The sequence below is a fragment of the Colias croceus genome, chromosome 10, assembly GCF_905220415.1.
Source record: "Colias croceus chromosome 10, ilColCroc2.1".
Taxonomy (NCBI): domain Eukaryota; kingdom Metazoa; phylum Arthropoda; class Insecta; order Lepidoptera; family Pieridae; genus Colias; species Colias croceus.
In genome coordinates, this window is record NC_059546.1 from 8498552 (window position 1) to 8735321 (window position 236770).

The window sequence follows — 236770 nt, forward strand, 5'->3', positions numbered from 1 at the left end:
CTGATAGATAATAGATATTTCTAGGGATACCGTAGTTAATTACTATAATGTAACTAGCTGATTCATGCAACTCAAACTGGTAACGTATTTCAATTTTTATTTACTTTTCACTACTTAGCAGTTCCTGAGATTAGCGCGTTCAAGCAAACACGCAAACTACCTACCCAAACAAACAAGCTATTCAGCTATATAATATTAGTAAAGATTATTTTCTTATTGCAAATTTAACAAAATTGTATAGATTAGGTACGGTGACGCCCATAATTACAGCAATGCTAGAACTCTCCTGAAACCATTAATACTTGGTTACAGGCATAATCAATTGCTTCTTAATATATTTTTTGCCGTGCAAATTGTGTATTTCAATTCCTTATTAATCTAGCGTCTAACAATTAAAAAGTAAACCTTAATACTTGGTAGATTTCCCTTGAGGCGGGGGTCAGTATTGTACAACAATTGCTTACAAAGGCATTATTTACCGCATTTACCTAGCTATAACACCAGCGGGTAAATAAACACCATCCTTTTACGGATATTTTACTTGGAATTGTGGTTTGTGGTAGGGTACAGGTTGCAGCGGTTTTTCTTTTAAATGTGTATATATTAGCTCTTTAAGCTCCTTGTGTTCATTTAATATGTAAAATTGTTTTATTTTAAATAAAATGAACGATTAATGAAAACAAGTGCCTTAATGAAAAGGTTTCGAGTGAATGTATTTCGTCATCGCTATGTTAAAGTATGAAAAATATGAAGTGAAAATTTGGATATATACGCTCTATCTGCACTTATGGAAATCATGGTTCGAAGTGTATTTTAATATTATGATGATTTTAGTCTTTACAGTACCTATCAACACAATGCATTTAATACAAATATCATTATCGATTCTGTATCCGTATAAACTAATCAAATATTTATCCTTTAGCAAATATAAACTAACACGACAAACACTGATTAGGCATCTCTTTAAGCCACTAAAACCTTTTTGTGATTGACTTCGGAATCTATAAATATTTTGATTTACACGCTGCAGATTAATACGCTAATTTTATAGTAGGGGAGCCCAGGATGCTAAATGTGGATTTACTCGAGCGTCACGGGAACCTATTAGAATTGGTAGATTAGACCATAGCGAGAAAAAAAGGTCCTATAATGTTTTCACTTTTAGCGGTGGGGAAGGGTTTTTTGATTTTTTTTTAATTTAAAAAAGAAAAAAATTGGCTTGGAAATACTCAAGCGCGTTAGATATTGATATTTTGCATGCTCCAGGACGTCACTGAAAAATAGTATACGTTAATCTGACGATTTAAGTGGCGATTTAATCGCTATGAAGAAAGGGTAAAAAATTAAAGTAATATCATTCGAGCGCGTCAGATTAATATATGGGGGGGTTAATTACAATATAAGAAGTCCCCATTTCGCTAATCTGGCGATTCGAGCTCAACCTTAGGGAATTATGGATTATTCAAATTTTCCAGCGGGGCCCCTGAGCGCACCCACCAACCATAACTGCTCATATTGACTAGAGGTACTAATGAATAGCTAAGGTACCGTCCCTTATAGTAATCTGACGCGCTCGAGTAAATCCCAAAATCCCCTCTTGGGCTCCCCTACTATTATTAAAGGACAAGCACTTAAATACACTTAATGTTCCTTCAAGTCTATTAATTTTATTTTACTTTGGTTTCTATCACGTTGTATTTGTTATAACACAGGAATCATCTGACTCCGCTAATATTTTAATATAAAGTTTTTCTTTGGTCAAAACGATTTTTACCAATTTCGTCTGTTTCATATCTTAATGAGGTTTATTGATCCGTTTTACTCTTCCTAATAAAGTTAGAACAAAAAATCTATCACTACAATAGGTCGGTAACCTTTAGGCTCTCACCGTAATGATATTAGACTAATCCTATGTTACTCGAAAATATTGTTATTTGCATCCAATGAAAGTAAACACTACACCATATCTTTATAATTATTAACATATAATTATATATTTTTACGCTTAAAGTACAACCATACTAAACCACTAGGCGACAATGGAAACCTCTACTAAATTACGGGTTCCAAGCTAGTTGCGCCTAAGAAAGCACTCACGAGGTTAAACATACACACCGCATATTTTTGTTGTATATTTGTATTTTCCTTCAATTTATTAGCTAGGTAATGGTTTACTTTTATTTTCTTTTTGTAAATTGTAAGAAAATAATATATTAGGTGTTATGGGTTTCTAAATAATCATACACAATATTATATAAAGTCTACGTATTTTCTGCCCAGGCCTTCTTAGAAGATCTTAAAGAATGGCAATTTTTATTATTAACGTAGGTGATACAAATATAATGAAATTAGGTGCAGGGGTTTTATATTTCTGAACTAAATAAGGTCGTCTATTTGTATTTATGCAACCTTTTGCTTGTTATACAACAATCTAGATTACAAAAAATTTACTTAGGATAAATATTACCACCAAGAACTCTAATCTCTAGGAGTCTCTTTAGCCTTTGTGGATAGAGACTGCCAAAAATGCTGTTACTATATCAATAAAAACTCCTATATAAATAAAGAGTTCACAGACGTAAGAATCTATGAATACATGAATCTATGAATATCTTATAAATATATTTGGTTATGTTTTTATTGTCATTGCCTTATCTTATCTACCGACCGTGACATTCAGACGACATAGCGCCTGACCTACGATTGTCTTGCAACTTTTACCTAACAATGACAGACAACCTTTGGGAGCGAAATCAATACTAATAATATAAAGCTAAAGCGATTGTTTGTTTGTTTGAACGCGCTAATCTCAAAACTTCGTTTTTTTCACAAAAAATTATTACTCAGATTTATGTTAATTTAGGTTGACATTATTCTTCCATAAATCACAAACACGTGTACATTATGATACAAATAAATTTATTAATAATTTATTTAAATAAATTTGTTCAGAAACATGACATCTGATGTTCATTTTCTGGGTATTATTGTAATTGTACAATCTTTAGCGCTTTCTACGGTCCAATTTAATTCAGTATATATCTACAAAAATATAAAAATACGACCCCTTTATGTTCACGTTGTTCTCTTTCATAGTCCTTGTACTGAAGCTTTTATATTTCTACATTTCTATCTGAATTCATATTAGTTACACATAAATATTTTACTCTTGTATAAAATATGAACATACAAGCTGATATACCTAGTTTTTTTAGTAGTTTTTTCTTATTAATTTTAATAATAAAATATATTCAAGCTAAGCATTTCTCTCACTTTTATTCACTATAAATTAACCATTTTTTTTCAAACAAAACAATAAAAATAGAGTGTGTTTACTTATGTACACGCGTTAGAAGTTATACTTCTTTGGCGTATGGAAAAATATTATACTAGAATATACAACTTGAACATAGTTATCAATTTTCATACCAATTACCACCTAGAACTAACTTCATGCTGTTAAGTTTAGGTGTCGGTGTGCGCGCGCATCGTAAAAATTCACTCTCATCATTTTTCTCCATCGCACCAAAAGAAGTATAACTTCAAAAACAAAAATAATGTAGGTAAACGTGATTGATAGTGTACATTGATAATGGTGTCTGAGAGTTCATGACTTATCAAGTCGTAATAATAGCCATAAAATTTTATGCTTCTTATGTTTGTTTGCTCAAAATATTCTCGTAACTTCACCGAAAGATGAACTGGGTTCTAATCTTTCGTAAATTCGATTTTGGTTTTTTTTTTCTATTTTTTATGACAGAAAAAGTGACCATGTCTTTATTTAACGATTAATACGTTGTTTATTTACATAATTATGTTATCTTATTTGCCAGAAAACTTTTACATAATTGTCTTCCTAAAATTTAACGTTAGTGCTAATAATTATTAATTTAAAATATAATAAGTTAAAAAAATATGTAAAAAAAATGGAAAATACTATATTCAAATCTCGCCAGAGGAACCCTAAATCTCTTATCTCTTCAAGTTTATATAAACCATTTTTTTCACCTCACCTCATTGTTTCAGTGGCTGGAACAGTGTAAGAGTGAACAATGTCGCGAAAACTGCACTATTTCAACTTCAATGGCCTCGCCGAGCCAATCAGGTATATGCTGCATTACGCGGGCCACAAGTTCGAAGACGTCCACTATGAGTTCAAGAAATGGCCCATCCAGAGCATTAAGGACTGTGAGTATTAAATTAATCTTTTAATCTACACTAATATTATAAAGAGGAAAACTTTGTTTGTTTGTTTGTAATGAATAGGCTCATAAACTACTGGACCGATTTTGATGAAATTTGGCACAGACAATCTTTAGACCCTACGAAAGAACATAGACTACCTTTTATTGCTAGTTAAATATAAAGCTAGAATAATTTAAAACATGTTGTTTTTGTAACTCTTAATTGTTACGTAGGACGTATAGAAGCTCAAAAAAGTAGTTGATTTAATATTTATTATGATAATTACACTTTTCTAAGACCTTTATACTACTGTCTGGGCGCCTGGTAAGGTCTATTTTATGCGAAACTATCGGTTGTAATATACCTTTATTTAGCACTCAAAACATACCACAAATTTCCATTCGAATGAAATGAGTTCTCAATTGAAAATTATTTAACTTGTATTTTAAAAGCAACATAAGGTAAACTTTTGACCTGACCTCTCCTATAACATTTTTCTAGCTCTGCCCTACGGCCAGTTCCCTCTATACGAAGAGAATGGCAAGTCCCTGAACCAATCTCTCGCTATCGCGAGGTACGTGGCCAGCCAGAGCAACCTCCTCCCAGCTGACGCGTGGGACCAGGCTGAGCTTGATGCTATTGTCTTCAACATTTATGACTTCTGGTCAAGTAAGTATGCATTTATTGTGCATGTGAGTGTGTGGGCGGGGAATGTGTATGTGTTTGGGTGTGTGTGTGTGAATGTGGTGTTTGTCAACCTCCTCCCAGCTAATGACCAGGCTGAATTTGATGCTATTATTTTCAAAATTTATGACTTCTGGTCTAATGAGTATGTTCAGACGTGTGTGTGTGTGTGTGTGAAAAAGTGGATATTCATGTGTATCTAAGTATGTTGTGCGTTTGTGTGAGCTTGAAGTTAATGTACGTATAAAACGTTATTTTCAGAGGTCCTCGCTTACATCAAGGAGAGTGATCCCGCTAAAAAAGCAGCAATCAAGAATGAAGTTCTTGAAGAAACAGTAAACTACTACTTCTCTAGATTCGAGAAGGAATTGAAGAAGAACAATGGACATTTCAGCAAAAAGGTTAGCTGACGTATAAACTTATAAATGTTCTAAAAATAATGTAAAATAACATAATTATAGGTAAAAAGATTGATAAAGTTTACATATAGAGTGAAATAGATTATAGTTTCTATGGTGTGGCAAATAAATATAAGAAATGAATATTGTTTATGTTTATAAACATCTTATTGTTTATCTTAATTTTATCACACAAAAATAACTCGGTCAATTTTAACTAGAAGGTAGATAACACACTTTTTTTATTTGTTCTCGCATCTACAATATTAAAGATACACAAATGAATTTAAAAACTAAATTGTTGTTTATTCTGTCATAATTCAAATTACTTTTAACATTCAAGCAATACATCGCGACAAATACATTTAATCTATTTAATATATCTAAAGATCCAAGTGCTATGAACATAATTTTTATTTAATTATTTTTTTTCCTTTCAGTTAAGCTGGGCCGACTTCATCCTCCTCGGTATCATCGAAGCCAGTAACTTATTCCTGGGCTCAGAAATCCACACGAAATACCCCACAATTGTGAACCTGGTTAACAAACTGCGAGCACTTCCTGGTGTCAAGGACTATATCGCGAAGAGAGCTCCATACAACCTTTAAATTATTTAACACAATAAAAAACACTATAGACCTTTTGGCATGCAGAGCATGTGTTGTAAAAACAGAACATTTTCATTAATAGTTATACACAGAACATTTTCATTAATAGTTATTCATATTATTAAATTATTATAACTGTTTCAATTGTTTTAATCATCACACAAATTGGATGAAGTACTTATTAGTTCATGTTTTTACTTCATAATCTATTTTGCGATAGCAGAAAAAGCACCTAAAATGATGCTGTTTATAATACGATGCACTCAATCATCGTAAAAGTAGGTAAACAAAATTTTAAAATATTAGAAAGATGTAAAAATTTCATAATATTGAAAAAAAAGGCGCCGGTGAGATTCGAACTCACGATCTCCTGTTTACTAGACAGGCGCTTTAACCAACTAAGCCACGGTGCCGGCGAGCAACGTGCAGAAAATAACAGTAGTATTGCGTAAACAATGGGACTGTATATTATATTATTATTCTCTAGAATGGACTAGTATTTGCCCTTCAAAAATATCGATCTTTACAAATAAGAAATAATAAAACAAAATACTTAGGGCCGATTTTTCAATGCTTGGTTAAAACTTACCCGTCTAATAAAGTGAAAACTATCAAATACGGGCGGTCAGAATATATTTTTGTAATGGTTGTTTAATACGTTAATCAACGAATAATATTTAACCAACGATTGAAAAATCAGCCCTTACATAAATAAACTATAGAGCTTTGTTAAAGAAAGTGCCATCGGCCATTTTCAGAAATTCCCTTGGATTTCGGGATTGCCTTAGAACAACGAATAGATACCAACTGTTGATGGCATTTTCATAATTCATAATATTTTGATTGGTAATATTATGTGGGTATTAATTTTAGCATAAAATAATTGTTGAGAAAAACTGAACAACAAACTAAAACTAAAACTCAAGCATTAAGAACGTTTTTTTATTAACAGTGTTACAATATCTAGTATATGTATAACGCGATTGAAGTCGGGGCGCACAACTAGCCTTTTATAAATATACTAGCTATCCGCCCACGGCTCCGCCCGCCCTGCCTATAACCTAAGTAATTATATACTCAAACTTTCCTCTTGAATCACTACACACATCTATAAAAAAAACCGCATCAAAATACGTTTGCCTAGTTTTACAGATTTAAGCATAAATAGGTACAGAGAAAGCGGCTTTTTCAACAATATAATAGAAAGCAAAAAACAAATCACTATCTGATTTATTCTTTAAGATACTATAGATATAATTAGGTATTTAATTAGGTATTCTTTAAGATACTAGCATACCACCCGCGGCTTCTCTCGCCTTGTCTATAACCTAATAAATTATATACTTAAACTTTCCTCTTGAATCACTCTATCTATTAAAAAAACCGCATCAAAATCCGTTGCGTAGTCTTAAAGATTTAAGCATAAAAAGGGACATAGGGTCAGAGAAAGCGACTTTGTTTTATACTATGTAGTGATATAGCAGATAAAAAGTAAAGGCGCCGGTGAGATTCGAACTCACGATCTCCTGTTTACTAGACAGGCGCTTTAACCAACTAAGCCACGGTGCCAACGATCTAAATAATCTAAATAAGGCTTCATTGCTTTTGTCTATTAATAAAAGGTCTATTTACATACCTATTTATTTATTTTACTCTTTAATACAACTAAACAGACTTACATACTAAAACATACAAAATAAAAGCAAGGAGCAGTTTAGTATATTTTGCGGCCTTATCACTTAGTAGTTACCTATATGTGTAAATGACGAAACATGCAAAAAGACAGAGCAATTAAAACAAAGCCAACAGAAAGTGAGTGCCAATCCATATAAATCCACATCTCTATTATTTGTCTAAGCTACGAAAGAAAATCATCACGATTTCCTGCATTTGTCTATTTTTGTTTATAATCTAACGAGCTTTCCGCCCGCAGATTCGCCCGCGTTTTCAAAGAAAATCCCGCATAGTTCACAATCCCGTGGGATTTCCGGGATAAGTCCTATCCTATGTATTAATTCCAGTTACTTTCCATATGTGTGCTAAATTTAATTGTAATCGGTTCAGTAGTATTTGCGTGAAAGAGTAACAAAGATACATAACACATACATCGCATACTTTTATTTATAATATTAGTAGGTAGGAAAGGAGTTAGAGGAGTTAGAGTAGGAGATAGACACTGTTATGGCACAAGGAACATAAATAAAATTGAAATGCCATTTTACCGGTTAGCCAAAGTTAAAAATTCATTTATGGGTCTAATTCCACATTGTATTAAAGAGTTTGGTAGTGCTAAATTTAAAAATTATGTTAAAAATATATTAGTTCAGAGAGCCTATTATAGCATTAAGGAATATATGGAAGATGAAAATCCATGGAGGGTTGTCGCGTAAGAACCACAGGACAGTTCTATGTCATATTATGATATATTATGTAGTTAGATATAAGTTACAGATTATGTAATATTGACATGATTTTAAAAGAGCAACTATGGAGTTTCTTGCCGGTTCTTCTCCATAGATACTGCTTTCCGAATCGGTGGTAAATGTTAAAAATACTTATGTAATGACGATTCGAAAGTGCTGAAAATTCTCTTGAGATCGTTATTTTTCCATTATTATTTTTTAAGTAGAAAAGTCGTCGGAATATACGTCCATATTTTGTTTTTATTTTAGCATGGTGTTATACCTAATTCATTCAATCAATTTTATCTAAATGAATGTATTGGCTTAGTGGTGAGACCTCGGACTTCGAATCGATAAGTCCGGGGTTCGAGACCAGGCGAGCGCGCAGGAATTAAATTTATTTTTCAATTTATCTGCGCATGTTGTAACATCACCACTGCTCGAACGGTGAAGGAAAACATCGTGAGGAAACCGACATGTCGAAGAATTAAAAAGTTCGACGACATGTGTCATCCGCCAACACGCACTTGGCCAACTTGGTGGATTATGGCCTGTACCCTCATAGGAGGCCCGTGTCCCAGCAGTGGGAACGTATATGGGCTGATGATGATGATGATGATGATGAATGTATTTGAGTATTATTCTTCAATAGAATAAACAATGTAGGTACATTTTGGTGAAGTGTTTTTGAAATCAGTTTCTAGTTTGGACATTAAAAATATAATTTTTTCCTTCTCTATAATATTACTATAGATAATGAAAAAGTAAAGGCGCCGGTGAGATTCGAACTCACGATCTCCTGTTTACTAGACAGGCGCTTTCACCAACTAAGCCACGGTGCCAACGAGGGGCGTGCAAGAAAAATAAGTCGACTTACAAATTACCTATAAAACAATAATATAAAATAGTTAATGCACTCGGTCATGTGAATTAAGTGTTTTAATAACAGCTCTACTTGGTTTTTTATACTTAAGATAAATCTAAATATATCAATATTCTTAGGTTATCTTTCGCTCTTGTTTTAATACCATTCTAGAGATAAACATAGAGTACAATGGAAAATATCTATATTATTATTGAGCGTTTAAACATTGTCTTAACTGGAGGGGTATTTAACTGGAAGACTACGCGAAAATTCTACGACTCTCTTCCGCAAAACTGGTATTATATGATATTTCAAAATACATGTCTAATAAAGGACAGGACACACTGTAGCTGTGCTATACAGCTACAATCCTCTATGTACCGTACATTGTACATGACATAAAAATATGTCAACAGATATATCCAAACTACAGTGACATAAAGCAGATTGTTCAAAGTTAAACGGATTTCAAAGCTGTGTTCTATCCCGTTAGATATTCCAACTCATTGTTGGTCCCCAAGGTGAAAACTGGTAAATTAGTTTGGCCCTAATTGCTTTTTGAAAGTTATTCGCCTGCTTTGTGATCCGTCAAAAGTTTCTGGAAAATTCTTGTTAAACTTGCTCCGGCAATTCGATTTAGACAAGGCTATACAACTTTTAATGAGCCCATGGTTTAACGCGCTAAGGCCATGTTTGTTGCTCAAACTTTGTATCCCTATGAATTGGGGGTGACATTTTTAAAGATAGACCCACCAAGTCAAATAACGGAGCGGCAAAATCGTTGAATGTCTAAGCTCCTAAAAAAAAGAGTATTCTAATATTTACTCTTCGATTCATCGTATTCATAAAACCGTTCATAGCTAGACCGACCATACTTACGCACGCGTATTTCCATACATATGACAAGCGCGACTGACGTACGCAATGATGGTCGGTGAAGCTCTGCAACCGGCCTTAACGATAAAATACATAATAAATCTATTTTTTATTGAAATAAATATACTATTAATGGGTGTTTTATTCAAATACTTACACTTTTTTGAGTAAATTAAATAGTTCTTTATGTCTGATGTATCCATGCGTCAATTCGTTTCATGGTAGCTAGATACCCAGATTTGACGAAAAACATGAAGTTACACTGCAACCTTATTTTTCCAATTAATTCTACGCATAATACAGAACATAATATAATAATTATGATGTACATCAAGCCACATTATACCCACAATAATTTGTTTGCCCGAGCTACCGATTTAGTTATATAATCCTTTAAAAAATGGCGTAGTTAGCTTTTTCATGGTTGTATAACGAGTCCTTTCAATGCTCATAGACATGGAAGTTGTAAGAACAATACCGGCTTGTTAGCCTGTGTAGCCTTTCTTCTCGTAATTACCATGAAATTAAAGCGATAATATTTTTCGTTTTGTTTCTGACTACGGCTTTTACTTGAAAAAGGGTGGGTAATTTGCATTCTTTTTTTTTCAGGAAATATAGATATGAGCATGATAAATGAACTAGGTATATAATTATTATAAGATGACATTCCCGGTATGATTAAGTTAGAGTAGTTTAGAAGTCATTAAATATCGCAGTTTATAATCTGTTATCGAGCTCGTAAAATATTATTGCTTCAAATATCTTAAGTACTCAAAAATTCAGGGAAACTTTTGACTTTAAATTTTTGCAAATGTTTTTTTAATAAATTTATTTTTTATTCATTATATTATAATGTAACTACTGTTATGAAGTGAATGCAGTACTATTTATTGTTTAGAAGAATATCTAATAGGACTTGCTAATCCGATTATGATATTCACTAATAGACAGCTACATTATTAGTAAGTGCGTAGGCTGTGGTTCTGTGTTTATTATTAACCTTAATAGCACTGAATAAACAATATTTCAACAAAATAATTGCGTCTTAAGTTGCGTCTAAAGTTTAAAATTTAAACACTACACGGTATAAAACAAATTCACTTTCTCTGTCCCTATCTATATCCCTATGTTTGCTTAAATATTTAAAACTACGCAACGGATTTTGATGTGTGTTTTTTTTAGATTGAAGAGAGATTTTTAGATTTTAGACACATCGTGCAAAGCCTCAAGCGGAAAGATAATACGATAAAATAGAAATAAAATTGAACTAATGTATGCAAAAAGCGATTGTATTCCATCGTTACCATAAATCTTTGTAATTCAGTCTCCTTACACTTAAACCTCAGAACTACGTCGTTGAAAATTCTTTGAAAGAAATACTGCGCTCTATAAGGAAATGAAGTTTTAGTCAACCGAGAGTCGTTGAGACATCTATGTAATTGGAGTTAAGTTCGCATTGTCTAACATCAGTTTCCGTTCAGGAACTTATGCTAGAAGGAAAAGTATTTCTTCTTTTCCTTGTCGTAATACATCTTAATATATTATATAAATCTCGTGTCACAATGTTTGTCCTCAATGGACTCCTAAACCACTTAACCAATTATAATAAAATTCGCACACCATATGCAGTTCGATCCAACTTGAGAGATAGGATAGTTTAAAGGTACCACGGGCGAAGCCGGGGCGGACCGCTAGTATAATTATACAGGGTTACTTGTAAAACACCAGCAACCTTGCAGGACAAGATAGCTAACATCATAAGTAACAACATTTGTTCTACGACTATTGGCATAACGCAATAAATTATTTTTAAATGATTTTTTAAACTTTTGTTGTACTCTCCTAACATTTGTAAGTCTATGTTCTATTCATTATCGGATGGACGACGCGACGCCCCCTTCCCCCTCTCGTTCGCTTCTTGTTTACGTAATTTTCGGGAGGCGTAGAGTTTATAATATTCAAACGGAAAATTAAATGAATATTTATTTTTGTATGAAAATAAAATCTAACAAATTACCAAAAGTCGTAGAACAAATGTTGTTGCTTATGATGTTAGCTATCTTGTCCTGCGAGGTTGCCGGTGTTTTACAAGTAACCCTGTATAGTGGGGTTTCTTATAAAGCTCAGTTTTCTCAACTAGATTGGTATAGATGTCGTGGTCATATCGTAGATTTGCTCATTTCATGAAATAGCCAACATAGTTTGGTCAGATCGTTAAATCGTCAACGTTTCACGATTTGGTCATCAACATTTGGCCAGATCGTATAAAATATGTGTTGGTAATAGGTTAGGTTAGGTTAGGTTAGACTTTAATAAACAACGCACGAGCCGAGCGAGCAAAGCGAGCGTGCCACGGTAGCGGCCGGCGAGTGCCAGAAGCGAATCGCTTTTTAAAAAAGAAACAAAAATGGTCGAATTTCGTGAAATGGCCATCCACGTTTGGCCAGATCGACCACGACATAGATAATTGATATAGTATTGAATGTTGTCTCGGGATATTTAATTTATTTATGAAGCTTTTATTAATAATTATTTTCATGACCATCTTCATTGTATCGTTATTTCACACGAAAATACGTTCTTGTAATTTCTTGCTCCTCAAATCCTTCTTTTAATTTATTTGCTCATGATATAATGTATTCTAGCTTGTGAGGAAAAAAATATATTCCGCTGGGTTTTCGATCAACTGTACTAAAATTACAGGAACTGAAAACATAGTAAGTAATTGTTAGTTAAAATTTAGCACAATCATTATAACAAATTTCGATGAAAATCGTATAAAATACGATGTAAAATATTGTAAATTACCTACGTAATTCTAAGTGCTAAATAATTAAAAACCACAGCAAACTGCTGATTTATAAAGTCGCAAACTTCGTTAAGATTGAGTAGAAGAGGTAATCAATTCCAATATTTACTGCGTACTAATTAATTGAAGTGAAAAATCAATCAAAACATTCATTTTACGGAATCAACACGGATCTGCTGAACGTCGAAATGCGCGTTCGAGATTTGGCTTTATTCTGTTCTGTTTTTATTATTGTTAACGCAGGAAAGCCAAAAGGTAAATGTTTAAATTAATTCTTAAATAAAAAATATATATTGCGTTTACTGCTATATTGTTCATCTTAAATTATTTATTAATATTACTATAATACTAGGTACCTACATAGAAAAAAGTATATTCAACAAATTCTGTGAACTATATCAGTCTAGTGCAATGCGCGCTCAAAAGCGGACGCATTGCGCTGTGCAGAATATGCATAAAAAATAATTGATATTTTTTATTGTCGACGTTATCGCTCGCAACAATGAGCGCTACGCTTGTTCCTAATGAAGTCCTGGCATTCCTGCAGTATCAGCTGGATGTCATGGATGAAGTTAGCATAGAGCAAATTTGCACCAGCAATTTTACGGAAGAAGAGATACGTGACGCCAAATCACTTCTCTTTTCGGCATTGAATATGGCCGACCGGATGCCGTCTCGCAGGAGGGACGAGAAGGGAGAGAGGAGTCTACGGGACATCATCAAGGTGTTCAAGGAGACCGATCCGGACGACGTGCCGACTTTCGTGGCGAAGGATTTGCGTAAGCTGCCTCCCGTCACTTTCGACCACGTCGACGTCACCCGCCTTCTTAAGGACATCACTTCATTAAGGACTGCCCTAAAGGAGATGGAGTTTAAATTTGGAGCTTCCCAATCCACCATCAACGATCTGCGTAATGAGGTCGTCGCCCTGCGCGATTCAATTTCATTATGTAGGTCAACGGAGGTTTCATATGTGAACACACGTCGTGGAGCGCAACGTGAGACTTTTGAGTCAGCGAATTTGACGACGCCGCCGGCCGTCGACCGCGTCACGCCGCGCCCCGCCCGATCCGCGCCTCCCCCGGAGAGCCCGCCTCGTGTAGCCAACCTGACACCGGCTGGCTACGCGGCCGCTGCCGCCAAGCCTCCCGTAAAGCGGCAAGAAATCACCCGAGATGGAGATCCCGTTAAGCACAGGGACTCCCCGCGCCGTGCGGCACACTTGTCGAGCGTGAATAGTCATCCACTCGATGAGGAGGGATTTACAAAGGTAGAGAAAAGGAAGAAGAAAAAGAAGCCCTCCTCCAACAAGTGCGGTACCGCCCCGACCGGTAACAACCACCTGCTGCGGCCCGCCATACCGACGACGCAGCTGTACGTGTCCCGCCTGCACCACTCCACCCAAGCTTCTGATGTAGTGGAGTATGTGCGGGTTAAGACCAAGTTTATCGTGAGGGTCCAGCGCCTGGAGCCGCGCAATAATTTGAATTTTAATTCATTTGTTGTGCGTGTACCGAGCGAGCAGCTGTCGATCTTCATGAGCGAGGAGTTCTGGCCCCGTGGTGTCGTGTTCCGGCGGTTTCGCGGGCGGCTTCGCAACATCCAGCCGAAGCCCATTCAGCGAAATATGACACTGCCAGTGCCGTGAATTGTATATAGTGTAGTGCTTAATAGTTTTAGTTATAAAATATTATATGTATGTTAGTCTGTAAGGTATTTATTCTATGGGTCTGTACAATTTATTGTCTGTTACCTGAAATAAATGTTATAAATAAATAAATAAAAAATAAAAATAAATATATCGACCTCTTCAGCGTTATTTCCTTCGTTCTAAGAGATTATGAGAAAAAAAAGATGTTATAAGTAAAAATGAAATTCATGTTATATTTTCTTCTTATTTTTTTTCTAACATATATTTCAACTATAGCCATAAACACAATAAAAATCAAAATAACATAATATTTACATTTAAAATTAAAACACTACTTGCATAAGGGACTGTGTGTGTATTTTGTGGCGTAAAAACACCCTGGCTCATTTTAATATTGTAGAGCAAGTTCCTCAACATTGATAATTCTGCATATTGAAAAGAGAGCCTAGTTCCACTTTAAAAGGTGGCAACACATTTTCGTACACGTCAGATAGATTTGCTTGTGGAATGCTTACCACAAGGCAATCCACATACTCGTTTGCCTACACTTTAATAAAAAATACACACATTGCAACAATTTTTCTTATATTTCAGAAAATTTCGATGCAGACTATTACTTCAGTTCTTCGCTAAGATCGACGGAGACGTGTGACCATTTATCCAAAATGTATTGTCATCTTGAATGTAATAACAAAAATGGAGTGTGTATTGATGGCAAATGTTACTGCTTTTCCATTAGAGAAGCTAACGCTGGTAGGTAATTGTTTATTAGTTTTAAAGCGATAGGCGTAGTTACTAAAGGTCCTGTCCCATAGATTTAGTTAAACCGTCTATTATGAATTGAACAGCATAAAAGTAATGGTTTGATTTTTGAAATTTGATCGAATAATAAAATTTACGAGGAAGGCTGTTCTGGATGATTTTACAAAAGTAACTGAATAGTAAAATAGGACATAGTTACTAATAAAGTAAGCAGAATGCATGAAAAGAAACGAACGTTAATTTTGCAAAACTCAAATACTTTTTTTTAAATCAATTTAAAGTAGAAAAATGAAACTACAGTTTTCAATTCAATACGTTTATTATATCTATTACCTTTAGGTAATTATGTTCGTAAACAATACTAGGTATAATGAATATAGGGTATCAGAATGGCAACATCATATTTTGTTCATCCACATAATCAATAATTTTTTAACCTTTCTAGAAAGATCCTCCATAACAAATAACTACGAGAACTCTCAAGAATCGCTGCAATACGCTCTACGCCCCACGGTCCGTCACCACATAGCACATTTCTGCCCAAACCTCGAGATTGCCAGATCCTGCATACGAAAATGTATGGTAGAAGGGAAGCCGGCCTTTTGCGGCAAAGACCACGTCTGTTATTGCGGACATAAGTACAAAAATACCGATATTAATCACAAGATCGATGCTCAGAACGTTTACAATCAGTTTAAGGATCTGTACACTAAATATTTTGGACCTAATGTCAATGGTAATAAGGGACATGGAGAAAATATCGATGCAATTGAGATATAAAATTAAAGTATTTAACATCTAAAACGGTTTGGATTTATTGATTCCACATTAATTAATCATGTTGCTGTATAAAAAAAATATATATATTACTTATGTTTGTAATATTGAGATGTTTCTCGAACTATTTCTCTACTCATGCTTTGATTTTTTTCTTAATTAACCGAAACCCTAAATATAATTTCTATTATTAGGTAGTTATTCATATTAAACAGTATTTCTGTAAATTGCACAACAAACAGTATTCAGATTCTTTTCAGTAATTAGGTAATCTCCCTACAAATCAACAAAATGTATCATAACAATAACAATATAACAATTAGGTTGTTCTGAAAGATCCAACGCCTAAGGATTCCTTACATAATACATTTGGGGTTTGTAAGTGCGATCAAGTGAATTTTAATTGCAAACAACTTCCGTACAAGTTGTGGAACTGCAATATAATTACTGGAAGAGCCACAAATGTATTTGCTAATTCATATTGATTCTTAAAATATGTTTTCCATATAATTTTTTTGTGAAATATTTTTAAAAGATGAGAGATTTATACTTGTTGTTCGAATCACATTTAATAACAACAAAGTAGAAATGATTACGGATATATTGTGTAAATGCCACAATCCAGTGATGCTGGGACCAACTGATCAACTACCCCGGTTGAGAATTTCCAGTATATCAAGAATCCGATCCATTTCTAATACAGCGATCTGTATCGTCTATTTTATTACACTTGCACTAAAATAATCGCAATGTTTTTTTTATGTAAATTGAGCATAAAATAATAACAATACGTTCTTAAATGAAGAGAAAGTACGCTCAAATAATATGAATTATAACGTTTGGGGATATATTCTAATTCAAAATGTCAAGAGCCATCAATTTCCCGGTCCTCGTATTATATTCATATAAGGATTACGTAAGTTGAAATTCGATATTCTTCTCGACTTTAACGACTCCCAGATACGTTCTATTGCAATTTTCGATGAATGATATATTATAAAAATTTGCCTAATAGTAAAAAGCTTTAAACGTAAAGCATTATTACGATAAAGTTTGAGGTTAATTATTATCAATACACTAAATAAATTCCGATTGTCATCTTAAATTATCTTTGTATTTTTATGGAATTAAAAAAATATACATTTTATTTATTATTAGTTTATTCTAGTTTTTGTATATCTTTGTTCATTGAGTTTACAAGTGTCGGGGGATGATATTTCATTGATTTTGTAATTACGAACGGCTTGATAGATATTTAATATTCGAGAAATTTTAGTTTCAATGCAAGTATCTAAACTTTATTTGCATAATTGAATAGCTTGTGGCTGAAAATATAACAATATATACGTTTTAGCATAGATTGGAAGATGATATAGAAAAGATAAAAACAAAAACTAGTGAAGAGATGATTTTTTTTTCAATTTTAGGACATACTTTCCTATATTTTATTCACTTATAATATTATTATATTCATGTGTGTGTTTATGTGAAAGAGAAAGGAAGAGAGACACATTACAAATTGGGTCACACTTCCAAAGGGGTTGCTACGACACCCCCTTAGAATATTGATGCTATATTTACAATATTATGATTCTTTACGATCATTGTGTGTCATGTGGTGTACATAATATTATGTAATGCTTTGGACAGTGTTGTTCATAGTATAATACGCTAGGATATGCAATAAAAAAAAAACCACAAAAACATACATACCTACTATCACTGTGCTCACAATTCTCCGAAATAAGAAATAATTCTAATTTTAAAATCTTTCACGCATATAAACTAACAATCACGAAAAGTCGCAGATTGTACTAATCTTCATATTTTCAATACTATATTACTCTTCCGCGAATTCTGACATTTAAAAACCATTCTAAAAATCTAAACACCATATTCCACCTCCACAAAAATAACTCCCTCTATATATTGTTAAAAGGTTTTTCTATTTCACACATTTCTATGCGAACGCTGCTATTTTTTCCCTCGTATCTAATTTTCCGGCCTCAGATGTTCATGCGTGAGATATGTTACGAACAAATTTAATTTGTACAGTCTGATGAGATATGACGGTATCCGTTTAAACTATGTATTTCATTGCAAGTTTGGTGTACGATTTGCACGAATAGAATGTTATGTAGGTCTTTTTACATAGTTGTATTTGTGCTTTTAAACTGCATTATAAACTTGTAAGCTGCAATCTGGCTTTAAATTTAATACAAACTTAAGTAAATACTAGCTTACCGCCCGCGGCTTCGCCCGCTTTCTCTAAAACGATTTGAGATTTAAACTATCCTATCTCTCAAGTTGGATCGAACTGCACATGGTGTGCGAATTTTATTATAATCGGTTAAGTGGTTTAGGAGTCCATTGAGGACAAACATTGTGACACGAGATTTATATATATTAAGATTATGTTTGAATTGTCAAGGAGTAAATGCATATTACTACTTACTAGTATTAATGTGAATGAATGTCCTTCTTTATCTAGGAACGAAAACTTTTTCGTGTCAAATTAAGTGTGCGAACAAGGGTGCGAATAAAATTGAATGATCTTATGAAAAAATAAAATAACGGATGTTTTAATTCCATATTTTCTGACATATTCTTTGAATACCTTCATTCTCGGTTTAACGCCCAACCGATAAACGACATGAACATTTGGCATAACTATAGAGTTTTTTCCATGTTTCAATTCTCTACTCGTGTGTTTCATAATATTCGTAATTTAAAACACAAAATATACACTAGGTACTTCACAATATACATTAGATTAAGCATAATCCATACTATATATAATATTATAAATGCGAAAGTAACTCTGTCTGTCTGTCTGTTACTCAATCACGCCTAAACTACTGAATCAATTTTCATGAAATTTTGGTATGGAGATATTTTGATACCCGAGAAAGGACATAGGCTACTTTTTACCCCGGGACAATGACGAAATCCCGGAAATCCCACGGGAACGGGAACTATGCGGGTTCTTCTTTTGACTACGCGGGCGAAGTCGTGGGCGGAAAGCTAGTATAATATAAACACATAAAATAATTACATTCCAGTAAGACGCCATCACCACAATACAATACAATAACATTTATCAAAACAACATGTTAATCAAACAGCATAAGCCGAATCGTACAATAGAAATTCATCTGTCTACAAATCGTTACATTTATTACATCATTACCAGACCATAGCTCATCCCCATTAATACATAACCGATTGACAGACCCCTTAATTCCCATAACATGAACAAGGGTCTGTCATGTACATTGCAGTTCATAGGGGATTGATGTTTCAATGTACCTATTTATGATGGATTTGAAGTTGTTTGTATGTGTGGTATGAAATTGGAGAGTGTGCGAATGAAGGATGTGGATCGTGGGTGGTCTTTTTAAACGGGAAATTATAAAGATGAAAGTGATACTGCAAATCAATTCTGATAATGAAACTGACATAAGCTTTTTGATTTTAGATGGTATGGTATGGTTCTATATCAATAATCTTCGAAAAAGATAGACACTTTTTAACTGGGCATAAAATAAATCTATTTGTGGGTTATTTTGTACAATAGCCGTTTTCTATTATAGTATGAAAGGCTATCTGTCGTTTTCTATTATAGTATATAGGCATGATAACGTTACATAAACAAATCCAAAAACTACCAATACTTATCTTGTTCATTATAATGTAAAAAAGCTTATAACTATATATTTGGCAATCCAACACTGAAAGAATTATTCAAATCGGACCAGTAGTTCTTGAGATTAGCGCGTTCAAACAAACAAACTCTTCAGCTTTATAATAGTATAGATTTATTAAAATACATCTCATTGGATATTAGACAAGTATCAAAATTAAACAACCATACTCAATAGGTTGTCCTAATCAAACATTACATGGTGAATTGTTAATGACAGTGATTGTTGACCTTAAGCAAATATAACTTATGTAACAAGGTAATATACAAAGGTAATGTATGGTTTAACTATACCAATTAATTAGTGCTAATCCTTTTCTATTTATATAAGCGTTAGTACGATATATAAAATTTTCAACAGAGGCGGTTGTTGTTAAAGAATTGAAAGATGATAAAGAACATAACAAAAAACACGGTGCTAGAGCAATACTAATTTATTATGGGTTAAAGTAAATTAACACGTCTTTATAAAAAGTAAAATATAATATGTTAAAATAAAGCAATCACGACAATCGATTACAAAACTGCGAATCTAACAGAATTTACGAAATTATATTTTCTTGTTTTGCACTTTACAAAGTACAATTATTGAAATATGTTACTAAATTAGATTGTATTGAGAGTGAGAGATTGAATAAGTACGCAGTACGTGTTACTTAGAAGTCAAGACAGACAATTAATTTAATAAATTTTATTATTAACTAGCTTACCGCCCGCGGCTTCGCCCACTTCGTCTAAAACCTAGTAAATTGTATACTAAAACCTACCTCTTGGATCACTCTATCTATTAAAAAAACCGCATCAAAATCCGTTGCGTAGTTTTAAAGATTAAAGCATACAAAGGGACGTAGGGACAGAAAAAGCGACTTTGTTTTATACTATGTAGTGAAGTGTTCAATAAAATTATAAGGCAAACTGTTTTATACATTTTCTATTTTTGAATACAAAATTATACCATGGTAATGATATATACAGAGTTATTCGTACCTCTTAACATATATAATTATCTCTTACATATATATTGTGAGCTATAGAAAAATTATTATTTCAAAGATAAATAATATATTGAAAACGACAATATGAAAAAAAGCATATAAGAAACAAATTTATGAACAAGATACCGTAAATTATTCCCTGAATATAATATAATGGAGTCAATGAAACCTAAGAAGGGTTCACAAGCAGGATCGTCGTCAATAGTCAATTAGCGAAATAAAACATAATTTATTTCAATAATTCAATCTGACGCTTCCTTATCTTCCCTCTCCCTTTAACTAACGGGGGTCGCGATAAATCTATCTCTTTTGGGCACAGCACAATTGCCTGACTCGGGATGTTATCTACTTCCTATAAACATAATGCAATATATTTGGAAGTGACTCCACTTTGGCGGTATTGCGTAACAATGTAATGTTGATACTTTTGTGTATTTATTCTTCAATCAATAATCATTTGTAATAATCATAATATTATGTAGATAAAAATAATGTTGTATTTATTATATTCCTTAATATTATAATACCCATCATATTAAGACAATAATCTTGAAAAATGATGAAAAACATCAAAACATTAAATTATCTTGAACTGCATAATTTCTATAAAATTCTACAATAACTGCGAAATTCTAATATTAGTTGCGAAAAACTTATTTCTTCCTTCAACATCGAACTGTAGAAAATTTTATAAAGCATTCCTTCGGTGATATTTCCAAACATGAAATTTCACGCTTATCATAATAGAGCATCCTGTAGATCGCGCAGCCTCTCTTCGATTGGCCTCACATCTCCCCTCATAGCTCGTAGCAACGTGCCTGTCGTGTCGTAGACCCGCTACGGGACGGACGTTTCGCCGTAGCACTCGCGTAGACCTTGACATAAATAGCGTTATCTTACGCGAATTTTGTTTCGGTTGTGAAAAGATTAAGGACTAAGGATTCTATAGATGTTGACTTTAGTGCTGTGATTGTGGACTGACTTGCAGTTATAAGGTACGTTTTATATAAACTTAGATTATAATATGATATTGTTTATGATCAATCGAATGAAGCTTTTCATCTCGAAGACTTGTTTCGTGGGTGTCATTGCGTATCGGCTTTGGTTAATTGTTTTATCATTTTCTTGAGGATATTTTCTTATATGCATTTATGTATGAATGGGGGTTTGAGAATATTTATGTAATATTTCTAATGGAGCGTTTAATTGCTATGTAAAAGTTTTTGCCAATATTCGTTATTTAAGTCATAATGTAGAGTCATTATTAATTTAAACATTTTTACAAACGTGTAGAAATATCCATCGCTACTTTCTATGTATTGGTATGGTAGTTGTTAATAATCTAGAATAACATATGCGTAATTCGGGTACCTACTATACAAAAAAAGTCTTAACGAAACAAAACTGTACTTAAATTATTTTTGCAACAAAATTACAGTACCAAAAAGGCGTGTATACCGAAGTAAATATTAAGGACAAACAATACCCGAGTTGGTAGTTATTTTAACAATTGTGCCATTGTAGTTACAGTTCAAGAAACGCGTGTTTATGTAACAGTGTTATTTTGTTTCTACATTTTAAAATGAAAAGAGCAAAATTTTAATCTTAAATTTTGTTCAAGTAATTTAATTTCTCTTTAGAAAACAATAGTGAGTAAATTTGCACATAATATTATATATTATGTCCCAGCAGTGGGAACGTATATAGGCTGACGATGATGGTCATATATATAATGCGAACTAGCTTGCATTCGAAACCAATTAGTTAAATAAACGTTTTAATTTGCCTTATAGAAATAATATTAAAATATTAATGAGATACTATCTACATATCTATGTACAAAGGGACATCACTGACGCAAGAGTGTTCTCAAAACACTGGAAGCATTGCCGCGTTGAATAGCAAAGCTAACGGGAAACAAAATATTATGTGCTTGCTTGGTCACCACTATAAATGACTAAATATGCTAATATAGCTTCACAATGAAAGCGTCATTAGTTTCTACGTTAATTTTTTATAGACCAAATATGGTATTAATTTATTCAATCAATTCAATATACTTTTAGAACCAATTTCTAGAGAGCAGTCACTAAACTTTGATAATTTATTTTCTCTGATGATTTAACTGATTAACAAGTACAATATATTAATTGCAAATATACCTGCTATAGCAAGCCTGTAATGGAGTTACATTAGATTTAATTATATTTTTTTGTGTTACTAAAAGAGAGATTAAGATTTGTACTGAACATCTATAATATAAAAATGAATCGCAAAATGTGTTGGTAAGCGCATAACTCGAGAACAACTGAACCGATTTCGTTAATTCTTTTTTTATTACATTTCTTGAAGAACGAGGATGGTTCTTATGGAGAGAAAACGTAAAAATGTACCACGGGCGAAGCCGGGGCGGACCGCTAGTTAACAATAAATATACATTTAGGAGTCTGCAACAAAGCTTATGTAATACTATATTTGGTACAATATAATTATTACTGATCGGAAATCGAATTACTAACTACATTGTAATGAGGCTTCATGTTAGTATTGTTATCATGAACAATTAACACACCGTTATAATATAATACGCAAAAGCATCCACAATATATTATTACAACGTGATTGTTAATTAAACTAATTCTACAATCAATTATTAGCTACTTTATGAGCATAGTACTCAATGAAGCTATTTTTAAAATTACTAAAGCGTCTGAAAAGCTCTATCGCTCCGTTTAGTAGTACATATTTTTTAAATATTCCAATTTATTTTCGTCTAAGTTGCTATTATACTAAAAGAGTGATAGCAATTTAATTTGTGTAATATAAAAGTGAAAATCGTTTTGAGCTTTGCCGGCGTAACTACAATAGACAGACAATTTATTTTTAGTAAAAATTGGTCTGTTAATACCAAACGATCAGACCTTAAACTTTATAAATCCTTTAATTTATAAGATACTAGCTTTCCACCCGCAGCTTCGCCCGCGCAGTCATAGAAAAACCCGCATAGATCCCGTTCCCGTGGGATTTCCGGGATAAATCCTATCCTATTTCCCGGGGTAAAAAGTAGCCTGTGTCCTTTTTCGGGTATCAAAATATCTCTATACCAAATTTCATGCAAATTGGTTCAGTAGTTTAGGCGTGATTGAGTAACAGACAGACAGACAGAGTTACTTTCGCATTTATAATATTAGTATGGATATAATCATTATTTACGCTCATATTCTTCCTTGTAAGATTCGTCGATATGATTGAGGAGCCCAACAAGAACAAACAAAGGCCTAATACAGTAGAGACGTAGCATGATCGTGAGAGAAAAACAAAAGGAAAATATAAGAGGTCATATCTTTGAGGAAATTGTTTTTGCAGCATTACCGACGTTCTTTCATATACCAACTGTTTTTGTTAGATAAATATGTTTCAGTGTTTTGTATGCTCTCCGCGAAATAGGCCTGTTCGTACGTGATGAAACGTTTCAAATATATTTTATAGTTGTTTTTTGGTTCCATAGTAACTTGGTCGAACTACGTTTTATTGAAGACTAGCTAGAGCCCGCGGCTACACTCTCGTGATGATAATTTCAATAAGCTAATAAATAGTCTACGTCTGTACCTAATTTCAAACAGTTCGGATTGAAGATCAAACCATTCCAAAAAAGTTAACATCATATTAACAGTATTAATTTCGATTGACCTAGTTATAACACATGTAGAAATAATAAATCGTAAACCTACTCTTAAAATTTTAACCATTCCTTTTTATTACTGACTGTGCAAAAACACAGGGTCATTTTAGCCCCTGAATATTTAAAGAACTCGCCCGAATCTCACTTGGGGGAACTTCTGACCGACGTTAAAAATTCAAAGCTCAGCTAAGTTCGCGAGATAAAAGATAAGAATTTTCGAAAGGGTTTGGCATTGAAGAGAACAAGATTGAATGCGGTTAGACAATTGTTAGATCGTAGATTTATCTTCGGAGAATCGAAGCTTGAACGTCTTGAAATGGAACATTTAGTAGTACCTCGTAAAATATATACTTAATGTGGAGTTGACTACAATTTGTATGGAAATGAGAATGATTGATGATTTAAAAAGATGATGTCGAACGTATTCACACAGTACTCATAGTCATAAATATTGTTTTGTTGCCCTTGTTTTTGCTTTGTTGCAATTGTTCTACGAGTATTGAAATAAACAATATATTTTGTAGAAAAATATTAATTAATTTGTTTTGGTTTTCTTAAAGATTAAACGGAAAACCCTAAAATAAATACTTACCTAATTAGCTATATTTAAAACATCATTGAAAAATATGACAAGAATCCCGGTCGCTGCTATAAAAACGGTAGATTCCGGCGAGTATATTAAAACTGACAAATCAGAGCAGATGTTTACAGGACGCCGCACAGGCTCCGCTTAAAAAAGAGCAATATCACTTAATTAATTTTCTTTAAACGAAAGATGGCAAAAAAAGACAATATAAAGCATAAGCATTGAGGAAAGCGGATTTTAACCGCGCACAAATTATTTTTCGTCGCAAGCGAAAATGGGTCTATTTGCTTCATAACTAGAGGCTGTAAAGACGAAAATGCTCTGCGTTGGATCTAAATCGCTAAGGCTTTGCCACTACATACCGGATGAATGTCAAGAATGTCCCGGAGGATATGTTCTGTATAATTATAATGAGGAATGAGAGGATGCGTGTCTTGATGGCCTCAATCTGAGGAATTATGTACTTGAAGATAGATCTCGGGTAATGGCATCGTTTCGAGTTCAGTGTCAATTGTTATGTGGGGAGCAATTAGTGTGTGTATGCTGTATGATATTTAATATAGAATATTTGGGCTAATAGGTACTTGGTGTGCAAAAGTCTTGGATAATAATAATAAAGATGACTCTATATGGTAGAGTCAGTATAATCGATAATGATTTCATTTAATTTTAATTATTATATATTATTAGTGTATTGGTTAATATCTTTGGAAATTATTTATAATAATATATTAGAGTAACTCAACATACCTTTAAAATAACATAAAATAAATTTACGTTAAATGCCTATTCACGAAATAGTAATTCAAGTCGTAAAAGCCTTCACTTAACAATAATCTATAATATAAAAATGAATCGCAAAATGTGTTGGTAAGCGCATAACTCGAGAAAAACTGAACCGATTTCGTTAATTCTTTTTTTATTACATTTCTTGAAGTACGAGGATGGTTCTTATGGAGAGAAAACGTAAAAATGTACCACGGGCGAAGCCGGGGCGTACTGCTAGTTAAATATAAAATCCACGTAACTTCTTATAAAACGTCACACCCAGGAACAATTCTTATAGCATTTTCTCACCTCACCGAGGAAATAAATGAAACTTCCCGATCGTAGAGATCAGTTACAAATGCTCGAAGTTGGATCGTTTCATTTCAGTCACTTGATACCTAGTATAATGTTCAACGATACGATGACGATATATTATCGTCGATGTACTCATCAATATTAAGGTACTCTTTATGTGGAGGCTTTTTATTCCGTTCGATATGTCGGGCGTAATGAGTTTTTCTTAAAGATTTAGAATGTGTGGTGAATTTTTTATAATGTTATAATTCTAGGTGTGTAATGTGTATGTACTGTGTATCTTTTATCGCTCTTTAATCTCATAGAGATTTATCTCTATCGGCTTGATATTTGTTTATTAAAATGTAGATTACAATTTATGTTCCCGCTATAATTAAAGCATGAAAATTACCAAAAAACCTTTAATTTTCGGAATTCCTTTGAAAAATAAAAAATAAGCGACAATTATAACATATTATTCTTTAATAGATGTATCAAACTAGTTAAGATTCTGTATCAATTTCTTGTCGAATTTCGTTCTGAAATTAACGAAACTTATTTAAGCTGAAACAGTCCAAGAAAGACCAATACATTTATGTTCAAACGCGCGAACTTTGTATTGTTAGTTGCAATATTGTCGCATTTCACTGAATAACTCAATACTTGCTTTGATTTACAGTTCAAGCACGTATTCGCACATAACGAGCAACTTTAACTCTTATTTCAGAAGAATAGAGTACAAAATAGTTTGATATCTTCAGTCAGCTTTAAAAATCTTAAGTGGTTGATTAAGCTCATGTTACAGCATTTTATATACTGAAAAATGCTTTGATATCGCCTTTTAATAGATTTAAAAAGATTTATAAAACATCTATCTAGAACTTAATACTATGAAGCTTGAGATTAATTCTCTCTACATTATGAAATGATAAGGTTATGTCTAGATAAAAGAGACTAGGAGTTTAGCAATTACAGCATTACTTTTTTGATGAAAACTCAAAAAAACCACAGCACAAAAAAAACATCTTGTTTTTCAAACTACCTAACATTACACATAAAAGACACGGGACTTACAAAGGAAACAAACAAATCTCATATTCTAACTACATTAATTGAAACCACGATCTTTCTCAATGCTAGGTATCTATCCATTGTATTATTAATGATAATATCACATGACAAGAACCATTTAATTCAGAAAAGAAACTCATTACGGATAAGCCTGGACAATTTGTGTCACAAACAAAATATTATCCGGCTTTTATCCCGGAACCGTGGTTATGTTATTAGAGTTATTAAAATTGAGAGAGTATACGTGCTTTCCTTTGAAAAGGACGAATAAAAAGATTGTAATAATTATGATTCAATATGTACTCTATTTGAGGCTAATCTCCTGGGACCGGCTTTCAATTGGTTTTATCAAAAGATCAACATACTATGAGGGATTTTATTTTTCTCGACTAATCAAATCACATTGCAGACGACTATTGTTAGGTTGTTAAATATAACAGTATTTTGCTTACCATAAAGCAAAGGAAGAAAACCCTTTTTAATAATATTCTTCCCGATTTTTTCTGTGTAGTTGCACAACGTGTAAGTTTCTAAAATAAAATTTAGGTTTTGAAAATGACTGATATTCACTTTAATGAAAAATAAGGTAATCAAGAATAGTAATAAAACTGAAAAAAAAAAACAGATTAGTGTACGTTATTTTAATTGCGATTTTAGTGCAATAAATTCAGGAGTATGTATACTTTCGCGTGTTTCAACCAAAAATAAACAATCCCAAACTTCAAAAGCATAATTTATTTATAAAAATTACGACGCATTTTCGGAAGAATTTGCTTCTGAAATTCGACAGCCATTTTAGGTAGAATACAGTACAAATGAACTGAGATTAGGAATGTATACGGAAGCGTCGTAATTGTTAGCTATCTGCTGTATTGTTCGTGACACGGTGTGTGGTCTGAGTGACGAGAGATAGAGGACAAATACAGGTGAAATAATAATGTGTAATTTCCTATAATATTTATATTATTAAGTGGATGAAAAGTAGATTGGTATGGAATGAAATCGATGTTGTTGAGGATAGATAGATGTTTAAATTAGATATTACAGGCTGGATATGTCTCGGTTGAAAAATTACAAATCTATAGACACCTACTTGGAATACTTTAACGATTGGTCAATTAAGTATCAATAAATTATAATATAAGTTTTGAATAATAACTTATAACATTGGTTTTTCATCTATGCGTGGAGTGACATGTAAATTATGTAGACACTAGCTTCCGCCAGCGACTCCGTCCGCGCGGAAAAATTGAGATTTATTTTCTTCTACATATTTTTCCGGGATAAAAAGTATCCTATTTTATGCCCAGGATAATAAGGTATAATTATACCAAGTTTCATCGAAATCGAACCGTTAGTTTTCACGTGATGCCTGAACATACAGACAGACAGACAGACAAAATTTTTTTAATCACATATTTGGGTTTGGTATCGATCCAGTAACACCCCCTGCTATTTATTTTTTCAATATTTTCAATGTACAGAATTGACCCTTTTACAGATTTATTATAATATGTATAGATACTCATCCAATAATACACAGTGTTATAATAATTGTCCTATGAATGGTTTTACAACGCCGTTCTTTCATAATAAAGATTCATTCATTTTCATACTTGGATGCAATAAATTATTCATTAACCTCTCGAACAAAGAAAAAACCGCACCTTCACGTAATTATTCTTACATAAAAACGCTAATCGCTTATAAATTACGTACAATTGTTAGCGGTTAAGACCTTTCTGCCGAGCGTGTATTCCCCAAATCGGTCTTTTTGCGAATAAAGCGTCTACAATACAGACTCAAATTGCCATTTGTACGATATAATCGTTCCCATTATTTTTATACCTAGCGTAATTTAGTAAACTCCGATTACCTTAACGAGGCAGTCTTTTATTTTGTGCTGAGTCTTGTTGTAAATGTAATAGTTGTTAAAAGTTTACGGCAACGTAAAGCTGGTGAAAGGTTCTTTAAAATGTTAAATAAATAATTATTGAAATTTATAGTACTATCCGCTATACATATACAGGCGAGGCTAAGCCTATATTAACCGAGGAATAAAAATGAATATCGTTTTGATGGTAAAATAGAATGTAACGTTTATCGTTCTGATGCTGCCTGCTAGAATTTTCAAAATCGGTTAAGAAGTTTCGAGTTTATTTATAAAAGAAACATTTGTTTATAAATAAATGAATTGTTCCTGTTTATAGATATAAATTAAGGCTTCACGATTTGATTTATTTTTTTTATAACTGAGATACCTCCAAAATGTTTAAACAAACACTCAGCAAAGGCGTCACGGTCATAATTTTCCTTCATATAAAATACCATTTCTACCGAATTGCGTATTTAATTTACTCATATTTACTATAGAAATGTTTGACCTACTTCGCATCTCAGGTCTCGTGAGAATTAACTTATAACAATGTTTAGTCTCTGAAGAGAAAATTATCCCAAAGCTCTCTTATAGCTCTTGGGAGGAAAAATTAAATGTCCTTTGTTTGATATGCACCTGAGGTCGTAAATAAACGAGCGTAATGAAGTTAGTATACACGATAAACTAGGTTTAATTTTTATTGTGTGCGCTATGTTTAATATTCAAGTAAAATACGATACTGTGAAAGTTGTTTTAGTGAGAATAGGCGAGAGCAAATATTTCAAAGAATTATTTTTAAACTTTTATTCAAGTATTCATTAATTTTTTTTATATATTAAATAGGTAGACGTTTGACCGCTATCCTGCCTGATGTTAAGCAGTGTTGCGATCAATAAGAATAGTGAAAAAAAACTGAAAATCTTTAAACTTTTGGCATAATATAAATTTGAATAGGATATGACTTCTATTTTATCTATTCTATTTAGATACTTGCAAAAAAAAAAAACAATATCTAAACGTTACAAAAATATACAAAGAAATAAACTGGAGAAACTCGAGAAGTACCAGGGGAGCATAAGTTGTGAGGTGATACGAAGCGTGTCGTTAGCGAGTAGGTACTACAATTAGTATGCAAACTTGCAGGTTAGTGGAGCACAGGGGACAAGACAAACTGGGTGGTTTTGTAGAAATTATGTGCACTTTGTATACCCGATGAAGTTGTAAAAACATTGTTATTACTCTGAAATTTATGTCGTATTGTTACAAGGAACTCGTAGCTAAGGACATTTTGCTGGAAGTCGAATAAGTGGAATTTACTTTGTCGATAGGTTTCTCTTCTGGGAAATATTTAATAATGCGGGATTATTGATACTTGTTATATACTTCTCATTATTATATAAAGACACTTTGTAACATGTATTTTCATATTTAACACATCATAAATACAGTTCGCCCGATAACCATCAAATCACTCGATATAATATTATGTATAATCAAAGCTAATTTAAACCAATAAAAAATAATATTTTCACACAAAATTCCCCTTTCAAATTGGCCTTATTCAAAACCCGGTTCTATTAAACGGTTGTCTACTCCAATACCGGGATTCATTATTTTATCTTCCATTTAATATTTCCTTGTTCGACCGCAAATTGGTATATTTCACTTGAATTTAATTGGCGTCGAGTTTTTTCTTTTGCCATTCTTCGTGTTTTTTCGTTCAAACGTTTTATACATTTAACCTTGGCTTCGTTAAGCATGTACTTGACATTTGCACTGTGTAAGCATTTCTTTGTTTGCGAGTGCAGTAAACTTCCTATTGTGAGGAATTTAAAGACCGGAGCAGTTTGAAAGTTTGATGCGTCCCCATTTGTGTTGATGTCATAATGGATTTATTTATAGCGTGATGCATTAGTGTGTTTTAGTTTCTCTATTTTTAGATAGCTCAATTAAATGCGTACGTATGAAAGAAAAAGGTATATATTATCATGTTGTATTACCTTCTATAAAACCTTACGTTTCATACAAAACATCGTATTTTTCATACACATGGTTCCATTTTGGGGTACAAATAATATATGAATAATATTCTGTCATTATAATTATAAATAACTACTGATAAAAACGACCTTTTTTTATAAGAATCATATTACCTAATGAAAAATTTTAGGTAATATTCCGAAAGGGTTGCTATAAACAGCTAATCACACATCATACATAATATTGAAGGCTCATAATAAATTATGCATACTTAAACCTCACGGCTAATAATAATTATTGATATAAAGTTATACCAAACGCTTACATAATTTTTCATTATCACGCAATAGAAGCAAGCAACAATTTGTACTCTAAAGTAAAATTAATTACAGTCCTAGTAATGGTTTCCGCTGCTAATGTTTTTATGTTATATACCAGGCCAACCTGTCGACGACTAATTAGGTTCTTTATGTGATAATGTCTCACGGTACACGACCAGTTTAAAAGGTCTCTCTAATTATAGCTATTTTTTCAAAAGTGTATTTTTATTATTATTTAAAAAAATATAAAATCTAAAGTAATAAGTACATTTTGAATCTATTTTTAAATGAACTTAAAGTTGTGTAATCGTTGTTTTTTTTTTTGAAGTGAAACTTCTTCAGGCGCGTTGAGAGAAAAATTTCAAGTGGCAATACGACATGACGTGACGGTTTTGCCATATACTCCACACGGCAAAACCGACACGTACTTGTACTAGATGGAGTAAGGCAACGATTTTGACAATAGATCTTTTTTGTGGCAAAGGTATCCATAAAATTCATTGAAGTGCCAATAAAAATAATTCATCATCATAATGGAAATCAGTAATGATCTAAGTTAAAATAATGTAATTAATAAATACAGTACCTTCATAATATTAAGTCGTTATTAAGACTGAAACACAATAAAGAGGGTAGTAAGATATTAAAAAAAACGATTGATTTTTTTCTTTTCGTATGTGACTGATATAGACTCTACTTTTATACCCAGACTAGACTAGCTAGTAAATTGAGACGGATCCCACTAAGTAATTTAGTTTGTTTAATACGTCATTGTCAGACGGTACAGAAATCTAAATAGCGATCTAGTCTAGCTGATTTCAATCACTTAAATGGATTTTGTTTTAGACGAACTCCGCTAAGTTGATAGCTCTATTGTTTTTTTAATCGTATTCAAACTTTTTGCTCTGTGCTCCTTACTAGAGCACTGGTAAGGATTTTATTTTCTTTAATACTAGCTTTCCCGCGGCTCCGCTCACGCCCTCCTTATAAATTATATACTTAAACCTTTCTCGACAATCATTCAATCTATTCAAAATATGACATAAAAAAACCATTGTGCAGTTTAAATGATTTAAGCAAACATAGAAACGGACAGACAGCGACAACTACTTTGTTTTATACTATGTAAGTATAAAGTGATTGTGTAAAATACTTAAATTCAATTGGGAATCAATTTTTCAATACATTTCAATATTTTTGGGAATCCGGTAATGGAACTGATGATACTTTTATAATAATGTTCTGAAACAATGATACGTTTTTCCTTATACCCCCGAGAACAACGCAGATGTTTACCTTATAACGCTCTGGAAATACGGTATACTTTCGCATTATATTAAAATTATAATTTTCTAGAAACATTTATTTAGTAAATAGGAAGTACCTACAATAGCTTTTATGGTACCTATATTCAAACTCAAACATTTATTTATTCAATTAGACTGTTTTGAATCGTCATTACATTTCATTGTAATGACGATTCAAAAGTGCTCGAAGTTCAGTGTCATTACATACATTATTATTTTCCTTAATTTGAAAGAAGACAAAACTGAGTTTAATTATTAATTTTAGACCATTAATAATCAAACCGAGTTTAATTGTTAATTTTATTTTATCCTAGAAAAGTTTACGCTAAAAATTACATCTGATAATAAAGAAAATATTTCCTTTTAATTTCTAAACATAACATAAAGAGAGAAATTAGTTAAAAGCTCGTATTTAGCATGATGGGTCAAACCTAACTGGTCGGTAGCTGACCCTTCGCTTGCTTTGATTAACGCAGCCCTAGTGTTTGTCGGAAATATTAATAAAAATTGATGTTAATTCGCCTCTTTTCATGTTTATTTCAATGTAAATTAGAAGACTGATATATCTATGCTTTTAATAGAATTTTCTTTATGATACTACTAGCTTTCCGCCCGCGGCTTCGCCCGCGTTTTCAGAGAAAACCCCGCATAGTTCCCTTTCCCGTGGGATTTCCGGGATAAAACCTATCCTATCTCTCAAGTTGGATTGAACTGCACATGGTGTGCGAATTTTATTATAATCGGTTAAGTGGTTTAGGAGTCCATTGAGGACAAACATTGTGACACGAGATTTATATATATTAAAGAAGATAAAAAATAATCGTTAATTATAATACCTCGGTGTTCATAATAATCAAAAAGTTGTTGTAAAAAATCGTAAAGGAGTAATATAAATTAAATTAAATATTTTCAGGACAATTTTCTCAAACGGCACGATCTGATCCCATACTAAGCTTTCACTTGTGTTGTGGAAACCAGTTGGCTGATATTCATACATTTATAATTTTAAATAAATACTTATATATATATATATAGATAATTAACAGGCAGACACAGAGCAAACACCTGTGTTCATCACACACATATTTGCCCCGGGTGGGAATGACTTCTGTGTGCCTAGTGCGAGTTTTCATCGAGTACGAAACGTTACTATCGCGTTTGCGTCACAGCCGAATTAGTATGGGAAATCGAACAGCGCCCCTAGCGGACGTATGGGGAAGCTTTGATTCCCCATACAAATTTCGCTGTGACGCAGACGCGATAGTAACGTTTTGTACTCGATGAAAACTCGCACTAGGCACACTGGCTTGGAAGGCAGGGCCACTACCAACCGAGCCAACCGATCAGTAAATCGGTATATAACTCTGATATACTGTTACTGATAACTGAATCCTAAAAGATTAGAAATACTTCCTAAAATACTCCATTACAATATAATTTCATAAATTAGATTTGCGAGATCATAGTACGATGAAAAACAAAAGTACACCAGAGTCTATAGTAGTAGTAGTATATAGTAAAGTTATATTCCTTCCAGCTTTGTTCTAAACTAGAGTAAAGTGTTAATTATAACTATCCAAACTTCTTACTAACTAGCTCTTAGCTTTTTAACTTTATCTCTCGGTTTCTAAGGAAAAGTAACGGAGATTTTAATACGATTTCACTGAATGTTATCTTACCTTTTGTAAATATAACATTTTGTTGTTATACGTAGGTTATTTGAAATCTATTTTGATATTAAAGAATATAAGTATGAAAATAAAATCTTTCCAATATTCCCAATCTTTTTTTTATTAGTATTGTGTTATGTAGTTTGAAGCTCTCGTTACGAGTGAATATCAAAAAAAACAGTCCTTCTATTTTTCAGAAATATGTTAATTATTTTGGGTACATACACAAATTATAGCCTTGTCATTTTGCAACTTTTCTTTGTAGAAACAGTTCCTTGTATTAGATTTTCGATTAAAACGCGTTCTAAACGATGTATCAATCGATTATTATTATCACAGAGTATATAATATAAGTTCATTTATGTATATATCCTTTTTTTAAGTGGGGAAATCTTGCATATATACCCACGCCCTTCGGGGAAGGGGCCGTGGGTTATGTCGGATTCTTACCGACCAAAACCCTACTGTGCATCATCAAGCCGCATCAACGACAGGGCCACGGTTATAGGTAGAATTCGTCAGTGACTTTGTATCCTAGAAAATTATCATCAGAATTTTGATGATAAATGTCGCAGCACGTTCTTATCGTTGACATATAAAAAATATCAATCAAAACCCTTGTTTTTACACAAGAAGAAAAAACATTCATCACCACTTCCCGCTAAAATGTTTGAACTTTAGTCGTTTGTTATAGAAAGTTGTTTGCAACTGACTCCCTAATAACGTAATGGGGTTAGTATTTAATGTGCCATGATGCCTTTAGTTTATACATTTTACGAGCAGAGTATTTGATAAGAACATTAACAACTTATATAAGATACAAAACGTTTAATGTTATACAGTCACGTTTTATGATTACATACTACCTAAATAGTAAACCGTAATGATGTTTTTGTTATTGCACCTAAATGTTTTACATTTACGCGCTACTACAGTAACTTTTTCATTCTTCAATAAAACAATCCATACTTAATTTTATAAATGCGAAAGTAACTCTGTCTGTTACTCAATCACGCGGCACGCCTTAACTACTGAACCAATTTGCATGAAAGGCATAGAGATATTTTGAAACCCGAGAAAGAACATAGGCAATTTTTTACCCCGGGACATAGGATAGGTTTTATCCCGGAATCTAACGGAAAGGGAAATATGCGGTTTTTCTTTTACTGTGCGGGCGAAGCCGCGGGCGGAAAGCTAGTCTTCAATAAAACAATAAATAACATCCAATAATCAGGCCGTTCATGTCATGATTTTGAGCGCAATATTATTGTGATGTGTTCACTATAAACCTAACACTATCTTATAACTATTGTTTAACTGAAAAAATCAATACAAACATATTTAAATCCGTAACCTCTGTTTTATCCCTCGCAACAACACAACATTACATAATTAAAATTCCGTCCAGGATTCGTATTTCCCTTTAATAAACACACGAATAAAAGTAACGCAATTCAAATTCGGTAGCAAAACGAGGGTTGACTTTAAATCGAATCAAAATTAAAAGGTGTGAGTGTGCCTGTACTTAATTCCACGCACCGTAATCGAAATTGGATACCCCATAGGATTTATTTTTAATCAGACCATTTTAAAGGGATGGTTTGCGAAATTGATCGATCCCCAAGTATTCCCTTGTTAACGTTAAATCATTATAGGGAAACAGAATTTAATTTGTTTACGCTGTTTTAATTGATTTGGGAACTATTTAATACTTTTTAATTTATTATTCGGAAGGGAATTTGAACGTGCTTTATTTATTTTATCACAACGATATTACGGTTATTTATATTGAAATCTGTTTTGTCCTATCAGCTATCTCTATAATTGGAGTGATTGATATTTTATATCACGTCCTCTTCGTGCATAAATTTATATTTGGCGTTGTTTAAACACTAAAATTTTATAACTGTATGAACAATAAGATTATAATAATATTGGCACGATACATCCAGACAATCAGACATCATTATAACATTCAAACTCAAACTCAAACTCAAACATTTATTTATTCAATTAGACTTCTTTTAGAAGCACTTTTGAAACGTCATTACATATTTTAACATTTACCACCGATTCGGAAAGCAGTATCTACGGAGAAGAATCGGCAAGAAACTCCATAGTTGCTCTTTTTAATCATGTCAGTTTTACAATTTAATTTTACAAAATACATTATATTATGTGTTATATGTACATTATAATCATAATATGCCAAAGAACTGTCCTGTGGTTTTGCCATTCGAATAATCTTTTGATAGCATCACGATAAAATATACGAATAAAAAGCACTACTTATAAAGTAAAAAGCTAAGTATTGAAAGTGTTTATAATACCCACATTTACTGTGCATTTCACATCTCGTTGCTTTGCGCTTCAAGCACGCTTTTAGACATTCAGAGACAGTTTGCCTTTGACCAAAAGAACATTTTGAATAACTATAAATTATTGTATTTTCTTGTTTTTGATTTTATGCGAGTATTAAACATTTAGAAAATAAGCATTTTTTGGTTAAAATTTTTATTTTCTTAACACTATAATTGACTGTACGTGGAGTAGCTAAGTTTTATTTATATGTTTTTAAACTACATTTATAAGTTATATTATAAAAAAATACATCTCATATTTCCATTCAAATATTTCTCAGGTTATTTCCATGCCATAAACAACTATAGCTAGATATCGTGAGCAATCCAAAAAGTTGATATTTATTACCGCAATTTCCGTAAACGTTTGGAAATCTTTGGTAATTGTATTTTTTTATTTATCCAACTCGGATGGAGCAATCAATCGGCGAGTGACAGCGACGTTCAAACGAAGCACGGAGAGTTTATCTTCACTCAACGGAAATTGAAATATTGATCGGAGTTTTTAAATACATGGAGTTAATATGAATAGGATTACGTTATCTATGGTGGTTTTTATTAGGGATATTTTTTATATAATTTGAAGAAAAAAAGTGTCTAAGATTACAATATTACCTAGGTATTAATTACCTACATATTAATTTTATACAAAATTAGCTGTCTACCTTTTTTTTCTTCAATGTTTTAAACGAACGAAGTGAACGACAATGTACGTTCCTTTTATCATTTGTAGTTATCATAACACTTACTGCAAACTTTTTCACCACTTCTATTACCTGCGGGATAGGGTTCAGTTTCCCCAATTTCAAGGATCCCACTAACCCAGATTTAAACTACTTTTATACCAAGTCACGAACGCTCCTAGACATGCGTTGATCGATCAAATTTATTCATAGTCAGAGCCAAAGACCGCAATTTATTCTCTCATTCGACAGATCCCGGTCATTCGTATTACCATAAGTAAGGATACGATACAAAAATTCTCTTTTGCACGTATATTATTAAAGAAGCAAGGCGTAAGCGACTCGTTTAGTCATCTGGAATATAGGCAAGAGGCATATTTTATGACTACAGCTTGAAATCGCTAATATTTAACCATTTTTTTTGTTATTGATAAGCATGATTTTAATAAAGGTATTCAAAAATCCCGCCTCGTATAAAGATCGAATTAGCTTAGTAGATAAAAATCCCATGTTACTTAGATGTTTACATCGGAAACCCATTGACCACCGAGCGGCCCGATCGGGAATAGACACAATAGATTTTCTATTGTGTCTGTGATTCCGGGGGCTGAGGCATTGCTAGTCATCTAGGCGTATCTAATCTATAAGCGCTTTGGCATCTTCAATTTTATAGGATTTACCTTTTTTACAGATCTTACAGAACCATCAAGACACTCTTCTAGCCTAACTGTAAAATAAGTTTTATAGGCACAATTTTTATTTTATATAATATCGTTTATTACTATGGAAAAATTGGCAGCATACGCAGCTTTCTCTAACTTAAGTCACAAGCTTGCCAGGGACAACAGAAAGATTTATAGAGGTCACCAATTCAGCAAACCGAACGCGTGGCCTGATCGCTTGTGTATTTATTCACATACCTTATTGGGGTCAGATCTGCCCTTTTCGACTTTGAATTATTGATGCTAATTTAAGCGACTTTTTTAGAGCGCGCATGAGTTCACGGGTTTTTTCTTTTTGCAAGAGTATTCATCGAAGTTATTTAATTATTCATTTTTAATTGCTACAGTTTGCTGCTTGAGATATTTTTCAACATTTTTAAACTTTTTAGTTCATATTCTCCCCTAATTTCTAACAAGCCTTCTTAAGCCTAAAAATCAAGCCTAATCAAGCCTAAAAATATTTTTTTTTTACGATAGAATGCTGTATGTAGTATTTGTCGTATAATATATTAGATATCAAATACTTTATCTTGACCGCCTCCTTAGTACAGTGGTTGACGCGTGAGCGTAACACTGAGGGGACCTGGGTTCGATTCCCGGTGGAGACGAAGAAAAAAAATATCTCGGTCTGGTAGGACACAGAAGGTTGATCACCTACTTGTCCCTAAAGAAAAAACGATCAGTGAAACAGATGTATAATGCATCTGCCCCTTGCCCCACTAGGGGACATGGGACTTCACTTTTTACACTTTATCTACTTTTTTGTTTCATGTCCAGAAATGATTAGTTAGGTAAAATTATTTTTAATTAATACGTTTCTTTCATTTAAAAAAGGTGTTATTGTGATCACACAACAATCAATATTACGCTCACATAGGTAATATAAAACTTTTGAATATTTAAATTGTCACAAATATAAATACACAAACTGATTCCCACAGCAAATAACATTTCAATGAAATGAATAAGGTATTGCATATAAATGTATTTTATCTTTTGTATTTCTGTACGTCACCTCTTGGGAATCTGAAAATGTTGTTTTATTCATAACTGGGCTTGTAATTTTATTAAAAAATATAACGATATTGGCTTATGAAAATGTTTATTATTTATATAATTGGATATTTTTCCTACGTTTTGCGAATTACAAATATTTTATTCATAAACATTTGATGATCGAAAAACAAAATTTTGGATAATTGATGTCTGAAGCACTCTGAAGGCTAGTCAAAACCTCTATAGAAAACCTGTTTTACGATGTCAACATTTGCTACAGTAAAAATGTCCTAATAAACTCACACATAACAGGGATATGAAACCGTACACAATATTAACTAAACCTCTTCCATATAAAGCGCAACTCTAACAGTTACATAACACACATTTCGCCACAACAAGCACGCTGCAAGCATCGATTTATACCCCAAATAAAGTCACGATAAACCTCAGAGGAGCCGAAATAAAGAAGTAAATAACCTAAAATATCCTACTCTATTTTCCGTGCTCATAAAAGTATGAGAATTCAACAGTAACGTGTCTGTGCACTGCTTAATGTGGCGTAGTATTGCCATACTACACGTTTCTAGAAAATTCTTGATACAAGTCTTGTAGCCGTGCCAAACGCATACACAAGTGTGAATTTTTATTGTAGCTTCACAGGGTTTCGGAAGTTGGAATTTATTATTGTGGTCTCTTGGATTTTGCGGTTCACATCTTTGTCGTTCGGAGTCGACTGCTTTGTGTATTCTATTCCGTGTATTTTATGAACTTTACTGGTTAGATTTTGTATTGAAGTTAGGGGTTTATACAATAGAATTGTGATTCAAGAGTCAAGGATTTTTCAATGCTGGTTGTATGCCAGTAAAGCTAGGTATTGTCTAAAGCTAGTGCTACAATAGTAAATTGATTTAATATTAAGAAATATTGATGGAAATAAATTAATTCTTTATAATATCATATTCTCTAACGTGAATCAGATACAACCTTTACAATTAATTTTCACCAATCACAAATATTCGAACGGAAAGATAGTTACGCCTCCAATTTATAAGATGGTATAATTTGATGTTAAACCACCGAGAAATATTAGTAATATCGTTAATGAAAGCCTGTTCCCCTCCAGTGGGTTCAATAAAATCTCATTTCGTAACCGTTGTTTAGCGCGAACACAAATCACTATGGCGGACTCATTAATAATTTATTAATCCTGTTTATGAGACACTCGAACTCGACCTAAATATTCCCTTTGACGATTTATTGTGAAGTAATTCTTTATGGATTCATGTTAAATATATCAAATATATAATTTAATATAATATATTAGCTGAAAAGAGGGTATTGACACATAATATAGTGAATTATTTTATTTAAGATGATCATCATTCAGGAACTACGTAGATTATAATATAAATGTAAACAATTTGAAATTTCAAAACATAGGACTTTGCCTATATGCATAACTTTTTTTTATAACTTTTTTTTTTTTATTCAAAGACTGTTCAGGCATTTGACCGCGATCTCGCCTGATGTTAAGCGCAGATGCGGTCCACTCGGTTAGCATGCCTGATCAGAGAGGTATAGCCTATTCACTTTTTTCTTAAATAAATCCAAATTATATCTTAAATAATCCAAAGTGTTCTGCAGATAACGCTTGGTGCGTACTCGAGGGATGTCAACCATAACTTAACTTCAGTTCCAATTATACCAAACTACGGATCGTAGGCAAAACTTTTAAATTTCCATTAGCTTCTTTTTAACTCTCCTTACGTATATAAAGATCCTTGATTAAATTATATTTATCATATTTAGTTTCTGAGCGCTTGAACTGAAGTTAAACTCTTTGAAGATTATGCATAACTTAGTCTGAGCTCTGCGAAACTTACAACTTACTCAAATTTACTATTTACTTTTAAATTTAGTTTGAGAATAATTGTAATATTAAATCTTTTGGCAAATACATTACTTACTTTTAATTACAGTTCGATAAATTTACGCGGGGGTTCGCGGAATAAAAACTATCCCATCTCCTTTCTATTGTTCAAACTATCTTTGTACCTACCAAAATATATCATCCAAACAGTTTGAACAGAGGATTAATCAAGATACATAGATTTATAAGTGAAGGTTGTACTTATAATTATCTATACATATAATAAATCTGTAGAAGGGTCAATTCTGTACATTGAAAATATTGAAAAAATAAATAGCATGGGGTGTTACTGGATCGAAACCGAACCCAAATATGTGATTAAAAAAATTTTTGTCTGTCTGTCTGTCTGTATGTGAAGGCATCACGTGAAAACTAACGGTTCGATTTCGATGAAACTTGGTATAATTATACCTTATTATCCTGGGCGTAAAATAGGATACTTTTTATCCTGGAAAAATACGTAGAAAAAAAAATAATCTTAATTTTTCAGTTTTATCCATAGACGTTGTTCTGTAGAACCGCGAACACACGTTGCGTATTATTATATTATAGGCCTAGCCGTATTTGGATACAATAGATATTTAATGTCATTGTCAGAATTACTCAAAATGGAGAAATCAACCATCCACGTGAAGACCGACATCCGCGCGGACGGAGTCGCGGGCGGAAGCTAGTTAATTAATATTTAGAGTTGCTCCATCACCATTTTTATCAGTTCATGAATAAAAAAGGAATTATTTCACCTTTTACAGCTTTATTATTCCACGCGGATAAAAGCTATGTTTTAAAATGCGATAAGATAGATACATTCGTTTTGCCGTAGTAGAAATGTGATAAAAGTACTTATAAATATACTAGCGGTTCACCCCGGCTTCGCCCGTGGTACATATTTCGCAATAAAAGGTAGCCTATGTTCTTTCTCAGGGTCTAAAGATTGTCTGTGCCAAATTTCATCAAAATCGGTTGAGAGGTAAGCGTAACAGACAGACAGAGTTACTTTCGCATTTCTAATATTAGTAGGGATATATTCCGCCAAAAATCAGTACAAAATCTTTAGTATTAAAGATGTATGCCGTTGAGGTAAATAAAACAACCATTTTTTCAACAATAACATATATTTTTCACCGTTTGCATGACATTTTAAAAACAATTATGTTGCCGTTTTCGCTATAAAAAGCTTCAAACAAACAAAACTTCACTTCAATAACGCACAAAAAAGTAAATTATTATTTACTGAAACAAACCTCGAAAACTCTGAAGCACACAATGCAGTTATTATAAACAAGAACGTGCTAGAAAACAGTGAAAATAATAACTTAGCATAAATTATACAGCAACTTCATCAGGCGTTTCCGCAGTTGGAATTTCAGACATATTAATATTTACGTAAAATAAAAGCCTCTGAATGACTTCTGAACTTCATCCATTTTACAATGCTCAAAACATTAGTCCATTTCTGTTCCACAATATGAAGGGCTGTCGCTTGCTAGAAATTTGAATTAAATTGATTTTTGTAAACGCATAACATTTTCAATGCAGAATTTGGTATAAGACTGTGTATGTGATTGAAAAATTGGCAAATGACAAAGCAAATAAATTTAGCTTACATCAATATAACCTTCCATCAGTGTGTTTATTTTTTTTTTATTTTTTTATTACATTTAATTCAGGTGACAGACAATAAATTGTACAGACCCATAGAATAAATACCTTACAGACTAACATACATGTAATAATTTATAAATATAGAGATATTAGAATATTTCAGATAAATTAACATTTAAAATACGCCATAACAATAAGTCTGTAGGCATTCCACCCTTATAAAAATAAAACAAATATGAACCTAAAAACTGTCTAAAGGAGAATTCATTACATCAATCTTTGTCTTCATCCACTAGACATTTTAATAGTCCCCAATGGAAATTAATTTACTTTATGACAGCCCTAAGCGCGCCATTTCATACGCTTTCAAATTACCTATCCGAATTTGTATTCAGTTCATGTCCGTAAACATGCCTCTAGGCGTTTCCCTCACTTTTATTATTTACCCGTGGAAAGAATGCCTTCTTCTGAATTTGTAATGATTTTCAAATAAGTGTTGAACGGGAGAGCTTCAAGGGAATGAATACGTGATAAGCGACGTGTTTGTTCATGGGGATCAAACATGAGAGAATTTTCGAGAAAACACTGTGTTTTAGGTATCTAATGAATTTATATTAGGGGTGTGTTATGAATATAAAATTATTATATCCATCTTTAATATTAGCTGAGATATAAGATATTAACATATCTATGTGTTCAAAAGTAGCTAAGATATAATATAATTCATATTATTCTATGAATTCGAAAAGCTGTTTCATCTTCACAAAATAAATGCAAGTTGTATTTTTACTACAAAGCTATCTTTAATATTCATAACTGTTATGAAAGTAATTTAAAAATGTCCAAAACTAGTTTCAAACTTATTGTTCATTGTAATTAGGTACTTATTTGTAGGTAGATTCTTACTTTAGCTGCAGATTCTGAAACTATGCAGACGCAAAAACGTATTTTTTCATTGGATCATTGCCAAATGAGACGAAATAGCTGAAGATTCGAAAAAATCCTCCTCACTGTAACCTCATTTTTACTTTTGGTACCATTTTTATGATCTGATACTATTGAACTTTTTCACTTTTAATCTCGCTTGCAATATTACCTAGCGACCTACTGTTATCAAATATGTTTAGTAGACGTTACGTGTTGCCTAAAAATATTTTAATGTAAGCGAAAGTTTCTATGTATGTTTCATAATTTGATTTTTCAAGTTATTATGCAAATATAATAATGAAGATACTAGTATACGAACTAAGTTACGGAAGGAATATTGACTGAACCGACGGAATATGTCTTATAGAGCCATTAAAGGAATTATGACCTAAACACAGCCACTAGTAAAAAACACTAATAGTAAGAAATATAAGAGCCATACAACAACAACCATCTCTATAAAGACTATACACAAACACAAACAAAATCGATAGTCCTATTCCTTTGTACTTCCAAACAACATAATACTACCAAAATGAATGAAGATGACGTGCACTAGCGAACAAAAGGTGCATAAATTCATTCTCACCATCACAGGAAAGATGAATGATTGTTTCGTAATAAATTTAACCCCTACAGTTCATAAACTACGTCAGAATCCACGATGTCTGAAAGCAGTTTTACTTCCATTGTGGGAAAAAGACTGCGCTATACAGGTCGTCTAGCGCCATCACTTTCCCACTCTGGAAATAATACTGCTTTAAGACATCATGCTAAGGGTGCTTTTCCACCAAAGATGTGCTTTGAAAATAAAATAACGTAACCGTTTCCGCCGATGCTCAGCTACGTAGCGGCGCGAGTAAGATGTGCTATGAAGATGCGCCTCTGTAAAGTATCTTATACCATAATCTATACTTAATATTATAAAGCTGAAGAGCTTGTTTGTTTGTTAACGCGCTAATCTCAGGAACTACTGGTCCGATTTGAAAAATTCTTTCAGTGTTTCTAACACTGCCGATTCATCATAATCCGATGCCGATCATGCTAAGACCAACAGGAGTGGAGCCACGCATGTGAAACCGCAGAGTGCAGCTAGTATAATCAATATATCTTAGCCATTTCTACCAGTGCTATTCTATGTGTATTAATGAATATCATTCGTGAACAACAAATCCACAGCAACGTAGCATAGTAGACCTTTGGTGGGAAAGCACTCTAACCCCCTCAGTTCATAAACTACATTAGAACCTGGCTCCTATTGTTTGTTATACAAATCCCTATGCAGGATTACGTCATTCGAGACGTTAGGATGAAGCGATTGTGGTAGTGTCCGAAATTTATGCTTCGATTACCATTGAGTGCTTTGTATGAATGCCTTTTGGGATGTTTATGTAAATAGGCAATGTATGGTGAATTGATTAAAGTTTTTGTTCAAGTTTTGACATGTAATTTAGTTCTGAATAACGTACAATTTTTTAATGTAAAATACCTTCCTAAGATTACTTAAGATAATTAAGATACTACTATTGGTTAGAAAAATAACTTTGATATGAAAGTTTCAAATAACAAGGAATATAACATTATACCTAAGCCATTAGCTTTTAAGTGGATATTAGTAATTTTGCAAAGCAAATAGGTACAGTATAATAAGAACTTAGACATCGTCACAAGTGTAAGTAAATTATGTAGGTATGTAAGTAGTAGTTAACTAGTTTCGACTTAAAATTTATGAAGGCAAAGTTATTAGGACTTGAAATAAATTGAAGATAACTTTATTGAAAGCTATAAATAACAACAAAGTAACAAGATTAGTCTATTTCAAAATTATTTGATAATTTAAATCCATTTAAATCCAAATGGAGTCCTTTACAATGACAACTTAATTCTTTAATGTCATAAATCTGTAAAGTAGATGTAATAATAAGGTAATAATATAGAAATCACTATATTAACATCTTGATATTGATAATTTAATATTTCTTTCGAACTTCAAAGGTGAATATATAAAAGAAAGGCGTTTATTGAATCAATTTTAACAGGTATCGGTTCAGATATATTCAGTTTCTCATATCGTTCTTGTAAAGGGTTCTTTACAAACATACCCTACGATATTACACACACCCACACGTGATTCTCATACACACATACCTACACGTATACGTACACTGACATCGAACATACATGCGAAAAATCTAAAAGTATGTGCTACTATAGTCTTGATGAACAAAATTATCGATAAAAAATATAATAATTTTATCAGTAAAAATGTGACTTCGATTATTACTTAAAAATTACTAAGAATTAAGATGCTAGGTACAAATAATGTTCCATAATCTGTAATTTCTTAGATAATATTTAATATTATAATCTAGGGTACGGTCATTACAATTATAACATAACATATTATTTAAATGAATACTATAAACATAACACAAATATAACTACAATGCATATCTATGTCCTTGTATTTTGAATGTTTAATAATTAATTAAGATAATGATACTATGTATTTAATTTTGTATTTTACGGTGAATAAATGATTATGATTATGATTATTATGATTAACACAAATATAACTTGGCATTGCACCACTAAAGGCGCATAAGAATTGATCAAATTTGATTAGCTCATCACATTCTTTAACGAAAGAGCCTTTCAATAGGTATGCACCATATCTTTTAATACCACAAAGTACAGGTCAAGCAATTTCCTCTTAATTTATATAATCTCTAGACATTCTAAGCTCTATATCCTCTTACGATCACGCTCGATCGACGTGAGATCAATTAGTGCAATATTCTAGCATATTCCGTATCTAATGAGATTTACTTCATTAATAGATCGATGATTATGATCTATCTAGGACAATGAAAAGTGTGATTAATAGAAGTTATAAGTACTGAAGTACCTACCTATTAATACTGATTATTAATTTATAAATAATATTATTATAAAGCTGAAGAGTTTGTTTGTTTGAAAAATTCTTTCGTTGTTAGATTATTGAGGAAGGCGATAGACTATATAAAATCATCAAGCTAAGACCAATAGGAACGGAGCAATGCGGGTAAAACCGCGGGGCAATGCTAGTATAAATAATTATTTATAACGCACATTTATGAATCATAATATATCTAGCACAATAATTGTGCTTGCATACTTAATACTACATAGTATTAACTCATACAATTAAATGACTGTTTAGGCTGGTTGCAGAGCTTGACCGACCGTCAGTGCGTACGTCAGTCGCGTTTGTCATATGTATGGAAATTCATAAAACCTTTCATAGCTAGACCGACCATACGCACGCGAATTGTCATGCGCTAGTGTCATAGTCATACAATTGTTGATGTATGTTAAATTAAAATAAATTGAAAGTTATATTTAAAAAATCTCAGCATTTTTTAGAGTTTAAAAAAAATTCTTAAAAAAATCTATGAACACGATAACTGTATTTCTTAGAAACTTCGACAATAGTCTCCAGTGAATCTATGAATATTCGATGACTCGTATAACATTTCTATATTATTCTATTCAATGTTGATAAAATTCAACAAAAACACCGCACAGAAATTTCATTTTAACTACCAATAAAACGTATATTGTATGGATAAATTATTCAAAACGACTTTTACGTCTCTTAGATATTTTCAATACAATTTTGTTGCAACGTGATTTAATTAAGTTTTCAATTTTCTGCTTTTCACTGAGTCCCAATTCACGATTCTCGATACATTTTTAAGAAAATCAATTTTAAACACTTAATAATGTTCAGCTTTATCTGTATAATTAAAAATTGTATTAATATTTTTGAATTTAATTCGTTTTACCCCTTTTAGTAAGAATGCCTGGGCATCGTGTGAGCTAGATTATAATATACTATTCATCTTCTTGAAAAAAAATCAACACTTCAAAATTAAAAAAAAATATTAAAAGTGACTTTAAAATAGACCAGTCATTTTACAGTGATCTAAAATTGTATTCAACTAAAATAAGGCATATCCAGTAAGTACTGTAATACATTATCTATAGGTACAAGTTACAATATACGCAATTACAAATAATATATCTCTAAAGTCTAAATTGTCTAAACTACTCGAATATTCTAGCACCACTTTAAACCTACTGAAGTATTTCTTAAATCATTCAACAAAACTTTAATCGCCTTAACTCTAACTACAAACAATATCAGAGAAGAATCCCACGTAAATATGTTGTGATGAACTAGTTAACACACTAACTTCGTACATTAGATCGCTCTTTGATATTCATGCTCCCCTCAGGAAAATATGTGTTAAGGATAAGCAACCACCGTGGATAACTTATAATATTAAAAAGATGTTTAGACTACGTGATGAAGCGCGAAATAAAGCACGACTTACCAAAGCAGATTCACATAAAAAATATTATATCGAATTAAAAAAATATGTAAGTTTGGCATTGGAACGTGAAAAAAAGGCGTACTTTGATTTATTTATAAATTCAAATTTGAGAAAACCTAAAATTATGTGGAGGCACATTAAGGAAAACATTGGTATAAACGCAAAGAAACAGCCTCTACTAACTGAAGATCTTGCCAATCCCAATGCTCTAAATAATCATTTTCTTGATGTCCCTGGAAATAACTTACTACTATCCACCTTAACTTACTATGAGTTCCATCGCCACAGTGATGCTTCTTTCTCCTTTAAACCTGTTAATGAGGCGACTGTGCTACGTACTATTCAGGAACTCAAATCGCAAGCTGCTGGTATTGACGATATTTCCTTAGATATGTTGAAGCTTACACTTCCAGCAACCTTGTCAAATATAACGTACATCATTAATCTATCTTTTGCAACTGGTACCTTCCCAAGTCTGTGGCGTAACGCGCTAGTACGTCCCATACCAAAAATTGATAATCCGCAAAATTTGAAGGATCTCCGACCAATTAGCATATTGCCATGTCTGTCGAAGGTTCTAGAAAAGATAGTGCACAAACAGCTAATGGACTATATAGAAAAAGAAAATATTTTACCTGATCGACAGTCTGGTTTCAGAAAACGCAAAGGTACGACAACAGCTGTGACCGATGTGATGGATGACATTCTTTGTGCGCAAGATGAAGGGAAAGGTACAGTCCTTGTACTGTTGGATTACTCGAGAGCTTTTGATACTATAAATATTTCACTTCTGTTATCCAAACTCACGTACTATGGTTTAAGTCCATCTACTATAAATTGGTTTAATAGCTATTTGAGTAATCGAACACAACGAGTATCAGTTGCAATGGAAGATGGCAGTAATAGGTTATCAGATTGTAAAACAGTTACAAAAGGTGTTCCTCAAGGCTCTATTTTGGGACCCCTTTTATTCATACTATATAGTGCCGACATTGTCAAGCAAATAAAATCGTGTAAGTATCACTTATATGCTGACGATGTTCAGTTGTTTACTTCCTTCTACCCTGATGAAACACGTTCCGCAATAAGTAACTTAAACTCGGACTTAGCTTCATTATTCGCATGGTCAAGTCGAAATTCACTTGTACTTAATCCCAATAAGTCCAAGTTTATGGTTTTAGGCACTCCTAAAGTAGTCAGCTCCATACAAAGTCGTCTTATTCCCATTTCTATAAATGACGAAGTTATTAAACGTGTTGCTGAAGCTCGAAATTTGGGAATCATTTTTGACGAAAATCTCCGATTTGAAAAATATATCAATGTAACTGTAGCTAACTGCTTCTATCGGTTAAAAGTTCTGTATCGTATTAGAAAATACCTTAATACGGAACTTCGTGTTAGGCTTTGCGACAGCCTTGTCTTATCTAAATTAAATTATATGGATGTAGTGTATGGATGTCGTATATTGTCGCGAACGAAACGAGCAATACAGCGCGTACAAAACGCATGTGCCCGGTTCTGTTGGAACATTCCTCCACGGGAGCACATTACGCCATTTTTAAATAAAGCCTGTTTATTAAACATGGAAAATAGACGGCGTCTCCATTTCGCTTCTTTCCTCTTTGATATTATAAAATCGAAATCTCCTCAATACCTTTTTAAAAAGTTGGCTTGGATCGGTGATCATCAGTCTACATACAAAACGAGGCAAGCTGCGACTAAATTAATGATTCCAAAACACCATTCTGCCAGTTTTCGAGGTAGCTTCAAATACAGTGCCACTAAGTGTTGGAACAATTTACCACCGCCTCTTCCCAGCCTTCTCACGGTTGAGAATTTTAAGAAAAAATATGTTATTATTTTATTAGAGAAACAGATCCAACCTTAGTGGCTACAAATGTATGAATATAATAATTATCTACCTCTTTTCAATTTATGTACCTACTTATCTTTATAGTTATCACGTATCATTTTTTTATTTTTTTATTTAAATTATTTCGTTTGTTCCTGCACCTTGTATTATTATTTATTTGGTTAATTATTATAGTTTTTTATATTTATATTTTATCTTTCTTTTTATTGTTGGGATGGAGGTCACTCTAATTTCAACAACGATAAGGGGCCACTGAAAACCAGCGCTGTGCGTGCATTACTGCCGTACAGTATTTAGCTGAGTTGGTAACCCTTTTTCAAGGACACCCTACCGTACTAACTTAGTGTAGTTTTTTGTCTCCTTATTTTTTATTATTATTATTTTTTTTTCTCTTTTCTAAGTTGTAGTTAAATTGTAATTTATATTTGTTTTTTATGTTTTAAGTTTTTTGTTGTTGTTTTTTATGTAAATGTGTTTATTTTAATGTCCTTGAAATAAATGTTTTTTCTTTCTTTCTTCTTTCTAAATTTCACGAAGAATATGTAATACGAACCATTATAATACGAATAATAATTTAGTCGAGTGATATAAGACGTAGTATAAGGGCCAATTTTTCAATGCTTGGATAAAACTTATTCGTCGAATAATGTATAAAACTACCATTTTAAAAACGTATTCTAATTGCCCGTATTTGACAGTTTATGTGACATTTTAATATTATCGTGTAATACTTTATTGGACAGATAAGTTTTATCCAAGCATTGAAAAATCGGCCCTTAAGAGAACAAGTAGGCCGTCTCCTGGCGTTATGTAGCGCACGGACTCGCGAGGCGCAGGGTTGTCAGTTGTCACATTGATATTTGAAATAATTGTATAAACTTGTTCTATTTATACTATGTATAAGAGGTGTTGTGTTACATTAAACCGATAGATCTAAAACATACCAGACGCGCCAGGCATTTCGGAGCCACAATTTATAAAGTACATACATTATTAATATCACTAATGCTTCATATAGACAGGCGTTTTACTTGCCAAGACATGCATTATAGATTGTAAGCCAAATTTATACTTTGGTTATTAATTTATCTTATTTTGAGTACTTATTATCTTTTATTCGGATTATGAAAAATCTTTTATTCCTTGAAAACAGTTTAGAAGATAGAGTTATTTAATAAAAACACCGCATAATAATCCATAGTTTTATATATCTAAGCATAATAAAAACAGAAAAACAGGGGAAAGCGGCTTTGTTTTCTACTATGTAGTGCTAAGTAGGCTCGTAAATTGTAATACAAGGAAACAAAAGAATTTACGTTTCAAGCTTGAGCGCAGCCAGGACGTCTAGATTAGCTTCTTCAACTCAGCAAGGTAGTTTAAAGTCAGTGGAAAAAATAATTTGGCGGTCGAGCAATGCACCCTACTTTTCATTTCTTTCTACGAGACATAATGGCCACTTCTCTTTTGTTTTTAAATTCAGCCAGCGTACCGCAAACTCAACCGGCCAGTAACTTTTTTCAATTTTTTATTATTCGTCCTCTTTACTCATAATTAATATGAAGCAATCACGTTCTTAATTCAAAATACAATAGCTCTATGGCTTATAAAATCATGCTCCTAAAGTTACATTTAAAAACAAAAGCCGTAATGAAAAACCAATCAGAAAAATGGCTTTACAAACACGGAACCAATTTGCATACAGTTGGTAATTTAAAACAAGCCTATCTAAAATTCATGTCGCGTTCAGTGTCAAGTATTGAACATGTCCCAGTGGAGGCTGTTTAATGAAGTTACCCTCTCTATTATGGGGTTTGACAACTGAACTAATTTGCACATTCATCGGATATCCGTTTTGACATGGACCGCTATAGTTTAATACAAATCCGGGCTATAGAGTCTATGTAAAATCTATATAGATAGTTAGTGTGATGTAGTTGTTAATTAGACGGTTTAAAATCCTTTGATAGTTAATTATTAAACTATCCTATTACTAATTTAACGAAGGCAATATAATTTAAAAGAGTTAATTTAATTTCTAAATTGCATTGAACAGCAGCCGTTGTCTTTAATACGATATTAACTACCCAATCTTGGACTAATTTAAAAGAGAAAGATGCGACAATCTGAATTTTAAATTGAAAATACGAAATTTTCGATAATAGAACATTTTCGTCTAATTATTATCGGATCCCTCGGGGTGTTTAAGATAATTAAGGTTATTATGAGAGATAATGAAAAAAGTTTTCACCAAAAGCGGAATCACGGATAGACAGAATATCGATATTGGTTTTTGGTTAAGTTTTTAATGAGAGTATTAAAATAATATCAGTTATTACGTACCTATTAAAAGTTCCATGGTTGATGAAGTGGTAATTGGACTGTTTATAATGACTGTATCATTTTAAGCACTGTTATTAAGAATTGTAAATAATATATGCTAATAGGTAGGTATAGTTAAATTTTCAGTGAATTGAATTAATGAACTGCAGTTATCAAAATATTTTCTCAAGCTAAAGATTGCTCTAGGTCTAAATAGTATTAATTTTGATGTATGTCAAGTACATTTCTTTTTTATGTTGTTTATTATTTTTTTTATTTATTTATTTATTTGTCTCATCACTAATTGCTCATTAATTGCTCATAATAGGAAGTGACGTTAACCCTACTTCTTTATAAATTACTAGCTTCCGCCCACGACTTTGTACGTGCATCCCCGTTTTTCCCCGTTCCCGCAAGAATTTCGAGAAATATTTTCTTAGGGGACGCCTACGTTATGACATCTACCTGCATGTCAAATTTCAGCCAGATACGTCCAGTGGTTTGGGCTGTGCGTTGATAGATCACTTTATCAGTCACCTTTGAGTTTTATATATATATATATATATATATATATATATATATATATATATAGATTACTTTTATCTGGGGGCACGGCAGTGCCCCCGCCAAGTCGAGCAAAAAAAAAGCGGCACGGCCGTACCATCCTTTTCTCGAAGCAATTCGGGCCTTTTTCGACCCCCTTTAATTCGGTTGTGGATAAAGCAAGAAACCTGAATCTTCAGTAACTAATCCGGCATTGTATAAACACGGAATATTTAAAATTTCAGTCAATTTGAACCAGTAGTTTAAGAATGACAACTTGTTAATGTTTCTAAATTTTGTCACTCACTGACTCACCGATCATCAAAAGTCCAAGGCACTTCTAGCAGACTTAGAAGCTTCATATTTGGAATACATATAGAGTTTAGTGTCTTAATCATGGGAAAACTTAAATATTTTGTAATTTCGGTCCAGTTTTCCAAATACACCAACTGCATCAATAACTTTGTAATCCCATATATTTATATGGGATTACAAAGTTATTGATGCAGTTGGTGGTTGGTGGTGGTTATAAATTTAATAGGTGTAGATAGGTATACCTACCATATGAGGCAAGGGAGGGGGTATAGGGTGGGTAAGGGTGTGTTTAGCCCATGAAACTGAACAACATTATTACTTGTAAAATGGTCGACGTAATGAAAAACACATGATTGGACATGTCTTGAAGTACGAAAATCTAATAAAACAATATATTATAATTTAAATCTGTTATATATAAATTGTTGGCGCGACTAGCCTCCTTACAGACAGACTGGCCTCTATTTTACTCTATGACTGACAAGCAAAATATACGCCAAAATGACAGAACAATGAAATGTGAATGCGAGCGGCAGCCGCACGCATACGTGCGAGCGCCCTCATGCTGTTCGGATGTGCCTCGAAACCTAACCTATAAGTTTGCGATTTTCATTTATAATTTCAATTGATAAATTACATTTACGACTAAAAGGCTTGCTCATTAGTTTACTGATATTATTTGCTTACGATTGGGATGTTGTTTGGTTAATTTTAAGGAACTTACATAAATACCTTAGTCTTCAAATATAATTACTTAATAGTGTCGGTCGAAATAACGAGACCAAAATTACGTTTAAGTATTAATTGTATTCTTACATCTTGCATATCTACCAGTACTAGTAGTCGCAATGGATTCGGAAATACTGTATGTGAATGACCATGCATGCCCACACCGGATTGTCCGTATACCTGGTGATGGTTCGTGTCTATTTCATTCTTTGTCATTCTCTATGTATGGGAATACTGAGTCGTCGTATGAGATTAGACTTGCTATAGTGGAGTATGTGGTAGCGCATTGGAACGAGTTCAAAGTGTATACGTGTGACGAGCACGGAGACCCCTACATTGACGCCGACCTGTACTCGACGGCAATGGTAAAAACAACTACCCAGACTTGTCAAAAATTGAGACATCAAAGCCTCCGAGAAAAGCCCATAGAGACAGGGAGTGGGCTTTGAGAAAAACTGTGGCTGAAGCTCAAGAAGTAGTACCGGAAAAGAAAAAGAGGAAGACTACATATAAAAATAAGAAAATATCATAAGACCTTTAACAAAATTCGTTAGAAGTAGATGGTATCAAAAAGAAAGGCTCTACAAAAAGAAGTGAGATCCCATCAAAAACATCCTGTAAAAAACCCAAGTCTCGCATCTCAGTCTTTCTACCGTCAAAAGTTGTGAGATCCATGTAATACCAAGTCGGTTAATCTATTTAGTGTCTACTTGAAGGACCTTCTGTCTTAAGTTATTACATAAGTTATTATCATGCCAATATTAAAAATATTTAACGTTTTAAACAAATAGATCGACTTGGACATCGCTTGATTTGATTATTAGTATGTATCACACTACACAGCACGACGGGCCAGCGACCAACAGGAACGAGAGTTTCAATCGCGTGAGGCGCGAGAGACTAAAGAATCTAATATAATGGTCCGGGAGCCAGAAGCAGATCTTATGACCAAGTTCCTCTCAAGCGGTAATTAGTAAAATGCATCAAAGTATAGTATTATGAAGCCTCGTGAACGTCAGCTGGAGCTCGGTTGGGGGGGTGAGCGGTTGTAGCCTCCCACGCACGTAAGAAAAAAAAGTATATTCATTCATTTCCTCTCAGCTAAAAATTTGTCAAATTGTAGCTAACCCAATATCTCAACGAAAAATAATAATCAGCTGGTTACAGCATGGTGTATTATACGTCAGCTGGTGTCTCGAATATAATAAGATATTAACAAAATCATCGAGATACGTGGAATTCCATCAAAATAAGTCCCCGTAAAAGATAAGTAATAACTTTATTAATTATATATTATACTATTATTTTTTTAATAATTATAGTTAACTAATGTTTTTAGTGGGTTATTTCATATTTGTTACACTTTTAGGTAGTTATGTGAATTTGATGATATGATAGTTATTTTTAAATTCAGTTTATAATATTTGTAAAAACATGTTTACCGATGTGGCTGAATGTACGTAGTACCCCGATCATGCGCACAACTAACCACCTCCAAGTACCATAATACTGTCTATAATCTATATTATGCTAGCATGTGTTGCTTGGATTTTTAAAAATAACGATAATAATTAAAGATACGTAATTTCATCTCAGATGAAAATTTGTGAGCTGATTGCTAATATACTGATGCGATAAATAAAAAAAATCAGCTAGCAATAATTCGAGGAAAACCTAGTCAGTTGATGCATATAAATTGGCAATAGATGCTTCAGTCTAACTCCTCATCATGTAATAACTTTCAAAGTATCAGCTGACGGTTTTTCCACCAAGATACAGCCAGCTGACCTATATATATAACCACAGTTACATATAAGCTATCATCAGGTAAATTTTTGTTTGAGAGGAAATCACGGAAAATAATTTTATTTTTTTCATGTTCGAGAGACCAGCTGACGTATAATACACCATGTTTTAACCAGCTGATTATTTTTTTTCGTTGAGATATTGGGTTAGCTACAATTTGACAAATTTTTAGCTGAGAGGAAATGAATGAATGTATTTTTTTTTCGTACGTGCGTGGGAGGCTACAACCGCTCACCCCCCCCAACCGAGCGCCAGCTGACGTTCACGAGGCTTTATAATACTATACTCTGATGCGTCTGACGAATTATCTCTTGAGAGGAAATAATTAACCAAATTTGCACCTGGCTCCCTAACCATAATATTGTAATATTCATTTTGTTTTCATGCGATGTCCAAGTCGATCTATTTGTTTAAAACGTTAAATATTTTTAATATTGGCATGATAATAACTTATGTAATAACTTAAGACAGAAGGTCCTTCAAGTAGACACTAAATAGATTAACCGACTTGGTATTACATGGATCTCACAACTTTTGACGGTAGAAAGACTGAGATGCGAGACTTGGGTTTTTTACAGGATGTTTTTGATGGGATACTCATTATACATGCATAAATAAAGTTTTTTCATACATTGTCTAGCAATTGTTGGTGCTAGTCAATATCCCAGTCGGCTTAAACTTGTCAATACAGATTTGTTCGACGACCGAAAAATTTAAATTCGCCTCGATATTGCTTTAGCTTCCAGCCTAAAAAGAATATCCGAATTTCATTGTACGGTAGACCACGTAAATCTACTGCACTGGACAATTTATCCAGACGACTTTCTGCTTTACGACCCTCTACTTTGGATTTATTTTGTTGTGCATCGAAAATAGTGCGCTAGGCTTAATTTTCAGCCGGTGTACCGTGTAATTTTGTATTCTTTATGTCTTTTTCAGATCGTATGATAATAGATAGTGCGTTGCACTATACGTGAGTTGAGAACACAATGATATTATGTGCGTTAACATGAGTTAAATATTTTATTTATTAATACTTTACGTTGAACAGCGATTATGCAGGGTGTAATCGTTAAGTGTGCACTGTGCACAGGGGATTATTCCGTATCTATTACAAATATCAAAAAACTTTAAACTGATATCGAAAGTACTTATCCTAGTGAGTAAAATGGCCATAATACATTTTTAAAAATAAAACGAGAAATATCTAAAAAAATAACAGGAAACCCTCCCATACATTTAGTATGAGATATGAATATCCCATGTACATTTAATAAAGATTATAGCTTTTTCTTACTTTTTTTGGTTTTCTGCTTTAATTACTTCGCAAATTTGAAGGAAAGTTCATTTAGAAACTGTAAATAGAGCTCCTCAATGTATTGAACAATGACGACGTCACTTCGAAAACCTGCTATGGATACAAAATGTATGGGAAATAAAATGTATGGGAGCGTTTAATGTAACATTTTTGGATATTTCTCGTTTTATTTTTAAAAATTTGTTATGGCCATTTTACTCATTAGATTACTTTCGATATCAGTTTAAAGTTTTTTGATATCTGTAATAGTTACGGAATAATCGCCTGTGCACACTTAACGATTACACCCTGTATATCTAATATTATATACAATATACTACATGACTATGACTTCAGATACACTTACTTATCGAAAAGACCAATAGATTTATATGACGTCGAACCTGACTTATTACAAGTCACCTATTTTATTATTTTTTATTATTTACAAAATATAGGTAGGTAACAAACGTGTAAAAAACATTTACTTCAAAAACTTTCCACAAAATAAGGCAGTATATTATTATCCTGAATTCGTTTTCATCATGACACACTGTGATACAGGGCACTTTTAATCAGACAGTTTCACGGCAGAAATGTTTAATTCATGCTCTACGTGGAACCACTTTTGCCCCGACGTCAAAATGAATAATATTTTTACTCTGTCCTTGTATTATTACGGGAATTGGAAGGTCTTTTAAGTGGTTTAAATTGAATTAGGAAGGACCAATGTTTTTACGGTAAATGGTAATTGTGGATTATATAGAATTGCAATATTATGAATGGCTAATTTTTTCCTTTTTTACGAGAGAGAAAAACATAAATTAATTATAATATCAGCTATACAATTTTCTTGTAGATCGTTTTTCTTTTTGTAGAGTATCGTACTAGGAAAAAGTATGAAAAGTTTTCGTTTTCAAAGTAATATTTTTTATCAAAAGAAATAGCAATTTTCCTGAGAATTAAACTATTGTAAACCAATATCAATAACAAAGGCTTTGTTCTGAATAATATCAGTAGCTAGATTTTAACTTTGAACATTTTAGAATATAATTTTGTTACTGGTTTCAATATTTAAGATTCTAGGAAATTTAACAATATAATCTAAAATATTCGACATTAGAGGTGAGTAAAAGCTTCTTTTGTTATAATATCATGTTGAAAGGTAAACCTTATGATTTAAATATGAATAGTGTTACACGTTATAATCTGAGAATTATTTCGAAGTTCAAATCATAGTAGATACATGTACCTACATAAAATGTTTGAGTGTAAGTTAGAATTAGTATAGTTTTCAAAGAACATATTATTATAATAATTTTGATTTTTCGAATATGTATAAACACTTAAGTTGAAGAATTCATGAGAAATTCTTGGTTCAGAAGAGAACACATAATAGCATTTATAAACATTTTACACTTGTCTTATTAATTATTTACACTATACAGCAATATATTTATACCTGCATTAGTTTTGCCTCAATAAACTTATTCCTATCATACACACTAACACACCTCTTAGATAACCTCAAATATTTGCATAATGTAAGTCAAGCTGAGTTGTACAGAAACTGACATGGATTTCTATGTTACTTGAATAATTTCTCATATAGAGATTGAATCTATTTTGCAAAGTGTGTATAGGAAAAAAATACACTCGTCATGAGAAATACCCATTGATTGCTATACATGGCGATAAAATAAGGTTATATAGAACCATATTATTAGTGATATTATAAGACATTATTTAGAATGTGACAATTTCTTTATTATTTACAAAGCCTTCAAAAATCACACACACATAATAATTATATAATAAAGGTATGTAAGTATAGTTTTTATAATCAAAACAAACATTTTTACGTGCCCACTTATTTAGTCATTTTAGAGTAGTCATAGAGATGCAAAATTTAATTGAAAATTTATGAAAATTGTTTTCACTTTATTCAGAGAGAAATAATCTATTCACCCTCCTACAAATCGAATTAAAGTCGTGCCTGTTCGTGTCTCGTGTCTCTGACATAATTATGTTATCAAACGAAATTCATATGTAAAGTTGGAATGTGTATTTTTTTCAGGATTTATTGAGTTGGTTCAAGCGTCTTTTTGGAATGCATCCTAAATTGTTTGGGAGAACTTTTATAGTTTGGTTTAGGGACGTTTATGATCGATATGTTTTACATATATGTGCTTTACATATACCTAAGTATTAACTTGGATTGGAGTAGAGATTCATTTAAATTAAATAAAGAAAGGTTTTGCTAACTATTAATTTAGTAAATAATAGAGCACTGTGGCGACACGTACTTATAATTATAAATGTGTGAGAATGATAACAGCGCAAGATATGAGCGTGCGTTGTATTACAGTTTATTTCATTTAACCATAAACCAGTTGATATCTAGCGTCCGAGCGTTTTACTTGTCTCCTTGTTCCTTTAATCACATACATACACGCAACATAACAGCACTTTCTCGCTCTTGGTTACTTTATTTTTTTTACTTATTTTCAATTTCGGTTCTTCGATTTATATATTACAACTATATATAAAAATGGATACCCTTAATCTATATTTCTCTGAACACAAATCTTACTTACATCCCTACCATACAAGAACATCCAAGCGTACAGCGATACATTCGCCTAATTTCCCCGTTTCTATTTGAACATAATAGAAATAGGCCTGTTAGCAAATTCAGTGATGTGAGTAATATAATAGCGTATATAATATGAATATTGGTTTAACTAGAGACCGGGTTATGGAGTCGAAATATTCGCTCCATGTGGCTCAATGATTTTAAACATAAAAGATACGAACTTTAGGCTAGTTTGAATGAATGAATGCTTTTATTTAACAAGAAGTATAGTAAAATATATTTAATAGTGGATAAAAGTCAATCGTTTTTTGTTAGCAAATAAAACTCAAAATCATCACAGTCATGTGATGAATATAAATTTATCTCTGTATAGTATATAAAATTCTTGTGTCGCGTTGTTTGAATTTAATCTTCTCCGAAACGGCTTAACCGATTCTCATGAAATTTTGAGTGCATATCGGGTAGGTCTAAGAATCGATCAACTTCTATTTTTCATTCCCTAAGTACGGGAAAGACAGAACAATGTTTGCAGGGACAGCTAGTATCCTTTACAATAACAAGGTTCATAATTTATTTAAATTTTAATAACAATAATTACTTTGTTACAGGTATCTTGCGAGCTGCGAACGTAATTACTAACTCGACTCATTTTACATTCTCCTAAATTGTAAGCTCATACAAATTTCTGTATATTTTAATCATATCAGTCTACTTCACTATATTACTCTTTATTCAACTACACTGCTGGCCATGCATGGGAACGCAAATTCTAAAATATTGCTACACAACTTTCATGCTGTCATGCCGGAGTGCTTAAAGTATTCAATATATTAAAATTGCTTTCCACATTTTCATGGCATTTTTGTAATTTCACCGACTTGAATGTGCAACATTTTGATATATTATGAGCTAACATTTTGTTGGAAGTTTTAATAATAACAAGAATCAGGTTTAGAGTGCAATATTTTTATTAAATAATGGCACTCATATTAAATGGGTTACAAAGTAGTTATTTGATATAGATCACAATAAACAAAAATATCGTTACACAAAATAAGAAAATGCTTTGCCATGATCCTGGATATTACCGCCTATGACATGCGAGATTCACCACGCAATAATTATTGTAAAATGATAAAAATACACATTTAATTGATTTTATATTGGGTTATTACTTTATTAACCTCCCAACATATAACTAACATAATCCTCCAAACTGAATAAAAAGTCCTATCATACATGCTCTATTTAAAGTCAAATTTTAATCCATCCATTCGTTTGTCCCTCAGTGTACGCAGCGGGCAGTCTGCCAAACATACGTAAAGTTACTAATTGCTTAGAAAGCAGTTAAATTCAAATTTGTCCGGGCAATGTTAACCTAGCTCCATATTTATGACACACGGATGTACATAATTCCCTCTCATCACGTTGAATTTCTAACTAGAGTTACCCTTAAATCCTTTTGCTATTACATGGAATGGTTTTGTAAAGTTACGCTTATGACTTTTAGGTTAAAGAACTGTTTTGTAGCTATGGCATATAAATATTATAAAGCTGAAGAGTTTGTTAGTTTGTTTGTTAGAACGCGCTAATCTCGGGAACTACTGGTCCGATTTGAAAAATTATTTCGGTGTTAGATAGCCCATTTATCGAGGAAGGCTATATTATATCATCACACTAAGACCAACAGGAGTGGAGCACTGCGGGTAAATGATAAAGGTAGAGTACAGTACATTATAAAAGTGTTAGTATTACTTATACGTAAAATTGGTATTTTTTCCACATTCTTTTAAAAAAATATAAAAAACCTAACCATGCTAATACAATCATCAGAATGAAAATATCTTTAAAATGTACAATAAAAAATAGAGTTTCTATTTCTTTATTAAGTATCGTATTGTCAATTACTTTCTCAATTTTCTTTCCATTACATTACCCGAATATACATCTATAAAATTCCAAGAAAATTTATCTAATTCAATCCACAAATGATTCACATCTCACCGAGTGCATTCGGCAATTTTCATTTTAAATTGCCAAGAGAAAAAAATGCCTTTGACATTCCTCTCGTAAATCTCCCTCTAGAGAATCGTAGACAATCGTTAGGACGTTTAAAATGTAAAATGTGTCGTTTCGAATTTGTTGCACGGACGTGCTCGCTGTAAGTACAAATAAATTGCTAAATCAACAGGGGCATTGTTGCTTTAGTTCAGGTTATTATTTTGAAACTAAATTCAATAAGTAATGAATCATGTTTAGTTTTGAATTATTTATATTTTGTACTTTAGAAAGTTCCTTGAATATTGTAATTTCGAATTTTAAATTGTAGAAAAATAAAATAATAATGAAATCTATAGAATATAAAATAATTAAATCAATTTACATTCACTTCAAATTTAACCGACTTAAAAAGGAAGAAGGAAGTTCTCAAATCTTCGGAATCTTTTTTTATATAGGTAACGCATTAAAATAAAAGATATTATATTATTATCTGTAATTGTAGAATCGTCGAGAACGATATCTGCACATCAAGAAAGTCATTTGCCTACCTTATAACGTAAATGTATAGCATAGTTAGATAATGACAAAAAAGTTACCCCGAAGCATCTTATTACGCAAGAGAAAAGAATATAAAGAGCGTATCGTTTCCGAGATTCGGCAAAATGTTTCCTTCAAATTCAATTTATATTAAATCTGTTGTTATCTTTAGGGATTGTACCTTTATTGTTTCATTAAGTGCTTACGTTTCCTGGAACGGAGTCCCTAAAGTATTTCTTTAGAATATAAAATGCTTTTGTCAATATTTTGTTTTTGGTAATATTAATCATTGATATTAGTATTATTCTTAAGTAATATAAAGCGGAATTAGTGATATAAAATGTATTCACTACAATTATTTTATAATACGTTAATAAGCGTGTATCAATTAGGAATTTGAATAAGTAAATTGCTAAAGTATTGCATAATATTTTACACATTAGTAAATTCAGTTTAAATGGAACTACATATTTTCATGGTTGAATAATACATGAATAATATCTACATTTTAATTCGTATATATTTGTTATATTTGCTTAAACAATACTTCTGACTTTCAGCCAAGTGAAAAAGACTGCAAATGCAAAATGTTTTTACAAAGATGCGAATATACAAGCCTTAATTAATAACGAACTGTTTAATTCATATTTTGGTTTAAAATAAGCGCACAGACTTCATAAAATACACTAGACTTCATAACTGTAATCCGCTCCATCAAAAAACGTCCAAAACTGAAAACTAAATAGAGTCACAACAAAGGGTGCATTGTAAAACATGATTGTGAAATACACGTTAAAATAAACGTATCTGTCAGGTGCCAAGTCCGAAATAAATATGTAAAATTCATACAATTATGTTGTCCCATACTGCGGGACACACACATGTATCGAGCCGGTCATGTTGGTACACACGCACACACACATACACATGCACAATATACATATATTGAGCCGGTCATGTTGGTACACACGCACACATACACGATTGAACAAAGCCATTTCACCTTTCAAACGCAGGGTGAGATTTTGCGAATGTTAATGAATGTATGAAATTTTTGGAGGTCACTTGTTTTTATTTTATTTCATCTTTGTAATGACGTTTAGGGTAGGTTCTTCAGGATTCCTAATAATAGGTCTGTACTGTTTAATTTTACGGGGACTCATGTTGATAGAATTTCACTTATCTCGATGACTTTTTAATTATTTTGAGAGCTTTAAGCAATATGGCCGATGGTAAGTGTCTGGGAGTACTGACATCGTATTTTTAACTGTATATTCTAAAAAATATGTTTACATCAGTCATGAGAAAATACGTGAAGTAAGTACTGTTTTTATGAACCTTGATCATCTGGAAATTGGCCCATTGACCAAGCTAACGGGTAGGCGTACGATGGTAGCACATACTGACACTACCCAATCGTCCACATTTCATCCGTCAGAAAATAGGTGAGGTTCGGCGGCCCTAGGATCTTGTACTACAAAACGAATGAGATTAATTTGTGTTAAAAAGTGCAAAATCTAGCAGCGACTAACAACAAACTAACGACTAAAAACAGATTAATATTGTAGTGGGTGCGCAAAATTATTCTAATGTACAAAATAAATTGATTTGATTTTTATGATCAAAGGCGTATTGAAATCAAGACGTAATATAAAACAAGTCTTAGCGCTTTTTTAACTAATGCATATAAATAAGTATAGAAATTATAATAATGCCACATAATATATTATATGTATCTCCAAATATTATATTATAATATGTATCTCCAACGCGCATAATTTCGATTTAAGATTCAAGATAATTTACATTTTACGATAGAAATTATAGGTCTGTTCGGGATATTATGCTCGTATAAGTTTATTACACATTATCTGTATACATAAAATACGAGATTCGTATTCTGGGAATAAATTAATTGGGATAATATATTCTCGAGTTAAACTTGGAAGCAGATCTCGTTTCGATATTGTGCAAAGATTAACATAAATAAGCAAAGGTATAATTACTATAGGTAACTTTATATTTTATTTCTACTATGATATAGTATATTATAAATATAGTGTTTTATTGATAGCAACTATTTAAGCATCCAAGTATTATAAATGGGTATATTAAATATCGAATGCTTTAAAATGCTTCTTAACTATAAAATACGTTATATTATACCGTTTAATATTTAAAAAAATCAAAGGTTTTTACTTTATACCATGGTCACGGGGAGACTGAGATTTCATGTCTTGGTGGTACAAAAATTGCTATTTGCGAACTACCTATTTCAGTAAATTCAATATTATCATAATTTTCTAGGAAAGCAAATTCAATATAACATTTCATTTCGCAGATATTCTAAAGTGGGAGCCAATAAATCTGACGTAGCGGAAATTACGAATACTGCATCTAACATTGGACTCGATTTAAATCTATTACTCGAATACGACTTATGACACAAAATATGATGCTTTCGAATGTAAATAATGAAATGAAAATATTTTATTAATGAATAATAAAATAAATAAATGAATACAGTGGTGTATCAGTTGAAATAATATGAATATAGAGTGAAGTGAGGCGTGTTAATTAGGCATCGTGTTTAATAGTGTGATGGATTTTTTTATAAATCAGTTCAATGTTTTAATTGATTACGTCCGATTTATGGTGTATATTAAACGTGTGTATCTGTTTATTATAGTATTGTTGTAATATTATAATTTTATCCAGTCTATGTTAATTATATATACAAATAAAAAACTTCCAAATTCTTGGATGTGAAAATGGCTTCTCTAAATTGCAACCATTTTATAAATTTCGTTTGCATTTGAATTATTTCCCTGTTTAATTAAGCACTTACAGTACCAACACAATCCAGCTTCGTCAAATATTCTGCAAGAAAAACCCTTTTAACATCCCAACTTGACCCTTTTGTATGCAAAACAAAAACTGAAGTTCTAAAGAAAGTCAGAAGGATGGTAATAAAATTTTGGCGGAAGTTTCAAGACTGTTGTATTGTTAAGGGTAATGAGTCGTCTAAATGGAGCTTTTGTAGTCTTGTAGTAAAACGCTATTTTCCTCTTAATAAAAGTCGCGTGAGCACATACAATCAAACGTGTAAGTAGAGTGCTACGACGCTACGAGATGCGGCGTAGACCGTAGAGTAGAATCTGTAGAAGCATACAATGAGTTTAATTAATTTCGATATATTGCGTAGCGCATGTATTTTAATCTGCTACGTATTTGCTACAGAGAAATAGTTAACGAAAATATTTATGCTATTTTTTATCGAAGCGATAAAATATTTAATGTTTTATTCCATCGCACTGTGTAGACGTAGCTTTATATCGCCAATTAAAAGGCACAAGCTAAAGCGAACTTATTAAGATAAGACGCTAAAAATACCTAGCTTGAAAGATAACACGAGTAATCGAAAGACTTTTTGGAGGGAAGTTGAGTTAATGACGGCGTATAAGCGAAGAGAGGATTGAGTCAAAATTTACGGTTTATTTAATTTTGATGAAGTTAATATAATCAAGTCTTATAATTTGGAGCGCTGAAATATTTAATAATTTTATGCTATTAAGAAAATCTCGAGTATAAAATAATTCTGATGTAATTAATGTATGAGGAGTATGGAGTTACAGGATTATTCCATAACCCTTATATATTTTATTCCATACTAGCTGTGCCGCGCGGTTTCACCCGCGTGGCTCCGCTCCTGTTGCAGGTCTTAGCGTGATAATATAACATAGCCTATATTACTCGTGGATAATGTAGCTTTCGAATGGTGAAAGAATTTTTAAAATCGGTCCAGTAGCTTATGAGCCTATTCATTACAATCAAACAAACAAAGTTTTCCTCTTTATAATATTAGTGTAGATTATTACACGAATATTAATATATAATAAATAAAATAAGAATATTAATGTTGCCATATTGAACAGTATACTCTATATTACATTTAATAATATTAAAAGGTCATATAGAGCATAATGATAAACCGATTAACTTTGAAAACTTTGTTTACCGTTATTATTATTTTGTCAAACAAAATTAGGTCTTATGTAAGTAATTAGTAATTACGTAGCCAAAGATGCAGGTGTCATAGCTTCAAGCTATTGGCAATTTTATAGCTGCCTTACTTCAAAGAGAAAATGCTAGTTACATACAAGCTCTTTCTCAGCCTTTGATGTGCCAAGACAGTTAGAAAGACTGATAGAAAGAAAACAATCTTCGTCTTGAAGTGCGTTTGTATACAGAAATAGCACGCTATTTCTTGGTTGGTGTTTTTAGTACTTTTGTAGTACTAATAGATAGAGATATTGGTATAAATAGGTAGTAGGAGTACGTATTACTAGTTCAATGACAAAATGTAGTGTCCATCTTATATATAAAAATGAATAGCAAAATGTGTTGGTAAGCGCATAACTCGAGAACGGCTGAACCGATTTCGATAATTCTTTTTTTATTATATTCCTTGAAGTACGAGGATGGTTCTTATGTAGAGAAAACGTAAACATGTACCACGGGCGAAGCCGGGGCGGACCGCTAGTAAATAATAAATATGCTTGAAGTGCTGACCCAAATACATTTTATAGTAAACGAATTATATAACAACTTATTAATCTACCAGAAAATTAAATTAAATTTTAAATCAAATTGTTAATTTATAATAATTTATGTAGTTTAAGGTTAAACTGCATTGAATCTTAAACTAAATACAATAAAAACATAAATCAGCCATCTACCAAAATGAAACTATACTACTACTACTACTAATCCTACTAATAAAATAGATACGATTTTTTATGTTTGTTTGCTTTTAACTCCTTCACGAAAAACTACTGAACCGATTTTCATGAAATTTGGCACACGCATTGAATTATCACATAGAATAGTTTTTATCCTGAAAACCCCAAGGGAACGGGAACTATGCGGGTTTATCTTGCAATACGCGGGCGAAGCTGCAGGCGAAAAGCTATAGTCAAACTATAAAGTACACACAACTATACGAGTTTAATATTGCGTATATTACGCTATGAATAAGCCTTGTTACAAGTTTATCGACTTGTACATATTGTCTGATCGCATATTGGAAGGCCAAGTGGGTTGACAGGAAACTTTGAGACCTCTTCTAACTTATTTGTAGGTACCCACTTGATTAGAAAGCCCCGGGTACTCATAGTGTTGGGAATTCATAACAGGGTTGTTTGAATTAATTCTATTAAGATACGCGAAGATTTTGTTGATGAGAAAACGTATATGGATGTCAACGTTTTAAAAGTAGTCTCCTTAATTTTATTTACTATCACTGCATAATATAAAACAAAGTCTTTTTCCGTCGTCTATGTGACTGCGTGATGCTTAGATTTTAAAAATTACGCAACATATTTTGATGCGTTTATTTATATTGTAGATAGAGCGATACAAGAGAAAGTTTTGTTTATTAGGTTTTAAAGAAAGCGGGCGAAGCCGTGGGTGGATATTATTTGCTGATAAATTTACGACGTTTTGATATAACTTCCGTTTTGCTCCAAATTAAAACTGCTTGATTGGAAAAATCGTTACTTGAGCACTTTCCGATTAAATTTTAACAAGATTCAACATTTAACTGTTAAAGCACTTAACAAATTATCAATGAGATCGAATTCGTTTCGTAGGTATTTTTCAATCCAATGATACTTGATAGATAGGGAGGCGAGGTAGCTAAATGACGTAATTCAACGGCGTCGTCGAGACTTATCAAAATCGAAAGAGAAAATAATTTCGAAAAGAAAAGCTTCTATGGTAAAAACCATTTTAGCGGTGGGTTTGGCGTGTACGGATTTTAAAAAATGTAAAAAAAAACAGTTACTTGGGCATTCTCGAGCGCGTCAGATATTCATACTACGTATGCCCCAAGTCCCTCTGATAACAACGGTATACTAATCTGCCGGTTTGCGTGGTGGGGCTAGGCATATAAATTCGTCAAAAATGCACAAAAAAAAAAATTTACTCGAGCGCGTCAGATTTTCGGAAGGGGTGTTAAGTAGGCCCCAAGGAAGCTCCCCTTAAAAAAACTGACGATTACAACATGACGATAAGTTATGATGAATTTTTGAAAATGCAGAAAAAAAGAGTCCTTTTGAAATACTCGAGCGCGTCAGATTTTCATAGGGGAGGTTTATCTCGGTATCCTGAAAGCATATTTTCTTAATCTGACAAAAATGTTGGTGGGTTCTCTTAATCTGACCGAAAAAGGTTTGTGGGTTTCTTTTTTTTAATCATCGTTATTTCATATCAATTTTTCTTAACTCCCTCAGTTTTCGAGATATACACAAAAAACCGGGAGTTTGACTTTTTACGATGCTTCAAGTAAAAAAAATTTTAACTTTGGACAAAAATGAAAAGAGACCTTTTTTTGTAAAATAAAATTACCTTGTTTGTTTATTTAAACTTTTTTTTTGGAAAAAGTAAAGTTCGCGACTTATATGCTACAACGCGTTTTTCGGAAGATGAAATGGCTCCTCCAGACTTCCGGTCATGCGGAAACCGGCAGATTTTGTATTTTTAGTAAGTTTTAGATTATATTCTTCAAAATAAAAATAAAAACAATCGCGCTCGAGAATGCCGGATTAACGTTTTTTTTTTTACAAGTTCGCGACCCTATAACTCGGCGGCGTCAAGGACTTATGGTCAGATTAGTTAAATTTAGTCTTAAAACACTAATATCAACCCCCAATATCTTAATCTGACGCGCTCGAGTATTTCAGACTATCGATTTTTTTTTACTAATCTGATCGTCTATCCTAGGCGCGCGTCACTACATATAGAGCTAAATAGTTAACAAAGTTGTTCTATTAGGTCTAAGGTATCTCTCATATCTTAAACTGCCACGCTCGAGTATTACAGAAAATTCCCCTCTTCGCCTCCCTATCTATGAACGTAAATTAAAAAATCCAAATCCAATTTTCAACTTGATTAATCTCAAAATTCTTCAAAATGTGCATGAAAAATGTTTTCGAAAAACTCACTATTTACGACCACATTCCGTACGAACTTTATGAACCAAGATTGCACATGTTCAAAGTTTATGTATTCACAGTATTGCATGAATGTAAACAAACAAGCGACTAACGAACACCAATTAGACCGGACATGCCTATATAAGACTAAATGGAACTCGGTAATAGGACCTTTATGTGCGATGCGTTGAGCCTCGATTTTAGATTTGAATTAATAAGTTTTAGGGTACGTTTTATAAAATAATGGCTTGTTTTAGGAGGGTTTTACAAGGTCAGGAGTTAAACCGTAGAAGCCAAAAGGTCTCGTGTACCAATTCTTCTATTTTTTTTAATTAGACCTAGCACTACATAATCAAAATATGTTTGTAAAAAAATTCTTCGCCGCTCCTAGTTCAGTTTCATTTAATTATCTACAATGTACAGTTATGTATTATACACATCACACAAACAATAGAAAAATGATTGGAATTTATTTATTTGTAACTAGCGGTCCCCCCCGGCTTCACCCGTGGTGTACATGTTTACGTTTTCTCTCCATAAAAACCATTCACGTACATCAAGGAATATTATAAAAAAATAATTAACAAAATCGGTACAGCAATTCTCTAGTTATGCGCTTACCAACACATTTTGCGATTCATTTTTATATTATAAGAAGATAGTCGTAAACGATATTGAATAATGCACATTGGATAAAGCAACTCTACATATTTGAAATAATCCAAGCATTTCGAATAAAATTCCAATATCAAATATATCACGTTGTTTAGTCACAGGATAGAATTTAATATTTCTTACTGAAAAAGCAAAATATTTTTCATTCATATTGAAATGTATAGTAAATTGCCTTTGAGTAGTAGCTGCTTTTCACAGGTCAATGAACTATCATTTATGAAAAGTTTAATTTGTTTTGATTCGTGTTCATTGTTAGTTTTGTTTAGTCTGCTGATATTAAATCGTTTAAAAGGGTAAAATGTTTAGATTATTTATAAAACTTAGACTTTTTTCTATTAGAGATGTTATATTATGAAATTAGGTATGAAATATACTTATAGGTATGAAAAAGCGACTGTTAAATTAAATATTTTGTCAACAAACAATAATTAATATTCAGAAATTCACGAGAGCATAAATCTACAAAAATATAAACGCTTTTATGATATCGCACTTTACATCGATCATATTATAATACTAAAATTCTACAGCATAATGATATTATCTACGTAAATTTAACCTTTTACCATGGCTACTACATATTTATTTTCGTACAAACAATATTTAATTCACCTAACTACTTATATCCTAACACAACACCGTTCATAAAACATTCATCTGTACCCCAACTAATTAATTTCATTATAATTTAGATAGCTATACAAGGAAGCTAAGGAAATCCTGTAGCACATTGCGCTCCGTGAAATGGTAATTAGGGAATGTATAATGGATAATTGTGTCTTGCGTCAACGTTTGGAATCGCAGATACAAGGAGCAATTTTGTGAGCGTCTAATTCGGGAATTTAGACGTTTTACGGGAAAGTTTAGGGTACAATTTTGTATTAATAGGTAAGGCAAATGTAGGGCAATATACGTAGAATTATCTGAAATATACAAGTGGATTAGGTGGCACAAAAACAGGTATATTTTTATATTCATACATGGATAATGTTAAAGCTACAGTACAAAAAGTAGGTACGTAAATTAGTAAATTATCTATCTGTAATATTATAATAGCTTGTATTACTGTTAGCACAGTGAAATTAGAAACAAGAACTTTTAGGCTACAATTAAGGATTGGCATTACAAGCTTTTTCATGGAAAAACATGAAAAAGCTTTTAATGTAGAGCACTCTAGGCTCTAAATTGTAAAGCATATGTAAGCATAGTGCTTTATATATAATCTATACGCATTTTTTGGTCTACAAACTTGAGCGTAATTATAGGTATAATATAAATATATTATTTGTAGACATACAATCAGCAATTTTGTGAGCGTATCTTATATGAGAATTGAGATTTCACTAGAAATTTTAGGTATTGGGAATTAAATCTACGTGAGAAGGATTATAACGTAGGGCAATAAACCTTAATCGGTTTTTCTTTTATATGAATCTTTGTATATAGGAGTAAATATATTTTTTGTAGACATACAAGGAGCATATTGACGAGCATGTCTTATTCGAGAATAAAGCGATCCCTCGAGAACCGCGTTATCCATTCTGAAAAAAAAAACTGAACTAAAATCGGTTTAATAGTTTTTGAGCACAGTTTTTGAGTTTATCGTGAACAGTAAATAATAATAATTTATCTTGTATATTATTAAGTATATAGGAAAACCTATAATATTCAAAATTCAAGCGTCATCACAATTCATTTAATAGTATGTTTCCTCGACCCGAACATAAACACTGCGATATAAATCTGTCCATTTACGCAATTTATGGTCCGTGCACTTGCCCGATGTAATAAAATCGTCAGTACTTTTAATCAACGTAAATATTTACGTAAAAATATATGGAAACTTTTATGTTTATTTTTGGAAAAAGGGTTTAATATTGTAGGAATGGATGTGTGTTTCTTTCATCGAAATCCGTTTATAGATAAAAAATTTGATGTTTTTATTAAAATAAAATGAAATAATATTTAATACTTACTTTATATTATAATAAATACTACCTAATACCTATACTATTTATTCTTTTGGATATCTCATTCTATTGGATATTAAATAATATTAAAATTAAAACAAGTAAAAAATTGTTTAACCTTTGCGTAACTTCTTATGTAGGTTACTTCAGAAAGCACCTTACTCTAAGCTAGTACACATGTTCTCACTTCCACCACACTTTCACCTTCATCACACTCAAAACGGTAGTGTGTACTCCCCTATTAATGAATTCAACAGCCATAACAACGCTTTCAATGCATCACACGGCTGACGTCGCCTAGCTGGATACCTCCTAAATTCATGAGTTGATAAGAGAAGCCATTTCACTAATGGATTGCCCCCAAAATAAAGGGTCGATGTTAGAAACTGCGAAGATAATTTTTATCATTCCAATCTCGATAAAAACCATTTGGATGGATTCAATAAGTTAAACAGTTTTTGATGGATTATTTTCCTGATGTACGTTATTCAAAAATTGGTTATTTTAATACTGATTTTCCGGCAGCCCAAAAGGTTCAGTTGTAGGTAAATAAAATAGATAGCCTTTTTTCATATTATTTACCCTAATAGGTATCCGTTTGTATGTAATATAAATACCTAGATCATAATATTATGTGTAACTGTAACGCAAAAAATAAGAACAATATTTATATTCTATTCAAAATCAACAAAGAAAATGAAACAGCTTGAGAGTGTGTAAATATAAATAAAGAAAGTATTAATAAAATAAAATAGCTAGATACCTGCGTCTACTTTTACCCGGGAGCTGTTCTATTATGGACAAGGGATGTGACACAAAACTAATCAAGAGTAAATAATTGGAATTAAATCAGTGAGTGTGCCGACCCAGTGCGCTGTGCGTACTGAAATACAACACTAATCGTATTAGTCGCGCTTTACTGTTTTGCTTTTAGCCCCTTTTAGCTAGGGATGTGCACGGATGTCGATAATTAGACGAGGCATGTCAACGTTACTTTACGTTTAGTATTTTGAATAACCTGTGCCTTATTTGATGATTTTGCAAATATTTATTATTATTTACCCATTCAAAATTGAGTTTTATAATTCGATTCCTAAAAAGCACTAGTTATACTGTGCGTAATATACTTACCTTGTACTTTTGCCAAACTTCCATGAAAAAACTTTTAGTTTAAAAAGATGGCATTGCATGAAAACCTACATTTTATTCTCATTTACATATTAATAACATAAAATAATGACATATAAAATTGTGTGCTCATTAAAAATATAAGTTAGTAATTTGATAATTTCTGCATAAATTATCTAGCGTGCAAAAGCAAAACCAATTGCGTAAAATGAAATTGTGATTTTCAAATTAGGTCAGCTATGTTTTGAATGTTTTATCCACATATTGCAATAAGTGAAATTAATTTTAGACATTAGTATTTTATTATTTATAGTAATATTATTTTCTATTCTATTCTATTCTGTTATAATTTTTCCTTTTTTTTAAATTTAAATAGATGATATATCATCGATGTTTTGTTTCCCTGCATCCTTTTTCTTATACTTACCTTTTATTTCAGGTGAACAGCTATAAAGGCAAGCCTTCATCCCCAGTAAAATGTATTATTAGAACCCAACAGAGCCAAAAAATATTTAATTAATCCATAATTTGATTGAGTCTGATTTGTCAACCTTCTTATAAGATACGGAAGACTTATCACTTTTTATTATTTTGTAATTAACGTATTAGCTTAAAGTGATGAAAGAACGTTAATCGCTGCCTTAAATAACGAAATATGGAACACTGACTTATTCATGGTGTTATAAAATGTTTTTATTTTTATTTTTTCTTAAATCTATACATATAATAAATCTGTAGAAGGGTCAATTCTGTACATTGAAAATATTGAAAAAATAAATAGCAGGGGGTGTTACTGGATCGATACCAAACCCAAATATGTGATTAAAAAAATTTTTGTCTGTCTGTCTGTCTGTCTGTATGTGAAGGCATCACGTGAAAACTAGCGGTTCGATTTCGATGAAACTTGGTATAATTATAACTTATTATCCTGGGCGTAAAATAGGATACTTTTTATCCTGGAAAAATACGTAGAAAAAAATTAATCTTAATTTTTCAGTTTTATCCATAGACGTTGTTCCGTAGAACCGCGAACACACGTTGCGTACCTATTATTATAGGCCTAGCCGTATTTGGGAATTGGGTCCAATAGATATTTATAAGATTTTATTGTCAGAGGTACCTACTCAAAATGGAGAAATAAACCATCCACGCGAAGACCGACATCCACGCGGACGGAGTCGCGGGCGGAAGCTAGTAAAGAATAAGAACCCACCTCTACTATGGCATACGAATTCAATATTGCAGTTTTATAGATAGCTTTATAAGTTATAATAAAGGAAGCGCAACTTTCTCGTTTCAAAAAATCGGGCTTTAAAACGTTGTTATTGTTATTACAAAATATAAAAAAGCCTGTGAATATTGCGTTAATTATTATTCAACCAATTTGCATGCACGCTTATACAGTAAATAAACTACCTTCCTTCCCTACATCTAGAATATGGCGGAATATAAACCCAGGGGAACTTTAGAGCTATATTATGTACACAATTACCTTGTGAATTACTGTAGGAAGAGTTGAAATTTTACCATTTTAAGTTTATGATAAAGAGTTAACAATAATGTAGAAAACATAATATTATAGGATAGTTTCTGCAAAAAAAAAAAAAGAATACACAATAAATCATATTTGTCGTGTTTTATTTTTTAATTTTACTGGATAGCTAGAGAGGCAACAAAGGCAGAACAAACCGAAAACAAAAGCATAGAATTAAAATAATAACGAAAAGAGCGTGTGTGCCGAGCACAATTAGTGTCAGACGTGAAAATTCTTTGGCAAGATTCAAAGATAGCAAAATCGTCGCTTTATTTCGTCGTGATGGTATTGCCTGGCCTTGAAACTTTACTCTGAACGCGCCCTAAAAAGTTTCATTTAAAAAACACAGAAAGCAAACAAGCAAACAAAAAAACTAATGCTACTTATATTTCTCGTATGCATTCAATCATCAGTCCTATTCCTAACACGGAATTTCCGTTTCAAAACTAAAAATTCCGCCCTCAAACTTAAAAGCACATAAAACTTTGGCAAGTTACATTAGTCGTTTGTCTAGGAAGACAAATGGTGTTTGTTCTTCAAATTGACTTAGAGTTTGATGCCTTAGCCTCTTATGTGAATTCACTTTGTTACATTTTGCAGTACGCTCTGTAGTTTCGAGTTGTGGGTGTACTTTAGACTATATTTAGTACTGAATTATAAAACATTATGTATGTAGAGGTAGAATTGGGTCAGTGGTGTGCTGGGAAGTTACTCCAGGATAGAATCGATGTTTCAATTGTAGATTGAGAGCAGTGTGACATGTGTGACAGAAATATCCAAATTTCTATCTTCACTGTGTTCTTTATATCTCTACTAGCTTACCGCCCGCGGCTTCGCCCGCTTTCTTTAAAACGATTTGAGATTTAAACTATCCTATCTCTCAAGTTGGATCGAACTGCACAAGGTGAGCGAATTTTAGTATAATCGGTTAAGTGGTTTAGGAGTCCATTGAGGACAAACATTGTGACACGAGATTTATATATATTAAGATATCGATCTAAATGATTTCAAATTTCGTTTATAAATTGTACAAGAACACAATGAGTTTCTGCCAATATTGAGGGTGTAAAATCTGCATTTATCCACAAATATATTATAATTTTAACATTAATATCTTTTTGTTCTGTTGAGAGGTATAAGGTTCAAATACTTTACCTCTAACTGAAACGCTAAGCGAATCCAGAAACTTTGAGTTTTAAGCCGTAAATATGTTATCTATTGTTTCAAAATATCTTTTCTGAATATTATACTTTAATATAAGTTAGATGGGAATATTATGTATCCATTTTTTTGTTGAAATAATTATTTTCCCGTCCGTGATGATACTGCTTTGAGGGTGATTTAAGTAAATCTCGCTGTTTGAATTAAAAACGTAGGTAATTTCATATTATTTCTCAGAAAGGAAATTTATTTTTTCTTTGATACATTAAAATTCTAGATATTTTCATAAATATTAAGATTAATACTATAATTAGACACATTCGTATAACTTTTTTACACTACAATTACGCTAATACCGTTTTATAGTTTTTTTACCAGAATAAAAAATTCTGATTATAAAGCGAAACAAGATATTTCACCCACGCCTCAAATTATCATTTAATTACATGCTATCAGAGAATTTATTACAGTACCGTTACGTAGCCGAAAAAAAACAACTTTTTTATAAAAAGCGACCAAGGCAACACATTTAATCCAAGCTTAGGGCTAATCATGCGTCAGCCTATACGGGTCAGAGATCGCTCATAGTTAATCGGGGTAATCCATTTAACAGACAAGTCGGCAATGACCAGCCAACGTTGACCCCTCAGCCCGACATTCTTTGTACATGAAAGAAATAAAATGAACGAGCGTCGCCGCTCCAAAGGGATCTAGGGTAAATGGTGACGGTTTATCAGGTCGTAAATTTCTGCGGGTATCTAGCATCAAGCTGTCCATAAGCCCTTACAAAAATTTCACGGCTAAACGCTCTGTATATTTTAGGCTTGATAAAGTATCGGCTATTTTTATACGTCGTTTTATAGCGTGGGCGTACAAGATATATACAGACATAATTAATTTGTGTCTGAGAAGTGAATCTCGCACCGTTTAACATAAAAAACACACAAGAGTTTTAATATACTTTTCGCTTGCTTTGAGTTATGGACATCAATTTATTAATTTAACCTTCAAAGGCTTAAACATTTATGCTTCCATCCGTTTGTATGGCCAAATAACATGTCACATGTTACATAATACTTTAAGCGTAACATTATTGTTAAATAAAAAAATACCAAGAAAGTAGAATACCAAGAATGTAGATTGTAGAACAGTACAAAATTCGGGTGGTTTAGACTGAAACATTCAATGCGGGTGGGTCAAGTGCGATGTCGTTGTTGAGATGCATTGAACGTGAGATTTTAAGTTTAACATTTCTTGAAAGCTATTCAGAAGGGTATATTTTTCTTTTATTCGTCCTTTTCAGGCGCATTTAAAATTGTATTTGCATCTACTTGTAACATACTTGAAAGCGGTCATTTGTTTTACGAAACACATATAGAACATTTTCAATTTATTGAATTAAGATTTTTTAATAAAGAACTTCACATTTAATATACTTGATATTATTTTCATTTTTATGTAGTAGGTATACATAATATGAATAACATATTTTCATAATGAATTGCGCATATAATATTATGTATAACATATCCTACCGAAACCCCATTATAAGAAAGAACACACATGACATCACGCAATACATGAAGCCCCAAGTAACAATATCACAACAATATTCCGTTTACAAAGCATTTCTATCAAAAACCAATTCAATTTCCGCATGGCAACAGGACATAAACAACCTCACCCCGTATTTTATCATTGACTTGATTTATATCGCCAAATTAATTTTGCTTTCAGTAGATTGTTTTTGAAGATGGATAAGCTTCGGGTCAAGTTATATGCCTCTATTTTATAGATAAATTTACACTTCACTTTATTAAAGCTAATTGGAACGGTTAAGGGTGGTTTGAATGTATAATTTATTATTTTATGGTATGGTATGGTATTAGTAATGCAATCTATAATTGTATACCATGGCTCATTTTTGGAATGTAAACTTTGGACATTTTTTTAAAAGAGCAACTAAGGAGTTTCTTGCCGGTTCATCTCCATAGATACTGCTTTCCGAATCGGTGGTAAATGTAAAAAAAAAATTGTAATGACGATTCAAAAGTGCTTCTATATAATAAATAAATGTTTGAGTTTGAGGAATGAAACTTCGTAAAATGAAAATGACTAAAACATTGTAAGGCTGTAAATAAAAATAAAGTAAAAAGAGAAATACGAATATTATTTAGAATGAAGAGTCTAGTGAACCTTTTCATTTATTTATTGACTTTAAATATATTATATAAAAATATCTCAAATTTCACTTAGTGTTAACCTAACTCAAGAAATCTTATAGAAGTCTTAGTATAAAAACTTATTTAGTTAACAAATAAATTACAATTTCTCCATACATTTTTTTATTCATGAGACTATTATTTTTACTACAATAAAATTTGTTTAAGTATGTTACTAACGTTATGTTAACAATATCAAGCCAACTATGACTTAAATCAAAATTAATTATTTAGATAACGACTCGGCACAATTAATGTTGCTACGAATATTCGGCAAAGGTACCTAAAACGTTTGCAAATTAAGCTATTATTGAGATGTATGTTCAAAGTTAATACAGTTATTAGCTGGAACAAGTAAGATAATGATCAAATAGTTAAAGCGTGCTTATACTGGAAGTCACAGATAATATATTAGTAGCTTATTATATACGTTAGCGTTCGCAAATAGTTAATGTTGAATTTTGAGGAATTAATGAAATAGTTATTATAACTGTATCCAACTAATTATTGTTTCAAGTATCTTATAGTTTAGATGCCAGGATAACATGCAATTTATAGACACATTAATAAAAAAATAGGCTATATTATTTATTTATTTGGAAACCCAATATGTACAATTTTGGAGCTATATATCTAAGAACTTAACTATATTTACTTAACAATTAAAAGGTTACACATCTTTATACAAATCACATACCTACATAAAAATACTTCATACATCTATCTTTCCCATTATAAAATTCACATAAAATTAAAACGAAAACAACACTCAAATAAACTAAAATAAACTTATAAATATGCAAAATGTATCTGTCACATGCACGTCTAAACTCTTTAATAATATAAACAACAAGTTTTATAAAGCTATTTTGTTTGTGACATTAGTTGGAGCAAAACTGTATGAAACTAGGCCAGAATACACTACGTTAGCATAAACTGATGCATAAGTTTTTACTTACAGTTTTAGTATGTAGTTACGAAAACAACTCTTAAAATGTTCCATTTTAAATGACACTTAAAAATTGTGTAAAATATTTTTACTAATAAAATTACTTGTTCAAAATATTATTAATACTCACAGTTCTTTGTGGTTTTACCCGAATGGAATTCCATGAGCCAAAGCTTTTTTGTCCTACTATCACACTAGGATTTAATTTTGGTAAAAAATATTACCTTTGTGCAAATGACAAAACAAACAGACAAACTGTGGTGTTTCTATTAAATGTAAATTATTTATTACAACTTTATACAACACTAATATTAAAGCTATTGTATACTAACATCGATTCAGTCATTAATTCATTAGTCATTAGTCATTAAAATTATAATCTCATTTAATATTTTGCTCAGTATTTTACCTACACGTTATACACAATATCCCAAAAATGTTTTCGTTTCACAAACACTAGGTTTGTAGGAAAATGCACGAATACAAAGCCATTTTCGTGATTATTTTGTAAAAGCGTTGTATAACGCACTAGCTATGTTTACGTTATTTTATGCCTCACCTACATTCTAAAGATAAGTACAACCCGGCATTTATCCGAGGTTCTAATTTTCGCACCTTATTGGGGCGTAAAATATATGCTAAGGATGTGTCTGCATGCTTTTAATTCTTTTATACATAAACTTTTAATGTGAGATTTTTCTTTATAAATTGATAGGTAAAAGCGGTTTTGAATAAGACATTTCTTTTTAAATTTGTATATTCAATGTTAACGTTCGATATAATTCATGGAAAATATTTATTTTGTTATGAATTATATTTCAAATACTGAATGTTTGTTATCTTTAAAAATGGGTTAAATTTGTACACATAATATGTAGTTGTATTGTTCAAAAGATAATTATATTTTTGTTAAAAATGTATGCTAGGCAATTTTCTACTTACATACTGATGACCCTGTTTGCTATTGGTGCATTTTGTTTATTATGTAGGTATAGATTACTCCTCTGTGCTCTATTTAGAAATCTAACCACAGCATGAGGCAACATCAAAGACCATTCTACACTCCCAAAGAAGACCAAAACCAACGAAGCGAAATATAAATTAAACGGAAAAACATATCCCTTTTTCGTAATGCAGAGGGAAACCAACCTTGTAGAAACGGACCCTCTAGTTAAGGACCCTTACATAAACTTAACAAAGGTGCTAACGGTAGGGACCATATGTAGCAGACAGGTAACATAAATTGCTGAACCCTTTTACTTCGCAAATTACAAAAGTGGATCGCTAATGATGTCAACCGCCGATCTTGGGTGAGATTAGAAGTGTACGAGAATGTTCCTTACGGTTGTCATTCTTCTGAATTATGTGAGGAACGTGTGGTTACATTCCAACGTGTGATATGTGTTGAAAGAGAAGCCTTATTTCTAAAGTAAAGGTAAACAATAATTCTTCATAATTAAAGATCCAATATTTTGTTGGCAAACAACAGAGGTATTTTAAATAATTACTACATGATATCGTTCATTATTTTTTAATATATCTTGAATTTTAGCTTAGCATTAGGTAGCATTACCGTTTCATAACTTAAGATAATTTAAAATTACAGTTTGTTAAGTTTATGTTAAACTAAAACAAAAATTTAAAATAATCTGTATGTGTGTGTGTATGTGACAGACATAAATGTTCTATACACAATCTATGAATGTCAGCGAACATAAGTGAGACCTGGGGTGTGATTTTAGTATTATATTAGTAAATTTCAGTTCTATGTCGAACTCGAGTCTCAAGTGTGTGTAGAGAAAATTAAGCTAGAGCTTCCATTGCAATTCAAGTGTGGGTTTTGCTAGATTAAAGGTTAAGAAATATTAAGTACTAGCTTTCCACCCGCAGCTTCGCCCGCGCAGTCAAAGAAAAACCCGCATAGTTCCCGTTCCCGTGGGATTTCTGGGATAAAACCTAGCCTATGTCCTTTCTCGGGTATCAAAATATCTCTATACCAAATTTCATGCAAATTGGTTCAGTAGTTAAGGCGTGATTGAGTAACAGACAGACAGAGTTACTTTCGCATTTATAATATTAGTATGGATAAATATATTGTATTTTTGGTAATAACTAAATTCTATAATGTAGAATATAGAAAATTTTAGCGCAAGATAATATTATGAATATTTTAAGTTATGAATTTGAATAAATACGATTATTACTCAATAATAACACTTTTCATATTATGATTGCGATTATAAAACTAAACCTGATTAATTATCAAATTTTTAGAACCTGAATTTCTTCTGAAGTTTAAATTATTATTCTTTTGTTTCAGAATATTCTGGAAGGTTAAATTCGGAAATGCGCTGACAAGGATTTTCCAAAATGGCCGCGGGCGCGCTTTTAATATTGGCGCTTTTCTTTACCGCTGCTGCAGCTAAATGCACTACGTAAGTATTATTTCATAGTAGATGAAGAACATAATTATTAATTAACAGAACATGGCAAGCACCATAGGGCCTAGCTTTCAAATAAAAAAGTAATTATTTGATAATTGGTTCACTCAGTAAAAAGTTTTGAGGTAACAAAGCCAAAAAAAGGTAGAGTCAAATTTAAAACCTCTTCCTTTTTCGAAGTCGGTTAATATAAGTTTTGTTTTAGGTTGCTTAGGGATTGGACAAAATGTGACTCGAGATTTCTTATAATTCAATGAATAACTTGTAGGTACGAATAGATGTTAAAGAATAACATTTAAATGAGTTTTAAAAGTATGAATTCTATGTCTTCTTTCAATAATAGAAAAAGTTCTTAGTTATTTCTTCGCTCGTTATAAAAGTAACTTATAGCAAAGATTTTTTATGAATGTTGTTTCAGTATATAAATCAAGACATTATTATTGCTAGGTATTTCATCATAATTTATGTTTAATAGCACTTTTTTAAAGCACTCAAATTACTTCCATTTGCGAAAACAAAAACAACATCAACGTTTTCATCTTTCAAATTAGCCCACAATAATCAGAATTATCTTTTCATAAAACGTTTAAAATAATTCACAAACGAGTCACTTTGTATGTTTTGCGTTAAAAATATTATAAATGATTAAAACGTGTACTCGACCTTCTAAAACTGTTTCATTTCATGAAAGTGAAAACGTGTCAAGGAACCGTGATGTTGATATGCGGTGTATCTGAATCCAAACGTTTTAATGATGCAGGCCGAGCTGTGGCACGAATTTCTATCTTCTAACTGAGCTGTATTTGTGACACTTTATTTTAAAAGTTAAGTTTGTTTTAGTTTAAAACTAACACTTTAAATTGTATACTCATACTACGTAAACGTGAATTTTAAGTGCATTGAGAGTTAATTTTAAATTGTGTTAATGTGAATTTAATGTTTTCTGTTGAACTTATTGTTCTTTCTATATAATGCATTATTCTTTCTTTCTATGTGTAAACATATGGTCAGTTTTCTGACATGATAAATTTAGGGTTTTAATTTAGCATTACTGTTTGGCCAAAAGCCAAGACTTATACTAATAAAATAGTTCTTAGGTGACCTTTGAAACACAGCATTTCTGCTGCTGACAAGACACTCTTCAAACGACTAGCCCTTTACACTACTTAACTCGACTACAATAATATTTATTTAATAGAGAAAAGAAAAAATATACTTTTGATGAACTATATATTATGTCTCGAGAAACAATCAATACAATGTCCTCAACATCACAAATAATGACAACAATATCCTCTTTACAAAGTGAACAATACTCTTAATTGCGTCGTATTAAATCATTGTCTTGTTTGGTGAATAAGGGGAATGTCAAAGGTATCAGAATTACGATGACAGCTGAGTCTCGACTTGAGAGGCTGTATCATTAGAGCTTTCCATCAATCACCAAAAAGCGCTGACTGTAGCCAATAAAGTCACGGACATAACGGTATAATGAGACAGTTTGAAGATCGTTACAAAATTATGAAATAGGAGGCCTTTGTACTATATAAATGTACGTTACAAAAGTGCAAAAGGGAATGATAAGAAGTGTTGATAGAGATAGGCTTTCTATTCTAGAACTTCATTTTATATTTAGGCAATATTTTATTGAGTTAAAAAACTTACGGGTATGAGCCGTCACACAAATTATTTTATTTATTTATTTATTTATTTATTCAGGGCCACTTACAAAACATACACCAATAAAATAACAGATATACAAGATACAAATATATATATAGCTAAGTGTTGTTTTACTAAAAATGTTGCCACGGCTTGTTAACGGACAAAAATAAAAGAAAAATATACAATTTATTCAAATGACTAAATGACTATTTTGATAATTAACAAAATAAATCTTAGTTAAAAAAAAATACATATTTAATTTTAATACAACTGCAGACTACATTAAAATAAAATTCATTAAAATATAAACATTTAAATTCATAAAAATCAGTAGGGAATATAAAATATAACTTAATCCACATTTAAAAAATTAATATCACAGCAAAATAAATAGGCACATTTAATACAATAAGCAGGTAGGTAATTAATTATAATCTGACTAATATGTACATTAATCCATTAGTCTAAACAATAAAACGTAAATTTCAACTACAATTAAAAACCAATTATTAACAGTTATTAACAGTGTAAATAATGTATATGACAATGTAAATAGAGTAAACCAATAAAAATAAAATCAATAGTAAACACAAGGCAAACACACAAGGCAATCATGAAACAAATGAAGCAACAACATTATTTTTGAATTATATTTATGTTATAACTAAATTTGTAATAGTCACGTGCGTTCATATACAAATGTGCTGACTGAGGTATCTGTATAATGTATTTTATATTATTATGTAAATTTTGTCCAATTCCATTCAAATTCTAATCATCCTTATTTTATATTCGTGACCATATGCGTGTAATTGTTGCGGATTCTAAAAGACAACGTGAGTCGCTTACTTGCTTACCATTACGTAAAACCACTTAGCTCTATCTATATAGAAAATCTGTACTATTCAATGTATTAAGAATTTTAGTGCAAATATATTAAGTTCCAAAGTCTATTGATACCGAGTTAGTTACCTCAGGGTAATGAAATCGCTACATTGTTCAAAATTCTCAAATAAGCCGCGGCACTCGTGAAATAGTTAAGACGTCGTTAACACAATGACTACGGCACAAAATTAGCCTCAAGCCCCATTGTTTGCAAGTCGTATCCTGGGGCCTTTGAAAAATGATTATCGTCAAAGTTTCTTGGCCATCATAAAATTTTAGGGCACCCGCGCCCTCTAATGAAACCAGCTCCAAAGTTACAGCTTTCCGATGAAATTTCGTATCATTTATTATACGCCTGTCTTTGTCATGTAAAACTGTAGTGCTTGATAAATGTATGGTTAGGTATGCTTTGTTAGGGGGCTGTAGTTATTTTAGTAAACGTTAGTAGTTTTAACATTATTCAAATAAATTCAGGTCCAAGCTTTAAAGGCAGTAGGTATACTCGTACAATTAGCCACTGTCATTTCACCGTTTTAAATTACTCTTTAAATAAATATTTTTCCATAGTTTACTTTTACTGGTAAAACAAATAACTGCAACCATTAAAACTTTTCGTTTTTAATTTCATTTTAATAAATACTGCACACAGTTTACAAACTTCGTAATAACTGTTACTGTATCATTAAAATCGTGTTCTTTACTTTTAAACCAAAAATAATTTAATTAATTCAATTATATACACCAGAGCTTTTTATTAAAATCCACATATAACAAGGTTTATTTTTCGAGCTCAAAAATAATTGGGATTTTATTTTTAGGTAAAACGAAACGTGACAGAAAGTCTCTTTATTAAAATGACGATCAAAGGGAAAAAACACGTTACATCGACTTCAAAGTAGCTTTATGAAACCTTATAGACTGTCTCGTGAACTTTGTCTGGTTTTCAAATTAATACCCAAGATTATGAGTTATTTAATTATTATTTGAGAAATGAGTGATTTTGGTATAACATTTTCATGTTTTCTTTTACGCAAAAATTAAAAGCCAAGTCGCGTTCTAGCATACATTCCTTACCAATCAGGATTGCCTGGAAGAGATTGCTTTTGAGCAATAAGGCCGCCTTTTAGTACGTATACGGTATATGCCGTGTGTTTTCATTGTATCTAATTATAGTATAGCTTATTTATTTTTGGTATATTATGTACAATCCATAGTCCATACTATTAATATTATAAATGCGAAAGTAACTCTATCTGTCTGTCTGTTACTCAATCACGCATAAACTAATGAACCAATTTGCATGAAATTTGGTATGGAGATATTTTGATACCCGGTAAAGGACAAAGGCTACCTTTTATTGTGAAATATGTACCTCGGGCGAAGCCGGGCCGGACAACTAGTAAAGAATATATAAATAAATAAATAAAATATAGGCACCATACATAGGATGCTGGTAGCTCGTTGCATAAGAGTTACAATGCTATGAAATACATATAAAAGATTTAAGAAAAAGTGTAAATACAATGTTTCTAATGATAGGTAGAAATGGCTCTACATAAACCGTCTAGAACCATTTTAAAGCCTCATATTTTCAGTACATTCGAGACTTTTAATATGTTCCTGATCCAATTCCTAATATAGAGTTAATAACTGGATGTCGAGCGCCATCTGGCATGTTCCAAGCCACAGAATGAATTGTATCTTGCCAATATTCGGCGTTCGTTTGGATTTGTTATTGCCATTCCTGGTCTAATGGCGGGAAAAGTTACGTTATGGATTATAGGTACTTCGTTCCTATTGGATTAGGAATTGTTAAAAATGTTTTGTTTAAGGAATTATTGTTCGTCAGAATAAAGTGTTGTTTGGTTTATATTGGGCATAATATTGTGAAGACGTCAGCTATGTTTCTATGTTTACGACACGCTCAATATAAATATAAAGTAATGAAAATATTTTATATTATTCGTCTGATACGAATTATTAAACACATTAAAACTTAATAGGTTAATTTTAATAATTAAAGTCCGATTACGATATGATAACAACAGCGAGAATAATTGTACCAATAAAACAAAATAGACATCAAATACAATTAATGCGTCAGTTGAAATAATACAATAATGATTTGATCGGAACATTTCATGAAACAAAAACGTTATCCTGTTAAAATATATAAATTGTAAATAAGCTCTAACTAAAGAGATATTAAAAATATTCCTAAAGTAATAATCTGTTAATCCGGATACTATACAAAATACATAGACTACCGATATTCTAGATAAGATACGATTTTTAAAAACAACTCTATAAATCCTCTACGGCGACTGAAAGCGTGGCAGCTCATTACGTCTTAATGAATTATTCATTCCTCCCACCGACCCACTGGCCTAATCTTTGAGCATTTGGCTCAAAGAATTAGAGACGACAGGATGGAGCACCTCGTGTACTTTTATCCACAAGTTTGCTGTAGTCTTAACGTTAATGCAGACTTGGTATGCTTGTGATAGTCTTGACGCGTACTAGTTGAAGAATTATTGTATGTATATTTTTTTCTATTAGTTTTAATTATTTTTTAATGTAGCCCGATATACACACATCAACAAAGTCTAGGGATATTTTATAATGTACGAATATCTAAATTATATTCGTACAATACATAGTATTGTATTTAGATCATTACAATATCAATTAAAATTGTTAGCTAATTCTTCTCAATAATAATAATCAACGATTAAGCAACTACCTATTACTGATCCCCATCATAACTTAACATGTAGTAATTGCTTATAAACTAAAAAAACTTAATCGGATAACCTAATATGCGTTATCTAGTTCTCATACATCCATGCATTGGCCCGTCTTGCTGTTTCACTTTTGTAGGCCGTGTAAACAGAATCTTAGCGTGATTAGACCTTTTGTAGGCTTCGGAGCTTTGATGAACTGTTCTAAATCGAGTTTATGAATAACTGAATGAGTATCCGTTGATAACTTCCTTTTATGTAAGCTTACCGTGTCGAATTATTATGTGATCTTTGCACCTTAGAGAGCGCTAATTTAGGAGATGTATTTAATAGAGTATTAAGGGCCGGTTACACTACTTGCTGATACTATAAGCCTCATAGCACATATAATTATTATATTCATACATTATGTCACTATCTGTCTGATAACTTTCACAGGATAATTACTAAGAAAACTGTGAAATCAGAAGTAAACATTTTTTTACATCCTGAAGGTAATTTTTATGTAGGTAAACTAAACGGTTTCAACTTTGCTATTTTCTGCATGACGAAAAATAGGTATCCTAGATGTTAGATTGCCCCATCTTATATTAAAAATGGTTAGCCTTTGTGAAGATATAAACAGTTCTTTCGCTAATCCTTATAAATCTTGCTGGCATCGTGCTACCGCCTCTCATAAATCCCAAACGTGCTGCATTCCCAGGAAATGTTCCATTATAATGTGTCCATGAGATTTATTTTCACACTACTTTGATAACAATTGTATGTACATATAATAAACCTAAGATTACATCTAATAAAAACATAATATATTATGATAAAGGTGCATCACACCACATGGAAAAGACAACTAAAGCTTGCTTTATACTGTGACATCGTAGTACCCAAAAAATACGAATAAGAACTGGTTATTTTTATTTAATAAAAATTATCAATATATTTATTCACATTTGGAATATATTTTATAATTTGGTGCTAATAATTTGATCTGTTAAAATGAAACGATGTCATTTTAATGCTATTAGCATGCTGTTCGAAAATAATTTGAATTAATATGTTATATAAATCGGCTTATTTTTATTAAAATAATACGGGATAAATATAGGTAACATAACATTATTATATTTTGTTGTTATGAATAATTATAACTAAATATACGAAGTTAAATTAAATGACTTAGCGTATCATGTTAATTTCGTGTTAAGTGCAATTAATTTGTATGATTTACTGAAATATGGTAAACCTATAAAATACATTTTAAAGCATAAAATAAAACACCGTTTAGAAGCATTTTTCTATATTATGCCCTCGTTATCGTAAGGTTATCTTAAAAACCCACAATTATTAATAATGTTTGTATAAATCACTTAAAATTAACCCTAGTAAACACTATACAAGCTAAAATCAATCAATCCGTTTACACTACAGAGCGTGCCAAAGAATTGACACAGTATATTACACTCAACAAACAATCATTTTTCAGGTACAAAAAAACGGGTATAAAATGTCAGTTCCCAGCCTTAGGCAACCTTGGGTTCATTTTTTCTCATACAACCAATGCTTATTTATACCTTTCGTATTTACCCTGCCCATATTTACCCGTCGAATATCGTACAATCAACATACTTAGACCCTAATATATTCCAGTACTGGTGTAAGCCACTTGAAAAGATCGTTATTTCCCAGATATTAGATTGTATCTGAATTATTTATTTCTTGCTTACTTTATATTTTGCTTGCTTTATATTTTGTTTATATTTAAGCACTTAAGGGATGGTCGTTCAAGGTGTAATAAAAACACTGTTTTTGGTAAATTTATGTAAATTTTGTTTCAAAGAAACATTTTTTTAATTGTTTAATCAAATGTTTGTGGTTTACTTATTACATATAGATCGTATCAGAAAGATTCTCAGTCTAAACCTATAGAAATAGTTGTACCTTATGGTGTAATAGCTAGAGTTTTATGTAAATGGCGTTATGTTAAACACTATCTCATGTATTTTAATTTAACGATTGCTAAATATTAACTGTATGCTTGTAGAGTTCATTCTATTTTTACGATCGTGACCATTGCTAAAAAAATAAACAGTATCCCGCAACTTAACAAACTAACCACGGAACATTCTGCTAAATTCTGGAACATTCTAAATACCTACGTGAGGACGTTTAAGCTCACGAGGCAGTTTCAGTCCGGCCTTTGCGGTTTTATGCGGAGCCTTTGGCGCCCTTTGTGAGTGTCAATAGCTTTTGAAGCAACGCTCGGGCTATTTTTTAGTGCCAATATAGAAAAATAATTATTGTGAGAATAAAATAAAAATGTTAATCATGGAAATAGTGCTCGAAGTAGTTAGTGAGTAAATTAATAAAAAAAAATACTGTCTAATGTCTTTTTGTTGTGCAAAAACTGATATTTATTTACAACTTCTACAAAAGCGCTATAAAAATTCAGTCAGTCATAAAGTAGATTATTACCATTTGAATGTTTGTGTCCTTGAGAAACGACGTTAAAAGAAAAATCTTTATATCTTGTTGATTTAAATTAGATTAAACTTTAAGAATCAGACGTCTGTTACCAAAATTTCATTCACTAATCGAAAACTACAAACCCGTGGAACTGGAGTAAAAGCTACGTCAAGAGTTACAAGTAATATGAAATAAATAAACATCTATTTAAAATTCAAACAAACATACGAACCGAGACATAAGTTGCGAAATTATTCATCCAATTACATTACATTATCCAAACATTATTCTCTTGTGAATAACCTTTTTTACAAAAAAATGCAGCTTTCGACTAAAGCAATCTTTCTCAAGGGATTCATATCGATTATAGAGAGTTGGCAAGTGTCCATTTGCGAATTGCTAACGTTGAAAAATATTGTTCAGCTATGAGCAAAGCCAAATTTAATTTGGGATTCGCGATTGATTTTTGGTGTTTCGTCTGCATTTTAATCCACTCAATTACGGGAATGGAAAACGGATTATGCTGCGTTTTCATTGTTGCTTATTTTGTTGAATGATTGATTTGCTTTTATGTTTTATACAATTTGGAGATATATTAAAGTTCAGATGTAGTATTTGACTTCATTTTTAAAATTATTGCAGATACGGTATGAAATTGTAGCAGCTCTGTTTATTCGGGCCTTGCACAATTTATAAATAGAGACAACGTTATTGAGCTTGACTTTCTCTAAATTTATAACTTTAATTTATGAATTAAAGTTATATAATTAAATCAATGGCAAAATTTGCTTAAAAACTGATTGTATCGACTTTCATTCCATTATTTTTATTTCGTTATTTCTTCGTTCATAAACATAAAGTGACTAAGTAATTCTTGAATAATGTAAATTAATCAAGATTAAAATGGTTTAAGCGTGTTTTCTTTTTCTAATACAAATGTAGGCACTTATTTTAATCTCGGATCAAGTCTGGACGTTTGAAAGCCACTCCATTTTCGCTTATTCGACGAGTTTTGTGTTCGCCATTTCTAAAAACGTTCAAGATCGGTTGTTTTGTTGCAATGATGTTCGTCGATTTTTTGTTTTTGTGAAATAAATTCTTTTATCTGCTTTTCTTCTAGGGAAAAATGCAATGGAAATATGGCGTATTTGTTTCTACATCTTTTTTTCACATTAACTCCTTTCTTATGTGTTTCATAGAATTAGAAGTAGTCACATGACACATCCAAGGCAACTTTCACTGGAGTAGTTGTGCGAATTTCGTTGAAATTTCCAAAGTTTGATCTGAAAATAAATAAAAAAAGTCCTTAATACAAATGCGTATTATAAGTTATATCTATAACTAGTAGAAACTGAAGTTAATTTGAATCTTATAATTTTTGTGGAACAAATTGTTAGACACTCGTAATTTATCCGACGAGTTAGACTAACGCCCACGCAACTGGGCCGCTGGTGCCAGCCAATGATATTATATATAGAAACAAGGTGCCAGCGCTCTGACCATCATTTTTATTTTTGTGATTGCGTTCTAAGTCCCCTGGACCAATACAAACAAATGACCCAATATTTTATATCAGCATCTCCCGGCTTATAAGAAAATAATTATAATCATATCACCCACACTATTATTATTAAATACACATAACACAGACAGTACAGCATCAAAGGAGAATTTGTGAGATGCATAATAGTTTGTTATAAGTTCAAGGTATAATAAAGGCAACTGTGCTTCTGGGATTTCAAACTTACCGCCTCTTAGTTCATTAACAATGTTAATAGTTACTACAAAAGTTTACCATAGGTACAAGGCTAGGGATTACGGGCGAAACGTAATTCGGTGATTTTGCTGAAACAAAATCAATATTAAGGTTTTTGTATACGTTTAGACTGGATGTTACAGATCACTACATAGTATAAAACAAAGTCGCTTTAACTGCCACTATATCCCTATGTATGCTTAAATCTTTAAAACAACGCAAGGGATTTTTAAAGCAGTTTTTTTAATAGATACGAGTGGTTCAAGAGGAAGTTTCATGTATAAAAGTTTTACCAAAACCAAAGCGGGCGAAGCCGCGGGCGGAAAGCTAGTTGTATAAACAGGATGCCGTTTTATATAACAAGTTGAAATTGGTCTAAGCGTCTGCTTATTTCACATATTACTTTGAGGAAGATAAAAACACTATCATACAATATTTATTTAAGATAAACACTGACCCACTTAGTGTAGAGAAACAAGTATAAATCAAGACGATACGTCCCATCCGTCCCCTGTGTATAATATTTGTACGAATACAGGCTGATTGTATGTAACAGAAGCCAATTGACACGATCTTGAAGTTTAGGCAGGAAACAGTGCGATCGAAGTGAGCTCAAACTCGACTGGTTGGCATGTATTTATTGTGACAAATTCTTATTTGTAAACGTAGAAGGCAAGTTTTTGATTGAATATCCTACTAATATTATAAATGTGAAAGCTTGTGAGGATGAATGGATGGATGTTTGTTACTCTTTCACGCAAATATTACTGAACCGATTACAATCAAATCTGGTATGTAGGTAGACGAAGACCCAGAATAAGACATATAGACTATTTTTATCTCGAAAATCTCACAGGAACGGGAACTATGCGGGTTATCCTTTGAAAACGCGGGCTAATCCGCGGGCGGAAATCTAGATCATAAAACTACAATGTCAATATATCGAGGCCTCAAATTGTTGTAGACGGACCGGATTGCTTAAGTTGTGATATAATCTGTGGCAGTAAGATTAGAGTTAATAGAAAATAATGAAAACAAACATACTAAGCTGACCCAGTTTAATAGAACAAGACAAAGGTACGATTACAAGCGCCGTTATTAATATAAGTACACATTTGGCGTATAAGCCAATACCGAGATGCGATAATTCTTGTGGTAGGTATTTGTTATATTTTATACTAGCTGTTCCGCGCGGTTTCACCCGCATTGCGCCGTTCCTGTTGGTCTTAGCGTGATGATAGAAAATAACCTTCCACGATAAATGGGCTATCTAACACCGAAAGAATTTTTCAAATCGGACCAGTAGTTCCCGAGATTAGCGCGTTCAAACAAACAAACAAACTCTTCAGCTTTATGATATTATAGTATAGAATACGGATCACGAACTTATGAAAACGTTTGATTAATTTTAAAAACAATCAGTTTATAATTTACCTAAATTCTCGTATTTTAGAAGTAGGTAGGTATGTACTTTGTAACATAAATCAAATAATTTGTAACAAATAAAAAATATCTACTACATATTTAAATCTTGAAAATTAATAAGTGTGGATAAGTAGGTAATTCAAGAAAAACGTGTTTTCAAAAGAAGTAGGTACCTTTATAAAATGAAGATAGTTTTTATAAAATGGCGATCTCTATTTTGTTTTGTGTTCTATTAAAAATAGTTTGCAATATATGTATATATCGCTAGTCTATACATATAGTACAAATACCTTACCCCTCATATTTACCCTTCTACAATCTGTAGAAGGGTCAATTCTGTACATTGAAAATATTGAAAAAATAAATACCAGGGGGTGTTACTGGATCGATACCAAACCCAAATATGTGTTTAAAAAAATTTTTGTCTGTCTGTCTGTCTGTATGTTCAGGCATCACGTGAAAACTAACGGTTCGATTTCGATGAAACTTGGTATAATTATACCTTATTATCCTGGGCGAAAAATAGGATACTTTTTATCCTGAAAAAATACGTAGAAAAAAATTAATCTTAATTTTTCAGTTTTATCCATAGACGTTGTTCTGTAGAACCGCGAACACACGTTGCGTGTTATTATAGGCCTAGCCGTATTTGGGTCCAATAGATATTTATAAGATATCATTGTCAGAGTTACTCAAAATGGAGAAATAAACCATCCACGCGAAGACCGACATCCCCGCGGACGGAGTCGCGGGCGGAAGCTAGTTATTAATATTAATAGTTCGATCTAAACTAACGTTATAGGTACCTAAGCTTTGCATAAAGCTGTAGCCATATTTAATTTATTAGCTTTTTAATAGCATAAATTATTTCAATGTAGGATTCAATAGGTACTATTAATAGTTAAAATTAACCGCATTCGTATAATTTAAACAAGTAAAACCTTTATTTATGAAATTATGCCTTATCTTATGCTTTTTTTGACTTTCACATATCTAGGTAGGTATAAGTAATTTTCCTTTCAGTATTCCAATAATATTTCATAACTACTAATATTACCGAGGTATTACGTTTCACAAAACAAATAAAGTATCAGTAAAATCTCATTAGATATTAGGTTATTTATACTTTGTTCATTTTTGCGTTATACTCACATAGACAGACAAAACCGCACTTAATTATATTCCTATCCGATATCGGCTATGGAATATTCTAGAACCACATTTACAAGCGATATATCAGCAAACCCAGTATAAGCAGTGTTCAAAATAAAAAGCCTCTTCTCTTAAAGGGACAAATCCTTGACGGGATGTATTATGTCGAACCCGGGACCCTCGTCAAGTGACGTTAACCAAGCCGTTAGACCTTTAAAACCGACATTGGCATTTTATTGTTTTTTTTTTTTTTATTCTATACACATACTTTTTTCATTATGACGCGTTTAAACGACGTTTTAAAGTTCTTGGTTGGTTCTGGGTTTAGAGCGATTGATTTTCGTTGCGTAAATTTCAATTTAAACTTTAGTCAGTTGTGATAAGTGTCACAAAAAATCTTTCGAAAAAAAAATGAATTTATTATATGAAAAGTCCCACTATCACTTTCCATTTATTATATTTTGTTAAACGTGTTTACATATCAATAGTTATAAGTACACAAATTAAATAAATTTTTTGTTTTTATGTTTAGATAGAATAATTAAATATCTTTTTTATGTCTTCCATTACTAATTGCTTGAACTTGAAGTTAACTAGGGATTGTAAATCTTATAAATAAGTAACATAAAGATATTTTCCATTTAACGTGATTTAACTGAGGATAAAAAATGAGATAATATTATTATAAAATATACTGAAGAGGGAACAAATTCAGTATTCTGTCCGTAGGTGGCAAATACAACAATTTAGTAGGTACGTGTATGTACACACGTAGCTACTATGCTTCAGATTTGTCGCACTGCAGCGAGGGGATTTCAATACTTCCAAACAGCTTATTTATTATACACAATTTTGTTTAAACCGACCTACACAATTCATAGAATATTTTATTGCAACAATGAACATTTGCATATAATTTATATTCTTATTAATACGAACATAGGATAGTGATTCTACAAGTAATTTTAGAATCGAGTGCAAATAACTATTTACAATATTTAGACATTACACAGAAGTTACACAGTAATTCACATAATCTCAATTTTTGCTAATATAACTTAAAACAAACTACTTAAGTCAACAAAGAAATAGATTCTTAACCAATAATCACTATGCAAACAATCTGTACTGGGTGTCCGTGTGTAGTACTTTACGTAATATTACTTATAATTTTTTCCAAGGCTGATTACATAACATGTAGAATTACCAATTATGTATGTAATACTCTGAAGAGATCTGCAAGGTATTACTTCAAGTACCTTGCTTACCAAATTAACAATTCTCTTTTTATTACAGAGGCTTCTCAGTGGTGGCACCTGAAGTAGCTGTACCAGGGAAGACCACAGCAATCCTGGTGACTCTCCACGGCAGGGCTGGTGATGAGGTGGACCCCCTGAACGTGACAGTGCGACTCGAAACACAGGACTCCGATAATGACGTGAAGTTGCTTACAAGCGCTAGCCAGATGATTACAGGTGAGATTTTTATGTGTGAAGTTCGTGGTATGAAATTGGATTGTTGGATTGAATACCCGTGTCGTTAAGATTGTAAAACTCGTCACGTCACTAGCTTGTAGTCGATTGATTTGAGGAGTAACACCTATTTCAAAAGTTGATTAATTTTAATAAGTTGGTTTTGAAGAAATATGATAGAGTTGTATTTTTTTGCATTTCCATTTATCTATTAACTAACGATTTCATTTCATATAACCTACTCAATCAATAATAATAGGCGAAACTGGTAGTAAGACGTCCCATTTTACAAAATAGCGGAGAGGCAATGTTACCTTCCTCTATAGGGATAGAAAAGCACTTTCATAATATTATGCCATCAGCAGCTACCTATGCATCGTTTTTAGTAATTGAATGATATTTTCAGGTTAAATGTGAGGTATACTAAACTGATAAACGACTATATTATCTAAGTAACATAGAATGAAAGTATAAAGCATCCTTATCGCGTGTAAAACTAAACCCATACATGTTTTTTATAAACATATTTATAGTCATTTATAAACTACCCTAATGGAAGTACAAATTAACCAGAAATACCATTGCAATCCATTTGAATAGGCAAATGCTCTTTTCATACATTCGCCAAGTGTATATTTCTCTTATTTTCAAATAGTTTTGTAAGGTCATTTTAAGTTTTCTGCCAATAGATATCGGATGTAGGAAAATTGTTTTGCATTCAGAAATATAAACATGCATCGGAGGTGTTTCCTTTTCACGTATTGAATTGAAGTAATGCCAAGTTTCTTGTATGTCTTTGAAAGTTTTTTTATTTATTTGACTGCTTTTATAATAGAGTAAAATTTTGAATTGAAAAGTATATAATATTTTTAATTAATTATGTCAAGAAAATCTATACTTAATATTATAAAGCTGAAGTTTGTTTGTTTGTTTGAACGCGCTTATCTCAACTACTACTGATACGAACTACTGGTTCGCATTGAAAAAATCTTTCAGTGTTAGATAGCCCATTCATCGAGGAATAATCATCATAGGCTATAATCATCACGCTAAAACCAACAGGAGCGGAGGCAGGTGGATGAAACCGCGGAGCGCAACTAGTTAAAGACAAAACAGGAAACAATAACGATTACTGACAATTTTGTAACGATAATTCATACAATGAGCAGTGACTGGAAGATATATTATATTTATTATAATTTTACCGCAAGTTTTGCATAAATTTATGTCGTCTGAGGCCATCAAGGCGGCATTTGTCTGGGAACTAGAACCTTCCGTTGGCAAAGTGTAGTGCACTTTAAATTTAATTCGTCTTTTGTTTCTCTTCTAATATATTTCTAGTTATTATTGTTTTTCGCGGATTATCTTTCTGGATAGAGGTCGGTGAATCATCTTTATGCATTTATAGAATAGATATATAATAATTATATATTATTGTGACATTGAATTTATAATTATTTACAAAACAATCATCTAAAGTTTTGTTGGGCCGTGGGCGTGTGCAATTATAACATGTTGCTATTTTTCAGGTTTAAACAGCACAACATCATAATAATAAAATTAGTATTCACTCAATAGTCAAAACAGAAGATTGCAGAACAAAAATATGCATTATTTCAATATTTACTGTTAATAATTGTTCGACAATTTCTTTACTAGTTTTTTTATTTCAGTTATTATCCTAATCCTACAAAATCTATAAAAGCAAAATTTATTAAAATCAATTCAGTCATCTTTGAGCCATACGTAAGTGGTATAACTAACACGAACTCTTATATAATACTATATTATTGATTATAAAGCCCTTTCCATCATCTATAATGACAAAGGTACAACCAAATCCTGTTACCATACTTGTATCAAAAACAGTATCTTATCAAGTGCAAGAGTTGAATAAAAGCAGCACCGGAGCAATGTAAGGACACACGACACTATCTTGAAGTAGATTAATGTCCTCGAGAGATTGCTTCACGTTGAGAGCAGCCTTATAGTAATTTTAGTTGAATTACTCCGCTGTACGAGCGACTGTTTTGAACTTTACAGGCTTTTGTTTAACGACGTCTGTGATGTTATTGCAGTTAAACTGACGGAATAGAGAGATATTATCTTATGATATTAGATGTAGATGCGCCACTTGCTTATTATAAAAATTAGGCACTCATTTTCATTGGCACATTATTTTTCATTTTAGCTGATACATAAGCTACACGGAACGAATCGGTGGTAAATGAGAAAGCTATGTCTTGACAATATTCAAAAGTGCTTCTAAAAGAAGTCTAGTTGAATAAATAAATGATTGAGTTTGAAATGCATAAGTTGGGATATTACTAATCTTCTACCATTATTTATGTCTATACAATATTGAGATAATAAAAACAATTATAAAAACTATTGTTGAAATAACATGCAATTCAAATAAAACACACTTAACACAACCATTATCACTTCAACCGATACTAAAATTAACTATTTACACGCAATATTTTCTCATTTACATAATTGTTTCAGCAATCGTGGATATATTAAACAGCGTATTGCTAATCGCAATAATTTAGGCCCACTCAACGATATCTGTAATACTCATTACGCTCGATTATATTAATCAGTAACTTAACCAATGGTTATATTGTTAAACGACGTTTTAAGGTTATTCTCCTATGATTGTTATGTAACCAACAACTATTACAACTCTATAGAGTTGCTTTTGATTAGGAAACTCTAAAGGAAACATTTTATCTGATTCTTTTTTAATATTATATAGATTCTACATCGTTGTTTTTTTAACATAATGATTCTCCATAGTTGCCTTTGCATTATCAAGTAAAAGGTTTCAAATAAAATTAAATTATAGTTCTTTGATCCAGATCGTATTTACAAAACAGTTCACAGCATTTATAGGTGTCAGATATATTATAACTAGTTATCTAGCACATCTTGACGAGGCTCGGCGGCTCTAAATTAAACTGTTGATAGCTCAAAGCGATAGGCCTTCAGATATCCGATCTCTGCTTAATGAAACACCATTTAAGCCTCCTGCTAAACTGATGTCAATATATACATTTCGATTGAACGATTTCTGATGCTTTGTTCAATTAGGATATTGATTGGGTTTCATATCTTTAATCGAAATTGTTAGTTTACCTGCTAATGTGTTAGTTTCATATTTTTCACAGTTTTTGAATCTACAAATATAATAACCTAAAAATCTGTACTTTAAAATTATCTACAAAACTCTGTATTATTTAATACAGAAAAGAAAGGAAAAATTAAATTAAGTATATTTAAAATAAATTATACGTCTTCTGGTCGGTTTCACAGCTCCTCGATGTGTTCAATTTAGCATACCTACTTATCAGTAAAATGATAAATAATGTATGGAATTTTTTGTCAAAAGGTAGGAACGCGGCAATTCATACCTTCGTAGCACCGTATCGATATATCACAGTCTGAAATCTCCCATTATATTACACATCTTAATCCAAATATTGCTCACTTTATAAAATCAGATAAACAAATTGAAGACATGCACATAGTAACTGTAGAAAGAATTTATCGGTAATTTTTCCATTCCACCACACAGATGGCGCAGCTGTGATCACGGTTCGTTAGCTACTCCTCGAGCAAATCTGATTTCTTTGGATTCAATTAGCTATTGATTTTCGTTATTAACGCCTGTTTTGTTTGAAAATGCTAGCTCGAGGATCTACTACAGGACTAATCAACGCTGTTTATTTGCATGTTTGAGAGTGTCAAAGTTGGATGTCTTGTTGGAGATGATTGAGGTTCCGTACTGAAAAAAAAAATTAATAACAATTTCCTCAGACAACTTAGCCATTACTTGTAATGCTCAGACATGATAATATGTAAAATGTACCAATATAACGATTAAATTATTTGTAGATATTTCAATATCCTTATCCTCTTTATCTGCCTGTCAGAGATCGGACTTTTCCGACCCTGTTTTTCCGACATCTACGGTTCCGACATCTACGGTTTTATTGAGTGATTTTTGCGAAATAATTTATTTTACCAAAAAAAATATATATATAGAATTTTTAATTAATTCAATTATATTTTTAATATTAGTAATAATGAAAAACGAAATTAAGTTTATGTCTCCAAATATTTTCCTACTTTCTTTGATTTGATTTTTATGATAAAAAATCTGATTAAAAGATATTTTCAAAACAAAAAGTTTGCAAAACCATCCAACTTATTTAAATTCTTCTAACTTATTTAATAACTTCAAAGTTAGTGCTCAACGCTTGAAGAGAATATGGAATTAATTTTTATTTGAGTTAACAGAGGCTACTGGCTAACCCTTCTCTCAGTAAACACGGTTTAATTACATTCACAAAAATGTTTCTAATTTCGCACAAAAGCTTCTTTTTATATTTGGTGTTTTAGAAAATTTAATAAACTTGCTTTTCTTATCTTTTCGAAAAGCTTTTTGCAAAAAAAAAATATAGCTCTCGAAATATGCACATTCCGTATAATATTTCACCTTTCTCATTGATATATTGTGTTGAAAAGTGTCGTGTTCCTTAAATATTAAAATTAGCTTCTTTTTTATAATTTAATAAGTACCTACCTATGTACTTATTAGAAGCATATGATTATGATTGTCTAATCTTTTCAGTCTGCATTTGAGCAATAAAGTATATCTATACTAATATTATAAAGCTGAAGAGTTTGTTTGTTTGAACGCGCTAATCTCAGAAACTACTAGTCTGATTTGAAAAATTATTTCAGTGGGAGATAGCCTATTTATCGAGGAAGGCTACAGGATATATTATCACGCTAAAACCAACAGGATCGGAGCAGCGCAGGTGAAAGTGCGGGCCGCAGCTAGTTAGGTATAAGGCTCGCCATTGTGTTACATTACTTTAATAATAATTATTATTGATGTAATGATCTACAGGACGCCATTATACAAAAAAGCAGTCTCTTTTATGCTGCCATCTTTTTGTCTAAGTTTAGGTAAAAAATAACTGCCCAAATGTTAATTAAAATCCACTCATCGTTTATAATTTCAGAGTAAAAACTCGGTATTTCTCTACTGTTTCATATTTTAATAAAGAGGTCTGATATTGAATGGAAACGAAATATCACCTCCAAACTATAGACGGCAAAAGAAAGCTGCTGAAAACTCAGTGAGATTTCTATGCAAAACAGTCGCGAACAAAATATTTTATTTGGCATGTACATTTTTTCCTTTGTACTTATGGAAATTTCATGTCGCTAGAAAGTACGAGAAGAATATTAAACAGCCAATTGAAAATTTGATAACTTTTTGGCGAAGTTCATAAAGGCATGAATATTTTAGTACAATTCAATTGTAAGTTGCCTTTTAATGTAAGCTCGATATAACACAATTTGGACGTGTGCTGGATGTGATTAATTAAATTCTTCGGAACAATAAATTTCATTAACGTTCAGCTAGAAATATAAAATGGCATGCTATAAATAAATTAAATTATTGTATAATGTATAATGTATATGGATGTTTGAATTTCAATTAATTAATTACTAATAAGGAAATGTTGTTAGGAAACATTTCTTGTGTAAAACAATACATGAACGAAATACGCTGAATTAATAAATTCACTTTCTTTATATTTTCTTTCTTTGTAGTTGTTAGTAGTATTGCCTATTATTTCTATTGAATTTTATATAATTACGGTACAAATTTAAAAAAAAGCATGCGAAACCATTAGGTATCTAAGTAAATAAGTGCTTCTGAATATAATTGATTAGATGTGGAAAGGCCTACTGTTACCGATACCAGAACAGAAATGAATGGATTACGATAAATTTAATACCCTAAGCAAGGAAAGTACATTACTCATTTGATTCACTGGTGAATTTTATTTGTATTATTGGGGCGCTTTATAGCAATAACACGGATGTATCTAGTTATTTTTTCATTCATCACAAAATTACGTCGTTTGACTTATCGTCGTTTTCTACATAAGTCATTTATTATAGTCACTAAGATAAAAAAATATCGTATCTATATTTCTAATTTACGATAGTTAAGTACTATAGAATAAAAAATATCGCATCTATATTTCCTATATATTTCCAAAAATGCCGCTACGTGAAATTGCTTCAATCGGAAACTGTAAATAAAACCAAAAACGATGTTTTAAAGTTCAAATTTCACCTGAATAATTCGCACATAAAGCATTCACTGGATGAAGCGTGGAACATACTTTTAACTAGATACCATCGCTTTGAAACTCAATACGGTGCGATGGTCTCGTTATCAACCTTTTTTGTCTATTTAAAATAAAAGTTTAAAACCAGATCGGCTAGCAGTGTAAATGGTACTTTTTCACAAAACAGCGTGCGGTCGCTCTGCGGATTGTTTAGAAATATGTTCTTTTTTTTGTGACTGCGTTTTATGATATTTTCGGTTAGTCTTTTGTCAAATACCGTGTGTTCTTGTGTAATTGAAATTTCTAATAGAGTTACAAGAAATAAGATATTTTTGAGAACATTTTTTTAAATAGGATTTTTCATTCCTTCCTAAAATATAATTGAAAATATAACTTGTTTAATCATATTATTATTTTGCATTGAGTAATTCATGGGTCAATGCGGGGATGATAAAAATAATCGTATACTAAACGCGTTGTAGAGCCCCTAATTCCAAAATTTAATTAACATACCAAAGCAATTTCCTTTTATTTATTTTTCGAATCATTCCTGCCATTTTATCCGATATCTAATAAGGATTTGTTCCGTAAACAAAGAGTATAATGAATTATGTTAATATATCATCGAAAATCCACATTCATATAACCGCAGGCATGAAAAGGATCGAAATACGGAAAAATATAATAACGGAAAAAATATTCCTTTATACGAAACAATGTTTATCCCGAAAATCTTTAATATCGTTAATGGGATTACAATTCATGATTAATTAATAAGATTGACCTAATTAGTCGAAAAGTTTCTTTGTTAACACAGATCTTCAAATAGAAATTATTTGGCTTCTTTTTAATCGACTAATAACTTTTTCGTTCCTTCAAAACGTTTGATAAATCAATTTTCTTTGTGTGAAATAGCTTTTTGAAATTACAAACTATTTATATTTGTGTATGTAGTAGTAAATTACCTAACAAGTAACAATATAGGTGTATTGAGTGTACATAGTTACATGCGTGTACACAGGTAGGTACATAGTTTAGAGGCTTTGAGCTTTCCATTGAGCTTTTGGGTGTACATACCATATAATTAATATTAAAAGAAGAAAATTTAAACATTAATAATTGAAATTACTAATCGAGATCTTAATTTACTCAATTTTATTATACGAGACATTCTAAAAATTAAATTTTAGGCGTGAATTCGTAGAAAAACGAGCACCGTTTTATCTCTGTGGATAAAGTTGACAAAAGTTTTATCAGAAAGGTAAACGGTAATTAAAATGAATACTTCACTGTTACAATTCAACCCCAATAATAACGTATATCGTTAACAAGGAGGTTTTTCCTGAAATGTAAAGAAAACAAAATAATAATTGGGTATTTTGCAAAACTATTAACAATGTTATGATACTCCAAAGATATACCTAGTATTATAATGTTATCTGTTTATTAATTATTACTAGAGCAATATTAAAATTAAAATCACTACAACATAGTATAAAACAAAGTCGCTTTCTCTGTCCCTATGTCCCTTTGTATGCTTAAATCTTTAAAACTACGCAACGGATTTTGATGCGGTTTTTTTAATAGATAGAGTGATTCAAGAGGAAGGTTTTAGTATATTATAATTTATTAGGTTTTAGACAAAGCGTTAGCGTAGTTAAAATTAAAATGCAAATATCAAACTACAGTTGCATATAAATAACAACTAATAACTAGCTTAACTTCCCAAGAAATATCGGATTTCCAATATTCCAATCGGAAAGTTTCCGTATCGTATTTATTGTAGAAACGAGTGTATCCATTACGAGGAAATAATTGAAAATACTCTTCGCTGTTAGTAATTTGTTATATACTTTCAAGAAATGGATACAAGTTTTAATTAAGATATTAAGTAGCATTGGTATTGGTAATATAGACCATAATAATAGGTATATGTGAGTGTTTTAAACAGTTATTTTTAACAAGCTAACTCATGTATCTTCGTCTGCTCTCTAAAGGAATATTTTTGCATTTTTCGCTTTTAATCGTAGCGCGATATTATGTTAACAGCATTCCTTGATAAATTAACAAAAAAATTTGAACCAGAAGTTACTGAGATTAATACGTCCAAACACACAAACAGTATAGATTTCGTGCGCACATGTTTGATTAACGAGAGCAAAAATGTGTATTATAAGTGATTTTTTAATATAATTAAAGACTAAAGATAGTCTTTGTTTAAAAGAAGGCAAAGCCATATTTGGTTATTTTTTACTGTAGATAGGGAAGCACTTGACCACAATCTCGCCTGATGTAAAGCTAAGATGTGGTCTAAGATGGTACGCGCGCTTCCCTATAGTAGGTACCGGTTCACTCTACGCTTGAAGACTATTCAGACTATTTTCATAGTATGCCATTTATACAATAACACAAATGAAATGCAGGTCGCTTTATAACAAACAGTAGTGATCGTATAGCAAAGTTATTTCTCGCAGTTTGAATTACAAAGGCACATAATACTAAGGAGTCTCGCTCAAGTATAAAGGAATATCAAAGAATACTCGAAAGTTTCCTTCTTCCTTAAACTTTCAGCTATTTTCTTTGTTACCTGTTTTCTTTAACGTAATTTACTTTAAAATCTAAGTTTAAAAGTGATATTCGAAACACATTGTGATCCGATTGAAGTAATTTGAATGAAGTTTATATTAAACAGAAGTTTTTGGGTTTGTGTGTTAATTTTGACGAATATAAATCTTTATGTGTTTTTGTGCACTTATGAAATCGAGATTCTTGTTTATTAATAGGGATACAGTCAAAGAGATAGTCGATTTCTGTGAATAATTATAATTATTGGAAATAGCTTAAAAGACTTCCTTTATACGTATAAATCCATAACAATAAAATGCATTATACCTTAACAATGAAAGTTATAAACAAGAACACGACTATTATTTAAATCTACTATTCGTTAACTAACAGGAAATCACGTCACTACTTCACTGAACTAAACTAAACTATACAGAATCATCTCAAACAAAGTTACTAAACATTTATAATATCATTTCGTGGAGCACAGATAAATAATGCTCAACATCAAACGCCCGAACAAATATGAACTATATTAATTCCGCGTCACGCTTTTCTGAACGGATCCTTGAATTTAATCTATTTAAATCCCCATATAAAGTCTGAGCCTTGGTGAGGTCACGGATTTGCGGTGCGATAGGCGGAGAAACCGCGTTTTTAATAGCTTAGAAATTTATTGTAAACGGTATAGTCATCGAGTAGTAGGAATATTTAGTAATAATAAAAAACGATAATATATTTATTTTCGATTGTGTCGACACAAAATGTTTAATTGTTCATTGAAAATTATCAGAAGAATATGACATGCTAAATGAAAGAAATTCCGCTTATTAAAAATAAATAATGAACACAGCTTAATAGTGAGTGCTTTTATATTAGAAAGGTAAAATTGTCTCAATTACACGACTTAATTCTCGAGAAAAGCAAAAAACTATTTATTTATTTCCAGTTCTTATCCCGCTTGTCGCTTTCTCTTATCCTTTAATCCTTTATCTTACAAGTCATGCCAACACAGAGTATTAAAGTTTTAATTGAATCTGCTTTACGCCACGTCGATGGATACTTTTCTAATTATAAGTAGTTAAATGCAAACTGCTAAGCTTGGTGACAAATAAACAGGGCAAATAGTTTTAGCGCTGACTTGGTGCATACAACTCTTACGCGTTTAAATTACATAATATTAAATGAGCTCCATAATGTACTTTTTTGCATTATTAAGAGAAGACTTACATAAAAATATTAATTTAATTAATAAAGGTTGGAGCTTGAGTGCAATGGACAATCTATTTTAAAATGACATCGTTAAACTTATTATAACTCCAGCGTTTGAGATATCAATTAATGAATATTCAATAACTTTAAAGTTAAAACATAAACGTAATCAAAAGGCTGAAAACATTTGAAAAGACGTCAATCAAACAGAAGTTTAGCAGCGAATAAATTCTTTACAAATTAATTCATAATTTGATTTAAATTTCAACTTTTGACAAACAAAAGACGCAAGTCAAAAACATGACTGTTGTCTGTGTAAATACTTTCATGATTCAGTATTTAGTTTTGCAAATAACTTGGCATTAATTAAAGACTATTGCAATGTAAGTTTTAATTGAAATTGTAATGAAATGTTTGACAAATGTTCTTTGTGCATCGAAGTTTCAGCGTAACGTATAGTCATTAGCTGTTAAATTTGTTGGTAAATTGTAGTTCTGTCTGTAAAATATATATTAATATATTGTTCAACCAATTTCATATTATAACGCACTACAACCTCTAGTCCTGGCTTTTATTAATTAGTTTAAAAATAAAGTCTTTATTTCTTTGTAAAAATATAGTTTCCAATAAAATATAGCAACAAGTTTATAAACCTTTATTATCGTGAAATTTTGATTTATTATAATTTAAACTCGAGAATTTAAATTATAATAAATCAATTTAAATTTTATAAATTCAATTATAATGTTTAAAATGAAAGTTCTATTGAACGCAAAATACATTCACCGGAGAAATTTTTAATAATTTTGAAATATAATAGAACTAGTTTTGTTATTAGGTAGTACCTACCCGTGACCTCACCAATATATTATATTCAATATATTGAAAATTAATATTCTCTAAAGGATTCTGTTGAAATATAGAAATTAAACGTTTTCCAATAACCAAATGAACTCAAAAGCTAATTTATTTCATTAGATTTCTTAGCACTCGATAGAGGTAAATTAGAGTTAATAGTAATATGTGTTAATCCCTATAGACTATCATTTATCTTGCTTTCATAAGTTTTAGAACATATTTTAGAATAATAGTACGTTTATTTTTTTAGATCTTATACTAATGAACGTAATTTTCATGTTATAACATATTTTTCCTACGTTTGTATTTTAATAAGAAATATATGGTTATATTTTATAACTCAGTATATTAAATACTAACTGTGCCCTGCTGTTTTACCCGCAGAGCTCCACTCCTGTTAGTCTTAGCGTGATGATATATAGCTTAGAGCCTTCCACGATAAATGGGCTATCTAACACAGAAATAATTTTTCTAATCGGACCAGTAGTTCCTGAGATTAGCGCGTTCAAACCAACAAACTCTTTAGCTTTATAATATTAATATAGATTTTTCTAAGCCACTTTTTTTCCCGACATGCAGGATGGTTATTTGTGTATATAATAACAAGCTTTATTTAAAAAGGTCCTAACAAGTTTGCAATACTATTTATAAATATGTCTTTTAGCAGTTTTTTTAGTGTGCAATATATTTTATACATACGTCTGTGTGGCAATGGAGCGAGGGTCTAGTAAACTATAATTAGTAGCAAACGTTATTCAAAGTGTGTGGTAGATAATGAAGCAGAATTCACGACTAATTTATAGAATCGTGTGCCTTAATTATGGCTTAACACATTCATAAGCAAATGAGCGTAATTAAATGCGGTTTAAAGTCTACAAATCTCTTCTAGGCCTTACATTTTATGTATAAAGAATTAATTCATATGCATAAATAGGCCTTTTCGAGTAAGATATAAAATTAGGAGTGAGTTTTGATTTAGAATCTACCGTCCAAACAAACTATTCAGTCGTTTAAAAATCTAGATAGACTTAGACTTAGACTAGAACTATATTTTACAGCTTAAGCTAACTTAAATGAGAAGATTCGCTAAGATTTATTTAAAAATTCTGTGGGATAAATGAATTTAGTATTAGATGGACATAAAGCATGATCTTTTATGCAGTTTTTGAATTTAAGTGAAATGTTCCACTCAAAAGACCATCAAAAATATTAGTCCTTCATAGAGCTCCAAGAGTCGAGCTAGGTTCCCATATATTTTAACCGATGTTCCCACAACCAATTGCTACGAATAAGCTCATTTGTAAGTTTATTTTGATTTCGAGAATTCCTCTGAAAAAACAATACTAATATAAATTAATTAGATTGTCGTATAAATTCCAATAACACGCGCGAACAGCAAACGAAATAGCATATCTGTATGTAAATTGTAAAACCCATTGAGATATACATATGGAGACGACACCGCCTACATCACTACATATACATATGGGTGATTATACAAAAATGGGGTAACTTTTAAGGATATTTTGTTTACTATATTTTTTATATCAGATTATTACAAATTAGGGTGTATGTGATAGCTAATCTAATGAATATATGGTTCCAAATCGGGCCAGCCACTTTTTTAAGTAGATTGTGAGATATTTTAAATTTTCTGGATTTGGCCTCCAGGGGACTGACAAGGCTAACATAGTACTGATAAAAAACACAATTTTGTAATATTCTTAAAGAAATTCAATGAAAATTACTACAAATCTCTCAGTTTTAGTAATGGCACATGTCTTTTAAGTATTAAAATCACTTAGTTACATTTAAAAATGATAATTGATAATATATTGTGATACTGGGAAAAAACAATGTCTCAATTTTCAAAACAGCCTTCTGACATTTAACGCAACGTGAATATTCTTACTCTCTTACTTTACTTACTACTTTGACTTAGTTTTACTTAATATTTCAAGTAATTCACAAACAATAGAAACAAAAAAACGGCCAAGTGCGAGTTGGACTCCTAACAAACCTATTTTTTATTATGTTTGTAACTTAAAATTTATACTTTTAGCAATTTTTCCTTTATCTGTGTTATAAGACGTTGCTTTTTACCATATTTTAAGACTGTATACACGGCAAGCATCCTGTGTATTTTTTTATTCCCTTGCGAATATTTAAATTTGCGGAAATTTGCAGTATTAACGGATGTAGGTATCTTTTAATTGCGTTGCGTTATAAGTTTAATTTTTTTACAGCCCCAAGGGTTCTTAATGTTGAGTATTCAATATAAATTTCAAATTGATACCTCCACGCGCTTCAAAAAAACGTCTTAACAGACAAACGGACAACAAAGTGATCCTATAAGGGTTCTGTTTTTTTCCTTTTGAGGTTCGGAGCCCTAAAAATCTAACATTATTTATGTTAAAAGTAATAATTTTCATAAAATGGTTCATGGTTTTTAACCAAAGGCTTGAATGAAAGTCTCATCTGAGTTTTCATAAGAGCCTTTTGACATTTTTATAATGTTATTAAAATAATTAACTTTTATGTTATTTTGAGGTAATTTTACTTCACAATATTATACGTTTACGTATTTATCTAATAAATACATATAACAAGCTATGCCCTGCAAGCATCAAAATCAATAATTAAAATAAAATAAGATCTTTTAAATAAGATTATTAGTAGTTTGTTTCAATAGCTCTTTTCTTTGCTACTCTTTTTTAAATGTTTCTTCCCTAGTCAAATTCGGTTTCTTTTAGCGTGGCGCATGATGTTTTAAACTGAAATATCAAATAGAAATGCTTATACCAATAGCAATCAAGATAAAAGTTCTCAAAAACGATAGAATCATCAGTACTATGGGGTCGCGTCAGTCCACTGGCGCGATATCTGACATAGGACTGATGCCAGCGGATTGATAAAAAGGGACTTAATATGAGATTATAATCACAAATTATGTTTTTTTGCCTTATTTCTTATATCAACAAACTATATTTTTACAAATCATACTTAACCATGTATGAATGAAAATAAAAATCAGTTTAACAATAAAATAACGACTCACCATAGGACTGAAATGTTGACTGGCGCAGCACGAATTTAGAGGACAAACACAACCCTAGCGCTGGTACAGTTATGACGGCCATCAAAATATGGGATGCACAAGAAACTTCATTACCAACATTAATATTTAGACAGGGATTTGACCTCGACTTGGTGATATTTAGCGAGAATTTCAAATTTAAAAAACACACAACGGACTGACCAATAAAAACGATGACAAAGTTTATTTTTATTTTTTAAATAAAATGTTAAACATTTCGTTATGAAAGTTATACTATATAATACTATGTATATCAAAGATTGTCCTGAGTTAGTAAGTTTTCTCTAATCAATGATAATGTTTATAAAATAGTCACTTGATTGTTGGTTTTCGGAGTTGTGACATGCCAAAGTACTGATTATTTAAGTATTAATTTTGTTTTTTTATCAATTTGTATTTTAAATAAAGAAGTGAAAGTGAGTGACCAAATAAAGGACGCTTTATTGTTTTAAAATAGATTGTTATTTGATTAAAATATAATAAGACTTTGTATAAATTGGCTGGTGACATTGAGTTACCCCATTTTTGTATAATGACCCATATACATGTTCCGCTCAACATACGCCATATGGCGTAACTGCACGCTCATTTTTTATTTGTTTTAAAGTGAAACGCATCAAATATGCCTTCGTGTGTGTTACGATATTGCACAAATAATACAAATAATACGGAAAAGTGCAAAAGAATAACTTTCATCGGTAAGTACCTAACTAGATAATAATTTTTAAAACTTAGTTAGAGCAAAAAAATAGCGCACAGATTTTGTTCGTGGTGTCTCCTCCATAGTAATATTATCTCAATGGTAAAACCTAATTTTATAAACATGTCAGACGCCGTTGTAATCTGTTTGAAATTCAAATTAATCCCTTTGTGAATTCGTTGAAAAGTTCACAACTCATACAAAGAAGTCTTCATAAATATTTCTCGTTTCGCAGCTTATTTTATTATTATGATTAAAAATACTTCGCCTTTGTAAGTAGCTCTAGTTCTTTAACGAGTTATTTATTTTGCGTTTTTTCATCTGAACTATGGCTTTGTGATTATGCTTGGTGTATGAATAAACCAGGAATGGAATGAGGATTTACAATATTATTATATTTAACTGTTTTATATGATAACAATGGTCATAATTAGCGGAAAGAGCGCTCAAATAAGCTCTACGTTTACATTGAACATAAACTAAATTAATATTGTGTCTCCTTTATACATTCTCAATCCTGTTTTGTAAGAACACGATCGGAGCAATAATGGAAGCATTGTTTTCCTAAAATTGCAAACGTTGAGATTTTTTACACAATATTAATAATGATGATTGATATTAAAATAAAATAAAAAATTAGGTTTGTCATGACATAAAACACATAATATAGGAAAAGGCGGAACAATTACTTCTCGTTCTTTTATTTATTTATCCATACTAATATTATAAATGCGAAAGTAACTCCGTCTGTCTTTACTCAATCACGCGTAAACTACTGAACCAATTTGCATGAAATTTGGTATGGAGATATTTTGATACCCGAGAAAGGACATAGGCTACCTTTTATTGCGATATATGTACCACGGGCGAAGCCGGGGCGGACCACTAGTTAAATATAAGTGTATCAAACAACATAATATCCTCATTTAAGTCTTTAAATTTAATTTCCGCTAGTTACATTTTAACACCGCTTTAGTAAAGTTCCTATACTGTGTTGTCAAAATTAAGCGACACAGAAGCAATATAATGCGAAAATAAATTTCCACCAACACGTGCGTTTATACAATAATCATTTTTACCTTTAATAACGTCTGGTTTAAGTGCTTGTTCGGCGAGGTTGGCGCAATTCCTGGAACATCCTTTATATTTGGAGTATCTCCAAGATCTTTTGTTGGTTCGACGATTCTCGAAGCTTCGAGAAACTTTTCGATTTTAAATGGATTCTGATTCGAGTTTGAACATTTTTCGAACGTTAAATTTTATGGGCATATTCTTAGATTACAAAATAAAAGACAGATGGAGCGTTGCCGAACTAAACCGAATGATTTATCGTCATTTTCAATAAAGCTATGTGTGCTGTCATTTCGCCGCTGCACTGTACGTACACGGTGCTTCTGTGTGCGTGTAATGTTACCGGATATTGAAAAATTTCCCAAATTTTTCCCCGACTACGGAAAAAAGAGGGTTATGTTTTTCGAGTTTATGTATGTATGTATAATATTTCTTTGACACGCACTGCAGTATAAACCGTTGGACCGATTTTGAGATGTGAGGTTTCATTGCAATCATCTGAATTATTATGTTAGTGCCGATATTGACGTAGGCTATACACATAATTTAGCAGTCAAGTTTTAATTTTTATTTTAATATAATTTCGGGTTTATGATATTTTTTTTATAATATTGTAAAAATTCTTTTATTATATTATAAAGTACCTGCCTACTAAAGTTAAATTATATGGACAAAATAATTATATTCAATTTTTAATTAAATAAATCACATAAAAAAAAGTTTCAATATTAACGATAATAATTAAATTATTTTTTATTTTTCAAATATATGAATGCGAATAGCGGTAGTTTTTAGTCGAGAATACGGGACATTTTATTTTCATCATGGAGTTCACATAAATTAAATCGCTAGCGAAAATGACTATGACGTTTTTAAGCTTTATAAAAGTAACAAAATAATGTATTATGCTTATTAAAATAATCTAATAATGATCATGAACCTTTAGTGCACTATACAAATAATCACATTCACGATCGAAAAATCCAACAGCATTACCCTGAAGATCTTTTAACCATTTTACCGTTTTACCAATAAAAATGGCAAATTCATTTTCAAAATACTGGCAACATACGTTGAAGTTTTGTATTCCTTCATATCTGTAAAATTATTATTCGTTTATAGAAATAAATCAGCCAAATAATCTACAGAAAACCTGTGAAACGATGTTTCATCTTTTTTTTTGTTTTCGGGAACAAATTTTACAGCGTTTTATTATCACAAGACAGCATTTTTTTACTAAAATTGCAAACCCTTTTTGACGTATTTCATGACAATATATGCGCTATAGCACTGGTGCAGCGACGTATTTGTTTTTGATTTCGTATTTTCTTTGACAAGGGCGACGGGCGGTTGTCATGCTCCATCTGTACTTTATTTTGTAATCTAAGGGCATATTAATGTCGCTATTGCAGTGGAGCATTTTCTTATGACGTTATACATTGTTAAAGTTTAATGGGGTAGTTTGAAATATTCTATTTCGGTCTGCTTTGAAGCACAAAATACGTATTCTGTTTCATAAAACTTTTATTTTGATTTTTGCCTTTTCGCATAACTCTTGTCATTTACCTTATGTGATAATGAACTAACATTCGCAATTTTAGTCACAATTGGAATTCGACTACATTTTTATCATACTGTTTTCTCTCTTGTCTAAACTACGGAACTATTTGTTTCCAATAGGTAAAATTCCAGTAATATTATGTAGTACAAACTACATCATAATATTACTGGAATTTTACTTCTCAGCTTTCTACTATATTATCTACATCTTAATGACAATGATAGTTTTATTTTTTCATCGATACTTCTCGAGATTCTAATAATATGTAACTAATTGCCACAAATTAATTGAGGAATTTCCTCTTAGATACTTCTCAAGTGTCAATAATAGAATGTATTACAATAATTATTGATTTCTTTCCCAGGTTACGGCATCATACCGCTCAAGATACCACCATCACCGGCGTCAAGTTGCACCCTTCACACCACGGTGGGTTGCGTCAATGAAGAATGTACTGCTAAGAGCCATAGCGTGATCAAACTGCTGGGCCCAGTCCGGGATGTGATTGTGCGACCAGCTAGACACCATTATAGACCAGGAGAGACAAGTGAGTATATATAATTAAATGTATGAACTATTACGTAGTTAAATATGTGTTCCTGCAATAGCTTATAAGTCTTTATTAAGAGTTAAACAAGGCTTTTGGAATTGTTTTCCATGTTATACAGACATAATATTAGAAATAAATAAAACATTTATTTCAACAAATACAGACGCATACAACTATTACATAAAGACATCCAGATACAATAGGTATCAAATCGAAATTTACTGCCTTATAATATAAGTAATAAGCATAATATAATACGATAGTCTTAAATACCGTTTCACATGGTTTCACAATTACTTTTATAACAAAAATTTAACCTATCTTCAAATTCATAATTTATATATTAATTTAAATATGTTATAATTATATTAGTATAATATATGAATAGTTACTGATTGGACATAACATGTTCAAGAAATGTATCAAAGCAATAATTAAATATCGCTACTAATGACCCATACTAGAACATAATGAAACATAACGAAGTAAGCCCGATCAACATCTATACCCCACGCGTATTGGACGTAATTGATTAGATTCCCAATTAGCCTGTCGACGAAGATTGGCAGCTTTCTTTTGTTCCGCCTACGTGATAATGTTTTTACCTTAAAATTATTCACGTAAAATAGAAGTTTAAATTAAAGAAAATAGAGTTTATTTTTTATTTTTATTCTAATCGTCGGTGTTGCCTTATTTCTTATTTTTTTTTTTATTCAATGCATTAAAAAGTTTCATCACTGGCTGAATAATAGCACTGGCTGAAAACAATTGCAACGCTAAAAAAGAAACGAAACCAAGATTCGAAATTCAAATTTCCCTCCATATTTCTTGAGGTTAATGTTAATAACACGTGATAAATCGTGTAATAAATAGATTTTGATGAATAATTATTTGTATTTGAACGTGTAGTTAAAATTAGTGTTATGAAGTAGTTTTTAAATTGAAGCTTATTACAGTTTGTTAGAAGGTAAGGTAAACATTTCTGTGAAAATATATTGAATTCTGTAATGACCAAAATGTAATTACATATTATTATGATTGTGTTAAAATGTTGATTTTAACTCAAATACATCTATGTAAGTAAATTAGAATATATGTTTTAATATACCAATTCATTATTACTCAAAATAACTAGCTTTTATATCTAGATAAAAATATAGATACCGGTAAACAATACAGGCCTCATAAATACTCCGTAAAGATAATTTATCATTGATAATTATATGAAAAATGAAAATGAATATTTTTTAATTATCGTAGTATTGATTTTAAAGTGGACATTAATTTGGAATTAACTCATGCTATTCCGCATTATTCACGGACATGCAATTACGCGGGATAAATAATTGCCTTTTGGGAATTCGTTAACATTCTCTATCCTAATTTATCGCTTGCGTTTTTATAATTATAGTGTCTTTTTTCTTTGTCATATTATATAACGAATTCAATTATACATTTGTAATAGGAATTATCTGTGTCAGCTAGATACCTATAATATTATTGATGGCATAAAAAAGGATAATAATATTATGCGGCCTAATTTATTTAATAACTCTGAATAAGTATTTCTAAAGTTACTGAAAAATGTTATACTTACAATAATATCGTTATCGACTCGAGCTATTTATCCATACTAATATTATAAATGCGAAAGTAACTCTGTCTGTCTGTCTGTTACTCAATCACGCCTTAACTACTGAACCAATTGGCATGAAATTTGGTATAGAGATATTTTGATACCCGAGAAAGGACATAGGCATATTAATTTTACCCCGGGAAATAGGATAGGTTTTATCCCGAAAATCCCACGGGATTTGGAAATATGCGGGTTTTTCTTTGACTGCGCGGGCGAAGCTGCGGGTGGAAAGCTAGTATACTATAAATATTTTATTTAAAGAAACAAAACATGTAGAATGTAGATTCGTGTTAATTGATAAGTATCGAAAAGTAATTTAAATTAATAGTTGCCTAACCGTACAAAATTAATAAAACTGACCAAAGTGCCGAGGTGTAAAGCTTAGCTAAAGAATAATTTATGTTTCACCCACGCTTCGCTAAAACTTGATATATTATAAAAATAGAACTAATTCTCTTTGATATTATAAACGTTGTTTCATAACGAGAACTATAATCGGCCTATTTGAATAGCTTTTTGTACCTACTTTTTTTTTATTTCATAACGGAGACGTAAATTAATTGAATCGAAATAATATTAATTTAAATTTTTTTCAATTACTATTACTTCTCGAAATTAGATACATTGTGTCCGTTGTATATTTAATAAAAAATATAATAGAACAATTTTCACAGTGATAATACATTTTTTTATAAATCCTCCAACAATTATAGCTAACCTACTCTAAACTTACGTGTAAAATAAGCAAAACAACATACACATACAACACATAATATACAAAAATTGCTTCCCATTACAATATAAAGATTGATTTACCTAACGCTATACTATCACAAACATGTGATAATTGATATATGTGTGATATTCACAAATTCGTACAACAGTGTTAATATTTACACACGCAAAGAAACTCGAAAGGTTACGCGTATTTGCGTAGTTTTAGAAGCACAAAAGTTTCCGTAACGTAGTCTTGTAAAGTTGTTAGGGCGTGGTCCCTTTATTGTCCAAGTTCGAGCTCTGCTCGTAATTAATTACTACGAACTATAAGTTATTAGAACTGTTGGACTATCGTAAATTGACTTTTTAGTGTTAGGGATTGGTTGATGGTTGATTATAATTTGTGAAGGGCATAGGAGAATGCTCTCTGATGAATAGATGCAATGTCTTGAAATAATTTACAGTTAAAGTTCAATAATCTTAATCTTCGAATAAACTGGGAAATGTTTTAGATTCCATGATATTAATTATTTAATACCGCCATACTACGAATAGAAGATTGGCATCGTGATTTTAGCTTTGATAATACTCTATGATATTTCATACGTTTTTTATCTTGCACTTTTACAATTAATAATCTCCAATCGTAGAAATCTCCAAATTGTATGTAAGTATGTAACGCGTGCGTTTCTTAGAAATATAAAAAAAAATACCCATCAAGCTAAAAATAATTTATGGCTACGTCAATACATCTATATTTATTTCATCTCTTTTTGCAGTAACCTTCTGGATCTTGGCTCTGGATCACGACTTGCGATTGGTGCGCGATGAAATTGCTTATGTGGCGTTGAAAAACCCAGCGGGGACCAAAGTCGCTATCTGGGACCAACTGTCTATGGAAGAAGGTAAGGAATATTATATTATTTTGTAAAATAAAACTTTTTGTTAGATGAGTATCTAACTGCTTTGCTGGGGCCGTCTTTCTATTTAAATTAGTTAAATTAGAAATTCACATAAATAAACAAAAGAGTCGCATAAACTTATTTGATTTTGTATCACGAGCTGCCAATATTTTTTCAGTTAACTCATAAACGAAATATATATCATAATCCAATTCTCAATTGACTCAAACTTTATATATTTAATTTACATAACTAGTCGTACTTATCAGTTCACTTTATTCATCTCTATTAAATATCGTTCAATCTTATGCCCACATACCTTTACTATCGTAATATTTTCCACCTATCTCTAAAGATTTAGACCATCAGGTATACGGAAGACAGTGTATCCCTTAAAAGCCTTTCCGTGTCGCATCAATACAGATCATTAAGTTCGCTCTAACGCAACGAACTGACAGATTCAATTTCCTATTACAAACTGTTTTCAAATCTTTAGAAACATAACGTAAATAATGTTGGAATAGAAGCGGATTCGGATCCCTATGTAGTTCGTGTAAGGAATAAATGAGAGTGTAAATAGTGAATATCATTTCATGATTATCTAATAATAATATTAATATTTGGTTACGAATTGAGGTTTAAGTTAGGCAATTGATAAATTCATTATGGCATATTTTGTAACTAAGCAATTCGCTTCGGTGTTTTATTTGTTTATTAAAAAAAATTATGCTATGTTGAAATCAAACTGCAGTGTTAATGACATTACCAAGAGGTAGAAAAATTCTATGATGATGTTAATAAAACTGAGTTCATAAATAATACCTACTCAAACAACATAATATCACATATGAAACGTTTTCACATTTTATCATTTCTATGTACATGAAAAGCTACCAATGAATATTATATCACGCAAATCAATTTACGTGTTTACCGAAACACAATATATCAACAATTGATTTATCAAACGAAAACAATGGTAACGACAATAATCCATTGATTCAAAATATCAACTCGTAAACACAATCGCGTCGAATAAATCGATACTTCAACAAAAAACTTCGCACTCGATTAAACAAAGAAATGTACCGTGAAACAAATATCTAAAGTACCACAAACGTTCGAGATTCGGGGACTTTTTCTCACTCACTTTGAAAGTGAAAGTCAAACGGGAGTTCTGAAGTACATTAACAGGCCGCAAATGAGTCGAGTAACTATTCGAAGATAATTCACTCCCTTGTCACTCGTAACTCGAAACTATTCAAGAAATGGGTCGCTCATTCGACCCAGAGCTATTAGTCGATAACTGTTGCGTATAACAATCTCGTCTAAGTACCAGTCTGTTTAACAGTTTAAATACTAGAGCGGATTTAATAGGCCACTTGAATTTATAGTGAAAACTTATTTCCAATGTTAATTGAAAATGTCATGTAGATTTTGCTCTAATTAGTTATTAGAGCAAAATCTACAATCAATAGCGTTAATAATTAATTCTCATTTTGATTTAAATTTAATTTAATTTATTACTGTTCATTTTTATATAAATCAGATTCTAATATTATATTCAAGGACTTAAACAATATAAATTAGAGTTCTGGAAACTTTCCCTGTATCTTATTAATTGCACATAAATAAATCAAAACAAACCATAACAGGTAGGTACATTGTTTTGCGTGTTGAAAACAAATAAGATAGTCTAGCTCTTAAGCCAAATTTTTCAAATATAACATATTACAATGTCCATGAAAAACAATTAACGTGACTCCTAACCACCACAACAGTTGCTATAGTTTTCAATAGTTAGGTTAGCAGAAGCTCAGGCGTATCCTATATCCTATAAGTTTATTCTATAACCACAGATAGTATACTATCTAGTACTACGTTGATCGGGGATCAAGTTATATTGGCAGATCGTACAATCTCCCTCTAATTGCGAAGTAACTTTGTTATTGTTACCGCTTCTCGAAGTTTCCATCTATATTACAGCAGCACTCTCTGAAACGAGCTTAAAGGAAAATAATGATTTCAATTTGTGATTAATCGTAAATGTTAACTACATATAAATATAAATTAATGTATCGTACTTTTGAAGCTTTAAAGTTCTTGATAAAAACAAATAAGTCATATGTATTTGAATTAATTATAAATATTCTGAATTTTAATGAAGTTTAAAAAGTATTTACTACATTCCGATTTTATTCGTGAAGTATTTTTTTACAGTTTGCATAAGTTATTTTGTAATTCTAATTCATAAATCTTCTGCCTTCTAATTTTTAATTGTAAAGTTTCTGCCAACATTAACGAACGAATTAACGGCTCAATTCTCAATTAACACAGGAGAAAAAGCAACAAAATACAAATTCGAATAAAACAAATAATTCATTAAATGTAAAGTTGTAAATCAACCTGCCAATCGTTAAGTAAAATTCGAGGCAAACTCTATCGGATTAAAGTTCTCCAAATTCAATGCAAAATTCGTCAAGGCTTTCCAGCATTTTCTTCTATAAAAGCGTTTCCATGTCACTTACTACGGAACCCGTGTCAAATTTTGATAGATTGGGTTTGCCTTACACGCCTTGCTGACTTATCTTTGATGTGTTATTTATTGATTTGAATTATGAGATGTAGGCAGAGATGAAGTAGAACTTAGAATTCGGAATCTTAGATTGTGGTATGGAAGTATATCAATGTTGTATATAGAAGTGTAGTGTAATTACGTGCAATATGACTACAATAAATCATTATTAAGTCAGTTAAAAATAAAATACTTATCCAAGAGAATAGAACGATAGATACGGTTGTAAGCTCTTTTTTAACCTCGGTGAGACATCCTTTTCATTTAGATACATATTTTATTCATATTGCAATAGTTTAAAAACTTTGTATTATCTTCAAACATGCACATTCTATACATACAAAACCGCATCACATGTCACTAAGCCCTTTGTTCAATAGGATATCTTTGTGTCATTGGTCTAGAATAGATACCGCCTTTGTGACGGCTTAACAGTTCAACCAATACGTAGTCGTATTTGATTCACGGTACTGTATAGAATATACACATCAAAGTCTATAACTATATAAATGTATACCTACGGTATTATAGATATTAAATATAGCCAGGAAAAAACATTTTTTTACCAAAACATTTTACGTTTGAGGCCAACTATCGCTGTAAAAACGATGGAATAGGTAGTAATTTAATGAATTATACGTACCTATTCATATCCGTTAAACATGTTAAGCGTACTCCAACTACTATTTTAACCTAAATATACTTTGACAAATAAACAAAACTACACGGGTGGAGCCAGGTTGATCAGCTAGTTATTAATAAACAATGTAACTTACTTAAAAGAATTAAAATTGGCCAGGCTTTTGTTCGTCAACGGATAAGTGAATTACCGACCTTCAGCTGATTCGATCAACTTTTATAAAAGATAAGATTCCTACCGGAAGATAATAAAATGATGAGGTAGAAGATTCACAACATTACAATGCTGATTACTCTATGATAAGTTGTGATTCTCTATACGTATATCTAGATTTTAATTCGTTTTTCTAATAATTTGCCCTTATACCTACGTCTTATTATGGAGCAATATTATTTCAACATTGATTAATCGTCGAAGAACACAATTAAATTTAATGAAACGCAAATACTTCAAATTATATTCGAAATAGTACCCAAGATCCCGCTAAAATACACCCATGCGTCTAATATTTTTTCGTAACTGCTTTTTACCGTAAAAACACTCCATTAATTTGGAGGAAATCTACGCGTAAAGAATAATGAACTGGGATCGCGAAGTTTATATATTCTATTTCATGCGGAAGGAAGCAGGCCAGAGCAACAAATTTGCGTACTGTGATCCATTCGCTTGTATAAGCGTGGATTAACAAAGGACTTTGTTTTATACAGCCCCGTTCTGAGTGAATCCCAAATAAGATTTGTTTAAGAATTGTACGATGGGCGCAGCGCTCAATTTCAACGAAATTTGAGCGTGTAGTCGTAAATAGGCTTAACCGACTTATATGACTAAGCTTACAGTAGCCGAGCTTAAAATTTTCTTGGTTAAAAGGTTTTTGTTTATTAGGGAGTTTATGAAGGATAAAAATAATTTCATAAGCACGGATTTAAAGACATGTTAATATAATAAATTTGTTACAAACAAGTAATTTATGTGATCTAAGGATAATACATTGTAAATAAATGCAAAATAAGTACATTTATTTCTAACAGTACATTCCAATTTATTTTGTAGTTGATAATATCATAATTCCATTTATTAAAGAATTAATAATATGTAATCTTTTAATAGAAGTTATACTTGACTTATAAATTAATGAAATCTACAGAGAGCATAAATTCACAGAAAATAATCTAAATTATTCAAATCTGCAAAGAAAATAAGTTTGACATGTAAATTACATCATTTCGTACAAGAGAAGTGGAAGATTACGTAATAAGACTCGCATTTTTAGGCTAGGTACTTATAAGATATATTATAAATTATTATAATAATATTATTTTAATATCATAAACGAGAAAGGAATTTATTCAATTGTATGTATAATGTATTGTAGAGACACCGTATTATATAGTAAGTAGGTAGTAAAAATAGACGGGAGCTAAAGGAAATAAGAAGACATTGTCTATAATAGGTCTACTTCTACTATTACTTCTGCCTACTGAGCATAATTATTATGGTACGTCGATAATTATTATCGATCTGTTTGCAAGAATTAAGTATAATCTCATTACAAGTAATATTTTATCCACACTTTGATTTAAACTTCTTTAGAACCAATTCCATCGTTTGCATAAACACTGGCTTATACGGAAAAGGGTTGAAAATTCAAGGGCTCATACTGAAATGGATTTATCAAAGGGCATCATAGTGGGTCGAGCTTGCCTTAAGGGATCGTGCCCTACCTGACACGTGTTACATTTCGATACCCCGTTTGCAAACAACGATTTTATAGGTTTTGTGAGGCTGTAATATTTTTTATGAATAATTTTTCGTTGTTTTTTTTTTTCAAAGTTTTGTTAGGATATTCATTAGGAAGATGTTAGTCATTATATTAGTTTGAGAAAAAGTATTTTTTTGTATTATGTTAATTTTAAATTCTAAATAATACACTAAGAAAAATATTTTTACTGCATTATCTCCTATCCTAAATAACAGATTCCCTCCCTAAAAACCGATGTAAATTGTGGTATAATAGCGTTTCTATGAACAATGGTTACTGAAAAATTTAATGACGCCATTACACAGCTAGTAAAAGAGCTAGATAATTTTTATTGCAACATTATCGACAACAGTTTCCAAGAAATTATATTCCTTTATTATAAAACCACGCAACCACGCACGCACACCAAATGTAAGTTTCATTTTCTATACACCTTATATTTTTACGATACATTGCAGTTACGTGATCTGCTAACGAGAAAAGTCCGCTAATGGTCAGCAAACGAACTTTTGCTTCAGTAAATTAAAACAATGTTTTTCACCCTTCAGCGTGTAACAAATTAATAAGAGACAGTCACGGCTTGTCACCGCAAGGGGTTTTGATAAATCACGCCGGTCCGTGGACCCTCTTAAAAGTCACATGTCATACAAAAAGTTTTGCCACGAGGGCGTGTCAGCTGTTCTTGAGTCGTGTTGTTTGTATAGGTAATAGGTATATATACATTTTTGTATAGAAACGCAGTGCAATTTAGTTAGCTAATATTATATGAAAGTCTTGTAACTTTCATAATTCGCATTGTTTTTGTAAATAGGGCGAATTTAAAAGAATTTTTATATATTAGTGTGTTTGAAAAGTAGTATTTCGAAAATTTCGACTAAGTGGCAGGATAAAAATTTTTAGGGAAGAATGTAAACAATGTTTATGTTTTAATAGATTTAGTTTGACTGGGAAGTTCCAGGATCGGAATATAACATTACCTACATAACATAATATCTGCAAATAATAGTTTTAACTCAATGCGATGTCATTATATGATTAAATAAAGACACTTTTTCACTCCAATACAATTCCACAGTGACAATATAACAAGGACGCGTGTACATCACGAGTTTAAAACATCCCTATAAATGTTCGAAGATTTCACGTCTTACCTATTGTGGTGCCTTCAATCGCCTGAAAGGCAGTCTTAGAAAAATGTCTCAGTTATTTCTTTTGTGAAGCTTCAATACGCCGTTCAGACTTCGCTTGACATTAACTCTTTTCTTTGGTTCGCGCTTGTTCACTTTCAAATCTTTTTGTGTTTAGTCTTTAAAGTATTTCCTTTTATAGAATGGATTGAACGTTTCTACACTACGTAAAATTGGAGATTGGTTGGAGGTTTCTTGATTTCATGCGCTTTTGTGATTTTACAGGGACATTGATTATTTTCGCACCTCTTTTCTGTTTATATCGAAAAATCGGAATCTAAAACCTACATATCTACAGGAAAGTTTGATTACAATTTAGTAAAAAAATTCATTCAATAGTAGACAAATTTTTCTTTATTTATCTCTACATTTTTTGTATCACTTAAGAAACAAACTTATTAGTTCTTTAAATGATATAACATCTGAGTACTCTAAGTATAGATTTTTAATTACGAATTTCCATTACATAATTCCTCCGCAACAATCAACACAAACTAAACTAAACCAAATTCACAGGGGTCCGTAAACTGACCACCATCATAGCAGCCGGCGCGCAATCAGGCACATGGACCATAGAAGCCACGTGCGGTGGTGGTTCCGCACACGTTGACGTCACAGTGGGCTCAGGGACCGGGGCAACGACCCCCGCGACCCCTGCTGCTGAACAGCATTATGTGGAACTGAAGTTCGCGGACAGTATGCGGAGGAGGTACAAGCCAGGGTTGCCGTTTGTTGGTCGGGTAAGTTAGTCACTTAATACCATATTGTTCGATATTGTAATCAAAAATCGAAAAATAATATTTTTTTAAAACCTATTATGATTTTCCTGGTTAAGCAGTGGATGATATTTTATAGTATTTTTTTAAGAAAGTGCTCTTAATCATGTTGTCCTTGTGACTTCTACAAGTAGATTTAGCGCCCATTGTAACAAAATTATACATGTTATAAATAAACTCAAATATAGTATACATTCACAGCTAATATTAGGTATAATCACAGCATTAAGAGTTAACGAAAGTATCACTATTATACATTTTAGAACGAGTCCAATTCGCTGGAACATTTAAAAGTTCCATTGTAGACACGATTGCAATCTGCTACCAGCCGTTCAAACTTTTTCCAAGTATTTTTAAGCAAAGTATTCTCGACTAGATACTACCTTGGAGAAAGAAAAATAAAACCCGAGAGAATTACTCGTGCCTCTAATTTTGTTCCCGACCAATGTTTCAATTGATTTGAAAATTATTCTAACTAGAGTCAATATTTGAGCACGCTTTCGTTACTATTGATTTTATAATTACGACCATCGCTATTGTTGGAAATATTTATTTATCCTATTTAAATTTCAATATCATATAATACTCGTAATTTTCTTACAATTTTCTTAATCTTATTTTAAATAAGATAAACTTGAATTTTCCCTACTTCAATAGCAACAACGTAAAATCACGTTGCTATCCATATTTCATATCAACGTATCATCTACGAGGATTTTTCTATACAAAAAAAATAACATACTGCGCAGAGAAAATTGAAAGTAATTTTCTCAAACCTACATCGAAGTCGAGGTCACTGCATCTGCTACGAAATGCTACGTCGTAGCACTTGCCACGTAGCATTTATAATACCGTTTTCAACTGACTGACTCAGATGACCCTGTGTCGTTGACGTCTGAATTAAGCCGAACCGAGGTATCAAAATACTCAGACGAAACTTGTTCACTGTTATTTATTCGGAGAATTGTTTTAATTAAACAAAGGTAAAGCTTCTAGTTTCAGAAGATTAGAAATAACGTCAGAATTCAAGATCATATAAATTGTAAGGAGACAACTTTAGTTAAATAACTTATTGACTATAAGATTTGTTTTGCTATATTGTTTCGCTGTATACTTTTGTATGTAGAGTCCAAAGATTATATACCTACGTAGAATTATTTTCTTACATTATATGTCAAATTTTTGCTCTTACCAAAAATATAAAAAATACCATATATTTAACACTTTTTATCATAAAAATACAGCCATAAGAACACTTCAACTGTGCACTAAAAGACAAACTACTATAAAAGTTAAAAGCAATGACGTTATCTTTTTCTAAAATGTTTCAACGATTACAAATAGCGCATCTTAACAGCAGATTATCGCAGCATTTCGAGATAAACCACTACCTACCCATTTGTATTCAGCTACATTACTCTCTCAATAATATATTAGAGTAACGAAGAGCCTTATATCAATGTGATTCTTTACGTCATACCACTCTGAGTTATTGCTAAATTCATGATTGATTGCTATAGGGAAGATTGGTTCATATAAATCTTATATTTTTTTGAAGTTAATTTTGTTGAGTTTCTTTCGTAAAGTACAATATAAGAATAAAGAATTTAGCACTTGTTTTCCAGGTTTTCGATGAAAAATGTTGTGCTAGTAGAGAGTAAAAAAATAAATATCGTTTGCATTATCATATTTAACATTTAATTATTTTAAAATTAAAACAAAATACAAACTAAACTTAAAACAATCGACCGCAAAATTATAAAATATATTAAATGAAACTCGCAAAATTACGTAATAACGAAAGCCAAGGTGTTTAATTACCACTGTTCATGCAAAGACTTCTGTCGCTAAAGCTTTTGGAGCTAAGCCAGGTCGGCTCCGCACTTAATGGGTTAATTAAAGAGGACCCCGCAATATCGTTTTCATTTTAGGCTGGCTTACGGGATCGACAGCTTTTCTTGACTGTCACGGTCGTCTGTTATTCGTTTTTTGTAACAATTTTTTGTCATAAAAGTATTGATAAACTAATAATTATATGTAAATTTCATTATGTGTAAAAGATTAAGGCCAAAATTAGTCGGTTAAAACCAACGGATTAAATTTTTGCCATAATTTAATAAATCGGGGTGGATGTTATAACCAAATAATTCATCTTTTAATACGATATGCATATACCTTACTTATTAGTATCAAAATAATTCCATTCCGTAACAAATAGACATTTATTAATGAATTGAGTCTTACGTAGTACTAATTAATTGTTCTTTTAAATATAACAATTTTCATTTTTAACAGGTGGAAGCAGTAAGTACAGAGAAACGCGTGCGAGTCCGGGTCAAGTTGTATGATGACAAAACAGATATATACAGTCAGGACATCGACATGTCGACAGGGGAAGGAGGGTTCATAGTACCCACTGTTATGGCTGACACACCTTACATCAATTTACAGGTAAGATTTCGGCATACAAGAACTGTAGCTCTGAATTATAGATCAATGCTATAGTAGATCGCAATTAAAAAGTCTATTATATTGTAAACAGAAAAAACTAATTACAAATCGACATAAAGGATTTCGCAATATCTACAACTAAACTATGGCAAAGTGAGAAAAAAATAACTAAAAATCGGAATGTAACGATTTTTTAATTAAATTTAATTTGATATAAAATCCAAATGTCATCTTTGATCATTTACTGCCATTAACATTAACAAAAATATCCATTAACATTAAAACAATTTTTATTTTACCTTAAAATTTTGCGCGTTTTTATTTTTCCTTTGATCTGAGTTTCGACCACAATAATTGGGCTGAAAAAGATCAAATTATCAAAAACAATAGAAGAGTTAAATATTACAGCCTCTTCTTGCCGATAATTATTTTCAACATTATTTTCTTTTAAATTTCGTATTTAGAAAAAAATGTGTGGGATGTGGCATTACAAAATATCAATTATTGTTAATATTTATGTTAATTTCATAATCATTACTGATAAATATATGGAAGGGTGACAAATGAATTGCTAGACGCCTGTTAGCAAACTGACTTTTATTAAGTGACATGCAACTAACATATAAATTAAATATATGTCTCTTTTTGCGTTATCTATTTGTATCCCGGCTCCGGCACGGCCCGGACACGGGATAGCTCTTTTATCTACGTATAAAACACTGACAACGCAACGCTACAAACTATTTTAATCTACCAAAGGAATAAGCAAGCTTCCATTTACGGCATTTACGTGACAAAGTTTGATTGAATGTCACAGAATCAATACGTCAAACAGTCCGATCACATCTCCTCCAAATTGCCAGTTCGCGCCTCAAATCTAATTCGGTTTAATCGTCGCATTAATTCGGCCTTCGAAGTTTCTTGGTACAGTAATCGTGGTACTGGTCGTGAATATAAATGGCTAGATTTTCGACCGTTTACTCGAGAAAGCGTATACGTTAATCCCTGTCATCGACGTGAGTAAGAAAGTACGGTTTGCAAATGTTAATCGGTTGATTCATTGTTGTTTTAGTTTGAAGGAGTGATTATAGGTTTGTATTGCGGTTTATATTCCTGAATTATATTCGATCGATTAAACGATCTTCATTATCAACTTAAGCACTTGATGTAAAGTGACAAAGAAAGATCTTTCGGTTCGTGTGTTCGCTCTATAAATTGTTGTTTTGTTTTATTGTTTATTTTACCGGTAGGTACCACCCGCACCGCTTCCATACAGGCGGCTAGAATTAAATATAGTGACAACTTACCTTCATACTTCGGTAGCTCTTGAGGGAAATTAATAAAAAAGTGTCAATCCAAGATACAGTTAAAGATGTTAGACGGGGAATTTTATTCAGGAGAATATTGTATTGTATACATTCCAGGATTTTCATCCGATTACACAACAATAAGACTTATTTGTAAATAATAGTTTCGTACAAATATTGTAATATTATGTTTGAAGTATAAATCTTTTCGAATCTATTTACTCTATCCTACAATTAGGACATTGAATGTGTAACAAAATATAATGAATACCTTTTTTAAAACAATGGGAACAATACTCAGAAATTTATTAAAGTTTTGACTCACATTCTCCTACAATTACGCCCCGAGTAGGTATTTTTATCTTGGTAAATAATATTTATCAAGGCCTATGTTTATTAATTTCAATTATAACAAAATAAGCAAAATTATTAAGGCTCACAAAGGGAAAATTGTTTTCATGTTTCCGTTAATTTCACTGCTAAAGAACTAAGCAGTTATTTCCAAAAGACATTTGTTTGAAAGTTTAAGCTTTAGGACTTATAGAAATGTAATGAGTGAGTACTCACAAAGGGCGCAAATTCTTCGTGTACTTGGTTATTTTGTTAGGAAATAAAATACGTTTAACAAACAAAAAGGTTAGTAATTAATATTGTTGTTTTGTAAGACAGTTGTTGCGTGAAATGTGTCTCTTTAAGTAATTGATTTTTAAATGTTAAATGTTGAATGAATTTGTTTTCTTTTATATGTATACCATATATATCTACGTATATAAATCGTGTCATATTCAGTAACGTGGCAAGGTGCATCCAGTATTATATTATACATATTATACTAGTAGTCCGCCCGGCTTCGCCCGTGGTACATATTTCGCAATAAAAGGTAGCCTATGTCCTTTCTCGGGTATCAAAATATCTCCATACCAAATTTCAATGCTCAAAATAACTTTATTTTGATCTACATAATATTAGTCATTCACTGCTATACCATAACAATTCCAAGCTACGAACCGTTGCTATGAAAAACTCTTAATAGATTTCAATCATATAACTATACATACCCACTTATCGTCATTTTATTAATATGTTACTCCGTATAAAAGGAGGCGCTACTCAACAAAGCCGCAAATTCACGCTAAGCGTCAATCCACCATACACATTATATGAAAAGCAATTACAGTCCTACGGAGCTTATGACGTCATGCAAATATATAGCTTCAACGAGATTGGCAATCCGGCTCAAGTGCTTTTAGAGGCTAATAACTATCTTATGAATTATTACGAGCCAGTGAGGTGTGCTTCATGTGGCAAGTTGGAGACGATACGAAGTTTAATGATTCGACATGATTGTTATGTGTGTATTGGTTAGTGTGCGTTGAGATAAGGCTGAGTTTAGTTTAGATGTCAGGTATTATAATATTGAGGTATTTGGATCAATAGGCACTGATCCTACAAAAGTATAGATTTTTAGGGTGAGAGATCGAGTTTTGGCGTACCAAAAAGATCACATCATAGATCTTTTTGGTACGCCAAAACTTTAGTTGTTGTATTTACTATATTTTTTCAACCGTCATTGTGTTCATTTAACGTCTTTTTTCCCAGGTTGTTGCTCTAATTGAGCTAATGAATAAATAATTTATTAAGTTAGATTAAAAGTGTTCAATCTCTAAAAGTACGTAGCAGTGAATTTTACTGAAATAAAATATTGTGTTGAGAAAAGCCACAGCTTTATAGTCAAACAAACGATTTATCAAAAAAACATTACTAGAAATCTAAACAGCTACGGGTATCGGTCGACCGTTAAGTTTCTCCGCTCACTTTTTGCCACGTTCCTCGTTCAAGCTCATTCAATAAGCTATCAGCGGTTTTTGCTTGCGATTTTTTAAATAAATTATTTTATTGACATTACTGCATTTTGATTATAGTTTAATTAACCATTCACGGTGTAAGAGCCATATTATTTTCTAATTTTCCGAAAAAAAACAGCATTACAGATTCCATGTTATTTTTATCACGGAACTTCAAAAACTTTGCTTGTTATGTGTACTCGTGTAAAAAATGTTTTTACAAACTTCAGCATATTTTATTACTAGCGGTCCGGCCTAATTCGATCAAAAATGAACGACAAAATTTCTTGCAAACTTTCCTCTTCAATTTCCTGTAATTGAGTTCCATTTTTGTTAAAAAAATCCCAATAATATGTTTGATCCACGTAATAACTGTAAATGCATTTTTTTTTTATAAATAATCAAACTGACAGACATAAACTGATCAATCTTTTTCATGATCTAGTGTAGGATTCCTAAAAAAGAATGATTAATGTGAATTAACAGTTATCAATGGACACAATCTACAAAAACACAATGATAAATGAATCAATGATCTTTATTACATACTTTTCCCCGCTTATATATTGTTAAAGTGATTCTCATTATTCATCCGACCTTTGGAAGTTTTTTGAAGGGAGTTCCTTTGTATTTTTATCGGTCATTTTTTGCGTATTCCGACGCTTCATTCGGATAGATAAATTATGCTGAGATACAGTCAAATGATCCGTACCTCAGTAAACGTGAAAGGGAGTGCTTTTAGGAATTAGCGGGCTAACCTTGGACTAAAAATGTTTGAGATGGGATAAAAATACGAGTGTATTTTAGGTTGGATTTTATATTACATAAAGACTGGATCCTACTTAGCATTTTTTCGTGTATTTGTAGAAGAAATGGAGACTTCAAAAGTATCATGATTAATTAATCAAAATACGTAGTATCTAACATTTCTTGAAGTTACTACCTACCTAATACTTAAGAAAAATTGGTCAATTGTTAATTACTAAGTTATTTAAAAATTACGTGTATTTTTTTACCAGCTCACACTTAAGTTGCGAACTCCAATCATAACGAGTCTTATAGCAACTGGCTTAAAGTGACCTAATTTCAACACTTTCAAATATTTATTTTAAACATTTTAAAATAATATTGCGTGTTAAATTATTCAATGTACTTCGAATTTAAAACACAAAACATTTATTTCTCCATTAAAACCGGAAGGTTCAAGAAAAGAATCAGGTTATTCAAAAACTTCAAGAAGCAATCTCGTTCGGATAGTCATTTGCGCGACCTATTTATTTTAGAGACATTTCGAAAGTCGCTCATAGTACTTAAGCCACGAAAAAGCGATCTTAAGGCGGTCGAGTCAACATAAAATACATTACTCCTTTTGGCAGGGAAATGTAGTCGTTGGTTAAGACCATTATCCAATGGATTGGGAACTTTCGGATCGCTATCAACTAAGATGGTTACCATTAGAGGAGATTCGAGCAGATTACGGACATTGATGTCTAGTGGGAGACTAATTATGTTGATAGATTCCCACTTCAGTTCAGAACTTGGAACTGAAGGCGTCCATTGATTATTCTATACCTATTCGATTATTATAATCTAGTCCATTTTAAAGCATCGGAAACTAAGTGAAGGGAGGTTATTGGCACAACAAAGTTTTGAGCTCGGGAAGTGTAGGTATTTATACTGTTACTGTTTTATAAGGGAGAGTTCTATTTTGTGTTATTGTAATTTACTTTCCATCTTCTTCTCTTTCCTGTCTAATTTAGACAACGAATAAGCATCATAAAATACTTATTTTTATGAACATATATCAATAATTTTATGCACCTATATAAAGAATACTCAGTCATAAAAAAACTCACGCCTCTAGCCACGTATGACCAACAACAGTATACCAATCAATTCTAGCATTCTATAGAAATATCGTCTCACTCTACAACTTATTAACGAGTCAAGAATGTGTACAAGTTTCGCAAGCTTCATTAGTCAAGTTTATAAAACTGCGCCCGCATCCGCGGTGAGACCGCAGCCAACTAAAATTGTTTTAAGTTCGTTTAGTTCACAGTTCTTGTGGTGCCTGCATATCGCCTTGTGTGCAGTTTTAATTAACCTTTTGAATGTTGTTGTTGTTTGTATTGATATAAATCGTTTAAGTGAAGTACTTCCAATGTTTATTTTGTAAATTTGCACACAACCATTTCTAAAGGTTTAGTAAAATATACAGTTCTAAAAAAATTATAGTTAGGTTAATTTTTTAAAATAATAGTTAGGTACTTATACAATTTATAATAATCCTTAATTTAATTTAATTTAAACGGCTGGATTTTTTAATTAAATAATTAAAATATAAGATTTCATTATGGAAACTATTACGAAGAGATATTAAATCTTATATATGTTACAGGAAATGTATGTAATCCGTCATTGTATACAATTCCTAGGAAATGTATACAATTCCTAAAATCGTACGGAAATGTGTGAAATAAATTATTTTATACACATTTCCTAGGAAATCTATACATTTCCTAAATAGCTATCGGAAATGTAAAACATTTAAGATATTGATATGTCGCAGGCAATGGTTGGACTAAAGCAAAGGGGGCGCAGGACTTAAAAAATTTTTGATGGAGTTGGTGTCAATATAACACCTATTTATTATTGTTTTATCGTAAAGATTACGCTTATTAGGTTAGCCGTTAGGTTAGGTTAGCCTTAGGTTAGGTTAGCCGTTAGGTTAGGTTAGGTTAGGTTTGTTAAAAAAAAAACTACACAGAAATAGGAGCCCCGCGAAGCGGGGCTCCGTCGACGAAGATCGAACGATCGAAGATAATAATATGAACATAATATTATTACAATTTTACGGTATGACTGTTACCCGATTGTATCAATAAGAGCTATAATAAAAAAAAATAACAACGTGTTTTATTACAGAAAGCATTTAAAGTACACATTTCCTAATACGATATAGGAATTGTATACAATTCCTAGGAAGATTATACATTTCCTAGGATATGCATGCATTAAATAGTTTTTTAAACAATATTTTATACATTTCCTAAATGGTATCGGAATTGTACACATTTCCTAGGAATTGTATACAATTCCTTGATTTCATACATTTCCGGTAACATATATAAAAATGAATCGCAAAATGTGTTGGTAAGCGCATAACTCGAGAACGGCTGAACCGATTTCGATCATTCTTTTTTTATTATATTCCTTGAAGTACGAGGATGGATCTTATGTAGAGAAAACGTGGGCGGACCGCTAGTTATTAATAAATTTCTCAAACATTTAAACCGAAATGCAAGTTAGACATCAACAAAATTATGTCTTACATAACTCATGCAGTCGAAAACAATTGGAACTCTCATTCCAACTCGAAGCGTACGTAAAAGTTGAGAACTTTATATGTAGGGTCGTAATAAAACAAAGTTATAGTAGTTTTACGAGTGAAATCTGCGTTTTATTCTATATCGGTGCTTCCGTATACCCGGCTAGAGTTTATATTATACTTTTCAACTGCCTGCAAACTTTGCGAGTGGGTAATGTTGTATGAAGAAATATTCTAACGATGTTGTGTTTGCGATGAGCTGATATTCTAGGATGGAAATGAAATGTTTAATATAGTTGAGCCATTTGTAGGATTTACCATACTAAACTTAATATTTATTAGACATAGTTCGTTCTTTTGATAAGCTGCATTATTGTGCATTATTACATAAACCAAGAAGCTTATATCTAATACACTGGAGATTGCACTATGACCATTGACTTGTCACAAGAAAATATAACCTTGAATGACGTCAGTGTTGTTTTTTGTCTCTTTCTGTGGGTGACCACACAGGATTTTTCGAAATAGAAAAAACTAAAAATCATGGTCTATAAATAATAACGATATATATTTTTAACAGTATTAATTATATTATAATATTACTGGCCATACTTTATAGGTACATACAATTTTAATTGGTATAGAATGATAATTTTAAATAACTCTTGGCTACAAAGCCTGGATATGAACCGATATATAGCATTAACATCCTTTGTAAATAGAGGAAAGTTGTGTTTTGCATCAGATGCTGTTTACCAAATTGTAAGCTACTCAGATCTTCTTTTTAAACGCGTTGCTTCGACGGGTCAATTTCAAGCCAAAATCATCATAGAAAAACTGTTTATAATAAACGCCTTGCACAAATTTCAGCTAACTTTACAAAGTTTATTTTTCAAAAGGTATTTTTTTCTGGGTCGTAATCCTCAGTAACCTTGATGGGCACATATATTTCTTTTTATTTTACTTTTTGGAAAGCTGAAATACGTAAAACAAAAAAATATAAGGTAAGTTAAAAAAGTATAAATTTCAATGTAAAAACGAACAATCTTATAACTACATGTGAGTGCAATACCGATGTCGTGTGTTGTTTCATTACTAGTAACAATCTTCAAAATGGTGTTCTAAATTTTCATCATAATATTGTTATTACAATATATTCTCCTCGCTATCCATAAAAACTCGTCATCATGGTTACCTTACTTGTTAAATTTGTTTATTGAAAACTTGTTGAAAAATGATAAAGTATTGGGGAAATAACAAACTTAACATGACTGCTTACTAAAATGATGCTAAATTAGACAATTTTTGCCATTGAAATGATTCTAAACAGGTAAATGCAGGAGCTTTGCAGGAGTATTGAGGAATATTGTAAATAACGTAAATATACACTTGCCTGTGAAATTCTATGCCAGAATTCGGTGTCCAAACGCTTCTGCAATTTTGCACAATACAATGCATTCTTTATATTCGGAAAATATTCATTAAATAAGCAACAATATTAACTTAAATATTCGAAGCGACGCAATTTTTTTGACACTTATGCCATATTGTCAAAGTGAGAGTTGCTACAATTTTATTATGGTAACTACCCATAATCAGGGAGTATCGCTTTTTAATAATTGGTCCAGATACTTATTTTATTTAGCATAAATAATAATTGTCTCATCCAACAATGCTTCTGAATGACGTTGTTGGCAATTTATCAACAAACGCACATGCGTTTGTTGATAAATTGCAAAAGGTTAGTTTTTGTACATACAAAAACTAACCTTTTGCACAGAATATTACGGCATACATAGTAGCCTTGGGAAAACTTCGTATTAACAGTGGCAATACCAAGTTAGGTGTGAAAGTGATAAAACACAACAATTTTCTTGTTACACGTCAAATGTTCATACCGAAATCTCCAGTGTATAAGATATAAGCTTCTTGACATAAACCGTAGGTACGTTAATTTTAATAATCTATAGTCACATTTCATGCAAGGTATTTAATTATCAAAATAATTGCCGTGACACTATAATAAAACACTTCTTTGAAAAAACAACTGAAAATAAACTAAAGCATTTTCTTCTGAGGTATAACTGGGTATAACAATGCAGAAAATAGTTTCCAATTGAAGTGTCAAAAGAAAAAGTGTGTCACTAAAATCCCTGTTGCAATCAAGCAAAGTTTATATAAGAGGAGAAAAGGTAAAAAGTTATTTCAAGATTGCAGCCATTCGGCTGGTAGCGAGCCAAGAAAGGTGGCACTGCGGAACAGAAATTCATTTTCTTTATTAAATTTGTTAACATAACAAAGGAGTGCACCATTTTTGGTTTAGACGAAAATTACGTGGTATTACTTTTATTATGTTAAAGTTTTTGAGGTATTTTTAAATAATTTTTTGAACATATACTGTATTAAAGGACAAAATGGGCTTATCCCGTGTGGTATTTTTCATATTTTTATTCTTATTTTTTTCATATTATAATATTATCACATATTTCACTACACAAGACAATATTGCAAAGCTGAAGGATAATACCAATGAAATAAAGAAAACTATAATAATAATCTGCTTCCTCCAGACAATCTTCATAAATACTTTATCCTACATAATAGAAATATCCCAGAATATACTGAAGACATGTTATTCACACGGGCCACCGATTAGTGATTACATATTGCTCCATCTCATACAATACCAAGTTGAAACTAGCCGTAAGTTTCTAACTTAACTTGAGATGACTCAAATTGCTTGAGCTCACCGTGATTCATTGTTATTGTAGTTGAAATCGAGTTACATGATGTTACTATAATGTTCGTGTATTTAAGTTGATTTACTAATGAATGGACTATTAGGTACGTTTAATATGTTAATACTGCTATGCGCTTATCCTTACTTCACCCAAATTGACCTGAGATAAAAAATTAAAATACCAGCCTATTTATAAGAATAAATAAAGTCTGACTTAGTTAGACTAAAATATAACAATAAAGAAACAAAACATATTTTTCATTGTAATTCGTTAGAAAGTGAAGAAAACGATATGACCCGAATTACACAATAGGTAATATTCATTTTTCAGAGGAACAGGATTGGATAAAAACAACAAGAAATATGGAATAATTTATTGTTATTCCAAAATACATAATGCATTATTCATTAAGTCAGATTCAGTGAGCTCTCAACTTTTCTTTATTAATATGCGTCCTAAAATAGCAATAAGACATGGATAAGAAATAATTCTGTCTGTTTGACTTATTTGAATATACTTTTAATATTATGATTATAGATAATTAAAAAATGATTTATGAAAGTTCTACGAAACTTACAAAATTAATAGGAAGAACTGTGCAATGTGCACTCTGGATTGATATTTTATCATCACAATTCATGACAAAAAATATTGCATTACATTTACATAGTATACCTTAACGATTCGAGATGTTCCGTAAAACGTAGATACATCCTACCAGGAATAAAATAATCTTTAACGTTAATCAATTCCCTTCTCCAATCAACTTTACTCCGTACAAGCACAGCACAGTGAAAAGTGTAATTTGGCTCGGCTGCAAATCCAATCAGTGTGGATTAATGAAATTAGTCTGGGACTGACTTTGCTAAACTTGCGTGGTTATCTAAACTTCTAACGTATGTAATGAATGGGTTAATCCTATTAATGATATTTGTACCTGAGTTTGCATGATAACGTTTACTTTATTGATAACTTCATAATGTAAGGCTTCTATGTAATGTAATAGTTTGTTTGGGAATAATGTTTCAATTTAAATGCCAAGGTCGGATTGATATTATGGATGGAGTTGTTTATTAAATTAAGTTGTACTTCACTCTCTAAATATCTTATTGTAGGTAAATATAAAACATATTTTATACAGGGAACTTTTATAATATAATTATATAGGTACGGTTTTTTTTTATTTCAGATAGATATACCTACAAGAGAATATTATGAACAGACTTATGAACTTAATAATTTAATTGATTTTTTGTAGCTATACAATGCAATACTGTCACTTTCTTAAATTTTTATCACATCTTCACAAATTTAAATTTATTTTAATTAATTAATGACTAGCCAAATTTCGACGCAGTGGGTAGGTACTTCATATTGAAATGTTTCAGCAGAAAATGAATTGCAACGTCTACTTTTCTCCAGACAAAGTTGGTTTTCCGATCAGCTCAAAATTGGATTCCACTAAAACTAAGCTCTATTAAATGCAAGTATTTGCTATGCCGTTCTGGATTTTGGGCGTCAATAGATACGAATGAATTGGTAGTGAAATACTCTGGGTGGTTTTGTATTAAAACTCGAAAGCCATTTTAAATACTAATGGCGTAACGGGGCGTTTATTCAATATGTTTGCAGTTGGATTTCTATTGTTTGAAAAAAACATTCAGGTATTTCTTGTGGTAGTTTAGGTAGGTTGTAGGTAGAAAAATTTCATTTCATGGTAAAGGAAAATGATCAAGCACTTCAGATCAAATCATACATATTATTAAGTATTACGCACCTATACACTGAATAACCATTCTGTTCCGTGTTCATCACTCATTCAGTTGTTATTCTTGTAAAACTTAAGGAATTTAATAATAAATTTTTCGGGTTAAATTAAATACATCATAAAAATTAGGCAATATACCCAACATAATTCATAGATAACCTTTGTCCAAATAACTTTCTCGTTATGTTAGTAGGTGTAATAAAATCTGTTGTTCGAAACCGTGTTATAAGACTTATATAAATCACTCTTTCATATGAGATAAGCAGTTTATGAGGCGGAGTAGAAAAACAATGGAAAATCAATGGGCTGTAAGTTATCCCCCTGCGTAATGATTTCGGAGACCGAAGTTTTGCTAAACTTTCCCTAATGTACAAAGAAAATGGTTTAGAAACTGATAAGAATACATCGAAAATATCTTTGGGCAAATCTTTTTTCCTTACCTGTTTATTTTTTAACTAAATAAAGTTGTCTCTCGTTTGTATAACCCGGGTCAATGGCGCGTATAATGCTTTTTAGGATCATTTATGTAAAAAAATAGTTAAATAAATCTAGATTTTACGAAATGTTTTGGGTGCAATTTTTGCAAAGCATTTGTAACAAATAATAAAGAATATAATGGGATGATATTCTTGCCATGTTTATTGCTAAAATTAAATCGCGATAGAAGCGAGGTCACTTCTTAATAAAATCAATTAATAAATTTACTTCCAGTTATTAAATGACAAATTTCTCTTTTATCGCTATCTGATATCTCCAGACAAAAACACATGTCAATCAGTCGCTTTCTCATATTATCTAAAATAAGCTTTCGCTTGTGTTATGGAAACCAGATGGCTGATAAACATACATATATAATTTTAATCCATACTAATATTATAAATGCGAAAGTAACTCTGTCTGTCTGTCTGTCTGTTACTCAATCACGCCTTAACTACTGAACCAATTCGCATGAAATTTGGTATAGAGATATTTCGATACCCGAGAAAGGACATAGGCTACTTTTTACCCCTGGAAATAGGATAGGTTTTATCCCGGAAATCCCACGGGAACGGGAACTATGCGGGTTTTTCTTTGACTGCGCGGGCGAAGCTGCGGGTGGAAAGCTAGTTTTAAATAAATACTTATATAAAACACCCAGACACAGAGCAAACATCTTTGGTCATCACACAAATCACACAAATGTGCCCCGGGTGGGAAACGAACCCAGGACCTCTTGCTTGGAAGGCAGGTACACCACCAACCGAGCGAACCGGTCAGTCAAACATTTCATAAAAGTATACATACATTAAATAATAGTCGCTACACCATTACTAAATACTAGATGTACGCAAAACGTTCACAAATATCATCCAGTTCTGACCACTGTGCAATTTTGTAACCTTTGAAGTAGCTTTCCGGTAAATTTGACACGAATCCGTTTCGGGGATAAGACAAAGGATCCAGCGACTTTGATGTTTTGGACGAATGAGGTTTGTTCCTTGATTTTGTGGAACAAATGATTATTGGATAGATTTCTTTTTAGTTTAAAGTATGAAGCAGCTTTATTTGTTTATTAATTACTTCGTTAGATATATAAATATTAATTAAGATACCTACTACGATACTCTTGTAGAATATCGTAGTAGGTATCTAAACAAAATTTATAGTGAAATAGCAAAATAGGGGATAGTATGTATATAAAACTTTGCTATTGGGCTATTACCAAAAACATCTAACTAAAAGCATTTTTGCAACACTGCACTGAACAAAATATTTTCCAAAAACATTTCATAGAAATAACAATTAAAACCATTGTTTAAATGTTTATCTTACGTTTGTTAATTCGGCCGTTTCGCCAAAATTCTATTTTAAACGAAGAGCCCGTGTAAAAATAGTAAAAAGTGCAATGCTGTTTGCAATCCATTTTGCCGGAAAGTTAAATAAAATTCGTTGTAGAATGCAAAGCGGATTTTTGTCACAGACTAACGGGAGGATACTTAGAATGTTTTAGAAATGTAAATTACGCGTAACTTTAATACTAAACCACTCCTTTTTCGCTGAGTTATACAATGCCATTTACCACGGGCAAAACCATAAAATTAATTCATAAAAATTGCTACAAAATATAAACAAATAAGAAAATAGCACACTACATAACAATATCTCTCTCTGTAATACCATAAAATTTACTTAAACCTGCGATACTCAGATACGTTCCGAGAAACTTATTCCGAATACAGATATTCAATAAACATAAAAATAAAATATAATAAAACTCGATATCAGTCAGAAGCACGCGACGCAGGGGGTAAACCTCCGATATTTATGAGATACCTAAAAGGGTTCAATAGGAATAAACGCCAAATACAACCAGTTTTATTAAGTCGTTCTTCCGCGTATCTATGAGGATATTTTCCTCCTTGATTCGCACAAAGTCAAAAATCCAATAAAAGCCTTACTTTTTTATTGAACAGAGATAGGATACCTATATTGTCACACATAAAATACGATAACCGAACTTAAATTAATTGAAATAACTGCTATTAGGTACTGGTCCCCATTCGCTATACTAGGTTCTTATGATTTTAAAACTAAAATAATTATTTGATTCAATATTCGGTAAATACATACATTTCTGTAAGTACCTAGTTGATCCAAAAATTAAAAAGAAAAAAACATAATATTTGGCGAGAAACTTCGCACTGTTACTTTTCTGTCTGTAGTAACAAGTTGCATCTTCAATGTCATTAGATATCTTTAATATAGATAATAATTAATTATTTTATCTATGTGGTACATACATTATACATTATTTGGTACAATCTAAGTAAATAAAATTAAATATAGTTTAAGTGAAGCAATTACGTTTTAAACTTTTACAAAGCTTCTGATTCGTTCTTTGTGACGGAGCACAAAACACAAATTCCATTACAAGACAATAATTTCCTTGTTTAAAAATGTTAATAGTTAGTTCTAACAGTGCAGTTCTATTACAGGCGGAATTGGTAGCGGTGGAGGGAAAAGAAATCGAGACTCACTACGTGTTAGCGCGGGAACGGATACGTCGATGGAATTCCACGTCAAAGTGCTATCTGCTTGTGGAGAACTTACCAACTCCTTTGCAAGTAAGTTTAATTATTTTAGATTATTAATATTGTAAATTTCTACATTAGGCTGGTTGCAGAGCTTGACCGACCGTCAGTGCGTACCGTCGGTCCTGAATATACGCCTAATACGTCCTAATAGTATAAGCATCAACAATTATTGTATGACATGACACTCGCGGCAGTGACAGACGTGCGAGCCAAGGCGGGCTTCGAGTAAAATTTCAAACATGTTGGATCGTCAACGAACTTACTCGACGGTTTTTAAGTACGCGTACTTGGGGTGACACACGAGCGAAAAAGGTCGTCGAGCCACAAGTTCGCGTACTTACTCGTACGTCTGTCACCCCTTTAATGCGCATGACAATACGCGTGCGTATGGTCGGTCTGGCTATGAACGGTTTTATGAATTTCCATACATATGACAAGCGCGACTGACGTACGCACTGATGGTCGGTCAAGCTCTGCAACCAGCCTTACAAAGTATCGTTTAAAATAATTTCAAAATGTCAATCAAATTCAGAACCTCAAGGTCTCACTATTCTTAAGTGATTCGTATAATTAATAATAGCTAGTTGAGCATAGGAGCAGAGAAATTTTATACTAAGGTTGTTCTACAGTTTCGATAACTATAATCTTGAATGTGTACTAAAAGTTTATAGAGAAAGAAATACTTATACCTAAATTATTTTTTGCAAGAACAAGTTTTTACGTTACACCTTTCTACAGCCAAAATAACTACCTGCCTTATCTGTTATGAAAACATTACATCGTCTTATTTTTTCGTCTTTCCTTAAAACTATTGCATACCATAAACTAAAACCAAACCATTTAGGCTGGTGGCATAGCAAGCGCAAGTATATGGTCGTCGTGCGGATGTCGGCAACGCTTATTAGCGGCTGTGACGAGCGGAGGGAGGGCGGTACACTGGGCGGCGGTACCGGCGCCTAACAATAACCACACTGATTTATGCAGGTTTAATTATACGTGAGTATTTTATTTTACTTATTTAATTACACTTTAATGTAGTACAATCATGACATAACAAGAAAAAATAAACAATATGGTACCAGAAAGATGTAGTACAATAATTAACGGGAAGAATGGTAAAAAAGCAAAATATTTTGTGATTTTTTTTTATATATTTTATTTAATGTTTAAGGTGATAGTTTTGCTTTCACAAGAAGATGTTAATTAACTTAAATAACTTGAATACTAGATAAACCTAAGTCTAGTCTAGTCTTTTTGTTAAATGACACGATATATAAAAAGGTTTAAGAAACTCTCGTAATTGAAATATTTTTCTAATATATTAAATAGGGATCACAAATTTATTCATTCAAAATTAAAAAAAAATATATAGATAATTGTAATATTCAGGGAAATTGAATTAAAGCAGGTTTTAAATTCACAAAGTTTAGAAACGTTTTGGTATATTTTGATTCCGCACTATCATGACAATTAATAAATGAATAGCATTAGCAAATAACTCCCACCAAATGAGGTAAAACTGAAAATTATAGCCATTAAAGGTCTTATTTAAAATCACTCGATAATTAGGCACTGAAATGAGATAGGGAAATAATGGACGTATAAAAACGGCAATAAATAAGCTGGTTAGTAATTAAGAGAAGCTTCCTTCGTGAAAAATGGTACTCGTTTCTATGGAAATCAACGTAATGGAGATGTAAATTTTGTTCATCTCTTGGCTGTACTTATCCTTGAGGTCAGTTTGAGTTTATCGTTCTGTTGATAATAAACATAATATATCGTAGAGTAGAAGAAATTTTAAGTATGGACGCTAAAGCTTATGGCTTTTTAAAATTATGTATTATGTTGTTTCAAGAAAGTCGGTCGATATTATAAGAAAGATGGTTTCATGAACAATTTACTAAAATATACACACAAGTTTGCAAGCAATCTGTCATATTAGCTTTTAAACGTTTAAAAAATCAAAGAAACAGTATGACGCTTGTTATTCAAATCCGAACTTTGTCCATTTATTTAATCACAGGTTCGCTCTCAAGTCTGAAAGAAGTCAGAATAAAATTTTCCCAGACTACATTCTTGGCACTAAACTTCTCATTGTGCATTTAGTTTTGTATTTGTTTCGTATTCTCCGCTATGCACCGAGTTGTTATCTTGAATGGCATTAGAAGTTTAAACTGTCTTGTTCATTTTACTTGAAAAATTATGTCTCGGACTCTGGAATTCTTCCAATTTCGCAATGCATCCTTCTTTGTCTGGCTGTTGGGAGTGTCCTTTGTGGTGCCATAAATAAAGTAAAATATGCGTCGAGTTTAAAATAACTTCACAAGGTTTCGAATTTGCTCACGTTTTTCGTATGTAAAATAAAAAACACAAATCATTTGTGAGTTTATTTAACTATTTACAAAATACATTATTTAATAATAAAAAATGTGAAAACAATTGTTTATCTTTCTGTAAATTTCTTGAAATTAAAGTAAAATTTTCGTGACTCGAGTCTCCAAGGATAAAAATCACAACAGCTTAGCCATAAATTTTACATTTGTAAAACAACGAGCAAGTAAATTTCGCTAAATAAATAAGGGATTTAGCTTTTAACCGAAATTGTTTTCGTTATGCTCGAGCGCTCTCGACAACTAAATGCGAATAAACTTTTGCAATTTTTGTATTTAAAACGTCGTAAATATAAATAAAGAGCATTTTGAATTTACATGAATTTTAATGTAATTCATAGCTTTTCAATAAAATGACAATTTAGGTTTGGAGCGTCGCCAAAATCTTTATACTGTACTTCATATTATGATTATTTGACCATTTTTACAAAACAAGAAATTCGTTCTAGAGTATTCTAAATTACGTAATCTAATTTACCTATGAGAAAGCCAAGTGCGCCTTCCTTTTATTACTTTTGACATTTCTTACAAAACAACAAATCGAACGTTCCAGAACATTTCCACCCTGTATCCAACCTATGATTACACAAAGGTTACTAAAACAATTTACGTATAGGTAGTTGCGTTGGTAGTGGGTACATGAACAGTGAACAGTGAACACGCGTGCAATCGAGTACGTTATGACCCTCGGGGGCTATTCATCAAAACCGCCATAATCTCGTTTCAGTACTGACACGGACATATTGAATGGTTTCATGTTTTTATTCATACTGGAATGAAAGCTGAATTACAATTTCAAACGGTACCTACACTTTGTATTGTGGCTGTAAATGTTTTTGGTAGTAAATTATGTATTTACATTATTTATTTTCATTTAGTAGCTTGAAATTGAACATTTGTGTGATATATAATAAAAAATTATTTACACTAGCATCTTATACGAGCTTATTGTCTCTTACGCAATTGTATTTATAGTCAAATAAATTGATAGATCAAAATAATAAACATTTCACAATATCTATCGGTGTTCTCGCAATCTCGCCTAATAAGCATTGCAGTGGATAAAGCAGCCTGCAGAAATTGACAAGATAGCTGTTAATTAAAACAATACTGGCAAGTTTGGTGAACCGCTTTGTACCTTTACTAAATTATTACACAAATTCAAACACTAATAATAATCAAGTGATTGTTTACCTTACCTAAAATTTGTCGAAATATAACCAAATGTTATATTCATTGGTTGCTATAAACCTCAGTTTATACAGTTCAGGGTATTAACAATGTATAACCACATGACTTCATTTATGGGGCGATTAAACTATTGATTTAAACTCAAAAAGTAATTTAAGTTAAACAGACGTTTTGGCTTCGTAATGGCCAAACTTTGGCACGGCTCGACGGATCATTGAATCACGTCTACATTGGGAAATGCTTTTCTATTACATTATATAATATGTAATGAAACTTTGTGACATTTACCTCACGTTGTTTAAATGAGTAATCTATTAATTTTGAAACTTATTCGATGAATATTGCAGGTATATGCTGCAAATGCTAGATTTTGTCAAATAATTTAACTCGTGATTAAAAACATAAAACCTTTTAAATTAGTGGAAATACTGAAGAACGTTAAAAAGTAAATTTAGCCTAAATATAGAAGGCATACTAAATAGTAGCTAATGCTAAGGCCTAACCTTAAATGAATTTGCTTCATAAAACTCAAATTGAATTAGATAATACAAAGAGTAACAAACACAATACTACCAAAGACAATATGTTAAAATTTTTCATAAAATATTATTTTTCTCCAAAGATAATTTTATCTTATGTGATAAGGAAGTTACATATAAATTTATAAAGAATAGAAAAAATTCGATCACGAGGCGGGACTTGAACCCGCATCCTTCGCGCCATTCCGGGGCGGATGCCTAACCAACTGCCTAACAAAATATAGAAGGCATACTAAATAGTAGCTAATGCTAAGGCCTAACCTTAAATGAATTTGCTTCATAAAACTCAAATTGAATTAGATAATACAAAGAGTAACAAACACAATACTACCAAAGACAATATGTTAAAATTTTTCATAAAATATTATTTTTCTCCAAAGATAATTTTATCTTATGTGATAAGGAAGTTACATATAAATTTATAAAGAATAGAAAAAATTCGATCACGAGGCGGGACTTGAACCCGCATCCTTCGCGCCATTCCGGGGCGGATGCCTAACCAACTCAGCCACTCGTGACCCGCCTGAGCAATCGAATTTATTCTATCCTTTCAGTTTTATGTGTCTTAAGGGACACACCATTAAATCATCTCAATAGATGGCGCGCGGTGTGTCCCTTAAGACACATAAAACTGAAAGGATAGAATAAATTCGATTGCTCAGGCGGGTCACGAGTGGCTGAGTTGGTTAGGCATCCGCCCCGGAATGGCGCGAAGGATGCGGGTTCAAGTCCCGCCTCGTGATCGAATTTTTTCTATTCTTTATAAATTTATATTTATAAAGCATTTGAATGCCATAAAAACCAAAAAATATAAATTCAAGAAAGGTCGTGTTCCATCGTTTCAATATTGTATTCACTGAAAAGTGCTTCATATTGGTTGAAATGGTTGTTAAATCATCTCAATAGATGGCGCGCGGTGTGTCCCTTAAGACACATAAAACTGAAAGGATAGAATAAATTCGATTGCTCAGGCGGGTCACGAGTGGCTGAGTTGGTTAGGCATCCGCCCCGGAATGGCGCGAAGGATGCGGGTTCAAGTCCCGCCTCGTGATCGAATTTTTTCTATTCTTTATAAATTTATATTTATAAAGCATTTGAATGCCATAAAAACCAAAAAATATAAATTCAAGAAAGGTCGTGTTCCATCGTTTCAATATTGTATTCACTGAAAAGTGCTTCATATTGGTTGAAATGGTTGTTAAATCATCTCAATAGATGGCGCGCGGTGTGTCCCTTAAGACACATAAAACTGAAAGGATAGAATAAATTCGATTGCTCAGGCGGGTCACGAGTGGCTGAGTTGGTTAGGCATCCGCCCCGGAATGGCGCGAAGGATGCGGGTTCAAGTCCCGCCTCGTGATCGAATTTTTTCTATTCTTTATAAATTTATATTTATAAAGCATTTGAATGCCATAAAAACCAAAAAATATAAATTCAAGAAAGGTCGTGTTCCATCGTTTCAATATTGTATTCACTGAAAAGTGCTTCATATTGGTTGAAATGGTTGTTAAATCATCTCAATAGATGGCGCGCGGTGTGTCCCTTAAGACACATAAAACTGAAAGGATAGAATAAATTCGATTGCTCAGGCGGGTCACGAGTGGCTGAGTTGGTTAGGCATCCGCCCCGGAATGGCGCGAAGGATGCGGGTTCAAGTCCCGCCTCGTGATCGAATTTTTTCTATTCTTTATAAATTTATATTTATAAAGCATTTGAATGCCATAAAAACCAAAAAATATAAATTCAGGAAGTTACATTCACATTACTAAGATAATATTCGCCTCCGTCTCTTCTTAAGCCTATCTTAGTATTCAAAGCAAAGGCTAAGATACATTACGAAGAAAATATAATTGAAGCTCATATATTTTTGCAATCTCAAACAAAAAAGTAAATCTCCATAAGAAAAATTCATCTCTACGTTATGAAATAGTACGAAGCACACAAAACGGTTATTTTATTCATATCTCACGCCCTACATTTTGATAGTGAACATTCTTTTTGTAGTCGTAGAAATACAGAGAAAATTTACTATAATAATGAAACAGGAGTTAATCCTGCAATCGTCTACAATCTTTTATATTTTGAATAGTTTTTTTTTCGTGTAATAGGTATCAATGTACTTTAAAATGCAATATTTTTATCATAGCTCCAACTGAGCAAATTAAAAAGTCGATCCAACATAATACAGCGCTATCAACAAAATATGTTTCCACTGAGTTATTACGAAGTTGGAGATTGAATTTTATTCGCGAAGTTATTAAAACATAACGAGAAGCTATTAATACCATTGCGATGAGTCTGTTCGATTTGATTATACAGAACGTTGGTGAAATTATTTTTTCAACGAATTGTCAGTATTACTTTACGTATTTCCGAATTTATATATTGCTTGTAAGTCGTCTTTTGTAGCGTAATGGTGCCCTTATAAGAATGTCAACCTCAATTTTGTATTGTATAAATATAAAGGCAATATCTATTTTAAGAATAACGAGTAAAAGCGTTTTGTTGTAATACGACGTAAAAACATGTTTATAAATGATTTTTCCGTTCGTTTGATAAAAAAATCTGCTTTTATATACAAGGTCAATAAGTAATTGTGGTTCTATTTACGGCTATAAGATGTTACATGTTCCAACTTTTAATCTGAAATGTTGGCAACATATTATTTTAAACTTTAACATAGACAGGTACTTAGTTACACTCAAAATTTTATGTTTAAAATACGGAAAATCAAAAATACATTTATGTCTTCTTCTCTTCAACAGTAACGTTATTTTTAAACAGAATTTCCTTACAGGATATATTTTATACAAATAAACTAATACCAACCTTTCTAAAAATATGGGTTTATACTAACTAAATAACGATTTTAATCCACAATCGTATAATGTTGTAAAGGTAGGTAAATAAGTAATATTTGCGTTATAGGTTCCCTGTCACAGCTGATATGGCGCCGGTCAGTTCTCTGCTGGTGTATTACGTCACGGAGGGCGGCGAGCCGGTCAGCGATGTGGCGAGTTTCCATGTTCGACTGCTGCATAAAGAGGTGTGTATAGATATAGAAATATTTATTTTGGCTTAAACAAGTAGTCCATTGAAATGTTACATTTTTAGGCCTAACCTTGCGTTTTTTAGAGGACGCAATTTTGGTTTTTTGATGTGTAGGGTGGTTCAGTGAAGCTAAAACCAAGTTTGTGGGGTCGCCACCCTTGTCCCATGGCCGCCATCTTGAAAATAGTGGTTGAAATGGTTTTTACGATATATCTCTTAAACTATTTATCTGATAAAAAGATTGTTAGCATTATTTGTTGCCAATTAAATTCTCTACAACTTTGGTCCTGTAACTTTTTGTCGTAGAAATATAAATAAAAAAGTTATAAGCGAAAATGTTCATAAATTAGAGATATTTATATTTTTCAATAAAACTTTTTTTTTATCATTTTACGAAGAAATGTATACCATACCATGTAGACCATCTTTGTAGATTATTTTTCGAGGAAAAACTTTTATATACAACATTTTTTCATTACGTCAATAGCTAAGGTTTTACAGCGCTCTGAAGTGAGTACTATTTTTTAGTACTCTTAACTATACATAATATATTGGCTATTGGATCTTTTTAGTGGACTAAAGTGTTATTACGTACTTTGAGTAAGGTTTTTTCAGGAAACAAGAAACAGTTGAACTTTTAGAATCTAACCTTTGGCTTCATTTCTGAAGTATTTACAATATTATCAGCAAATTAAATTGTACGTATTTATCATTAGAATTGGCTTGTTTTGGTAGAGATAAACAAAGTAGGTAGGTAGGTAAAGTCAAGGGTTAAAGATATGTTTCAATGTAATGAAAATAGATTCTCAGTAGACTAACTTATTTTGTTTTTATATAACAAAACTTGAGGTCGATAAACCACTACCGTTAAAGAACCAAAGCACTCAAACCGCTATTACGCTACAATAAAAATTAACAATAACTAGAACGAGCATAGAATACAATTCTGTTCTATCCACGTCTTTTAAAATAATACAATATATCCTACTGATATTATAAATTTGAAAGTTAGTGAGGTCAGATGTACCTAGGTATGTTACACGAAAAAACAACTGGACGGATTTGGATAAAACTTAACATTAATATAGGTACCTATAAGAATAACACATCAGTTATAATAATAAATTGATTTTGCGGGTTCGTACGTAAGCAAATCCGCGCCGCACAGCTAGTTATGCATACACAGGTATTTTAAAAGTATCACATTAATCTCACAAACTTTTATCTCGTTAAATTTCGCTGGACGCTACAATGCTACGCCATTAAGCAATGATCCATAATGAACAAACTTTGCGCGAAATGTAAGAATTGTGTTTAAGGTTTCACCTTTTTCTAGCTCTATAAATTTTAATAACACTTTTAACCCATTTATGCTGTGCATACAAATAATATTGTGAAAATGTAGAACTCTACGCTAACGCAACCGTGCGGAATCGATTGTGATTCAATTTCACAGGTATGTATGTAGTTTGAAAATATGAATGAAAATGGATATATTAAAGTTATTGGCTAACGATTGTTTAGATGACATTATATTATTTAATGTGATAAAATTAAAACAAATTAGTTTGCGAATGAACGTTTAATTTTATAGCTTTTAAAAAGATGGAAAAGAAAACATCTTATGAATTTATAAAAAACTTAATCTCTCCATATTGCAGATTAAGCCAACAACTCGTAATAACGACGCTGAGCTATTAATAATGCATTTTCCATCTTATTTTAATACTTAATCCACGATCTTTATGCTCTTATCGGATTATTGAAGAAAATTCATATTTTTTCGTCCTTTCAATCGAAAGCATTGAATGTCATCCCCTGAGTAAATTGATCGGAAATATTGAGATTAATGGACTTCGACCGTAGCTAAAGTTTATATATTTATCGACATTAATATAGACATTGAATTTATTCGAGCTATCTAGAATTGGTTTTTGCTTAACATTCGATGTTCCATTAGTTTGCAGAGAAATATTAGAATAGCGAGCGTTGAATAAACATAATAAAATTCATATTATTATATTTTTACTCAGTTTATCAATCTCTATAATATGATAAAGTATTTTTCTCTTGCGTCTTTAAAGCTAGCGCGCAAGAGCAACTTTTGTCTCCGCAACTATTTTGTCTCTCCCATCAACTCTATATGGGCTAGTAAGAGAGTTGATGGGAGAGACAAAATAGTTGCGGAGACAAAAGTTGCTCTTGCGCGCTAGCTCTTAATTGACACAATGTTATTACTAAAAACGTCAAAAGTTATTACACACCATACGGTAAAACCAAGAACACTTACATAAGTCATTATTTAATTCGCTACTAAAATTTTTATCGTTTTCGTACACCTTTTGTGAAAGGTCAATATACCTACCTATATACCTACTTTTACTAACTACATTTATAACCCAGATCATTAAAAAAATAAGTTAATATTTGCGTAACACCTTTTATACAATGAAAAAGGTCGAAGTTTACTTTACTTTGTTAATTAAAATCATCTCGAAGTTCCCTAACAGAAAGCAAGCTGTAACACAGGTCCTTATTTAATATTTATACCAATTATACATCTACCCGCCTGGCGTGAAATTGAACTGAGTTTACCAAGCTTAATTAGTGTAATGTTGACTTTGAGGATTGCTATTGTCTCAATTTTTGACGTTTTCATACTTGATTACCTACGGAGTAATGGGTGTGTAGTGTGTACCTTTATAATATGTTGTATATTTTAATTTTGGCGTGCGTAAAATTCAGAAAAGTTACTTTGTTTTATAAGACCGATTGAATGGAACTTTCTGTAACATATTATATCAAGCTGCTTCTTTTGTGATTTACAGATAAAATGGAAAATTAAAAGAATTCCAAACGAATCTTCTGCCTATTTAAAGGTATTTTTACCGTATTTTTATTAAAGCGGGAAAACCAACATAAACTTAATTTTCCTTTAACTAAAAATCTGAGTGAATTATTGGTCACCCATCTAGTTCGCATGCAATTTCATCGAAATTGGATCCATGTAGTTCATGCGTAGTTATATTTCCGTGCAAACGGTAAACCTGCATAGTTTATTTGTAACGGGTAAACTGCCTGTCATGTCCACCTTTGCGTGTATTCAACTACATAGTGGGATTCTAAATAATTTACTTTAACCTCAGTAGTCTGTTGTTATGAGAGAGACGTTATTATTATAAGTTTTATTTATAAATTATTTAGTTATTTGTTAGCAAGAAGTAGATTATTTGTATTCTTTCTAAATAAGAAGTAATTTAAAAAAAAACATCATCATCAAAAGTAGGTATAAAAAAATTGAAAATTAACAATCACAGTTTTTATTGATTGATCGCTAGGAAAATTGGGAATAATCCTATTCCCTTATACTCTGTAATAAAAATGACGAAGCAATTTAATTAGCTCCAAAATTAGCGAATCCAATCAGATTGCATTAGGGACTAAAAACCTCGGTAATTCGATAATTCGATTCAACTTTCCGATTATTACACCAAATCGGAAAGTTGAATCGTAAAATTAAACCGCCGGCTAAATATAATATAATCTCGATCGTGACGTTTATCCATAGCAAGATCCATAGCGATCCCGGGTAAGCGGGCCATGCGTGTGACAGGGATTTATATAGCCGGGATAAAGATTTGACGCTGTTCCGATTTCATGCTAGCTGATTGTGCTTCGATCAATGACCTATTATACTAGTAGACGCGGCATACGCCAACATCATTGCACTAAAAAACAGCGTAATTAATACATACCTACTTACTAACGCATTATCACCAATACAGTTGTTCTCTCTTTCACTCTCACGCACGAGAGGTAGGTAATACATGTCTCACTCATGTACTTCGTAATAACAACTGCCGATTAAAATATAAATAGAACGTCCAGCCACGACGCTGAATGGTGCGTGACTAAGTGAAACTCGGGCACTTACCTGAGTTTTTTCTTGCCAAAATAGAGAGCGGGTAACGTATCTAGCACTTTTATATATCATAGGCTTCGATGGAAATTTTAACGGGCATTTTAGGTGTCTATGAACGCGTTTTGGAATTTTTGTCATACAGAGTTGTTGGGATAGATATATGTATGTATAAATAGATCCTTTGTCGAATTGCCAGAGTAAAAACTCTCAAGCTTTTTCATACTTGATCACACTATAAAGACTTGAAAATATATAAATAACAAATTGGGGTAAATTCGATAATCGCTAAGAAATGTAATTATTTGGAAAATATGACTTTTTAAATTTATTTTTGCTCGTAATAGATGTACTGTACGAAATGGTATTGACTTTGAACCTTAGTCCATTCACCCGCCGACTACTCTGTCTGCTTTAAACTAAATAACGACGAAATAACATTCGATGTGAAATCAATAGTTCAATGATAGGTACTATAATAAGCATAGACAGATACTCAATATTATATGAAAATGTTAAGATAAAGAATCGAGACTATGAAGATAATTTCTTAATTTTTCTCATTAATCTTTTGAATTTTAATACCTAATAGGCATTTAACGATGGAATTAATTAGCAGCTCCTTTTTAATTACCACAAATAAGTTTGTAAAGCAATTTCCGCACAAACTTTATTCTTAATCGTCGAGGGTGTCATTAAAATATGTTCGGGTGATCGTTATATTACCGGCTTGTAATTAGTTCAGGACGTATTTTTCGACCCCAATTATCCCTTTCCTATGTAACGAGTATAGTAATTGTTTGTGATATATGCGAATGGTTATATTCATGAAGCCGAACTGTAATTACCGTAAAGATTGATTAGACTCGTATTATAAGTCACCAATTCATTATTACATCAAAATAATTTAATGGTATGAAATTATTTTGTATAATGTTCTAAATAATAATATTATAAATGTGAAATGTTTGTAATTATGCATATTATGTATGAATTGTTTTCACGCATAAACTACTGGACCGATTTCAAAAATTCTTTCACCATTAGAAAGCTGCATCTTCTCTGGGCAACATAGTCTAGGTTTTATCCCGGAAATCCCACGGGAACGGGAACTATGCGGGTTTATCTTTGAAAACGCGGGTGAGGCCGCAGGCGGAAATCTAGTGTTCTGAATAATTTTATGGAGTGAAATGGTTTCGTGTAATTTATTAACTCATTATTCAGAAAATTGAATAATTAAATGTTGTACAATTCAATAAATATGCAAAATCTTAAGTACCTTTTTATTCGTGTTATTCTAATTAATTATATGAACTTTCTGGGAACGAACCTTTTGACAAAACATGAAATTAGAACGATAGGTAAACAATTAAAATTTCATTGGAAAATTCGACGAAGACTTATTTTATTTTGTTACATGATATTCATAAAGTTATTTCCTTAAAAAACAAAACAACCTTAAACATCGGTAAATTGGAACGTTTAAACCTAAAAATATATACCTACACAGTAACAAATTGAATACAATTGTGCACTCTAGAAGCACGTACCAGATTTAATCAACGAGAAACCTAATGAGAGCCAATTTGTTGTTGGTTAAAGACCACAATTAAGAGTGGTTTTAGTCAATGTATCGGAAACCCTATTTATAGGTAACTGAATGGTATACCTATGTTATTGTCACTTTAATTAAGTACCTATTTAATTAATACAAATGTATGTAATATTATCAATTATTATAATATGATAGCTCTTGTTTAGTTCATAGATAGAGGATACTATTGAAAGTTTGTATACCTATCTATTAAATTAAAAGTTGTATGTAGGTACCTATTTAAATTAGGGCCTTCTTGTTATTTTCTATTGTACATAATATTTCCCCACATAAAATATTTCATTGTGATTTAATAACACCCGCCTACCTCTATTCATTGCTTATAATATACACACAGTTTACTTTTGTACTTACTGTTTAAAAAAATATTATGTCATCTTTAATTCACTTGAAAAGTGTAATTTACCGAAATTGTGAAAGATTCTAAACCTGTAACACAGTTTTTAACTAACATAGGCTTTTAATTATACTTACAATTATATTATTTGTTCCACTTCAAAAATTAAATAAAGATTATGATTTATTTAGTTAAAGTAATAAATAACCATTGATGTTATATTATTCTGTTTACTCTGTGGCTAGCTTACGAATGGTTCATTACACGCGTTGCCTGATGTACAACCGCATTCATTAAATGATATCGTGTTGATGGTTACCTACATGGTATTAGTATTTGGAATAACTAATAAAGTATGGTCGATTACAATGTCGTAAATAATACTAAGTGGAGAACAGAGATTTTCTGCTCTAGGTACTGTGTAGGTACATAAAATATCAAAATTTACTTCTAGCCTAACGGATCGGTTTCTTTTTTCAATGTTAAGTTTACTGGGAATTAATATAAATCATATTGTGAAAAAATTAAGAACGATCAAAATAAAAATGAATGTAGAAGTTCAAAAAACATTTATTTCATAACGACTCTACGCGCTCCAAATCTAGTTCAGCTATATAATATTTTGTGATTTTTTTATTGGGAATAGGGAAGCGCTTGACCCACAATCTCGCCTAAAGTTAAACTGAGATGTGGTCTAAGATGGAACGCGCTTCCCTAGAAGAATCATTATTAGTTATCAAAAAAATATTTTAAAACGTATAATTTTCAATTAGGTGGCAGTTGCAGTCGAAGAAAGGCGCTGGTGGTACCCGCGGGCGAGTCTCCAATTACGCGTGCTCGCACCCCCCGACTCTTTGATGTGTTTGATTGGAGCCAGGGCCCCTGTGGATTCGCGCTTCGATGCTCATTTGTCGTAAGTACCTACTTACAAAAAAACTTTAAAATTTGTTGTAACGTATCGATTTATCCTGTACTCATTCGTACTTCGTTCGTTCGTTCTTCATTAAACTTGCGTCCATACACAACCTGATAGCCTAATGAAGTGTCCGATCGGCGTCAATTTTTCATTTTGGAAATTATAAAGTAAATAGAACACGTTTTGAAAATGGCCATTAAAAATCTAACCTAAGGAATTTTTCCTCTTTGCAAAATAAATACATACGCACTTATAATTTTTCCAACACGTTTTCAATAATCATATAATTCATAATCTATATTGGATTAACATTAAACACTGTTTATAACCTATTAAATAATTGAATATCTACTGTTACAACAATAATAATAACAGTTCAAAACAATCGCTTTATTCTCCACCACCAGATTACCTACCTCACTGGTCTATTGTTTAATTAATTATATCCCGATAATTCCTCCATTTCAAACGCACTAGATTTACATCACAGGAATCATAAATGGGATCGGGAACAAATCACATTACTTCCTGCATAATGTCTAAACGTTCCTGAAATGTGCCGGAACAGTTAATTCAGTTTGTAATATGAAGCTAACGTGGTTATCCTTGGACACACAGCTCTAATGTCGACGCATCTTCGTTGTATAAGTTTTGACGTTTCAATTTAATTGTCCGTAGTGACATGGGATAAGTAATAACAACGGGTTTGATATCATTACTACGCTCGCAACGGTGATGGTGTTTTAATAAAAATTGATGGTGGCATTCTCGGAATAATTATGTTATCTGCCCATCATTGAGAAATTGAATTAGAATTATGAGACATTTTTCTATACAACAAGCCATTGTATTATTAGTTTAAAGAAAACAAATTACAGTAAAAATTTTTAGAATATAATTAATGTTTTATTATTTTTTATTATTGTATATTTCTCCGTTATACTTGTTACTATTAGAACGTCTATCAACCCACGTTAACCTTCCTAGAGACTCGATCTTTTGTAAGACTAACGTGGGCCTAGTAGGTACGTAGAGTTCAGAGAATTTTAATATTTTCTACATCAGCTGCCCACGGCTAAATGTCTAATGATTTTTAACCGACTTCAAAAAAAAGGAGGAGGTTATCAATTCGGCCGGTATATTTTTTTTTTTTTTTTATGTATGTACACCGATTACTCCGAGGTTTCTGAACCGATTTACGTGATTCTTTTTTTGTTCGATGCGGGATGGTGTCGAATTGGTCCCATAAAAATTTTATTCGGATAGGCCCAGTAGTTTTTATTTTATGAGCATTTTTGTCTGTAGGTATTTGTAAATTTTGCAAGTGCAAGTTTGAAGTCGGTTGTTTTTAACGCAGTTATCACTTGTTATAACATAATATCTCCACTCCATTTCTTGCAAGTACTATGCGATCAATTCTGCACTAATTTGTGACATCATTTGTATTCAATCAGACGTTTTAATAATTTAAGCTACGAAATAACTCCTTATGTGGCAACTCATTGTCGTTAGGACCTTCATACTTTCCAGTTTACACCTTAGACATTCAATGTGTATTCTATCCCAGACCACCAGACCACGAAGACGCCCCACTCCCAGAATTCGTATCAGCGGGAGTATCTCTCTTCGTGGGTGGAGGTGCTTGTGGGGGGGGAGCGTTGTACCGCCAGCCGGTCGCCGCTCGACCGACCGCACCGCTCGTACCGCCCGCTGCACATGATCGACTGTGGATGTGGAAGTGCTTTAATTATACGTAAGTTCAGAGATCAATACACACATAATATATACTAACACAAACACAGCTGATATAAACACAAACACCAATAAAGACATAGACATATTATACGAGGTATCAATAACTGGTAGCGGCTCGTGCTACCGCGCTGCTCGTACCGCCCGCTGCACATGATCGACTGTGGATGTGGAAGTGCTTTAATTATACGTGAGTTGATAATCAATGCACACAAAGATAGATACACACACATACTTACACTGATACACACACAGACATAGAGATAGATACAGACACACATATAACTATAAGTCTACAAGTACATATATAAATAGACATATTAAAGTAGGTAATAGACATAGATGTTGTACCGCCAACTGTTAGCAACCGCGCCGCTCGTACCGCCCGCTGCACATCATAGGCTGTAGATGTGGAAGTGCTTTAATAACACGTAAGTAATTGAAAGAATTATACACACATATATGGACGCAGACTCACTTATTTATCTTTATATCTATAAACATTTAAACAGTCACAGACATTTAGAAATAGGCGTAGAGACTTATACCAGCACAGCAGCAGATCGCGGTATTAGTTTTTATACTCTAGGGACAATTAAAAAAAATGCGGCGTATTTTATATAAAAATCGAATGCTAAAAAAAGTTTGTTGTACGAATATAGCTTGTTTACAAACCGCAAAAACAATTCCAATTACAATGCGAATTACTGAACTGTCCATTCGAACTCATTTAGCATTGTAATAAGTCACAAGTGGATATATATGAAGACCTATTATTATCTGAGCACTAACACATAATATAATGAAAAATTAATGTGAATTGATTCAATATTAACATTTAAAAATAATAAAAATATAATCGTCGATACAACGAACAAAATTAACACAAAATTTAGCTTTTCATACCAGATATTAGTTTAACGAGACCAAGTTCATTAGTTTTGAGCATCATTAATGAGCAACAAACTTCAATTAACGTATTAATTATAATAAAACTACACTGTATATTATCAGACCGCAGAATAACAAATGATTTAACATTGCATTTATTATCCGTGACATTTAAGTTTTTGAATTGCTACATTGTATTGATGAGTTTGTTATTAATTATCATTTGGAATTAATTTTAACAATGTTGGTGTGTTCTTGGTTTTAAAGAATTCATTTCAATCGTGTCTGTTTTAATCCTCACTTTATTTTGACACTTTATTATGAATGGCTTACACTTGATATGAAAATTTGGTAGAATATCAAATTTTAACATAACATGATGTTGGCGGCAGGCCCTCTCAAGTGGACTGTAGTGGCGGGGGGGTTTGTAAATAATACAAACAATTATTTCTTCATACGCAGAGGGCCAGGGTGCCAAGCCGGAGCGGAGTTATTTCCTTAGTTTCTTCTTGTAGCGCGGGAGCAACTGGAATGCCATGACGCAACCAGTTTTGCGTCGATATTTATACTCTACGCGTTATCCCCTCCACTCCGGCTGGCCACACCCCTTTCCTCACCCTTTATTTTCATTCTCTTTATTTTTACACAATTTTACATTTTCTACGTTTTCATTACATTCATTATTACATTACTAATTAATTCTACATCCATAACATATCCCGCCAACGCCCCGTTTAGACTGCGCGCACGATTTTCCCGAAATTTACTTTTATACTACCCCGTCCCCCGCTTCAGGTGTATAAATATACTGCGGGGAACGGTTTGTGCGCGCAGTCGCGGACGTGATGCTGTTGGGAAAAGAAACATTAGATTTACATATCCTAATCATTACATAATCATTAAATATTAACATCTACAATAGTAAATTCAAAGAAAGATAAAACATTATCGTATACTTAAGGCAACACATAAACAAAGACATTTTCAATATTCAATAAACAAACATAAACATTTACTATCATTAAACAAGACATAAATATTTTAAATTCCAAGTAAATAAGTCTTCAGTCATAATCTTTCATGAATTTTCCTATCTAATTATGACTACGTAATAACAATTTAACAAACATCTTTACATATAAATTCGCTATTCTATTCTTAGTTATAAAATAATCCTTCAGGCATAAGCCTTCAGGAGCTTACTCTACGTTAATACTAGACAGATCAAACGCTTTACTTTCCAAACATATAAAACTTTACATTTAAGAACTCAAATAAGACATACATTTATTCATACTAAAAATAAGCCTTCAGGCGTAAGCCTTCAGGAGTTTATACGTTATCTTATTCTATACTAATTAAATGAGTTGTGTGAATGAATGAATGAATGTTGTTACTAATTACATTTACGTTTCGTCGTGCACACATGTGTTGTTTTCGTAGTTATAGTTCGTAATTAATAGTGAAGTTTTAATTAGTTAGAAAATAATTATAATAATGTTTATTAATATTCTTAAAAAGAGCATCCAATTAATCATTCTCAGCTATGATGATGAACACTGCTCGATTGACTCTGTCTTCTTCATTTTTCATCAGTTTACTCTGTCTTCACCATAATGGAAAAAAACGTCCCAAGCAATAAGAATTCCATTCAAAATAATCGTATCCACGTTACCATCATTTAAAATAACATCGAGAATAAATCAAAATAACCTCAGATATATTCTCGTATCTGCATTGAACATCGATAAACGATTCGTTTGTGACATTTAATATTATCCCACTAAAGCCTTGCTTATATAACAATGAACGCTTACACAGATGACGTTACAAATGTTTAAGTATTATTAATTATTACTGGTTTCGCGTTTCCGATAACAAATTAATTATCTAATTTTCTGGTTTATATGCAGTTTTAATTGTATTTTGTCGTCTGAGGCTTCTCAATGCTTTTATGGATAATTAATAAATTTTGTATTGAATATTCGTTTTTCAAGTGCTCTCATCTATAAACCTAGGGAATTTGGGATGGGCTGATAATGAAAGCGTTCTAAGGACCATACGTTGGTCACATAGGTATTATCTATATTGCACAGCGCACTTACATTTCAAAAGCTATAACGGTGTATTTGCATCAAACAAGCGAATGCTCATTTTAATCCTACTCTGTCAAATTCTTTTAGTGTAAACAGGCGTAGTCTAGAGCATTCTTTCGTTTTTCTTTGCATTCGAAAAGATTCTATGCAATGTTCTAAAATGGAACAACACTAAATACAATTGAATTTCATTTACACTTAAAGATAACAAAATAATGCTCTTGCTGTAGAGCAAACGAGCATAGAGCTAGTTCTTGCTCTATGCTCGTTTAACCCTCTACTACCTGACCCTAATTTCTTATACGTAACTACCTACTTGGAGTCTCTCAGACTCCCATACTTTGAACTCTTCATAAACAAAAACTATTATAAATTAAAATAAATTAAAAGAAACATGTTATAGCTTGAACACTTCTTTATTTCTTAAAAGTAAAAAAAAATATATAACCTTATGGCATAAACTTATAAACTACACTTTTTTTTAAAGTAAGCAAAATTTTTTCAAAAGTTTTACACTTTTATTAAATGAGATCTTTAAAAAATCTAACAAAAATTAGGAACTCTCTTCATAAATTGTTTAAAGTTTAGTAACTAATCAACATAATGTGACACAAATTTTTGGCAAAAAATATTTTTTTTTATAAAATTGCAAGGCTCAAACTTTACAATTTTTCCCGGCATATTGAGCACGCCGTGTACGAGCACTGCAGGCATGTAGGCTTCAAAGGTATGTCATCGTCAGCTGATGAAGAGGATTCTGGAACCGAGCCCGAGAGTTGCGAAGAAGCACGCTCTTCTGGTACGTCTACAACTTCGTCACCTTCGATCTCTGTATCCGATGCAGAATCTCAGGGAAGAACACAATTTTCTTCAATATCTTCCTCGTGTTCACTGCACTGTTCATCAAAACATTCTTCTTCATTCGAGGAAAGGTCCTCGTCCAACCAACGCTCAATATTTTTATCATTCGAGGTCATTTTGAACTAAAACAAAAAAAAAACAAGTTTCATGAAAAAGTCACGTAACTACCTACCTGGAGTCTTTCAGACTCCACGACATAGTTTTTTACTCACCAAAACAGAGCGCGCGCGCGTATGACCTCGACGTGTGCAGGAGCGGTACTGCGGGTAGAGTGGCGAAGGTACACGGACGCACACTGTTCAAGGACACTTGCTTGCAAAGATATAGACAAAAATAAGACTGCTGGAGTCTGAGAGACTCCGGTCAGGTAGTTGAGGGTTAATATAAATGCATCGTAACAATAACAGCCGCTGTAGCCACTAAAATGTTCATATTATTATTATATTGTCTATTATTATTATATTAGACCCGACATACGTTGTCTTGAGTCCGTGCAAATCGTCAAACTCGTGAAATTTAAATAGCCGTTAAGTATTCGCAATTTCTTAATTTTTGAGTTTTTCTTTCATAAGTTCCTTCTCCTGACAACATCGAACACAAAAGAAAAATTATCGAATTCAAACCAGTTATTCACGCTTCATGTTGTGACCAAGGGAAATAGGCATTTTATACTATAAAGAGAAGATTTTATTAATTTACTTACTTAAATCACTACATAGTGCGGAGCGGATAGTTGGTGAATGTAAAAATAAATAATAAATAAATAAATAAATCATTTATTTCACTTAAAACATTTTACAAATTAGAGCGACCCAGGCTCCTAAGATAGTAAGAACTGTTTTTCAGGAGCCTGTGTCTTCCATTTACAGTTACATGACACGAAAAAAATCAGAATGTGTACTTACATTTCATCAAAATAAAAAAAATTGTGCGTGTACTAGACGTGTACACACGTAATAAGTGAAACTTCTTTATGACCTTATTTTTCTCACTATTATCCATATTTTTTTTAACTTTACAGAAAAACGTCAATTCACGCATGGTAGGGATAAGAAAAAGATGGTGCGTAACGGAAAAATGTCACGCGTAACGAAAAAATGTTACACTACATTTTTTTCCAGCCCCAATAAAGAAGTTTCACTTCAATAACTTGTAAAACCATATATTTTAAGCAAATAAATTTTATTTGTCTTACAAATCTCTCCAGAACACAACTATCAACGGACGGTGTAACAATATCCGCGCCATCCGAAGCGGGTCGCTGGTCGCTCTGGGCTCTCTCCCTCTCTAGCCGCGGCCTTCGCTTCTCTTCACCCAAAACTATCAACGTGTTCCGTCCCATACAACTGGACTTTGCGCTACCACCTGCTCTGAAGGTCGGGGAGACTGTGGAAGTGGATGTCAAGATCACGAATAATATCAATAATTGTATGGATGTGAGTATTTTTTTGATTAAAATTGTGTTAATGTTTTGGTGTTTTTTTTTTGGTACGTTTCATTATGGCTTGTTTTGACTTCATCTGAGTTGAACTGGAGTCATGGATGAATTTCTTACAGATTAATTTTGAGTTAAATCATAGCAAACAAACATTTCCACTTCATACTATTTGTATAAATAGTCTTAAATCGCCATTATTTTTGTCATTAATAATGAAATAGAATTCATAAAATATAATGAATTCTATCTATAATATACTTATAATAAATCTGTAGAGAGGCCAATTCTGTACATGAAATATATTTAAAAAAACTATGAAGGGGTGATAAAGGATCGCTACTGATGCCAAAAATGCAATCAGTAAAATTTGTCTGTCTGTCTGTCTGTATATTCGTTATAGAAACAAAAAGTACACGACGGGTTTTAACGAAATTTGGCACAATTATTCTTCATACTCCTGGGCAGGTTATAGTATACTTTTTATTACGCTAGGATCAATATGAGTAGAGCAGTGAAGGGAAATATTGGGAAAACGGGAGAAGTTACTCCATTTTTTAAGCTTCCGTCGCGTGTGCAGCCTTAATGGTTAAAACTACATAGAAATCATGTACGACACAAATGTTCTTAAATTTATTATTATTATTATTATATAAAAATAAATTCCTAGACAGCATATTATGTCTATCTTTTAAAATTGACTCACAATAACACGTGAAACTTCAATAGCTTAGCAATTCGGAGCTTTCTGATTTTATTTGTCTACTCTTACGTTTACAACAAGTTTACATTATTACCTATTCAATAAAAAAAGAATCATGTAAATCGGTGTAGAAACACCAAAGTTATACATGAAATCCATACTAATATTATAAATGCGAAAGTAACTCTGTCTGTCTGTCTGTTACTCAATCACGCCTTAACTACTGAACCAATTTGCATGAAATTTGGTATAGAGATATTTTGATACCCGAGAAAGGACATAGGCTACTTTTTACCCCGGGGACATAGTATAGGTTTTATCACGGAAATCCTACGGGAAAGGGAACTATGCGGATTTTACTTTATGACTGCGCGGGCGAAGCCGCGGGCGGAAAGCTAGTTTTATTATAATATTGTAACATAATTTTTAAATACCTAGGTCTTATGTTTCACTTTGCAAACTCTCTGAATGTATATTGCCATGAGAAATTATCTAAATTTAAACGAAGTAGTTGGTGAATCTACCCACCCTATATTAATTCACGTATAAATTAATATAAACATAACATGGCTTAATTTTGGGATACCCCTTGGGGATAAACTCAGGAAACGTGAAAACATGTTTCTGTGAAATTGTAGTTAAATTTCATTCAAACAATAATTATACCTATAATTTGATATTATAATTAACATGAACATGAATATGGTTCAACGTTTAAATTATTGTCATTAGGTATAATGTGTATAGCAAAGGTACACGATTGTTTCATTATGCTTACGATACATAGGTACTTTGTTTACGACATTTGTTATATACCTAAGCGTGGGCAATGATAAACATCTGAATACAAAAAAATGTCCGTACCTAAGCGCATAATACCATGATATGCTTCCATTTAAAAACAAAAATAATACATGTCTTAAAAACAATTTATAGGTACTTAATTCAATTTTCAAAATATAATAATATCATAACACAGTGGCAAGGCGTTAATGTGCAAGGCCGAAGCAAACAGTGTAACAAAATATATTTTATTTACTTGGGATTTCAGATAAACGTAGATATATCATGAGAATTATTTGTTTTACTCGTAAATCTATCTGAGCAAAATATTTTGTTCATCGCTTCCACTATATTAAACTTTTAACCTTATGAGCCGTAAATCGTAATGCTTGAACCATGAACTCTAATTTTGTTAAATTCACATTGTAAATTAATTAAAATTCGGTACGATCGTTGATTAATGCAATTCATTCGATCATTCATTGAATTAATCTATAAAATATTGTAAATATTTATTGCACGTTAATCTCATAATACCTGATAACATCTGTTAATCTCATAATACCTGATAACATCAAAATCCCGTGTAAAACTCTCTGGAATTAGTGCCTAACACATAATATTATTATACTATATACCCATTGCATCAGTTATTGCACGAATTGCATCGGTTATTATAAAAATTTTCAATCAAATAAAAAAATACTTTTATATTTATTACGTAAATAAAACTGCGTTCTCACAAAGAATATCAATCTTGAAGTACAACTATCACTAGGTAGGTACCTTAACATAGCACAGAGAAGCGAGCACGAACTTGGTCGAGTCTCGCTTCTCGTTACCTACGATAACTTTAAACTTTCCAGATTTATACGTTTATTTAGAAAAGCAGACAAAGTATGACTCAAGTTAAATATATTAAACGTCATGAAAACTTATAAAAACATTTCGCATCATAGATAAAGTTTTATTCGAGCTAAAATTGTTTAAACTTTAGAGTCGTTGACCCGTTATCATAAAATCATAATAGAGACGACTCGAGTTCAGTTCTAGTAATTCTGGTTTCGAACTTTCAGAGAACAGAGGGTTAATCAAATATTTATCTGCAAATCAATCAGTATTAAACGAATATGAACTAGAACATGAGCTTTTCAAGTTATTCGTAGAGCTAGGTATTTACTTTCAAAGAATCGATCGGTTTCATAAAATTAAATTAAATTTACTAGGTACCTTGAACTTCAAATCGTTACCTATAATGTCTTCAACTAAGCTTCAAGTCCTACATTTTGAGCATTTCGTGTTCATTCTGATCACGATTCACGATATTATCATATAAGTCATGTAAAACAAATATTTGCAACCTCTCAATATAATCGGATCCTCTATTTTAAATGCACATCACAATACTTAAATAGATTTAAACCGCTTCCACTACACGGCATATAAAATTCCGTTCCGATGCGATAGAGATTTGTTTGCGTTTGTCGCTCGCATGCCGATTAGGGATTGCAAGCTTACCAGCAAATGGAACGATTAGACAACTTATCGGGACTATCGAATAGATCGATGCTCGATTTGTATAGATAAGTGTTTTTGTCCACTCTAGTGTAGTGATCAAGGTCAATGTTATTCGTAGGTATGCAATTCGAACAAGTTTTTAAAACGTGATTTTAATAACTACCTATTTTTCTCATAAATAAAATATCAAATAAAAACAAACTATTTTTTGTTTATATATTAATCGAAAAAATAATAAACTTGAACAAGAACACAACAAAATGGTTGATAAGATAAAAAAAAATATCGCATGGGCAATGGGCATGCTAGACGGTCGTCTCATTGTTACAATATGAATATAATTTTCGCAATGCTACCTAAGTCTTCGGTAGTATAATAGTGGTCAGTATCCCCGCCTGTCACGCGGGAGACCGGGGTTCGATTCCCCGCCGGAGAGAACTTCTTTTTTATTTTTTTTATGTTTATTTTAAACAGATAACATTTTTAATCAGAATATACATACTAATAATATGTAAGTAAGTACTTAAGTTTTTTTTTCTAATTTTTACTATTCATTTTTTTTTTGTTGGTAAATATTCCAAACAATACTGAAAGTAAACACCATACAAAGCTTATCACTATAACACCAAACTTTAGCAATAATATTTAATATTAAATGAAACCGCAATACTTTAACAAATTCAAACTCCATCTGTAAAGAACAGATTAACCTAGTTGAGGCAGGTGGCGCTAATTGTACAGACTACTATTGTGTAGGAGCTTCATAAAATGCAGGCGATAAAGTTTTTATTATGAAACAAGGGGCGAAATGTAATCAGGTGAAATCCGAATTGTCCCAGTTTTAATGTCTCCCCGGAGACCCGGAAATTCAACTGGACCATTGTTTCGTTTTTACCTTGTTTGTTTTATATGTAACTTAGTTTTGAATAGTGCAGTGGATTTGTTTGTTTTCTATTGTGTTATTTGTAATGTAAAGTCTGAAACTCGCTTCTAGGAATGAGCGTTTTTATTTCAGTAAATGGCCGTATATTTTTTCTTTTACGTTTTAAACTCATTTCAATGCAGAATTCGCTATTGGAGCGCGAATAATGTCCAATTATTTTAAACACTGTTTTACCAATAGGTCTGTTTGCTTTTGCCTTTACAATATCTAAGCAATGTTTGGCAATAATATGAACATCCAATAGGTATAAAATATTTTGAGATTTATATTTTTTAATTTATTGTTACGCGCGACATTGTTAAGAAGATATTACGTGCCTAAGAGTTAGAAATTACTGTAGATCCTGGGTTTAATCACCAGCGCTGGCTAACGATAAAATCTCGGTTTCTAAAAAAAGGAAATGTCCTTATAGGAACAATAATGATTGTTGACCAAGATCTTGATTACTACCTACCTTTAAATTCCAATTTCACACCAAATTTCCTATCCTACAAGGAGTACTTAGATAGTATTTTAAAATTTATTAGGTTGGAACTGTTACACGTAACTGAATCGATAGTAAAACTGTCATATACCTCCTTACCGTTATTTTACCTAAATGAACAACTAAATCAACCGATGCCCATAAAACAACCTTCACAAACCTATATAACATTCCAGATTGCGTACACAGTTGGTACTTAAAGAGCAATGAAGTAGAGATAACGACAATTGGTAACAATTGACGTTTACGGTATGAACACGGCTGTACGTAGAACATTAGGTACCTAATGACGTATGCCGCAAGTAACACATCAGTCGTGTAGTGTTTAGGAAGTCATTGTGAACCTATAATTGGAAGGAGATGTTAATGTTGTTTCATGTAAGATTGCGGGATGGAATGCCTTGGTTTGTTTCAAGAAGCTTATATCTAATACACTGGAGATTGCACTATGAACGTTGACTTGTCACGGGAAGGTATGACCTTGAAAGACGCCTGGTTGTTTTTTTGTCTCTTTCACACCTAACTTGGCAAGTTGGTGTGAAAGGGATGAAGGAACAACCAGGCGTCATTCAAGGTTATACCTTCCCGTGACAAGTCAACGTTCATAGTGCAATCTCCAGTGTATTAGATATAAGCTTCTTGGTTTGTTTGGATCTAATATCGCAATATTTCTCAAAACATTTATAATTTCTTAAGATTATTAGCACCTTTACATGATGTACCCTAAAAATTTTCTTCAATACTTTAGTTATTTGAGTGCTTAATGTAAAAATAAAGTATGATATCATAAAACTCATTTCAGCATTTTCTATAACCCATCTGAAACTTAAAGATCTTCTGTACTCAAAGAGCTTTCTATTCTTAAATTCAAAAAGAAAGCTCTATCACCCTTCGATTTCAGTAAAATTACGCTCTGTTAGCGCCAAAAATCTATTTCATACAAACATCTTCAATACAGCACACAAGCTAACGGGCGAATATTCATACACCAGGTGACAGCACTCCTAGCGCTGAGCGCGGGAGCGGCGTTCGCTAGCACGGGCGCGCTGTACGTGACCGAGCGGCTTCGGCTCGGCCCACGCGGTGGCACACAGCTAGTCGTGAGGGTTGCTGTTAACACGCCTGGCAGGAAGAATATAACTGGTAAGCAATGTGTGTTTTGGTCATTTATTATTTAGGATTGAAATGGAAGAGAGATGAGGCCGCGGTAACAGCCTGAAATTTTGGGGTCGGAAAACTTTATTGCATCATACACGATTCGTAGTCGTAAGAAATGGTAGTCTTCTACTTAATTGGCAAATATTATGAGAAAAAAAATTGTTTTGTATAATTATATTGTATATTTTATCGCTTTTACTTAATTATAAAAATGTGCGCCAGAAGTATCAAATATGATTTATGAATTCCAAAGAATTTTACTTTGTGCCCACCAAAATATTTATGTCTAGCTCTCCCAAGTTAGCCATAGTCTTTATAAACGAAAAGTTTCCCATTTATCCGCAATCTTTCCTTTATAAGGCTTTTTTAACAACCCGTTCAAAGCGTACCTACACAGTCCATAAATAAACAACCAAATTACAATAACCCTACTTTTATAAAGGTTACAATACACAACAACCGCGCTGATCAAATAAGCAATATCAATAAGCTTATATAAAATCCTCAAGTAACCCCCAAGAACACGGAGCAGTTTTCAACAAAGAAAATTTCGCGGAAAATCTTACCCACCGTTAAACCCTAAACAAAATCTGTTCAACACAACGCTGTACATACGATTATGTTTCTTATTGCATATTATAAACGAAGAAACGCGATATATTTTCCCATAAAGCACGCACAGAATATACTACCAGGCTTCGCTGTCAACAATCTTAGCGTAAACTTAATCTTTCATGAGATACGCTTGTGTTACAGTCTACAGAGCAGATTGAAATTGTTCCTTTAAAGTTTCAAACCACCTTATGGATTTGGCTAAGCCTTATTATGCGCATGAATCATAATATACAAGAGTATTCGTCAATTTTCTTTGAATTTATACAAATTAATGTGTTGTTATTTTTCTGTTTAGTACAAGACTTTTTTATCTATATATTTTTGTAAGTACTTTTTGAAGTTTATGAGCATTGAAAATACAAATTTAATTATAATACAAAACTATAATCTACGCCACTAATAAAGTTTTGTAATATACACGCATCAAATGTTATGCATTATTCTCTTCAGTTCAATAACGTTATCACAATTAACATTTAAATTGGACGGGCTGAATACAATCAAGTTTAATGACGAAATACATACATTATGCAGAATTGCAGAGCCGCGTGATGCCACTATCATAACTGCTGGTCATAAACAATTGCCATAAAACTTTCGTATTATCAATATGAGTACTGAAAAAAGCTGAAGTTCCTGTTACACCTTAATGTATTTTATTACCTGGCTTATTGGGCTTTTATTTTTTGGCAATTTTAATAGGTAGATTGTCAGGTAGACCAAGAAAATAAGATAACGAATTATGTACATACATTAAAAGTTGTTATTATCAAAATGTTAATCAGATCCCTACATAATAAGAAGCAAATAGCTAATTCTCATTATTTCGTTATCGGATCTAAAACCCTATTAAATTTTTGTAAATTTTTCTATAAGCAACTGCATCAAAACAGTACCCATTGTGAGAAGACCTTCATAACCTTAGCTTCCATACACAATAAAGGAAGGTAACTACGTTTATGTCAGCCAAGATAATAAGTCTGATATATGGTTCGCGTGATCGACACATCGTTTTCCAGTAAGTGTCCAGTTTAACGGGACAATGCACGTGTGAACCATAAATGTGATCATGAAAGGAGATATTAGATTTTTTACGCTGGTCACTCAGGCGGTTAATGTTCAGCCATTTGCGGGATGAAATCTGTTATTGATTCAGTTAATGACGGGTTATAAACTGTTTGTGATCATATGGTGGTTATTACCTGACCAACTAGAGACTATAAAAGATAAATTATATTATTGCTCATTATTGATATCTTTTCCGACAGAGAAGACAGTTCGAACTTATTGTAAATCAATTATTGGCAATGAATGAATATCAGATAATGAGGTTTCAGTTCAATATTTGATACTAGGTCGTTGTTGTCTTTAATTTCCGTTTTACGTTATTTGTTACACGAGTGATCAATATTAATTGGAAGTTATTTATGACATTATCTAAGACAAATTCAAGACGCAATAAATCATTTTGTTTGTGACAAGATCCGTTGTAAAGTATTCAAATATTAGATTGAATGAATAATTGCCTTTTAAACCCTTTGCAAAGTCCGCTTCTGTATTACAATGGTAAACGCTTGAGGGCGACAACTCGGAATTGATCCCAATAATTAATTTCCTGACAGAACATAAAGTTCATCAATTTTCAAAATAAATCTGTTAGTGCATTATTTTATAATATTATATAGGTGATATCACTTTCTAGTTTTAGATAATTTTTATTAGTATATAAATCTATCAACCTTAGTACTATGGTCAATTACTTCAGAACTTTATGATGCGTAAATCATACATTTTAGCACTCTCACCTCTTCAAAAGTAAACTTAAATTAGTGTACGCACATTATTAAGGCACATTATATGTAAAAGTGTAAACACCGTAAGTTATAAATTTCATTCATAGGTGAATCATCAATTTTTATCGTAGTCTTATCTCTTAGTTGCTCGAGGATTTCGCTTTTAAGTCTTAAATTTGAATATTTTTTTTACAAAGTCAAACAAAATTCATGGTCACCCTTACTACCATTTCTACCAAGAAGCTTATATTTCTACACAAGTTTCTACGCATTTCTACGTGTACCTATTTCTACAAACATCTTGCGTTCGTGCGCGCACACAGTTTTATTAGCTCCGTATACTTATTAAAATAAGAGTAGTATTAAACAGTGTAATTTAAAAGTGTTGCATATTATCTTAAAGCTTGTGATGTGATCCACGTATTAGTGTTAAAATAACATCTTTAGTCCAGTAAATACGTGAGTAATCGTTTAAAAACTTTTTAAACCGTCTAAAAATTGAGTGGACTACTGTGCGACACCCAAACCGGTTCATTGACTGTATTGTCCCTCCCGCTTGCTTGTGCACTAATTGCCGCATCTAATTATTGTCGCTCCTTTTCGCACCACGACCTTGCAAACCTGTTCACCTTCAACAGCTTGGACGACTAACGGTAACGGTGCTTCGCCTAGCAATGAATTGAAGCGTATTGCTGTAACGTTACGTATCAGTAATAAAAGATAATTATTATACGCAGTAAAAATAAATGAAATTTTGTGATTTTTGCTGGGAATTGATTTGAAAAAGTTGCTTGTCCTGTTGCTTGTTATATATAAAACATTTATTATTCATATTAAATATGAATAATAATTCAAGTTGGGGTTGCTGTATTCCTGAAGATGAGGAAGTTGAGAGTTTTATGTTGTGCCAAAAGTGTAATAAAAAATATCACTATGCATGCATGTCTCTAGATGAGAGTTTATTGAACTCTGAAATGAAAGCCGTTTGGAGCTGCCCCGATTGCGTAAGAGCTATGCCAAAAAGCTCTAAAAACGATAACACGCCTATTCGTAATATAACCACCACCAGAGGTAGTAAAAGGCAGGCACTTAATTCTCCTCCCATGGACTTAAATAACTCACTCACCCGTGATCTTGTGAGGGAAGTGGTCGATGAAGCAATAAAAATGAACTTGAAAGAAATTTTGTCTAATATAAATGATAACATAAGGGCTGCTATTACAAAGGAATTTAAACCAATTAAGGAGGAACTATCCCAACTCAAGGATTCTATGAACTTCTTTAATAATGCGTACGAAGAGTTTAAAAATGACATGGAACTATATAAAAGCAAGATTTCAGCATTAGAAAAGCAAAATGTGAAACTGATTGATACTGTTGATGATCTACAGTCGAGAATAAGTCAATCGGAACAGCAGCTACGTCAGAATAATGTTGAACTACAGTGTGTTCCGGAGCGAAACAACGAAGATCTGTGCAAAATAGTCAGTAATTTGTGTAAAACGGTTAAATCTAGCCTGAACGAAAAAGATATCCTCAATTGCACACGCACTGCTAAAGTCAACAGAACTAGCAATAGACCACGCTCAATAATAGTTCATTTAACATCGGTTAAGATTCGCGATGAGTTACTCGCCTCAATAGCGAAGTTCAATAAATCGAACCCACAAAATAAATTAAATAGCTCACATCTCGGCGTCTCAGGTAATTCCTGTCCAATCTTTGTCAGCGAACATCTGTCCCCCGCTAACAAGGCGCTACATGCGGCTACTAGGATTAGAGCGAAGGAAATAGGTTACAGATATGTTTGGATTCGAAATGGTAGAATTTACATGAGAAAAAATGATGGTTCCGATTACATAATTGTTAAAAGCTTGGAAGTGTTAAAGAAAATTAATTAATTTCTTCCAGTGCGTGTGTGTGTATATAGACCATAATTATTAATAATGTTGAATTTATACTACCAAAATACGCGTGGTTTAAGAACTAAAACTCACGCTTTTTCTAGACAAGTTCTGTGTAACGGTTTTGATGTAATGGTTCTAACTGAGACTTGGCTGAACAGTTCTGTGCTCAGTAGTGAATTGTTTGACTCTAGATACATTGTTTACAGGCGAGACAGAGGTGACTCTACAAGTTGCAAACGTGATGGTGGTGGAGTCTTGATAGCAGTTTCTACTAAAATTATATCTAAACCAATTTTTTTTGAACATTCATCTATAGAAAGCTTTTGGGTGATTATTGATACACCCACATTCAAATCTTTTCCACCACATCAGTTGGCAATTTGCGTCACTTACTTGCCTCCACCAGTTAATCGCACGTTATTGGAGCAATTTCTGGACGATTGTAACAAATTTCTGGAGGTTTACCGCCCCAGCCATTACTGTATAATAGGTGACTTTAATTTAAGTAGCTTGGACTGGAGTATGTTGGGGGATGAAACAGCTGAATTTAAAATTCCTAGTTTATATCAACCGTTAGTAGATTTTATTTATTTGAATAATTTGAAACAACATAACCATGTTTACAATAAATCTAACCGAATTCTTGATTTAGTCTTGTCTAACATAAATTCTTGCATTGTATCTGAGTCTCTGGACCCCTTAAGTACTATAGATGTTTTACACCCCCCTTTAGATATTAACATTTCGTTTAATAGGGAATCGAATCTCATATATAATAAAGAAACAGCTTATTTTAATTTTCATAAAGCTAACTACGAAATCATATCTAAACGGCTAGGAGATTGTAATTGGAAAGACTTATTTGCAAATTCTCGGACAGTGGACGATATGGTTGAAGTCTTTTATACTGTATTAAATCAAATTATTGTTGATAATGTACCAAAACGTAAACTTCAATTTAAAAAATTTCCTCCATGGTTTGATTATAGTTTAACACGCAGTTTAAATGAAAAACATCGTGTAAGACGAAGGTACAAAATTTTTAAAAATCCACGTGATGAGTTGCAGCTTAAATTGCTCAGTTCGAGATGCGAAAAGCTAGCAAAAGATAACTATTCCCGCTACATGAAAGATCTGGAAAATAAATTTCAAAGTAACCCTAAGCTTTTCTGGTCCTACATCAAGTCAAAAAGGGGCGGCAGCAGCTCCTATCCTGCATCCATGACAAATGGATCAATTACCACCTCGGATGGAAATCATATTTGTGAGCTATTTTCTAACTTCTTTGCATCAGTTTACACTAGTGATAATAATACATTACACGACGTTAATATCGACAGTGAATATAATAAGTATCAAAGTGCTGCTTCCAGTATTCTCCATCAATTAGGAAATAATAATTTACATCTAAATATCCCCACTCTGAATTATCGGACGGTTCTAAGAAAATTGAAGAGTTTAGACAAACGGAAGGGAGCAGGTCCCGACGGAATACCTCCAGTGTTCATAGTGGAGTGTGCGGACCAGTTGACATGGCCCATCTTAAAAATCTACAACAAATCACTGTCTTCAGGTGTATTTCCAACTAAATGGAAGTTTGCTAAGGTCGTTCCAATACATAAAACTGGTTCTTTCGAATTAATCAATAACTACAGACCCATATCCATATTGTCATCTTTCGGTAAAGTATTGGAATGCTTAATTTGCCCATTATTGCAGAATCATCTCAAGCAATTCTTTAGTTTTAGTCAGCACGGATTCTTGCCATCTCGGTCCACTACGACTAACTTAGTGGATTTTTGTGAAAGCCTCTCTAGTTCCTTAGACCACAATAGGCAAGTCGATGTTATTTATACCGATTTCAGTAAAGCTTTTGACAAGGTTTCACACATATTATTATTGAAAAAGTTACACATATATGGAATCTCAGGTCAGTTCTTACAATGGTTTAATTCTTACTTGTCCAAGCGAAGTTTTTATGTCGTTGTTAATGGCTTTCGCTCTACAATACACAATATTAATTCTGGGGTTCCTCAAGGATCGCATTTAGGCCCAATATTATTTAACACCTTCGTTAACGATATACCTGACCTGTTATCTTTCTCAGAAAGTTTTATGTACGCTGACGATCTTAAGTTTTGCAGAACAATCAACTCAATCGATGATTGTTACAAACTACAAAGTGACCTAGACAAGCTTGTTGATTGGTGCAACTTTAATAAAATGGACCTTAATCCTAAAAAATGCTTCTTAGTAAGATTTGCACGCAAGATAAATCTGATACGACACAATTATCTTATAAAATCTGAGATCGTTCAAGAGCAGGAGCAAATAAGAGACTTAGGTATCATTTTCGATAATAAATTAACTTTCGTACCACATATACACCATATAGTTACACGTGCGGCCAAAATGTTAGGCTTTTTGATTCGCAACATGAAAGGTCTACGAAAAGCGACATCAAAAATATCTTTATTTAACAGCCTTGTCCGTAGCATATTGGAGTATGGCTCTGTGGTCTGGAGACCACACTATGCGTGTCATTCCTTACGTGTGGAAAGGATCCAAAGAAGATTTCTATTGCACCTGGTCTTTACAACTGGTAAATCAAAGAAACAGCTACCGTCTTATAAAAAACAACTTTCTTTTTTTAAAATGACTTCCTTGGATAATCGTAGAATTATGCTAGACGTCCTTTTTGTGTCAAAATTATTTAATAACAAAATCGATTGTCCTCAAATACTTCAAAGACTCAACATAAGAGTGCCTTCTAGGTACCCACGTAAGGTTTTGCTACCACTTTGTCCTCCTCTTCGCAGAACTGTCTCGGGCCGTAATTCTCCAGTTCCAAGATTTTGCAATACTATTAATAAACACTGTGAGCTTTTCGACATTTTTTCGGACTCCCCCAGCAAACTCCGCAAAATTTTTCAAGATTTTTCTTTTAATGGATAATATTAACTGTATATTTTTTTTTTCCTGTTCTTGTTAATTTTCTTTTTATATGTACTTAAAAATAATTAACGCGTTTAACGTTTTGCATGCTGTGTTTGCCAGTAAGTGTTTGTTACATTAACCATGTTTGTTTATTTTGTGTATGTAAACTTTTGTTGTAAAAATGTAAACAAACGTTGGTAAACCAATAAATAAATAAATAAATAAATAAATAAATAAATAAATAAAAAGAAAATACGTGTGGCACTCGGGGACTGCCGCGGTAAAGCTATTGCATGCTATGCCTTCAAGCGACACCTCCGCTCGTCGGAGTGGGGAGCGTGAGGTTTATCGTTACGCAATTTCTGGATTCAGTCCCCGCGCTCAAGGCCCGCGATAGAAGCTATGCAATAGCTTAATATAAAATACAATTACCTACAATTCCAGTGGAAGTAACCGGGTACAGCGCGGATAACTGCTCCATATCCTACACGTCGTTCAACAACGAGACACTAGTAGGCTCGGTGATCCGGTCAGCGAGCGTGCTAGTGCTGCCCGAAGGTCTGCACAGGAGCGACACACAGAGCGCTTACTTCTGTGCCAATGGTGTGTTTAGAGACCTAAAGTTTAATCACGTTTTTAAATGTTAGTTTATAGGTTTTTTTATCAGTTTTTGCGGAATTTCTGTTAATTTCAAAAGTACTATACTGTAGAGACGATTGTCGTGACGATGTGTGTTGTTACATAATATTATTGCTAAAATTCAGTCAAATCCATCTGATACATCTAAAGGCAGTTATTTTGCCTATTTCCTTGATGATTCTCCACTTTTCAAATTTAAGAACTGGTGGCATCGCCCACTATTCTAATATTCATTTAAAACCATTTCAGAACATCTAGCAGTTTCCTCCCGTGGTTCATACGAATGGCAGTGGGTAGCCGCGCCTCGCAATCGCGCGGGGCTTGTACTTGAACTGCGGTCTCGTGGCGCTGCTCATCTTGCTCTATCCGGGATACGGGAACCGAATGATGATATGTATAGAGTGGTGTTTGAACGGAACAGGGTGTGGATCGCTAAGGGGAAACATGGTAAGTTGTGCTATGCATATTTATTTTTAAACAAATTTATTTCTAGACCCATTGCGCTATTTCGTTTCTATAATCATACTAGAGTGTGGATCGCTAAAGGAAAACATGTCGAGTAGCCATAATTTTTGTTTCCATGTTGTAATTATAGCGAACGAAATAGTTTGATTGTTATAATATGACTCAATTTAATGTGTATCAGAGTGTAGAATGTAAGTTTATGTATGTTTGAATAAATCATCGCTGATTGTTAAATGTAATCAAATTTCTTTACTGTGCCCTTAACAATTTTAATGTTAGCTGTTGAAACATTCTTACGAAACACATATGTACAGATTGGACCTCATCGATTATAGTAACTAGTAATTTTCTAAAAATTACGATAACGATTTCACCCACCAATTCCAGGCTACGACGTGCACCTAGCGCGTGCAGAACAGACCGACCCGGACACTGAATGCACCTCCAGCACGTGGTGCGCGTTCTGGGTGTGGTGGGAGGGGGGGCGGCTGGCGGCCGGCCGCGGCGCCGCGCCAACAGAGCGCCCGCTGCTCGTGTGGCCGCTGCCCGCCGACATGCGCGTGCGGTTCGTGGGCTTTAGCGCCATGTGGGGGGATGAGGCGGACTTCAGGTGAGAATACGTCATACAACAAACAGCAGTGCAGATACTGAATGTACTTCTACAACTTGGTGCTCATTCTGGGTTTATGAGGCAGACTTCAGGTAAGATTTGGAGTAAGTTGTAAGTCTGCTATGTCACCGTTAGCAAGGTGCTGCTCGTGTGGCCGCTGCCCGCCGACATGCGCGTGCGGTTCGTGGGCTTTAGCGCCATGTGGGGGGACGAGGCCGACTTCAGGTGAGATTACGTTATAGTTAATGACTTGATTAAGGATTTAGTATGTGTTCACGCTCAGTAAGATGCTGCTCGTGAGACTGCTGCCCTTGTAGGTGAAATTTGGAGTAAAATGATAGATAGAGTACCCTCATAGGAGGCCCGTGTCCCAGCAGTGGGAACGTATATGGGCTGATAATGATGATGATAATGATAGATAGAGTAGAGTCGTACCCCGCGAGTGCCCGCTGCTCGTGTGGCCGCTGCCGGCCGACATGCGCGTGCGTTTCGTGGGCTTTAACGCCATGTGGGGGGATGAGGTGGACTTCAGGTGAGAATACGTCATAACTTGTGTAGGGACACACATGTGCAATTCGCTGATCGAGCTTTTTGTATATGTGTGCGTCCACATTGTATCCCCGACGCTTTTTAGATTTATAAGAATAAGTGATTAAAGGAAAGGCTTTATTATTTGGGCAACCTTGGGGCAGAAGCACCACTCAACAACTTGTAAGTTTGCTATGACACTGTTAGCAAGGTGCTGCTCGTGTGGCCGCTGCCCGCTGATATGCGCGTGCTGTTTGTGGGCTTTAGTGCTATGTGGGGGGATGAGGCGGACTTCAGGTGAGATTACGTCATAAAGCATCTACAGTTTCGAGCACCTAGCGTACGCAGAACTGTTTAAAAGTCGGTGGTCTGACGTTGAGGGTAGTCCTACGAGTTAGTTTAGTAAGCTGCTGTTCGTGTAACCGCTGCCAGCTGCTAAATAGTGCCGGACTTCAAGCAAAAACGCACTTGGTTTTCTAACCTTAAAAAAATCATACAAAAAGTATTTTGATTACGCGGTAATGACATACGCTTGGTGTATTTTAAGTTGTGTGATTTCTTAAAAATATCATATAAATTACCCAAAAAGTATAAAAATAATTAAGTATGAAATTGCTCAAATTCGATTTCACAATTTTCAGAATATGGAACTTCAACGAAGAAGCTGGTTTCTCTCAAGTCCTAGAACTAGGCCTTCCACATGGAGTAGTTCCAGGTTCAGCCAGTGGTACCCTTTTAGTTTCTGGAGGTTTACATCTACCATTATATAACCTAGGAACAGATTCTGCTGACCAATGGTCAAATGTGTGGAAAGATTCACAGCTATCCGCCGCATCAGCTAGCTTAGCTCCACTATTGGCTTTGGAACACATTCCTCATCTAATTGATGATGCTGAAAAAGAAAGGATTCTTAAGAAACTTCCAGAACAGGTACATAAATTATTTATTTATTTAACAATGTTATGTACCATTGCAAATTTTACTATAGTATCTAGATTAAAAGAAAAGGACAACATTAATTGCACATAATCAATTAGATAAACACACACATTATATTATTATTGCAAAAAACAAGTAATTCTTAAAACAGAGACACGAGCATAGTACATATACCTCGAATATGTAGATTTTTAAATATTACATACTAGCTTTCCACCTGCAGCTTCGCCCGCGCAGTCAAAGAAAAACCCGCATAGTTCCCGTACCCTTGGGATTTCCGGGATAAAATCTATCCTATGTCCCGGGGTAAAATGTAGCCTATGTCCTTTCTCGGGTATCAAAATATCTCCGTACCAAATTTCATGCAAATTGGTTCAGTAGTTTAGGCGTGATTGAGTAACAGACAGATAGGAAGAGTTACTTTCGCATTTATAATATTAGTATGGATTCAATAACATGAATGTCAATTTCCAGGTACAAATTCTTCTATCGTTCCGCAAAAACGACAATTCATTCAGCGACCACCCAGCCGTCAGCAGCCACATCTCAACTATTAAAATCCTAGAAATTCTAACCAAAATACAATCTTACTATCCTATTGACCCGGTATTACTACAATCTATAAAAACTTGGGTACAAAAACGCCAAAACGCAGACGGTTCCTTCACACCTCTACCAGCTGATAAGGAAGTTGATTATTATCCTGTGGACTTGAAGAAAATAAATAATACTGAAGCAGATATTGATGTGAACGAATATTACTATTACGATAAAGATGGGAATATGACCGAAGAGGAGATCAACGCGGAGAGAACGGTGGAAGTCACTGCAGAGACTTTGACGACGTTGCTTGAAATTGGTGTTGAAAATCAGGTAAGTAAGAGATATATGAACTTTTACATTATGTTAAATTGTCATATAATAATTATGATAAGACTTGTAATTGATGTAAAAATCCATATTTTTTGGTATTTGACCCCCATAATATTAAAGCAGTCAACTATTTATTTCCTTTCATAACTTTTCTGTATTTATTTACATCTTATTTTTTGCAAGACTCTTGAATTTTGTTTTATCTTTTCGTATAAATTTTCTTTAATTAATCTTTCACATTTCAGGTAGACGCAGACGTTGCTCAAAAAGCACAAGGCTATCTAGAGAAGAATCTTCACAAACTGACGTCACCAGCCGCCCTTGCAGCTACTGTATTAGCATTGGTCATGGCCAGGTTTGTCTGAATATATTAAAATTGATTAAGTACATGCATATTATTGCATATTATTACTTAAAAATATTGTTAGGAAGTGTGAAAAGATCGTGGTACTTATTTGCTTATTTTGTCGTTCATGCAAAATCGATGTAACTGTAATAGAATGGTTATTGTAATCTGTTGGTTTAGTCTTCGTTATTCTTCGTTTATTATTACTTTTAGATTGAGAACTAATCTTGAATTAGGGTTCAGATGGGCCAATCCATATAGTGGTATATTTAATGGTATAATTCATATAGTGGTATATTTTATGGTAATTTTTCTTAGATTGTAGATTGTTATAGCATTTTAGATTAATACTATTATTTTTTCTTAACAGAAGTCCCTTAGTCCCAGAAGCACTGGTGATCCTCCGTAACGCATCGACCACTGAGGAGGGCGAGTTCGGTTGGCCCGCGCCAAGGAAGGACGCCGCTGATTGGCTGCTTGAAGATACTAATAGGAATATTAAGACTACTTCCTACGGTAAGAGTTAAATAGTAGGATAAAAATAAGGACTGAAATTAAGATTAATTGAGAACTAAAACTGCACTATTTATAGCTCATAGTTTTGTGAGTCATCTTGGGCGGTGCTTATCGCCTCATACACTTACCCATGTTATCCACTTTCTTATTAAAATAAATCTATTTTTTATTCACTTTCTTATTAAAAAAAGCCTATTGGACTAGCGATGCAACCCGTTGGCACTTGAACAATGGCATTTGTCCTTAACGATCGGGACGCATTATTTTTCCACAGGAAGGATAGGTTACACCAGAGTAATTTACGAAATAAGAGTTTTTCTTTTAAAATAGCCTTTTTCGTAAATTTGTCTCTGTTACTGTAATGGCAAATAAATATAGGTATGCATGTAATTTGCTTTTTCAGTAAGTTTGCACTGTCACTTTACACATTCTTCATTATTTAAATTTCTGACTAATATTGATTTTTCGAAAATCCAATTGTCAGTTTTAAAGCCAGCGCGCACGAGCAACTTTGTCTCCGCAACTATTTTGTCTCTCCCACCCATGGGCTAGTATGAAAGTGCGCGCACATAGCGACGCAACTCCCCATACAAATTGATGGGAGAGACAAAATAGTTGCGGAGACAAAGTTGCTCGTGCGCGCTGGCTCTTAATTTCTGATATTCCTCTTAGAGCCAGCGCGCACGAGCTACTTTGTCTCCGCAACTATTTTGTCTCTCCCATCAATTTGTATGGAGAGTTGCGTCGCTACGTGCGCGCACTTTCATACTAGCCTATGGGTGGGAGAGACAAAATAGTTGCGGAGACAAAATAGTTGCGGAGACAAAGTTGCTCGTGCGCGCTGGCTCTTAGTTTCTGATATTCCTCTTAGTTACGCTTTCCCAATTCAAACACCCTGTACCAACAGAAGCGGTATCAATGGAGCAGTACGTGGCGGGTGTGCGCGTGCTGCTGACGGCGTGTGCGCGGCGCAGTCTCCCCGCGGGCGAGGCGGCGGCGCGGTTCCTGTACTACCGCGCGTCCACGCTGCAGCGCCACCCGAGCCTCGCCTACCGCGCCACCAAGGCCGCCGCGCAGTACGCCGCGCTCGCACACGACCGGTGACTGAAATATACTGATATCATATAGCGGAAGTTTGTTTGTTTGAACGCGCTAATCTAGGGAACTACTTGTACGATTTGAAAAATTATTTCGGTTGGTAAATAGTCCATTCATCGAGAAAAGCTTATAGGCTATATACACAAAGACTAACAGGAACGAAGCCAATAAATAATAATTTTTTTTTAAACTATTGCATAGCTTCTATCGCGAGCCTTGAGCGCGGGGACTAAATCGAGAAATTCCGTAACGAAAAACCTCACGCTCCCCACTCCGACGGGCGGAGGTGTGGCTTGAAAGCATAGCATGCAATAGCTTTACCGCGGCAGTCCCCGAGTGCCACACGTCCACATGCCACAAATCCACACTGTATAACGTCAAGAAAAACTTCAACATAGATCTAAAATGTATTACAAATAAAGAATAGAATTAAGCAGAGATCTTAAAATTTTATTTCAAAAAGGTTGTAAAAAAAAATGAAGTAATTTTATAAAAAAGAAGCAATCAATAAAACATCAGCATTCAACACGTCAGTGATGTGAAATTTTATATTTTCCACCAACTACTCAACGCTACTAACTCCCTAACTAACCAGCTCAAAAACTTCTCTTCCAGGCACCGTGCGCTAACAGTATCTCTAGCGACAGCGGGTATGGAACTAACAGACACTATAGAACTCCGCGCTAAGAGCCCAGCTCGTGCATTACCGCTGCCCGGACTGCCTACTAAAGTGTTCGTGTATGCGACTGGCGCAGGATGTGCTACTGTACAGGTAGGTTAAGAGTTATAATATTGTATTTAATAAGTTTCTGAGATTTTTTCTTTTCAGGAAAAAAATTTAACTCATCTTTGTCATTTGCTGTCTTAATTTTTATTTATGGCTGTCTTAATTCTATTTTTTTTTGACAAAATAGGCTTTTGTGTGAATTCATTGAAATATTTCGATCTCTTCTATTCTTTTATTTGTCCCAATAATTTCTTCTCTTCTTTTATTTCAGCAAAATCATAAATAACTAAATTTTGAATATCTTCCCCAATGTAAATTGTAAACTTATCCTATCCTATTTATGTTAAAGACAAGCATTATTATTTTAGGGTACAATATCGTATTCAACGTACACACCCAAGCCAGAGAATGCGTTACTGAGCTTACAGTCCGCGATCATTGAAGAGATTCGTCCAGAGAGGAGCAGCATTGAGGACTTGCAAGGAAACCTGCCCGCTTTGATCATCAAGACGTGTTTCAAGTAAGTATTAATAAAAAGGAGAATTAAAGAAAACTTTTAAAATAAAATTCGAGTGTCTTTTATTTTACAAAAATTGCACCCAAAAAGATGCATTTAAAATGTAATTACTATCCTTAACATTCGTTGATCACATTAATTATTGTGTACACGTTGCATTTCTAAATAGGTACCTACGCGGCACTGTACCGCCCGTTTACGCAAATCAATCGGGCATCGTCACGTTGCTGTGAACACGCTCGTGCACTTATTTTATTATTTATTTATTTAATTTAAATAGTTTATTGTACTGCCAACAAAAAAAAAATACAAAAAGAAAACTTATATTCACATATTCTATTGCCTATGATAGTAGGGATTAATTATTCTAGTGTTAATGGATGCCAAAATAGTGTACATGTTAGGGTAAATGTGGATAGTGCGGTTATTATTTATAATTACCGGGAACTATATATAATTACCAGTGCTCTCGATAAGGGTTGTAAAAACTTTCGAATTAATCACATTTACCGGTAATTATGTAAAATTGTCATACGCTCTTTAGTAAATGTAGTAAATAGTGAAATCAACTATCGGAATCAAATGTTTTAATAAATAAAAACAATTCTAGTCTTCATTATAATAAAATTTGGTTATAAGCAACATCAGTCAAATAATAAGTATTCTCAAGTACCTACAAAGAGATCAAACTTTCTATTTGGTTAATCAAAACATAAAATATATTCTTAAATCAAATATCAAGAAAACAAATCTCTTGTATGGAAAAAAAGGAAAAATTATACTGTCACTATAAAAAGAACAAGTAAGGAACAAGTAAATCTAGAAACCAAAACCAAATTAAAATTAACAATTTATTGACTGTCCGTAATAGCTGCTGGCTGGTGTCATCAGCATAAAGAATTAAGTCACCCTTGAAGGAAAGCTCATATTATACGTTATTTATGTATACTAAGAACAAGAGTGGTCCTAGAATAGAGCCTTGTGGTACTCCATAACATATCGGCATAGGATAACATTGCCATGATCCAATTTTGACAATTTGGCAACGGTTTGCAACGGTGGTAGGATTGAATTAATTCATGAGCTGTTCCCTTGATACCAATGCAATGAAGTTTTGATAGCAACAAGTGACTCACGGTATCAAACTCTTTTTTTAAGACCACAAAAATGCCGACCGCAATATTTCTATAGTCTAAATTACTAATAAGTTTTGTTATAAGATCTGACGTGGCTGAGAGAGTATTTGATTTGGGACGGAAGCCGTAGTGTTTCTGATAAAGAAAGTTGATTGAGTCAAGGAATTTTTTTTAAGTGGCGTGGATATTTTATATAATTACCGGTAGATTTGGATAATTCACTACATTTACCATGTGCGTTGGTAATTATCTATAATTACCGATTGCTTACATTTACCGTAACATAATATACACCTGTTTGTCTTTTTTCCACTCGTGGAAAGATTCTATAAGATAATATATCCCAGGTACATTTAAATATCAAGTTGTTTGTTTTTCCTTAATTACCGCGCCGCGCGCGTCCATAAACACATAGGATGTTGCGCCATTGCTGTATTAAGCTCAATGGAATTTAAAGTTTTGCAAACGCTGAGTACGTAAAAATACTCACAAAATTCCTGAGCCATGTTTTTTTTTATTAGATGATTTTTAAAATTCTATAAAAATAAGCTCTTGCACATTGCGATTCGGTGAGTTTTGTCCTGTTCGCTCGTGTAGGCTTGGAATTTCATAATTGGAAGGTGTTTAAAATAGTAGGTATGAAGAATGATGGAGCGAATTGAATTTTGCACTTTAATTCTGCTATAGTAGGGTAGTTTTATTTGTTTCTCCCTTGAGAGTGCGAGTTTTGTACGTTACTGTTTTGAGATCATATCGATATTATCGGTATTTTTTTTTCTAAAAACAAAAAATATCACCAGTAAAATAAACACCCTGTACTAGGTGGAAAGCGAAAGAGCCGTCGGGCATCATACGCGTAGAGGTCTCACTATTCTCTGGCTATGAGGTGCGCGGCGTGTCGCCCGTGGTGGCGGCGGGCGCGTTCGCCTCGCTGCAGCGCGGCGCGCGCGGCGAGGCGGCCTGGTTCGTGTTCACCAATGTGAGTATATTATATATACAGTATCTCTCCGGCACGAGGCGCGCGGTTGCCCGTGTGAGTATATAGGGTGGGAAATTTGCCAAAAATGTGAATACACGTGAAGTGAATAATCACTTTCTTGGCAAACACTAATTACACATCATACAGATGAGCGATTCAGTGTTCACTTATAATTATTATAAGAGACAAATTGAGGAAATTTTAATTTTTAGTATACAAAAATGCCAAGCGTTTCTTAACTCACGACGCCGTTGGTAAACGGCGAACTTTAACCGTTTGTCTTCGACATACACATTATCATTAAGCACCAATTAATTATCAATAAAACTGTTAGTGTATATTGCATTTTTTTAAGGCTTTACTAACAGATAAATATAATTTACAGATCAGTTCAACATGCCCGGTATGCGTCACTTACGAAGCAAGATCAAAGTTCATAATCACAAGTCTGCGCCCTGCATTTGCAAAGATCTACCCCATATCAAGACCAGACTTAGCCGTCGAGACTTTCTTCCACGCAACTTATGGCAGCCCACTGCTAAGAGGTATTACTGATGACGATTTTATCACTTGGTTCGGTAAATCTGATGTAGCTAACCATAAATCCGCTAATATTGATAATATTTGCGAATGTGGACGCATTTGCAGTAGAGATTACGAGTTTAGAAAACCTAGTACAGAGACAACTAATGATGAAACGACTGAAATAAGTACGTCCACAGAAACGTTAAAGGAAGAAACGGATATTGATAACGTTACAACTACAACAACTTCTACTACAATAAATGAAAGTTCAGAAGCAGCTAGCTCAACATATATAACAACTACTGCGACTGAAGGTAGTTCTTCATTTGAAACTACTATTAATAATATACCTACGGAAGTAACAACACTTAATGATGCAATTAGCTCTACAACTGAAATTGTTACTACTGATACAATAATTAATATTGAAGCTACTACCAAGACAAGTGATTTACAAAATTATTCTACTGCAAAAACTGATCTACCAATATTTACACCAGTTACAATGGTTAGAAATTCATCCAAAGATAAAGAACTCGACAATAGCCTTGATCAAATGCTTATTCCTAAGGAATCTATTATTCAAAAGCTTAGCAAATCTAAACTTTACTTAAAGAAAGGTGAAATTAAGAAGAAGCCTTTACCGAGAAGGAAAGGTACACTAAAAGCTACATACGGGGATAAACAAGAGAAATTCTTCGCAAAAATTAAGTCAATTATTACCACTACTTCGGATATTGGAAGTACCACTGAGAAAATTGTACAAACTGCTCTGAAAGAAAGTAATTCAACAGAAAAACAAACGCCAAATACAACTAAAAGTGTACTGAAACATGAAACAGATGAAACACACATAAGTAGTAAATCTACTATTGAGATTAATAAAACCACTTCGCAAATGAATATAATTACTACAGCACCTCACATAGAAACAACAACATTACCACATAACATAGCATCTATAACACGCGCTAACATTAAAACAATACATTACCGAACGAAAAAACCAAAAGCACGAACACAAATAGCGAAACCAGACATAATTAAAGATCAGAAAAATACAACACAAAAATCATCGTTCGAAAACAATAAAACTATTCCAGTGCACGAAAAAAATATAACTGAAGTAGATAGCTCGATAAACGCGTCAAAAATAAAACCCTTGAAATCGATCAACAAGGAAATTCACAAGATTCCGTCAATACCAATATCAGAAACCTCCCAAGCTTTAATTGATACAAAATCAGATATTCTACCGGAAAATAAAGATGGTTTTGAAATTCTCGATAAGAACCATATTTGGGAATTGCTCAAAGAAGACCCGGATAATGATTTTGGTAAAATTGACGATAAAATCCAAGTGCACAATATCCTTAACACCTCAAACGTGAAGAGAAGCGACAATCGGTCATTATAAACTTTGTTGTTTAATATTTAAGAAAGACTCCTTATTTTTATAACTCATTTATGAACGAATCATTATATAATCTTTTCGATAAGAGTGATGTTGTTTTTGTGTTCCTTTTTTAACCTGTAATTATGTAATCAGTAAGTAATTCTTTTACTTTCTACTTTCATAATTTCTGCTTTTCTATTACTTGTTAATTGTTTTAAGCTATTTAAAATAAATGCTACCGGCTTTAAATAATACTTACTCTGATTCAAATTTTCATTATCGTGTGCTGAACATTTCTGTGTATTTAAATGTAACTCAAAGCTAAAATACACTCATATAAACACACAAACAGCATCACCCATTTCAACTGATTCCTGGCACATCCGTTGTTTGTTAGGATTATGCACGAATTCATTGTATTTGTAAATAGTTAATATAAGATAATTGTGACTTAAATAAATGTGCTGTGACGTTTGGATAGATGTAATGATTCGTAAGTTAATCTATAAGATTGATGTAACTTTTAAATTCTGTAAACAGTTCCAAATTTTAATGACTGATTTAAAAAAAAATACCAAACTATCGGCTTTACTTCGTAAATGAGTTGGACATCAGAAACCGAAGATAGATTTTAGTAAAATAATAAGAAACAGCCAAGCAGTAGATGAAAGCTTCAAGCTTGAAAATTAGATTCTACGAAATTATCGAAGTTAGAAAAGCTAGATATTATGAATAAATTTAAAATGATGTCGCAAGATAGTGAGGGCTGGATTAAACTTTATTTGTTAATCAATGAAAACCATACATAGTAATATAAGGATGCATTGATATTTCATTATTCATGAGATTATTTCTATTCATTAATTTGAATTTAACATCGGCTTTGAAATCAATAAATTATTTCCCAGTTTCATCTAAACTCTTGAATTCAGCGTTTACTTCATATAGCGACTTATTAATTACTTCTTTTGGACTCTTCAGTCCCAGGATTGTAAAGTTAGACGATATTTGTAGCAATAAAGGAGTGTAAATATCCTCGATGAAGATGCCAAAATTATTTGATATTAGATTTCTGTAATCCTATGTAGACCCTGTAGTTATGTAGCGTTCTAGTGTATCTAATGTAATGCGATTGCCCCAGAATTTCCATCCGTCTATACTATTCTTCTATATCTATTGTATTAATCGTAGTATTTTTGGCTCTGCAATGATAAGTTTGGAAATCGTAGCTTTTTGTCAATTTTCAATCGATAATTTCGGTCACCAAACCCTGTTTAAAATGAATTGAAGTTACCAAAAAAGATTTTCTGAAAAAATCATAAAATCTGACTATATTTGACCCTAAAACTTTTTATCAAAAACTTTTTATCCTGATAATTTTACAAAGCTCGTGTTTAAAATGCTACGATTTCCAAATTTATATGTAGTCTGCCTTTCTGTAGCTGTCCTAGATGATTTATTTGTTCATTTAGATTCATCATTCGAACCCTTCATCACTTCTTCATTAGGTCATCATCCATTATTATTTACGTTAGTAGAAGTAGTGTTTCAATAAATTTATTCTAAAATAAGTAGTTTACTCTTAGCTTTATATTATGTTTATTTCTCTAGTTGTATCTCTCTCTCTGTTACCCTTTTAGCTGTTACTACTATTTTTAATATTAAATTTCAAACATAGGCTTTCAACTTCTCATATTTTGTCTTTAATTGTACGGGCGTTCCATTATTCACTATTTATAATCTTGAAAATGTGATTCTGTCAATAATTCAACACTTGTATTTTCTATTAAAATATTTTCATTAAGTATATCTATTCTTATTCTTGTCATATACTGTTACATGATTTAATAAGTTTTTAAACGAATAGTTAACTTTTCAATGCACAAAATATAGCACACTTGAAATAATTTTTTTGCTCAATTTTTGAATGTTTACTTTTTAACGGAACGCAACAGTGTACATTGAGAAAGTAATAAGAACGAGGTTGATACATTTTATGATTTTAAAATAAGTAGTATATAAGTGTATTGATGTAAACATAAATTTTAAATTGTGTAAATGTACGGTTGTATCAAAATAGGTGCTTGTGCGGAGTTTGTCAATTTCAAATGTAAATTACATTTTGATCGCATAACTGAGTATAGTTTTAAACTGAATGCTTACGAAATAAGCTAGTCACTTGTTTGTAATTACTCGATGTACTGACAAGAGATTATTAATAGAATAAAATGATACCTTAATTAAAAGCTTTTTATTTATTCCTTACCCTTATTTAAGAACCTTCAATTTTAAGAGTAGCATAAATAGAACAGATTTAATAATTATACGATTATTTTAATCTCTATGTGAATTTTGACAATAGACACACAATTCAGACTTTCAGTATGGTATTGTAGCACAGTAAAGTATAAGTATGGGTATAGGTTTTTTAATAAAACAACATTTTAATATTACTTTTCCAATTGCTTATATTCCATAACATTAGGTTGATAATTTTCGTACATTAACAATATACATAGTCTAGAAACACTAAGTTTAACACAAATTAGAACTTTATAAATAAAGTGAAGACTAATGTTATTAATGTTAAATGAAAACAATTTAGCAGAGTAGCTTGGCAATTAAAAGTTCCGCGATGGTGTTGGGGTGTAATGGTGTTCGCTTGCGTCTCTCATCTCCTCCGAGCGTACGCCAACCACGCTGGTATGTCCGGTTTCTGGGGAAAATAAAATATTTGTTTGAATTTTATAATGCTAAATGCAGTTCATAATTAGCGTGGCCGCTAGATAACTTATTATGAGACTGGTAAGTCCAAGGCGTCGCCACGAACTGCAAAAAACGCGGGTTCGAATCCCGCTTCATGATCGAATTTTTCTATTCTTTATGAGTTCAAATAAAACATTAGTGTTTTCATTAAAAATATTTGTCAATACTTCTTTCCACAAAAATGTTATACAAAGACAAAATGTTACAAAATAGGCAACATTATTAAAGCTTCTATGATGACAATATTGGCTTTAGGATAGAACAAAGTGCTTACGAAGTAATAAGGTTAAGAAAATTTCATCAATTTAATATGCAAATCTGGCATTATCGCTTCCAGGTATATTCAATTATGGTATACAACTATTTATGTTGTTTTTAATAAAACTAATCATAAACGATCTTTATTGAGAAATTCGTGAGAGAAATAAGCTATTTAAGGTTACTTGTACTTAAAGTTAAACCTCAGTTTTTATAAAATTTAGACTATAAGAAGCTAGATTTAGATCATAAATATCGTCACTGAATTTTCATATGAGATATTGAAATAAAATATTCTGATCGTTTTATCTCCCAGATAAAATGCATTCAATATCCATAAATACGTATGTATTGAAAATATTTAATATGGAATATTGGAAATGTTATGATTTGAATATAAATAAAACATGATCCGTCTTATTGCAAAACACGGACTATACCTACACAAGGTCTAAAACGTAATAAACCATGGTCTAATCAAAGTTTTAGCGTTAAACCATACAAAATAACAATAGATTAACACAAGTTTGAACTTCTGTACTAAAATTAAACCATGATTTAATAGTCTGTATTAATCCCAGGCTTTTTTAAGATTTGTAATAAGATGGAAAAGGTCACTTCACAAAGGTCTATCACCCACCACGATTGTAATGTTTAATTTTCATTTATTTCAAGGGTTAAAAGTATCAAACGACTAGCCGTCTAAAGTATCACATAAACAGTTTGTTACGTTAACTTGAGAGGGTTTCCGATATGAACACGTACTTAATTGAATTCTCTATAAATCCCTCAGTAAAGAAAGGGTTAGGTGTTAAATTTGTGATTTTGAGGGCTTCCAATAATTTTATACAAGGGTAATAGATGATTGAAATCTATATGAATTGGAGAGTATACCTACTTTGTTACACTAAAAACTATTTGTAACCTACCCATACTAATTATTATAATAAACGAAACTGGAAAATTATGTAGATACCTAGAAATTAAGTAAAATATTAGATTCTTAATATTTTCCAATAACTGATATTATACAAAATAATTCTTATTGTTCACTAAATATTGTATCATATTAAATACACTAATTTCAGTATAAGATTTTCTATAAAATTAAATCTTTAAAAGAAACGTACCTAGTTAACTTACGTTTTCCTAGAAAATAAGTTTTTCTGCGTACTAATGATACTAGAGCTTAGTTAATTCTAGAGGCAAAGCAACTTTTATCAGAAACACGTATTCAATAAACAAGGAGGTAAAGTACCTAATTACCCCGTTACAACATAACTGAATTTAGTGACCGAATCCGTAATAAAGGCTTTGAAGTATAATTAAATGTGAGAAGTATTTGTTCACACGCGATACAATTTGGCTCCAAACTCGGGATGTTTTGATAATTTAGAGGAAATATATTTTATGTTCCATAATAATTATTAATACTGTATAGATACGAAGCATTTATATATATGTAATAAATAATTATGTTCGGTTGTATTTTGAAATTTGAAAAGTAGGGTAGGTTTATTTTATCGAAATATTAAATAATATATTCTACACAAAGCCTTGTCATATATTTATTTTTAATTTTCTACATTATATTTCTATAAATATATTATATTATATTATATTAATTATTATTAATACTGATATAAATGCAATAGAATCATGTCTCATATTATGTCACTTGCAATATTTTGCAAACTAACTAGTTAAGTACTTACGTAGAAAAGTAGTTTACAGATATAGCAAATATCATCAAAATCGATTACGAGGAGGGTTTCAAACCCGCGCCTTTCGCATAAGGCGAAAATATTAAGCTAAAGCGATTCTTAAAAAATAAAATTGATTATTTTATGAAGAATAGAGAAAGCTCACCAAAAACTGTCTTTCTCAGTTACTCACAATAAATAAGCTTAACAAAGTTATAATTTTAAAAACTCCGAACTGAAGTTGTAAATAAAATTATCGTGATTTTTGTATCTTATAAGTTACAATCTCATTACTTACTTCGAGATCCTTAGCCCAGTTCGAGTACGTCTCCGAACGCTTACCAAACCTGCGAACAAACAAATTACTTAGATAGGAATATAGCATTTGATCTATGAACACCAAAGTTGACCTTTTTTGTCTGGAACGTCCTAGAAACACATTTCTGCTAGGTAAAAAATGCAACAACTAGCAAACTGTTAGTAGACTCTACTTTGTGCTGCAATCTTCTGCTTAATTATTTTAAATTTCAACAACATGCATTATATATGTTGAAGACTTTTGGTACATGATATCAATTAAAATTATATTTTATAAGCAGTATACGTAAATTCAAAATTAATAAGTACTTATAACTAAAGCTTCACAAATCGTATTATTCAAATGGTATTGTTTTACGTAACAAACTAAAATCTCTTCTTTTGTTGATACGTTTTCTAAATTCAGTACATTTTACTTTACATTTGAATAGCATTTTATCAAATTTCACAAGAGTTACCAATTAGCTGCATCCGTAAGAAAATTAGTCGCAAAAGGATTTGGAAAACGGTATTTATTTGAGCTGAACAAACCTAATACTGAATACTAATTTGCATTTGCCGTTTCTCCGATTTCCTAACGTGTCTTTGGTAAATTCAATGAAGGGAATTTACTATTTAGTGAAAATGTGACGTAAACAACGCTTTTGCGTATTTCTTGCTCTTTTAGAATTCTTCTTACGGAACTCGATAGATTATATAGGTAGCTCCGATGTCTGTCAGTCTTTTTGATGTGTTTATTCACTTTTTCGTTGATATAATATGAAATTTTACGATTAATACATATAATATGTATTGCTAGAGCCGCTATATAAAATAAGCTTGTTAAACTTGTTCGCATATAGGTACCTAATTATAAATACTGTGATGTGGACATCAGATGCCGACCTAATCTAAATCTAACACTTAGAATACGTATCTACCTATTAAACAATTAATTAGAGTACGTATTAAACAATTCATTTTAAGTATTATGAGGTGTGAGAATGTACTATCTAGAGGTGCCTTCTAAACAATCAACATGCATTGACATCCCATGTGTGCCATAATATTTTAATTTCGGTCCTTATAATTACAGATCATGAATGAAAACAAATACAGTGGGCACTCTATCGTGTCATAAACAACAGTGAACATTCAATAAATTTGGAACATCTCATCTCACGAACGTTTTAAAACAGTTAAGCTCAGGCAATCCATGCGAAAGAAAGGACCGAATAAGTCGTCGATACATCTAGCTACTGACAGGAATAGGGATGTCGGGAAACATCGATATCGTACCTTGGTCGCGTGTGGTAGGAGTAAATGCGGTCTAGTTTCTGCAGCTGAAGGAGCCGCACAGCGCGATCTAACAAGTCTGGGTCGACGCGGTCCATAGCCGCTACGTCGCGGCGGTCAATCCTGCCAATATATCGATATCGATATCACATCTGTTACAGCACTATGACCAAGATACGACTCGATATCGGCTTTGGCGAGTTAGAATTATTCAGTTTTATTTCTATGGGATCATACGTTAACGAAACCTACAACTTTGTTAGGAACTTTACGTATTGATAACACTGTGCCAGTAGACATTTTAAAAGTTATCATTAGAGTAGATATGTAGAAAAGATAAAGTACATTTTATAAGTATAAGTACAATAATAAAGTACATTTTATAAACACTTCCATAACTTCTAACCTATGTTTCTTTCTTTAATTCTCTCTTCATTGTTTACCACCCCAACTCCCAATCATAAAACCAAAGTGCAATCAAAAGCAAATGTACCATACATTAAAGTACTCGAACCACATTAAACAAATTACATGTCATAAAGTTTAAAACGATCTAATCATAACCGATTCATTGTAGTGTTCAATAACGATACCGACTGATAACGTTATCGGTACGGTATCGTTATCACAACCGTTAATTAGTGTTACCACTCGAATAACTCGTTACGTTGTGCAAGGAAGCGTTAATGTAAACATTGATTGTTAGTGACGCAACGGATTGAAAAATAAATGAACAACTGTTGCACCTCGGATTAAAAGTATTAAATGTACAATTCATTTATTCCATTTGAAGCGCCTGAAAATAAACTGAAGATATTTCTGCGATGGATTTCTTTTGAGTCCCTGTTAATTTAGAATAGAACTGCAAGTTAAAAGTTTTAGTTTTTTAAATAAAATGTGTAGGCGAAATTGAGAATACTTTTCAATTGTAAGGATAAATATAAACTGTTTGAAAGTTGACATTTTAAATACTATTCGTTTACAAAGTTATAATTTAAGAAACTAAAAAATCAAAACCTAATTATAAAGATTAATCTACCTAAATATAGCTGAAACATTATTTTTTACAATGACCTGATATTGTAATAATATTTCCCACACGTTGCCTAACCTAAATCCAATCCACGGTTCACTTTTCAACCCTTGAGCCGTCATAAAACAGACAATAAAATTGAATATCTTATCGTATACAAAATCAGATACACTCATGATGTATGACGTTAACGAGAGAATTTAATATATAATGTCAGTACTCCTGACAAGCAATCAAACATACTTGAGTTGAAAAAAAAAAGTTTCGTAGAATTTTCAGGAACTTGGTAACAAAGGTAAAAGAATTTTTAACCTACTTCTGCTGAACTTGATACAACGTCTTTCAATTCTAAATTGAATGAAACAAAGACACAACGGTGTTAAATTGTTATTTATATGGATTCCTATTTATTTTTATAAAGTAAAACTTTGAATATACCATTCCTATTATTTTAGAAGGCTTTTTCATTACATTATGACATGGAATTGTGCTCTGTCTATCCATTTGGTATAAGCCAGTGTCATGATAGACTTTAAATACTACTCAATTTTAAACACGAACTAATAAACACCATACTCTATTTCTCAGTCGGTTGACTCAGATAGAACACAAATATTTGGTATTGAGTAAAGAGTACGCCCTTATTTCACAACAGTATTTGTTTTTCTGAACGAATGGGGACGTTGATGAAGTGTCTCTAGTTTTGTGTACATATTGGACGTTAAAATTAACTAGTTTTTCGTATGAAGAGCTGGTAATTTACCATTTCGTTTGTTCTTTAAACTGAATAATATGTGCATTTACACGGAAGTGTCTGTAAAGAAAAAAAATGTGTTAAACGTGTGAGGAAATATCAAATATCAATAACGAAAATATAAGTTGAACCTGTACTACTGTACCTAGAAATTTTAAAAGTTGGTTATAATACGATTATTCATGTTAAACAATTCAATAAGGGCCGATTTTTCAATCCTTGGTTAAAATTTATCCGTTCAATAAAGTATTACATGAACATTTTAAAATGCCACCTGTAAACTATCAAATGCGGACAATTACAATACATTTTTGAAATGGTAGTTTAATACGTTATTCGATGAATAAGTTTTAACCAAGGATTGAAAAATCTGTCCTAAGAAAAATTAAAATAGGCCTATAGTTGACAACTAAAATGATAAAAGGATATAAAAAATTGTAAGTATGTGTGTAATAAGTTCATGCCCATGTTTGTTAAACAACAACTTTTCTGCAGTATGTAATAGCGATACGACCAATATTCGAAACGAGCCTATAGTTGCAATAATATATTTCCGCTAATGTAGAGACGCGACCTAAAAAATTCTATTTGACAAAATATACATAAATACAAATAAATCGAATATGTATTTTTATTCCACGAAATACAAATAACCTTTTAAAAAGCAAACTACATAAAAAGATTATCCGTTTCACAATCACTCGACTTAGCTTTTAATGGACGACCTTTACCAGATATAGAAAATAGGAGATTAACTGGCCATCAGCTAATAAAAAATATTAATAGTGTATCAAAGGATTGGTAAAATATGCGCAAACAGATTTACCAACTGGCTTTTAACGTATTGAGAATTATCTTTGAGGTATTATAATAAGTATTTCACATGTAATCCCTTACCAAAATACATTTATTTTTGAAGTGAAACTTATTTAGGCGCGTTGAAAGCAAAATTTCACGTCATGGAGTAAGGCGACGATTTTGGTATCTTTGAATCTTGCTAAAGAAGTTACACTTTTCGATACACACACACTCTTTTATATACCATAAGGTAACGGCTGTTTTATGTATAAATCTGAACAAAATTTATTTTACATTTAAAAATCTTATATGTCGCTTATATATAGTAAACACAATCCTAGGAAAATTTGAGTACATCTTGCGAAACCTCCATTATATTTTAATACAAACTGTTCCACACCTTAATACAAAAAGCCTTTGTTGTGATAAAATTGAAATTTCTAAACGAATTTTATTGTAGAATGGCTTTCACAAAGAAAAGGTTCAACTTTTTAACGCATTCAAAGTAAGTTTTAAAGCTTTAGACACACGGTTCACGTGGATGTAAACGTGCTTAAGTTAAAAGCGATAGATTGTATCTTTAAAACATAATCTACACTAATATTATAAAGAGGAAAACTTTGTTTGTTTGTTTGTTTGATTGTAATTAATAGGCTCTTAAACTACTAGACCGAATTTAAAAATTATTTCACCATTTGAAAGCTACATTATCCACGAGTAATATAGGATAGCTTTTATCCCGGAAATTCCACGGGAACGGGAACTATGCGAGTTTTTCTTTGAAACCGCGGGCGGAGACGCCGGCGGAAAGCTAGTATCTAATATATTTAAAACTTAATTAAATTCTGAATGTAAACCTATATTGTCAAAAAATGTTTTTCTAACGCTGGTTTGTAATAAAGCTACTTAAATTAAGAGAAGATTCTTTCCGATCGCAGTGGCTCTATATTATAAAAATAGGATTCTTTATTTAGATTTCCTCCTACATGTCTAATGCCTAGATCAAATCTTTAAGAGGGAAGTTTTTATCTAAAACTCAATACGTTATACACATTACACACAAATAATAGCTTAAATTGACTAAATATCTAGTAATATCCCCGAAAATTCAACATTCATCAAATAAACTCTTATTAGCAGTTAGCACAACTATAATAAAACACAATAAACTATAAAAACCAATACTAATAGATAGAAACTTAAGCAGTTATACGTTTCTTGTATTCCTATCACTTGGCCCTTTCTTCGCCCTTTATCCATCACGTGCGATACGTTTTATACTAAGCTATTCTACCCTTAATAGGTACTTACCCTCTAGAATACTAAGTAATTGTCATTATTCATATTGTATTTCTAAAATTGCTTATTTCTCTTTCAAATTTGCAAGCTAACTATTCAACTTAAGCTCAATATCATTTGTAGTGATTACGTATTAAGTGTATGAAAATCCACATCTAATTTTGTCCTATAACTATGTACCTATATTGTATATAGTCAAAATAAATTGAAGATATTTTCATAGTACAGAAAAATTCATATAGGTACAATCTAAGGGTACAATATGTATAAACAAAAACTTAATATGGAATTCAAAGGTTGTTTCATTTCGAAATCACCAGGAGTTTAGTAAAGGTAAAATAATAATAATGATTATTATAAACTTACATATTTTATAATATTAAAATAGCAAAGTTACAATTTTAAACGAGCATCCATGATATATGAAGTATTCCGCGAATATCTCTGTTAGAATGTTTTGTCTGTGTTAAAATTCATTTTCTCTGAATTAAAATGTTTTTTTGAAAAGCAACCAAATATTTTCGTATTCGTAGCTTTAAAAACTAGTCTAATTTATTAAAAATATTTTATATAGAGTAGATACATTTTTATAAAACACAACTAGAAGTCATATTTTTTTCTTTAACGTATTTTTATGCAATTTTAAAATTAACATAAAAAATCTACGTCATAATTAAATCCATTGAATATAAATAAACAGGTAATGAAAGATATAAGAAACTAAAAATCTAAAACCTAAATTAACAACCTAGGTTTACTCGCGTTCGTAATTTCTACCTGAATGTTCGTTTAGTTTTAAAAGAGTTCAATTGGAAGTTCTTTAGTGTAACAAGTCTGTGTTCGAACTTAAAGTTTCTAAGACGATAAAAACACAACTTTAATGTCATGTGCAGGTAGAAACATTAGCTAATAAGATTAAAGCAATGCAATTTTAAGTTTGATACTCTAAGTAAAATACTACGCTTTTTAGTTGTTTAGGTAAAAGTAGTACAGGTTAGTCAATTATTTAGTAGGTAGTTAAAAAGAACATTTTTTCCTCAAAATTCAGGTTAAGAATTATTTTTTAAGGATCACCTACAGATTTTTGGTTATCATCTTTATTTATTTTAATTATTTGCATTTTGTTCATTCTCTCTTTACTTGTTTAAACTTATATAAAATAATTATAAATAGTTATCATAATTTTATGGAAATTAGTTTCCTAGAACATGCTTATTAAATTCCTGAAAATTAAAAGCAAATTATGTCCAATGAAGGAACCTGAAGAATAGCTTTTAGTAAGGCTTCCTTTATAGAACGTTAAAATATTTTCAACAGAGACTCAGTTGAACTTTGAAGAATTTTTATTTGATTAAAAATATTGTCATAAAAAGTGAAGTCCCATGTCCCCTGATGCCGATGCATTATACATCTGTTTCACTGATCGATTTTCTTTAGGAACAAGTAGGTGGCCTTCTGTGTCCTACCAGACCGAGACATTTTTTTCTTCGTCTCCACCGGGAATCGAACCCAGGACCCCTCGGTACTACGCTCACGCGTCAACCACTGTACCAAGGAGGCGGTCAAAAAATATTGTCATTTGTCATAGTTCAGTTAAAATATTGATGTAGTAGGTACTTTCGCATTAAATTAAATAATTACTTTAAGTTTCTCATCTCATTTAAAGAAAACGTTTCTTTTCTAAATTATTTCAGTTAGTGCATACCTTTGTAGGAGTTGTACTATTCCTCTTAAGAAAAAATTTTATTATAAGAAAGTTTAATTTCAAAAAAGCAAACAGGTAAAAACAACATTCGTACGAAAAGATCCTCATATTTGAGGATTCACAAGTTTCATTTCATTTACCACGCGGTGTACACTGTACAGGCGTTTATTAAAAATTCATAAAATTTAATTATTTCAACCCAGAGCAGGAAGGGCCTAAAACGCCAAGTTTTATGGCTATTACTGCCTTTAAATATGTTTACAAAATTACTTTTTTATGTAACGCAATAAAACTGTGTGTTTGCTGTAGATTTTAATTCATCTTGGATTAAACTTGTAAAGAACAGATTAAGGACAGCAGATTAATGCACTTGGCGTAAAACAGCAACCGTTTATCTAAAAATGAACTATAAGTTATTTATATAGTTAGGTATTATGATTTATAAACCGATAAAAACTATTTGTAAGAATGTTTATACTAGTACTGCATGAAGACGGACATTTTGTCAGTTACCTACTAAAAATATTGTAAAAGGAACCCGTATGTACATATACGAAACAAATAATCTTAAAAAACGTATTCAAGATGTAACTGTCATTAAACATTCAAACGATATATCCGCAGCTATGATTGAAGAGAACATAAACCATCATCCTTAAAAATGTAATATGCTTTCTGCTTCAACCACATTGCAATACCATCACGTATCATCCGTAAAGCAACGTCATATCGTAAAACAACGACACAAAGAATCACGAAACAATTACAAAGACCGCTTTCCCATTTCGACTTTTCCCGTGGGTGTGACCGGGTTGAAACGTATAATTTGTTGCATGTCGTCTTACCACTGTCCAGTGTTCAGTGCCCATAATGATGACGTAATAAGCACTTTGTAGGTACGTGTGAGGGCACATTTGAAACGGAATTACGCTTGCCATTTTCGTAATGTATGCGTTTAGAACGACTTTTTAATTATAGAGGACGGCAAAAGCTAGAGCAAATAGATGCACTATCTTTCGTAGATATAAATGGGAGATTACTAATAGTTCAGGATACATCGCCCATTTTTGCAAGTGACTACTATCAAGCTGATTTTCCGTTTGTAGCTTTATTTTGATGAGACACCGAATAATTTCGTGTACGAAACTCTCGATTGTGGTAGCTAACAGAGATAACAAGGATAAAATTTTTTGATTTGATGGTTCTCAAATATTTATTCACATTCACATTGCAATATACTCACTTGCAAAAATGGGCGATGTATCCTGAACTATAAAATTGTTCATGTTTTTAGAAAACTAGTAATGGTAATATTTAGATCTATAATAAACTCATTTATAATTTGTCCTATATAATACCTACATAAGTACATAGGTATTAGGTATCTATAGGTATACGACGACACAGTTTCTTCGAAAAGGATATCATAACAATCAAAATAAATATTATGTTCTATTAAAGAACGGTGATGATTTCTGAACGTAATAAATAATAATTAAGAATGTAATAAAACCTATTCCAATGAAGGAAATGGAGGAAATAAATTTTTTCTCTCACACAACACACATTTGAAATTTATGAGTCGCTCTTACGGTCGCTCTTGAATGTTATTCTAGCATTGTGTGGTCACATAGACATTTAGCATTTCAATGTTGTGTTTATTTTAATATATTTTGCTTTCACCACTCGTGATATTATAACAAAAGTTTTCAGGAATTCCGGTCACGGTTTTGCATAATTTAATGTGTTTGTATATTAATCAAAATATCAGTGACTTTCCGAAAAAATGGAAAACGAATTTCAATACTTTTGTTCGGACACGTTCCCTCTTGGTGTATTCATTGAATAAATAATGAAGTTTTAAAGTATTTTGAACTCAAAGTACGTAAAGGTCAAACGCAGATTTTTAAAGGCCTTCTTAAATGTATGTGTGTCACATTATGATTGCATTAGATTAGAAACAAACTAAAAAATATTGTTCGAAAGCTCCTTTGCTCAGCGCATCGAAACTGCAGAATATAAACTACGAGGTATTTCGTCATTCTAGGGCGCTAAATATAGTGGCTGGCAAATAATTAATAGTCTTTGTAAAGCTTATATTAAATTTCAAATAATTGTCATAGCATTTTGGTTAGCTCCCGATGTAATTCTGGATGTATCTCTAAACTAAAATAAGAATTTAGACTATCTATAAATATAGTTTATGAAACATCAACGTAATGTATGCGTAATGCAATGCAAGACTACTGAATAAATGTTCATTCTGAAACAGATACTAAACAATATCAAAGATATTATTGAAATCTGTATTGAGATACATTGGACAGTTACATACGTTAATCTTTATCAAAACGTAATAATGCTAAACTGCAAATATATTTCTGATGAGTAAATGGATATCAGTTTCATGAACGATGAAAAGAGTTCAGCAACATTATTTATTTTTAATATTTACTTTGCTTTAATATTTCGATGTTAACATGTGAAATGTTTTGTAAAGAGGGGAAATCATCTCTTTATAGCATTGAGGCTCAATAGAGTAAATTGAATTATTTTTCAGATGTAAAGCAATCAAACATATTGTAATAGGTACATCAATACAAAGATACTTTAATTAAGCATTCTCAGTAATAATATTGTCTATTACGATTACGACTTTCTCAATAATGTTATTTCTAAGATCAGTTTTAGTTTCAAATTGCAACAAGATTTCTAACCTTAAACATACATATTACCTCTACATACCTAATATTTAATAAAACAGTGCAGACATGACCTTATATCATAGATCCATTTCAACCACTTCCTTTTTCTTACTTATAGAACAATTCAGAATAATTTTCATACACTATATCTTACCTTGGTCTAGCAGCCTGCGTATAGTAGCGATCTAGGTCCTGCAGCACACGCAGGGCCTCAGCCATGTTGTGAGGGCCCTCCTCACGGCCCTCAGCAATACATATGACAGCTACCAACAGAGCCATGGCTACGATGATCCTCTTGCTCAGCATTTTGTCTACTTAGATGAAAGAAATAGATTAGGAAAGTTGTTTAGATCTATTTTTACGTTTATTAGACCAAGACTCTAAGTCGTATTAAAAACTATCCATTCTCCAATAAATACTATAAGATATTATTTACTTAAGAGTTTGTTTGTTTGGTAAGTTGAAGGAGTCATAAGAATTACTAAATGGAATTATTTTTACGTTGGATAGTCTTTATCTAGGACGACTTAGCTTATTTATATAAATAAAATCACGCTACGACCTGTAGGAGTAGAAAGCAATGATAAATGTTGTAAAAATTTATTTTAGAAACTAAACAAAGTTGCGTGGGTCAGCTAGTATTGATTAAACAGTCTTTATAGGAAGAAAAGTATATGAATAGAGACGAAATAATACAGGTAAATATTAAAAAGATCGTTGTTAAAAATGTTAAGCACGCTACTAAGGTTGTCAACAATTAACAAAAGTTCCCGTGATAAAGCTGACAAGTCAGAAACAATTGAGAGGTGAGGTTTAAATTATGCAACGTAGACTTTCTTGTTCACGTTAATGAAAACCTTTGCTGACGAGTTCCGTTTCAGTTTTAATACCGGTACGTTTTATTCTTTTTGTTAATTGTTATTTGGTATACCGATAAGTTTTTGATTTATAATCGATGCAGAATGTTGACTCATTGTACTGATATATTGCTGGTAAATATGAAAGATTATAGTTTTCCTAAGGCGTACGTAAAATTATTGAAAATTCAAAGTATATTAAAAGTTAAAACCCAACTTCATTTTTTTCATATTTGTGTGTTTCATGAATGTAAATACATTCATTTTTCAAATTTGAATAAGAAGAGTCAAGTTAAAATTTCAATCATTAATTTGTTAACGTAGAAGTTATTATATTGGCTTGCATAAAATGACAATATGAATAAATTATATCTAACCATTAAAGTAACTAAATATAGAAATGGACACACCAATTCTTATGTTCTGAGTTTGTGTGTAGGTATTTGAATAACTCTTTAAGAATTTTCAGATGTATATGGAAAACCAAAGCCTTAATTTGAGAAATTAAATTATTAACGCTTACTTAATCACAACACCAGGGCTGTATTATCACATATAGAGGCCCTGCAATGTTCAAGTCTTTAAAAAATACTGCTTAGTTGTTTCATTTAATTTGATTTATAAAAGTCAACTTTCTGCCTTGCTTATCTTGAAAACGAATTAAAAATATTATATTTTCGAGTAAAATAAGTGAGACAAAGACGATGTATTATTAAATTTAATAACCTTGATTTAACGTGAAATGATTTACGAAACTTTTGTAATCTTCACATAATTACCTAATGAATACAATTAAAATATAAAGTTTTAATTTATCTTTAAGCTAATCCGTCACTGGCATTTCCACCAAAATAACTCACTTGAATCGAATAATTAACAAAGTTCTAGCATGTGTCACACGCAGATTAAATCAAGAATAAAATTATATTACGGTTAAAGACATTTATTTCTCAAAAGATTACATTTGAATCACTTACAGTGAAATATATTTTTTTTACAATCATACCCATATCATATCTCAATCATATCTCGCTTAGCGTTAACAAGTACGGCTAACAAAAGCAGCATACAAAAATATCAACAAATTGAGGATAATTTCTATGAATTAGAGTATCCCAACGACATTCCAAAGATTCTAGAAAAAGGTTTTTAAACATATTATATTGAGTTAAATAAATTGAAATATAAAATATACTATGTATTACACAAGTCTTTAGATAACAATATTTTGTGCCAACTACAGAAGTTGTATCAGACCGGTTGAACTTAATTAAAAAGTTCACATTCTTCTTGTTATTTTATTGTGTTATTCCAATACTTTATTGTCCCGATCTATCGAGATTGAGAAAGTTAGAAAGAATGCTACAAAAGTTAGCCAATTAAAAGTGTTATCCGTTAATTAACGGCTAACAATCTGTCCTCGTAAACAAGTATTGTTATATTTGTGTTTTAGTGAGACATAATTTAATTCTATTTTAATTATTTTTTTAAAGTTTGCACGTGTAAAGTGTGCCTTTCAAGAAATGATAGAACGAGAGAGTGAGAGAGAAGTGTTATACACATGTGATAATAATATGTGTATTGTGTATAATACTATAAATAGTTAAAATATAATTAAAAGTTATTTAGCTAACGTCATTTTCTTCGCGGTTGCATTCTTCGTTCAAAGCCTCTAAACCCACAGTAAGTGAACAACTGTCCATTATTAACTTTAAAACTTATCTTTATCCTCGACAGGTTTTTTAGTTTTTCCTTCAGCTTAGGCTTAAATTACCGTCTCGTCGTTTAAGTTGCAGCTTTTTAATCGCTTCTCTTTAACAATTTTATACTTAATTATAAACAATGGTGAAGTTACGCTACATACTTTTTAGGATTAAAATAAGGCATGTATTACGAAGTTCTTTTAAAGAATGCTGATAAAAAGCAAGCATTTGGAAAAAAAAATCTTGTACAATTTTCACACAGCTTAGTTTTAATTTTCAGTCAATAACATGATGCTTATAAAAAACGATAAAATCTTGTGTTACAATAATTAGAACGTTAAAGAAATTGAAAAACACCTTATAAATCCATATTATAAAGGACCTACTACATAATTATTATCGAGGATAAATAAAGTTTCGATATAACGGTTACATAATATTATACATTTAACTTCTGACTGTACAGAATTGTCTAAAACACCAAAAACTTTTCGAAGGAATCTCACTCAAAAAGCCCATGAGATTTTATTAATACAACTCGATTTTTTCTTCTAATATCGGAACAGAATTAATTGAAACTTAATGAAGCATTGAAAAATGTTAAGAGAAAGGTTTCAAACAAAATGCTGAAGGAGAAAATAATTAAAATCTTCAGGAACTCAAATATTTTCATTTTATTGATATCTAACATTGGTTTCATAATACTTACACTCTATAGGGTATAAAAAAGATATCTAGATGTAGATTTTAAATATGAAGTGGTTATTCTTTAATTAGATATCTTATAATATGCATTATAGTTTAACATAATATGAATTACGTCTACCTCTAGATCGTCTATCGATACCTGCAGTTCTCTGTTGTACTGTAGTACTGTAAGGTGCCAAAAATATGTTTTACGTGTTTATAAAAACGTAGGCTTATTTCTGACGATAACTCTTTTCCAAATACCTTCGAATGAATCATATCAGTTTTTAAGTCAAAAAACACAAACAAATGAAACAAATTGTATTAACCCTTAGCTGGTATCGGGGGTCAAAAATCACCCCAGTGCAACGAAATTTTGGTCATAGCTTTTTAGTGTTATAACTTACACTTTGTTCATTAAGCTAATCTCATAACATCTCGGGCGTGAGACGGACGACATACAAGTGTTACTTTTCTGTTACATGGGGCTGAGGGACGTACACTGCTGGGGTCAAAAATCACCCCCGATACCATTTGTGTAAGTTTGTCTGAATTTATTCTAAAATTATTTTCTTTATTTTTTGAGTTATAAACGATCATTATGGAGAGTTTTTTGACTGACGATCAAATAGCTGAATTATTAGATGACGAAAAAGAAGAAAATGAACCGGAAGCCTACAACAGACCAGCTGCTTCTGTAAGTGATGATGAACAAATAAGTGATTATGGGAAGCAGAGATAGCTACTTGTTCTGAAGAGAGTGTATTAGAAGCTGACTCCTCAACTTCAAGTTCTGATAGTACCAGCGAAGGAGATGATGATAAAGAAGAAGCAGCTAGTCATACCTCTGGCGAACAGCGATCATATGCTCTAAATGTTAGAAATTTTACTAAGAATTTGTTACTGGTACATATAAGTTGTCATTTTTTTTGTTTTCTATGTTTTTTGATAAAAGTTTATTTTTTTATTAATTAGACTATATAAGAAAACTATAGTTAGAATATTTTTTATGTTAATTTTTAGTTTTTGTAGAATTTATGGATCTCAAAGTGAACTTCACTAAAATTAAACCAAAAATAAGATATAATTTGATTTGAAAATTTAGTATGGTTAATTACATTGTAGAGCACTATATTGTCGTTAAATGCTTACTTTAAGAGTTACTTAATTAATAAAAGAGTATTAAAAAGTAAAAAAACCTGTTTTTATAACATTTTTTTTTTAATTTTCTCATGGGGTCTTTTTTTACCCCCGATACCAGTTAAGTTGGCCAAGTTTAGCGATACCAGCTAAGGGTTAAATATCACCTTTAAGACCTTTGAATTTGTTTATTACTCAGATACTATTTCGTAAAACGTTAAATCATGAAAATTCTTTGACAAACCCCTTTACTAAAAATAATATTCCCAATGCCCTGAGGGCTAGAAATCAATTGAATATAAATATTTACGTTGATGGAAATGTAAAAATCGTCATATAATATCCGACCCTTCGAGAATTGGATTCAGGTAATAGATGAGCGTAAAGAGCCTCTACATTACAATATGCGATACCGTCAAATTGCCTAAATTGTAACGAATATACGAATGACACGATAAATACTAGGTACTTTCAATAAATCGTGTTACAGGCAGGCTTTTTCAACACCAAACATAATATTTTATGCTACCTTATAATACAAGAATTCTGACAAAATAAACAGTTAATTTACAAAATCGAAGTCGTATTTACCTCAATTCGTACAAAAGCACCCACATGAATTTCTTCAATTTAATAACAAGTAGGGTAATTCGTAACATCTATTTTTATAATATTACTAGTGGTTCGCCCCGGCTTCGCCCGTGGTACATATGAAAATAGATGTAGTACATAGATGTTGGCCGATTCTCAGACTCTCAAAGATGTACCTATATGGTTATAGGATAGAAATTGTCATAAGCTAGGAAAGGTATTCCATACAATCATAGATTATTCAATATTATAGGATAGTTAGTGACCCGTTATAAATCTATTTTAAGTAATGTATTGAGAGGCCACTGCACGCTTATGAATATGAATAGCTTTCGTCTTTATCACAAATGTAACGAAGCGAAGCGAACCTTTTATTAATATATATCCGCTTTTCTTGTTACAATTATTGAAACATAGAATTACATAGAATGTAGTTACAAAATTATAAAAAATATATAATAAGTAGGTACAGCAAAATTGATGAGAACGCATTACGCGTAGTTTTAGTTCCCGATAAGAATAATTCAGCTAATTTTCTTTACAAGATTTTAAAAGCTTCTCAGAAAAACTATACTCTTCCTGAGTGACATAGATTTTTTGTCTCTTGTTTTATACATAAGTACTTAGGTCTTACGGACAAAATCTAAATGCAACAACTATATTGTGTGGGTTTCATTTTGTTACTATGGAAATATATCACTGATAACTGCATATAAAGTGAGTTTAGTATCGGAAATCAGTATTAGATAGCTTTTCTAATAAAAGCAATAAACTTTTACCTAGATAATCGAAGCTTTGATGTCTATTTTTATTTGAAACTTATGCAATTTGCTGCTAACTGTACTAGCCTATGGCAAATTCATACTTATGTATATTATAAAATATGTCGTAAAAGGATAAACATGAATTTTGTGTTTTGTCATCTTTTCTCCAACTTTAAAGTATTTTTTGATGATATATTTATATAATAGTTGGGACATAGAGATAACACTATACATACATTTTGCAATGTTCTGATTATAATATATTTTTTAATATTATAAATTTATAAAAAAAAATAAGAGAAATCACAAAGGTACTGCGTTGCAATACACCTTTCTATTTAAAATTTTCGTAACGTTTAACTTTTAACTACATCGCATGCATATTTTCCACTTTATACGTCCTATATTGTTATCTACAAGGTATATTCATATATGAGTTATTTCTAGGAACAATTCATACAATTTCTTTCTATGCAAATGAAATGCGAGATTTCCAGGGAGCGTTTCATATGTCCAAAAACGTTTAATAGACATTCCGCGAAAAATTGCACTGTGATCAGGTTATTATTTTATAAAAAATGTTTTGTAAAAATAAATATAAGAGAAAATTTTAATTTAATATTGTAACGATATGATTGCATAATAAATATACGTATTAGATATCTACTAGAAATTAAATGAAACTTGATTGGATTTTTTTTTTACATGTATAAAATAATAATTCAGTTTATTGGAAGCAAAAAATAATTATGAGCGACAACCCATTATTACCGAATAATCATTTTTCTATAAAAAAAAATATTTTTAAAATTTTCGAGCTTTTTTAGAATTATGATCAATGAACTGTCACATAAAATTTGACTTAATAGAAATTAGCTTTTAAAATAATTCTATAAATAACTAGCGGTCCGCCCCGGCTTCGCCCGTGGTACATATTCACGTTTTCTCTACATAAGAACCATCCTCGTACTTCAAGGAATATAATAAAAAAAGAATTATCGAAATCGGTTCAGCCGTTCTCGAGTTATGGAATTACAACGAAAAGTGGCATTGATTTTTATATATTAGATAAAGAACTATTCTCTCTCTTGAGAAAATAATATCACGTTTAGATAATGGCTTATTTTGTCAATATGTTCTTTTTTACTGCTCTCAAGAAAATGAGAATGTTGACTAACGATACAATTTGATGATGTGCGAGAAATATTTCTGTGAAGATATTTTATAATATATCACTACAAAATTTATAAAAGGATGCATATAAAAATAATGGGTGTTAATGTAATTGAAAGAACACGGGAACCTCGAATGAAGGCAGTTTATAAAAAAAAAACTAATCTTTATATCTGTTTCTGTCTAAATATACCTGTGCTAACTTAATATTTGGATAATTAATATTTATTTTTAGATGCGCTGACTTTTTATTATGATTTTGCTCTATCCTTGTGTAAAGTTAGGACGAGCCAAATTCATACAAATAAATATATTTGTTAGAGATTCATTTGTCTTGTGTCATGTTGTAATTTTTCATGATTTCTTTTTCTTTTTACGATTCTAGTCATTCTAAAGAAAAATAAATGTAAGTGTTTTTTTGTTTCGCAAACCAACTTAGTCTGTAAAGTTGAATGATCAAATAGAAAGAGCAAAAAATAAACTATGATTTCATATATTTTTCTCTTAAAAAACTTATAAGCTTCAATAGTTAAAACTTAAGTACCTAGTCGTCAGGTACGTACCAGGTCGTACTAAAATTAGAAACCGCAGTCGTATCATTTAACAAAAGTAAAGTGTTCCGTGTCAACAAAAAATAACTTCCATCGACGCTTCATTTAAATTAAACAAAGCTTGATTCGTTTTCATTTGCATAAAAATAATAGAAACTGATTCGTGCTTCAATTTACTTTGTCAATATTAAAAATTGTTGCTAATCCAACAATTTCCGAGCAATGCGTGTAGACTTTAATTTGAAATGAATTTTCGATTCAGTTCACAATGCAATATATGAAACAAACGGCAGTCGATGATAAAATTCGGCGCTGATATTAGCGGTCAACATAATAGTACGGTTTAGTACATTTCACACCTAATTAGCATTCGAATTTAACGAATGTTTTGTTATTTGCTATTATCGCCATTTGGTTTTTATGGCTTCTTTCTTACAACTTAATGATTTGCACATATCGTTACAAAATTAGGTATATTAAAATCGTTCGATTGTTTGGTTGTGAAATAAAAACTTATTATAAATCAAATGAGGATAAAATGAAAGCTTTTTTCATGTATTTAAATTTTTTATAAAATTTGTGGATTCGAGTTTTTTATTTTGTTTGTTCCGCGGAAATTTTTCTCACAGAGAGCTTAACTGCTGTAAAGCTACTTTGGAGTGAAAAATTATAAATTCAGATCATAAATTATTAGTCCTGATTTCGATACGACGATATGCATACTTTTTTGCATTGCTAAATTAAATAATTCACAGGGAATTTTAAATGTGTACAAATTGTTGTCCATTTTACTTCTTTTTATATTCTGTAACATTTTGTTTTTGTTATGAGCTGTATTATAATTCATATTAAATAAATATTAAAAAAGTGGCTTACTGTTGGTAAACTTACTATAAATGAGGAGCTTCTGTTCAAAAGGAGATAAATCCACTTTACATTTTTATTTTTTTTTATTTTTTTTATTGTTCTCTATGTTCGAATACACCAACTTGTGCACCCATTTTGCTTCAAAAAGCTATATTTCCAATACAAAAACGACGTTCAAATTTCAAGTTTCAATCAAAGGGAGATAATTCCGAACGATATTTTTAGAAATAAATGTTTTGAACAAAAAGAGATATATTTCATATAAAATGTCGACTAGACCAAAATTATCGGTACAAAAGGAGATATTTTCGTTTCGTTTCGACTACGATTATTTTAAAATCGATTTGTTATGTCAAAGACGGTTAAAAGAGCTTGTATCCAGAGCTACAAAATGTATGATTAAAAACAGTTTATTTTTTTCTATTTCGTCATTCGTCAGTCACTTCACATGTCAATTTCTCCTGTGATTTCTGCCAAACGCGTTGACTATTCTGTATTTTTTTAGAAAAAGATTATAAAATAGACAATTACATCCGTTCAGCGTGTGTTTTTTGTAAAATGGACACTGTAGGCCAGTTGAATTCTGGTCCGAGAAAGAAACAACGAAAAGATCGGTCTACTTATAAAAAGAAGACGTAAGTACTTTCTTTACCATGAGGCCACTGAGCACTGGTCATGTTCTAGTACAAAGGATCACAGTATGGTCTTCAACTTTGATAATTTGACTATTTGATGATGACAGTCAGGTTGATGATGACAACAGCTGTATATGCCTCGAACCTGATGTGGGGCACGTCCGAGTGTAATTTTTATTTTTTTGTGTCTTTCTATAATAATAAGAATAAAAATAAAGAATTAACCATTTTTTAATGTTTTATTTCGGTATTAAAATATTTACAAGTTATCTGAGTCAAAAGGAGATATTTACAAAGTTATCTGAATCAAAAGGAGATATTTACAAAGCATATGAAACAAAAGGAGTTATAATCTGAAATTCGGACCAAAAAGCGATAATTCCGAATATTTTTATTTTTTTATAAAATACCATGCTATTAAAAAAAAATTTATTGCCATGATTTTGAACTGTTGTGTTGATACTTACCCATCACCTTTTTTTAAATATAACTATAACCTTTACTCAGCTAATTATCAGAAATATTGCTTTTCTGAAAATTCTCTTATGGTGGATTTATCTCCTTTTGAACAGAAGCTCCTCAAATGAGGTAGGTACCTAGGTATGTATTAAAATATTATTATCTGTGCAATTAAAATTCACTTGATTCCCGTGTTGCTAGGTATATAAAAGCTCGCATCTTCATGTGTAAAAGTCGGATAAAATATATTAATATTACAGCCGGTAATATCAAATCTATCTGCACGCAAAACTTCATTGAATAGGTACGGTTTAATATTTCTTATGAAAAAGCAACATCAAAAGATTTTAATTTTAAATATTTTATGTAGCTTCAAAAGGGTGTTCTTGAATATCAAGTTATAAGATGCAATTTTTAAATAGCTCCTCCAATATTATTAACTACTGCGACTTACAAAATATAATACATAGGTATTATATTGACAAAAAAACATAGCAAGCCGGCAACTATATTAATTTTAAACTTTAAAATGGTCATTCGAAAAGCTTTTACATTAAATATAATATGTTTTCAAAGAAAAATATTTTTTGAATACTTTTCAAATTCTAAACTATGTTTTTCACTGCTTTGTTGGATGAAATTCGATTATGAGGCGGGATTTGAACCAACGTCCTTCACTGCGGAACTATGATTTTTACGACGTTATATTTTAAAGTCATGCTTTATGTATTCCGATTTGATAATAGCATTCAATTAAATTGGATTAATCGATGTATACCAAAAATTGTAGATACATAATGGGTTTCATAAAATAATATTTAAAATATTTGTTAAGACTGTGGCATCATAAATTTATTATGCCAATAGCTGTATTTATAAACTAGATACCTACTTATTTAAAAGTAGGAACTTTTATCTTCTTTGAAATTTTTCAAGCATGATGAATTTTTCTTTTTTTATTTGATAGAAATTCTCGACTGAATTAGATCCGAATAACTAAATTATATAGATTATAAAATATGCCAAATTTGAAACTGTAGATACCCATTAACAAATTGTATACCTACGAATGCTTTTTTACCTATATCTTGTAATTTTAAAAAGGATTTCCTGGATAAAATTATTTATAAATGAGACTATAACTATTTTTTTGTTTCTTTTTTTATTTAAAACGTATTTCCATTATATTTCCTTTAACCCGACATTAATTCTTTAAAATGCAGCAAGCGAAAAATCTTCCTAACACTTACCTCGATTAATTTCTTTTCGACGCGGCAATTTCAAACTTCAAGGCGCGAAAGTGCAACAAGTTCTAGTTACAAGTCCTCTGATACCAGCATTTATATCCACCATTTGGGCGGGAGGCGGAGCCGCGCAGGCGTTTGCCGCGGAAATTAAAAAAAAAACACCACCACAAAGGTTCCGTGTAATGAGGTTTCATGCGTCACATTTCGAACTTTTATATTTAAAGGCACGCAAAAGGTTTGTACCTAAAGTGCTTGGGCGTAAGCGCGGCAAATTTTACTAGAGCAACACTTTTTGGCACTTTAAATAGTTCCAATAAAAGTAGATAATAATGGATCTTATGTAACAACCTTATGATTACCTAGTGTAGGTAGAAAATGTCATAATTAGGTATTCCTAATAAGATCTAACAATCAAAGGAAGGCTTTAAACTCTAATTTGTATAACTATGATTTCTAATTTCAATTCTTTTCACTTCATGCAATCTTCTAGGAATCCGTTAAAATTTTAGACAAAATGTATTTCTCGACCTTAACTTTTCGAGAGGAAACTTTCCCCAAATTAATCCACCCTCTTTCCACAGAAACAAAGAAGTTAAAAAAGAAAATAAATCCCCTTTTCCAAATAGTTTTCCTATTACAGTCGTTATAGGCTTTTGTGGATTCAATAATCCGCGGATATTACAGGGGACATTTTATTTGTCTAATACTTAGTTCTGAAATATTTTTTGAATTAACTGTATTGGTATAAAATAATGGAGGAAGCAATATTTTAGTTAAAAGTATTTAATACTTTTTACCTTATTAAGTTATTATGTTGCATCTTCGTAGCGTTCTTGGAAAATTAGCTCGTTCCTCGTCCTTCCTCGATCGTCTCTTCTTATTTTCTATACTTGAAAATATAAATGAGATTATTAGATTAATATTCATTACTTACTTAGAATTTTCCAATTCACTTTATAATACGTAGTTACTACCTAAATATTAAAAATAAAATTAACACAATATAATAATTATTACCTAATTACACAATCAATGAACATTTTGAAATACTTAAATAAAAACAATCGTGTGATTGGAAGACATTCGTATTTTAAACTCGTTCTAATTTCAAATAGTTGGTCAAACGTTGAATATTGTCTATGCTCATTTTCGTTTTAAAATGTAAATCACTGACGCATGATGCGCAAACTGGATGTGGCATTTTATGGAAATTCTAATTAGTTTCCAAACAAATTCGTATTATATCCATTGTCCGTACGGTATAATATAATAATATTATTAATATTTCTGTTGGCGTTCAGAGAATACATTTTAGAGAATACATAGAGAATACAATTCCTACTATTTATCTTAAAATAATAACATTTACATTAAAATAAAAAAATATAAAAAAATCATTTAACTGGAAGTTACGTTAATACATTATCTGCAATTTTGAATAGTTTGTCCCACAGTTTATCCTATGCCGAAAATAAAACTAAATAGTAATTACTAATTACTAATTATAAATAAATATAGGTGTACTCAATAGTTATCGTAGCACTCATCTCATATTATGTTGATTTGAATGACTTTAATCAAGCGAATACTTTAATTACCTACACTAAAGTAAAAAAAAATACAAAATAAAAAAATTATTATTAAAAAAACAAAATACCCGACTGCACACTAAAAAAAGAGTAAAACAAGCCCCACAATAATATTGATCAATCAAATGCTAAAAACTAATTATGTAATACCGTTTAAACATTACCTATATTAAAATACACTACAATATGTGTTCGTAATCGATAGTTAAATAAACAGAAACTTATTTTGAATACAAATTTACTGAATATAATTTATAAATGTTGATGGAAAGCATCGCAGGCGGGGACCAACAGAGGCTTATTTTTAGTCATTTCGGTTGTGCACCATTTAGCAGAATTTTCGTTGGTGGCGGTCAAGGTGGTCCCCGCCTGCGATGCTTTCCATCAACATTTATAAATTATATTCAGTAAATTTGTATTCAAAATAAGTTTCTGTTTATTTAACTACCGATTACGAACACATATTGTAGTGTATTTTAATATAGGTATTGTTTAAACGGTATTACATAATTAGTTTTTAGCATTTGATTGATCAATATTATTGTGGGGCTTGTTTTACTCTTTTTTTAGTGTGCAGTCGGGTATTTTGTTTTTTTAATAATAATTTTTTTATTTATAACTTTTTAGCTGTTTTTATTTAACGAAAATGTTGTAGATGTAGAAGACTATGTATATGTAAGTACCATTTTAAATTATTTGGACGACATTTGGCTTTAGATTACGAGTGATGTTACTCCGCAACATAACCGCACCGCGCCGCGCGCCGCATGCCAGGCCACGCCCTATCTTTTTGCTTGCTAACGCATGAGTTGCTTTGCGTTGACGCAGAATTAACATGTTCCCGTGGGAATTTTGAGAAAAAACGTATCCTATATTAATTACTCCCGTGATTGAAATGAATCTAATGATACCGCATACCTACATATTTTTTTAAAGGGAAATTTAGAAAAAATATTATTATGTCTTTATCCCGTGGGACTTTTAGGATAAAATGTATCCTATGACACTCCCGTAATCAAGACAAATCTAACGATACCTCATACATCAAAATCCATCAAGCCGTTTAGGCTACAGGTGGTCACAAAGGAAAAGACATACATACATACTTACATACACTCGAAAAACATTACCCTCCTTCTTTGGCAGTCGGGTAAAAAAATACATTTTGATTCGCTTTTTATTCATAGGTACTAATGAATTTACCACATCTTCAGAAAGGATCAATATAAAAGGGTTGCTTTTATGTAAACTAGTTAGCTTAAAACAATGAAGAGGTGGTCAATTGGCAGATAATATTATAGCCTGAATCCTTTTCCTTTAGAATACTACGAATCTTGTCAAATTGCAAACCTCACAACAATATGGTAACAATAACACCACCACGACTTAGAATGGTGTTTGTACAGACAGCAAAAAAAGAGATCTGATTTTTAATACTTAAATATTTTTTCCTTCATGTTCCCCACATTTTTTCCGTAGGTAGGTACTTAAACACAAAGTCTATATTGTGTATTATGCAAATTTCATCATAATCAGTCTTAGTCAAGTACCTAGTTTATGTAGCTAGTAAGGAGTAACACATTAGTTATGCTCATAAATATTATATCCGTAAGATGGCATTTAGGAATTGGACCCTAGAAGCCAAGTGCGTGGGTTTAATTTTTAAACATATTATTAAACAGATATAACTTTTAATCCCAACATCTTTCGCATGGTATCCGGATAAACGTGTTGTATGTGTATGAAATGAATGAATGAAATGAATAATTTATTCGCAAGAAAAGAGGTAGGTAGTACATTGGTGTTATGAGAGAACATGTTCTACACAATTCGCCAGTCACAGCTAGCATGCGAATGGTTTACAAAGACCATAATCTCTACCTCTGATAATTATTTTGCCTACAACTTTTTGTCGTAGGCAAAATAATCACAAAAACAAACATGCACTCATACATAGTCAAAAATTTTCGCGTTTATATTTCTTCATTTTTCATAGTGATATGAATTAATGATGTTGTAGGTATATGTATAATATATTAGCTTCATCTGGTCTAATGTGCTACGTTAAAAACGTAGCACTGACGTAGCACATAGGTGCACTCTACGAATAATCAATACAAGTCATACATGTTTAAAATCGATGTTGATGCTTTAACAAATTACATATTGTGTACCTGAATCTAAAAGTGCTTGCAAATACTAAAATATTCTTTTAACAAAACAACTAAAAACAGCCTTAATATTGTCAGAACTAAACCAACTTTACATGGGACCACATGACAAGCTGGAGCTTGTCAGCTTTCAAATAAAAATAAAAAATATCGTAATTGGTTCACCTAGTCAAAAGTCGAATTGAGAAACACCTCCTTTTTTGAAGTCTTTTGATAAAACTTTAACAGTTTTAGAGATTTATATATTTTGATGCATCGTGCACCCAATACAAGCATACCGGAATTCCATAGATTCAAGGAATTAAACTTATCATACATTTATCTAGGAAATCCTATTTTCAGCGTAAGATAGTAACGCTCTATCGGATCCGCCCACTTGATCAAGACTTGTTTTAATTAAGCTGATTATATAGCGCACAGGGATGTACTTAAGCAGCGATCGGGTTACCGGAGCCCTTATGCCAAACTATGAACCGTAAATAAGAGTTTAACCCTATATTTATACGGTCAAGGGCATTACGTATATAGATTGTTATTACTATATTATTGGTACATAAAATATTTCCTAGGCTATCATATTTTTTTAAAACATGAGAGCTTTTCGTAACTACAGAACAGAAAAACTTTGCTAATTTCTTACTGTGAGATTTTTTGGATATATTCATTATAATTGTGACTTTACGTCTGTGCTCGTCTAATTTCGTTTCAATTTAATATAATTTTAATTGTATATAAAAAAGCAACATTGCAGAATTAATTATGATGAAAGCTCATTATAATATTTACAGTTAAGAGCAAAATCAACATATAAAATAAAATCTTTCAGAAACATTAAATACAATATGTTACAGTAAAATACTTACATGATAATAATCATATTGTGCCTCCCTTACGATTCAGGGCCTCCAAGTAATCCACTATACGCCGCCCCTGTATTCAAGTTGCGGTTAAAATCTGCGTTACCTGTGAAACGTCTAATAAATAAATCCCATATATCTGTAAAGGTTTTTATGCTGAAATGAGTATGTGGTTAGCGTTTCTCGATAATGCGGGGATATAAAGTTACATGCGAATGTTCTAGCAAATGTGTATTAAACAAATGGTTAAGATTTTCTCAAGCGGTAACGGATAAGGTTTCGTATTCTTTTGCATACCTAATATTTAGCTTAGCACAATAATTGTTTGTACTTTAAATTAAGGATGATTTGATTGGTATGCGCTTTCTAATGGCTTGTGAGCGTGATTCTTTCATATTATCCGTAAACTGATATGGATTCGGGAACATAATATTTTCAGTTGACAGGAGTTCAGTAGGCGTAGTCTCGACACTAATCGACATCGATATCGACCGAAATCGGTCGGTAACTAACGATTATCAGTAACCAATCAGTAACTATAGTATAGACCTAAAAAATTTAGTGTTCTTTTTCCAAGAAATTTAGCTTAGTTTTAGGGAATAGATAGTAAATTAAAATTAGTTATATTAATTTTCGCATTATTACAATTGCAATTGCATATAAAAAAAGCAAATTTTATGCACAAAAAAACATGGCAGTTAATTTAATTTTAATCAAATTCGATATTTTTTATATCAATCGTTTAATTAATGTTCTATTAGAGCCAGCGCGCACGAGCAACTTTGTCTCCGCAACTATTTTGTCTCCGCAACTATTTTGTCTCTCCCACCCATGGGCTAGTATGAAAGTGCGCGCACGTAGCGACGCAACTCCCCATACAAATTGATGGGAGAGACAAAATAGTTGCGGAGACAAAGTTGCTCGTGCGCGCTGGCTCTTAATTACATATTCATGGAATCCAAAATTCCATGTATGGCAACCTCTTTATTTACTTTTTTGACATTTGACATCAATCATCAATCATGAAAATAATATTTCTATCAAAATAAATATAAATTGTGTGTTTTCAAGAGGATAATTTTTAATTATGTTCTTAAAAGTCCTATAAATCTATTGGATAACAAATATCCTAAGAAAATGTTAATCTGCGTTATGTTTTTATATAGTTAAAGCTATTAGTTTTAGTTTAGTAATATTTTGTTATTTGTGAAGTGCAATAAAATTCTAATCAAAAGACTCCAAAAGCTCTACAAGATAATTCTGCTCAATTCGAAGCCTTTTGAGAAATCTTTAAGACATCATAGAAACTGACGGAACTAAAACTAAGGACGGAACGGATAATTTGTATCACTTGTATTTTTAGCTTGTATTATTATATTATATTATGTGCATCATTGTATATTTTATTACAGTTAATAAGCAAAGGATGCAATGCAATTGATTTAGCGGTTCACGGTTAATATTATTTATGTGTTAAATATAAATATTTATCTATAAATTTTATATTTTACAGATGAACAAGTTACTAGAATTATTATGTTGGTGAGGGATGATGGTTTTGAGCCAAATTTTCAACTACGCTATTATAAACTGTTAAATTAAAATTTTCTAATAAATTTATTTCGTAATTGAATCGTTTTATTTTATTTGTATTCATCTGTATAATTTTATTATCCTAGAAGTTCAAAAAGAAATTAATCGAATATGAATGCAATAATTTAGGCTGAATAAATGCAGACAGCAGTACACTATTTTAATATTTATTTAATATAATATAAGAGGCTTCTTAACATTTTCAATAAGATTTTGAAACCATCTTACAAATAAAACATTATTTGTTTATTTTATTTTAATTGCAATAACATTAAATAAGAGAAAAAAATATTGCGTTAAATCATAATATAGCATCGGAAGTGTGAAATGTTCTATTTATTATAAAATTATAATAATACTCTGTTTCTCTGCCCAAATTACGTAAATGACATAGTTTTTATATTGTAAAGCTAGATAAATAGCATGGCTTACTCGAAACCAACATTTAAACATGAGTCTTTAAATTGTACGCTGTCGTAGTACACAGAATAGGTAAGAAAAATAAAGGTTCACAGCTCCTCCCCCGAAGGTGATATCATGATAATATGTATAAACTATCTTCACCCGACCTCTAAGGAATATTCATGCAAAATTTGAAGTAAATCTATGCAGTACTTTCTGAGATTAGCTCGGAAATACATACAGACAAACAGACAAACAGACAAACAGACAAATATTCTAAAAACTATGTTTTTGGTTTCTATATCGATTATAGATCATGGATCAAGTATTCTTTTAAAAAAATATTCAATGTACAGTTTTGACTTTCCTACGATTTTATTATATGTATAGATATAGATATGATGTTTCCGATATTATCAACCGTATCTACAAATCCACACAAACCGTAAGGCCCTTCTCCCATTTCGATACTTCTAGAATACGATGCTCGAGTAGAATACTAGTTAGATATTTGCTCGCTGCCCGATGCTCGCATATTAAGCGACTGAAAAATGACTAAATTCATCATTATTGTGCCTCGTTTTTGTAGACGGACGCTATGTCGAGCGATTCCAGTGACGATGTAAAAGTAGGATGTACTGGATTCATCCATATATTGAAAGAAACATAAGTAAATTGTAGAGTTTTTATAGCCGCACGTGAACTACAACATGATGATAAGAATTTTTTATCTTTCTTCCGAAGAGATACGCGCGAAACGCGACGTAAAAACGACCACCTATTACTAGTCGCGGACGTTTAGTATACCGGTAGCGTAATGGGAGAAGGGCCTTCGAGATCTTGTCGAAATCAAACGTCGGTATCATAACGATTGACAATGTCAAAGAATAATTTGTTTTGACAATATTCGAATGTGTTGCAAAGAAATGATTTTCCAAATCCATGAAATCTATATTTTATTTATTTTTCATATATCTACGGAATTGAAATAATGATGTTATTAATTTAGATAAAAATGCATTGCTACAAGGCTATTATTATATAAATATTTTGACGCATAAAGGAAAGTTTTGTGAAGAATAAAAATTATAAACAAATATGTATCCATTGTATGCTTCCATCAAATTGGGGAGAGGTATTAAGCGACATCATTTTCATTGCTGAAGACGGGTCTATAAATAAGTTATCGGTAATTACCGACTAATTTGTACAGACTACAGGGCCAGGACAAGGTTTTTTCAGTTTTATTTACTTATTTATTTATTACTTTTTTCTATTAAAAACATGAGCCTTGTGCTGCACTGTACTGTTGTACTCTTTAGTGCTGTAATGTCTCATGGGCAGGCTACGAAATACATCAAATAGAATAGGATAAATGCATAGTATAAACAACTGCGTATTGTAGGTAGGTACAATGCAAATGTCGAATTGTAATTATTGTAGCTATATAATTAAAAAAAAATAAGCTGATTTTAACACCGACTATGTAATGAGAAAGCCCAATTTTTTATTCTTGAATGTTCTTGTTATTTCAGTTCTGCTAAAATATAATATTATAGATACCTACAGGTTGTTATTTGGTTTTAACCTATCCAGAACTAGCAATTAAAAGAAAAGTAGGTAGTGTTCGATGTTTCCTGTTGATTTACTGTTAGATTTACATAGGTACTGAATGAAAAACCTAACTTTGTAAAAAAATTGACCCAATTCAATATTACCTATCCTCAGCTCGTGACTGAATCTAGAAAGCGATATCTAATAAAAGGATCCTTTTTATTAAAAAAGACACAGTTTAAAGTACGTAGGTTCTAAGGTAATTAAAAATTCAAAAATACCTACCTACCTAATTGTTGTCACTTCTGCGCTTTCATGAAAACTAATATGCAGCGGCTGAAATTCCTAAAAAAAAATTCCTTGATAATACCAAAATATAATTATTAATAATGTTATGTTATAGGATTTATTACCTTCATATTAATAGAAGAAAAGTATATACGTATAAAATTTAGGTACCTAGTCTATAGTAAAAAAATTGAAATGCGTTTTATTGTGGTTTTATCATCATGGTCTCGTAGTGACATCTTGTGGTATAAATTAATATTACTGGGCTTCCTATAACATAATATTTTAATAATTAAGTAAATATTTAGATATATGTTTTGTTTAATTAAACCTTCATTTATTTTTAATTAATACATAATAAAAAAATAATAATGAAATACCAAAGATAATAAACATCAATCAAATAATAATGGTAACCTTGATGGTAACATCTTGATGGTAACACAAAACTAATGACAGTGACGTTGCAACGGATGAATTTGTAATTTGAATTTAGAATTAGAAGTTAAAAACGTTCGCGGATTGTATTATTTATTTCTTTCTTTTGTTTAGCATTAAAATGAAAGATATTTTGCAGCCAGTGTTAGAAAATTATCCGAAGTTAAATTTTGAAAGGCAATCTAGTCCTAGTTACGTTGAAATTTATACAAAAACTAACAATGAAATCGTTATGGTTTACTCCAAAGTAAGTTAGAAAAATGTAGAAACGTAAGTTTAGTAAGTATAAAATAATGTATGATAAAAATATTCACTTCATTTCAGGCAAAACAATCAGGATCAGGAACAAATGAAAACAACTCCAAAAGTATTAAAAACGAGCAAGGTAAGCAAAAACCATAAGAAATGTTAACAGGCAAGGCAAAGTAGGTAGGTATTTTTTTTCTTTGAAGCATGGTCTACCTAAAAAAATCACATTAATAAAACATAACAATTGTTAAATTTTGTCTACAAGAAATATTACTACAGAATATATGATTCATAATTCATTGAAAATTGCTGTGTTGTGTTAAATTGAATTAATCCATATGATTTTGTTTTCTTTTTAAAAACTTATTTTCTAAATGAATGTTTTAACTTTAACATTGTATAAACATTATTTTTTTTAAACCGTTACAGATGAATTGGACTTAACTGGATCTCCGTTAAAATTGGATCTAAGTATTCATGCTATGTTAGATGAAACCATGATGTCTGAAGAACCACAACTATGGAGAAAAGAGGAATTTCTCCACTGTCCTATTGATATTGAAAAAGCTAGGTATGTTAGAAAAAGTATTAGTTACATCAGTTTAATAACTCACCCCCCGGAATCAAAAGAAAATCTATTGTGTCGTGGCCCGATCAGGCCGCTCGGGGCTCAATGGGTCAATTATATTAAGGTCTATAGTGCAATTTATGTGTATTTAATTTTATGTTATGTATAATTTGGTGTGTACAATAAAGCTTTCATTCATTCATTCAATTAGATATGAATTAAAATTTATTATAGTGATGATATAAAATTAACATAGTGCAATCACACTTGGAAGGTTACATAACTGCTAGATTATATATTATTATTTAAACTGGAAACAATTTTACAGGGAAATAGCAAATTTATACACAAAAAACCTCTCTACATTATCTAAAGAGGAAGCAATACCCATGTGGATTCTCTGCACTCCTAGTGAAGGCAAACCCTTACTTCTAACTATACAATCTAATAAAGACGAGTTTACAAGAGGCATTGTTAATTATAAGGGTGCGGTCACACTAGAGGATGTTGATGTTGAGAATCTGATGAAAGATTTTGCTGTGCAAGAATGTATTGATGAAGATTTGGTAAATAATTTATTTGAAGTTATTGTAACATATAGTCATAAGTATTTATAATTTTCTAAGATTTATTTGTTACTTCATATTTAATTTAAAATTGTGTTTATAAGACAGAATACTCATTATTGGAATCTAATACATGTTTATACAGATTGTCATGAAATTATTTTGGCAAGTAGTTCATATCATTATGGAAAAAAATGTTTCAATTGAATAATTCCAATATTTCAATTATTGAAACCATTTGGAAATTATACCTTTTGTAATTTCTATTAAAATATGTTTATAACTCAGCTTTTTTCAGAGCTTAGTTACTTAATTTAATATTTTACAGGTAAATGTATCAGTAGATTGCAAATACACAGTGTCTGGTATATCCTACGGCCAGTTGAACTACGAAGATCTATTAAATACTCCACACAGTGGTATAACCGAATTGCATTGCACATGGGCAGCTAAAACATTGTTAACACCTTTTATAAGTTGTAAAGTACATTTTGTAAGTATTTGTATAGTTATTATTTTTGTAAGCTTTAAGTTTCTTTGAAGACCTATAAATAAAAGATGGCCACTTTATTGTGAGGTAAACTATGAATAATTTTAGTTTTTTATAATACATTCTAAATACAAAGAAATTGTATTTAGCAAATAAAAATAAAATGGCATTCAAGTTTATTATGATTTATCACATATTTAGTAATATTTTACTGTGCCTTCTATCCCTTCTATTTTTCTATATTATATCAGTTAATATACATCATTAACATTAACAAGGCAAACTAAAACTTAAGTGTATATATTAAAACATATTTCAGGAACAAGAAGTAATAATAGGCCATCTCGCCAGCCCCTGCAACGCTGTATGGAAATCAGTTTGTGCGCTACATCAAATTAATGAATTGCTCGTTGATATGACAGCTGCTGCTGGTAATGTTGATCTGGAGAAGGCTGTTATTAGGTAACATTGAGTATAATAATAAGTAGTATTATATTGTACACTTCACGCTTCTTCTACACTAATATTATAAAGAGGAAAACTTTGTTTGTTTGTTTGATTGTAATGAATAGGCTCATAAACTACTGGACCGATTTTAAAAATTCTTTCACCATTCAAAAGCTACATTATCCACGAGTAATATAGGCTAGGTTTTATCCAGGAAATCCCACGGGAACGGGAACTATGCGGGTTTTTCTTTGAAAACGCGGGCCAAGCCAGAAAACCAAGCCAGCAACCGATTTCATGACCAATTCGTTCAGGGCTGAAAGTATAAGTACATCTTATAATATAAAAATAAATCCCAAAATGTGTTGGTAAGCGCATAACTTGAGAACGGCTGAACCGATTTCGTTATATCTTTTTTTATTATATTCCTTGAAGTACGAGGATGGTTCTTATGTAGAGAAAACGTAAATATGTACCACGGGTGAAGCCGGGGCGGACAGCTAGTATTTAAAAAAAAATTTAGTTATATCTTCTCGCTTGAAATTTTGGTTTATAATAGTTAACCCACTATCGTGAAGAAATTAAAAATTGTGCGTTAATAGAAGTGAGAAACAAATTTTGTGCTTAGGTCGGTATTTTCTTTGGATTAAAAAAAATAAAATGTAACAACTATACTTCTATACTAATATTATAAAGCTGAAGAGTTTGTTTGTTTGAACGCGCTAATCTCAAGAACTACCGGTCCGATTTGAAAAATTCTTTCGGTGTTGCATAGCCCATTTATCGAGGAAGGCTATAATATAAAATCATGCTAAGAATAACAGAAGCGGAGCGCGGGTGAAACTAGTACAATATGAGAATCAATTTATGTATTTATATTTCACAGAAACCTAATCCCCGGCATGAAGCGATATAACAATACAAAGCGTCTTAATGAATTACTTAACGAAACCGAAATATACACATATACAGCAGAATGTCCGACGGGAGGTTGTCTGTGTGTCACAGATAACACGACTACGTTACGACAATGTATGAATGATATGAACAAAATGGGATCTAGTAATGATTTTACGTATAAATTGTGGGATGTTTTGAGAGGTGAGATTTATTTATTGAATAACTAACTTTCCGCCCGCGGCTTCGCCCGCTTTGTCCAAAACATAACAAATTACATATAAAAACCTTCCTCTTGAATCAAAATCCGTTGCGTAGTTTTAAAGATTTAAGCATACATAGGGACAGAGAAAGCGACTTTGTTTTATACTATATAGTGATTAATTTTTTAATACAAGGAAATATTTATGTCTTTTGTGTTCCTTTAGTACAATAAAAGAATACAAAGTTCCATAGATTATTCTATAATTTTTAAAGTCTTCAGCTACTGTTCTATCTAAATATCAAAATTTATTGCATGATAGTTTCAAAAGTTATTGCATGATTAAGCAATAAAGATTCACAAGTTTTTGGCAAATTGAAAAATGTATATATTGTTTCCTTTTTTTAGATTCTGAAACTGCAGAAGAACTGATAACATTATTACTACAAGCTCTCACATTTATTTCTTCAGGAAAAATCCGTCCATTTGTAAGTTTACGGCTTTAAACTTTATTATTATCTGTACTAATCCATACTAATATTATAAATGCGAAAGTAACTCTGTCTGTCTGTCTGTTACTCAATCACGCCTTAACTATTGAACCAATTTGCATGAAATTTGGTATAGAGATATTTTGATACCCGAGAAAGGACATAGGCTACTTTTTACCCCGGGAAATAGGATAGGTTTTATCCCGGAAATTCCACGGGAAAGGGAACTATGCGGGTTTTTCTTTGACAGCGCGGGCGAAGCTGCGGGTGGAAAGCTAGTAATATTATAAATCTGAAGAGTTTGTTTGTTTGTTTGACGCGCTAATCTCAGGAACTACTGGTCCGATTTGAAAAATTTTCATCGAGGAAGGCTACAGGCTATATTATATCATCACGCTAAGATCAACAGGAGCGGAGCCACGGAGCGCAGCTAGTTGAAAATATATTAAACTACACTTAGAAAAATACGTATATTATTATTCTCATGGAAATAAGCTTATTTTTTATTACTTGTGTAGGAGTTATTAATAAAAAAATGTAATAAATTTAGATTAACTGGTCTTATTATTTTCGAATTCATATTTTTTAGATCGACGTGAACAACAAATCCCTGCTATCAAAACTAGTGCTAAAGCTATCGAGAGGTCACTCCCAAACATCGAAAGTACTAAAGAACCTCCGTTCCAGTCCACCACAAGCTATGTCTTTGATCGCTCAAGTCGGTTTTGAGAAAACTATGTGGGAGTATACTAGGATCATGTCACTTCTGGAACATTCTTTCTTTCTAAATGGCGTGTGGAGTAATGATGCCAGGTAATTAAATAAATTATATTTTGACATAATTATGTTATTGTAGGCCTGGCTTGATGAATTGTTTCTACAGTGTGGAAATAAGAGGAAATGTAAATTTATTGAATTCATGAGGTCCTAGTTTTTTATTATTCTTTATTAGTTGTAGGTTGTAGTACAATGTATGTAACTTATTGTATGATGACGGAAGTTTACGAAAAATCTAAGAGGTCATAATACGGCCCCTGTTTCTGTTCCTGTCATTTTAAATCTTTGTTAATTCGTCCCACACCATCAAACTATTTAAATGATCATTTCTGAACTCTGCCTACAGAGGCAACCGACAGCGGTTAATTAAAAACTAAATATTGTTTAATTACATTCCCTAAAAAACATTTCTATTACTCAGGTCAAAAGAAAAAATCGATCAAATAAACCAAACAATCCAAGACATGACTATGGGCGGTGAGTTCACACTGAACCCCTTCGAGAGCTACACAACAACCGAACATTCCATACGACTGGACTCTGAGTCCTTCTGTGTGGAAGATACAAATGATCTAACTGTTGATGACTTCGCTTCACTGAAGAGTCGAGGACTTGTTAGTGAGAAGAAGGATTGTAATGAGGTGATATTTTTATTATAAATACTAGATTTCCGCCCGCGGCTCCGCCCGCGTTTGCAAAGGAAAACCCGCATAGTTCCCGTTCCCGTGGGATTTCCGGGATAAAAACTATCCTATGTGTTAATCCAAGTTACCCTCTATATGTGTGCTAAATTTCATTGTAATCGGTTCAGTAGTTTTTACGTGAAAGATTAACAAACATCCATACATCCATACAAACTTTCGCATTTATAATATTAGTAGGATCTGGGGGCACGGCAGTGCCCCCGCCAAGTCGAGCAAAAAAAAAGCGGCACGGCCGTACCATCCTTTTCTCGAAGCAATTCGGGCCTTTTTCGACCCCCTATAATTCGGTTGTGGATAAAGCAAGAAACCTGAATCTTCAGTAACTAATCCGGCATTGTATAAACACGGAATATTTAAAATTTCAGTCAATTTGAACCAGTAGTTTAAGAATGACAACTTGTTAAAGTTTCTAAATTTTGTCACTCACTGACTCACCGATCATCAAAAGTCCAAGGCACTTCTAGCAGACTTAGAAGCTTCATATTTGGAATACATATAGAGTTTAGTGTTTTAATCATGGGAAAACTTAAATATTTTGTAATTTCGGTCCAGTTTTCCAAATACACCAACTGCATAAATAACTTTGTAATCCCATATATTTATATGGGATTACAAAGTTATTGATTTCATTACGTCGACCATTTTACAAGTAATAATGTTGTTCAGTTTCATGGGCTAAACACACCCTTACCCACCCTATACCCCCTCCCTTGCCTCATATGGTAGGTACCTATCTACACCTATTAAATTTATAACCACCACCAACCACCAACTGAATACTGAAACTAACAAATTGCTAGGTTCCCTCAGTATTCCCAATCTGTGGATTGAACTGTTCACATACGATGAACTTACAATTAACATGCGGCAGATTAATGATTCTGACTTTGTTGATATGCTAAATAGAATTAGATTAAGTGTGACTACAAAAAAAGACCGCGAGTTACTCTCGACTAGATTATTAACTCTCAAGTCCGATTCAAATGAAAACAGATTAACTGAAATAATTAAACACCTCTCGAAACTTCCTGATGATACCGTTTGCTTATTGCCTACAAAAAATATGTGTCAACAATTAAATACTGCAATGCTAAGATCTCTCCCACATCCTGAAATAAATCTTATAGCTATAGATAGCATTGATTGTCCCAGGTACCTAACAAAAAGAGCTCGTGAATGTATAAAAAAATATGAAGACGATGCTTCTATGACTGCAGGTCTAGAAAAGAAACATAATTATAAAAATAGGCGCAAAAGTCATGTTAAGGCGAAACATTGACGTGAGTCTCGGTTTAGTTAATGGATCTATCGGTATAGTGCGAAAAGTAAAGGTTGATCCTGAAAATTCAAAAATAATTAAGAGAATATATATCACATTTAATAATGAACCTAATGCATACGAGCTTGGTCCGGTCAAAACTAAATTTGAAATTATTAATAGAGCTTATGTTCATCGCGAACAATTTCCCATATGTATAGCCTATGCTATAACTATACATAAAAGTCAGGGCCTAAGCCTAAGTAATGCGCTGATGGATATAGGTTCTGCAGTGTTCACATCCGGTCAAGCTTACGTGGCACTTTCGAGAGTTACAAGTCTGGGCGGTTTACATCTCATTAATGTCGACTTTGGAAGTATTAAAGCGCAGGAATCATCAATTTGTGAATACAACAGATTAAGAAGTATTTACCGTCCAGACTTGTCAAAAATTGAGACATCAAAGCCTCCGAGAAAAGCCCATAGAGACAGGGAGTGGGCTTTGAGAAAAACTGTGGCTGAAGCTCAAGAAGTAGTACCGGAAAAGAAAAAGAGGAAGACTACATATAAAAATAAGAAAATATCATAAGACCTTTAACAAAATTCGTTAGAAGTAGATGGTATCAAAAAGAAAGGCTCTACAAAAAGAAGTGAGATCCCATCAAAAACATCCTGTAAAAAACCCAAGTCTCGCAGCTCAGTCTTTCTACCGTCAAAAGTTGTGAGATCCATGTAATACCAAGTCGGTTAATCTATTTAGTGTCTACTTGAAGGACCTTCTGTCTTAAGTTATTACATAAGTTATTATCATGCCAATATTAAAAATATTTAACGTTTTAAACAAATAGATCGACTTGGACATCGCATGAAAACAAAATGAATATTACAATATTATATTAGATTCTTTAGTCTCTCGCGCCTCACGCGATTGAAACTCTCGTTCCTGTTGGTCGCTGGCCCGTCGTGCTGTGTAGTGTGATACATACTAATAATCAAATCAAGCGATGTCCAAGTCGATCTATTTGTTTAAAACGTTAAATATTTTTAATATTGGCATGATAATAACTTATGTAATAACTTAAGACAGAAGGTCCTTCAAGTAGACACTAAATAGATTAACCGACTTGGTATTACATGGATCTCACAACTTTTGACGGTAGAAAGACTGAGCTGCGAGACTTGGTTTTTTTACAGGATGTTTTTGATGGGATTAAATATTACATATTTATTAGGAAGTTAACCTTAGCGCCATCTATCGATGAAGAATGTAAGAATGCATCATGGTGGAATGTGAATGTTTCAATAAAAGTCGTAGAACATAGTATTGTAAAAATAGTAATAGTATACTGTCATTGTTAACTACTTTATACAGCAAATAATATACAATCATATACATATTTGGATTAGTGAGTTCTTTTGTGTCCAGCATGTCCAGTTAAGATGCATGTAAATGATGAATTCTGGAAAGAACCTAAATTGTCAATGTGAATTTATGAGCGAATCTTTTAGCTGAAGTAATTTTTATTGTATACTAGCGGTCCGCCCCGGCTTCGCCCGTGGTTCATATTCACGTTTTCTCTACATAAGAACCATCCTCGTACTTCAAGGAATATAATAAAAAAAGAATTAAAGAAATCGGTTCAGCTGTTCTAAAGTTATGCGCTTACCAACACATTTTGGGATTCATTTTTCTATTATAGATTGAATTTTATTCTATTATATTATGAATTATTTAATTTCATCGAAATTCCAATATCTAACGTAACTGTATATTTGTAGGTGCCCCTAATAGCTGATGAAATAGACATAAGTCCATGGAAGAGCCTCCTCATGAGATTTGCGCAAGTTCACGTGTGTTTGGAACATTTGTATCGCGCGGAAACATGCTTACGAGCTGATTTTGGTAAGTTTCTTTTGTTAACTGAAATCCATACTACAATATTATAAATGCGAAAGTAACTCTGTCTGTCTGTCTGTTACTCAATCACGCCTAAACTACTGAACCAATTAGCATGAAATTTGGTATGGAGATATTTTGATACCCGAGAAAGGACATAAGCTAACTTTTATTGCGAAATATGTACCTCGGGTGAAGCCGGGGCGGACCTCTAGTATGAAATAAATGTATAACTTTATGATATTTTACACTGAAACAATAACGGCCGTTTATAGACGAGACCTAAAATTAAAACAATAGCCATGAGCACTTTTTGATAGGCATAACTATTTGTCCGTAAATTATATCGGTGAAGATCGATCTTTCATCGGCTTTTAGACTTTCATAACCGGGTTTGATCTTCTGTACGACTCTTATACATAACATTTGTACGCGTCAGACAATTACCTGACTTTTGCCGCCTAAAAAAGCCTATATAAAAAGCAGTATAATATATTGTACTCGGTATAAGTTATGTACTTAGTAATATACTTACTAAACATATTTATTTCTAAGATTGTTTGAAATGCATGAAGAAACAAAATAGTTTAGAAACTTATTATAAAAGTATAAAGTTATTTTAGTTAATAAATGGTCTTAAAATTTTCAGCACAATTAAAACCAATGGCGTCGCGTATTTTAGAACTGTATGTATCAGAGAAATCTCCAGTCAAAACGGTGGGACAGTTGATGAATGATCCCATATTAAAGATAAACATACCAATAACAAATAATATTGTTCAGGACCATTTGAAGTAAGTAATTTTAAACATTATTTTTATCACATAAGATATAGCTAATTTTTACTTTATATTTTTCGATTTCTTATTTCATCTTGATTAATAGTGTATTTATAACATGGCAAAAAATAAATTACTTTTTAAAAATTAATGGTATCTTATGCCAAGTTAATTAAGTTGTATTGTGAATAATGCCATCTATCGTTTCTGTTAAAACTATTGTATTATTTGGTCTGTTTAACTAAGTAATGTATAGATGGCGCTAATGTTTATTGTAGTGTCTAAGTAATGTATAGATGGCGCTAATGTTTATTGTAGTGTCTAAGTAATGTATAGATGACGATAATGTTTATTGGAGATTATCTATTATATTTTACAAAAGTAAGTTTGTTCGCTTGTCACGCTTAAATGGCATAACAATAACAAATACAAAATAAATACTACTGCTTTTATTTTACAAGAGAAATATGATTTAGAAAACATTTAAATACCATTACATACAACCTTATTCAACTTACTATAATATTATGTTTTATCAGTTTGTATTATATTATTTTGTATTTTTTCCTTAAATAAAACTTATTTTTCTCATAGAAAATCTGCAACTTGGTACCGTCTAGAACTCAGTAAGAAGGATAGAGCAATCGACTCTGGCCTCAAACGTGAATGTAAACTCGTCTATGTGTACTCTCAGTTGCCAGTTTTCCCGCCTAATGTGTGGCAACATATTGGTACGTTATTTCATTGTATTTTATTTCAATTTATTACAAAATAATGTTATATTTAGAAGATTTCAATATCCTTACCTGTATTTTATAATTACTATTTTATTTTCATACTAGCTGTGACGCGCGGTTGCACTCGCGGACGATCCCGCAAGCAAAGTCAAGTATTTTTATAGTTCATGTGTTATTCTGATGTGTATAACCTATATTACTGTAAAGTTTCATCCAAATCCGTCCAGTAGATTTTTCGTGAAAGAGTACCAAACATCTATCCATCCTCACAAACTTTCGCATTTACAATTAGTAGAATTCACTTTTTTACAACTTTGATCTGTTTATCATTGTGTTGTTTCTATATACTAAATCTATAAAAATAACCATTATTTTTCGTAGTAATAGCAATAATGAGATTTTTTAATAACTTTATTGAATAAAATTGTATGCACAATTTCCAGTTTTGTGGTTTTCATAGTGTTTACTTTTTCAGAAACACCAAGCGAAGAAGTGGGAGAAACTACAACGGTTGTAGAAGAAGTAAAATATCACTGTACAAAGTATACATATTTATCAAATAAAGTCAACAGAAATATTGTTTTTTGAAACTTTGTGGGTGAAATCGTGATAAATTATATTTTTACTATTTTTATATTATATACGTTTTGAAATAAAATATTGATCGAAATGGTTGTTTTATTATTTTACTCCATCTTTTGAACTGATATTTAATATACAATTGAAATAGATATAGCTGTATACAACGTAACTATCTTTTATAAGAGCTTGAAAGCTATAATAAAATTTATAGTTAAATCAAAATTTAACACAGTTGCAGTTACTAGTGCTTTAAAAATTACTTACAAAGAATTTATAAACTATCGCCAATTACATCAATTATACAAAAATATAACTTAAAATCACAATTACCATCCAATATTTCCATATATTTAATTAACAATACAAATAAAAGGTTCACGCTCAAATGCATATTGTATTGTAATTTGTACAATATTCAGAATCGCTGGAGCGAAATAACCGCATATAGGTATGATGATTGAATCAATCGACACCGTAAGTTTGGTAGCCATGTGTTTCACTGATAGCCAGGTTTTGATATTAAATTCCTCGCATATTTGCTAATAACGTTGTATATTATGAATGTATAGAAATTATTATGGATTACGTGTATTCTTTCTCACAGTATTATTAATTACTAGCGGTCCGGCCCGGCTTCGCCCGTGGTACATATTCACGTTTTCTCTACATAAGAACCATCCTCGTACTTCAAGGAATATAATAAAAAAACTCAAAAAAGAATTAAAGAAATCGGTTCAGCTGTTCTCGAGTTATGCGCTTACCAACACATTTTGGGATTCATTTTTATATTATACTAGCGGTCCGCCCCGGCTTCGCCCGTGGTACATATTCACGTTTTCTCTACATAAGAACCATCCTCGTACTTCAAGGAATATAATAAAAAAAGACTTAAAGAAATCGGTTCAGCTGTTCTAAAGTTATGCGCTTACCAACACATTTTGGGATTCATTTTTATATTATAGAAGATAACATACTAACACTAACATATAATGACATATTTTCTACTGAAATCATTTCTGAACTACCTATCATTACTATACCTAGCATCAACGCCAAACTCTTTCTACAAGGAATTGGTAATGTCAAGAATATTAATTACAATCTTTTCCATTACATTACCCCCAAAAAATTATCATCACTTTACGACAAAACGAAAATCGACGTTATATTCTGACAAATGAAAGATTTGCAACCATAATAAATTGTGTCATAAATACATAATATCTAAGTATGATGTTATTCTCGTCTTATTTACGACTAGAGAAAAGATATATTATTAGGACTGTGGCTTACTAAACTAGTAAACAAAAGAATGGAGGTCGAAGTGAATCAATAGTATATAAACCTCACATCAAAGCATCTTTGACTGATGTTTGTTGATTCAATGCTTTTTCTCGTTACCAAGTTCTTGTGATGTTACATGCAATTGTAGGAATTTTACGTTCTGATTTGTATAAACGGTAGAATTTGTTTTGATTATGTAGTAGGTAACTATAATAAGAGTAACTAAGTAACTTTACGATTTTTTGATACTGTTACCACAGACTAATAATAATATACTACGTATACAACTGTTACGAGTGAGAGTGAAAAATTTTACAAGATATTTTAATTTGAATCTGCAGTCTATGGCTCTATATTAAATAAACTATTCAGTAGAAGCGTTTTCTTAAGCGTTTTCTTCGTGGAATATCGTTTAACGTAGGATATACCTAAGCATTTTTAATTAATTGGTGTACCAAATACCAACTTTATAGGTCTCCTAGGGACTAAAACTCTAGGTATCGGCGTGTAAGAAAAATAAAGTTTATCCATAAATCTCAATATACAGACGAAGTCGCTGGCTGTGGTTTCAAATGAATTCACGAATTTCAAAGTAGGGCAGAAGACTGCCTTCATTTTTAGTTAGTCCAATAGCCCAAATGATAAAAACTCGGTTTTTATTAGGGCGAATATTTCTCATCAAAAAGTCATACGTCCCTTAATACTTACTTAGATATAAAAAGGGAATTGAAATCCAAATACAAGCTTGACCTGATTCATTAATGCCTAATATCGCCAGTATTGCATAACATAAAAGTGCAAAACAACTGCACTTGTTACTGTTAACATATTCATAAATAGTCCGCTTTTGAAAGGATGAATTCTGTCCACCGAGTCACCATTTTTGCGAGATTACAGCTTTTTTCTTGTGTCCACAGTCCACACAGCTGGTCCTTTGATGTTACGTTTTGCAATTTAAAAACACGCTTATTCTAAATTTCAGTGGGACATTGTGTACAAAATTTAAACCTCGTTGTTGTGATTGCTCTCTTGTGGCTGTTATAGTTTATTTAACTTTAATAAAGCTCGGGCTTTTTGGGTTTTAATGAAAGTACCTTTAATTTGTATGAAGACAAGCTCGTTGGTATGAGAGTCAAATTTATATTTATTTATTCCATGTAAAAGCTTTTTTTTTATTCTAAAGAGTACGTTACCAAGTTCATATATTTCTAACAATCGAAAGTTTACTGCATACATGCTGCATACTCAACTGCTAGACATCATGTAAAAAAGCTGTCTCTCTATGGGATAGAACAAGGTACAAAGATTTGACATCTGTCCACTGAGGTCAAAATATCTTTCTTAGATGTCGTCACGTTATTTCTATAATAAAGTGATATCAACATTCTTCATTACGTTTATTTCACATTATGGTCTGATCAAAATATGCTCGATATATTATACATTGGAAAATGATTGCAGCCCTCCTTCGTGATGTATTTTTTGTCCAGACTCGCAAATTCAGAGCAAGCAATATGCCTGTAACACCACGTGCACATCTGTTTACAAAATGATGAGTTATTAGCGATACTTACCCCAAATATCCTGTCCTCTTAATCCAAATCCCGATGACTATAAAAGATTAACAATAACTTATGATAAATTTACCGACGTACTGTCGACAAGAAAATATGTTTTTTATTTGTTAATATTTTTGCTCGATATAATTCAGCTTTTTTGTGAAAAGAGATAAAAATTTCAGGCTGAAAAAAAGGTTTTCAAGCTTCACGGAATTTTAATTGAAAATTGAACGAACTTCAGAAATAGCGAGATATTTGGAGTTCGGTTTTCCCCTTTATTTAACAAATCCTGATAAATTTTAAAAATCTATTCTGATATTCTACAATATACCTAGTTACGCATTTCTATTTCAGATAAAAATATTATAAGTATATAACATCTATATATCCACAAATAATAGCAGTCAAATAAATAATTGTAGGTATAACGAATTAATAGATATTTGTAGTGCTGTTATCCGCCGCGTAGGGAAGTGGGTCATCTCCTAAAACAATATTTTCTATTGAGACATCTCTTTGCGTTTGCTGGGAAATAAAAATATTTAAGTCAAATGTTGATATCGGGTACATGGAGGTCAGATGTATTGAATAACTGTGAATTACTAGTTAATACTTATTATACGTAGAATTAACGTTTCGGTCTATTAATAATTGAATGTTGTTGAGGTTAAAGTTAATTAGATATTATAAAATGGGTAAATAAGTTGGCTGTAGGTTTACCGATTTAAACAAACTTTACCTAGTCTCTTGGGCTAGCAGACGATGTAAAAAATTAAATAAACATTATATTAGGTCTACTACCTACTAACGTAGAACATGTAGGTAAGCTAAGTAGACGTATGAAATAATATTCGAGTGCATTTATTTAAAATCGTAATTCTTTACAGCAGTAACAAGCATGTACCTATGGTATAGTTCCAGATGCATCATATTACAATTTCTTTACTCTTCCTTTAACGAGGTAGAAGCAGTTCTAATCTCTTCTGATTAACCCTTAACTAGAGTCGTGGGTCCAATGGACCCAGGTTGAGTTTTTAAAGTCTCGTTTACTCCACGGCACTTACCGCAGAACCTCCCACTGCTCAGTACCTTCCTGTAGTACGCCGGAGCGTATCCTGTGAGACAGACGTGTTCGGCTCGGTACTCCTTAGGTAGGTACTGACCTTTAGAGGGGTCCACTGGACCCACGACTATAGATACGTAACTCTTTTATTTTCGTTATTAAATTTATTATTGTATTTTTTTTTAGTTTATTGCTATGTCGAATCTCAGAAGTGTCCGTGTTGATAACGAAGAGATGTTAGAACAATGGTTAAATGAAGAATTGTTAAGAAATGATGAAGACTCCGATGAAAACTCAACACCTACCCGTATTGCAGAAACTAGATCAGATAATGAGTTTTCCGATGATGATGTAGATTTTGTTGTCGAGAGAGAAAATGACACGAGCTCTGAAATATCTAATTGTGAAAGTTCTGATCATTTGTGCACTAAAGGAGCCCATATGCATGACTTGTGCAAATATAATTTGTAAATCTTGCACGTAATTAGGGATTGCTATTTTTTTTATATAAGAGTTTTTGGTTTGTTTTTGTTTTTTTCTAAGAAGCAACATACTTTTTTTAGTTAGATAAAAAAAATTGATTTAAAAAAAATAAAAATTTTGTTGAGATTTATAATTTTTTTTAAGACGCCTTTTTGTTGTGTAAGAAAACAACGACTGATTTTATGAGTGAAATTATGTTAAGTAAATAAAAGTTCTAATTGTTGATTTTTATAATATGCATTCATTATAAACTAAAATATCATATTTTATTTAAATTTACCTAAAAAAAATGCATAAATAAGTAATTATGATCATTTCAAAATACATGGGTCTAATGGACCCACGACTATACATACGTAACAATTGTTCACGACTCTAGTTAAGGGTTAAGAAGTTATTACCACTAATAAATCTCTATGATACAATTTGCTTTGCATTGAAATCATTAATCACAAACAAAGCCGTGCATCGTAACCCAACCAAAATAGCGTTTTGCGGACTGTATCTCCTCCGTTTGTTTACAGACGGGGCCACGTGCGCTAATTAGTTCGTTACTCAATCATAACGCTATTCGCGGATACCGTCTTGATCGTGTTATGTTATACATATATCGGATGTTGTTATGGGATAATGGGCATGGTGAATCAGTATTGTATTGAGAGAGAGGGTGTTTTACTTTGTGAACTTAGTATTTTTGTAACGTGTAAGCATCAGTAGGTGTAATTTAATTCAATAATATAATATATTAATTAGCAAATCTGATTTAGAAAATAGATGATAGGCATATATTTCTTGTATTTTTATGCATTGATAGACAAAATACTTTCTGTACCCGTCACGGGCTACCCTGTCAAATTTCAATTATTTCATATCTACTCCTAATAACGTAATTTTCGTAAGAGTTTTAATTCATAGATTATCAAGATACACACCCAATACCTCTCCATTCGAGCTTATCCGATTACAGGCTGATCCCATTTCACTATATTCCTTCATTAAGGTGGGATCGTCCAGTTCATTACGTAACCTCTGGCCCCAGTAATTGTCGCGAGTGGATAATGACCTCCACAGGAACTGTCACTAACAAGCAGGCGGAAAGGCATATTCGCTTGAGAAAGCAGATATTTGTCTCCGAAATTGCATTGAAATGTTGCGGTTATTTTGCTGACTGAATGGTTTGAACTTTATAGTCTTGGGATGTCAAACTTGATAATCTTAAGAAAAACACAGATTTTTCTTATTAGTTAAAATCAGGACTTAGGTTTATTTTACTGTTAATATAATATAATTAATCGATATAGCATATGATAAATAGAGCTTTTTTCATGAATAGGTATGCGAATAGTTATTATACCCTTCTATGTTTATATTAAGGACAATAGCTAAGTAGTCATGTATATATATATATATATATATATATATATATATATATATATATATATGTGTAAACAATTAAAGTAGTTACTACGAGTCTACATAATATTCAAACACCGTGGCCTACTACTTCTTAATTAAATAAATACAGACATATATACTAAACGACACCGATAGAACAGAACCAATTTGATTTCACGGTCAAATCTTTTGCTATTATGCTATTATTAGTATTTGATCTTTTACCATCGTATTTATTTATCAATCGAATGATACAAAATAATTTATATATCGACCTCTTAACCTAATAGAATAGCGGTTGGTAGCTGAACATAGATTGGTTTGTTTGTTCGCGCATCACGTAAGAACAGTCGAACTTCTCTGAATCATAGCAAAGGTAGACCGTATACTGAGTACAGAATAATATACTATTGTTCTAATGCCGTTATTTTGTTCATTTCCCCCGGGATCAGTCCGGGATCAATTCCATAGCTTCGGATTATTTTGTAATTTACCAAATTTCATTGAAAAACACCAGAACACCATTTTTTACTTATGCTTACTTTACTATAATAATAATAATAATATAATAATAATAATATTTTAATTACAGATATTTCATCCATATTTGTGTTAGTATACATTAATCTTAGAAACTATGTTAGTAATACGATTATAAAATTATATTCCATACAAATTAAATTCAAACACAGATTAAAACCATTAAATATTATTCAAATTATCCATTATCCAATTATACTTATTGCATACAATGTAAATTTGCCCACCGCTTAAGGAATGGTCCGTCTACTTTCTCAATTAATGTCTTCAGAATACCATTGGAACTCTCACGCATTCTCCTCATCATAGATGCTGCCCTTTTCCTCATTATCGCGAAAAAATCGTCGGTCTGGCAATTGGCAAACATCTGAGACGCGCTACAGAAGCGTGGAAGCCCCAACAGTACTCTGAAGCCATTGTTATATTGTACACGTAGGACATTGTAAGCCCGCCGCGTAAAAGATAGCCACAGGCTGCAAGTATAAAATGTTTGGCAGTACGCCTTAAATAAAGTTATTTTATAATGATACCTATTGAATTTTTAAGCAGTTGTTGGGAAATTCTAACAAATAATATAGGTAGTACATAATAATATATTGCTTGAATTCCGTATAATAGGTATTATGGATGTATACCACAGATTACTGAATACTGGAATAGTTACTTCATAGCTATACGTCGTACAAATTATAGTGTAAAGAAAGAAAAGGGGGCTTAAGGTAAAGTGATTAAATTGTTGAAGGAACAAAGTTTAATCTTCGTATTCTAGAACGCACAAGAAATCGCCTGGACTGAAACAAAATCTACTATAATACGATGTGAAATGGAATAATTGTCCTCTATAATTGTACTACGGTCTACGCTATAAGCATCTTTCGGGTAATCAGGAAATACAGTACCTACCAAAAATCCACCATCTAATGCCAAACTTTATATTTCTAGACCACCGTCAAAATTTACATTGAGCATTTTAAAATAACCGCTACTGTCGACCCGCGAATGTCACGAGGCGGCGTGAAGCAAACGACTCATTTCCGTAGATGCCTTTAGGCAGTGCATATCTTAGAATCTGGTGACGCATTCTGTTCTATTTCCATAGTAGTGGGCGGTTTATCAAGTCAATGAATGTGAAATAGATATCGGTGGATAAATGAGCTGTTTTTACTGTTAAAGTATAAGCACAGGTAAGGTGGAATAAATTTATAAAATCTAAAAGGTTATATCTGTCCTTACGTCTCTACATCAAAATCAAAATTCATGCAAATTTTATGTGTCTACAGTTTACTATATCTATTGGTACTTCTGATACTTAGATAAATACGGAGATTAATAGGCTTAGATTACAAAATAAAAGAGAGAAGGTATACCTATACATAGATATATCTTCTGACTAGAGATAGAGTAACTAGTAAGTATATCTTCTGACTTGATAAATTTACATACTTCTATCTGTTATTAATTCTTGTACCTGTATCTCATTAGTCATT

General features: G+C 32.0%; 5 protein-coding genes and 4 non-coding genes across 9 annotated transcripts; 5 read left to right on the forward strand and 4 right to left on the reverse strand.

The window, feature by feature from the left end:
• The first annotated feature begins 4038 nt into the window (after positions 1 to 4038).
• LOC123695025 (glutathione S-transferase-like) lies at positions 4039 to 5940 on the forward strand. Its single transcript, XM_045640709.1, has 4 exons — positions 4039 to 4191; positions 4690 to 4857; positions 5134 to 5273; positions 5711 to 5940. Exons 1-4 carry the CDS (start codon positions 4056 to 4058, stop codon positions 5876 to 5878), a joined length of 612 nt encoding a protein of 203 aa, XP_045496665.1. The 5' UTR covers positions 4039 to 4055; the 3' UTR covers positions 5879 to 5940.
• A 277-nt stretch (positions 5941 to 6217) lies between these two features.
• On the reverse strand, positions 6218 to 6291 carry Trnat-agu. Its single transcript has one exon. It is a non-coding gene; the product is annotated as a tRNA-Thr (tRNA).
• A 1082-nt stretch (positions 6292 to 7373) lies between these two features.
• On the reverse strand, positions 7374 to 7447 carry Trnat-agu. The gene has a single exon. It is a non-coding gene; the product is annotated as a tRNA-Thr (tRNA).
• A 1601-nt stretch (positions 7448 to 9048) lies between these two features.
• Trnat-agu lies at positions 9049 to 9122 on the reverse strand. The gene has a single exon. It is a non-coding gene; the product is annotated as a tRNA-Thr (tRNA).
• Positions 9123 to 12911: 3789 nt separating this feature from the next.
• On the forward strand, positions 12912 to 16049 carry LOC123695152. The gene is made up of 3 exons (XM_045640894.1): positions 12912 to 13085; positions 15076 to 15234; positions 15689 to 16049. The coding sequence occupies exons 1-3, from the start codon at positions 13019 to 13021 to the stop codon at positions 16021 to 16023; spliced, it is 561 nt and encodes a 186-aa protein (XP_045496850.1). The 5' UTR covers positions 12912 to 13018; the 3' UTR covers positions 16024 to 16049.
• A 5521-nt stretch (positions 16050 to 21570) lies between these two features.
• LOC123694842 (C3 and PZP-like alpha-2-macroglobulin domain-containing protein 8) lies at positions 21571 to 185032 on the forward strand. The gene is made up of 26 exons (XM_045640437.1): positions 21571 to 21713; positions 80848 to 80962; positions 94352 to 94530; positions 112117 to 112299; positions 115435 to 115560; positions 122235 to 122458; positions 124790 to 124945; positions 138909 to 139037; positions 139852 to 140003; positions 146056 to 146173; positions 152823 to 152962; positions 154533 to 154718; positions 159773 to 160001; positions 165424 to 165574; positions 173286 to 173444; positions 173730 to 173927; positions 174333 to 174555; positions 175725 to 176013; positions 176497 to 176895; positions 177141 to 177250; positions 177612 to 177757; positions 178665 to 178857; positions 179471 to 179627; positions 179951 to 180102; positions 182058 to 182214; positions 182600 to 185032. The coding sequence occupies exons 2-26, from the start codon at positions 80898 to 80900 to the stop codon at positions 184154 to 184156; spliced, it is 5778 nt and encodes a 1925-aa protein (XP_045496393.1). The 5' UTR covers positions 21571 to 21713; positions 80848 to 80897; the 3' UTR covers positions 184157 to 185032.
• Positions 163366 to 163440, forward strand: Trnad-guc. The gene has a single exon. It is a non-coding gene; the product is annotated as a tRNA-Asp (tRNA).
• Positions 185033 to 186577: 1545 nt separating the features above from the next.
• Positions 186578 to 209506, reverse strand: LOC123695151. The gene is made up of 5 exons (XM_045640893.1): positions 209427 to 209506; positions 198904 to 199060; positions 190459 to 190578; positions 189161 to 189209; positions 186578 to 186851 (listed from the first exon to the last, which is right to left on the reverse strand). The coding sequence occupies exons 2-5, from the start codon at positions 199053 to 199055 to the stop codon at positions 186807 to 186809; spliced, it is 366 nt and encodes a 121-aa protein (XP_045496849.1). The 5' UTR covers positions 199056 to 199060; positions 209427 to 209506; the 3' UTR covers positions 186578 to 186806.
• Positions 209507 to 218374: 8868 nt separating this feature from the next.
• LOC123695095 (protein zwilch) lies at positions 218375 to 229012 on the forward strand. Its single transcript, XM_045640814.1, has 14 exons — positions 218375 to 218562; positions 218640 to 218700; positions 218994 to 219135; positions 219461 to 219698; positions 220027 to 220191; positions 220508 to 220650; positions 221522 to 221736; positions 222143 to 222222; positions 222815 to 223038; positions 223424 to 223643; positions 226744 to 226867; positions 227511 to 227655; positions 228235 to 228371; positions 228853 to 229012. The coding sequence occupies exons 1-14, from the start codon at positions 218437 to 218439 to the stop codon at positions 228963 to 228965; spliced, it is 2133 nt and encodes a 710-aa protein (XP_045496770.1). The 5' UTR covers positions 218375 to 218436; the 3' UTR covers positions 228966 to 229012.
• Positions 229013 to 236770: the final 7758 nt, after the last annotated feature.

Bases quoted from the DNA above. Each gene is read 5' to 3' on its own strand.
- LOC123695025 (XM_045640709.1), top strand. From the start codon at position 4,056: ATGTCGCGAAAACTGCACTATTTCAACTTCAATGGCCTCGCCGAGCCA. The intron at 4,192-4,689 runs GTGAGTATTAAA...ACATTTTTCTAG, and splicing joins CATCCAGAGCATTAAGGACT to CTCTGCCCTACGGCCAGTTC. The intron at 5,274-5,710 runs GTTAGCTGACGT...TTTTCCTTTCAG, and splicing joins ATGGACATTTCAGCAAAAAG to TTAAGCTGGGCCGACTTCAT.
- LOC123695095 (XM_045640814.1), top strand. From the start codon at position 218,437: ATGAAAGATATTTTGCAGCCAGTGTTAGAAAATTATCCGAAGTTAAAT. The intron at 221,737-222,142 runs GTGAGATTTATT...TCCTTTTTTTAG, and splicing joins ATTGTGGGATGTTTTGAGAG to ATTCTGAAACTGCAGAAGAA. The intron at 228,372-228,852 runs GTACGTTATTTC...TTACTTTTTCAG, and splicing joins TAATGTGTGGCAACATATTG to AAACACCAAGCGAAGAAGTG.
- LOC123695152 (XM_045640894.1), top strand. From the start codon at position 13,019: ATGCGCGTTCGAGATTTGGCTTTATTCTGTTCTGTTTTTATTATTGTT. The intron at 13,086-15,075 runs GTAAATGTTTAA...CTTATATTTCAG, and splicing joins TAACGCAGGAAAGCCAAAAG to AAAATTTCGATGCAGACTAT. The intron at 15,235-15,688 runs GTAGGTAATTGT...TAACCTTTCTAG, and splicing joins CATTAGAGAAGCTAACGCTG to AAAGATCCTCCATAACAAAT.
- LOC123694842 (XM_045640437.1), top strand. From the start codon at position 80,898: ATGGCCGCGGGCGCGCTTTTAATATTGGCGCTTTTCTTTACCGCTGCT. The intron at 112,300-115,434 runs GTGAGTATATAT...CTCTTTTTGCAG, and splicing joins TTATAGACCAGGAGAGACAA to TAACCTTCTGGATCTTGGCT. The intron at 179,628-179,950 runs GTAGGTTAAGAG...TTATTATTTTAG, and splicing joins CAGGATGTGCTACTGTACAG to GGTACAATATCGTATTCAAC.
- LOC123695151 (XM_045640893.1), bottom strand. From the start codon at position 199,055: ATGCTGAGCAAGAGGATCATCGTAGCCATGGCTCTGTTGGTAGCTGTC. The intron at 189,210-190,458 runs GTACGATATCGA...GTTTGTTCGCAG, and splicing joins TCCTACCACACGCGACCAAG to GTTTGGTAAGCGTTCGGAGA. The intron at 186,852-189,160 runs GTAAGTAATGAG...TATTTTCCCCAG, and splicing joins ACTGGGCTAAGGATCTCGAA to AAACCGGACATACCAGCGTG.